General features: G+C 42.5%; 6 protein-coding genes and 9 long non-coding RNA genes across 38 annotated transcripts; 9 read left to right on the top strand and 6 right to left on the bottom strand.

Annotated features, from left to right (window-relative positions):
• Nucleotides 1–62,598: 62,598 nt before the first annotated feature.
• LOC309798738 lies at nucleotides 62,599–65,532 on the top strand. The gene is made up of 2 exons (XR_014293230.1): nucleotides 62,599–62,724; nucleotides 65,197–65,532. It is a non-coding gene; the product is annotated as an uncharacterized lncRNA (long non-coding RNA).
• Nucleotides 63,419–72,812, bottom strand: LOC309798728 (ATPase PAAT-like). The gene is made up of 5 exons (XM_082611286.1): nucleotides 72,501–72,812; nucleotides 71,361–71,564; nucleotides 70,468–70,540; nucleotides 67,686–67,892; nucleotides 63,419–64,100 (listed from the first exon to the last, which is right to left on the bottom strand). The coding sequence occupies exons 1-4, from the start codon at nucleotides 72,662–72,664 to the stop codon at nucleotides 67,734–67,736; spliced, it is 600 nt and encodes a 199-aa protein (XP_082467412.1). The 5' UTR covers nucleotides 72,665–72,812; the 3' UTR covers nucleotides 63,419–64,100; nucleotides 67,686–67,733.
• Nucleotides 72,813–72,898: 86 nt separating this feature from the next.
• On the top strand, nucleotides 72,899–90,189 carry LOC309798735. Its single transcript, XR_014293228.1, has 2 exons — nucleotides 72,899–73,049; nucleotides 89,854–90,189. It is a non-coding gene; the product is annotated as an uncharacterized lncRNA (long non-coding RNA).
• LOC309798727 (ATPase PAAT-like) lies at nucleotides 87,515–97,231 on the bottom strand. Of its 4 annotated transcripts, none has more exons than XM_082611284.1 (5): nucleotides 96,922–97,231; nucleotides 95,782–95,985; nucleotides 94,889–94,961; nucleotides 92,339–92,545; nucleotides 87,515–88,036 (listed from the first exon to the last, which is right to left on the bottom strand). In XM_082611284.1, the coding sequence occupies exons 1-4, from the start codon at nucleotides 97,083–97,085 to the stop codon at nucleotides 92,387–92,389; spliced, it is 600 nt and encodes a 199-aa protein (XP_082467410.1). In that variant the 5' UTR covers nucleotides 97,086–97,231; the 3' UTR covers nucleotides 87,515–88,036; nucleotides 92,339–92,386. The 4 variants fall into 4 exon arrangements, with proteins under 4 accessions (XP_082467410.1, XP_082467409.1, XP_082467408.1 ...); XM_082611283.1 differs by lacking the exon at nucleotides 87,515–88,036 and adding an exon at nucleotides 88,794–89,205; XM_082611282.1 differs by lacking the exon at nucleotides 87,515–88,036 and having other exon boundaries at nucleotides 92,181–92,545.
• An 89-nt stretch (nucleotides 97,232–97,320) lies between these two features.
• Nucleotides 97,321–114,611, top strand: LOC309798733. Its single transcript, XR_014293226.1, has 2 exons — nucleotides 97,321–97,470; nucleotides 114,276–114,611. It is a non-coding gene; the product is annotated as an uncharacterized lncRNA (long non-coding RNA).
• Nucleotides 108,017–121,653, bottom strand: LOC309798722 (ATPase PAAT-like). Of its 4 annotated transcripts, none has more exons than XM_082611262.1 (5): nucleotides 121,344–121,653; nucleotides 120,204–120,407; nucleotides 119,311–119,383; nucleotides 116,761–116,967; nucleotides 108,017–112,458 (listed from the first exon to the last, which is right to left on the bottom strand). In XM_082611262.1, the coding sequence occupies exons 1-4, from the start codon at nucleotides 121,505–121,507 to the stop codon at nucleotides 116,809–116,811; spliced, it is 600 nt and encodes a 199-aa protein (XP_082467388.1). In that variant the 5' UTR covers nucleotides 121,508–121,653; the 3' UTR covers nucleotides 108,017–112,458; nucleotides 116,761–116,808. The 4 variants fall into 4 exon arrangements, with proteins under 4 accessions (XP_082467388.1, XP_082467387.1, XP_082467386.1 ...); XM_082611261.1 differs by lacking the exon at nucleotides 108,017–112,458 and adding an exon at nucleotides 113,216–113,627; XM_082611260.1 differs by lacking the exon at nucleotides 108,017–112,458 and having other exon boundaries at nucleotides 114,940–116,967; nucleotides 121,344–121,652.
• Nucleotides 121,654–121,742: 89 nt separating this feature from the next.
• On the top strand, nucleotides 121,743–139,028 carry LOC309798732. Its single transcript, XR_014293225.1, has 2 exons — nucleotides 121,743–121,892; nucleotides 138,693–139,028. It is a non-coding gene; the product is annotated as an uncharacterized lncRNA (long non-coding RNA).
• Nucleotides 134,617–146,070, bottom strand: LOC309798721 (ATPase PAAT-like). Of its 4 annotated transcripts, none has more exons than XM_082611258.1 (5): nucleotides 145,761–146,070; nucleotides 144,621–144,824; nucleotides 143,728–143,800; nucleotides 141,178–141,384; nucleotides 134,617–136,875 (listed from the first exon to the last, which is right to left on the bottom strand). In XM_082611258.1, the coding sequence occupies exons 1-4, from the start codon at nucleotides 145,922–145,924 to the stop codon at nucleotides 141,226–141,228; spliced, it is 600 nt and encodes a 199-aa protein (XP_082467384.1). In that variant the 5' UTR covers nucleotides 145,925–146,070; the 3' UTR covers nucleotides 134,617–136,875; nucleotides 141,178–141,225. The 4 variants fall into 4 exon arrangements, with proteins under 4 accessions (XP_082467384.1, XP_082467383.1, XP_082467382.1 ...); XM_082611257.1 differs by lacking the exon at nucleotides 134,617–136,875 and adding an exon at nucleotides 137,633–138,044; XM_082611256.1 differs by lacking the exon at nucleotides 134,617–136,875 and having other exon boundaries at nucleotides 139,357–141,384; nucleotides 145,761–146,069.
• Nucleotides 146,071–146,159: 89 nt separating this feature from the next.
• LOC309798731 lies at nucleotides 146,160–163,438 on the top strand. The gene is made up of 2 exons (XR_014293224.1): nucleotides 146,160–146,309; nucleotides 163,103–163,438. It is a non-coding gene; the product is annotated as an uncharacterized lncRNA (long non-coding RNA).
• Nucleotides 156,844–170,480, bottom strand: LOC309798723 (ATPase PAAT-like). 4 transcript variants are annotated; one of them, XM_082611266.1, is made up of 5 exons: nucleotides 170,171–170,480; nucleotides 169,031–169,234; nucleotides 168,138–168,210; nucleotides 165,588–165,794; nucleotides 156,844–161,285 (listed from the first exon to the last, which is right to left on the bottom strand). In XM_082611266.1, exons 1-4 carry the CDS (start codon nucleotides 170,332–170,334, stop codon nucleotides 165,636–165,638), a joined length of 600 nt encoding a protein of 199 aa, XP_082467392.1. In that variant the 5' UTR covers nucleotides 170,335–170,480; the 3' UTR covers nucleotides 156,844–161,285; nucleotides 165,588–165,635. The 4 variants fall into 4 exon arrangements, with proteins under 4 accessions (XP_082467392.1, XP_082467391.1, XP_082467390.1 ...); XM_082611265.1 differs by lacking the exon at nucleotides 156,844–161,285 and adding an exon at nucleotides 162,043–162,454; XM_082611264.1 differs by lacking the exon at nucleotides 156,844–161,285 and having other exon boundaries at nucleotides 165,318–165,794; nucleotides 170,171–170,479.
• An 89-nt stretch (nucleotides 170,481–170,569) lies between these two features.
• Nucleotides 170,570–187,854, top strand: LOC309798730. The gene is made up of 2 exons (XR_014293223.1): nucleotides 170,570–170,719; nucleotides 187,519–187,854. It is a non-coding gene; the product is annotated as an uncharacterized lncRNA (long non-coding RNA).
• On the bottom strand, nucleotides 179,798–243,990 carry LOC309798725 (ATPase PAAT-like). Of its 12 annotated transcripts, none has more exons than XM_082611274.1 (5): nucleotides 194,587–194,896; nucleotides 193,447–193,650; nucleotides 192,554–192,626; nucleotides 190,004–190,210; nucleotides 179,798–185,701 (listed from the first exon to the last, which is right to left on the bottom strand). In XM_082611274.1, exons 1-4 carry the CDS (start codon nucleotides 194,748–194,750, stop codon nucleotides 190,052–190,054), a joined length of 600 nt encoding a protein of 199 aa, XP_082467400.1. In that variant the 5' UTR covers nucleotides 194,751–194,896; the 3' UTR covers nucleotides 179,798–185,701; nucleotides 190,004–190,051. The 12 variants fall into 12 exon arrangements, with proteins under 12 accessions (XP_082467400.1, XP_082467399.1, XP_082467395.1 ...); XM_082611273.1 differs by lacking the exon at nucleotides 179,798–185,701 and adding an exon at nucleotides 186,459–186,870 and having other exon boundaries at nucleotides 194,587–194,897; XM_082611276.1 differs by lacking the exons at nucleotides 179,798–185,701; nucleotides 190,004–190,210; nucleotides 192,554–192,626; nucleotides 194,587–194,896 and adding exons at nucleotides 214,413–214,619; nucleotides 216,962–217,034; nucleotides 217,855–218,058; nucleotides 219,004–219,316 and having other exon boundaries at nucleotides 193,631–193,650.
• On the top strand, nucleotides 194,986–212,267 carry LOC309798734. Its single transcript, XR_014293227.1, has 2 exons — nucleotides 194,986–195,135; nucleotides 211,932–212,267. It is a non-coding gene; the product is annotated as an uncharacterized lncRNA (long non-coding RNA).
• LOC309798729 lies at nucleotides 219,402–236,921 on the top strand. Its single transcript, XR_014293222.1, has 2 exons — nucleotides 219,402–219,552; nucleotides 236,586–236,921. It is a non-coding gene; the product is annotated as an uncharacterized lncRNA (long non-coding RNA).
• A 78-nt stretch (nucleotides 243,991–244,068) lies between the features above and the next one.
• LOC309798737 lies at nucleotides 244,069–261,806 on the top strand. The gene is made up of 2 exons (XR_014293229.1): nucleotides 244,069–244,219; nucleotides 261,471–261,806. It is a non-coding gene; the product is annotated as an uncharacterized lncRNA (long non-coding RNA).
• The last annotated feature ends 26,552 nt before the right edge of the window (nucleotides 261,807–288,358 follow it).

The raw sequence follows: 288,358 nt of genomic DNA, 5'->3' as shown, positions 1-288,358 counted from the left end.
TCAAGGTAAAATATACTTTGAAAAACAAACAAACAAACTCATAGAAAAAAAGACCAGATCTGTGGTTACAAAAGGTGGGGGGTGATGGAAGAGGGAACTGAATGAAGGTGGTTGAAAAGGTACAAACTTCCAATTATAAGGTAAATGAGTACTAGGAGATGTGGTACATATATACAAGGGAATATTACTCAGCCATAAAAAGGAACGAAATTGGGTCATTTGTAGAGATGTGGATGGATCTAGGGACTGTCATACAGAGTGAAGTAAGTCAGAGAGAGAAAAACAAATATATATTAATGCATATATGTGGAACCTATTAAAATGGTACAGATGAACCGGTTTGCAGGGCAGAAACAGAGACACAGATGTAGAGAACAAACGTATGGACACCAAGGGGGAAAGCGGCAGGGGATGGTAGTGGGATGAATTGGGAGATTGGGATTGATATGTATACACTGATATGTATAAAATAGCTAATAATAAGAACCTGCTGTATAAAAAAATAAATAAAATAAAATTCAAAAATTCAAAAAAAAAAAAAAAGAGAAGTGAGTACTAGGGATGTGATGTCCAAATGATAAATACAGTTACCACTGCTGTGTGTTATATATGAAAGTTCTTAGGAGTAAATCCTAAGAGTTCTCCTCACAAGGGAAAACACATGTTTCTTTTTCTTTTATTTTGTGTCTATATGAGAGGATGGATAGTCACTAAACCTCATGATGATTGTAAGTCAAATCGGTAGGCTGTATACCTTACATTTATACAGTGCTGTGTGTCTATATCTCAATAAAATTGGGAGAAAATAAAATAAAATTCTGAAAAAAAGAAATAATTGTTCTTAACAAGTGGTTTCCATTTTTCCAGTCTTTTCCATTGGACAGTGCAGTGGGGGTGTTTGTGTGTGTGTGCACACAAGAGGGTAAGGGTGGTGAGGCCCCAGGGCTGTGTTCTTCTGTAAACTGATGTCCCCACAGGTGGATATGCAGGTCAGTCCTGCATCCCTTGTCCTGTATCGGTGACCATGCATTCCAGGTTACTCAGCAGCCCCAGCTGTGCACAACTGGGCCATTCCCAGTTTTTCACTCTTGTAATTGTACTGTATATCTGCATCCTTCAGTCTCTATTTTTTTAAAGGACTGGTCCCTATAAGTGGAATTTGGGGAACACAATTCGTACGTGTTTTTAGGTGTTGGCTGCAGTTCCCACTATCTGTGTCTCTTCATCAAGTTTGCGCTTCGTTTGGGAAAGCAGGGGCTCCCGAGAGCCCGGAGCTCCACCTGAGGCAGGGAGGTGGTCTAGTGGGCAGTGGAGGCCCTCAGGGTGTCTAAGAGTGACCCACGGAGCAGGGAGGGCCACCCCAGTCCCCTGGCCCAGGTTTCCCACCCCACCCCCTGCCCCGTTTCCCTGCAGAAAGTAGGCATAGAGGGAACTTTCCTCAACATAATAAAGGCCATATATGACAAACCCACAGCCAACATCGTCCTCAATGGTGATAAACTGAAACCATTTCCACTAAGATCAGGAACAAGACAAGGTTGCCCACTCTCACCACTCTTATTCAACCTAGTTTTGGAAGTTCTAGCCACAGCAATCAGAGAAGAAAAGGAAATAAAAGGAATCCAAATCGGAAAAGAAGAAGTGAAGCTGTCACTGTTTGCAGATGACAGGATACTACACATAGAGAATCCTAAAGATGCTACCAGAAAACTACTAGAGCTAATCAATGTATTTGGTAAAGCAGCAGGATACAAAATTAATACACAGAAATCTCTTGCATTCCTACACACTAATGATGAAAAATCTGAAATTGAAATTAAGAAAACTCTCCCATTTACCATTGCAAAAAAAAGAATAAAATATCTAGGAATAAACCTACCTAAGGAGACAAAAGCCCTGTATGCAGAAAATTATAAGACACTGATGAAAGAAATTAAAGATGTTACAACTAGATGGAGAGATATACCGTTTCCTGGAGCTCATCTTAGCCCTGCTGGTCCAGTGACACACCCAGCCCTGCCCGGCCCCACCCGGGAGCCACCCAGCCCTCGGCTCCTAACTCTGCTTCCGAGCCAAGAACGCAGGCCCTGCTTCCCGGCCAGAGGAGGCTTCAGGCCCGGCCATTCCCTCCCCCTCCAAGGCAGGGTTCCTTCTTCCCAAGAGAGCACCTCTCAGAGCAGGTGGGTGACTTACAGACGTGGCTTTGACTGTGCTCAGGCCAGACGAAGCTCTGAGCCACGACAGCAAGAACCGCTGCAGCTTGTGTGAGCAGGAGAGGCCTTAGCAAAGCACATGGGCGCCCTGGGAGCTGTGGGAAGGTCAGAGCTTCGGGCTGGGGGCTCTGGAGGCGGCACCGCCCCTGAGCACCACTCGGGCTCCCGCAGCAGTGACCCCTGGCTCAGCCCTGCGCCAGCCCTCAGCCCTGGCACCCCTCACATTCAGCTTCTGCGTGGGGTGGGGTTCTGCTTCCCGCCCAAGACCCCAGGTGAGGAGAAGCGGGGAGCCCTCACCTCCCTCAAGGTGAGGACAGAGGGCGCTTTATCTGTGGCTGCGGGTCAGCGACCTCTCTCTCCTCGGCCAAGAGACGGGTCCCCATGCACAGAACATAGACCTTCACAGGGAGGACACTCAGGGCTCCCCTGAGGGTAAGAGAGGGACGCCCCTGATGGAACTGGGGTGGAGAGCAGTGAGGACCACGGGACAGGGTCCCCACGGCAGGGGTAGTTCCATCACGGTTACGGGCTCAGGCTCAGTGTTGGTTTGTATGAAGGGGCCCGGGCTCCCCCAATGTCATTTCCATTAAAGACTAACTTCTTCTCCAGAAACTGACTTTCAATATCGACCCGCGAGAAGACACTGCCCCCCGACCCCCTTGGCTGCGGGACCCTGAGGTGCGGTCTTGGGGTGAGGCACAGGGGAGCTGGGGAGGCGCCCCAGGGAGCTCAGCGCAGCTCACTGTGGCTGCTTGGAAGGAGGGAGCCCCTTTCCCGGGCGCCCCGGCCTGTGGTCCGAGGAGGAGACGGCACTGTGCACGGAGCTCCAGGGTCAGCTCTGCACACTCAGAACCTCATCGTCCACAGGCACAGGCTCATATCCAGCTCCAGGGATTCCCTGGGTCTGATGGCGTGAGCCCCAGTGCTGTTCCCCACCGCTGGCCAAGGGACACCCCAGCCAATGGGAGTGTGAAAAGGGCTTTCTGGAGAATCATCTGAGTCTGAAGGAGCTGGGCCCTCAGCAGAGGGAACAGAGTGGGCAGAGGCAGGGAACCCAGGGCAGCAGAGGGCTTGCAGGGAGGTCATATCAGCAGGTAAAGCTAAGGATGATCCAGTCCTTACCTAGGTCTCTTTTCCAGAAATGAATCGTCTCATTGAATCTCTTTTTTTTTTGATCCTTTGATTACAAAACTAATCATTGATTAAGAAATTTGTAATAATATTAAACTATTTTTACATATCTGAAATTAAACCTATGTTCATTATAATAGATAACTCTTTTAATAATCTGTCAAATCCAATTTGCTAGTATTTTTATGTGGGCCTCTCACTGTTGTGGCCTCTCCCGTTGCAGAGCACAGGCTCCAGACGCGAAGGCTGAGCGGCCATGGCTCACGGGCTCGGCTGCTCCACGCGGCATGTGGGATCTTCCCGGAACAGGGCACGAACCGGTGTCCCCTGCATTGGCAGGCAGACTCTCAACCACTGCGCCACCAAGGAAGCCCTCATTGAATCTCTTAAAACCCCAGGAAGAATGTAGAAACACTGTCCCTGTTTGACTGATGAGGGAATGGAGCTGAAATAAACTGCCCCATTTTCTGCCCCACAGACCGGCAGAGGCAGGATTTGAACCCAGTGTTCAGTAGATGCCTGCAGGGCTCACCTGACAAACAGGCTGCAACAAGATGCTGCAGGGGGACTTCTCAGCTCTGAGAATACAAGAACCTTTACTCTTCGTGCCCATAGAGAGACCTCCTTCTGCCCAGATATCGGCTGATCCTGGCACCTCGAGGGCCCCCAGTGGCCAAGGGGGGCCATTCCTGGCCAACAAACCAAGCTCCAGGCATAAGTGGTGACCCCACCCCAGATCTCAGTGAGTTCTCAAGGTCTGGGGATCCAATTTCTGGAGGAATCCAGGGCGGAGCAGTGTGGAAAGAGCACACGGTCCAAGGGCAGAGAGACTGCACTCTGGTCCCTGCTCAGCCTCTTCTTAGCTGGGTGACTGAGAAAGGCTGTGAGCCTCAGGGGCCCAATCTCTAAAATGGAGAAAATAACTGGTACTTAATGGGTTTGGGGAGAATTACTGGAGAAATGACCTGTGTAATTCTTGCCTGGGGCCTGAGGCACCCTAAGAGTCAAATGGAAAACAGTCATGTCAGTGACCCTTCATGAAAGGTGTCACCTTTAAGAAACCAACTCCAAATCCAAAGTCATGAAGATTTGCTCCTATGTTGTCTTCTATAAGTTTATAGATTTAGCTCCTGAATTTAGGTCTTTGATCCATTTTGGATGAGTTTTTAAATTTTATGTTAGGCAAGGGTCCATCTCATTCAGACACTCATAATTTCATGTGTCTGCCTGTGTAAGGAGGGGCATCTCCCATCCAGTGCATTACCTTTAGTTGTTATTTGTAAGGAGTTTTCATTAGATTCCAAAGGTTTGAAGAATAAAAGGAAATTAAATAATCCTCAAAGAAATGCTCTATGGATATAAAACATGTTCTGAGGAAGACTGTAAAAGGTTTGATGGGGGGGCAGTGTGATTGTCACAAGCAGCCACGCACTGCCCTCTGGTGGTCACATGAAAAATGACAGGAGTGCTCAGGGTTCCCTGGTTCTGTTGCAAAAGAAGCCACATCTACGGCTTCCCTGGTGGCGCAGTGGTTGAGAGTCCGCCTGCCGATGCAGAGGGAACGGGTTCGTGCCCCGGTTCGGGAAGATCCCACATGCTGCAACGAAGATCCCACAACTAAGGCCTGGCACAGCCAAAATTAAAAACTAAAAAAAAAAAGGTTGTTGTTTCTAAAAATATCTGCAAATCAATCAATGTGTTTACAGCTTGAGTGCCTTCAGTGACAGCACGTACATTCGTGTCACTGTCGTGGTATTTCTCAGAGCAGAGCAGTTTGTATTGCTGGAACTGTTAATAGGGAATCTCAGATTCAATTTTTATTTTTATTTATTTTAAAAATTTATTAAAATACAGTTGATTTACAATGTTGTGTTAGTTTCAGGTATACAGCAAAGTGATTAAGTTATAAATATTTATGTATTTGTAAATATTACATATTTATAAATATATATATGTATTTGGATTTTCTTCCATTACAGGTTATTACAAGATATTGAGTATAGTTCCCTGTGCTATACATCTATTTTATATATATAGTGTGTATACTTTATTCCCAAACTCCTAATTTATCCCTCCCCCTCCTTTCCCCTTTGGTAATCATAAGTTTTTTTTCTATGTCTGTGAGTCTATTTCTGTTTTGTAAATAAGCTCACTTGTATCATTTTTTCGATTCCACATATAAGTGATATCATATGATATTTGTCCTTCTCTGTCGGACTTACTTCACTTAGTATAATAATCTCTAGGTCCATCCATGTTACTGCAAATGGCATCATTTCATTCTTTTTTTAATGGCTGAATAGTATCCCACTGTGTATAAGTACCACATCTTTTTTATCCATTCCTCTGTCGATGGACATTTAGGTTGCTCCCATATCCTGACTATTGTAAATAGTTCTTCTGTGAACATTGGGGTACATGTATCTTTTTGAATTATAGTTTTCTCAGGATATATGCCTAGGAGTGGGATTGCCAGGTCATATGATAACTCTATTTTTAGTTTTTTAAGGAAACTCCAGTCCGTACTGTTCTCCATAGTGGCTGTACCAATTTACAATCCCACCAACACTGTAGGAGGGTTCTCTTTTCTCCATACCCTCTCCAGAGTTTATGACTTGTAGACATTTTGATGATGGCCATTCTGACTAGTGTGAGGTGATACCTCATTGTAGTTTTACTTGCATTTCTCTAATAATTAGTGATGTTTTTATGTGCCTGTTGGCCATCTCTATGTCTTCTTTGCGGAAATGTCTAGTTAGGTCTCCCACACATTTTTAAAAATTTTATGTATTTTACTTTTGCCTGCTTTGTTTCTTTGTTGCTGTGCACAGACTTTCTCTAGTTGTGGAGAGTGGGGGCTACTCTTCGTTGCAGTGTGCAGGCTTCTCATTGCAGTGGCTTCTCTTGTTGCGGAGCATCGGCTCTAGGCGTGCGGGCTTCAGTAGTTGTGGCACACGGGCTCAGTAGTTGTGGCTCGCGGGCTTCAGAGCGCCGGCTCAGTAGTTGTGGTGCACAGGCTTAGTTGCTCAGCGGCATGTGGGATCTTCCCAAACCAGGGCTCGAACCTGTGTCCCCTATATCGGCAGGCGGATTCTTAACCACTGCACCACCAGGGAAGCCCCCATGCATTTTTTGACTGAGTTGTTTGGGTTTTTTTGATATTAAGCTGTTTGTATATTTTGGAAACTAATCCCTCATTTGTCGCATCATTTGCAAATATTTTTTCCCATTCCATATGTTGTTTTTCATTTTGTTTATGGTTTCCTTTGCTGTGCAAAAGCCTTTAAGTTTTATTAGGTCCTATTTGTTTATTTTCTGCTTTTGTTTCCATTACTCTAGGAGGTGGATTCAAAAAAATATTGCTGCGATTTATGTCAAAAAGTGTTCTCCCTGTGTTTTTGTCTAGGAGTTTTATAGTATCCAGTCTTTTTTTTTTTTTTTTTTCGGTACACGGGCCTCTCACTGTTGGGGCCTCTCCCTTTGCGGAGCACAGGCTCCAGTCGCGCAGGCTCAGCGGCCATGGCTCACGGGCCTAGCCGCTCCATGGCACGTGGGATCTTCCCGGACCAGGGCACGAACCCGTGTCCGCTGCATCAGCAGGCGGACTCTCAACCACTGTGCCACCAGGGAAGCCCCCAGTATCCAGTCTTATATTTAGGTCTTTAACCCATTTTGAGTTTATTTTTGTATATGGTGTGAGAGAATGTTGTGATTTCATTCTTTTCCATGTAGCTGTCCAGCTTTCCCAGCACCACTTATTGAAGAGACTGCCTTTTCTCCATTATATATTCTTGCCTCCTTTGTCATAGATTAGTTGCCCATCAGTGCCTAGGTTTATTTTTGGGCTCTCTATCAGATTCAATTTTTAAAAGCCTCTCAAAGGCTAGGAAGCCAAGCCATGGACTCACCACCATATTTCCCCTGCAATACCTTGATCTGGGTGAACTTCTCTCTTCTCAATGTCCCCCAAATAACCTAAGGTTCCTGAGTTTTTCAGGAAGTGAACTTCCTTCCTCACTTCCCAGGGTAAGCCTGGGAACCCTGTAAGCCAGGTACCAGACCAGTTATTTTCAAGGGACTTTGTAAGCATTGACCCCACAAAATCAACATAGTTCCTGAAAATGGTTTGGTTCTATCTACATCTTTCTAAATATGACATTTCAGGCAAAGCCTTGGTAATAAATCGATGTTTCTAATTGTGTCCTGTTACAAGGAGAATAGATTGTTATAGAATTTATGCAAATAACTTCATTGCCATGAAAAGAATACAGTTGATCTCTTAGTTCTAATTGCAAATTAATGGAGAAGCACTCTGTATCAATCAGAGTCTCAACAGAAAACAGAGGGCTTACTTGGCTATTATTTTTCAGCAGAATTTAATTAAGGGTGTTTTGAGAGTGATGGAGGAAAAAATTAAAGAACCTGTAATGGAGATTAAGGCACCCAAGATCTAGCAACAGGAGGAGGTTTTTATCGTCACTAGGTCAGAGGGAGAAAGAGGAGGGAAGACTGGAGGATGAGGTTTCCCTAAAAGAGCTGTAGTTAAAGACAGACCCATCCACTGAAAAATCCATAGTGATGAGGCAGAGAGAGAACAAGGTAACATCTAGATCTCTGTGCTCCATACTCCAGACCCACTGGCAGCCAGAGTGCAAGGGAATCCCAGTAAGTTGATACTGGTCAGCCTCCTGGGCACAGAGCAGGGCAGGGACGGAAAAAAAAAGGAACAGAATTGCAGGGTAAGGAGATAAGAGATGGGGCAGAGGCAAAAGAAGAATGGGGCTTCCCTGGTGGCGCAGTGGTTGAGAGTCCGTCTGCTGATGCAGGGGACGTGGGTTCGTGCCCTGGTTTGGGAAGGTCCCACATGCCGTGGAGCGGCTGGGCCCATGAGCCATGGCCGCTGGGCCTGCGCGTCCAGAGCCTGTGCGCCGCAATGGGAGAGACCACAACAGTGAGAGGCCCTCATACCGCAAAAAAAAAAAAAAAAAAAAGAATGACCAGCATACACTCTAAGTGATCTACCTGGCTTGGATTCCTTCCTTTCCATTCAACGAGTTATATCTAAGAGGTTAAATCACTAAAGAGTGACTTAACTGCCCTTTTATCATCCTGCACTTTTAAAAACTGTAGTTTAGTTGATTTACAATGTTGTGTTTCATGTGTACAGCAAAATGATTCAGTTATACATACATTATGTTCCCTGTGCTATACCGTAGGTCCTTGTTGTCTATTTTATATTTACTAGTGTATATCTGTCAGTCCATTATAGCAGTTATTCCATTTGATGATTATGGTTCTTACTGTTATTACTTGTTTAATGTCTGCTTCCCACCATGCATTTTCCCTTAGGACAATGAGCACATTCCTTCTTTTCATTACAGCATCTCCACTGCCTAAGCTCAGTGCCAATCTCTAGTGAGCACTTGACAAATATTTGGAAATGGATGGATGAATAAAGGAAAACATATCTGCAGTTCTGAACCCTTGGATTCAACAAACCCCAGGTCGTGTGGTACTGTAATATTTATTAGGGAAAAAAAATCTGCGTATAAGTGGACCCATGCAGTTCAAACCCATGTTACTCAAGGGTGAACTGTATTCAGTAAGAGTTGCTAAATTCCAGAGGGATTAGGGAGAGAGAAAAGATAAATATTTTTTTAATTTACAAAGGCTTAATGTATTAAACTGTTGCAAGTTTTAGATAGCTTGTTAAAAAACAGGGCAAGACGGTTTCTTAATCTGGAAGATAAGTCATTAAAGAACCAGCATGTTTCAAACAAAAGTTTAGAAAAATTATAATCATCTTTATCAGTTCATTCAGTCACATGTAATTCACTCTTATTTTGCTTGATTTGGGGTCAGCAGTTCAGGAACACATCAACGTCTCCACTAAATCTTTCCTGTTTTGATGATAAAGCACATTGGTGTGTAACTGACTGTAAGAGCTCTCAGAAAGCATCAGAGTAAAAGGATAACTATGAATGACAAAAGGCTTAAGATGGTCAGGATTAAAGACCTGATGAGAGTTCACTTTAAAGAAACTGACTAGGAAATTTGATTGTTTCAGTGACATAACATTTTAAGATAATAACTGGAATTATGACTAATTACATTATAACTGGACATTTGAACAATACAATAACTGAAATGAAAACTACACTAGAAGGAATCAATAGCAGAATAACTGAGGCAGAAGAACGGATAAGTGATCTGGAAGACAGAATGGTGGAATTCACTGCTGTGGAACAGAATAAAGAAAAAAGAATGAAAAGAAATGAAGCCAGCCTAAAAGACCTCTGGGACAACATTAAACACAACAACATTCTCATCATAGGGGTCCCAGAAGGAGAAGAGAGAGAGAAAGGACCCGAGAAAATATTTGAAGAGATTATAGTCGAAAACTTCCCTAACATGGGAAAGGAAATAGCCACCTAAGTCCAGGAAGTGCACAGAGTCCCATATAGGATAAAGCCAAGGAGAAACACACTGAGACACATAGTAATCAAATTAGCAAAAATTAAAGACAAAGAAAAATTATTGAAAGCAGCAAGGGAAAAAAGACAAATAACATACAAGGGAACTCCCATAAGATTAACAGATGATTTCTCAGCAGAAACTCTACAAGCCAGAAGGGAGTGGCATGATATACTTAAAGTGATGAAAGGGAAGAACTTACAACCAAGATTACTCTACCTGGCAAGGATCTCATTGAGATTCCAGGGAGAAATCAAAAGCTTTACAGACAAGCAAAAGCTAAGAGAATTCAGCACCACCAAACCAGCTCTACAACAAGTGCTAAAGGAACTTCTCTAAGTGGGAAACACAAGAGAAGACAAGGACCTACAAAAACAAACCCAAAACAATAAAAAAATGGTCATAGGGACATACATATCGATAATTACCTTAAACGTGAATGGATTAAATGCTCCAACCAAAAGACACAGGCTTGCTGAATGGATAAAAAAACAAGACCCATATATATTCTGTCTACAAGAGACCCACTTCAGATCTAGGGACACGTAGAGACTGAAAGTGAGGGGATGGAAAAAAGATATTCCATGCAAATGAAAATCAAAAGAAAGCCGGAGGAGCAATACTCATATCAGATAAAATAGACTTTAAAATAAAGAATGTTACAAGACACAAGGAAGGACACTACATAATGATCAAGGGATCAATCCAAGAAGAAGATATAACAATTATAAATATACATGCACCCAACATAGGAGCATGTCAATACATAAGGCAACTGCCAACGACTGTAAAAGAGGAAATTGACAGTAAGACAATTATAGTGGGGGACTTTAACACCTCACTTACAACAATGGACAGATCATCCAAAATGAAAATAAATAAGGAAACAGAAGCTTTAAATGACACAATAGACCAGATAGATTTAATGGATATTTACAGGACATTCCATCCAAAAACAGTAGATTACACTTTCTTCTCAAGTGCGCACAGAACATTCTCCAGGATAGATCACATCTTGTATCACAAATCAAGCCGCAGTAAATTTAAGAACATTGAAATCATATCAAGCCTCTCTTCTAACCACAATGCTATGAGACGAGAAATGAATTACAGGGGAAAAAACGTAAAAAACACAAACGCATGGAGGCTAAACACTACGTTACTAAATAACCAAGAGATCACTGAAGAAATAAAAACAATACCTAGAGACAAATGACAATGAAAACACAACAATCCAAAACCTATGGGATGCAGCAAAAGCAATTCTAAGATGGAATTTTATAGCTATACAAGCCTACCTCAAGAAATAAGAAAAATCACAAATAAATAATCTAATCTTACAGATAAAGGAACTAGAGAAAGAAGAACAAACAAAACCCAAAGTTAGCAGAAGGAAAGAAATCATAATGATCAGAGCAGAAATAAGTGAAATAGAAACAAAGAAAACAATAGCAAAGATCAATAAAACTAAAAGCTGGTTCTTTGAGAAGATAAACAAAATTGATAAACCATTACCCAGACTCGTCAAGGAAAAGAGGGAGAGGACTCAAATCAATAAAATTAGAAATGAAAAAGGAGAAGTTACAACAGACACCACAGAAATACAAAGCATCCTAAGGTACTACTACATGCAAATCTATGCCAATAAAATGCACAACCTGGAAGAAATGGACAAATCCTGAGAAAGGTATAAGTTTCCAAGACTGAACCAGGAAGAAATAGGAAATATGAACAGACCAATCACAAGTAATGAAATTGAAACTGTGATTAAAATCTTCCAACAAACAAAAGTCCAGGACCAGAAGGCTTCACAAGTGAATTCTATCAAACATTTAGAGAAGGGCTAACACCTATCCTTCTCAAACTCTTGCAAAAAATTGCAGAGGAAAGAACACTCCCAAATTCATTCTATGAGGCCACCATCACCCTGATACCAAAACCAGACAAAGATACTACAAAAAAGTATATTAAAGACCAATATCACTGATGAATATAGATGCAAAAATCCTGAACAGAATAGTAGCAAACAGAATCCAACAACACATTAAAAGGATCATACACCATGATCAAGTGGGATTTATCCCTATGATGCAAGTATTCTTCAATATACGCAAATCAATCAATGTGATACACCATATTAACAAATTGAAGAATAAAAACCATATGATCATCTCTATAGATGCAGAAAAAGCTTCTGACAAAATTCAACACCAATTTATGATAAAAACTCTCCAGAAAGTGGGCACAGAGGGAACCTACCTAACCATAATAAAGGCCATATATGACAAACACACAGCAAACATCATTCTCAATGGTGAAAAACTGAAAGCATTTCCTCTAAGATCAGGAACAAGACAAGGATGTCCACTCTCACTGCTATTATTCAACATAGTTTTGGAAGTTCTAGCCTCAGCAATCAGAGAAGAAAAGAAATAAAAGGAATTCAAATTGGAAAAGAAGTAAAACTGTCACTGTTTGCAGATGACATGATACTATACATAGAGAATCCTAATGATGCCATCAGAAAACTACTAGAGCTAATCAATGAACTTGGTAAAGTTGCAGGATACAAAATTAATGCACAGAAATCTCTTGTATTCCTATAATGATGAAATATCTGAAAGAGAAATTAAGGAAACACTCCCATTTACCACTGCAACAAAAAGAGTAAAATCCCTATGGGCTTCCCTGGTGGCGCAGTGGTTGAGAGTCCGCCTGCCGATGCAGGGGACACGGGTTCGTGCCCCGATCCCGGAAGATCCCACATGCCGCGGAGCGGCTGGGCCCGCGAGCCATGGCCGCGGAGCCTGTGTGTCCGGAGCCTGTGCTCCGCAACGGGAGAGGCCACAGCAGTGAGAGGCCCGCGTACAGCAAAAAAAAAAAAAAAAAAAAGAGTAAAATCCCTAGGAATAAACCTACCTAGGGAGACAAAAGACCTGTATGCAGAAAACTATAAGACACTGATGAAAGAAATTAAAGATGATACCAACAGATGGAAAGATATACAATGTTCTTGGATTGGAAGAATCAAGATTGTGAAAATGACTATACTACCCAAAGCAATCTACAGATTCAATGCAATCCCTATCAATTACCAATGGTATTTTTTACAGAACTAAAACAAAAAATCTTAAAATTTGTAGGGAGACAAAAAAGGCACTGAATAGCCAAAGCAGTCTTGACGGAAAAAAACATAGCTGGAGGTATCAGACTCCCTGACTTCAGACTATACTACAAAGCTACAGTAATCAAGACAATATGGTACTGGCACAAAAACAGAAATACAGATCAATGGAACAAGATAGAAAGTGCAGAGATAAACCCATGCACCTATGGTCAACTAATCTATGACAAAGGAGGCAAGGATATACAATGGAGAAAAGACAGTCTCTTCAATAAGTGGTGCTGGGAAAACTGGACAACTACATGTAAAAGAATGAAATTAGAACAGTCCCTAACACCATACACAAAAATAAACTCAAAATGGATTAGAGACCTAAATGTAAGACTGGACACTATAAAACACTTAAAGGAAAACATAGGAAGAACAGTCTTTGACATAAATCACAGCAAGATCTTTTTTGATCCACCTCCTAGAGTAATGGAAATAAAAACCAAAATAAAGAAATGGGACCTAATGAAACTTCAAAGCTTTTGCACAGCAAAGGAAACCATAAACAAGACCAAAAGACAACCCTTCAGAATGGGAGAAAATATTTGCAAATGAATCAATGGACAAGGATTATTCTCCATAGTATATAAACAGCTAATGCAGCTCGATATTAAAAAAACAAACAATCCAATCCAAAAATGGGCAGAAGACCAAAATAGACATTTCTCCAAACAAGACATACAGATGGCCAAGAAGCACATGAAAAGCTGCTCAACATCACTAATTATTAGAGAAATGCAAACCAAAACTCCAATGAGGTATCACCTCACACCAGTTAGAATGGGCTTCATCAGAAAATGCCGGAGAGGGCGTGGAGAAAAGAGAACCCTCTTGCACTGTTTGTGGGAATGTAAACTGATAGAGCCGCTATGGAGAACAGTACAGAGGTTCCTTAAAAAACTAAAAATAGAATTACCATATGATCCAGCAATCCCACTACTGGGCATATACCGAGAGAAAACTATAATTCAAAAAGACCCATGCACCCCAATGTTCATTGCAGCACTATTTACAATAGTCAGGTCATGGAAGCAACCTAAATGCCCATCGACAGACGAATGGATAAAGAAGATGTGGTACATATATACAATGGAATATTACTCAGCCATAAAAAGGAACGAAATTGGGTCATTTGTTGAGACATGGGTGGATCTAGAGACTATCATTCAGAGTGAAGTAAGTCAGAAAGAGAAAAACAAATATCGTATATTAACGCATATATGTTGAACCTAGAAAAATAGTAGAGATGAACCGGTTTTCAGGGCAGAAATTGAGACATAGATGTAGAGAACAAACGTATGGACACCAAGGGGGGAAAGCCGCAGGGCTGTGGGGGTGGTGGTGTGATGAATTGGGCGATTGGGATTTACATGTATATACTGATGTGTATAAAATTGATGACTAATAAGAACCTGCTGTATAAAAAAAAAGGTGATCAAATGTATTCTACTGGAAAGAAGCAAAAATAGTCCATATTTACTGTCTAAAAAAAAAAAAAGGAGACAATGACCTAAATGCTGTCAATGTATCAATGCATAAATAAAATAAGGTATATTTATATGAGAAAAGTATTCAACCATAGAGATGAATGAATAACTGATATATGATACAATCATGCATGAGCTTTCCATTTTATGCTACAAGGGAAATTCACACATAAAAGACCACATATGACAGGATTCCATTTATATGAATGGTCCTAACTGGAAAATCCGTAGAGACTGTAGGTACATTACTGTTCGTTAGAGCCAGGGGAGAGGACAAATGAGGAGTTGTAACATTTAGGGCCCAGGGCTCCTGTTGGGGTGATAGAAATGTTCTAAAATTATAGTGATGGTTGAACAACTCTGTGGATTTATTAAGAACCACTGAATTCTATAATTTTAATGGGCTGTATGGCATGTAAATTATATCTCAATAAAACTTTACAAAAATAAAAAAAGGGATTTCCCTGGTGGTCCAGTGGTTAGAACTCCACACTTTCACTGCCGAGGGTGTGGTATGGCCAAAATAAATTTTTCTTAATTTTTGTAATTAAAAGAAAAAGAAAGCTCACGTTCTTTCCTTTCAAACTTCCTATGTGTCTCCTGCTCAGAACAACCAGGATTAGGCAATTGCTTTCCCCCCAAATCACAACAAACTCAAATTATATGGGTCAAAATTCCGTAAAGCTCACCCCAGGGGAAATAGGGGTCAACCACCCTGGAAAGAAAGGATGAGGGCTGTTGGCTGCAGAGGTGTGATGCAGGCGGGTTCTGGGAAGCTGCGTGGATGCAAACACACATCTTTTACTTGATGCTTTGATCTTCCAGACAAAGGTGAAGCGTGTGCAGCCTAAGCTAGGCAAGAGGGTGGCTGTTTCAAAGCAGAAAGAAGAACGTTTTGTTTCGTTAAGTGGCTGTATATGTGAGAAATACATCACAGAAGGGGCAAAAGCAAATGAAAATTGTCGATATATTCACTGCAATCCCCTCAAAACAATAAACAGTTGTTTGCTTTAAACCTTGCTCAGAACAAGAATAAATATGAGGATTTTAAAAATAAGACTTAGGGAAATTCCCTGGCAGTTAGGGTTAGAATTAATGAGTATAACTGAGCTTGAAGATTAGAGTTTGCTCGATGGATGCTAATCCAGGGATCATCATGCTTAATATATATCTGCACTAATTATCAACAAAAAGCTTCAAGATCATGAATAAATCCTGGTAAAATGGAAGGAGCAGTACATACACCACTGTTCACATAAAGGGTAACTTTCCATGACACAAGAGACGTAAAGGAGTTTCATTCTGATAACTCATTTTAGAGCTGGTGCCCTGAGGTTACAAAATTCTAATAGCTTATGAATATTAAGGGAAAATCTATTTGTATCAACTGTTTCCTGGTTTATAGCACATTTGTTCTCTCACATCCATTGATTGTTGAACTGCAAGTGTTTCTGGAAACCATTTAGACCCCCATCCTATGTCCACCTGACAGATAGGGAAAGGAAACTGAAGACCAGAGCATGAACCTGAATTGTCCAAGGACACACTCTCTTAACATCTGATCCAGAATTCCTTCTCATCTGGGATGGAGGAAGATTTCTGTTCTTTCCTCAGGCAGTAGTTTTATCATTAGAATACAGCATTTCAAAGCAAGGAGCCTTTGAGATATATTGCACTTTAGGGAACATTTGAACGATATAAACTTTTTGTACCATCTTAAAGAAAACCCAAGGTTTGGTGTTTTATGCTTTTTAGAGTGGAAAAATAGGATTATTTTTATCATTCCCAGTGGCATTTAAACAAAGTAGACTATATGAGAAGAGAAAATTTTCAGGGCATGTTATGATTTCAGATCATCCTAAAGGTTTTTAACACAATGGCCTAAGTCCTGACTGCTTTGTTTTTCCAGGGAAGCAGAAATGAACTATAACATCTATTTCTGCTAGCCCTGTGCCCTCAGCCAGGGAATGTCACCATTACAGCAAGAATGACCACAGGTGCATACCTGCCATTGGTTACAGGTCCGTCTCTCAGGTTTCCACACAGGGGATGGAACAGTGGCCAGGAGGGTTTAATTACAGTGACACTGATCAGCTCTCTCACCTGCAGGATGACTGGTCGGGGTCCAGGTCTCATTTGCAGAGGTGATGTCACTCTCCAGCTCATATAAAATATGTCCCGCTCAGCCCTCACATACACAATATGTAGAACTCAATGAAAATGGACAGGAACACAGAGATTTCAAGTTCTGACCCAAGTCCAGCCTTGCAGGTAAAAAGAAGACAAGTCTCTGGTTCAGAGGCCAGTATACCCCTTGCATTTGAACCTCTTCTGAAATTGATGTGGGTGTTGGTTTGGTTGAGATAGAGGGGACTACTGGTTCCTTGGAAACAGAGGTCAGTCCACACTCTGCTCCCCAGCTCTCCACATACAAGACAGGGCCCACAGGGCTTGGGGAACTCAACAAATACCAGTGGACTAAGAGTGAAAGAATGACTAACTTTGAATAAGGGCAATTTTGGGCAAGATTCCAGCCCTTTCTCATACTGCCAGATTCTAGAAGGTACTGCTTCCTGTCCACATGTAATGTTGCCCAGTCCCTTCATCCTATCATTACTCGGTTGTTTTTCTAGTTCCTTCTGCCATCTTTTTCCACCAATAAAATCTTGTTTATATCTGAAAGTAGACCTCAGTTGCTATCATCTTCAGTCAGGTTACCCATCAAGAATAATTCACTGAACTTCTACAGCTCACTCACAGTATCCTATGTGTCTTAGGATGGTAGCTCATTCACACAAAATCTTTTTTTTTTTTGCGGTATGCAGGCCTCTCTTTTGCGGTATCAGAGCACAGGCTCCGGATGCGCAGGCTCAGGCTCCAGATGCGCAGGCTCAGCGGCCATGGCTCACGGGCCCACCTGCTCCGTGGCATGTGGGATCTTCGCGGAACGGGGCACGAACCCATGTCCCCTGCATTGGCAGGCGGACTCTCAACCACTGAGCCACCAGGGAAGCCCCACACAAAATCTTTAACCCTACTTTAGACTATGAATTTCTTCCCGGCCAGGGTCAGCTGAATCAGCTCTGTCACCCTTTTACCTCTTAGTTCTGTGGTCAGAAGAAAGTCAGTGCTCAGTGAAGATTTGTGAAACAGAATAAATCCCAGTGAGTTATTCACGATTGCAGAGAACTCTAGTCATTCATCAAAATCCATCTTCTACTTCTTTGGACGCACAACTAGACGGCATTTCCTAGCTTCCCTTGTGGTAGGTGTGTTCGTGTGACCAGTCCCTGCCAGTGGATGAGGAGAGGAGCCTCTCTGTGACAACAAGCTTTGGAAGCTGATATGCCCCTAAGACATGGCAGTATATTCATGCTCAGTGTTGGTGTCTGGTATTAAACAATTGAAAACTCAGGAAAGGGATGTCATCAAGATGGTGACAAAGCTTGTTCCCAACCTCAGTCCCCGCGCAAGCAGACCAACTAGCAATTAGTCATAGACAAGCACCTTTGTAAAAATCTCAAAACTAGGAGGTGAGGCTGAAGCACACCCTTGGAAAACAGAGACTGAGAAGGACCACATTAGATAGTAACACTCCAACTGCATCACCCCTCCCCAGGCAGGCAGAGCACCACACTGAGAGAACACATACCCTGCCCCCCACCTGGGCCTATAGTTTCTCCAGGGGAAAGAAAAGAGCCCAGAAGGGACAGTCAGTTCCCCCAGCACTGCAGGGCACTTCCCAGGAGGCCCACTTGGGGATTAATGGGATTAGTGGGAAAATCTGTGGGGCTTGACTACTGAGGATCATAGAGACATAGGGTAAGGGGGCTGGTCCTCCAGGATCCAGCAGTCGGAATGTGGCAGATCACTGCAGCTGCACCGAGCAGAGAGCCCAGTCAGTGGTGCTGTCTACCCAGGGAACTCAGTGGCTAGTTCTTTCTGATTCAGGTCACCAGCCAGTGAGCTGTATCTGCCATGGAGCCTGTTCTAAGGCCTTGCCTGCACAGGGAATCATCTTCAAAGCCCCGTCAATAGCCTCCAGTCCTGACCAACAAGGAGACCCTCCCAGAGAATCTGAGCATCTGGAGAGCCCATCCTACAGTGATGCATGGCAGGGAACCAACCCAGCAGTCCTACCCAACTGTAAAGAATAGCCTCTGCCCTGCATAACCTATAAGCCATAACAGTGCCCTTGGACACAATGTAACTGGTCTGTGTTACCAGCCAGCCTGGACCCCAGCTTACAGCCTTGTCCAACAGCAGGGCTCAGCGTATGACCTTCCCCAAGTGCTGAACGCAGCCTGTGATGTTGCCCAGGCAGGGAGCACAGCCAGTGACCAAACCAACTATGGAGCATAGCCTGTGGCCCCACCTGACAAGGAAGCCCAGCCGGTGATCCATCCCAACCTCAGAGCACAGTCTGTAGCCCAAACCAACTGCAGAATATAGCAAGAGCCCTCTCCCAATAAAAAAGCCTGGCCAGTGATATTACCCAAAAGCAGAGTACAGTCAGGGCCTACCTGAGGCCCAGGTTCAGGGTCAGCCAAACATTGAGGCAAAGTCTGCATCCCTGCCTAACAGCAGACCACAGCCTGAGCAGCTGTCTGAGGAGTCGTGCTTATGGGTCTGCATGAACAGAGAACCCAGCCAGTGGCACCATCCACTTGGGGATCATGGCCTGAGAATCCACTCTAAGTGGAGTGACTGTGGAACAAAGCCTGTAGCACTGCCCAGTTGAGGAGACCAACTACCCTACAGCACAACCCTGTCAGGAAAAAAACCCAAAAACACAGCAACCTTGTCCAGAGGTGACTGCAGAGACCAAGTAGCAGCTCCACCTGATTGCAAAACATATATTTATATGTCATTTGAAAAGGTCATAGGTCATATAAAGATAGGTCATATGAAAGCCCAGCAACTTCACCCAATGAGGAAGCCCACCCAGCAGCCCCACTTTAATGCAGAACACAATTAGCAGACCCACTCAACCAAGAAGCCCAGCTGGCAGCATCCTGCCTGACCTCAGAGCTCAGGTAGTGCCCTTCCCCAAACAGAAACCTCAATAGCAAGCTTCACCAGACCAAAGATGCTATGAGCTGACCCATCCAGGACCCCAACCTGAGCTGACTTTTGAAGGACTATCCCTGCTGAAGCAAATCTGTAAAGTCTGGAAGAGGAGACTACCTACTCAAATGTGCAGATACCAGTGCGAAGAATCAAGAATCAAGAAGACTCAGGTAGGGCTTCCCTGGTGGCACAGTGGTTGAGAGTCCGTCTGCTGATGCAGCGGACACAGGTTCATGCCCTGGTCCGGGAAGATCCCACATGCTGCGGAGTGGCTAGGCCCGTGAGCCATGGCTGCTGAGCCCGCGCATCTGGAGCCTGTGCTCCGCAACGGGAGAGGCCACAACAGTGAGAAGCCCAAGTACCGCAAAAAAAAAAAGAAGACTCTGGTAAACAAGACATCACAAAAGAAAACTGACTGTAAAGAAAAGGAGAACTATGAACTGACTGACAAAGAACTCAGAATAATCCTCTCAAACTAGTTCAGTGATCTACAAAAACAGAGAGAAAACTAAACAAAATTAGAAAAACAGTCCATGACAAAATAAGAGTTCAAAAAAGAAATAGAAACCATAAATCCTAGAGCTGAAGAATACATAACAGAACTAAAGAATTCATTAGAGAGCATCGACATGAGACTCAGCCAACTGGAAGAAAGAGTTTCTGAACTGGAATCAGGTCATAGGAAATTATCCAGTCAGAGGAGGAATAAAATATTGAAAAAGAATGTAGAATGCCTAAAGCACTTATGGGATACCAATAAAGAAAAACACTATATGCAATATGGGACTCCCAGAGGAGAAGAAAAAGAGACAGAAATTCTATTTAAAGTAATAATGGGTGAGAACATCCCAAACATGGCAAGAAAAATAAATATCCAGATCCATTAAGTCCAAAAGAACCCAAATAGGTTGAAGCCAAAAAGGGCTAGACTGAGACACGTTATAATTAGATGTCAAATTCAAAGACAAAAAGAGATTTTTGAAAACAGCATGAGAAAAGCCACTCATCACATAAGGGAGTGCCCGTAAGACTAGCAACAGTCTCAGCAGAAACACTGCATGTCAAGGGAGTGAGATGATGTATTCAAAATATCAAAGGAAAAAACTGTCAACCAAGAATACTATATGCAGCAAAGCCGTTCTTCAGAAATAAAGTAGAAATAAAGATTTTCCTGAAGAAACAATGCTTGGAGATCTCATCACCACTAGACTTGCCTTGCAAGAAATGTTAAAGGGAGTTCTTAAAACTGAAATGAAATGATGCTAATTAACATCATAAAAACATGGGATTGTGTGTAACTCATTGTTAATGGTAAATACATATCCAAGTCAGATTCTCTAATATTGTAAAGGTGGTGCATAATTCACTTAAAACTCTTTTGAAGTAAAAAAATAAATTGTATTTTAAAAATAACTACAATAGGACTTCCCTGGTGGTCCAGTAGTGGTCCACTGCAGAGGGCACGTGTTCAATCCCTGGTCGGGGAACTAAAATCCTGCATGCCACGAGGCCACACACACACACACACACACACACACACACACACACAAATAACTTGTTATGAAATATATAATACAAAAAGATGTAAATTGTAATATCAATATCTAAAAATGTGAGAGGGGGGTGAATAAAAGTATAAAGCTTCTGTATGCTTCTGATCCAGGAGGGGCTCTGAGGAGATCAGTTCCTAGGGAAGAAGTTCTGGTGTTAGGGAGTCACTGGGGCTCTTACTCCAGGGCTATGGTTCTTGGCCACAGGAGTGAGTCGTATAAAACTGGAGTTCCTTTGCAGCTTAAAAAACAAATGCACGGGGGAGGAGTCAAGATGGCGGTGTGGGAAGACGTGGAGTTAGCATTTCCCCACAACTAGGGCACCTGCTGGCTGCTGGGGGGGGGACTGTGGCCCCCAAAGAGACGGGAGGAAACCCAAGGTGAATCAGTAGTAGGATGTAGGGGACCGAGGTGGGAGGAGAAGTGGAAGCCAGAAAGGATTGGCGCCCCTGAGGCCAGGGAGATCAGGAGAGGCAGAGGAGGGACTCTCTGGGAAGAGCGGGAGAGGAGTAGAGGGTGATCGCCTGGCCCACTCGGGCCCAGGGAGCCTGCTGAGCTCCCAGGCTGATCCCCTGCCCTCCAAGGCCCCCCTCCCCCCTCCCCCCCACTGGCCGCATTGGTCCTGGGGGCATAGGAGGGAGGTAGGGGACATCAGGAGAGGGAGGTGAGAAGGGCCCTCCCAGACCCCAGACCGGAGGAGCAGGACAGGAGAGGAGGGGGTTTGCCCCTCCCACTCGAACCCAGGAAGCCTGCTAGGCTCCCAGGTGAGGTCCCCTGCTCTCAGAGACCAGGGGTGGGGGGCAGCCTGGGCCCCTTCTGTTCCTTGAGCCTGAGCCCCACCCCCCAAAGGTCCCAGGGCCTTTTCCAGCCCTGTTGGTCCTGAGCATTGACCCCAACTACTGCCCAAACCTCACCCTTGCTTAGGCCACACTCTCAACAGCCAAGGCCTTTCCCCCCAACATTTTTTTGTTTTTTTTCTCCCTTTCCCTCCTCCTCTTTTTTACTATTGTGGTACTGATGTACCTTCCAGTTGTTGATTCATCTATATTTTAATTTTTACATTCTTTCTAACATATCTCTTAGTTCCTAGTCTAATTTTATTTTTTATTTGCTATTTTTCTCTTTTTTTTCCCACCCCACATGGCTTGCGGGATCTTGGTTCATGATGTCGGGCTGAAGTTCCTGAGGTGGGAGCTCCAAGTACAAAGCACTGGACTAACAGAGAACCTTAGACCCCAGGGAATATTCATCAGACTGAGGTCTCACAGAGGTCCTCATCTCAGCACAAAGACCCAACTCTACCCGATAGCCTACAAACTCCAGTGTTGGAAGCGTCAGGCCAAACAACCAGTAAAACAGAAACACAATCCCACACATTAAAAAAATAAAAGAGAGATGGGAAAAATATGTCGCAGATGAAGAAGCAAGGTAAATACCTACAAGACCAAGTAAATGAAGAGGAAATAGGCAATTTACCTGGAAAAGAATTCAGAGTAATGATATCAAAGGTGATCCAGAATTTTGGAACTAGAATGGAGACACAGATTGAGAAAATACAAGAAATGTTTAACAAAGATCTAGAAGAACTAAAGAACAAACAAACAGAGATGAACAACACAATACCTGAAATGAAAAATACACTAGAAGGAATGAATAACAGAATAATTTAGGCAGAAGAACGAATAAGTCAGCTGGAAGACAAAATGGTGGAAATAACTGCCGAGGAGCATAATAAAGAAAAAATAATGAAAATAATTGAAGATAATTTCAGAGACCTCTGGGACAACACTAAACGCACCAACATTCGAAGTACAGGGGTCCCAGAAGAAGAAGAGAAAAGGAAAGTGTCTGAGAAAATATTTCAAGAGATTATAGTGGAAAACTTCCCCAACACGGGAAAGGAAATAGTCAACCAAGTCCAGGAAGCACAGAGAGTCCCATACAGGATAAACCCTAGGAAAAACACACCAAGACACATATTAATCAAATTAACAAAAATTAAATTCAAAGGAAAAATATTAAAAGCAGCAAGGAAAAAAAAAAACATACAAAGGAATCCCCAAAAGGTTATCAGCTGAATTTTCAGTGGAAACTCTGCAGGCCAGAAGGGAGTAGCAGGATATACTTAAAGTGATGAAAGAGAAAAACCTACAACCAAGATTACTCTATTCAGCAAGGATATCATTCAGATTCAATGGAGAACTCAAAAGCTTTTCAGCCAAGCAAAAGCTAACAGAATTCAACACCACCAAACCAGCTTTACAACAAATGCTAAAGAAACTTCTCTAAGCGGGAAACACAAGAGAAGAAAAAGACCCACAAAAACAATCCCAAAACAATTAAGAAAATTGTAATAGGAACATACATATTGATAATAATCTTGAATGTAAATGGATTAAATTCCCCAACCAAAAGACACAGACTGGCTAAATGGATACAAAAAGAAGATCCATATATATATGCTGTCTACAAGAGACCCACTGCAGACCTAGGGCACATACAGAATGAAAGTAAAGGGATGGAAAATGATATTCCATGAAACTGGATATCAAAAGAAAGCTGGAGTAGCAATACTCATATTAGATAAAATACACTTTAAAATAAAGAGTGCTACAAGAGATAAGGAGGGACACTACATAATGATCAAAGAATCAATCCAAGAAGAAGGTATACTTTTATAAATGCTTATGCACCCAACATAGGAGCACCCCAATACATAAGGCAAATGCTAACAACCATGAAGGAGAAATCGATAGTGACACAATAATAGTAGGGTACTTCAACATCCCACTTACACCAATAGACAGACCATCCAAATGGAAAATAAGTAAGGAAACACAAGCTTTAAATGACACAATAGGACAGATAAATCTAATTGATATTTATAGAACATTCACCCAAAAAGTGGCAGAATACAATTTCTTCTCAAGTGCACCTGGAACATTCTCCAGGATAGATCACATCTTTGGTCACAAATCAAGCTGCAGAGTATTTAAGAAAATTGAAATCATATCAAGCATCATTTATGACCACAACGCTATGAGATTGGAAATCAGTTACAGGAAAAAAACTGTAACAAACACAAATACATGGAGGCTAAACAGTATGCTACTAAATAACTAAGAGATCACTGAAGAAATCAAAGAAGAGATTAAACAATACATGGAAACAAATGACAATGAAAACACGATGACTCAAAACCTATGGGACGCAGCAAAAGCACTTCTAAGAGGGAAGTTTATAGCAATTCAATCTCACCTCAAGGAACAAGAAAAATCTCAAATAAAAAATCTAACCCTACACGTAAAACAATTAGAGAAAGAAGAACAAAGAAAACCTAAAGTCAGTAGAAGGAAAGAAATCATAGAGGGGAGGAGGAAGATGACAGAAGAGTAAGACGCGGAGATCACCTTCCTCCCCACAGATACACCAGAAATACATCTACACGTGGAACAACTCCTACAGAACACCTACTGAACGCTGGCAGAAGACCTCAGACCTCCCAGAAGGCAAGAAACTCCCCACATACCTGGGTAGGGAAAAAGAAAAAAGAAAGAACAGAGACAATAGAATAGGGGCGGGACCTGCACCAGTGGGAGGCAGCCGTGAAGGAGGAAAGGTTTTCACACACTAGGAGCCCCTTCGCGGGCGGAGACTGCGGGTGGCAGAGGGGGGAAGCTTCGGAGCCGCGGAGGAGAGCACAGCAACAGGGGTGCAGAGGGCAAAGCAGAGACATTCCCGCACAGAGGATCAGTGCCGACCGGCACTCACCAGCCCGAGGCTTGTCTGCTCACCCGCCGGGGCGGGCGGGGCTGGGAGCTGAGGCTCGGGCTTCGGTCGGTCGGAGCGCAGGGAGAGGACTGGGGTTGGCAGCGTGAATACAGCCTGAAGGGGCTAGTGCACCACGGCTGGCCGGGAGGGAGTCCGGGGAAAAGTCTGGACCTGCCAAAGAGGCAAGAGACTTCTTCTTACTTCTTTGTTTCCAGGTGCATGAGGAGAGGGGATCAGAGCACTGCTTGAAGGAGCTCCAGACGGGGGCGAGCCACGGCTAACAGCGTTGACCCCAGAGACGGGCATGAGATGCTAAGGCTGCTGCTGCCGCCACCAAAAAGCCTGTGTGCAAGCACAAGTCACTATCCACACCTCCCCTCCCGGGAGCCTGTGCAGCCCGCCACTGCCAGGGTCCCGTGATCCAGGAACAACTTCCCCGGGAGAACGCACGGCGTGCCTCAGGCTGGTGCAACGTCACGCTGGCCTCTGCCACTGTAGACTCGCCCCAACCCCTCCCTTCCCCCGGCCTGAGTGAGCCAGAGCCCCCGAATCAGCTGCTCCTTTAACCCCATCCTGTCTGAGCGAAGAACAGAGGCCCTCAGGCGACCTACACGTACAGGCGGGGCCAAATCCAAAGCTGAACCCTAGGAGCTGTGCGAACAAAGAAGAGAAAGGGAAATTTCCCCCAGCAGCCTCAGGAGCAGCGGATTAAATCTCAACAATTAACTTGATGTACCCTGCATCTGTGGAACACCTGAATAGACAACGAATCATCCCAAATTGGGGAGGTGGACTTTGAGAACAAGATATATTATTTTTCCCCCTTTTCCTATTTTTGTCAGTGTGTATGTGTATGCTTCTGTGTGAGATTTTGTCTGTATAGCTTTGCTTTCACCATTTGTCCTAGGGTTCTGTCTGTCCGTTTTTGTTTTTGTTTTTGTTTTTACTTTAAAAAAATGTTTTCTGGGGCTTCCCTGGTGGTACAGTGGTTGAGAATCTTCCTGCCAATGCAGGGGACACGGGTTCAAGCCCTGGTCCGGGAAGATCCCACATGCAGCGGAGCAACTGGACCCGTGAGCCATAACTACTGAGCCTGCGCATCTGGAGCCTGTGCTCTGCAACAAGAGAGGCCATGATAGTGAGAGGCCCACGCACCGCGATGAAGAGTGGCCCCCTCTCGCCACAACTAAAGAAAGCCCTCGCACAGAAACGAAGACCCAACACAGCCATAAATAAATAAATAAATTTATTTTAAAAAATGTTTTCTTAATAATTACTTTTATTTTAATAACTTTATTTTTTATCTTATTTTATTTTATCCTCTTTCTTTCTTTCTTTCTACTTTTTCTCCCTTTTATTCTGAGCCTTGTGGATGAAAGGCTCTTGGTGCTCCAACCAGGCATCACGGCAGTGAAACTGAGGTGGGAGAGCCAACTTCAGGACACTGGTCCACAAGAGACCTCTGAGCACCACGTACTGTCAAACGGTGAAAATCCCCCAGAGATCTCCATCTCGACGCCAAGACCCAGCTGCCCTCAACGACCAGCAAGCTACAGTGCTGGACACCATATGCCAAACAACTAGCAAGACAGGAACACAGCCCCATCCATTAGCAGAGAGGCTGCCTAAAATCATAATAAGGCCACAGACACCCCAAAACACACCACCAGATGTGGAACTGCCCATCAGAAAGACAAGATCCAGCCTCATCCACCAGAACACAGGCACTAGGCCCCTCCACCAGGAAACCTACACAACCCACTGAACCAACAGCCACTGGGGACAGACACCAAAAACGACGGGAACTATGAACCTGCAGCCTGCAAAAAGGAGACCCCAAACACACTAAGATAAGCAAAATGAGAAGACAGAAAAGCACACAGCAGATGAAGGAGAAAGGTAAAACCCCACCAGACCTAAGAGGAAATAGGCAGTCTACCTGAAAAAGAATTCAGAATAATGATAGTAAAGATGATCAAAAATCTTGGAAATAGAAGAGAGAAAATGCAAGAAACATTTCACAAGGACCTAGAAGAACTAAAGAGGAAACAAGCAATGATGAACAACACAATAAACGAAATTAAAAATACCCTAGAAGGGATCAATAGCAGAATAACTGAGGCAGAAGAACGGAAAAGTGACCTGGAAGATAAAATAGTGGAAATAACTACTGCATAGAAGAATAAAGAAAAAAGAGTGAAAAGAACTGAGGACAGTCTCAGAGACCTCTGGGACAACACTAAATGCACCAACATTCGAATTATAGGGGTCCCAGAAGAAGAAGAGAAAAAGAAAGGGACTGGGAAAATATTTGAAGAAATTATAGTTGAAAACTTCCCTAATATGGGAAAGGAAATCATTAACCAAGTCCAGGAAGCACAGAGAGTCCCATGCAGGATAAATCCAAGGAGAAACATGCCAAGACACATATTAATCAAACTATCAAAAATTAAATACAAAGAACAAATATTAAAAGCAGCAAGGGAAAAACAACAAATAACACACAAGGGAAGCCCCATAATGTTAACAGGTGAGCTTCCAGCAGAAACTCTGCAAGGCAGAAGGGAGTGGCAGGATGTGTTTAAAGTGATGAAGGAGAAAAACCTACAACCAAGATTACTCTACCCAGCAAGGATCTCATTCAGATTTGATGGAGATATTAAAACCTTTACAGAGAAGCAAAAGCTGAGAGAGTTCAGCACCACCAAACCAGCTTTCCAACAAAGGCTAAAGGAACTTCTCTAGGCAAGAAACCCAAGAGAAGGAAAAGACCTACAATAACAAACCCAAAACAATTAAGAAAATGGGAATAGGAACATACATATTGATAATTACCTTAAATGTAAATGGATTAAATGCTCCCACCAAAAGACACAGACTGGCTGAATGGATACAAAAACAAGACCCATATACATGCTGCCTACTAGAGACCCATTTCAGACCTAGGGACACATATAGACTGAAAGTGAGGGGATGGAAAAAGATACTCCATGCAAATGGAAGTCAAAAGAAAGCTGGAGTAGCAATTCTCATATCAGACAAAATAGACTTTAAAATAAAGACTATTACAAGAGACAAAGAAGGACACTACATAATGATCAAGGGATCGATCCAAGAAGAAGATATAACAATTGTAAATATTTATGCACCCAACATAGGAGCACCTCAATACATAAGGCAAATACTAACAGCGATAAAAGGGGAAATCGACAGTAATGCATTCATAGTAGGGGACCTTAACAACCCACTTTCACCAATGGACAGATCATCCAAAATGAAAATAAATAAGGAAACATAAGCTTTAAATGATACCTTAAACAAGATGGACTTAATTGATATTTATAGGACATTCCATCCAAAAACAACAGAATACACATTTTTCTCAAGTGCTCATGGAACATTCTCCAGGATAGATCATATCTTGGGTCACAAATGAAGCCTTGGTAAATTTAAGAAAATTGAAATTATATCAAGTATCTTTTCCTACCACAATGCTATGAGACTAGATATCAATTACAGGGAAAAAATCTGTAAAAAACACACACACGGAGGCTAAACAATACACTACTAGATAACCAAGAGATCACTGAAGAAATCAAAGAGGAAATCAAAAAATACCTAGAAACAAATGACAATAAAAACATGATGACCCAAAACCTATGGGATGCAGCAAAAGCAGTTCTAAGAGGAAAGTTTATAGCAATACAATCTTAGCTCAAGAAACAAGAAACATCTCAAATAAACAACTTAACCATACATCTAAAGCAATTAGAGAAAGAAGAACAAAACCCCCCCAAATTTAGCAGAAGGAAAGAAATCATAAGGATCAGATCAGAAATAAATGAAAAAGAAATGATGGAAACAATAGCAAAGATCAATAAAACTAAAACCTGGTTCTTTGAGAAGACAAACAAAATTGTTAAACCATTAGCCAGACTCATCAAGAAAACAAGGGTGAAGACTCGAATCAGTAGAATTAGAAATGAAAAAGGAGAAGTAACAATTGACACTGCAGAAATACAAAGGATCATGAGAGATTACTACAAGCAACTATATGCCAATAAAATGGACAACCTGGAAGAAATGGACAAATTCTTAGAAGAGCACAACTTTCTGAGACTGAACCAGGAAGAAATAGAAAATATAAACAGACCAATCACAAGCAGTGAAATTGAGACTGTGACTAAAAATATTCCAACAAACAAAAGTTCAGGACAAGATAGCTTCACAGGCGAATTCTATCAAACATTTAGAGAAGAGCTAAGACATCCTTCTGAAACTCTTCCAAAATATAGCCGAGGGAGGACACCACAAAACTCATTCTACGAGGCCACCCTCACCCTGATACCAAAACCAGACAGTGATGTCACAAAGAAAGAGAACTACAGGCCAATATCACTGCCGAACATAGATTCAAAAATCCTCAGCAAAATACTAGCAAACAGAATCCAAAAGCACATTAAAAGTATCGTACACCTTTATCTCAGGAATGCATGGATTCTTCAATATATGCAAATCAAGCAATGTAATACACCACATTAACAAATTAAGGAATAAAAACCAAACGATCATATCAATAGATGCAGAAAAAGGTTTCAACAAAATTCAACACAAATTTATGATAAAAACTATCCAGAAAATGGGCATAGAGGGAACCTACCTCAACATAATAAAGGCCATATGTGACAAACCCACAGCAAACATCATACTCAATGGTGAAAAACTGAAAGCATTTCCACTAAGATCAGGAACAAGACAAGTATGTTCACTCTCACCACTCTTCTTCAACACAGTTTTGGAAGTCCTAGGGATGGCAATCAGAGAGGGAAAAGATATAAAAGGAATACAAATTGGAAAGGAAGAAGTCAAACTGTCACTGTTTGCAGTTGACATGATACTATATATAGAAAATCCTAAAGATGCCACCAGAAAACTACTAGAACAAATCAATGAACTTGGCAAGGTTGCAGGACACAAAATTAATGCACAGAAATCTCTGGCCTTCCTATACACTAACAACAAAAATCAGAAGGAGAAAGTAAGGAAACAATCCCATTTACCATCACAAAAAAAAAGAATAAAATACCTAGGAATAAACCTACCTAAGGCAGTGAAAGTCTTGTACTCAGAAAATAATAAAACACTGATGAAAGAAATCAAAGATGACATAAACAGATGGAGAAATATGCCATGTTCTTGTATTGGAAGAATCAATATTGTGAAAATGACTATCTTACCCAAAGCAATCTACAGTTTCAATGCAATCCCTATTAAAGTATCAGTGGCATTATTCACAGAATTAGAGCAAATTTTTACAATTTGTATGGAACACAAAAGACCCTGAATAGCCAAAGCAATCTTGGGAAAGAAAAACAGAGCTGGAGGAATCAGGCTCTCTGACTTCAGACCACACTACAAAGCTACAGTAATCAAGACAGTATGGTACCAGCACAAAAACAGAAATATAGATCAATGGTACAGCATAGAAATCCCAGAGATAAACCCACGCACATATGGTCACCTTATGTTTGATAAAGGAGGCAAGAATATACAATGGAGAAAAGACAACCTCTTCAGTTAAGTGCTGCTGGAAAAACTAGACAGCTACATGTAAAAGAATGAAATTAGAACACTCCCTAACACCATACACAAAAATAAACTCTAAATGGATTAAAGACCTAAATGTAAGGCTAGACACTATAAAACTCTTAGAGGAAAACAGAGGTGGAACAGTCTATGACATAAATCACAGCAAGAGGCTTTTTGTCCAACCTCCTAGAGAAACGGAAATATAAACAAATGGGACCTAATTAAACATAAAAGTTTTGCACTGCCAAGGAAACCATAAACAAGATGAAAAGACAACCCTCAGAATGGGAGAGAATATTTGCAAATGAAGCAACTGACAAAGGATTAATCTCCAAAATATACAAGCAGCTCATGAAGCTCAATATCAAAAAAACAAACAACCAAATCCAAAAATGGGCAGAAGACCTAAATAGACATTTCTCCAGAGAAGATATACAGATTTCCAACAAACACATGAAAGGATGCTCAACATCACTAATCATTAGAGAAATGCAAATCAAAACTACAGTGGGGTATCACCTCACACCAGTCAGAATGGCTATCATCAAAAAATCTACAAACAATAAATTCTGGAGAGGGTGTGGAGAAAAGGGTACCCTCTTGCACTGTTGGTGGGAATGTAAATTGATAGAGCCACCAAGAAGAACAGTATGGAGGTTCCTTTAAAAACTAAAAATACAACTACCATACGACCCAGCAATCCAACTACTGAGCATATACCCTGAGAAAACCATAATTCTAAAAGAGTCATGTACCACTATGTTCATTGCAACACTATTTACAATAGCCAGGACATGGAAGCAACCTAAATGTTCAGTGACAGATGAATGGATAAAGAAGATGTGGCACATATATACATGGAATATTACTCAGCCATAAAAAGAAAAGAAACTGAGTCATCTCTAGTGAGGTGGATGGACCTAGAGACTGTCATACAGAGTGAAGTAAGTCAGAAAAAAAAAACGTATGCTAACATATACATATGGAATCTAAAAAAAAAAAAGGTTCTGATGAACCTGGGGCAGGACAGGAATAAAGATGCAGACGTAGAGAATGGACTTGAGGACATGGGGTGGGGGAAGGGTAAGCTGGGATGAAGTGAGAGAGTGGCGTGGACATATATACACTACCAAATCTAAAATAGACAGCTAGTGGGAAACAGCCACATAGCACAGGGAGATCAGCTCCATTCTTTGTGACCACCTAGAGAGGTGGGATAGGGAGGGTGGGAGGGAGATGCAACAGGGAGGAGATATGGGGACATATGTATCCGTATAGCTGATTCACTTTGTTATACAGCAGAAACTAACATAAGATTGTAAAGCAATTATATGTCAATAAAGATGTTAAAAAAATAGAATGGGCTAGAAGAATTAATATATTTTAAGTGTTTAAATGTTAACTGAAAGCACTCTACAAATTCAATGCAATCCCTATCAAAATTCCATTACATTTTTCACAGTAATAGAACAAACAATCCTAAAATTTGTATGGAGCCACAAAAGATCTGAAATAGCCAATGCAATCTGGAGAAAGAAGATGGAGGCACCACATACCCTGATTTTAAAGTATATCACAAAGCTATAGTAATCAAAACAATATGGTATTGGCATGAAAACAGACACAAAGATCAATGGAATAAAATAATGAGCCCAGAAATAAACTCATGCATATAATCAATTAATTTATGATAAAGAAGGCAAGAACATACAATGGGGCAAGGATAGTCTGTCAAGAAATGGTGTTGGGAAAACTGGACAGCCACAAGCAAAAGAATGAAACTGGATCCCTATCATACACCATACACAAAAACTGCCTCATAGTTGATTAAAGACTTAAATGAGAGGCCTAAAATTATAAAATTCCTAGAAGAAAACATAGGCAGTAAACTCCTTGACACTGGCCTTGGCAATGCTTTTTTTGCATGTGACTGCAAAAACAAGGGCAACAAAAGTAAAAATTAAAAAATGAGACTACATCAAACTAAAAAATTTCTGCAGAGTGAAGAAAGCCATCAACAAAATGAAAAGGCAACCTACTGAATGGGAGAAGACATAGGCAAATGATACATACAATAAGGGGTTAATATCCAAAATAGATAAGGAACTCATAAAACTCGAAAAAATATTGGATTAGAAAACAGTCAGAAGGGCTTCCCTGGTGGAACAGCAGTTAAGAACCCACCTGCCAATGCAGGGGACACGGGTTCGAGCCCTGGTCTGGGAAGATCCCACATGCCACAGAGCAACTAAGCCTGTGAGTCTCAACTACTGAAGCCCGCATGCCTAGATCCTGTGCTCCGCAACAAGAGAAGTCACTGCAATGAGAAGCCCATACACCGCAATGAAGAGTAGCCCCTGCTCTCCGCAACTAGAGAAAGCCCACACGCAGCAACAAAGACTCAACTCAGCCAAAAATAAACAAATTTATTTAAGAAACAAAAACAAACAAACCAAAAAAATGGTCAGAAGATCTAGGGACTTCCCTGGTGGTGCTGTGGTTAACAATCTGCCTGCCAACGCAGGGGACACGTCTGATCCCTGGTCTGGGAAGACCCCACATGCCATGGAACAACTAAACCCATGCACCACAACTACTGAGCCTTCACTCTAGATCCCACAAGCCACAACTACTGAAGCCTGAGCACCCTAGAGCCCACGTGCCTCAACTTCTGAGCCTATGTGCCTCAACTACTGAAGCCTGTGCACTCTAGGGCCCACATGCCACAATTACTGAGCCTGCATTCTGCAACTACTGAGGCCCACACACCTAGAGCCCATGCTCCACAACAAGAGAAGCTACTGCAATGAGAAGCCCACACACCCCAAGGGAAAATTTTTTTCTGTTTCTTTAATTTTGTATCTGTATGAACTGATACAGATAATCATTTCATGATACTTGTAAGTCAAATCAGTATGCTGTACACCTGAAACTTACATAGTGCTGTATATCAGTTATATCTCAGTAATATTGGAAGAGGGACTTCCCTGGTGGTCCAGTGGCTAAGACTCCATGCTCTCAATGCAGGGGGCCCAGGTTCGATCCCTGGTCAGGGAACTAGATCCCACGTGCTACAACTAAGAGTTCACATGCCACAACTAAAGATCCTGCATGTCACAACTGAAAGATCCCGCATGAGGCAACAAAGATACCATGTGCCACAACTAAGACCCAGCACAGCCAAATAAATGTTTTTTTTAAAAAGGAAGAAAAAATCTATCAAATGGTTTAAAAAGATCAATACCAATAATTCATAAACTCTTCCAGAAAATAAAATATGGGGCAGCACTTTCTAAATTATTCTATGAGGCCAGTATTATCCTAACACCAAAATCAGATAAAGACATGACAAGGAAACTATAGACCAATATCCCCTAACAATACAGATGCAAAAATTCTCAACAAAATAACGTGGCACCATATAAAAATTATTACATGCCATCTTCAAATGGGATTTTTCCCAGGAATGCAAGGTTGGTTCAACATACAAAAATCATATTGATAAAGGATAAAACAGCATGATCATCTCAGTAAATGCAGGACAGGCATTTGACAAAATCCAACAGCCATTCACAAAAAAAAAAAACACTCAACAAACTAGAAATAGAAGGGAATTTCCTCAACCTGATATCTACAGCCAACATCATAGTTAATAGTAAGATTGAAAGCTTTCACCATAAAATCAGCAACCAGACAAAGATGTTTGCTCTTGCTACTTCTATTCAACATTGTACTAAAGGTTCTAGCCAGGGCAATTAGACAAGAAAAAGAAATAAAGAACATCCAGATTTTAGAAGAATAAGTGAAACAATGTATTTGCTGATGACATAATTTTATATATAATAAACTAAAGAATCCACAAAAAACTATTAGAACTAATAAATGAGCTCAGCAAGCTTACAGGATACAAGGTAAACATACAAAAATCAGTTGCATTTCTATACATTAGCAATAAACAATCCGAGAATGAAATTAAGAAAACAGTTTCCTTTACAACAGAACCAAAAAAGAATAAAACACTTAGGAATAAATTTAACCAAAGAAGTGTAATACTTGTACACCCAAAACTACAAAACATTAGTGAAAGAAATTAAAGACCTAAATAAATGAAAAGACATTTATGAGAGTGCCGAATCCTAAACACTAGACCACCAGGGACAGTTGAAAAGGCATTTACATGGGCTTCCCTGGTGGTGCAGTGGTTAAGAATCAGCCTGCCAATTCAGGGGACACGGGTTCGAGCCCTGGTCCAGGAAGATCCCACATGCCGTGAAGCAGCTAAGCCCCTGCGCCACAACTATTGAGCCTGTGCTCTAGAGTCTGCGAGCCACGACTACTGAAGCCCACGTGCCTAGAGCCCATGCTCCGCATCAAGAGGAGCCACCGCAATGAGAAGACTGAGCACCACAATGAAGAGTACCCCCCATTCGCCGCAACTAATGAAAGCCCTCGTGCAGCAACAAAGATCCAACTCAGCCAAAAATAAATGAATAAATGAATTAATTAAAAAAAAGAAAAGGCATTTACAGATTGAAAGACTTAACATTGTTAAACTGGCAAAATGGATAAGCTGATCAAAAATGCATACAGAAAGGCAAAGGGCCCAGAATGTCCAAAACAATCTTGAAAGTAAAGAACAAAGCTGTAAGGCTCACACTTCCCAATTTCAAAACTTATTACAGCGACTTCCCCTGTGGTCCAGTGACTAAGACTCTGTGCTCCCAGTGCAGGGTGCCCAGGTTCGATCCCTGGTCAGGGAACTAGACCCCACTTGCCACAACTAAGAGTTCGTATGCTGCAACTAAAGATCCCACATGCCGCAACGAAGATCCTGCGTGCCGCAACTAATACCCAGTGCAGCCAAATAAATAAGTAGTAAAAATAAATAAATTAAAAAAAATAAAATAAGTTATTACAAAGCGACGTTAATCAAGTGTGGCACTGGCATAAGGGTAGACATATAGATAAATGGAATATAACTGGAATATAAGTCCAGAAATAAAGCACTACATGTATAATCAACTGATTTTAAACAAAGATGCCAAGACATTCAATGGGGGAAAACAGTCTTTTCAACAAATGATGCTGGCACAAATGGATATCCACATGAAAGGATTAAAGTTTGACCTTACCTCACACCATACACAAAAATTAACTTAAAATTGATCAAAAACTTAAATATAATAAATAAAACTATAAAGCTCTTAGAAGAAAACATTGGTGTAATCTTCATGATCTTAGATTAGGTAACGATTTATTAGATAGTACACTAAAAGCATACACAACCAAAGAAAAATATATAAATTGGACTTTATCAAAATTTTAAAAGTCTCTGTGTTTCAAAGAACACTACCAAGTAAACGAAAAGAGAACATACAGAATGGAAAAAAATATTTGGAAATTACATGTGTGATAAGGGACTAGTGTCCAGAAAATATAAAAAACTCTTCAACTCAACAATAAAAAGACAACTAATTTAAAATAGGCAAAGGATCTGAATAGACATTTCTCCAAAGAAGATAAACAAATGGCCAATTTATATGAAAAGATGCTCAGCATCATTAATCATTAGGGAAATGCAAATCAAACCAAATGAGCTACCACTTCATACCAGAAGGATGGCTATAATAAGAAAAATTGGAAAATAAGAAATGTTCATGATAATGTGGAAAAATTGGAATCCCCCTACATTGCTGATAGGAATGTAAATTGGTGCAGCCATTGTAGAAAATAGCTTGACAGTTCCTCACAAAGTTAAATGTGGGATTTCCTTATAATGCTGCAATCCAACACCTAATTATATACCCAAGAGAACTCAAAAAAGATAAACAAATAATTGAACGTGAGTGTTTATAGCAGAACTATTTGTAAGAGACATAAAGTGGAAATCTTCCACATGACCATCAGCTAAGGAATGAATAAACAAAATAAGGTATAGCCTAACAAGGAAATGTTATATGGAAATAAAAAGGAATGAAGTATTAATACATGCTACAATGTGGATAAACTTTGAAAATACGATGCTAAGCAAAAGAAGCCAGACACAAAGGGCAACATATTGTATGGTTCTATACATTTATATATTGATGTCCAGAATAGGCAAACCCACATGAATCTACTTTTTAAATAGATTAGTGGTTGCTAGGAACTGGATGGGGGAGGATGGGGAATGAATGCTAACTGGTATAGGGCCTTATTTTGGAGTGATGAAAATGTTCTGGAATTAGATAATTGTGATGGTTACATAACCTTGTGAATATACTAAAAATCATTGAACTGTACATTTTTAAATTGTGGATTTTATGGTATTTGAATTCTATCTCAATTTTTAAGAGTATATATTCTCTAATATAACATAGGGAGAAAACGGAAATATATTTAATTGATCCAAAATAAGCAAGAAAGGAACAAAAAAGGAACACAGACTAGCAGAACAAATAATAAATACATAGTAGTAGATACAGTAAATTATTAAAAAATACTCAAGTATTAATAAAGTATTGGGCTTCCCTGGTGGTGCAGTGGTGAAGAATTTGCCTGCCAATGCAGGGGACACAGGTTCAAGCACTGGTCCAGGAAGATCCCACCTGCCACGGAGCAACTAATCCCGTGCGCTACAACTACTGAGCCTGTGCTCTACAGCCCATGAGCCACAACTACTGAAGCCCAAGCATCACAACTACTGAAGCCTGTGCACCTAGAGCCTGTGCTCCACAACAAGAGAAGCCACTGTAATGAGAAGCCTGGGCACCACAACAAAGAGTTGTCCCCACTAACCACAACTAGAGAAAGCCTGCTTGCAGCAACAAAGACCCAATGCAGCCAAAAATAAATAAATAAATAAATAAATAAATAAATAAATGTATAAAAATATCATAAAGTATTAATAAACACATTAAATTAAAGTGAGCTATGGACTTCCCTGGTGGCGCAGTGGCTAGGAATCCACCTGCAAATGCAGGGGACATGGGTTCAAGCCCTGGTCTGGGAAGATCCCACTATGCCGTAGAGCAACTAAGCCCGTGCACCACAACTACTGAGCCTAGGCTCTAGAGCTCGTGAGCCACAACTACTGAAGCCTGTGCTCTAGAGCCCATGATCCACAAGAGAAGCCACTGCAATAAGAAGCCCACGCACCACAACGAAGAGTAGCCCCCCTTCGCCTCAACTAGAGAAAGCCCGTGCACAGCAACGAAGACCCACTGCAGCCAAAAATAAATAAATTTTTTAAAATAAATAAAATAAAGTGAGCTAAATGCTTGTGTGAAAACAAAGATTTTCAGGCTGCATTAAAAACATATAGACCTAGATATACATAATATGCTGTTTACAAAAAAACACCCTAAAACTGAAAGGTTGAAATTAAAAAGGTAGAAAATATATACTGTGCAAACACTAACTAAACAAAAGCTAGTTAAGCCATATTAAAATATCTGTTTTCTTGTTTTGTTTTTAAAATTTTTAATTTTAAATATTGTTTTTACAGTAGGTCCTTGTTGGTTATTTAGTTTAAATATAGCAAAATAACTGTTAAAGCAAAAAGAATGCTAGAAAAAATGACTTACTTCATAATGACAGCAGACTGAGCTCTAATGAAAGATAAAACAATTCCAGATTTACCTAGTTACTTATATTCAAAATATATAAGGCAAAAATTGACAGCTCTACTACAGAAAATAAACAAGTGCGAAAGCATAAAGAGATCTGGCACACTCAGCAATTGATGGAATCTGATCCTCTTACTCCTTCAATGAAGATGATGGATTTAACAATCGTGAGAGTAGTTTTGAGTTGCTTCGTTTTTGCAAGTTCCAAGCGTGAGAAGCAGCTTCTAGGTTGGCTCCCAGTGATCCCCACCTCCTCGTCTTCATACACTTGTGTGACTCCCTCCCCTATGGCGTGGGTTGGACCCAGTGACTTATTTCTAACAAATAGAACACAGCAAAAGCAGTGGATGTTACTTCTGAAATCAACCTATGAAACAGTGTGACATTCGCCTCACACACTTTGTTCTCTTTCTGTCCCTTCTTGCTCACTCAGGGGAAGCCAGGTGCCCTAAGGAGAGACCGTGAGCCAAGGAACAGAAGGTGATTTCTCACCACAGCCAGTGAGGAGCTAGGCCCTCAGTCTAACAGCCTGAGAGGACCTAGATCTTGCTGGTGGCCCCATGAATGAGCTTAAAGCAAACCCTATCCCCAGGTGAGCCGCTAGATACTGCAGCCTGTGAGTGACCCCTAGCCAAAGGGCCCACCTAAGCCACACCTAGATTTCTGTCCCAAGAAATGTGTTAGATAATAAATGCTCATTTTTCTTTTTATATAAATTTATTTATTTTTGTGTGCATTGGGTCTTTGTTGCTGTGTGCGGGCTTTCTCTAGTTGCGGTGAGCGGGGGCTACTCTTCATTGCAGTCACAGGATTCTCATTGTGGTGGCTTCTCATTGCAGAGCACAGGCTCTAGGCACGTAGGCTTTAGTAGTTGTGGCTCATGGGCTCTAGAGCGCAGGCTCAGTAGGGTGGTCCACAGGCTCAGTTGCTCCAAGGCATGTGGAATCTTCCCATCCCAGGGCTTGAACCCGTGTCCCCTTCATTGGCAGGCAGATTCTTTTTTTTTTTTTTTTTTCTTTTTGCGGTATGCGGGCCTCTCACTGTTGTGGCCTCTCCCGTTGCGGAGCACAGGCTCCGGATGCGCAGGCCCAGCGGCCATGGCTCACGGGCCCAGCCGCTCCGCGGCATATGGGATCCTCCCAGACCGGGGCACGAACCCGTATCCCCTGCATCGGCAGGCGGACTCTCAACCACTGCGCCACCAGGGAGGCCCCTGGCAGGCAGATTCTTAACCACTGCGCCACCAGAGAAGCCCAATGCTCGTATTGTAAACCACTCAATTTGGGGGTAATTTGTTATGCAACAGTAGCTAATTCATACACCTAGGATGGTCAGTTCACTATGGTATTTGATAAATGATAGGTAGATAAGATGGATGGATGGATGGATGGATAGACAGACAGACAGACAGAGAGATAGACAGAGAGATAGATACATAGATAGGTAGAGAGATAGCCTCTCAGTGAAAATTTTCATCTTAACATCCTCTTACGTGCTGGCAAAATAGTTTGAGCACTGCATTTAAATGCAACTTTATAGAGCATTGAATAGATATATAACTTTGTAATGGGAAAGAACAAATCTGACTTCATATTAGATCTGTTCCTTTCCCTGTGCTTAGTCATGCTGGCTCTGCACCTTTTATAAAAGAATGTTGCCTATAGCCTGCAATACATAGGATAACCCGTTCTCAAGGCTCTGACCTTTAAGGGCATAACTCTTTTCCATTCATATACAGATAAAAAGTTGCAGAACAGAGAATAGTATTTGTCTTGTTAGAGGTTTACAGGAATATTGTGACCTGACCCACGTGGACAGCTGCAAGAACAAAGGATTACAACACCAAGAAATCTGCAACAACCAACCATGCCCCTCCCTCACCTTGCCTTTAAATGTGCTTTGCTGAAACCCTTCAAGGAGCTTGGGGTTTTGGGGGCATAAGCCACCAGCTCCTTTCTTGGCCCTGCAATAAACCTTTCTCTGCTCCAAACTCCGAGACGTTCACTTAACTGTGCGTCAGGCACACGGTTGTTCAGTAACAACTTTATGTCTACATGATGGAATTCTGTGTAACTCTTTAAAAAGATGCAGGGAGTTCCCTGGTTGCCTAGTGGTTAGGACTCCATGCTTTCACTGCTGTAGCCCAGGTTCAATCCCTGGTCAGAGAACTGAGATCCTGCAAGCCACGTGGTGCAGCCCAAGGTGGGGGAAAAATGATGCAATGATGATGATGATTCAGATGATCATTATAATGATGAACATTTACTCTCTCCTAAGTGAGAATCATTATTATCAGCTCCATTTTTCAGATGAGTAATCCAAGACTTAAAGAGGTGATATAAGGTTTCCCTGGTGGCGCAGTGGTTGAGAGTCCGCCTGCCAATGCAGGGGACACGAGTTCGTGCCCCTGTCCGGGAAGATCCCACATGCCGCGGAGTGGCTGGGCCCGTGAGCCATGGCCGCTGAGCCTGCGCGTCGGGAGCCTGTGCTCTGCAACGGGAGAGGCCACAACAGTGAGAGGCCCGTGTACTGCAAAAGAAAAAAAAAAAAAAAGAGGTGATATAATTTTTCTAAGTTTACTCTTTAGTAAGTGTTGGAACAGGGATTTGACAGCAACCAAATCACACCCAAGAATGTCATTCTCTCCTGCATCATCCTTTGGGGTTTTCAGGTTTATAACTCAAGGAAGGGGGAAAGAGCTGTGAGTTTGGGGCTTTGTCATTCTCTGAAAATGAGCAGCTCAGAACTATACTTGATTTTGTGTTGAAGTATACATAAATATGAATGTATAGATTTCTAGGCAGTGACATCTGCTCATAGCAGCGGAAGTCACTCCTCCTTTCTCCCCGCCTCCCTTTGTAAACAACTAATTAGATAGACATACAGGAACAAAAGTGCTTAGCACCCTAGGCCAAGGGACTCAGAGGGCTATCCAAATATATATCCACAAATAAACAAACAAGACCTTGGTAAGGGCTGTGGATCCAAAGAGTCAGAGTACCTTCCCTCACTGGAGAGTTCTGACCTGGGCAGATACTCAAAGGCAAGAGAGTTTGTACAAACCCAGCCTGCCTGGAGAGAGAGTCCAGCAGGCCACTGGCATGGGACAGACAGATGGGGACACCAGGAGAGGGAGGATTATGCCAGAACGACCCCCTTCCCAGGACAGTGCTGCCTGGGTGACAGGAGCTGTGACCTCTCCCGAGGAGAAGGTGGAAAGTGGTAACTGCCCAGCTACCCAGCTGTACAGGTCACGGCTGGAGAAACCTGTTTGCCTCCAGCAGCACCTGGGTCTCCGAGGAGGGACCTCCATGACTGGGGGGTGGAAAGAGGAAGGAAAGAAAGCAGATAGGAATGTTAGAACATTATAGGAGCAGGTTCCTGCTGTCTGCTTCAGAAGTCAGCATGGGATCTGCCCACTAGGCTTGGATTACCCCACACCAGAGTCTCCTACCCGGGCTGCAGACGTCCCCAAAGCCTCAGTGCTAACCCCACGCCTCCCCTGACTCTGCTGCCAGCTTGTGTGTGCACCCCCAGTGCCTCCGTAGAGACGCATCCAGGAGACGCGGAGCTTGCTCAGAAAACAGGCTGCAATCAGTGGGCAAGAGAGAAACCACAAACGTGACTTACAGTGACACCTTCTGGAATACAAAATAAATGTTTCTAACAGCCCACTTGGTCCATTGTAAGAACCAAAGTAAACATAAATCCTTAATTAAGAAGGGTGTCTGCTACTTCAAATGTGAATGCACAGTTGCATATATTCAAACACTACGAAAACCCAGGGAAATACGTTATGGCAAAGAGAAAATTTTCCAGCAACCGAACACAAAGGCATGGAATATTATGATCTAACTGATAAAGAATTCAAAATACCTATTAAGAAGAAATTCAACAAGCTACAAGAAAACTCAAAAAAGCAATTCAATAAACCCGGTAATAAATATAAATGTAAGGAAAAGAAGGATTTCCTTACCAAATATTTTGAAATTATAAAAATGTTGTGGACTGAAGGACTCAATGAATGAATGAGATGAAGAATGCAATGGACAGCATGTGCAGCAAGGCAGACCAGGTGGAAGAATGGGTGACCTGGAGGATACAACTGTAGGAAGAATACAGTTAGAAGAGGAGTGGAACTAAGATTTCCTAAGAGTGAAGAAAGCCTGAGAGAGCCATTGGTTTCTTTCAGAAAGGCAAATATCCAAATAACTGGGATTCCAGAAGAAGAGAGGAAGAAGGGGGCAGATGGTTTGTTTAAAGAAACAGTAGCTGAGGGAATTCCCTGGCAGTCCAGTGGTTAGGACTTGGTGCTTTCACTGCCGTGGTCCCGGGTTTCATCCTTAGTCAAGGAACTAAGATTCCACAAGCCACATGGCACGGCCAAAAAAAAAAAAAAAAAGTAGCTGACAACATTACAAACCTATAGATAGATACTCTTTTTCAGATTCTTTTCCATTATAGGTTATTATATGTTGAGCATATTTTCGTGTGCCTATTGGCCATATGTATGTCTTCTTTGGAGAATTGTCTATTTATGTCTTCTGTCCATTTTTCAATTGGGTTATTTGGTTTTTGTTATTGAATTGTAGGAGCTATTTGTATATTTTGGAAATTAATCCCTTGTCGGTTGCATCATTTGCAAACATTTTCTCCCAGTCCATATATTGTCTTTTCTTTCTTTTTTTTTTTTTTTCGGTACGTGGGGCTCTCACTGTTGTGGCCTCTCCCATTGCGGAGCACAGGCTCCAGACGCGCAGGCTCAGCAGCCATGGCTCACGGGCCCAATTGCTCCGGGGCATGTGGTATCTGCCCGGACCAGGGCACGAACCCGAGTCCCCTGCATTGGCAGGCGGACTCTCAACCACTGCGCCACCAGGGAAGCCCCTGTCTTTTCTTTTTGTTAATGGTTTCCTTTGCTGTGCAAAAGCTTTTAAGTTTGATTAGATCCCATTTGTTTATTTTTGCTTTTATTTCTATTGCCTTGGTAGACTGGCCTAAGAAAACATTGCTACAATTTATGTCAGAGAATGTTTTGCCTATGTTCCCTTCTAAGAGTTTTATGGTGTCATGTCTTATACTTAAGTCTTTAAGCCATTTTGAGTTTATTTATGTGTATGGTGTGAGGGAGTGTTCTAACTTCATTGATTTGCATGTGGCTGTCCAGCTTTCCCAACTCCACTTGCTGAAGAGACTGTCTTTTCTCCATTTTATATTCTTGTCTCCTTTGTCAAAGATTAATTGACTGTAGGAGTGTGGGTTTATTTCTGGGCTCTCTATTCTGTTCCATTGATCTATATGTCTGTTTTTATGCCAATGCCATGCCATTTTGATTAATGTAGCTTTGTAGTATAGTCTGAAGTCTGGGCAGTTTATGCCTCCAGCTTTGTTCTTTTTCCTTAGGATTGCTTTGGCAATTCTGGGTTAAAATGGACTATTTTATCTATTAGATGTTTTATATAATTCACAAAATAACCACAAAGCAAAAACCTAGAGTAGATCCACAAAAGGCAAAGAAAGGGGAAACAGAGCATACCACCAGGGAAATTAAGCAATTTATGAAGTAGGCTGAGAAAAACAGGGAAAGAAACTATGGAAATACAAAACAACAAGAAAGCAACTCATAAATTGGCATTAGTAAATCCCTACATATCAATAATTACTCTAAATGTAAGTGGATTGATTTCACCATTAAAAGTCACAGAGTGGCTGAATGAATTTAAAATAATGACACCCAACTGTAAGAAAGACCCATTTCAGATTTAAGGACAAAATAGAATCAAAGTGAAAGGACCGAAAGTTATATTCCATGCAACTGGAAACCAGTACAAAGTGGGAAAAACTATACTCATATCTGACAAAATAGACTTTAAGCCAAAAATAGTAACAAGAGACAAAGAAGGTGATTATAAAATGATAAAGTGGGCTTCCCTGGTGGCGCAGTGGTTAAGAATCCACCTGCCAATGCAGGGGACATGGGTTCGAGCCCTGGTCTGGGAAGATCCCACATGCCGTGGGGCAACTAAGCCCACGTGCCACAACAACTGAGCCTTCGCTCTAGAGCCCACGAGGCACAACTACTGAGCCCATGTACCACAACTACTGAAGCCCGCACACCTAGAGCCTGTGATCCGCAACAAGAGAAGCCACCTTAATGAGAGGCCTGCCCACCACAACGAAGAGTAGCCCCTGCCCACTGCAACTAAAAAGAAAGCCTGAGCATGGCAACTAAGACCTAATGCAGCCAAAAATAAATAAATTTACTAAAAAAAGAAAATGATAAAGTGGTCAACCCATCAAAAAGATATAATAATAAATATATACACACCCAACACTGGAACACCTAAATATATTAAGTAAATACTAACAGATATGAAGGGAGACATAGAAAGATTAATAGTAGGGTATTTCAGCATCCCACTTTCAACAATTGATAGATCATCCAGACCAAAAATCAGCAAGAAATGATGAACTTAAACCATACATTAGACCAAATGGATCTACCAGGCACCTATAGGACATTCCATCCAACAGCAGCAGAATATACATTCTTCTTAAGTGCACACTGCACATTTCTAAGGATTGATCATACGATAGGACATAAAACAACTCTTAGCAAGTTTAGGAAGATTGAAATCATACCAGGTATCCTTTCGAACCACAATAATTTAAACTAGAATCAACAACAAGGAGGAAAGCTGGAAAATCCACAAATAAAGGAAACTAAACAAAACATTCATGAAAAATCAATGGGTCAAAGAAGAAATCAAAGAAAGTCTCAAAACAAATGAAAGTAGGAACACAACTTACCAAAACCCCTAGCAGTCCACAGAGGGAGGTTTATAGAGATAAATTCATAAATTAACATTAGAAAAGCCTAAAATACACAACCTGGGGCTTCCCTGGTGGCACAGTGGTTAAGAATCTGCCTGCCAATGCAGGGAACACTGGTTCGATCCCTGGTCTGGGAAGATTCCCACATGCCGTGGAGCAACTAAGCCCGTGTGCCACAGCTACTGAGCCTGCGCTCTGCTCTAGAGCCCACGAGCCACAGCTACTGAGCCCACATGCCACAACTACTGAAGCCCGCATGCCTAGAGCCCATGCTCTGCAACAAGAGAAGCCACTGCAATGAGAAGCCCACACATTGCAACGAAGAGTAGCCCTCACTCGCCGCCACTACAGAAAGCCTGCACGCAGCAATGAAGACCCAATGCAGCCAAAAATAAATAAATAAAATAAATAAATTTATTAAAAATAAATAAAGAAAAGAAAATACACAACCTAACTTTACACCTCAAGGAACTAGAAAAAGTAGAACAAAGTAAACTCAAAGTTAGCAGCAGGGGGCTTCCCTGGTGGTGCAGTGGTTGAGAGTCCGCCTGCCGATGCAGGGGACACGGGTTCGTGCCCCGGTCTGGGAAGATCCCACATGCCGCGGAGCGGCTGGGCCCGTGAGCCATGGCTGCTGAGCCTGCGCGTCCGGAGCCTGTGCTTCGCAACGGGAGAGGCCACAACAATGAGAGGCCCACATACCACAAAAAAAAAAAAAAAAAAGTTAGCAGCAGGAAGGAAATAAAGCCCAGAGTGGAAATAATGAAAATAGAGAGGAGAAAACAATAGAAGGGATCTTTTATAAAAAATAAACAAAATTGAGAAAGCTTTAGCTACATTAACTAAGAAAAAAGAGAAAAAACAAAGTTCGAAACGAAAGAGGGGACATTAAACTGTTAATACAGAAATACATAAGATCATGAGAAACTACTATGAAAAAATTTATGCCAACAAAAAATGACCTACAAGAAATGGGTAATTACCTAGGATCATACAACCTACCAAGACTGAACCAGGAAAAAAATAGCAAGTCTGACAGACAAATAATGGGGAAGGTGATTGAATCAGTAATCTAAAACCTCTCAACACAGAAAACTTCAGGACCAGATGGCTTCACTGGTGAATTCTATCAAATGTTTAAGGAAAAATTAACACCAATCCTTCTTAAAGTCTTCCAAAATTTGAAGAGGAGGAAACATGTCCAAATTTTTTCTATGATGCAAACATTGCTCTGATACCAAAGCCAGATAAGGAGAGCATGAGAAAAGAAAACTATAGGGACTTCCCTTGTGGCACAGTGGTTAAGACTCCACACTCCCAATGCAGAGGGCCCAGGTTCGGGATCCCTGGTCAGGGAACTAGATCCCACATGCATGCCACAACTAAAGAGTTCACATGCCACAACTAAAGAGTTCATGTGCCAAAACTAAGTAGCCAGCAAGCCACAGCTAAGACCTGGCACAACCAAATAAATTAATTAATTTAAAAGAAGAAAACTACAGACCAATATCCCTGATAAACGTAGATATAAAAACTCTCAACAAAATATTAGCAAACCAAATTCAAGAACATATTAAAAGGATCATACACCATAACCAAGTGGGATTTATCCCTGGGATGCAAGGAGTGTTTGACGTATGCAAATCAAAATGTGATACCCCACATTAATAAAGTGAAAGATAAAAATTATATGATCATTTCAATAGATGCAGTAAAAGCTTTTAATAAAATACAACATCGCTTCATGATAAAAACCCTCAACAGACTGGGGATAGAAAGAACACAGCTCAACATATTAAGGACATATACAACAAACCCAGAGCTAACATCATACGCGATGGAGAAAAATTGAAAGCTTTTCCTCTAAGATCAGGAACAAGATAAAAGTGCTGACTCTCTCTACTCTTATTCAACATAATTCTGGAAGTCCTAACTACAGCAATCAGGGAAGACAAAGAAATAAAAGACATATAAATTGGAAAATAAGAAGTAAACTTTTGCTATTTTGCTGATGCTATGATCTTATATATTAAAAATTCCAACTCAACTAAAAATCTGTTGGATGTAATCAATGAATTCGGTAAATTTGAAGGATATAAAATCAATGCACAGAAATCAGTTGCTTTTCTATAAACTAACAAAAATCTGAAAAAGAATTAAAGAAAACTCACAGAAAGATTCACAATAGCATCAAACACAATAGAATACTTAGGAATAAATTTAACCATGAAAGTGAAAGATCTGTACAACCAAAACTACAAGACTTTTTGGAAAGAAATCAAAGAAGACACAAATAAATGGAAAGACATCCTGTGTTCATTATTTAAAAGAGTTAATTTTGTTAAAACGTCAAATCAAACCTTATCAAAATTCCAGTGGCAATTTGTTTTGGAGGGGTTTGAGAGTTTAGTTTACCTTCGGGTTCACACAGTGCAACAGGGGTGGAGACAGGGTGCACAGGGCTCCCAGGCCACTGCCTGGCAGAAGAGGAAGGTGTCGCTGGCTGCCGCACCTGCCACGTGCTCCTGGTATGGGTGATCCAGTGGCATTTTTATAGAAATAGAAAAAACAATCCTAAAATTTGGATGAAATGACAAAAAAAATCACAAATGACCAAAGTAATAGAGAAAGAAGAACAAAACCATAAGCATGATGGTTTCTAATTTCAAACTATACTACAAAGCTATAGTAATTAAATCAGTAATAATACTGGCATAAAAATAGACCCATAGACTAATGGAACAGAATGGAAGTCCAGAATTAAACCCCTGCATACACATACAGCTAAAATCTAATAATGAAGGCAGAAACTTCCAGTGGGGACAGGACAGTCTCTTCAACAATGGTTTTGGGAAAACTGGAGAACCACATGCAGAAAAATGAAATTGGACTACTATCTTACACAACTCAGAAAATTAACTCAAAATGGATCAAACAATTAAACCTAAGATCTGAAACCATAACACTCCTAGAAGAAAACGTAAGGAAGACTCTCCTCAATGTTGGTCTTGTCAATGATATTTTGGATGTGACATCAAAAGCACAAACAACAACAACCTAATCAACAGATGGGACTACATCAAACTTAAAAGCTTCTGCACAGTAAAAGAAACAATCAACAAAGTGAAAAGGCAACCTACAGGACGGGAGAAAAATTTTGCAAACCATATATCAGAATAGGGGTTAATATATAGAACATATAAAGAACTCATAAAACTCTCAAAACAATCTGATTAAAAAATGAGCAGAGGAACTAAACAGACAGTTTTTCAAAGAAGAGATACAAATTACCAACAGGGACATGAAAAGGTGCTCAACATCACTAATCATCAGGGAAATGAAAATTGAAACCATGATGTGGTCTCACCTCACATCTATTAGAATGTTGATCATCAAGAAGACAAAAATAACAAACGTTAATGAGAATATGGAGAAAAGGGAAACTTTGTGAACTGTTTGTGGGATTGTCAACTGGTGCAGCACTGTGGAGAACAGTATGGAAGTTCCTCAAAAATGAAAAGTAGAACCACCATGTGATGCAGCAGTCCCGCTCCTGGGTATAAACCCACAGGAAATGGAAACTGGTTACTGAAGAGACGCTTGCACTCCATGTTGATGGCAGCATTACTCACAACAGCCATGATATGGAAATAACTTAAATGACTATGAACAAATAAATTAACAAAGAAATGGTGGTATAGTTATACAATAGAATACTATCCAACCATGAGAGAAAAGGAGGAGTGTAAGAAGAAAAGCGTGTGAAATGATTGGGGGCGTGCCAGTGGCAGCCTTGCCAGCTCTGAGGGCTGGGATGGACAAGGCTGTACAAGGTGAGGGAGCACGCATGATGGGAGAGGGGAGACTAGGGTAGCTGCTGCAGGTGGAGGAGGGATCATCTCCTGCTGAGTTCTCCTCTGCAGGGTGGACTTGAGCCCAGGCATTGAAAGAAAAATCTCAGAGACTTCATTTTGAGATTGGATTTCAATAACAGGAGTTCTTTTATGCTCCTGATGACACTCAGGGGGAAAATGTTGATTATTCTCTTCTGTGACAATTAAAATTTTTATTTTTATTTATGTTGATGTTTTACTTATATTTATGTTTGCATTGAAAGTTTCCATTGGTAACTGGTGTCTTTTCCTGGGCAATCACTTGAATGTCTACAACTAACTCGGGCATATGTCCGCCTCTCAGGGATGGACCACTCATTTATTTCTTCATCCAAGAAACACTTGCCAAGGGCTGGGCCAAGCCTGGGAGTGTAAAGATTCACAAGCTATATGATCCATGCAATGGAATGTATTACTCCTTAAACAGGAAGGAAATTCTGACACACGCTACAATAAGGAAGAACCTTGAAAACATTATGCTACATGAAATAGGCCAGAGACAACAGGACAAATAATGTATGATCCCACTAAGAACAGGCCAGTTCCTAGATAGCGAATGCAGAAGAGAGGTTATGGGGGCTGGGGGAGGGGAGATGGGGTGTTACCGTGTAATGGGTACAGGATGTCAATTTGGATTGATGAATAAGTCCTAGAAATGGACAGTGGAGACGGTTGTACAACATTATCAGTGTACTTAACACCACTGAACTATACACTTAAAAAGGTCAAAATGGGGGCTTCCCTGGTGGTGCAGTGGTTGAGAGTCCGCCTGCCGATGCAGGGGACACGGGTTTGTGCCCCGGTCTGGGATCCTACATGCCGCAGAGCGGCTAGGCCCGTGAGCCATGGCCGCTGAGCCTGCGCATCCGGAGCCTGTGCTCCGCAAAGGGAGAGGCCACAACAGTGAGAGGCCCGCATACCACACACAAAAAAAGGTTAAAATGGTAAATTTTGATATGTGTATTTTAAACACAATGTAAAAACAAGGTTTACAAACTATAGACCCTGCCTGCTAGAGAGTCATTCTCCAGAGTGGGACAGGGTCATTCTATGCAGTGGGGAAGCCACCACAGGGAGGAGAGCCTGGGGTGTGTGGAAGCACCTGACCCAGCAGGGGCGATGGGAGGGTTGAGCCCTGAGCCAGCTCCTCACGAGTCAGCCAGGCCGAGTGTGTGCCAGACGCCAAGCCTGAAGGGAAGCAGGGAAGAGGTTCTCATCAGGGAGAATGTAAGTGCCTGGTGTTTGAGGAACATTAAGAAACTTTTTGCCTGGAGACAGTGATGTGACAGACTTGCGCTTTGTGAAATGAGCAAGGTATCTGAGCTTAGATGCAAGAAGTCCCAGGGGCATGGTGACATCTGGACGCGCTCTCCTTGCCTGGCTGACTTCAACGTGCAGTGAGCATCTATTTACTTCTTTCTCTCACTAGACAATAACATCTAGAAAGCAGGGACTACTAAGTTAACAAGCCAAGAAGATGGCAGAGTAGAAGGATGTGCTCACAGTCCTTCTTGCGAGAACTCCAGAAGCACAACTAACTGCTGAACAATCATCGACAGGAAGACACTGGAACTCACCAAAAAAGATACCCCACATCCAAAGACAAAGGAGAAGCCACAGTGAGACTGTAGGAGGGGTGCAATCACAATAAAATCAAATCCAAGAACTGCTGGGTGGGTGACTCACAAACTGGAGAACACTTATACCACAGAAGTCCACCCACTGGAGTGAAGTTTCTGAGGCTCATGTCAGGCTTCCCAACCAGGGGGTCCAGCAACGGGAGGAAGGAGCAGTGACCCCAGGGGAGACTGTACCAGAACTACCTGATAGTGTTGGAGGGTCTCCTGCAGAGGTAGGGGGTGGCTGTGTCTCACTATGAGGACAAGGACACTGGCAGCAGAAGTTCTGGGAAGTACTCCTTGGCATGAGCCCTCCTACACTCCGCCATTAGCCCCACCAAAGAGCCAGGGTAGGCTCCAATGTTTGGTCGCCTCAGGCCAAACAACCAACAGGGAGGGAACCCAGCAGCCCCAACAGCAGACAAGCGGATTAAGGTTTTACTGAGCTCTGCCCATCAGAGCAACAGCCAGCTCTACCTACCATCAGTGCTCCCATCAGGAAACTTGCACAACCCTCTTAGATCGCCTCATCCACCAGAGGGCAGACAGCAGAAGCAAGAAGAACTACAATCCTGCAGCCTGGGGAACAAAAACCACATTCACAGAAAGATGGACAAGATGAAAAGGCAGAGGGCTATGTACCAGATGAAGGAACAAGATAAAACCCCAGAAAAACAACTAAATGAAGTGGAGATAGGTAACCTTCCAGAAAAATAATTCAGAATAATGATAGTGAAGATGATCCAGGACCTCAGAAAAAGAATGGAGACAAAGATCGAGAAGATGCAAGAAATGTTTAACAAAGACCTAGAAGAATTAAAGAACAAACAAACAGAGAAGAACAATACAATAACTGAAATGAAAACTACACTAGAAGGAATCAAGAGCAGAATAACTGAGGCAGAAGAACTGATAAATGACCTGGAAGATAGAATGGTGGAATTCACTGCTGCGGAACAGAATAAAGAAAAAAGAATGAAAAGAACTGAAGACAGCCTAAGAGAACACTGGGACAACATTAAACGCAACAACATTCTCATTATAGGGGTCCCAGAAGGAGAAGAGAGAGAGAAAGGACCCGAGAAGACATTTGAAGAGATTATAGTCGAAAACTTCCCTAACATGGGAAAGGAAATAGCCACCCAAGTCCAGGAAGCACAGTGAGTCCCATACAGGATAAACTCAAGGAGAAACACGCCGAGACACATAGTAATCAAATTGGTAAAAATTAAAAACAAAGAAAAACTATTGAAAGCATCAAGGGAAAAACAACAAATAACATATAAGGGAACTCCCATAAGGTTAACAGCTGATTTCTCAGCAGAAACTCTATAACCCAGAAGGGAGTGGCGTGATATACTTAAAGTGATGAAAGGGAAGAACCTACAACCAAGATTACTCTACCCAGCAAGGATCTCATTCAGATTTGATGGAGAAATCAAAAGCTTTACAAACAAGGAAAAGCTAAGAGAATTCAGCACCACCAAACCAGCTTTACAACAAATGCTAACGGAACTTCTCTAAGCAGAAAACACAGGAGAAGAAAAAGACATACAAAAACAAACCCCAAACATTTAAGAAAATGGTCATAGGAACATACATATCGATAATTACCTTAAACATGAATGGATTAAATGCTCCAACCAAAAGACACAGGCTTGCTGAATGGATACAAAAACAAGACCCAGCTATATGCTATGTACAAGAGACCCACTTCAGACCTAGGGACACGTACAGACTGAAAGCCACGGGATGGAAAAAGATATTCCATGCAAATGGAAATCAAAAGAAAGCTGGAGTAGCAATACTCGTATCAGATAAAATAGACTTTAAAATAAAGAACGTTACAAGAGACAAGGAAGGACACTACATAATGATAAAGAGATCAATCCAAAAAGAAGATATAACAATTATAAATATATATTCATCCAACATAGGAGCACCTCAATACATAAGGCAACTGCTAACAGCTATAAAAGAGGAAATCAACAGTGACACAATAGTGGGGGACTTTGACACCTCACTTACACAAATGGACAGATCATCCAAAATGAAAATAAAAAAGGAAACAGAAGCTTTAAATGACACAATAGACCAGATAGATTTAATTGATATTTATAGGACATTCCATCCAAAAACAGCATAATACACTTTCTTCTCAAGTGCACATGGAACATTCTCCAGGATAGATCACATCCTGGGTCACAAATCAAGCCTCAGTAAATTCAAGAAAATTGAAATCATATCAAACATCTTTTCTGACCACAACACTATGAGATTTGAAATGAATCATAGGGGAAAAAATGTAAAAAACACAAACACATGGAGGCTAAACAATACATTACTAAATAACCAAGAGATCACTGAAGAAATCAAAGAGGAAATCAAAAATTACGTAGAGACAAATGACAATGAAAACACGATGATCCAAAACATATGGGATGCAGCAAAAGCAGTTCTAAGATGGAAGTTTATAGCTATACAAGCCTACCTCAAGAAACCAAAAAAATCTCAAATAAACAATCTAACCTTACACCTAAAGAGAAAGAAGAAGAAACAAAACCCAAAGTTAGCAGAAGGAAAGAAATCATAAAGATCAGAGCAGAAATAAAGGAAATAGAAACAAAGAAAACAATAGCAAAAATCAATAAAACTTAAAGCTGGTTCTTTGAAAAGATAAACAAAATTGATAAACCATTAGCCAGACTCATCAAGAAAAAGAGAGGACTCAAATCAATAAAATTAGAAATGAAAAAGAAGTTACAACAGACACCGCTGAAATACAAAGCATCCTAAGATACTACTACAAGCAACTCTATGCCAATAAAATGGACAGCCTGGAAGAAATGGACAAATCCTGAGAAAGGTATAAGTTTCCAAGACTGAACCAGGAAGAAATAGAAAATATGAACAGACCAATCACAAGTAATGAAATTGAAACTGTGATTAAAAATCTTCCAACAAACAAAAGTCCAGGACCAGATGGCTTCACAGGTGAATTCTATGAAACATTTAGAGAAGAGCTAACACCCATCCTTCTCAAACTCTTGCAAAAAATTGCAGAAGAAGGAACACTCCCAAACACATTCTATGAGGCCACCATCACCCTGATACCAAACCAGACAAAGATACTACAAAAAAAGAAAATTACAGACCATATCACTGATGAATATAGATGCAAAAATCCTCAACAGAATAGTAGCAAACAGAATCCAACAACACATGAAAAGGATCATACACCATGATCAAGTGGGATTTATCCCAGGGATGCAAGGATTCTTCAATATATGCAAAACAATCAATGTGATACACCATATTAACAAATCAAAGAACAAAAACCATATGATCATCTCAGTAGATGCAGAGAAAGCTTTTGACAAAATTCAACACCCATTTATGATAAAAAATTCTCCGGGAAGTGGGCACAGAGGGAACCTACCTCTACATGATAAAGGCCATAGACAACAAACCCAGAGCAAACATCATTCTGAATGGTGAAAACCTGAAAGCATTTCTTCTAAGATCAAGAACAAGACAAGGATGTCCACTCTCACCAATATTATTCAACATAGTCTTTGAAGTCCCAGCCATGGCAATCAGAGAAGAAAAGAAATAAAAGGAATACAAATTGGAAAAGAAGAGGTAAAACTGTCACTGTTTGCAGATGGCATGATACTACACATAGAGAATCCTAAAGATGCCACCAGAAAACTACTAGAGCTAATCAATGAATTTGGTAAAGTTGCAGGATACAAAATTAATGCACAAAAATCTCTTGCATTCCTATACACTAATGATGAAAAATCTGAAAGAGAATTTAAGGAAACATTCCCATTTACCATTTTAACAAAAAGAATAAAATACCTAGGAATAAATCTACCTAGGGAGACAAAAGACCTGTATGCAGAAAACTATAAGACACTGATGAAAGAAATTAAAGATGATACTAACAGATGGAGAGACATACCATGTTCTTGGATTGGAAGAATCAATATTGTGAAAATGACTATACTACCCAAAGCAATCTACAGATTCAATGCAATCCCTGTCAAATTACTAATGGCATTTTTTACAGAACTAGAACAAAAAATCTTAAAATTTGTATGGAGACATGAAAGACCCCGAATAGCCAAAGCAGTCTTGAGGGAAAAAAACGGAGCTGGAGGAATCAGACTCCCTGACTTCAGACTATACTACAAAGCTACGGTAATCAAGACAATATGATACTGGCACAAAAACAGAAATACAGATCAATGGAACAAGATAGAAAGCCCAGAGATAAACCCACACACCGATGGTCAACTAATCTATGACAAAGGAGGCAAGGATATACAGTGCAGAAAAGACAGTCTCTTCAATAAGTGGTGCTGGGAAAACTGGACAGCTACATGTAAAAGAATGAAATTAGAACACTCCTTAACACCATACACAAAAATAAACTCAAAATGGATTAGAGACCTAAATGTAAGACCGGACACTATAAAACTCTTAGAGGAAAACATAGGAAGAACAGTCTTTGACATAAATCACAGCAAGATCTTTTTTGATCCACCTCCTAGAGTAATGGAAATAAAAATAAAAATAAACAAATGGGACCTAATGAAACTTCAAAGCTTTTGCACAGCAAAGGAAACCATAAACAAGACGAAAAGAGAACCCTGAGAATGGGAGAAAATATTTGCAAATGAATCAATGGACAAAGGATTAATCTCCAAAATATATAAACAGCTCATGCAGTTCAATATTAAAAAAACAAACAACCCAATCCAAAAATAGGCAGAAGACCTAAATAGACATTTCTCCAAAGAAGACATACAGATGGCCAAGAAGCACATGAAAAGCTGCTCAACCTCATCAACTTTAGAGAAATGTAAATCAAAACTACAGTGAGGTATCACCTCACACCAGCTGGAATGGGCATCATCAGAAAATCTACAAACAACAAATGCTGGAGAGGGTGTTGAGAAAAGGGAACCCTCTTGCACTCTTGGTGGGAATGTAAATTGATATAGCCACTATGGAGAACAGTATGGAGGTTCCTAAAAAACTAAAAATAAAATTACCATATGATCCAGCAATCCCAGTACTGGGCATATACCCAGAGAAAACCATAATTCAAAAAGACACATGCACCCCAATGTTCATTGCCGCACTAGTTACAATAGCCAGGACATGGAAGCAACCTAAATGCCCATCGACAGATGAATGGATAAAGAGGATGTGTACATATATACAATGGAATACTACTCAGCCATAAAAAGGAATGAAATTGGGTCATTTATTGAGATGTGGATGGACCTAGAGACTGTCATACAGTGTGAAGTAAGTCAGAATGAGGAAAACAAATATCGTATATTAACGCATACATGTTGAACCTAGGAAAATGGTACATATGAACCAGTTTTCAGGGCAGAAATTGAGACACAGATGTAGAGAAGAAACGTATGGACACCTGGGGGAAAGCGGTGGGGGGTGAGGGTGGCGGTGGGATGAATTGGGAGATTGGGATTGACATGTATACACTGATGTGTATAAAATGGATGACTAATAAGAAGCTGCTGTATAAAAAATAAATAAAATTAAATTAAAAAATCAAAAAAAGAAACAGTTTACAAGCCTATTATGGATTAGCACAACAGCCTGAACATCACTAAAGTTTCAGGTATAAACTTACATTCAAAGGGTTGGAAACAAAATACAAAATTCTGATTGATGATATTTGCTATTAGCTTGAGAGAAAAGGAAGGAAGCTTCTCAGCCAAACAAAATATTATCACAGAATGCCCATGATAGACTATGACTTTGGTGGCCCCCATATGAACCGCACCCCCTCCCTGAGATTTATATTCTTGTAGAGTCTCCCACATTGAGTCAGGGCTTGGCCACAAGATGAACTTTGGCCACTGAGCCATTAGCAAATATATTCCAAGGGTGGGGGCTTGATAGGCGTTATCCCAATGGGGCTTGTCTTCCTGGAATGTTCCTTAGAACCCCATCGTCAAGCTCTGAGGAAGCCCAAGTAGCCATGCAGAGCAGCCCACATAGGAGAGAAGTAAGGCCTTGGGTCAGTAGTGCCAGTGCCTTCCAAGTCAGTCACCAGCCCCAGTGGCCACAGGGGTGAGGCCATTTAGGAACCTCCAGCCAACCCACTACTATGTGAAACAGAAGGGCCTCATGATCACCTGGCAGTGTCAGAAGAAATAATAAAGTGTTTTTAGGCCACTAGGTTTTAGGGTGTTTTTTTATTCCCCAAATGGATAACAATGGATAACTGAAACAATTCCTTTCCATATTCCTAATCTCATTTTGGTAAAAAAAAAACATGAATAAGGGAATTTGTGAGAGGTGGCATGCCTTGATGACTAAAATCTCCAGCTCTGGAATCACACTTAACTGGTAATTTTGCTTTCACTGCTTACTTAGCAACATGGTCTCAGGAAGATGACTTAATTTTTATAATCTTATCTGCAAAATATGAGTAACACCTGCTTCAAGGGTCTTTAGTGGGCATTAACTGATGGAATGTATATAAAATGTGAGCCTGCCTGAGCACCTAGTCTGTGCTAGAATCAAATATATTGACTGGTAATTTTTTTTTTTAATAAGGATGACAGTTGGGTTTTTCCCTCCCGTTTTTATTTGGCCACACTTCATGGACTGTGAGATCTTAGTTTCCCGACCAGGGATCAAGCCCAGGCCCCCAGCAGTGGAAGCAGGGAGTCCTAACCACTGGACTGCCAGGGAATTCCCTTGACTGGTACTTTTACACTGAGAACTTTAGAATGGATTCAAAATGAAACTGGGGCAATGTATAGCAGTTGAGAAAGTTTCGGAAGTTCAGAAGGTGTTATATGCCCACAACTAGTCTTAAGGAACAAAGAGATTGAGGCCTGCTGGAGAAACAGGGCAAATTCTGGCTGCTTATAGATTCAAGAGACTGCCACATTCTCAAGCCCTCCAAGTTGCACCTGGGTCTCTTAGCCAGGAGACTGCACCAGGCAGCATGGCCTCAGAGCCAAGAGAGTCACAGATTTAGCAAACATACTGCCTCAAAGCCTGCCGGCTGTTACCTGAAATGAGAGTCCTTGGGAAGGAGAGGACTCCAACTTTCCTCGTTAGTTGAGTGATACAAGGAAAGTCTGCAGGAATATCCTTGTTTTCCGTTCCTGTGTTCTCCTCAGCAAGAGCACACATGCTAACAGAAAGCCCAGATTCCTAGTATCTTTCCTCTGCTGATGGCGTTCAGGTGATTATGGTGGGTTTCGGCAGTTCCTTCCATTCAGCTTGCTGCTCACTACTCCTCTGGCCTCCTGACGTGGATGTTAAAAGAGAAAAAAGTCAATCCCACCCCAGTCACCTTTTCCACGAGCCTCCCCTGTGCTACAATAAGGAAAGTCACCCTACAAAAGCAAGGAATGAGCTGCTATTCCATAAATGGGGCCCAGGGTTAGTTATATGCAAGAAAATAATTGTTTCCATAAAGCAGTGCATTTTCTGGAGAAGAGCTTCCCATTCATCATTAGAGGAAACGGCTCCTGTCAAGCTCTAGTCAAAGACAGCCAGCGTCCTATGAGCAACACCTTCCCAAACTGGCACATGGGGGCCCAGGGAGTGTGGGAGTGAAAGATGGGGGAGAGGAGCCCTCAGACCAGCAGGTTTCCAGGTGGTTTCCCTCCTCAGGGCCAGGCTTCCCACCGACCAGACTCCATCCCATCCCGCATGTTCATCCAGCTCCTTCGGCGGTAATAGTTTGTCCAGGAGTGAATGAGGCCAAAGTAGGCAGAGCCCTTCTTAAACACCTTCTCCTCAAAGGGAAAAACTGTGACACTGATTCTTTCTGTTCTCACAAACCTCCACAAGTAACTGTACTTAGTATAAACCAGAAGGTCAACAAGCATTACAGAAGGAAGGGACTTGGGAGGGAGCTTTCTGGTGAGAAGCACTCTGGGTCTAGAGGCGCCACTCCCAAAGGGGGAGGAAAACCTCAATACTGGGTGACAGGAAAACAAGACAAACCTTTCTCCAATTATAAGGGATGAAAATCATAATCTCTGGGGGCTTCCCTGGTGGCTCAGTGGTTAAGAATCCTCCTGCCAATGCAGGGGACACGGGTCCGAGACCTGGTCCAGGAAGATCCCACATGCCGTGGAGCAACTAAGCCCGTGCACCACAACTACTGAGCCTGTGCTCTAGAGCCCATGAGTCACAACTACTGAGCCCGCAAGGCACCTAGAGCCTGTGCTCCACAAGAGAAGCCACCGTAATGAGAGGCCCATGCACCACAACGAAGAGTAGCCCCCGCTCGCCGCAACTAGAGAAAACCTGCACACAGCAATGAAGACCCAATGCAGCCAGAAATAAAATAAATAAATAAATTTTTAAAAATTTTAAAAAAAAGAAAATAATTATCTTTGGCCTCCGGTCATCTCTGCAGAAATGGGTGGGTCACACTGGCTTCCTGCTAAATTGTTTAATTTGTTGTTAGGATGAGTACAAAAGTAACTTTGCGCCCAGAGGAGAGACATTTTCCCCTAATCTAGATTCTGAATATGCTCTCAGTGGTCCCCAAGGGCATGCAGGTTATGCTGAAAGAATCTGAGCACAGCCTTAACTCCTTCAGTGTAGCTTTTTGTGTGGGTTGCCGAGTTACTGTTTCCCTTGCTCTAAACCTGAGAAAGCTGCCTCAGGAATTTATAGGTCTTTTTTTCCTGCCCTAGAAACCTCTTGACACTTGTTCCTTGAAGATCTACAAGTCCATTTCCCCAGTCACATAAATTCCTCAACTCAGCCTTTTAAAACCCATCTTTTATATCAGATTTTTATTTTGAGATGAAAATTGTTTAACATAGTTATTAACTGGCAGAGATAGTTGGGAAAAACTAATCAACACCAGATTATTCAAAAGAATTTATGGCAATAAATCTTACTTCTAACTTCAACTGATACCTCCTAAATTAAGTTCCCTATTACATCATTTCCTCTCATCTGACATGCATTTTTACAGAATATAAGAGAAACATACTGAAACAAAAATACCTCCTGACTCCCTGCTTCGGCTGGTGGTCTACATCAGTTTGAGAGAGAAAGAATAGAGCATCTGGACGCTTTTTCAATCCCACACGACAGGTCTCCCCAGGGTGGTGATGTATCTTCAAGTTCCAAATCAGCCCCAAGATATAACAGCCGAGTCACTCCGCTAGGAACCTGAGGAGAGTGGGCGATTGGAGACTCTGACCTGCCCTCCAGACTTAGAATGTAGGAGGAGAAGGAAGATGTGTGCAGAAAAGCTCTGAACCTAAACACACAATTGGAGTGACACGTGCTCTGGGAGATCAAGAAATAGAGAGGTGGCTCCTGGCCAAGGGAACCATGCAGGAGATGACAACCCACAGAGGCATTTGATGGGCTGGGAATGAGGTAAGAAAGACGTGGACAGGAAAGCTAAGTTCAACACCAGGAAATGCAAAGAGAACAGTGTGCTTGGGAGTGGAAACTTTATGTCAGAGCACAGTGGAGTGAAACTTTATGTCAGAGCACAGAGTGACCATGGTGTTAAAAATCAGTTGGCCGGACAACAAGGTCTGACTGTATAGCACAGGGAACTATATTCAGCGTCCTGAGATAAACCATAAAGAAAAAGAATATAAAAAAATACGTTAATATGTTAACAGTCAATTTGCTGTACAGCAGAAATTAACAACATTGTAAATCAACTATACTTCAATTAAAAAAAAAAGACTAGTTAAAAAAATGTCTAGTAAAAACAAAAACAAAACAGTCGGCCCATCTCAGTATCAATGAGCTCACTCAATACCCAGAGCTTGGTTTTTTAATGCCATTCTCCAATCAAAGGAACAAAGGTCCTGTTGATTCCAGGACTAAGGCAGGAAATAGGCAGGATGGACCCATTGCAGCTCGTCTTGCCAGATGTAAGAAAATGCTAAAAACAAAACCAGAGGACAAACCAAAAGATCCAAACCAAACTGAAACAAACAAATAACAATAACAAAGCCCATAGAACATTGAGAGGGTTATCCCAAAGATGCGCAGGAGCCAACCGAAAGAGCTCCCAATGGCCAAAGTTAGAACACTTTGAGTAATGAGAGAAAGCAGTATTGGATTATAACTCAAGGTATAAAATACATATGGATGAGTCCATACCGATGAAAATAAATGACTGAATAAATTAATGAGAGGGAAGGAAGTGTTGATGAATTTGTGTGTAATTAACTCATGAAGACATAGCTCTTCACAAAGTAATAGAGTCCACTTTCCATGACCAGGTTTTTTAGTTCTTTTGATAGTATCCCACATTCAGGGATCAGAAATGAAACCTTCTGGAATGTGTAATATAAACAAGGCCCCCTTTTCATGTAGATTAACACGCAGGTTTTCAGGGATGAAATAACATCATGAAAACAGCTAACTATTCCTCCACAGGTTTCAATAAAACTCTTAAAACTCCTAAATTAATTTACTAATCTCAGGAAAAGAGAAATTTCACAAGTCAAGTTTTTGGTTTCTGCATTCAAATGTACAGTATAGCAAAGAGAATGAGCAGAAATTTTTTAATGGGACGGTTTTGCTTGTATTTCATCTTCTGGAAACAAGCAATATGCAGGCAGACCTCCAAGATATCGCTGGCTCGGTTCCAGACCACAGCAATAAAGCCAATGTTGTAATAAGGTGAGTAACATGGATTTTTTGGTTTTCCAGAGTGTATAAGTTATATTTACACTATACTGTAGTCTATGAAGTGTGCAATGGCATTGTCTTAAAAAAGGACAATATTTTAAATAAAAACTACTTTATTGCTAAAAAATTCTAACCATCATCTGAAGAGTTGCCACAAACCTTCAATTTCTAAAAAACACAGTATCTGCAAAGCACAGTAAAGCGATAAACAATAAAATGAGGTATGCCTGAATTGTATGTCCTGTTCCTTTCACTACTCTAATTAATTTTTAAGGAAATATGTACAACTGAATATCCCTAGATTTGCTTATCCTGGTGCTATGCCACATCAAAAGAACTGTCCCTTACAGCATAAAGAATTTAGAGACACCAGTTACTAAGAGATTACGTGGAAGGAGACGTGCTCCCGGATATTTCCATTTCTAGACAGAAAAACTCAACAGGTCAGAACGGAGAAGTTAAGGTACACACCCCTAACTGCTGTCTCTGATGAGCTTTCCACCCAGAGACTTTACACTTGATGGGTTTCAAATGCTGCTAAGCCCTCCACGCCGTGAAAACCATTCTCCCAAAGTGGGAACACCAGTCTGCTCCTAAGAAGCGGGGTCATCACCTGTGTCTCTGAGAAAATGGCCAGTCAGGCCTGAGTTAAGGTTAAGCTGGTCATTTTAAAGCGTTAAAAAAAAAAAAAAAAAAAAAAAAGCTTAAACCATTATCATCTTTAGGTTGATATTTTTGGAGACCACGCCACTTAAATGGGTTGGTGACAACGGCCTACTAGATACTTGCTTGGGAATTGGGGAGACTCATCTCTCTCAGCACACCTTGGGCAAATCAAACGCCTCAACTTCCAAATCTCCGAAAAGGGCGCTCGGTGTGGGTGATATTTTCACGAAGCCACAGTCCACGTCCCTCCACCCGCTCTTCAAGTTGTGCTTTCGAGCAGAGCCACTACGACGAATTTCTCCCCGAAACAGTGCATTTTGGCTGGTGGAAGAGGGCAGCGAGCAAAATGTAAAGTTTCTCAGATATCAAACCAGTTTCCATAAACAGTTTAGAAAATAAAAAAGTAGTTTCCTGGGTCTGGATTGGGCACACGGACGGGAGAAAGAACCAAGCTGCGGATGGGGGCGGTGGCGGGAAGGGGTGCGGGCCAAGACCTAGATGCCGGGCAAAAGCGAAGACCTGATTTCGGCCTGCACGGGGCGGGCCGGCGGCTGCACGTCGCAGCCTTTACACCTTCCTAACTCCCTACCGCCGGCCTCGCCCCTCACTCTCCTACCCGAGACTCACTTCACAAGGTACTGAGGAAGGACCAGAGACCGCAAGCAGTGGGGCTTCCAACAGCCCCGCCCGTCAGTGTGCGCCAGGGTCGGGCACCGCCCCCACGCCCTACGCATCTTGGGAATTGTAGTCCTGAAGCTCGGCTGCAGCGCCAAAGAGACTACAGCTCCCAGAATGCACGGCGAGGGCCCTCGCCTCCCGCCCTGCCCCTGGGTGTGGACGGAGGGTGGTCCTGCAGCGCCGGGAGGAGTGTGTGTTGTTTGCCAGCACCTCCCGCCGGCGGTGTCCTATCGCGGCCGGCGTGCCCAGGATGGTTGGATTCACCCTGCAGACAGGTGCGTCTCCACGGGATGCTGGTGGTGAGACTGGATTTCTCGCGGGCCACCAAGGGGCCTGCGCCTCCGGCTGCCCGCACAGGACGGCCTGGGGTACCTGGGGCTCGGCTAGCTCAGCTGCTGTTCCGCCCGCCCCGCCGCTCCGGCCACACTCCTCCAGCTCCCGGCCCGGCGGGCGTTAGCAGTGCGGCCAGAGCACGGGGCTCGGCGATTCCTTAGGCCTTTCGGGAGCGCACACGGAAGTACCCCGATGGGTATCTGAAACGTTAAAAACACTGCCTAAAATAGAAATACGGTACCTGGTACCTGGGGACCTGGAACTTGCCTTCTGAAAGCCACCTTCCCCCCCCCCCGCCAGCCCCGCCCCACTTTGGGCTGCGGTAAATCTTCCCTCTGGACCCGGCTGGCCGCAGAGCCCACACCTCGGTCAGGCCCTTAGAGGGACTGTTAGTATATAGACCTGAAAGCAGTCTTAACTGACAAAACAGGTATTAGATCATAGAATCTAGGGGAAAAGTCTAAGAGAGAATGAAGGGCCTGAAATGTTTTGTTTTGTTTTGTTTTAAAGCACCCAAAAGAAAACATAACTGACCTGTATGTAGAAACCCAAAAGATTGTGGTAACAAAATGAATTTTTGTAAAAACGGAGCCAACAGCCTTGCAGACAAATTTACCTTTGGTCATATTCTCAAAACAGGAGGATATACTTAGTGAGAAGGACAAAAATTTTACACATCACATTTCTGGGCCATAATGCAATAAAATTAGAAATAACAGAAACAGGGAAGTTAATGATCAACTCCTCCAAAAAAATATTCTTTTACATAAATTAATTCCTGGGTCAGGGTGCAAGTCCAAAAGACAAACACAGTACCTATAAATATCTGTGCTTGCAAATATATTGTAATCGGATATATGCAACAAAGGTGAAAAGATTGCGCTGTCCGACTGGGAAGCTCGCTGAGTGCCCAGGTCCTGTTTGCTGGAACTGGAGCGCCACCCTGGAGTCATTTAATGTCATCTCAGAATGACTGGGAGCAGCGGGGAAGGAAGGCAGTACTTGGAAATGGAGCCAATGCACACGCTGGTAGTAAATCAGAGGCCTCCCTCCTGCTGAGCCTGAACTTGGCCTCACAATCCTTTCCAGCATAGAGCCGAGCAGCCACCACAAATGGGCTGGTGTTGGCAGACAAGATCACAACTGTCCTGCAATAGCAGGCAGGGTAGAAACTGGCACCAGCAGCTGCAGTGGAAAAAGTTAACGGCCCCAGTAGAATATATGATCCACCCTGTGCAAGGACTTCAGATCCCAGAAGTTATGGCGAGCACTCAGAGCCAGATTCCTTCATTTCTTTCCTCGGCTGTTCTACCTGTGACTGGTATGGAAATACACAAAGCACACAAACACATTAAAAATGGTCACTCTGTGGGCTGTGTCAATACATGGAAGTATGTAAATGAAGGAGTATTTTAAGAGAACACAAAATAGTTTGCACAGTCTGATTAAAAGTGTGTCATGGGAGCTTCCCTGGTGGCGCAGTGGTTGCGAGTCCGCCTGCCGCTGCAGGGGACAAGGGGTCGTGCCCCAGTCCGGGAAGGTCCCACAGGCCGCGGAGCGGCTGGGCCCATGAGCCATGGCCGCTGAGCCTGCGCGTCGGGAGCCTGTGCTCCGCAATGGGAGAGGCCACAACAGTGAGAGGCCCGCGTACCGCAAACAAAAACAAAACAAAAAAAGTGTGTCATGTATATTCAGAAGTTTAGAAAGGAATTTGCAAAACGGCCGAAATTGTTTTATAAAGCTCATTCTTTTAGGTTGTTTAAATTGTAAAATGTGTTTAGAAACACATTGGTACGTAAAAATTTAAATCTTAGCTATCCAGAAACTTCAAATATCTAGAATGAGGCATTTCCCAAAGGTCTGTGTAACGCAAGATATTACTGTAGTTTGAGAACTATTAATGCATAATGCACTTGATGAAATAACATGCATTCACAGAGAAAGGAGCAATTGCTCTAATATTGTACGTATATAATAATATACTAACTATATATATTGAAGGTGAGGCCGGCACCCGGGCCCGTGGTGGAATCTGGGTCCGGGCCAGCCACCCCCGGAGCGTCGGGTGTGCCGCTGCCTGCCAGGGCCGCCTTCTGGCCGCATGGAGCGCCCCCTCTGGCGCGCTGTGGTGGGAGGGGCCGGAGGAGGTGGGGCCTGCAGCGGTGCCCGGCGGAGGGCGGGGCACTAATCACTCTCCCTTTTTTGCTGTAACCTGATTTTACATTTCTGGCAATGTTAGGAGAGAAAGGGATTAGACAGGAACTTGGGACGGGGGCAGAGCACTTTACTCTTGGGCTGGTGTCATGTGTTTGATTGGCTCCAGTCCTAAGCTTCTGAGATACCTTTCACAAGTTGTAATAATGGACTGAGAAGAAAAATTCTAATCCTATGCTCTGTGTATGTCTTTTCTTAAGAGTTCCAAAGGAACCTATTTGTTCAGCCTGAAAAAATGATCCAGCCATGGTCACCCAGGACAAGGTCACTGCGGCCATCACCAATGGGTCTTATCGCAACCTCCGATGCTGTGATGAATGTAACTTGTATGCTGGCTTTGATCCCCTGTCATGGTGCTTCTGTGATGCATACGAGGGAATCTGACTTGGGTGGGCACAAATATCTTTGTGAGCAGTATTTCTTTCTTAGTAGAATGTTTTATTATTCAAGTCAAGTTCTGTCTCTCTGGTTTACGTTATATGATGTACTATGTAACATAGTTATGTACTTTTGAATAAATGAAATACTGAAAATAATCCTCTCTGCCTCCAGTATTGTTGTTGTTTGTTATAAAAGTACTGAAATTTGTGTAGTACCCACTTTGGGACTTGGGGCAGCTAGCTTATAAAGTTATACTGCAATATAAGGAGAGTTAGAGTAGAAAACACACCTATATATCCAACCCCAGAAAAAAAATATTGATCTTAGAGTGTTTCTAGTTTCAGACCCTGCTAAATTTCCCACGCTCGGCCCTCCTCCTTCTAAGGGTTTCATTCACTCTCATCCAGCTACTCTACCATGGGCAGTTGTTACACTGCCCTGGAGGGAAACTGCATTCATCCCAGAGGGAGAACAGCCAGGTGGGCTACCTCTGGGTTGAGGTTGCCTGATATGTGCAGTCATGGGGTTGAGCTCTGTGGTGTCAAAAGGACATTTTAAAAACCTGAGATTCCTCCTCCTGCTATCCTGCAAATCTTCAGAAGCAGATTTTTTTCTTCTTTTTGGATCACTTTAACACTGATTATTGCTGACTCAGCTGTCAGTGTCTTTAACTGCAAACAGGAGCCTCCCGCTGAATGGTGAAGCCCAGAACCTCCTGGTCTCAGCAGTAGGCAGGAGGGTTGCACCCCTTGTCACTCCTGCTCGTCTGCTCCCTTCTGTTCCCGCTCTTTCCTCTGAGCCTCTGGAACCCCCTTCTAACCATAGACTCTCCATTTGTAACCACAATTTGTTCTTTATTTTAAAAAAAATTTTGAAATGTTGATAGCACATATTTAATTTTTTTCCTTTTGTGGTACGCGGGCCTCTCACTGTTGTGGCCTCTCCCGTTGCGGAGCACAGGCTCCGGTGCGCAGGCTCAGCAGCCATGGCTCACGGGCCCAGTCGCTCCGTGGCATGTGGGATCTTCCCGGACCGGGGCACGAACCTGTGTCCCCTGCGTCGGCAGGCGGACTCTCAACCACTGTGCCACCAGGGAAGCCCCTATGCGGAATTTTTTATCCCCTTGGTCTCCCAAACACACTGGATGTCTGTTGGGTAGTCTCCTGGATGCAGCGGACTGGAAAATGAACCGGAGAGACTAGAAATGACCCCTCCACATCCTCCTGAAATGACAGGAAAAAGGACGCCAGGATGTGCCTCCCTGGCATCACTTATGTGATCCCACTAACGACTGCCTCACAGCCAGTGGCCTGGTGGAGTCAGGCTGCCGTCGGATGGATCTTTAGCCTAAACGTCTCCTGGGAAGGAGAGTCCATTCAATCTAATTCTTATGGGTCAAAAAGTATTAATGCATGAGAGCTCCCTGCCTTTCTCCCTCCCTCTATCATCTGATGAAGAAAATATCTTTGTCCTGTCTGTTTACTCTCTCCTCGCTCTTTCTAAAGTGGAAGGGTTCTCGCTTGCTGGGAGAGAGGCAGAGCAGATGGACATGAGGGTTTGGGAAAGAGAGACACAGACCGAGGCTGGATGTGCCTGGGGAAGGGGTGAGTCTGATGAGGTTTGGCTCTGAGGAATCGGAGATGGAGGAAATGGGGGTGGGATGGACTGTTTTGGGAGGTTATGACTGGGACCTCCCTTTAACTACTTTTTCATCACTTTTTCTGAGTAGATTGTGTTTCCTTCAACTCAATATCTACTGCAACTGGAACTTACAGGTTTTGGATTTATAAGAATTAAACAAGGGGCTTTCCTGTTGGCGCAGTGGTTAAGAATCCGCCTGCCAATGCCGGGGACACGGGTTCGAGCCCTGGTCCAGGAAGATCCCACATGCCACGGAGCAACTAAGCCCGTGCCCCACAACTACTGAGCCTGCACTCTAGAGCCCGCGAGCCACAACTACTGAGCCCGCGTGCCACAACTACTGAAGCCTGCACGCCTAGAGCCCGCACTCCACAACAAGAGAGGCCACTGCAATGAAGAGTGGCTGCTGCTCACTGCAACTAGAGAAAGCCCACACACAGCAACGAAGACCCAACGCACCCAAAAATAAATGAATAAATAAATAAATAAATAAATAACATAAACACAAAATTTAAAACCTATAAAAAAAAGAATTCCAAACCAAAATAAATTGTTAAAAAAATAATAAAAGTTGAAAGGAAAAAATTTATGTCACCACATGTCTTTGTAAGAATCCATTATTTAAAGAATTTTAATGGTATTTGGAAAGAAATCCATTTCTACTCACCTGCTGCTGGAATCTAACCATATTCATCAGTTGTGGAGCTCCAGGTGATTACTTTGACCCCAAGGCCTCCATGATGGTTTGGACCCTGTCCAGGTCTATCCTTGATCCTAGAGCAGGACAGCCTGCTGAAGAATTTGCTGAAATTGGCCTCATGTGTACCACAAGTTTACTGATGAACACACACTGCTTTTCACCAAAGGAGAGCAACTAATATAAAACAAAAGTTCAGGAAAATTAATAATGATAATAAAAACAATCATTATTTAAGGTCACTTCTTGTTACTACTGAAGTAAGACTGAAGCATTCAAGAATCTGAAAATTAGGGCTTCCCTGGTGGCGTAGTGGTTGAGAGTCCGCCTGCCGATGCAGCGGACATGGGTTCGTGCCCCGGTCTGGGAGGATCCCACATGCCGCGCAGCGGCTGGGCCCGAGAGCCATGGCCGCTGAGCCTGCGCGTCCGGAGCCTGTGCTCCGCAACGGGAGAGGCCACAACAGCGAGAGGCCCGCGTACTGCAAGGGAAAGGAAAAAAAAAAAAAGAATCTGAAAATTAACTTCAAGTACATTTTTAAGTTTTCTCTAGTCATAGTCAGAAAAAGGCTAAAAAGTGCTGCATGAATTTAAAAAGCTTACTGCAACTAAAAAATTAAGTGTAAGTAATGTTTTACTTAATAGTTTAAGGAATTAAGGATAAACTATACCAATCTGAAACCTCAACATACTGAAACTTGCTATAATATTATTTAATACAGAATAAGACTCTCTAGAAACCCATGCAAAGTGTTTGCTGAAATACTAAATATAAGTCAGTATTTTAGAATTTAAAATGAATTCTAAAGGAATTTTAAGAGAATGTCCAGATGACATAAGAGAGCACAATGGTTTACATATAGAAAAGATGAGTTCACGATGATTTTCTAACTTGTGAAAAGAGTAAATAAAGGTCAAGCTTTGACCCTAGCTCTTCTGGCTTCTATCCCAGTAGCTTTTCCAATGCTTTATGCTTCTTCAGGTTGTCCATGCTTCTAGACCAAAAGGCATTTCATGTGTGGTGTAGGACAACAAAGTAGCAAAGTGGAACGAAAATAGCATTTAGAATCAGACAGACCTGAGTTCAGTGATGGCTCTGCCTGGGTGACCATGGGCAAATACCAAACTTGAGTCAGGAGTAAAATGAGTTCACATGGTTGTTATGAGGATTATGTGTTAAAATTTCCAGTACATATCATTGGGTAAGTGCTCAAACATATGCATCAGTAACTATTACTTTTAACTTACATATACTATTGGCCCAGAAGAAGCCTTCATACAAACCCAAGGATTTCCCTAAATGAAACACTCTTTCACTCCCTGGTACTTCCACAGCACAGTTTCAAACACCATTCACCTTCAGAGACACAACAAACCCATATATCACACAAAGACACAGGTGAATAGAGACCCATGATCTAAGAACGCAGTGTGGCACCAAAGATGTGACTGTCATCAATAAGTAAGTAAATACCTCATGAAATGTAAACACCCACATTCCAACCTCCATATTATCCCTGTTCTGCTTTTTAACCCCCAAGCCCTTCTCACTAGCGAATGTAGTACCTATTTTACACACTGAGTCAACCTATTATCTGTCTTGCCTGCTATAATATTAGCAGTGTGAGAGCTCCATTCCAATTTATTTCATAACTGCCAATTCCTAAATGCCAACTACAGTATCTGGCATCAATAGGCACTCCAACATTTGTTGGATGAATGAATCACCTTATTTAAATGACTTTAGAAGCTATTAGTATATACACCTAAAACAACATCTTGGGATAATCAGTTCTGTGCTATTCTGTAAGTAATAATGAGCATAGAATTTTAGAGATAAAAATAATTAATCCAAGATTTATTTTCCTTAGTCCCCTAATATTACCCATGAAGTAGGTCCGACACAGGTGAAGAAACTTGCCCAAGGTTATTCTGCTAGTCAGCAAGAGAGCTCACTTAATAGTCAGGGCTTATGATTTCCAGCTCTGTACCCTTTCCCTAGATCTGATGACATCAGTAAAGTTCACCTTAACAATATTTTTCATGCTGAAAACAGGAGTCCAAATCCCTTTAACTTTGTGGTGCCCTTGTCCAAAACTTCTCTAACTATATTCTATCTTTCTCCATATTTTTTTTTTTTTTTTTTTTCTTTTTGCGGTATGCGGGCCTCTCACTGTTGTGGCCTCCCCCGTTGCGGAGCACAGGCTCCGGATGCGCAGGCCCACCGGCCATGGCTCACGGGCCCAGCTGCTCCGCGGCATATGGGATCCTCCCAGACCGGGGCACGAACCCGTATCCCCTGCATCGGCAGGCGGACTCTCAACCACTTGCGCCACCAGGGAGGCCCCCTTTCTCCATATTTTGGGACCAAAACTGCTTGTGCTTTTTTTGGGCACCTAAGTTTTATATAAAGATAAAAAAATCTTTTAAACTTATGTATTATTGTAAATAAACTATACCTCGATTAAAAAATTTTTTTTCATCTCAGTTTTTCAAGGCTTAAAAGTAAAATACCACTGTATTATCAATAGTACATGTAATGACATTGCTATAAATAATAAATGTTCAAATTTTAAAAGAAAGAGGTTGACAATTTTTTAGAAAAGAATTTCTTTTTACATGTTTACTAAGTATTTCTGAACTAAAACCAGGGACCAAGGTGGACTAACTACATTACCAAACCTACAGATAATAAGTATATATAGTAGAAAAACTGTAGTTTTCAAATTAGTTAAAATTTAGGAATGACTTACCTTTATTTTACAAGCATGTGTGGAAGACTCCAATTTTAGATATTTTTTGTACAAAATAATCTTTTCATGTTCACTAAAAATAAAAAAGATTTAATTTATAAAAAATTTCACACACTATCACTTTTAACAGTTACATTTAAAATTAAAAGTTTCCAGGACAATATTTAAATCCTTGGATTCAGTTTCCCTGGTGAGGCATAAACAGCTGGGACTTCCTGCTGAAGTGCACTGGCTACAAAGACAACATCTGCCACTTACTAGCTGTATAAGAAAATTAAATTAGATATCAAATGTATACTTATGTAGCACAGAGCACACTGTAAAGCTCAATAACATACCCATTATGTCCAACATGCATGGTATATAAAACACTTCATATTTTGATTCATATTAAGGAGAGATTAGGTCAGAATCTTTGTAAGAAATCAGAAAAAAAAATCAAGAAGTATAAAAATGGGTTAAGTATGCTGGTATGCCACAGTGTTGGGCTCACGCACTGTATGTAAAGAGTTTCCTACAGGAAAATGTTCAAAGTTCCAGACTGATAGACAACTTAATTTTTGGAAAACAGATCGTTGTGAGTTAAAGAAAACAGACAAGAAACACTTACCAGAACTTCATCTGATCATAGTCTTCCACGAACTAGCTATGATCTTTTACAAACTTCTCTCTCTTCCACTAGCTCTCAGTTTCCACGTTTATAAAAACAACTAGGCTGATCTAGACTGTCTTTAAGATCCCTAAAGGTCTAAACTTTTATGTCTGCTGGTATGTTTTTATCTTCTCTCCCCTAGTATCTGGCACCAATGTCAGAGAATCAATAAATATTGCAAAAGCTCCAGAAAATAAAACACTACTTCAGAAGAACACTTCCACACGCATACGTCACAAACCTGTTATCCAGAACATTACAAACATTCTTGCCCCTACTGGTTTCACAGTACTCCTCTCCTGAGTATACTTCCATATTTCTTGCTGAACTTAAAATGCCAATAGAAACGATTTCTTCACCTCCAGGAGGGTCACATCTCAGGTAAAGGAAGCAGGGGTTTTCATCTTGGCTGTTCACGTTCCTTTTCAAAATCACCAGATCCTCGCTGAAAAGAAAATGAAGAATATTATACAGTTCTTGTGAACACTGTCATTAACCCACTTAATGGGCCACAGGGGTTGACATGTTATCCTATTCATTTACATGTGCATTTGGAGTCCAAGCGCCTTGCAAAGCACTGACGAAATGCTCAATACAGAATTCCTAAGGAAATGATGCTTTAGACGTGGGGGCTCTCCACTCTCTTTTCCCTTGACTTCTGTAATACATTCTAAGCGACTTCCTATAATTGCCTGTCCAGTTAATGAAATATACGTACTGGGCAGCTAGTGTACATTAGAAAAGAGTTCAGAGGTGGGGGTGGGGCGCGGTGCAGAATGGAATAAAGGAACAAAGTGTGCCATTTTCAAAGCTAAGCTGATGAAGATTTTCGACATCTGGATTTTTTTTTAAAATTTTATTTATTTATTTATTTATGGCTGTGTTGGGTCTTCATTTCTATGCGAGGGCTTTCTCTAGTTGTGGCAAGTGGGGGCCACTCTTCATTGCAGTGCGCGGGGCCTCTCACTATCACGGCCTCTCTTGTTGCAGAGCACAGGCTCCAGACGCGCAGGCTCAGTAATTGTGGCTCACGGGCCTAGTTGCTCCGCGGCATGTGGGATCCTCCCAGACCAGGGCTCGAACCCGTGTCCCCTGCATTGGCAGGCAGATTCTCAACCACTGCGCCACCAGGGAAGCCCTGGATTTTTTTTTTAATGCCTATTTTGGTCGACAGTAGGTTTTTGTTTCGGGATAGAAAGGCGGTTCTGATCCCAACAGGGGGCCTCAGGAGCCGACGTGACGGACACAAGGGAGAAGGGGGTGAAATGACGAGTCTTCAGGTCACCGGCTCGGCTCCGGGCCCAGACCCTCTCCCCTCACGACCCCTGCCTCCCCTCCCGGCTCCCCAGGCACAACCCCAGTCCCCGCCGGCCCGGCGCACCCGGTTGCAGGCGGCGCCCGCAGCTCCTCCCAGTCTGCGTCCCGGGCGCCGAGACCAGACCGGCTGAGATGGAGACTCTGGGCCAGGGCTCCGCATGCGGCATTCCAGGAAGAGGCCAGCGGCGGGCGGCTGGTCAGTGGCGGGTGTACGGTCTCGGTCTCCATCTGGCCACCTACACACCAGGCCAGCTCCGGAACCTCTCTTACAGCTCTTTAATTTCCACCAGACTGAGGGACTGTAAAGGAACAGAGCGACTTCCGCCTCGTTTGGCTGCAAACCCCAGAGCCGCGGCTTCTCGCCGGGGTCGGGAGAGACCAACTACCGTTAACGCGCATGAGCGCGTTCAAAATCTGCGGGGTGCGGGGGGAGAGCTGGAGTCCGGCGCATGCGCACTGACAGCCTGGGTCTAGCTGCTGGGCTGTGCGCAGCCGTGGTGCTGTGCGCGTGGGAACCCAGTGGTGGTTTGACGTTGGCCCCGGAGATGTCGTGTGGATGCTGGTGGCTGGACTGACCCGCAGGGTCGGTCCGGTGAGGAGAGTACGTCGTGAGGTGGGTGTGGTAGGTGTGGTGTCGTGGCTCTCGAGACCTGAAGGACCTCGTCCCGACCCTCGGGTCTGTGGCGCGGACGCCGAGCCTTTCCGCAGGTTGCGGTGGGGTGCGGGGGGCTGGGGACGCGGCGGCCAGGCGGTGGAGTCGGCTTTTCAGAAAGTCCTCAGCCCGCTGCATACACGCGTTCTCTCCTCCGAGGGTGTCAGGTGGGTGCCGGTCGTTCGGCTTTAGCTGAGGAGGAGGTTGGGACGGTGTTGCCCTTGGTGTGGGGCCGGGGCGGGTGGTGTGTGAGGAAGGTCTGTGGCCCTGGGGCTTCGCCCTGTCAGGTGGCCTGGGCCGCCCTCGTGTCCCCCGGGCCGGGTGGAAGGTGGAGAAAGGCCTGCGCCCGAAGGGGGGTGGGGTCTGCCCTCCCGGCCCCAGAAGAGCGAGCAGGACGGCGGCCTCGGGTCTGCGGTGGAGCAGAATGCGAGCTGGACCTGAAGGACCCTGAAGCTTTGGGTCCGGGGAAGTGGGGGCGGGTGGCTCTTTCCAGATGCCCCCGGGATAGGAAGGCCTATGATGCCTTTCTGCCCCTTTCAACCGCACCTTGTGAAGAAGTGCAAAGTAGAGTAAAATACACTAGTAATGTCAGCATTCTGCAAATTTGGCCCGTCACTTCTGTAGTTCTGGTGGTGTTCTGTATAGGAAATAGACGTCGAACTCTGCTATGGCAATTCCCTGGCCGTCCAGTGGTTAGAACTCAGGGCTTTCACTGCGGTGGCCTGGGTTCCATCCCGGGCCGGGTCATTAAGATCCCGGAAGCCGTGTGGCATGGCCAAAAAAAGAAAAAAAGAAAAAAAAAGAAAGAAAGAAAAAGAAATCTTGCCCCACGTTAGTTTTGTCTTACTATTTCCTACTACGGGTTTTCTGGGCAAAGTAATTTTTATTTTCTTTTTCTTAAGTTATCATCTGAGTTGTTATGTTGGAATATTTACCTAATGAGAATACAGTGCTCTTTTGCCTTCTTTTTACGTACTTGTGGAGTGGTCTAGAAAAATTATTAATGTATTTTTCTATAAGTAATTATCCAGAGTGTTTGTTAGATGGACTTAGGAAGGTTGAAAGAGAAACCTACCACAGATCTGATAGGTACAGAATTTATAAAGTTAAAAGTCCTTAACTGTAAATGTTCTGGTTTTAATGATTGCAAAGATTAGTCCCCCAGACTTAACGGTAAGCAGTGTATTTGTCATGTATGTCCTGCCTCTTGTGGTCGTAAGGTAACTTTGATCCATGTTAGAGTGTTTGCACAGTCCAAAGGAAAACTGGCTCTTCTTCAGAAATAGCAACCTGCAGTTTATGAGCAAGATCAATATTAACAACTGGATGTTGGCTTCCTTAAATAAAGCTGAAAGACCATAGGTCAGAAAAATAAAGACTTTGGTGGTCCTCCCTCTTTTATTCCTATATATCCAATAAATCACTGTCTTGATTTCCCCCCTCCTTTTTTTTTTTTTTTTTTTTTTTAAGGAAAACTTTCCTCTTTTTCTCCATCTCTGCCTTTTCTGTTTTCTAGCACCGACTTTCAGCTGAAACGTTCCAGGATTTTCTTTATTGGTGTTTTAGCCTTTTTTTTTTTTGGCCGCACCACACAGCTTGCAGGACCTTAGTTCCCCGACCAGGGCTCGAACCCAGGCGCCGGCGGTGAAAGCAGGGAGTCCTAATCACGGGACTACCAGGGAATTCCCTAGCCTTCATTTTAATTACCTCCATTTCATCCTCTGCATTGCCCTCTGATCCTTCTGGTGTTTGCTGCGCCAGACTGAGTCACATCACTCATTAGCATGGCATACAAAGCCTTTGGTACTCTTACTCCTGCCTGCCTCCCATTCTCCTCTACCTTTGCACATGCTTTTCCCTCTCCAATGCTTTTCCTTTTGGATAACAGGGAAAATTCTGTTCATATTCAAAAGCAAGTACAGACCTCCACTGTGCTACAGAATTAATCACTAATTCCTCTGAAGTACACTTTTTAGGTACTATAATTCTCTTGTGGTTTGGGACTTTATAAAACAATTCTCACATTTGTGTTTCCTACCATGTGTATACTTATGGAAATTAGGAAGTATTTCACACCTGGTAGAGGGTTTTTGTATGGAATTGATAGGGATAACAATAGAAGCCCTTCCTTGTTGGCCCAACACCCCCGCATCGCTTTCATGCCCATTGTTTCCACTGACTCCTTACTGGACTATGGGACGTTGGGGTTTGGGGAAGGATATGGTCCTAGACTGAACCAGGAGGATCCATTCCTAGTTGTAGCCAGGTGTTTGGCGGCATGCTTGGTGTTGCCATGGCAAAGCTAGCACCTGTGATACAGGGGAATGTCATGCCCATGAAGAACTTGGGAGCTTGGAAGTAGACCTCTGTAACTTCTCTTGGTTCTTTACTGTTGGAGAATTCTTGGGCTGGCTGCATATAAGTTGAGGACTGGATGTCCTCGTGAGAGTAAGTAAGCCGGAGGCATGACTATGGCATGCAGACCCTTCTGATTCCTAAGGGCTGCTTATCCTCAGCTATGTCCACAGATACTCTGTTTATCTCTGCTCTGCAAGTAGTCTCACTACTCTCTAGTCTCACTACCTTCTGTGTACTGTGTGTATACATTCCGTGTATATATTTCATGGGGGCCATCAACCCAAATTGGGAAAGATATTCCCATCTTTATTTTTGTTAACCTCCTACTGAAATGTAACAGTTTAATGATTAGTAAAGCTAGCCACAGTAGAATTAGTAGACTTAGAAACACCCATCGCCTTGTCACTAAAATAAATGACATTTTCACATCACATTAGTATTCTTAGAGCTGTCTCAAATTTTTATCAAAACCTCAAACTTATAGTTATTAGACTACCACAATAAATTTTTATAAGTCAGCTTCATTAAGGTATAGTCAACATAAAGAGTCACAAATTTTAGTGTATAATTCTTTGCCTTTTGACAAATACATATAGTTATATAATGAACTCTAGAGTGCCATGATTTGTGTGTGGTAGTTATTAGACCCGTCAGTATTCTGGGCATTGAATCTAATTGTAAAGAAGCACATATACTACTATATTATACATCTGGTTTCTAAAATATTTCAGTTTGCTTGATTTCATTTGTAATCCTATGTATTTTATGTTAAATACTTAAATGTGTTATTCTGAAAGGGTCCATAGGATTCACCAGACTAAGTTTCTCCATGACACAAAAAGATTAAGAGCTTCTTCTTACTGTCCATCTTCCCACCACTATCTTAGGGTATGGTAGAATATAGGCACCTTTTAAGCCTTTAAGGTCTAGTTGGTTAGTCACTGATGAGGTCAGAAAGTGGCAATATGGTGACAAGTTTGCAGTTTGTTCCCCTTGATTTATTACAGCCTCATTGCATTTTATAAAACAGTTAGGGGAGGAAGGGATTGGATAGGAATTGAGAGAGGTCACATGGTATGATTTGCCTCAGTAGAAAACTTCCAGACAGAACCCCCTGATGAATGTAACCAATGGACTTAGAAAAAACTCCACAAATCTAATTTTTAAAAAATATATCTTTAGAGCATTGAAGAAAAATATTGAAAGCAATGACTTTGACACAAAAGGCATATAACAGAGTTTGGAAGAAGATAATCCTGAAAAATCTGATATCTCCTAACCCTTTAGTTGTTAGATACTTGTTATGTAGCCTTAGAGAATAATATTGTGGCAGTTCACCAAATACAGGTGAACTCCCTTGTGCCACCCCCTGCCACAATTCATTTGTGTGAAGGATGTACTGTCTATGCCAGGCTCCATTACCTCTTGACATGCTTCTGTGACCAAAGTGAAGGAGTCTAACCTGGGAATGCTGGGAACAGATATCTTTATAATATCTTTATGGTTTACATTTAATTTCTTTTTAGTAAAATTTTTTAGAATTTCAGTTAAAGTATATTCTTATTTCTTCATTTGCTTTAAAAGGTCATATTTACATTACCTCTGATGTATTTTTCAGTAAATATGCAATTATGGAAAAAATTTCTTTGACTCTTGTATCCTTTTCTGGTGACGTTTCTTTTACTTTTTTATTTAAAAAGTTTTTATATTATCCACTTTGGGACTTGAGACAGCTGGTCTATTTATTTATTTATTTTTTTTTTCATATGTATATGAAGCTGGTTTTTAATTTTTATTGGAGTATATTTGCTTTACAATGTTGTGTTAGTTTCTGCTGTACAGCACAGTGCATCAGTTATACATATACATATTGACATATCCCCTCTTTTTTAGATTTCCTTCCCATTTAGGTCACCACAGAGCATTGAGTAGAGTTCCCTGTGCTATACAGTAGGTTCTCATTATTTATCTATTTTATACATAGTAGTGTATATATGAGACAGCTGGTTTAAAATCACAACAAAAGAACAACAGGTTGAATAGAAATTAAAGGAGGAGGTGTAGCAATTTGAGAGGATATATCTGGTGCTAGATAGGGATTGGCACACTTTGTCTGTAAAGGGCCAGATAATCTTTTAAGCTTTGTAGGCCACTTTCTATTGACACTACTCAATTCTGCTGTTGTAGCATGAAAGCAAAAATAGACAACTTCTAAACAAATGAGTATCACTGTGTTCCAAAATCTTTATGGACACTGACATTTGAATTTCATGTAATTTCCGTGTCATGAAATATTATTTTGAATTTTAGCTCAACCATTCTTAGCTCATGGACCATACTAAACAGTGGGCTTGTACTTACAAATGGAATTTGTACTAAAAAGAATTTTTACTATTCTGTACTATTAACTTTGTACTATTACAATTTGTACTATTAAAGAGAAAATTAAAAAACAATCCCACTGTCATTGTGTCTTGGCATCCTTGCACCTTTCCACATAGGCCATGCCAGCAAAAGCTATTCTGAGTTTTGGCGGAATGCTTCGTACTCCTAGATCAAGAGACGATGAGAGGCTTGTAAGGAATCGTTATAGGACCTTCTGTCGCTTCCTTCTCTCCTCTGGGAGGTTGTCGTGAGACAGTTTCTCATTGTCTCTGGATTCTGATGAGTTCTGAGGCTTTCTGCCTTGCCCCCTCCCCGCCCCTTTCCCCCCTCCAAAATAAGACTTCAGAATATAAAACCACTTAGCTACAGGCTAGACCTGACTCCTCAGCATCGAAATACTCCACAACTTGCACTGCAGGCATTCAGCCTCTCTTGCTTTGGTCTCATCCTTTTTGGAGTGTGGAACAGGGATTTGGCACATCTTTCACTGTCTCTGTAAATAATAAACTGTCTGAATCTAGAAGTGGATTGTTTTATCTTTATCAGCAGAATCAGTCGGGTCTCACCCTGTCTTATGGGTGTGTGACAGTGCCCTGCTACTCACCTTCATCCAGGTCAGTCCTTTGACTCTTAAGAATTTGCATTTTGGGGGAAGAGCAGAGAAGGTTTAATCGACTCATTTATGATCTTAACAAACAGAACTGCAAAGCAAGAATGTCTTATCAATTCCACGAGTAATTAATTACTCAGTGCCTACTCTGTGCTGTGTATTGAGATACCCCAGTGAAGGGCTTTAGTTATAGTACTCTCTATAGACCTTCGGTGAACGAGTGGGGTAAAGGGAACACTCCCTCTTTGGGAATTGCTGCTAATAAACCAGTCATACAGCTGCAATATTCTCACATAAATCTGTATATGGCTGGAATTGATATGTATCCCTGGAGGCCAGCAGGAAACTTATTCATCAGATGGTGTGAGAGACCAGAATTATAAGACTGCTGGCCCTCAGAGCTGCCAAGCCATTTGCCATGATGGAGGCATTAGGAAGCCTTGTCCCTTTGCCCCTTTTCATTTTACTATGTTTGGCAAATGAATTTGACTGAGGCTGAGGGGAAAAAAAATTGAACCAGGGTTTCAAATGAAATCAGTTAAGTTCTCCTTTCAAAAGGCCACAGCCAGAAATTTTAAAATTAAATTATCCACTGCTGGAGATAACATGGAGAAACATTTGCTGTTATACACTCTTAAGTGGAAGATTATGTTAGTACCACATTTCTTCAGAGCAGTTCGACACTATAAATATGTGGAACTTGACCTGGTAATTCTAGTTCTAAGAATTTATTTCTTATGAAATAATCAGATATATGCATAAACTTGTGTATCAAAGTGTTAATTATGGCATGCTCATTATTGTAAAATATTAAAGAGAACACACATTTGTAAACCCATACAACCCATACAAAGGATTACTCCACAGTTAATTCTTTTTTTTTTTTTTTTTTTTTTTGCGGTACGCGGGCCTCTCACTGCTATGGCCTCTCCCGTTGCGGAGCACAGGCTCCGGACGCGCAGGTTCAGCGGCCACGGCTCACGGGCCCAGCCGCTCCGCGGCATGTAGGATCTTACTGGACCGGGGCACAAACCCGCGTCCCCTGCATCGGCAGGTGGACTCCCAACCACTGCGCCACCAGGGAAGCCCCAAAGTTAATTCTTTAATTGAGGCATATCTATAGGAAAGATACCCATGATTTTATGTGTATATATATATATATATATATATATATATATATTTATTTATTTATATATATATATATATATATATATATATATATATGAAGTTGTTAACAGCTATTTTTCATAAGTAGATTGGATTATGGAATTTTTTTCTTTTAATTGTCTTTGCTTTCTTATTTTTCCGTAACACACATGTATTGCTCTTATGATAAGAGTTGATTTTAAGTAAGTAAATAATTTAAAAGCCCTTATCATCAAGGCATTACCCTTCAGCCAAAAATAAGAAAGAAAAATAAAATGCGGGGACTTCCTTGGTGGTCCAGTGGATAAGATTCCATGCTTCCAAGACAGGGGGCAAGGGTTAGATCCCTGGTTGGGGAACTAGGATCCCACATGCCGCGTGGTGAGGCCCCAAAATAAAAATAAAAATAAAAGAAAATGATTGTTTTTTTATATGTGGTGATTACAAATCACAAGTTAGGTTTCATTACAGATTTTTTAAATGCAATTAAAGAATCTTCCAGTAAATTCATCTTTTTTTCTTCTTTTTTTTTTTTTCCTTTGGCTGTGCGGCATGTGGGATCTTAACCACTGGACCGCCAGGGAAGTCCCAAACTTATCTTTCTTTACATAGAGAAATCATAAATGCTTTTCTCCCCAAGGGCTCCAGGAAGGAGAAATCAATTTTGGTGGCTTACTCTGTGAGGACATAAGTACACTTCATCATTAGCTGCGTGCTTGTTAGGCTGTGCCCTCCAGACCTGCAGACCTTGTAATTGCCCAGCCGAGAGACTGAAGAAAGAGCCTGGAGAGAGCGACACAGAGACATTAATGGTTTATTGGATAGGGAGTCTTACAAGTCTTACAATTCAGTAGATGTGAAAATTGATGACCAGAGAAGTCACTTAAGTCACGGTTACATAGTAATGAAAAGTGGAAGAGGAATCAAATCTTAGCATCTTGGCTCCAGAGTCCATGTTCTTAAACATAGATCAGTGGTTCCTTAAATAAGCTTGCGTTCCAGTGAGCTAGAGGGCTTGATGAAACACAGATGGCTGGGTCCCACTTCAGAGTTTCTGACTCAGAAGTTCTGAGCTGAGGCCTGAGAATTTGCATGTCTAACAAGTTCCAGATACTGCTCCTGATGCTGCTGGCCTCAGGCACACTTTGAGAACCACTATATTATTACCTTAATTAAATGTTATTGAAGTGACCTCCATTTGACTCTCAAACTAGGAAATAAAAGAGAAGAGGGGCTTCCAAATATTCTGGAATGGTGATGTTATTAGGGACAATACAAACTATTTTTGCTGTTTAAGTAGAGGAGAGAGATCAGAGCATGGGGAGAGCAAGGGAAGAAGAAATTGACACTTAGCATTTACTGGGCACCTCTTTTGTGCCAAGCCTGTGCCAGGTGCTTCATGTTCAGAATACCATCATGCCATAGTATGAAGTAGGCTGTGATATCCCCATTTTACAGACTAGAAAACTGAAGTCGAGTGATGTTAAGTCACTTAGCTAAAGTTATAGAGTGACTAAGGTAGGATAAGAATTCAGCTTTGTCTACGCTTGTGGCTTTTCCTCAAAACCACCTTGGAAATGTGTGTCTTCAGAGGGCATTTGGAGAGACCCTGTCTGAATGAGCAGAAAACTAAAATTCTGGGTTAATTGTCTAATACATGAAATGGAACTATCTTTAAGAATGTGAAAGTGGTGATGTGGGAACTGGGGAGACGCTAAGTCTTGCTTTACCTATATTTGCATGAAAATGGCCTATTTAAATGATTTACCTCTCAGGTATTAACCTGGGCAAGGGAATTGCAAGAGTCTCAGGGTAGCCATGCAAGAAGAGTGACTTGACCTGACAACAGCTTTGGATTTCAAATGACAAAGGGGGTCAATTGCCCATGAAAATACCTGTTTGGGGCCGAATTGTGCCCCCTCTCTCCCAATTCACTTGTTCAAGTCCTCACCCCCAGTATCTCAGAATATTATGTATTGGAAGATAGGGCCTTTAAAGAGGTAATCGAGTTAAAATGAGGGCATTAGGGTGGGCCATAATCCAATAAGACTGGTGTTCTTATAAGAAGAGATTGGGACAAACACAGAGAAAGGAACACATGAAGATACAGGGAGAAGGCTGCTCATTTTTTTGTTTTTTGCACTACTGTTATCCCCATCTTAAAAGTGTTGACCCATTGTAGGAGCTCAATAAACATTTATCCTTAAGCTAAATTAAAATGAATTAAACAAAAAATTGAATGGAAAAATCTACACGAGTTAATTTTTACCTCATGGAAAAATATGTTGCACCAAAAACTCCCTGGTCTTGGACTCCTCCATTGCTCATTAATATACCCGTCATCTTGTTTGTGGACAGGATGATGCAGCATGAGCAAGGCCCTCAGCCATGCAGGTGTCTGGAGGTAAAGATGAGAATCCCAGGAGCAGAGCAGGAGGAGCTATGGAAGGGGCACAGAGCTGGCACTTGGGCCAAGTAAGGGGGCCTCACAGGGTTACTCCCAGTAGACTGGCTCTGGGCTGCTTTCTGCCACCATAGATACAATTTGCAGGTATGAGGGTGTGCACCCACCTGACCCAGGTGTTAGTCACAGGATGGGCACTTGGCAAAATAACTGACCTGGGTAAAAGGCCTTGAGTGTGAATTACAAAGAATCTCCCACAGAGAGAAAACAAGCCCCTGTAATCACATCACAGAGTTCAGCTCACTGATTCTGAATACAGCTACTGCTTACCTTTTGTCATCTGGAACACATGGCCCCTGGTCCCCATCAGCCCCAGTACTCTTGACTAGTCATGCCACGTGAATTGCCAATGAGATAGCTCTTAGGATGAAAACATAATGATAGTAACCAGCCCCTTTCCCTAAATGAAATGCAGCTGGATTTCTTTGCCCATCTTTCAGCTCAGAGTCAAAATCAAAGTCTCTGGATATAGAGTTGGGGGGACTAGAAATAGGAAACAGCATATCATTTCAAACGGTTTCAGAAGGCAGGGGGCTGGAAAGGTGTTGGACCTGGGAGGACAGGGGCTGGAGGGAAAAATCACAGAAGCAGGCCCTGGTTCCAGTCCTGCCAGTGACTTGCTAAGTGATCCAAGGGAGTCATTTGTTCTCTGAGCTTCAGTTTCCTCATCTGCCAAACAGAGGTTTTAGCTATTTCCTCCTAGTCATCTCTAGAAAGCTGTTACTAAAACACATTAGAAATGGTCAGGCCAATAGTTTAATGTTGGTAACACAATGTGAAATATCCTTATCAATAAATGAAATAATACTGGTCAGGGCTTAATTGCTATGTCCGAATTTATTGCTCTGTCTGAATTTAGAGGCTCAGGTGGGGAAAGGTGTTACCAGATTGATAAAATTCATATTTGAGTCATCGTCCATGACATGTGCTAGCACCTAATGGGTTCTGGGCTCTCTTTTTGATACTTGGGGGTCCAGAGTTCGTTCCTCATGAAACTTACACCTTGAAAAAACACACTTTAAACGTACAGAGTCATCAAGTAACTCAACAGTCAAGTAACTACAGGAATAGAAGGAAACCAAGAGATGAAGTGGTCAGCTCTGTAAGGAAAGTCAACATAGCCTACCTCCTTAATCATGACTTACCATATTCAAGACTGTGTCCCTCAGAATCGTTGCTGCTTCAATAGGAAGGAATAGAAAAGAAACTTGGAAAAATAAAACATTTTTGAGTGAGATAAAAAGCAGAAGGAAACCCACAGTTAATTTAACTCAAAGTACTGGGTTCAGTGAGTGTGAGCATAGTAGGTTCCTTTACTCAAGACAAATGTCTGTTCAGAGTTAAAGCAGGAGCTGGAAAACCTTAAGGCAAACAGAAGTCAAATTTTCAGAGAGGTACAAACAAAGGTCATGGATACAGAGGGACAGGAGCAATTAACATGGGATGGGGGGCAGCTGGGAATCAGTGAAAAGTTTACAGAGGAGATGGCATTTTAGGGAAGCTTTGCAGGGTTAGTATTTCAGCCGATAGAGGAGGAGAGAGACTGGAGAGCCATCTAGCCAAAACTCAGGCATGAAAATACACTGGGTGTGGGGAAATGCAGTGGGGAATGAGGCTGGAAAGATAAGCTGTGATGAGATGACAGGGCCCAGTCTAGGATGACACACGTGAGGTGCCTGGGGTGCACAATTTAAGGAAGCATTCACTCTCGGGGTCGGACAAGCAGGGTTGGCACAGTGGCTTTGGTCATTAAGTAGAGGGTTGATGTCAAAATCTCCCACATGAGAGACTTCTGCTTCTGGTAAGATGGAGTAGATGTACCTTTCCCTATGCTTCCCACTAACTGCAGCTAAAAACCCTGAACATATAAAACAAACATAAGACTCTGACAGATGGAGAGATGAAAACAGACAAGCTTAGTAATCTTGAGATCCAAGGAAACATGGTGGTGAGTGCCCTGGATTTTGTTTTCACTTCATATTTCCAGACTTGGAGCCGAAGAAGCTGGCAACCTGGAAACACCAGTGGGTGCAGACAGAAAAAGCCCAACAAAAGCCTGCTGTTTCTAGCCAAAGGACCAGGAAACAGGCAGCCTAGAAAGAAGGAAATAACTGCTGTGTTCCAGCCAAATGCCACAGAAAAAACTGTGGTCCCACTTCTCCACCCCTTCCTGTCCCCCACAGCAGAGACTACATGCAGAAACTAGACTTCCATTTTCACCAGGCTCTAAAGAGGTGTCCCAACCCCCTCTCTCAGGTTAGTGCCCGAGAAGCCTGAGTAGAGCTGAGACCTGCATCCCTTCCCAGCCCCTGTGGTGTCAGTGGAGACCTTGGGAAGTCTGGACTTCCACCCTCATCTGGTGGAGATGAGGCACTGTTCCACCTAACTGACGCGGTGATACTAGAAGAAGCCTAGTGGAAATTCAGGACTTTATCTCCCAGCAGTAACAAAGCCACCTCCAATGTGGTGTCATTGGAGACCAAAGCACGAGGGTTTTTTTTCTAAAGTCTTTACCATAAGAACCTAATTGAGTTCCTAGAGGTAGCAATCATGAAAGTGTGTCCCCCACCACCAAAAACAAAACAAAACTCAGCCTCCAGGAGGATTTTGGTTTTGTTTTGTTGTTTTTGTTTTGTTGTTTTTCTTTGTTTTCTCTCTCAAGCTAGTCCTCATTCAGCCTCCAGCAATTCATCAATTACTATTTAATTGTTCCTACCCATTGCTGGCTCCAGCAGTGACTTCTCCTGGTGTACTGTATGCCATGATTCTCTGTATTCACCTGTCTCTTAACTTTTGGGGGTGGCTATTTTCCATGTGACTTCAATTCTCTTGTTAACTTAAGAAGACTTGTTGATTTTCAGTTTATTCCAATTTTTTTTCTTGTTTTGAGGATGACAGTTCCCGAGCTGTTTACATTTTGGAGTGGAAATTGGAAGGTCCGTGTTCATTTTTATTTACTTTTTCTTTCGGTTCCTTAGACTGGATAATCTCAATTGACCTGTCTTCACTTTCTTCTCCCTGCTCAAATCTGTTGTTAAGCCCCTCCAGTGAATTTTTTTTCAGTTATTGTACTTTCGAACTCCAGAATTTCCATTTGGTTCTTTTAAAAAATAATTTCTCTCTCTATTGATCTTCTCTATTGGAGACATTATTCTCATACTTCCCTTTAGTTCTTTAGAAGTGGTTTACTTTGGGGATTTCCCTGGTTGTCCAGTGGTTAAGATTCCGTGCTCCCAATGCAGGGGTCCCTGGTTTGATCCCTGGTCAGGGAATTAGATCCCGCATGCCTCAACTAAGAGCCCACATGCTACAACTAAAAGATCCTGCACGTGGCAATGAAGATCCCGTGTGCTGCAATTAAGACCCAGTGCAGCCAAATAAATAAATAAATAAATATTAAAATAAAAAGAAGTGGTTTACTTTGGACATGTTTAAAATAGCTGATTTAAAGTCTTTGTCTAGTAGAGCCAACATCTGGGCTTCTTCAGGGAAAGTTTTTTTTTTTTTAATTTTTATTGGAGTATAGTTGATTTACAATGTTGTGTTTCAGGTATACAGCAAAGTGAATCAGTTAGACATATACATATATCCACTCCTTTTTCTTTTCTTTTCTTTTTTTTTTTTTAGATTTCTTTTCCCATATAGGCCATTACAGAGTATTGAGTACAGTTCCCTGTGCTATACCACAGGTTCTTAATAGTTATCTATTTTATATAAGGTAGTGTGTATATATCAGTCCCAATCTCCCAATTTATCCCCCCCCCCCAGGGAAAGTTTTTATTGACTGCTTCCCTCCTTCCCCTTTTTATGGGCCATGCTTTCTTGTTCCTTTGCATATCTTTCATTCTTTTGTTGAGAACTGCACATTTAAAATAATATAGATAATATAGAGTTCCCTGGTGGCCTAGTGGTTAGGATTCCGGGCTTTCACTGTCATAGCCTGGGTTAAGTCCCTGGTTGGGGAACTGAGATCCTGCAAGTCACACACCACGGCCAAAAAGAAGCAAGAAAAAATAATATAACATAGCACCTCTAGAAATCAGGTTCTCCCCACTCTCCAGGGTTTGTTGTTGTTGTTTGTTTAGTGACTTTTCTCAACTAATTCATTGTAAAGTCTGTATTCTTTATTGTGTGTGGACACTGAAGTCTCTGTTGATTAGCTTAGTAGTCAGCTAATGATTGGCTACTAAGCATTTAAGATTACCTTAAATGCCTGGAACCAGTATACCTCCCAGTCTTTCATGAGGGGTTCTGTGTGCCTACTGGGGCATGCCTTCAACAGTATCAGCCAAGCAGTTGAAAACTCTGCCTTTGCCTTCACTTCCTGCTTGGGAAAAGCTTCAAGGTCAGCCAGGGTTGAATGCATAGGGCCATCTCATGTCTTTCTTGAGCATGCTCACAACCCTGCATGCACACAGCTCTATACATGTGCATGGACTTCTAGACTCCCACAGATATGTCAGAGCTGTTCAAAACTCCTATGAACATCTAATTTACCAGCTTTTCCTTTAAGCTTTTTGGCTAGTCTGTCAGTTGCCCCAAATAATGCAATGCCTCAAAGAGCCAGGAAGTTAAAACATTTTGTCCAAAGTTCTGTGAGGAGAAGACTTTTTGCACTGAGTGGACTCCAAGTTAGGTCAAATGCAAATAGCTTTGCAAGCAAGTGACGTCTTCCAGAAAACCAGCAGATGAGTCAGATAATGACAGTTCTTTGGGAATGAGACTCTGAAAGGGCTCTACCTCTGTTCTGCTCCCTCTGGTGGCTGCGTTGGAATCTAGGCTATTGAAAATAAGGCTACCATAGAGCTGGAGAGTGAATGATGGAACAGTGCCACAAAGCATGCTGTTCAATACTGAGATTCAGTTCTTAAATAAATGTTTCCTGAGCTGCTGAAAGCTTAGAGTTAGTATCCAGAGTCAGAAAAACCTGATTCTGACAATTTCTTTTTTTGCCAGATTTTTCATTGCTTTTACAGAGGAGAGAATTTTCAGAGATCTTATGCCACCATTTTGGGTTATATCTCCCCTGCAGTTTGTAACCTCACCCAGGGTTTGGCCAGAGCAGCAAGGAATAACCCTTTGTAGTTAAAGTAATTCCCTCATTTAATGGAACCAGCTTTGCTGGTGTGAGTACCTTGAAATCACAGAAACCCGATTTAGAACAGATATCCTCTTCAAATTGCTTTTTGAAATCTTTTTGTCTTAACTATAAATTAGGATAATATTCTGAAGTCAGTGAACCTATATCCAAATCCTGTTCAAAGCTACAAGTATATACTATTTCATTGTGTTGCTAAAACATAAAGTCTAACCAGTCTTCTATGACTGTACTTTTAGATATGGGTATTTTCAGATATTAGCCTCCCCACATCACTGTCTTTTTATTTTATTGAAATCCCAAATTCGCTTCCCCCCCCCAAATTTGCTTTTGATTAACAGTCAAGCCTTAAATGGTCCTCTGAGAGAAACAAAATCTGAAAAGGTGAGATTGAAATTAAATGATTTAAAATAGTATTGGGGCATTCACATTTCCATTGGTGCTAAAATATATCTGAACATGGAATGGAATTCAGAACTCCATGAAAGAGAGCTGGTGACAAAAGAGGTGATGTCACACAGCCTAAGGCCTGATAGTCATACAAGTTGGAGATGGACAGTGGTTGTCCATTCTGGTTGCACTGGTGGAGACTGTGCTTCTAAAAGCGAGCTCTTCAAACTTCTATCTCAATTACTCCTAACAGGATAATTAGAATTTTCTTTCTCAATTTAAGGGTTTGAGAAATTCCCGATAAGATGCACTGTTCCCTGAAGTTGATTTTAATTGTAATTTTTTTAAACTGTCAGCATTTATCCAGCGTTGATGGCTTAGATGCTCGTAAGTATGCTTTGGCAGTTCGATTGTTTATTCCTCTCTTCTGGCTCACTTTTCCCCAGTTTCAGGGAGTCAGATTAAACAAATTGCTTCTTCCACACAAATGGGACTTCCTGGAAAGATTTAGCGTTTAGGAGGAAAAATGGCAGTTGTCAGAGGGAGAATTGAAAGCTTCCTTTTCCTGAAACACATATCGCTTACAAAATAGATTAGTATATTCTTAGTATTTTTGAACATAACATTTAAAAAAAGTCATTCCCTTAATAATTGCCATAGAAGATTTTTAAGCCTGATGTACAGGCAAGGGTTTAATTCTGACTCTGAAAGGGAACATATTTCAGGAGGCCCAGGTGTTTGGGAATAAAACCATTTGCTCAAGTGCAGGCTGGTTATTTACAGCTGCACTTTACTGCATGTGAAAGAGAGAAAAAGATTCTTCCCACTTTCTTTCCTTCCTTCTCTCTGGACTTTGCATTTCAGTCCCATCTCATTTAGAAATGAACCCTTTCCCCCGTCTCTGGGCCAGCTTAGGGTCCTGGGCCGCCCCCGCCAGGAAGACTCATTTGTGTTTTACACGCATAAGGATCTGTGGTTTGGGTTCATTCTTCCTCCACTGAAGGAAGCATATTGAGGTTGCTAGGTGGCTGTGGGGAGGGAAACCACATTCACTGCTTGCCTGCACTTCTCTGCCTAGGTAAAGCTTCCCAGAACATTAACGTGATAATTACGCTGTGCATTTATGGCGGTATCCTTTTGGCTGTGCTTGTGCTGACTGCTGCTGTCTTCTGTCTTTACTACAAAGTAACCAACGCATTGAAGTGAGTGATGTGGGTAAGAGTGGCTAACACTCCCTCAGATGGGATCCTGGGGTTCTGTGCTTGAGTAGGGTCATTCCTTGCCCCATGGCCGCACCCTGGGTGAGGTCAGGAACAGCGGGAGGGTTTGAGACGACAAAGGCAGTGCGTGTAGAATCTTGGTTTCTTCGCCTTCCTGTTTGGGGCTGTGAGCTCATAAGTAGAAGGTTCTCAGCCAGGTGGCTCTGTGTTGCTTTGCTGTCACTTGGCCTCATTGAGTTTACCGTCCGCTGGCTAATTCCACAGCACTGCAGACTGAAGACTGTGTGAATGAGTCTCTCTGCCTGTGTTCACTTAGAGGACGGGCTGAGTTGATCTTCTCTTGCCTGAGTTGGGGAGCTCTCAGTGTGTCCTTGGCCTTGGGGACAGTGAGGTGGGCCTATAGGACTTTGGGGGAAGCTGAGTTGTGTGAAGATCCTGGGGTTTGCCTAACAAGTGTAGATCAGAAAAGTGAGCATTAGATTTTGGGGAAAGGAACGTTCAAATATGGGGGAGATTGGTTGTCAGGAGCAGTGGTGTTCCCATTCATTAACGTTCCAAGGAGGCAGCATAAGTTGTTGAACAGAGTCCTGCATCAAGCTTTCAATGACCTGCCTTTTATTTACAGCTCCTCCTCTGCTTGTATGTGTTTGATCAAGGCACTGTGTTTCTCCATGTCTCAGATTCCTTGTCTAATAATGGGGAGAAAAAACAAACAAAACAGAAGCAGTGGTTTTCCCATTCTAGGGAAGTTATGCCTGTGTGCTGGAAGGTGAATCCCAGCACCCAGGGGACGGCTGACTTTGGCACCTGTCATGCTCTGCACTTGGAGGACTTGCAGTGATCATCTGGGTGACCCACACTTGCAATTCACTCTCCCTTTTTTGCTGTAACCTGATTTTACATTTCTGGCAATGTTAGGAGAGAAAGGGATTAGACAGGAACTTGGGACGGGGGCAGAGCACTTTACTCTTGGGCTGGTGTCATGTGTTTGATTGGCTCCAGTCCTAAGCTTCTGAGATACCTTTCACAAGTTGTAACAAATGGACTGAGAAGAAAAATTCTAATCCTATGCTCTGTGTATGTCTTTTCTTAAGAGTTCCAAAGGAACCTATTTGTTCAGCCTGAAAAAATGATCCAGCCATGGTCACCCAGGACAAGGTCACTGCGGCCATCACCAATGGGTCTTATCGCAACCTCCGATGCTGTGATGAATGTAACTTGTATGCTGGCTTTGATCCCCTGTCATGGTGCTTCTGTGATGCATACGAGGGAATCTGACTTGGGTGGGCACAAATATCTTTGTGAGCAGTATTTCTTTCTTAGTAGAATGTTTTATTATTCAAGTCAAGTTCTGTCTCTCTGGTTTACGTTATATGATGTACTATGTAACATAGTTATGTACTTTTGAATAAATGAAATACTGAAAATAATCCTCTCTGCCTCCAGTATTGTTGTTGTTTGTTATAAAAGTACTGAAATTTGTGTAGTACCCACTTTGGGACTTGGGGCAGCTAGCTTATAAAGTTATACTGCAATATAAGGAGAGTTAGAGTAGAAAACACACCTATATATCCAACCCCAGAAAAAAAATATTGATCTTAGAGTGTTTCTAGTTTCAGACCCTGCTAAATTTCCCACGCTCGGCCCTCCTCCTTCTAAGGGTTTCATTCACTCTCATCCAGCTACTCTACCATGGGCAGTTGTTACACTGCCCTGGAGGGAAACTGCATTCATCCCAGAGGGAGAACAGCCAGGTGGGCTACCTCTGGGTTGAGGTTGCCTGATATGTGCAGTCATGGGGTTGAGCTCTGTGGTGTCAAAAGGACATTTTAAAAACCTGAGATTCCTCCTCCTGCTATCCTGCAAATCTTCAGAAGCAGATTTTTTTCTTCTTTTTGGATCACTTTAACACTGATTATTGCTGACTCAGCTGTCAGTGTCTTTAACTGCAAACAGGAGCCTCCCGCTGAATGGTGAAGCCCAGAACCTCCTGGTCTCAGCAGTAGGCAGGAGGGTTGCACCCCTTGTCACTCCTGCTCGTCTGCTCCCTTCTGTTCCCGCTCTTTCCTCTGAGCCTCTGGAACCCCCTTCTAACCATAGACTCTCCATTTGTAACCACAATTTGTTCTTTATTTTAAAAAAAATTTTGAAATGTTGATAGCACATATTTAATTTTTTTCTTTTTGTGGTACGCGGGCCTCTCACTGTTGTGGCCTCTCCCGTTGCGGAGCACAGGCTCCGGTGCGCAGGCTCAGCAGCCATGGCTCACGGGCCCAGTCGCTCCGTGGCATGTGGGATCTTCCCGGACCGGGGCACGAACCTGTGTCCCCTGCGTCGGCAGGCGGACTCTCAACCACTGTGCCACCAGGGAAGCCCCTATGCGGAATTTTTTATCCCCTTGGTCTCCCAAACACACTGGATGTCTGTTGGGTAGTCTCCTGGATGCAGCGGACTGGAAAATGAACCGGAGAGACTAGAAATGACCCCTCCACATCCTCCTGAAATGACAGGAAAAAGGACGCCAGGATGTGCCTCCCTGGCATCACTTATGTGATCCCACTAACGACTGCCTCACAGCCAGTGGCCTGGTGGAGTCAGGCTGCCGTCGGATGGATCTTTAGCCTAAACGTCTCCTGGGAAGGAGAGTCCATTCAATCTAATTCTTATGGGTCAAAAAGTATTAATGCATGAGAGCTCCCTGCCTTTCTCCCTCCCTCTATCATCTGATGAAGAAAATATCTTTGTCCTGTCTGTTTACTCTCTCCTCGCTCTTTCTAAAGTGGAAGGGTTCTCGCTTGCTGGGAGAGAGGCAGAGCAGATGGACATGAGGGTTTGGGAAAGAGAGACACAGACCGAGGCTGGATGTGCCTGGGGAAGGGGTGAGTCTGATGAGGTTTGGCTCTGAGGAATCGGAGATGGAGGAAATGGGGGTGGGATGGACTGTTTTGGGAGGTTATTACTGGGACCTCCCTTTAACTACTTTTTCATCACTTTTTCTGAGTAGATTGTGTTTCCTTCAACTCAATATCTACTGCAACTGGAACTTACAGGTTTTGGATTTATAAGAATTAAACAAGGGGCTTTCCTGTTGGCGCAGTGGTTAAGAATCCGCCTGCCAATGCTGGGGACACGGGTTCGAGCCCTGGTCCAGGAAGATCCCACATGCCACGGAGCAACTAAGCCCGTGCCCCACAACTACTGAGCCTGCACTCTAGAGCCCGCGAGCCACAACTACTGAGCCCGCGTGCCACAACTACTGAAGCCTGCGCGCCTAGAGCCCGCACTCCACAACAAGAGAGGCCACTGCAATGAAGAGTGGCTGCTGCTCACTGCAACTAGAGAAAGCCCACACACAGCAACGAAGACCCAACGCACCCAAATATAAATGAATAAATAAATAAATAAATAACATAAACACAAAATTTAAAACCTATAAAAAAAAGAATTCCAAACCAAAATAAATTGTTAAAAAAATAATAAAAGTTGAAAGGAAAAAATTTATGTCACCACATGTCTTTGTAAGAATCCATTATTTAAAGAATTTTAATGGTATTTGGAAAGAAATCCATTTCTACTCACCTGCTGCTGGAATCTAACCATATTCATCAGTTGTGGAGCTCCAGGTGATTACTTTGACCCCAAGGCCTCCATGATGGTTTGGACCCTGTCCAGGTCTATCCTTGATCCTAGAGCAGGACAGCCTGCTGAAGAATTTGCTGAAATTGGCCTCATGTGTACCACAAGTTTACTGATGAACACACACTGCTTTTCACCAAAGGAGAGCAACTAATATAAAACAAAAGTTCAGGAAAATTAATAATGATAATCAAAACAATCATTATTTAAGGTCACTTCTTGTTACTACTGAAGTAAGACTGAAGCATTCAAGAATCTGAAAATTAGGGCTTCCCTGGTGGCGTAGTGGTTGAGAGTCCGCCTGCCGATGCAGCGGACATGGGTTCGTGCCCCGGTCTGGGAGGATCCCACATGCCGCGCAGCGGCTGGGCCCGAGAGCCATGGCCGCTGAGCCTGCGCGTCCGGAGCCTGTGCTCCGCAACGGGAGAGGCCACAACAGCGAGAGGCCCGCGTACTGCAAGGGAAAGGAAAAAAAAAAAAGAATCTGAAAATTAACTTCAAGTACATTTTTAAGTTTTCTCTAGTCATAGTCAGAAAAAGGCTAAAAAGTGCTGCATGAATTTAAAAAGCTTACTGCAACTAAAAAATTAAGTGTAAGTAATGTTTTACTTAATAGTTTAAGGAATTAAGGATAAACTATACCAATCTGAAACCTCAACATACTGAAACTTGCTATAATATTATTTAATACAAAATAAGACTCTCTAGAAACCCATGCAAAGTGTTTGCTGAAATACTAAATATAAGTCAGTATTTTAGAATTTAAAATGAATTCTAAAGGAATTTTAAGAGAATGTCCAGATGACATAAGAGAGCACAATGGTTTACATATAGAAAAGATGAGTTCACGATGATTTTCTAACTTGTGAAAAGAGTAAATAAAGGTCAAGCTTTGACCCTAGCTCTTCTGGCTTCTATCCCAGTAGCTTTTCCAATGCTTTATGCTTCTTCAGGTTGTCCATGCTTCTAGACCAAAAGACATTTCATGTGTGGTGTAGGACAACAAAGTAGCAAAGTGGAACGAAAATAGCATTTAGAATCAGACAGACCTGAGTTCAGTGATGGCTCTGCCTGGGTGACCATGGGCAAATACCAAACTTGAGTCAGGAGTAAAATGAGTTCACATGGTTGTTATGAGGATTATGTGTTAAAATTTCCAGTACATATCATTGGGTAAGTGCTCAAACATATGCATCAGTAACTATTACTTTTAACTTACATATACTATTGGCCCAGAAGAAGCCTTCATACAAACCCAAGGATTTCCCTAAATGAAACACTCTTTCACTCCCTGGTACTTCCACAGCACAGTTTCAAACACCATTCACCTTCAGAGACACAACAAACCCATATATCACACAAAGACACAGGTGAATAGAGACCCATGATCTAAGAACGCAGTGTGGCACCAAAGATGTGACTGTCATCAATAAGTAAGTAAATACCTCATGAAATGTAAACACCCACATTCCAACCTCCATATTATTCCTGTTCTGCTTTTTAACCCCCAAGCCCTTCTCACTAGCGAATGTAGTACCTATTTTACACACTGAGTCAACCTATTATCTGTCTTGCCTGCTATAATATTAGCAGTGTGAGAGCTCCATTCCAATTTATTTCATAACTGCCAATTCCTAAATGCCAACTACAGTATCTGGCATCAATAGGCACTCCAACATTTGTTGGATGAATGAATCACCTTATTTAAATGACTTTAGAAGCTATTAGTATATACACCTAAAACAACATCTTGGGATAATCAGTTCTGTGCTATTCTGTAAGTAATAATCAGCATAGAATTTTAGAGATAAAAATAATTAATCCAAGATTTATTTTCCTTAGTCCCCTAATATTACCCATGAAGTAGGTCCGACACAGGTGAAGAAACTTGCCCAAGGTTATTCTGCTAGTCAGCAAGAGAGCTCACTTAATAGTCAGGGCTTATGATTTCCAGCTCTGTACCCTTTCCCTAGATCTGATGACATCAGTAAAGTTCACCTTAACAATATTTTTCATGCTGAAAACAGGAGTCCAAATCCCTTTAACTTTGTGGTGCCCTTGTCCAAAACTTCTCTAACTATATTCTATCTTTCTCCATATTTTGGGACCAAAACTGCTTGTGCTTTTTTTGGGCACCTAAGTTTTATATAAAGATAAAAAAATCTTTTAAACTTATGTATTATTGTAAATAAACTATACCTCGATTAAAAATTTTTTTTTCATCTCAGTTTTTCAAGGCTTAAAAGTAAAATACCACTGTATTATCAATAGTACATGTAATGACATTGCTATAAATAATAAATGTTCAAATTTTAAAAGAAAGAGGTTGACAATTTTTTAGAAAAGAATTTCTTTTTACATGTTTACTAAGTATTTCTGAACTAAAACCAGGGACCAAGGTGGACTAACTACATTACCAAACCTACAGATAATAAGTATATATAGTAGAAAAACTGTAGTTTTCAAATTAGTTAAAATTTAGGAATGACTTACCTTTATTTTACAAGCATGTGTGGAAGACTCCAATTTTAGATATTTTTTGTACAAAATAATCTTTTCATGTTCACTAAAAATAAAAAAGATTTAATTTATAAAAAATTTCACACACTATCACTTTTAACAGTTACATTTAAAATTAAAAGTTTCCAGGACAATATTTAAATCCTTGGATTCAGTTTCCCTGGTGAGGCATAAACAGCTGGGACTTCCTGCTGAAGTGCACTGGCTACAAAGACAACATCTGCCACTTACTAGCTGTATAAGAAAATTAAATTAGATATCAAATGTATACTTATGTAGCACAGAGCACACTGTAAAGCTCAATAACATACCCATTATGTCCAACATGCATGGTATATAAAACACTTCATATTTTGATTCATATTAAGGAGAGATTAGGTCAGAATCTTTGTAAGAAATCAGAAAAAAAAATCAAGAAGTATAAAAATGGGTTAAGTATGCTGGTATGCCACAGTGTTGGGCTCACGCACTGTATGTAAAGAGTTTCCTACAGGAAAATGTTCAAAGTTCCAGACTGATAGACAACTTAATTTTTGGAAAACAGATCGTTGTGAGTTAAAGAAAACAGACAAGAAACACTTACCAGAACTTCATCTGATCATAGTCTTCCACGAACTAGCTATGATCTTTTACAAACTTCTCTCTCTTCCACTAGCTCTCAGTTTCCACGTTTATAAAAACAACTAGGCTGATCTAGACTGTCTTTAAGATCCCTAAAGGTCTAAACTTTTATGTCTGCTGGTATGTTTTTATCTTCTCTCCCCTAGTATCTGGCACCAATGTCAGAGAATCAATAAATATTGCAAAAGCTCCAGAAAATAAAACACTACTTCAGAAGAACACTTCCACACGCATACGTCACAAACCTGTTATCCAGAACATTACAAACATTCTTGCCCCTACTGGTTTCACAGTACTCCTCTCCTGAGTATACTTCCATATTTCTTGCTGAACTTAAAATGCCAATAGAAACGATTTCTTCACCTCCAGGAGGGTCACATCTCAGGTAAAGGAAGCAGGGGTTTTCATCTTGGCTGTTCACGTTCCTTTTCAAAATCACCAGATCCTCGCTGAAAAGAAAATGAAGAATATTATACAGTTCTTGTGAACACTGTCATTAACCCACTTAATGGGCCACAGGGGTTGACATGTTATCCTATTCATTTACATGTGCATTTGGAGTCCAAGCGCCTTGCAAAGCACTGACGAAATGCTCAATACAGAATTCCTAAGGAAATGATGCTTTAGACGTGGGGGCTCTCCACTCTCTTTTCCCTTGACTTCTGTAATACATTCTAAGCGACTTCCTATAATTGCCTGTCCAGTTAATGAAATATACGTACTGGGCAGCTAGTGTACATTAGAAAAGAGTTCAGAGGTGGGGGTGGGGCGCGGTGCAGAATGGAATAAAGGAACAAAGTGTGCCATTTTCAAAGCTAAGCTGATGAAGATTTTCGACATCTGGATTTTTTTTTAAAATTTTATTTATTTATTTATTTATGGCTGTGTTGGGTCTTCATTTCTATGCGAGGGCTTTCTCTAGTTGTGGCAAGTGGGGGCCACTCTTCATTGCAGTGCGCGGGGCCTCTCACTATCACGGCCTCTCTTGTTGCAGAGCACAGGCTCCAGACGCGCAGGCTCAGTAATTGTGGCTCACGGGCCTAGTTGCTCCGCGGCATGTGGGATCCTCCCAGACCAGGGCTCGAACCCGTGTCCCCTGCATTGGCAGGCAGATTCTCAACCACTGCGCCACCAGGGAAGCCCTGGATTTTTTTTTTAATGCCTATTTTGGTCGACAGTAGGTTTTTGTTTCGGGATAGAAAGGCGGTTCTGATCCCAACAGGGGGCCTCAGGAGCCGACGTGACGGACACAAGGGAGAAGGGGGTGAAATGACGAGTCTTCAGGTCACCGGCTCGGCTCCGGGCCCAGACCCTCTCCCCTCACGACCCCTGCCTCCCCTCCCGGCTCCCCAGGCACAACCCCAGTCCCCGCCGGCCCGGCGCACCCGGTTGCAGGCGGCGCCCGCAGCTCCTCCCAGTCTGCGTCCCGGGCGCCGAGACCAGACCGGCTGAGATGGAGACTCTGGGCCAGGGCTCCGCATGCGGCATTCCAGGAAGAGGCCAGCGGCGGGCGGCTGGTCAGTGGCGGGTGTACGGTCTCGGTCTCCATCTGGCCACCTACACACCAGGCCAGCTCCGGAACCTCTCTTACAGCTCTTTAATTTCCACCAGACTGAGGGACTGTAAAGGAACAGAGCGACTTCCGCCTCGTTTGGCTGCAAACCCCAGAGCCGCGGCTTCTCGCCGGGGTCGGGAGAGACCAACTACCGTTAACGCGCATGAGCGCGTTCAAAATCTGCGGGGTGCGGGGGGAGAGCTGGAGTCCGGCGCATGCGCACTGACAGCCTGGGTCTAGCTGCTGGGCTGTGCGCAGCCGTGGTGCTGTGCGCGTGGGAACCCAGTGGTGGTTTGACGTTGGCCCCGGAGATGTCGTGTGGATGCTGGTGGCTGGACTGACCCGCAGGGTCGGTCCGGTGAGGAGAGTACGTCGTGAGGTGGGTGTGGTAGGTGTGGTGTCGTGGCTCTCGAGACCTGAAGGACCTCGTCCCGACCCTCGGGTCTGTGGCGCGGACGCCGAGCCTTTCCGCAGGTTGCGGTGGGGTGCGGGGGGCTGGGGACGCGGCGGCCAGGCGGTGGAGTCGGCTTTTCAGAAAGTCCTCAGCCCGCTGCATACACGCGTTCTCTCCTCCGAGGGTGTCAGGTGGGTGCCGGTCGTTCGGCTTTAGCTGAGGAGGAGGTTGGGACGGTGTTGCCCTTGGTGTGGGGCCGGGGCGGGTGGTGTGTGAGGAAGGTCTGTGGCCCTGGGGCTTCGCCCTGTCAGGTGGCCTGGGCCGCCCTCGTGTCCCCCGGGCCGGGTGGAAGGTGGAGAAAGGCCTGCGCCCGAAGGGGGGTGGGGTCTGCCCTCCCGGCCCCAGAAGAGCGAGCAGGACGGCGGCCTCGGGTCTGCGGTGGAGCAGAATGCGAGCTGGACCTGAAGGACCCTGAAGCTTTGGGTCCGGGGAAGTGGGGGCGGGTGGCTCTTTCCAGATGCCCCCGGGATAGGAAGGCCTATGATGCCTTTCTGCCCCTTTCAACCGCACCTTGTGAAGAAGTGCAAAGTAGAGTAAAATACACTAGTAATGTCAGCATTCTGCAAATTTGGCCCGTCACTTCTGTAGTTCTGGTGGTGTTCTGTATAGGAAATAGACGTCGAACTCTGCTATGGCAATTCCCTGGCCGTCCAGTGGTTAGAACTCAGGGCTTTCACTGCGGTGGCCTGGGTTCCATCCCGGGCCGGGTCATTAAGATCCCGGAAGCCGTGTGGCATGGCCAAAAAAAGAAAAAAAGAAAAAGAAAGAAAGAAAGAAAAAGAAATCTTGCCCCACGTTAGTTTTGTCTTACTATTTCCTACTACGGGTTTTCTGGGCAAAGTAATTTTTATTTTCTTTTTCTTAAGTTATCATCTGAGTTGTTATGTTGGAATATTTACCTAATGAGAATACAGTGCTCTTTTGCCTTCTTTTTACGTACTTGTGGAGTGGTCTAGAAAAATTATTAATGTATTTTTCTATAAGTAATTATCCAGAGTGTTTGTTAGATGGACTTAGGAAGGTTGAAAGAGAAACCTACCACAGATCTGATAGGTACAGAATTTATAAAGTTAAAAGTCCTTAACTGTAAATGTTCTGGTTTTAATGATTGCAAAGATTAGTCCCCCAGACTTAACGGTAAGCAGTGTATTTGTCATGTATGTCCTGCCTCTTGTGGTCGTAAGGTAACTTTGATCCATGTTAGAGTGTTTGCACAGTCCAAAGGAAAACTGGCTCTTCTTCAGAAATAGCAATCTGCAGTTTATGAGCAAGATCAATATTAACAACTGGATGTTGGCTTCCTTAAATAAAGCTGAAAGACCATAGGTCAGAAAAATAAAGACTTTGGTGGTCCTCCCTCTTTTATTCCTATATATCCAATAAATCACTGTCTTGATTTCCCCCCTCCTTTTTTTTTTTTTTTTTTTTTTAAGGAAAACTTTCCTCTTTTTCTCCATCTCTGCCTTTTCTGTTTTCTAGCACCGACTTTCAGCTGAAACGTTCCAGGATTTTCTTTATTGGTGTTTTAGCCTTTTTTTTTTTGGCCGCACCACACAGCTTGCAGGACCTTAGTTCCCCGACCAGGGCTCGAACCCAGGCGCCGGCGGTGAAAGCAGGGAGTCCTAATCACGGGACTACCAGGGAATTCCCTAGCCTTCATTTTAATTACCTCCATTTCATCCTCTGCATTGCCCTCTGATCCTTCTGGTGTTTGCTGCGCCAGACTGAGTCACATCACTCATTAGCATGGCATACAAAGCCTTTGGTACTCTTACTCCTGCCTGCCTCCCATTCTCCTCTACCTTTGCACATGCTTTTCCCTCTCCAATGCTTTTCCTTTTGGATAACAGGGAAAATTCTGTTCATATTCAAAAGCAAGTACAGACCTCCACTGTGCTACAGAATTAATCACTAATTCCTCTGAAGTACACTTTTTAGGTACTATAATTCTCTTGTGGTTTGGGACTTTATAAAACAATTCTCACATTTGTGTTTCCTACCATGTGTATACTTATGGAAATTAGGAAGTATTTCACACCTGGTAGAGGGTTTTTGTATGGAATTGATAGGGATAACAATAGAAGCCCTTCCTTGTTGGCCCAACACCCCCGCATCGCTTTCATGCCCATTGTTTCCACTGACTCCTTACTGGACTATGGGACGTTGGGGTTTGGGGAAGGATATGGTCCTAGACTGAACCAGGAGGATCCATTCCTAGTTGTAGCCAGGTGTTTGGCGGCATGCTTGGTGTTGCCATGGCAAAGCTAGCACCTGTGATACAGGGGAATGTCATGCCCATGAAGAACTTGGGAGCTTGGAAGTAGACCTCTGTAACTTCTCTTGGTTCTTTACTGTTGGAGAATTCTTGGGCTGGCTGCATATAAGTTGAGGACTGGATGTCCTCGTGAGAGTAAGTAAGCCGGAGGCATGACTATGGCATGCAGACCCTTCTGATTCCTAAGGGCTGCTTATCCTCAGCTATGTCCACAGATACTCTGTTTATCTCTGCTCTGCAAGTAGTCTCACTACTCTCTAGTCTCACTACCTTCTGTGTACTGTGTGTATACATTCCGTGTATATATTTCATGGGGGCCATCAACCCAAATTGGGAAAGATATTCCCATCTTTATTTTTGTTAACCTCCTACTGAAATGTAACAGTTTAATGATTAGTAAAGCTAGCCACAGTAGAATTAGTAGACTTAGAAACACCCATCGCCTTGTCACTAAAATAAATGACATTTTCACATCACATTAGTATTCTTAGAGCTGTCTCAAATTTTTATCAAAACCTCAAACTTATAGTTATTAGACTACCACAATAAATTTTTATAAGTCAGCTTCATTAAGGTATAGTCAACATAAAGAGTCACAAATTTTAGTGTATAATTCTTTGCCTTTTGACAAATACATATAGTTATATAATGAACTCTAGAGTGCCATGATTTGTGTGTGGTAGTTATTAGACCCGTCAGTATTCTGGGCATTGAATCTAATTGTAAAGAAGCACATATACTACTATATTATACATCTGGTTTCTAAAATATTTCAGTTTGCTTGATTTCATTTGTAATCCTATGTATTTTATGTTAAATACTTAAATGTGTTATTCTGAAAGGGTCCATAGGATTCACCAGACTAAGTTTCTCCATGACACAAAAAGATTAAGAGCTTCTTCTTACTGTCCATCTTCCCACCACTATCTTAGGGTATGGTAGAATATAGGCACCTTTTAAGCCTTTAAGGTCTAGTTGGTTAGTCACTGATGAGGTCAGAAAGTGGCAATATGGTGACAAGTTTGCAGTTTGTTCCCCTTGATTTATTACAGCCTCATTGCATTTTATAAAACAGTTAGGGGAGGAAGGGATTGGATAGGAATTGAGAGAGGTCACATGGTATGATTTGCCTCAGTAGAAAACTTCCAGACAGAACCCCCTGATGAATGTAACCAATGGACTTAGAAAAAACTCCACAAATCTAATTTTTAAAAAATATATCTTTAGAGCATTGAAGAAAAATATTGAAAGCAATGACTTTGACACAAAAGGCATATAACAGAGTTTGGAAGAAGATAATCCTGAAAAATCTGATATCTCCTAACCCTTTAGTTGTTAGATACTTGTTATGTAGCCTTAGAGAATAATATTGTGGCAGTTCACCAAATACAGGTGAACTCCCTTGTGCCACCCCCTGCCACAATTCATTTGTGTGAAGGATGTACTGTCTATGCCAGGCTCCATTACCTCTTGACATGCTTCTGTGACCAAAGTGAAGGAGTCTAACCTGGGAATGCTGGGAACAGATATCTTTATAATATCTTTATGGTTTACATTTAATTTCTTTTTAGTAAAATTTTTTAGAATTTCAGTTAAAGTATATTCTTATTTCTTCATTTGCTTTAAAAGGTCATATTTACATTACCTCTGATGTATTTTTCAGTAAATATGCAATTATGGAAAAAATTTCTTTGACTCTTGTATCCTTTTCTGGTGACGTTTCTTTTACTTTTTTATTTAAAAAGTTTTTATATTATCCACTTTGGGACTTGAGACAGCTGGTCTATTTATTTATTTATTTTTTTTTTCATATGTATATGAAGCTGGTTTTTAATTTTTATTGGAGTATATTTGCTTTACAATGTTGTGTTAGTTTCTGCTGTACAGCACAGTGCATCAGTTATACATATACATATTGACATATCCCCTCTTTTTTAGATTTCCTTCCCATTTAGGTCACCACAGAGCATTGAGTAGAGTTCCCTGTGCTATACAGTAGGTTCTCATTATTTATCTATTTTATACATAGTAGTGTATATATGAGACAGCTGGTTTAAAATCACAACAAAAGAACAACAGGTTGAATAGAAATTAAAGGAGGAGGTGTAGCAATTTGAGAGGATATATCTGGTGCTAGATAGGGATTGGCACACTTTGTCTGTAAAGGGCCAGATAATCTTTTAAGCTTTGTAGGCCACTTTCTATTGACACTACTCAATTCTGCTGTTGTAGCATGAAAGCAAAAATAGACAACTTCTAAACAAATGAGTATCACTGTGTTCCAAAATCTTTATGGACACTGACATTTGAATTTCATGTAATTTCCGTGTCATGAAATATTATTTTGAATTTTAGCTCAACCATTCTTAGCTCATGGACCATACTAAACAGTGGGCTTGTACTTACAAATGGAATTTGTACTAAAAAGAATTTTTACTATTCTGTACTATTAACTTTGTACTATTACAATTTGTACTATTAAAGAGAAAATTAAAAAACAATCCCACTGTCATTGTGTCTTGGCATCCTTGCACCTTTCCACATAGGCCATGCCAGCAAAAGCTATTCTGAGTTTTGGCGGAATGCTTCGTACTCCTAGATCAAGAGACGATGAGAGGCTTGTAAGGAATCGTTATAGGACCTTCTGTCGCTTCCTTCTCTCCTCTGGGAGGTTGTCGTGAGACAGTTTCTCATTGTCTCTGGATTCTGATGAGTTCTGAGGCTTTCTGCCTTGCCCCCTCCCCGCCCCTTTCCCCCCTCCAAAATAAGACTTCAGAATATAAAACCACTTAGCTACAGGCTAGACCTGACTCCTCAGCATCGAAATACTCCACAACTTGCACTGCAGGCATTCAGCCTCTCTTGCTTTGGTCTCATCCTTTTTGGAGTGTGGAACAGGGATTTGGCACATCTTTCACTGTCTCTGTAAATAATAAACTGTCTGAATCTAGAAGTGGATTGTTTTATCTTTATCAGCAGAATCAGTCGGGTCTCACCCTGTCTTATGGGTGTGTGACAGTGCCCTGCTACTCACCTTCATCCAGGTCAGTCCTTTGACTCTTAAGAATTTGCATTTTGGGGGAAGAGCAGAGAAGGTTTAATCGACTCATTTATGATCTTAACAAACAGAACTGCAAAGCAAGAATGTCTTATCAATTCCACGAGTAATTAATTACTCAGTGCCTACTCTGTGCTGTGTATTGAGATACCCCAGTGAAGGGCTTTAGTTATAGTACTCTCTATAGACCTTCGGTGAACGAGTGGGGTAAAGGGAACACTCCCTCTTTGGGAATTGCTGCTAATAAACCAGTCATACAGCTGCAATATTCTCACATAAATCTGTATATGGCTGGAATTGATATGTATCCCTGGAGGCCAGCAGGAAACTTATTCATCAGATGGTGTGAGAGACCAGAATTATAAGACTGCTGGCCCTCAGAGCTGCCAAGCCATTTGCCATGATGGAGGCATTAGGAAGCCTTGTCCCTTTGCCCCTTTTCATTTTACTATGTTTGGCAAATGAATTTGACTGAGGCTGAGGGGAAAAAAAATTGAACCAGGGTTTCAAATGAAATCAGTTAAGTTCTCCTTTCAAAAGGCCACAGCCAGAAATTTTAAAATTAAATTATCCACTGCTGGAGATAACATGGAGAAACATTTGCTGTTATACACTCTTAAGTGGAAGATTATGTTAGTACCACATTTCTTCAGAGCAGTTCGACACTATAAATATGTGGAACTTGACCTGGTAATTCTAGTTCTAAGAATTTATTTCTTATGAAATAATCAGATATATGCATAAACTTGTGTATCAAAGTGTTAATTATGGCATGCTCATTATTGTAAAATATTAAAGAGAACACACATTTGTAAACCCATACAACCCATACAAAGGATTACTCCACAGTTAATTCTTTTTTTTTTTTTTTTTTTTTTTGCGGTACGCGGGCCTCTCACTGCTATGGCCTCTCCCGTTGCGGAGCACAGGCTCCGGACGCGCAGGTTCAGCGGCCACGGCTCACGGGCCCAGCCGCTCCGCGGCATGTAGGATCTTACTGGACCGGGGCACAAACCCGCGTCCCCTGCATCGGCAGGTGGACTCCCAACCACTGCGCCACCAGGGAAGCCCCAAAGTTAATTCTTTAATTGAGGCATATCTATAGGAAAGATACCCATGATTTTATGTGTATATATATATATATATATATATATATATATATTTATTTATTTATTTATATATATATATATATATATATATATATATATGAAGTTGTTAACAGCTATTTTTCATAAGTAGATTGGATTATGGAATTTTTTTCTTTTAATTGTCTTTGCTTTCTTATTTTTCCGTAACACACATGTATTGCTCTTATGATAAGAGTTGATTTTAAGTAAGTAAATAATTTAAAAGCCCTTATCATCAAGGCATTACCCTTCAGCCAAAAATAAGAAAGAAAAATAAAATGCGGGGACTTCCTTGGTGGTCCAGTGGATAAGATTCCATGCTTCCAAGACAGGGGGCAAGGGTTAGATCCCTGGTTGGGGAACTAGGATCCCACATGCCGCGTGGTGAGGCCCCAAAATAAAAATAAAAATAAAAGAAAATGATTGTTTTTTTATATGTGGTGATTACAAATCACAAGTTAGGTTTCATTACAGATTTTTTAAATGCAATTAAAGAATCTTCCAGTAAATTCATCTTTTTTTCTTCTTTTTTTTTTTTTCCTTTGGCTGTGCGGCATGTGGGATCTTAACCACTGGACCGCCAGGGAAGTCCCAAACTTATCTTTCTTTACATAGAGAAATCATAAATGCTTTTCTCCCCAAGGGCTCCAGGAAGGAGAAATCAATTTTGGTGGCTTACTCTGTGAGGACATAAGTACACTTCATCATTAGCTGCGTGCTTGTTAGGCTGTGCCCTCCAGACCTGCAGACCTTGTAATTGCCCAGCCGAGAGACTGAAGAAAGAGCCTGGAGAGAGCGACACAGAGACATTAATGGTTTATTGGATAGGGAGTCTTACAAGTCTTACAATTCAGTAGATGTGAAAATTGATGACCAGAGAAGTCACTTAAGTCACGGTTACATAGTAATGAAAAGTGGAAGAGGAATCAAATCTTAGCATCTTGGCTCCAGAGTCCATGTTCTTAAACATAGATCAGTGGTTCCTTAAATAAGCTTGCGTTCCAGTGAGCTAGAGGGCTTGATGAAACACAGATGGCTGGGTCCCACTTCAGAGTTTCTGACTCAGAAGTTCTGAGCTGAGGCCTGAGAATTTGCATGTCTAACAAGTTCCAGATACTGCTCCTGATGCTGCTGGCCTCAGGCACACTTTGAGAACCACTATATTATTACCTTAATTAAATGTTATTGAAGTGACCTCCATTTGACTCTCAAACTAGGAAATAAAAGAGAAGAGGGGCTTCCAAATATTCTGGAATGGTGATGTTATTAGGGACAATACAAACTATTTTTGCTGTTTAAGTAGAGGAGAGAGATCAGAGCATGGGGAGAGCAAGGGAAGAAGAAATTGACACTTAGCATTTACTGGGCACCTCTTTTGTGCCAAGCCTGTGCCAGGTGCTTCATGTTCAGAATACCATCATGCCATAGTATGAAGTAGGCTGTGATATCCCCATTTTACAGACTAGAAAACTGAAGTCGAGTGATGTTAAGTCACTTAGCTAAAGTTATAGAGTGACTAAGGTAGGATAAGAATTCAGCTTTGTCTACGCTTGTGGCTTTTCCTCAAAACCACCTTGGAAATGTGTGTCTTCAGAGGGCATTTGGAGAGACCCTGTCTGAATGAGCAGAAAACTAAAATTCTGGGTTAATTGTCTAATACATGAAATGGAACTATCTTTAAGAATGTGAAAGTGGTGATGTGGGAACTGGGGAGACGCTAAGTCTTGCTTTACCTATATTTGCATGAAAATGGCCTATTTAAATGATTTACCTCTCAGGTATTAACCTGGGCAAGGGAATTGCAAGAGTCTCAGGGTAGCCATGCAAGAAGAGTGACTTGACCTGACAACAGCTTTGGATTTCAAATGACAAAGGGGGTCAATTGCCCATGAAAATACCTGTTTGGGGCCGAATTGTGCCCCCTCTCTCCCAATTCACTTGTTCAAGTCCTCACCCCCAGTATCTCAGAATATTATGTATTGGAAGATAGGGCCTTTAAAGAGGTAATCGAGTTAAAATGAGGGCATTAGGGTGGGCCATAATCCAATAAGACTGGTGTTCTTATAAGAAGAGATTGGGACAAACACAGAGAAAGGAACACATGAAGATACAGGGAGAAGGCTGCTCATTTTTTTGTTTTTTGCACTACTGTTATCCCCATCTTAAAAGTGTTGACCCATTGTAGGAGCTCAATAAACATTTATCCTTAAGCTAAATTAAAATGAATTAAACAAAAAATTGAATGGAAAAATCTACACGAGTTAATTTTTACCTCATGGAAAAATATGTTGCACCAAAAACTCCCTGGTCTTGGACTCCTCCATTGCTCATTAATATACCCGTCATCTTGTTTGTGGACAGGATGATGCAGCATGAGCAAGGCCCTCAGCCATGCAGGTGTCTGGAGGTAAAGATGAGAATCCCAGGAGCAGAGCAGGAGGAGCTATGGAAGGGGCACAGAGCTGGCACTTGGGCCAAGTAAGGGGGCCTCACAGGGTTACTCCCAGTAGACTGGCTCTGGGCTGCTTTCTGCCACCATAGATACAATTTGCAGGTATGAGGGTGTGCACCCACCTGACCCAGGTGTTAGTCACAGGATGGGCACTTGGCAAAATAACTGACCTGGGTAAAAGGCCTTGAGTGTGAATTACAAAGAATCTCCCACAGAGAGAAAACAAGCCCCTGTAATCACATCACAGAGTTCAGCTCACTGATTCTGAATACAGCTACTGCTTACCTTTTGTCATCTGGAACACATGGCCCCTGGTCCCCATCAGCCCCAGTACTCTTGACTAGTCATGCCACGTGAATTGCCAATGAGATAGCTCTTAGGATGAAAACATAATGATAGTAACCAGCCCCTTTCCCTAAATGAAATGCAGCTGGATTTCTTTGCCCATCTTTCAGCTCAGAGTCAAAATCAAAGTCTCTGGATATAGAGTTGGGGGGACTAGAAATAGGAAACAGCATATCATTTCAAACGGTTTCAGAAGGCAGGGGGCTGGAAAGGTGTTGGACCTGGGAGGACAGGGGCTGGAGGGAAAAATCACAGAAGCAGGCCCTGGTTCCAGTCCTGCCAGTGACTTGCTAAGTGATCCAAGGGAGTCATTTGTTCTCTGAGCTTCAGTTTCCTCATCTGCCAAACAGAGGTTTTAGCTATTTCCTCCTAGTCATCTCTAGAAAGCTGTTACTAAAACACATTAGAAATGGTCAGGCCAATAGTTTAATGTTGGTAACACAATGTGAAATATCCTTATCAATAAATGAAATAATACTGGTCAGGGCTTAATTGCTATGTCCGAATTTATTGCTCTGTCTGAATTTAGAGGCTCAGGTGGGGAAAGGTGTTACCAGATTGATAAAATTCATATTTGAGTCATCGTCCATGACATGTGCTAGCACCTAATGGGTTCTGGGCTCTCTTTTTGATACTTGGGGGTCCAGAGTTCGTTCCTCATGAAACTTACACCTTGAAAAAACACACTTTAAACGTACAGAGTCATCAAGTAACTCAACAGTCAAGTAACTACAGGAATAGAAGGAAACCAAGAGATGAAGTGGTCAGCTCTGTAAGGAAAGTCAACATAGCCTACCTCCTTAATCATGACTTACCATATTCAAGACTGTGTCCCTCAGAATCGTTGCTGCTTCAATAGGAAGGAATAGAAAAGAAACTTGGAAAAATAAAACATTTTTGAGTGAGATAAAAAGCAGAAGGAAACCCACAGTTAATTTAACTCAAAGTACTGGGTTCAGTGAGTGTGAGCATAGTAGGTTCCTTTACTCAAGACAAATGTCTGTTCAGAGTTAAAGCAGGAGCTGGAAAACCTTAAGGCAAACAGAAGTCAAATTTTCAGAGAGGTACAAACAAAGGTCATGGATACAGAGGGACAGGAGCAATTAACATGGGATGGGGGGCAGCTGGGAATCAGTGAAAAGTTTACAGAGGAGATGGCATTTTAGGGAAGCTTTGCAGGGTTAGTATTTCAGCCGATAGAGGAGGAGAGAGACTGGAGAGCCATCTAGCCAAAACTCAGGCATGAAAATACACTGGGTGTGGGGAAATGCAGTGGGGAATGAGGCTGGAAAGATAAGCTGTGATGAGATGACAGGGCCCAGTCTAGGATGACACACGTGAGGTGCCTGGGGTGCACAATTTAAGGAAGCATTCACTCTCGGGGTCGGACAAGCAGGGTTGGCACAGTGGCTTTGGTCATTAAGTAGAGGGTTGATGTCAAAATCTCCCACATGAGAGACTTCTGCTTCTGGTAAGATGGAGTAGATGTACCTTTCCCTATGCTTCCCACTAACTGCAGCTAAAAACCCTGAACATATAAAACAAACATAAGACTCTGACAGATGGAGAGATGAAAACAGACAAGCTTAGTAATCTTGAGATCCAAGGAAACATGGTGGTGAGTGCCCTGGATTTTGTTTTCACTTCATATTTCCAGACTTGGAGCCGAAGAAGCTGGCAACCTGGAAACACCAGTGGGTGCAGACAGAAAAAGCCCAACAAAAGCCTGCTGTTTCTAGCCAAAGGACCAGGAAACAGGCAGCCTAGAAAGAAGGAAATAACTGCTGTGTTCCAGCCAAATGCCACAGAAAAAACTGTGGTCCCACTTCTCCACCCCTTCCTGTCCCCCACAGCAGAGACTACATGCAGAAACTAGACTTCCATTTTCACCAGGCTCTAAAGAGGTGTCCCAACCCCCTCTCTCAGGTTAGTGCCCGAGAAGCCTGAGTAGAGCTGAGACCTGCATCCCTTCCCAGCCCCTGTGGTGTCAGTGGAGACCTTGGGAAGTCTGGACTTCCACCCTCATCTGGTGGAGATGAGGCACTGTTCCACCTAACTGACGCGGTGATACTAGAAGAAGCCTAGTGGAAATTCAGGACTTTATCTCCCAGCAGTAACAAAGCCACCTCCAATGTGGTGTCATTGGAGACCAAAGCACGAGGGTTTTTTTTCTAAAGTCTTTACCATAAGAACCTAATTGAGTTCCTAGAGGTAGCAATCATGAAAGTGTGTCCCCCACCACCAAAAACAAAACAAAACTCAGCCTCCAGGAGGATTTTGGTTTTGTTTTGTTGTTTTTGTTTTGTTGTTTTTCTTTGTTTTCTCTCTCAAGCTAGTCCTCATTCAGCCTCCAGCAATTCATCAATTACTATTTAATTGTTCCTACCCATTGCTGGCTCCAGCAGTGACTTCTCCTGGTGTACTGTATGCCATGATTCTCTGTATTCACCTGTCTCTTAACTTTTGGGGGTGGCTATTTTCCATGTGACTTCAATTCTCTTGTTAACTTAAGAAGACTTGTTGATTTTCAGTTTATTCCAATTTTTTTTCTTGTTTTGAGGATGACAGTTCCCGAGCTGTTTACATTTTGGAGTGGAAATTGGAAGGTCCGTGTTCATTTTTATTTACTTTTTCTTTCGGTTCCTTAGACTGGATAATCTCAATTGACCTGTCTTCACTTTCTTCTCCCTGCTCAAATCTGTTGTTAAGCCCCTCCAGTGAATTTTTTTTCAGTTATTGTACTTTCGAACTCCAGAATTTCCATTTGGTTCTTTTAAAAAATAATTTCTCTCTCTATTGATCTTCTCTATTGGAGACATTATTCTCATACTTCCCTTTAGTTCTTTAGAAGTGGTTTACTTTGGGGATTTCCCTGGTTGTCCAGTGGTTAAGATTCCGTGCTCCCAATGCAGGGGTCCCTGGTTTGATCCCTGGTCAGGGAATTAGATCCCGCATGCCTCAACTAAGAGCCCACATGCTACAACTAAAAGATCCTGCACGTGGCAATGAAGATCCCGTGTGCTGCAATTAAGACCCAGTGCAGCCAAATAAATAAATAAATAAATATTAAAATAAAAAGAAGTGGTTTACTTTGGACATGTTTAAAATAGCTGATTTAAAGTCTTTGTCTAGTAGAGCCAACATCTGGGCTTCTTCAGGGAAAGTTTTTTTTTTTTAAATTTTTATTGGAGTATAGTTGATTTACAATGTTGTGTTTCAGGTATACAGCAAAGTGAATCAGTTAGACATATACATATATCCACTCCTTTTTCTTTTCTTTTCTTTTTTTTTTTTTTAGATTTCTTTTCCCATATAGGCCATTACAGAGTATTGAGTACAGTTCCCTGTGCTATACCACAGGTTCTTAATAGTTATCTATTTTATATAAGGTAGTGTGTATATATCAGTCCCAATCTCCCAATTTATCCCCCCCCCCAGGGAAAGTTTTTATTGACTGCTTCCCTCCTTCCCCTTTTTATGGGCCATGCTTTCTTGTTCCTTTGCATATCTTTCATTCTTTTGTTGAGAACTGCACATTTAAAATAATATAGATAATATAGAGTTCCCTGGTGGCCTAGTGGTTAGGATTCCGGGCTTTCACTGTCATAGCCTGGGTTAAGTCCCTGGTTGGGGAACTGAGATCCTGCAAGTCACACACCACGGCCAAAAAGAAGCAAGAAAAAATAATATAACATAGCACCTCTAGAAATCAGGTTCTCCCCACTCTCCAGGGTTTGTTGTTGTTGTTTGTTTAGTGACTTTTCTCAACTAATTCATTGTAAAGTCTGTATTCTTTATTGTGTGTGGACACTGAAGTCTCTGTTGATTAGCTTAGTAGTCAGCTAATGATTGGCTACTAAGCATTTAAGATTACCTTAAATGCCTGGAACCAGTATACCTCCCAGTCTTTCATGAGGGGTTCTGTGTGCCTACTGGGGCATGCCTTCAACAGTATCAGCCAAGCAGTTGAAAACTCTGCCTTTGCCTTCACTTCCTGCTTGGGAAAAGCTTCAAGGTCAGCCAGGGTTGAATGCATAGGGCCATCTCATGTCTTTCTTGAGCATGCTCACAACCCTGCATGCACACAGCTCTATACATGTGCATGGACTTCTAGACTCCCACAGATATGTCAGAGCTGTTCAAAACTCCTATGAACATCTAATTTACCAGCTTTTCCTTTAAGCTTTTTGGCTAGTCTGTCAGTTGCCCCAAATAATGCAATGCCTCAAAGAGCCAGGAAGTTAAAACATTTTGTCCAAAGTTCTGTGAGGAGAAGACTTTTTGCACTGAGTGGACTCCAAGTTAGGTCAAATGCAAATAGCTTTGCAAGCAAGTGACGTCTTCCAGAAAACCAGCAGATGAGTCAGATAATGACAGTTCTTTGGGAATGAGACTCTGAAAGGGCTCTACCTCTGTTCTGCTCCCTCTGGTGGCTGCGTTGGAATCTAGGCTATTGAAAATAAGGCTACCATAGAGCTGGAGAGTGAATGATGGAACAGTGCCACAAAGCATGCTGTTCAATACTGAGATTCAGTTCTTAAATAAATGTTTCCTGAGCTGCTGAAAGCTTAGAGTTAGTATCCAGAGTCAGAAAAACCTGATTCTGACAATTTCTTTTTTTGCCAGATTTTTCATTGCTTTTACAGAGGAGAGAATTTTCAGAGATCTTATGCCACCATTTTGGGTTATATCTCCCCTGCAGTTTGTAACCTCACCCAGGGTTTGGCCAGAGCAGCAAGGAATAACCCTTTGTAGTTAAAGTAATTCCCTCATTTAATGGAACCAGCTTTGCTGGTGTGAGTACCTTGAAATCACAGAAACCCGATTTAGAACAGATATCCTCTTCAAATTGCTTTTTGAAATCTTTTTGTCTTAACTATAAATTAGGATAATATTCTGAAGTCAGTGAACCTATATCCAAATCCTGTTCAAAGCTACAAGTATATACTATTTCATTGTGTTGCTAAAACATAAAGTCTAACCAGTCTTCTATGACTGTACTTTTAGATATGGGTATTTTCAGATATTAGCCTCCCCACATCACTGTCTTTTTATTTTATTGAAATCCCAAATTCGCTTCCCCCCCCCCAAATTTGCTTTTGATTAACAGTCAAGCCTTAAATGGTCCTCTGAGAGAAACAAAATCTGAAAAGGTGAGATTGAAATTAAATGATTTAAAATAGTATTGGGGCATTCACATTTCCATTGGTGCTAAAATATATCTGAACATGGAATGGAATTCAGAACTCCATGAAAGAGAGCTGGTGACAAAAGAGGTGATGTCACACAGCCTAAGGCCTGATAGTCATACAAGTTGGAGATGGACAGTGGTTGTCCATTCTGGTTGCACTGGTGGAGACTGTGCTTCTAAAAGCGAGCTCTTCAAACTTCTATCTCAATTACTCCTAACAGGATAATTAGAATTTTCTTTCTCAATTTAAGGGTTTGAGAAATTCCCGATAAGATGCACTGTTCCCTGAAGTTGATTTTAATTGTAATTTTTTTAAACTGTCAGCATTTATCCAGCGTTGATGGCTTAGATGCTCGTAAGTATGCTTTGGCAGTTCGATTGTTTATTCCTCTCTTCTGGCTCACTTTTCCCCAGTTTCAGGGAGTCAGATTAAACAAATTGCTTCTTCCACACAAATGGGACTTCCTGGAAAGATTTAGCGTTTAGGAGGAAAAATGGCAGTTGTCAGAGGGAGAATTGAAAGCTTCCTTTTCCTGAAACACATATCGCTTACAAAATAGATTAGTATATTCTTAGTATTTTTGAACATAACATTTAAAAAAAGTCATTCCCTTAATAATTGCCATAGAAGATTTTTAAGCCTGATGTACAGGCAAGGGTTTAATTCTGACTCTGAAAGGGAACATATTTCAGGAGGCCCAGGTGTTTGGGAATAAAACCATTTGCTCAAGTGCAGGCTGGTTATTTACAGCTGCACTTTACTGCATGTGAAAGAGAGAAAAAGATTCTTCCCACTTTCTTTCCTTCCTTCTCTCTGGACTTTGCATTTCAGTCCCATCTCATTTAGAAATGAACCCTTTCCCCCGTCTCTGGGCCAGCTTAGGGTCCTGGGCCGCCCCCGCCAGGAAGACTCATTTGTGTTTTACACGCATAAGGATCTGTGGTTTGGGTTCATTCTTCCTCCACTGAAGGAAGCATATTGAGGTTGCTAGGTGGCTGTGGGGAGGGAAACCACATTCACTGCTTGCCTGCACTTCTCTGCCTAGGTAAAGCTTCCCAGAACATTAACGTGATAATTACGCTGTGCATTTATGGCGGTATCCTTTTGGCTGTGCTTGTGCTGACTGCTGCTGTCTTCTGTCTTTACTACAAAGTAACCAACGCATTGAAGTGAGTGATGTGGGTAAGAGTGGCTAACACTCCCTCAGATGGGATCCTGGGGTTCTGTGCTTGAGTAGGGTCATTCCTTGCCCCATGGCCGCACCCTGGGTGAGGTCAGGAACAGCGGGAGGGTTTGAGACGACAAAGGCAGTGCGTGTAGAATCTTGGTTTCTTCGCCTTCCTGTTTGGGGCTGTGAGCTCATAAGTAGAAGGTTCTCAGCCAGGTGGCTCTGTGTTGCTTTGCTGTCACTTGGCCTCATTGAGTTTACCGTCCGCTGGCTAATTCCACAGCACTGCAGACTGAAGACTGTGTGAATGAGTCTCTCTGCCTGTGTTCACTTAGAGGACGGGCTGAGTTGATCTTCTCTTGCCTGAGTTGGGGAGCTCTCAGTGTGTCCTTGGCCTTGGGGACAGTGAGGTGGGCCTATAGGACTTTGGGGGAAGCTGAGTTGTGTGAAGATCCTGGGGTTTGCCTAACAAGTGTAGATCAGAAAAGTGAGCATTAGATTTTGGGGAAAGGAACGTTCAAATATGGGGGAGATTGGTTGTCAGGAGCAGTGGTGTTCCCATTCATTAACGTTCCAAGGAGGCAGCATAAGTTGTTGAACAGAGTCCTGCATCAAGCTTTCAATGACCTGCCTTTTATTTACAGCTCCTCCTCTGCTTGTATGTGTTTGATCAAGGCACTGTGTTTCTCCATGTCTCAGATTCCTTGTCTAATAATGGGGAGAAAAAACAAACAAAACAGAAGCAGTGGTTTTCCCATTCTAGGGAAGTTATGCCTGTGTGCTGGAAGGTGAATCCCAGCACCCAGGGGACGGCTGACTTTGGCACCTGTCATGCTCTGCACTTGGAGGACTTGCAGTGATCATCTGGGTGACCCACACTTGCAATTCACTCTCCCTTTTTTGCTGTAACCTGATTTTACATTTCTGGCAATGTTAGGAGAGAAAGGGATTAGACAGGAACTTGGGACGGGGGCAGAGCACTTTACTCTTGGGCTGGTGTCATGTGTTTGATTGGCTCCAGTCCTAAGCTTCTGAGATACCTTTCACAAGTTGTAACAAATGGACTGAGAAGAAAAATTCTAATCCTATGCTCTGTGTATGTCTTTTCTTAAGAGTTCCAAAGGAACCTATTTGTTCAGCCTGAAAAAATGATCCAGCCATGGTCACCCAGGACAAGGTCACTGCGGCCATCACCAATGGGTCTTATCGCAACCTCCGATGCTGTGATGAATGTAACTTGTATGCTGGCTTTGATCCCCTGTCATGGTGCTTCTGTGATGCATACGAGGGAATCTGACTTGGGTGGGCACAAATATCTTTGTGAGCAGTATTTCTTTCTTAGTAGAATGTTTTATTATTCAAGTCAAGTTCTGTCTCTCTGGTTTACGTTATATGATGTACTATGTAACATAGTTATGTACTTTTGAATAAATGAAATACTGAAAATAATCCTCTCTGCCTCCAGTATTGTTGTTGTTTGTTATAAAAGTACTGAAATTTGTGTAGTACCCACTTTGGGACTTAGGGCAGCTAGCTTATAAAGTTATACTGCAATATAAGGAGAGTTAGAGTAGAAAACACACCTATATATCCAACCCCAGAAAAAAAATATTGATCTTAGAGTGTTTCTAGTTTCAGACCCTGCTAAATTTCCCACGCTCGGCCCTCCTCCTTCTAAGGGTTTCATTCACTCTCATCCAGCTACTCTACCATGGGCAGTTGTTACACTGCCCTGGAGGGAAACTGCATTCATCCCAGAGGGAGAACAGCCAGGTGGGCTACCTCTGGGTTGAGGTTGCCTGATATGTGCAGTCATGGGGTTGAGCTCTGTGGTGTCAAAAGGACATTTTAAAAACCTGAGATTCCTCCTCCTGCTATCCTGCAAATCTTCAGAAGCAGATTTTTTTCTTCTTTTTGGATCACTTTAACACTGATTATTGCTGACTCAGCTGTCAGTGTCTTTAACTGCAAACAGGAGCCTCCCGCTGAATGGTGAAGCCCAGAACCTCCTGGTCTCAGCAGTAGGCAGGAGGGTTGCACCCCTTGTCACTCCTGCTCGTCTGCTCCCTTCTGTTCCCGCTCTTTCCTCTGAGCCTCTGGAACCCCCTTCTAACCATAGACTCTCCATTTGTAACCACAATTTGTTCTTTATTTTAAAAAAAATTTTGAAATGTTGATAGCACATATTTAATTTTTTTCTTTTTGTGGTACGCGGGCCTCTCACTGTTGTGGCCTCTCCCGTTGCGGAGCACAGGCTCCGGTGCGCAGGCTCAGCAGCCATGGCTCACGGGCCCAGTCGCTCCGTGGCATGTGGGATCTTCCCGGACCGGGGCACGAACCTGTGTCCCCTGCGTCGGCAGGCGGACTCTCAACCACTGTGCCACCAGGGAAGCCCCTATGCGGAATTTTTTATCCCCTTGGTCTCCCAAACACACTGGATGTCTGTTGGGTAGTCTCCTGGATGCAGCGGACTGGAAAATGAACCGGAGAGACTAGAAATGACCCCTCCACATCCTCCTGAAATGACAGGAAAAAGGACGCCAGGATGTGCCTCCCTGGCATCACTTATGTGATCCCACTAACGACTGCCTCACAGCCAGTGGCCTGGTGGAGTCAGGCTGCCGTCGGATGGATCTTTAGCCTAAACGTCTCCTGGGAAGGAGAGTCCATTCAATCTAATTCTTATGGGTCAAAAAGTATTAATGCATGAGAGCTCCCTGCCTTTCTCCCTCCCTCTATCATCTGATGAAGAAAATATCTTTGTCCTGTCTGTTTACTCTCTCCTCGCTCTTTCTAAAGTGGAAGGGTTCTCGCTTGCTGGGAGAGAGGCAGAGCAGATGGACATGAGGGTTTGGGAAAGAGAGACACAGACCGAGGCTGGATGTGCCTGGGGAAGGGGTGAGTCTGATGAGGTTTGGCTCTGAGGAATCGGAGATGGAGGAAATGGGGGTGGGATGGACTGTTTTGGGAGGTTATTACTGGGACCTCCCTTTAACTACTTTTTCATCACTTTTTCTGAGTAGATTGTGTTTCCTTCAACTCAATATCTACTGCAACTGGAACTTACAGGTTTTGGATTTATAAGAATTAAACAAGGGGCTTTCCTGTTGGCGCAGTGGTTAAGAATCCGCCTGCCAATGCTGGGGACACGGGTTCGAGCCCTGGTCCAGGAAGATCCCACATGCCACGGAGCAACTAAGCCCGTGCCCCACAACTACTGAGCCTGCACTCTAGAGCCCGCGAGCCACAACTACTGAGCCCGCGTGCCACAACTACTGAAGCCTGCGCGCCTAGAGCCCGCACTCCACAACAAGAGAGGCCACTGCAATGAAGAGTGGCTGCTGCTCACTGCAACTAGAGAAAGCCCACACACAGCAATGAAGACCCAACACACCCAAAAATAAATGAATAAATAAATAAATAAATAACATAAACACAAAATTTAAAACCTATAAAAAAAAGAATTCCAAACCAAAATAAATTGTTAAAAAAATAATAAAAGTTGAAAGGAAAAAATTTATGTCACCACATGTCTTTGTAAGAATCCATTATTTAAAGAATTTTAATGGTATTTGGAAAGAAATCCATTTCTACTCACCTGCTGCTGGAATCTAACCATATTCATCAGTTGTGGAGCTCCAGGTGATTACTTTGACCCCAAGGCCTCCATGATGGTTTGGACCCTGTCCAGGTCTATCCTTGATCCTAGAGCAGGACAGCCTGCTGAAGAATTTGCTGAAATTGGCCTCATGTGTACCACAAGTTTACTGATGAACACACACTGCTTTTCACCAAAGGAGAGCAACTAATATAAAACAAAAGTTCAGGAAAATTAATAATGATAATCAAAACAATCATTATTTAAGGTCACTTCTTGTTACTACTGAAGTAAGACTGAAGCATTCAAGAATCTGAAAATTAGGGCTTCCCTGGTGGCGTAGTGGTTGAGAGTCCGCCTGCCGATGCAGCGGACATGGGTTCGTGCCCCGGTCTGGGAGGATCCCACATGCCGCGCAGCGGCTGGGCCCGAGAGCCATGGCCGCTGAGCCTGCGCGTCCGGAGCCTGTGCTCCGCAACGGGAGAGGCCACAACAGCGAGAGGCCCGCGTACTGCAAGGGAAAGGAAAAAAAAAAAAGAATCTGAAAATTAACTTCAAGTACATTTTTAAGTTTTCTCTAGTCATAGTCAGAAAAAGGCTAAAAAGTGCTGCATGAATTTAAAAAGCTTACTGCAACTAAAAAATTAAGTGTAAGTAATGTTTTACTTAATAGTTTAAGGAATTAAGGATAAACTATACCAATCTGAAACCTCAACATACTGAAACTTGCTATAATATTATTTAATACAAAATAAGACTCTCTAGAAACCCATGCAAAGTGTTTGCTGAAATACTAAATATAAGTCAGTATTTTAGAATTTAAAATGAATTCTAAAGGAATTTTAAGAGAATGTCCAGATGACATAAGAGAGCACAATGGTTTACATATAGAAAAGATGAGTTCACGATGATTTTCTAACTTGTGAAAAGAGTAAATAAAGGTCAAGCTTTGACCCTAGCTCTTCTGGCTTCTATCCCAGTAGCTTTTCCAATGCTTTATGCTTCTTCAGGTTGTCCATGCTTCTAGACCAAAAGACATTTCATGTGTGGTGTAGGACAACAAAGTAGCAAAGTGGAACGAAAATAGCATTTAGAATCAGACAGACCTGAGTTCAGTGATGGCTCTGCCTGGGTGACCATGGGCAAATACCAAACTTGAGTCAGGAGTAAAATGAGTTCACATGGTTGTTATGAGGATTATGTGTTAAAATTTCCAGTACATATCATTGGGTAAGTGCTCAAACATATGCATCAGTAACTATTACTTTTAACTTACATATACTATTGGCCCAGAAGAAGCCTTCATACAAACCCAAGGATTTCCCTAAATGAAACACTCTTTCACTCCCTGGTACTTCCACAGCACAGTTTCAAACACCATTCACCTTCAGAGACACAACAAACCCATATATCACACAAAGACACAGGTGAATAGAGACCCATGATCTAAGAACGCAGTGTGGCACCAAAGATGTGACTGTCATCAATAAGTAAGTAAATACCTCATGAAATGTAAACACCCACATTCCAACCTCCATATTATTCCTGTTCTGCTTTTTAACCCCCAAGCCCTTCTCACTAGCGAATGTAGTACCTATTTTACACACTGAGTCAACCTATTATCTGTCTTGCCTGCTATAATATTAGCAGTGTGAGAGCTCCATTCCAATTTATTTCATAACTGCCAATTCCTAAATGCCAACTACAGTATCTGGCATCAATAGGCACTCCAACATTTGTTGGATGAATGAATCACCTTATTTAAATGACTTTAGAAGCTATTAGTATATACACCTAAAACAACATCTTGGGATAATCAGTTCTGTGCTATTCTGTAAGTAATAATCAGCATAGAATTTTAGAGATAAAAATAATTAATCCAAGATTTATTTTCCTTAGTCCCCTAATATTACCCATGAAGTAGGTCCGACACAGGTGAAGAAACTTGCCCAAGGTTATTCTGCTAGTCAGCAAGAGAGCTCACTTAATAGTCAGGGCTTATGATTTCCAGCTCTGTACCCTTTCCCTAGATCTGATGACATCAGTAAAGTTCACCTTAACAATATTTTTCATGCTGAAAACAGGAGTCCAAATCCCTTTAACTTTGTGGTGCCCTTGTCCAAAACTTCTCTAACTATATTCTATCTTTCTCCATATTTTGGGACCAAAACTGCTTGTGCTTTTTTTGGGCACCTAAGTTTTATATAAAGATAAAAAAATCTTTTAAACTTATGTATTATTGTAAATAAACTATACCTCGATTAAAAATTTTTTTTTCATCTCAGTTTTTCAAGGCTTAAAAGTAAAATACCACTGTATTATCAATAGTACATGTAATGACATTGCTATAAATAATAAATGTTCAAATTTTAAAAGAAAGAGGTTGACAATTTTTTAGAAAAGAATTTCTTTTTACATGTTTACTAAGTATTTCTGAACTAAAACCAGGGACCAAGGTGGACTAACTACATTACCAAACCTACAGATAATAAGTATATATAGTAGAAAAACTGTAGTTTTCAAATTAGTTAAAATTTAGGAATGACTTACCTTTATTTTACAAGCATGTGTGGAAGACTCCAATTTTAGATATTTTTTGTACAAAATAATCTTTTCATGTTCACTAAAAATAAAAAAGATTTAATTTATAAAAAATTTCACACACTATCACTTTTAACAGTTACATTTAAAATTAAAAGTTTCCAGGACAATATTTAAATCCTTGGATTCAGTTTCCCTGGTGAGGCATAAACAGCTGGGACTTCCTGCTGAAGTGCACTGGCTACAAAGACAACATCTGCCACTTACTAGCTGTATAAGAAAATTAAATTAGATATCAAATGTATACTTATGTAGCACAGAGCACACTGTAAAGCTCAATAACATACCCATTATGTCCAACATGCATGGTATATAAAACACTTCATATTTTGATTCATATTAAGGAGAGATTAGGTCAGAATCTTTGTAAGAAATCAGAAAAAAAAATCAAGAAGTATAAAAATGGGTTAAGTATGCTGGTATGCCACAGTGTTGGGCTCACGCACTGTATGTAAAGAGTTTCCTACAGGAAAATGTTCAAAGTTCCAGACTGATAGACAACTTAATTTTTGGAAAACAGATCGTTGTGAGTTAAAGAAAACAGACAAGAAACACTTACCAGAACTTCATCTGATCATAGTCTTCCACGAACTAGCTATGATCTTTTACAAACTTCTCTCTCTTCCACTAGCTCTCAGTTTCCACGTTTATAAAAACAACTAGGCTGATCTAGACTGTCTTTAAGATCCCTAAAGGTCTAAACTTTTATGTCTGCTGGTATGTTTTTATCTTCTCTCCCCTAGTATCTGGCACCAATGTCAGAGAATCAATAAATATTGCAAAAGCTCCAGAAAATAAAACACTACTTCAGAAGAACACTTCCACACGCATACGTCACAAACCTGTTATCCAGAACATTACAAACATTCTTGCCCCTACTGGTTTCACAGTACTCCTCTCCTGAGTATACTTCCATATTTCTTGCTGAACTTAAAATGCCAATAGAAACGATTTCTTCACCTCCAGGAGGGTCACATCTCAGGTAAAGGAAGCAGGGGTTTTCATCTTGGCTGTTCACGTTCCTTTTCAAAATCACCAGATCCTCGCTGAAAAGAAAATGAAGAATATTATACAGTTCTTGTGAACACTGTCATTAACCCACTTAATGGGCCACAGGGGTTGACATGTTATCCTATTCATTTACATGTGCATTTGGAGTCCAAGCGCCTTGCAAAGCACTGACGAAATGCTCAATACAGAATTCCTAAGGAAATGATGCTTTAGACGTGGGGGCTCTCCACTCTCTTTTCCCTTGACTTCTGTAATACATTCTAAGCGACTTCCTATAATTGCCTGTCCAGTTAATGAAATATACGTACTGGGCAGCTAGTGTACATTAGAAAAGAGTTCAGAGGTGGGGGTGGGGCGCGGTGCAGAATGGAATAAAGGAACAAAGTGTGCCATTTTCAAAGCTAAGCTGATGAAGATTTTCGACATCTGGATTTTTTTTTAAAATTTTATTTATTTATTTATTTATGGCTGTGTTGGGTCTTCATTTCTATGCGAGGGCTTTCTCTAGTTGTGGCAAGTGGGGGCCACTCTTCATTGCAGTGCGCGGGGCCTCTCACTATCACGGCCTCTCTTGTTGCAGAGCACAGGCTCCAGACGCGCAGGCTCAGTAATTGTGGCTCACGGGCCTAGTTGCTCCGCGGCATGTGGGATCCTCCCAGACCAGGGCTCGAACCCGTGTCCCCTGCATTGGCAGGCAGATTCTCAACCACTGCGCCACCAGGGAAGCCCTGGATTTTTTTTTTAATGCCTATTTTGGTCGACAGTAGGTTTTTGTTTCGGGATAGAAAGGCGGTTCTGATCCCAACAGGGGGCCTCAGGAGCCGACGTGACGGACACAAGGGAGAAGGGGGTGAAATGACGAGTCTTCAGGTCACCGGCTCGGCTCCGGGCCCAGACCCTCTCCCCTCACGACCCCTGCCTCCCCTCCCGGCTCCCCAGGCACAACCCCAGTCCCCGCCGGCCCGGCGCACCCGGTTGCAGGCGGCGCCCGCAGCTCCTCCCAGTCTGCGTCCCGGGCGCCGAGACCAGACCGGCTGAGATGGAGACTCTGGGCCAGGGCTCCGCATGCGGCATTCCAGGAAGAGGCCAGCGGCGGGCGGCTGGTCAGTGGCGGGTGTACGGTCTCGGTCTCCATCTGGCCACCTACACACCAGGCCAGCTCCGGAACCTCTCTTACAGCTCTTTAATTTCCACCAGACTGAGGGACTGTAAAGGAACAGAGCGACTTCCGCCTCGTTTGGCTGCAAACCCCAGAGCCGCGGCTTCTCGCCGGGGTCGGGAGAGACCAACTACCGTTAACGCGCATGAGCGCGTTCAAAATCTGCGGGGTGCGGGGGGAGAGCTGGAGTCCGGCGCATGCGCACTGACAGCCTGGGTCTAGCTGCTGGGCTGTGCGCAGCCGTGGTGCTGTGCGCGTGGGAACCCAGTGGTGGTTTGACGTTGGCCCCGGAGATGTCGTGTGGATGCTGGTGGCTGGACTGACCCGCAGGGTCGGTCCGGTGAGGAGAGTACGTCGTGAGGTGGGTGTGGTAGGTGTGGTGTCGTGGCTCTCGAGACCTGAAGGACCTCGTCCCGACCCTCGGGTCTGTGGCGCGGACGCCGAGCCTTTCCGCAGGTTGCGGTGGGGTGCGGGGGGCTGGGGACGCGGCGGCCAGGCGGTGGAGTCGGCTTTTCAGAAAGTCCTCAGCCCGCTGCATACACGCGTTCTCTCCTCCGAGGGTGTCAGGTGGGTGCCGGTCGTTCGGCTTTAGCTGAGGAGGAGGTTGGGACGGTGTTGCCCTTGGTGTGGGGCCGGGGCGGGTGGTGTGTGAGGAAGGTCTGTGGCCCTGGGGCTTCGCCCTGTCAGGTGGCCTGGGCCGCCCTCGTGTCCCCCGGGCCGGGTGGAAGGTGGAGAAAGGCCTGCGCCCGAAGGGGGGTGGGGTCTGCCCTCCCGGCCCCAGAAGAGCGAGCAGGACGGCGGCCTCGGGTCTGCGGTGGAGCAGAATGCGAGCTGGACCTGAAGGACCCTGAAGCTTTGGGTCCGGGGAAGTGGGGGCGGGTGGCTCTTTCCAGATGCCCCCGGGATAGGAAGGCCTATGATGCCTTTCTGCCCCTTTCAACCGCACCTTGTGAAGAAGTGCAAAGTAGAGTAAAATACACTAGTAATGTCAGCATTCTGCAAATTTGGCCCGTCACTTCTGTAGTTCTGGTGGTGTTCTGTATAGGAAATAGACGTCGAACTCTGCTATGGCAATTCCCTGGCCGTCCAGTGGTTAGAACTCAGGGCTTTCACTGCGGTGGCCTGGGTTCCATCCCGGGCCGGGTCATTAAGATCCCGGAAGCCGTGTGGCATGGCCAAAAAAAGAAAAAAAGAAAAAGAAAGAAAGAAAGAAAAAGAAATCTTGCCCCACGTTAGTTTTGTCTTACTATTTCCTACTACGGGTTTTCTGGGCAAAGTAATTTTTATTTTCTTTTTCTTAAGTTATCATCTGAGTTGTTATGTTGGAATATTTACCTAATGAGAATACAGTGCTCTTTTGCCTTCTTTTTACGTACTTGTGGAGTGGTCTAGAAAAATTATTAATGTATTTTTCTATAAGTAATTATCCAGAGTGTTTGTTAGATGGACTTAGGAAGGTTGAAAGAGAAACCTACCACAGATCTGATAGGTACAGAATTTATAAAGTTAAAAGTCCTTAACTGTAAATGTTCTGGTTTTAATGATTGCAAAGATTAGTCCCCCAGACTTAACGGTAAGCAGTGTATTTGTCATGTATGTCCTGCCTCTTGTGGTCGTAAGGTAACTTTGATCCATGTTAGAGTGTTTGCACAGTCCAAAGGAAAACTGGCTCTTCTTCAGAAATAGCAATCTGCAGTTTATGAGCAAGATCAATATTAACAACTGGATGTTGGCTTCCTTAAATAAAGCTGAAAGACCATAGGTCAGAAAAATAAAGACTTTGGTGGTCCTCCCTCTTTTATTCCTATATATCCAATAAATCACTGTCTTGATTTCCCCCCTCCTTTTTTTTTTTTTTTTTTTTTTAAGGAAAACTTTCCTCTTTTTCTCCATCTCTGCCTTTTCTGTTTTCTAGCACCGACTTTCAGCTGAAACGTTCCAGGATTTTCTTTATTGGTGTTTTAGCCTTTTTTTTTTTGGCCGCACCACACAGCTTGCAGGACCTTAGTTCCCCGACCAGGGCTCGAACCCAGGCGCCGGCGGTGAAAGCAGGGAGTCCTAATCACGGGACTACCAGGGAATTCCCTAGCCTTCATTTTAATTACCTCCATTTCATCCTCTGCATTGCCCTCTGATCCTTCTGGTGTTTGCTGCGCCAGACTGAGTCACATCACTCATTAGCATGGCATACAAAGCCTTTGGTACTCTTACTCCTGCCTGCCTCCCATTCTCCTCTACCTTTGCACATGCTTTTCCCTCTCCAATGCTTTTCCTTTTGGATAACAGGGAAAATTCTGTTCATATTCAAAAGCAAGTACAGACCTCCACTGTGCTACAGAATTAATCACTAATTCCTCTGAAGTACACTTTTTAGGTACTATAATTCTCTTGTGGTTTGGGACTTTATAAAACAATTCTCACATTTGTGTTTCCTACCATGTGTATACTTATGGAAATTAGGAAGTATTTCACACCTGGTAGAGGGTTTTTGTATGGAATTGATAGGGATAACAATAGAAGCCCTTCCTTGTTGGCCCAACACCCCCGCATCGCTTTCATGCCCATTGTTTCCACTGACTCCTTACTGGACTATGGGACGTTGGGGTTTGGGGAAGGATATGGTCCTAGACTGAACCAGGAGGATCCATTCCTAGTTGTAGCCAGGTGTTTGGCGGCATGCTTGGTGTTGCCATGGCAAAGCTAGCACCTGTGATACAGGGGAATGTCATGCCCATGAAGAACTTGGGAGCTTGGAAGTAGACCTCTGTAACTTCTCTTGGTTCTTTACTGTTGGAGAATTCTTGGGCTGGCTGCATATAAGTTGAGGACTGGATGTCCTCGTGAGAGTAAGTAAGCCGGAGGCATGACTATGGCATGCAGACCCTTCTGATTCCTAAGGGCTGCTTATCCTCAGCTATGTCCACAGATACTCTGTTTATCTCTGCTCTGCAAGTAGTCTCACTACTCTCTAGTCTCACTACCTTCTGTGTACTGTGTGTATACATTCCGTGTATATATTTCATGGGGGCCATCAACCCAAATTGGGAAAGATATTCCCATCTTTATTTTTGTTAACCTCCTACTGAAATGTAACAGTTTAATGATTAGTAAAGCTAGCCACAGTAGAATTAGTAGACTTAGAAACACCCATCGCCTTGTCACTAAAATAAATGACATTTTCACATCACATTAGTATTCTTAGAGCTGTCTCAAATTTTTATCAAAACCTCAAACTTATAGTTATTAGACTACCACAATAAATTTTTATAAGTCAGCTTCATTAAGGTATAGTCAACATAAAGAGTCACAAATTTTAGTGTATAATTCTTTGCCTTTTGACAAATACATATAGTTATATAATGAACTCTAGAGTGCCATGATTTGTGTGTGGTAGTTATTAGACCCGTCAGTATTCTGGGCATTGAATCTAATTGTAAAGAAGCACATATACTACTATATTATACATCTGGTTTCTAAAATATTTCAGTTTGCTTGATTTCATTTGTAATCCTATGTATTTTATGTTAAATACTTAAATGTGTTATTCTGAAAGGGTCCATAGGATTCACCAGACTAAGTTTCTCCATGACACAAAAAGATTAAGAGCTTCTTCTTACTGTCCATCTTCCCACCACTATCTTAGGGTATGGTAGAATATAGGCACCTTTTAAGCCTTTAAGGTCTAGTTGGTTAGTCACTGATGAGGTCAGAAAGTGGCAATATGGTGACAAGTTTGCAGTTTGTTCCCCTTGATTTATTACAGCCTCATTGCATTTTATAAAACAGTTAGGGGAGGAAGGGATTGGATAGGAATTGAGAGAGGTCACATGGTATGATTTGCCTCAGTAGAAAACTTCCAGACAGAACCCCCTGATGAATGTAACCAATGGACTTAGAAAAAACTCCACAAATCTAATTTTTAAAAAATATATCTTTAGAGCATTGAAGAAAAATATTGAAAGCAATGACTTTGACACAAAAGGCATATAACAGAGTTTGGAAGAAGATAATCCTGAAAAATCTGATATCTCCTAACCCTTTAGTTGTTAGATACTTGTTATGTAGCCTTAGAGAATAATATTGTGGCAGTTCACCAAATACAGGTGAACTCCCTTGTGCCACCCCCTGCCACAATTCATTTGTGTGAAGGATGTACTGTCTATGCCAGGCTCCATTACCTCTTGACATGCTTCTGTGACCAAAGTGAAGGAGTCTAACCTGGGAATGCTGGGAACAGATATCTTTATAATATCTTTATGGTTTACATTTAATTTCTTTTTAGTAAAATTTTTTAGAATTTCAGTTAAAGTATATTCTTATTTCTTCATTTGCTTTAAAAGGTCATATTTACATTACCTCTGATGTATTTTTCAGTAAATATGCAATTATGGAAAAAATTTCTTTGACTCTTGTATCCTTTTCTGGTGACGTTTCTTTTACTTTTTTATTTAAAAAGTTTTTATATTATCCACTTTGGGACTTGAGACAGCTGGTCTATTTATTTATTTATTTTTTTTTTCATATGTATATGAAGCTGGTTTTTAATTTTTATTGGAGTATATTTGCTTTACAATGTTGTGTTAGTTTCTGCTGTACAGCACAGTGCATCAGTTATACATATACATATTGACATATCCCCTCTTTTTTAGATTTCCTTCCCATTTAGGTCACCACAGAGCATTGAGTAGAGTTCCCTGTGCTATACAGTAGGTTCTCATTATTTATCTATTTTATACATAGTAGTGTATATATGAGACAGCTGGTTTAAAATCACAACAAAAGAACAACAGGTTGAATAGAAATTAAAGGAGGAGGTGTAGCAATTTGAGAGGATATATCTGGTGCTAGATAGGGATTGGCACACTTTGTCTGTAAAGGGCCAGATAATCTTTTAAGCTTTGTAGGCCACTTTCTATTGACACTACTCAATTCTGCTGTTGTAGCATGAAAGCAAAAATAGACAACTTCTAAACAAATGAGTATCACTGTGTTCCAAAATCTTTATGGACACTGACATTTGAATTTCATGTAATTTCCGTGTCATGAAATATTATTTTGAATTTTAGCTCAACCATTCTTAGCTCATGGACCATACTAAACAGTGGGCTTGTACTTACAAATGGAATTTGTACTAAAAAGAATTTTTACTATTCTGTACTATTAACTTTGTACTATTACAATTTGTACTATTAAAGAGAAAATTAAAAAACAATCCCACTGTCATTGTGTCTTGGCATCCTTGCACCTTTCCACATAGGCCATGCCAGCAAAAGCTATTCTGAGTTTTGGCGGAATGCTTCGTACTCCTAGATCAAGAGACGATGAGAGGCTTGTAAGGAATCGTTATAGGACCTTCTGTCGCTTCCTTCTCTCCTCTGGGAGGTTGTCGTGAGACAGTTTCTCATTGTCTCTGGATTCTGATGAGTTCTGAGGCTTTCTGCCTTGCCCCCTCCCCGCCCCTTTCCCCCCTCCAAAATAAGACTTCAGAATATAAAGCCACTTAGCTACAGGCTAGACCTGACTCCTCAGCATCGAAATACTCCACAACTTGCACTGCAGGCATTCAGCCTCTCTTGCTTTGGTCTCATCCTTTTTGGAGTGTGGAACAGGGATTTGGCACATCTTTCACTGTCTCTGTAAATAATAAACTGTCTGAATCTAGAAGTGGATTGTTTTATCTTTATCAGCAGAATCAGTCGGGTCTCACCCTGTCTTATGGGTGTGTGACAGTGCCCTGCTACTCACCTTCATCCAGGTCAGTCCTTTGACTCTTAAGAATTTGCATTTTGGGGGAAGAGCAGAGAAGGTTTAATCGACTCATTTATGATCTTAACAAACAGAACTGCAAAGCAAGAATGTCTTATCAATTCCACGAGTAATTAATTACTCAGTGCCTACTCTGTGCTGTGTATTGAGATACCCCAGTGAAGGGCTTTAGTTATAGTACTCTCTATAGACCTTCGGTGAACGAGTGGGGTAAAGGGAACACTCCCTCTTTGGGAATTGCTGCTAATAAACCAGTCATACAGCTGCAATATTCTCACATAAATCTGTATATGGCTGGAATTGATATGTATCCCTGGAGGCCAGCAGGAAACTTATTCATCAGATGGTGTGAGAGACCAGAATTATAAGACTGCTGGCCCTCAGAGCTGCCAAGCCATTTGCCATGATGGAGGCATTAGGAAGCCTTGTCCCTTTGCCCCTTTTCATTTTACTATGTTTGGCAAATGAATTTGACTGAGGCTGAGGGGAAAAAAAATTGAACCAGGGTTTCAAATGAAATCAGTTAAGTTCTCCTTTCAAAAGGCCACAGCCAGAAATTTTAAAATTAAATTATCCACTGCTGGAGATAACATGGAGAAACATTTGCTGTTATACACTCTTAAGTGGAAGATTATGTTAGTACCACATTTCTTCAGAGCAGTTCGACACTATAAATATGTGGAACTTGACCTGGTAATTCTAGTTCTAAGAATTTATTTCTTATGAAATAATCAGATATATGCATAAACTTGTGTATCAAAGTGTTAATTATGGCATGCTCATTATTGTAAAATATTAAAGAGAACACACATTTGTAAACCCATACAACCCATACAAAGGATTACTCCACAGTTAATTCTTTTTTTTTTTTTTTTTTTTTTTGCGGTACGCGGGCCTCTCACTGCTATGGCCTCTCCCGTTGCGGAGCACAGGCTCCGGACGCGCAGGTTCAGCGGCCACGGCTCACGGGCCCAGCCGCTCCGCGGCATGTAGGATCTTACTGGACCGGGGCACAAACCCGCGTCCCCTGCATCGGCAGGTGGACTCCCAACCACTGCGCCACCAGGGAAGCCCCAAAGTTAATTCTTTAATTGAGGCATATCTATAGGAAAGATACCCATGATTTTATGTGTATATATATATATATATATATATATATATATATATTTATTTATTTATTTATATATATATATATATATATATATGAAGTTGTTAACAGCTATTTTTCATAAGTAGATTGGATTATGGAATTTTTTTCTTTTAATTGTCTTTGCTTTCTTATTTTTCCGTAACACACATGTATTGCTCTTATGATAAGAGTTGATTTTAAGTAAGTAAATAATTTAAAAGCCCTTATCATCAAGGCATTACCCTTCAGCCAAAAATAAGAAAGAAAAATAAAATGCGGGGACTTCCTTGGTGGTCCAGTGGATAAGATTCCATGCTTCCAAGACAGGGGGCAAGGGTTAGATCCCTGGTTGGGGAACTAGGATCCCACATGCCGCGTGGTGAGGCCCCAAAATAAAAATAAAAATAAAAGAAAATGATTGTTTTTTTATATGTGGTGATTACAAATCACAAGTTAGGTTTCATTACAGATTTTTTAAATGCAATTAAAGAATCTTCCAGTAAATTCATCTTTTTTTCTTCTTTTTTTTTTTTTCCTTTGGCTGTGCGGCATGTGGGATCTTAACCATTGGACCGCCAGGGAAGTCCCAAACTTATCTTTCTTTACATAGAGAAATCATAAATGCTTTTCTCCCCAAGGGCTCCAGGAAGGAGAAATCAATTTTGGTGGCTTACTCTGTGAGGACATAAGTACACTTCATCATTAGCTGCGTGCTTGTTAGGCTGTGCCCTCCAGACCTGCAGACCTTGTAATTGCCCAGCCGAGAGACTGAAGAAAGAGCCTGGAGAGAGCGACACAGAGACATTAATGGTTTATTGGATAGGGAGTCTTACAAGTCTTACAATTCAGTAGATGTGAAAATTGATGACCAGAGAAGTCACTTAAGTCACGGTTACATAGTAATGAAAAGTGGAAGAGGAATCAAATCTTAGCATCTTGGCTCCAGAGTCCATGTTCTTAAACATAGATCAGTGGTTCCTTAAATAAGCTTGCGTTCCAGTGAGCTAGAGGGCTTGATGAAACACAGATGGCTGGGTCCCACTTCAGAGTTTCTGACTCAGAAGTTCTGAGCTGAGGCCTGAGAATTTGCATGTCTAACAAGTTCCAGATACTGCTCCTGATGCTGCTGGCCTCAGGCACACTTTGAGAACCACTATATTATTACCTTAATTAAATGTTATTGAAGTGACCTCCATTTGACTCTCAAACTAGGAAATAAAAGAGAAGAGGGGCTTCCAAATATTCTGGAATGGTGATGTTATTAGGGACAATACAAACTATTTTTGCTGTTTAAGTAGAGGAGAGAGATCAGAGCATGGGGAGAGCAAGGGAAGAAGAAATTGACACTTAGCATTTACTGGGCACCTCTTTTGTGCCAAGCCTGTGCCAGGTGCTTCATGTTCAGAATACCATCATGCCATAGTATGAAGTAGGCTGTGATATCCCCATTTTACAGACTAGAAAACTGAAGTCGAGTGATGTTAAGTCACTTAGCTAAAGTTATAGAGTGACTAAGGTAGGATAAGAATTCAGCTTTGTCTACGCTTGTGGCTTTTCCTCAAAACCACCTTGGAAATGTGTGTCTTCAGAGGGCATTTGGAGAGACCCTGTCTGAATGAGCAGAAAACTAAAATTCTGGGTTAATTGTCTAATACATGAAATGGAACTATCTTTAAGAATGTGAAAGTGGTGATGTGGGAACTGGGGAGACGCTAAGTCTTGCTTTACCTATATTTGCATGAAAATGGCCTATTTAAATGATTTACCTCTCAGGTATTAACCTGGGCAAGGGAATTGCAAGAGTCTCAGGGTAGCCATGCAAGAAGAGTGACTTGACCTGACAACAGCTTTGGATTTCAAATGACAAAGGGGGTCAATTGCCCATGAAAATACCTGTTTGGGGCCGAATTGTGCCCCCTCTCTCCCAATTCACTTGTTCAAGTCCTCACCCCCAGTATCTCAGAATATTATGTATTGGAAGATAGGGCCTTTAAAGAGGTAATCGAGTTAAAATGAGGGCATTAGGGTGGGCCATAATCCAATAAGACTGGTGTTCTTATAAGAAGAGATTGGGACAAACACAGAGAAAGGAACACATGAAGATACAGGGAGAAGGCTGCTCATTTTTTTGTTTTTTGCACTACTGTTATCCCCATCTTAAAAGTGTTGACCCATTGTAGGAGCTCAATAAACATTTATCCTTAAGCTAAATTAAAATGAATTAAACAAAAAATTGAATGGAAAAATCTACACGAGTTAATTTTTACCTCATGGAAAAATATGTTGCACCAAAAACTCCCTGGTCTTGGACTCCTCCATTGCTCATTAATATACCCGTCATCTTGTTTGTGGACAGGATGATGCAGCATGAGCAAGGCCCTCAGCCATGCAGGTGTCTGGAGGTAAAGATGAGAATCCCAGGAGCAGAGCAGGAGGAGCTATGGAAGGGGCACAGAGCTGGCACTTGGGCCAAGTAAGGGGGCCTCACAGGGTTACTCCCAGTAGACTGGCTCTGGGCTGCTTTCTGCCACCATAGATACAATTTGCAGGTATGAGGGTGTGCACCCACCTGACCCAGGTGTTAGTCACAGGATGGGCACTTGGCAAAATAACTGACCTGGGTAAAAGGCCTTGAGTGTGAATTACAAAGAATCTCCCACAGAGAGAAAACAAGCCCCTGTAATCACATCACAGAGTTCAGCTCACTGATTCTGAATACAGCTACTGCTTACCTTTTGTCATCTGGAACACATGGCCCCTGGTCCCCATCAGCCCCAGTACTCTTGACTAGTCATGCCACGTGAATTGCCAATGAGATAGCTCTTAGGATGAAAACATAATGATAGTAACCAGCCCCTTTCCCTAAATGAAATGCAGCTGGATTTCTTTGCCCATCTTTCAGCTCAGAGTCAAAATCAAAGTCTCTGGATATAGAGTTGGGGGGACTAGAAATAGGAAACAGCATATCATTTCAAACGGTTTCAGAAGGCAGGGGGCTGGAAAGGTGTTGGACCTGGGAGGACAGGGGCTGGAGGGAAAAATCACAGAAGCAGGCCCTGGTTCCAGTCCTGCCAGTGACTTGCTAAGTGATCCAAGGGAGTCATTTGTTCTCTGAGCTTCAGTTTCCTCATCTGCCAAACAGAGGTTTTAGCTATTTCCTCCTAGTCATCTCTAGAAAGCTGTTACTAAAACACATTAGAAATGGTCAGGCCAATAGTTTAATGTTGGTAACACAATGTGAAATATCCTTATCAGTAAATGAAATAATACTGGTCAGGGCTTAATTGCTATGTCCGAATTTATTGCTCTGTCTGAATTTAGAGGCTCAGGTGGGGAAAGGTGTTACCAGATTGATAAAATTCATATTTGAGTCATCGTCCATGACATGTGCTAGCACCTAATGGGTTCTGGGCTCTCTTTTTGATACTTGGGGGTCCAGAGTTCGTTCCTCATGAAACTTACACCTTGAAAAAACACACTTTAAACGTACAGAGTCATCAAGTAACTCAACAGTCAAGTAACTACAGGAATAGAAGGAAACCAAGAGATGAAGTGGTCAGCTCTGTAAGGAAAGTCAACATAGCCTACCTCCTTAATCATGACTTACCATATTCAAGACTGTGTCCCTCAGAATCGTTGCTGCTTCAATAGGAAGGAATAGAAAAGAAACTTGGAAAAATAAAACATTTTTGAGTGAGATAAAAAGCAGAAGGAAACCCACAGTTAATTTAACTCAAAGTACTGGGTTCAGTGAGTGTGAGCATAGTAGGTTCCTTTACTCAAGACAAATGTCTGTTCAGAGTTAAAGCAGGAGCTGGAAAACCTTAAGGCAAACAGAAGTCAAATTTTCAGAGAGGTACAAACAAAGGTCATGGATACAGAGGGACAGGAGCAATTAACATGGGATGGGGGGCAGCTGGGAATCAGTGAAAAGTTTACAGAGGAGATGGCATTTTAGGGAAGCTTTGCAGGGTTAGTATTTCAGCCGATAGAGGAGGAGAGAGACTGGAGAGCCATCTAGCCAAAACTCAGGCATGAAAATACATTGGGTGTGGGGAAATGCAGTGGGGAATGAGGCTGGAAAGATAAGCTGTGATGAGATGACAGGGCCCAGTCTAGGATGACACACGTGAGGTGCCTGGGGTGCACAATTTAAGGAAGCATTCACTCTCGGGGTCGGACAAGCAGGGTTGGCACAGTGGCTTTGGTCATTAAGTAGAGGGTTGATGTCAAAATCTCCCACATGAGAGACTTCTGCTTCTGGTAAGATGGAGTAGATGTACCTTTCCCTATGCTTCCCACTAACTGCAGCTAAAAACCCTGAACATATAAAACAAACATAAGACTCTGACAGATGGAGAGATGAAAACAGACAAGCTTAGTAATCTTGAGATCCAAGGAAACATGGTGGTGAGTGCCCTGGATTTTGTTTTCACTTCATATTTCCAGACTTGGAGCCGAAGAAGCTGGCAACCTGGAAACACCAGTGGGTGCAGACAGAAAAAGCCCAACAAAAGCCTGCTGTTTCTAGCCAAAGGACCAGGAAACAGGCAGCCTAGAAAGAAGGAAATAACTGCTGTGTTCCAGCCAAATGCCACAGAAAAAACTGTGGTCCCACTTCTCCACCCCTTCCTGTCCCCCACAGCAGAGACTACATGCAGAAACTAGACTTCCATTTTCACCAGGCTCTAAAGAGGTGTCCCAACCCCCTCTCTCAGGTTAGTGCCCGAGAAGCCTGAGTAGAGCTGAGACCTGCATCCCTTCCCAGCCCCTGTGGTGTCAGTGGAGACCTTGGGAAGTCTGGACTTCCACCCTCATCTGGTGGAGATGAGGCACTGTTCCACCTAACTGACGCGGTGATACTAGAAGAAGCCTAGTGGAAATTCAGGACTTTATCTCCCAGCAGTAACAAAGCCACCTCCAATGTGGTGTCATTGGAGACCAAAGCACGAGGGTTTTTTTTCTAAAGTCTTTACCATAAGAACCTAATTGAGTTCCTAGAGGTAGCAATCATGAAAGTGTGTCCCCCACCACCAAAAACAAAACAAAACTCAGCCTCCAGGAGGATTTTGGTTTTGTTTTGTTGTTTTTGTTTTGTTGTTTTTCTTTGTTTTCTCTCTCAAGCTAGTCCTCATTCAGCCTCCAGCAATTCATCAATTACTATTTAATTGTTCCTACCCATTGCTGGCTCCAGCAGTGACTTCTCCTGGTGTACTGTATGCCATGATTCTCTGTATTCACCTGTCTCTTAACTTTTGGGGGTGGCTATTTTCCATGTGACTTCAATTCTCTTGTTAACTTAAGAAGACTTGTTGATTTTCAGTTTATTCCAATTTTTTTTCTTGTTTTGAGGATGACAGTTCCCGAGCTGTTTACATTTTGGAGTGGAAATTGGAAGGTCCGTGTTCATTTTTATTTACTTTTTCTTTCGGTTCCTTAGACTGGATAATCTCAATTGACCTGTCTTCACTTTCTTCTCCCTGCTCAAATCTGTTGTTAAGCCCCTCCAGTGAATTTTTTTTCAGTTATTGTACTTTCGAACTCCAGAATTTCCATTTGGTTCTTTTAAAAAATAATTTCTCTCTCTATTGATCTTCTCTATTGGAGACATTATTCTCATACTTCCCTTTAGTTCTTTAGAAGTGGTTTACTTTGGGGATTTCCCTGGTTGTCCAGTGGTTAAGATTCCGTGCTCCCAATGCAGGGGTCCCTGGTTTGATCCCTGGTCAGGGAATTAGATCCCGCATGCCTCAACTAAGAGCCCACATGCTACAACTAAAAGATCCTGCACGTGGCAATGAAGATCCCGTGTGCTGCAATTAAGACCCAGTGCAGCCAAATAAATAAATAAATAAATATTAAAATAAAAAGAAGTGGTTTACTTTGGACATGTTTAAAATAGCTGATTTAAAGTCTTTGTCTAGTAGAGCCAACATCTGGGCTTCTTCAGGGAAAGTTTTTTTTTTTTTTAATTTTTATTGGAGTATAGTTGATTTACAATGTTGTGTTTCAGGTATACAGCAAAGTGAATCAGTTAGACATATACATATATCCACTCCTTTTTCTTTTCTTTTCTTTTTTTTTTTTTAGATTTCTTTTCCCATATAGGCCATTACAGAGTATTGAGTACAGTTCCCTGTGCTATACCACAGGTTCTTAATAGTTATCTATTTTATATAAGGTAGTGTGTATATATCAGGCCCAATCTCCCAATTTATCCCCCCCCCCCAGGGAAAGTTTTTATTGACTGCTTCCCTCCTTCCCCTTTTTATGGGCCATGCTTTCTTGTTCCTTTGCATATCTTTCATTCTTTTGTTGAGAACTGCACATTTAAAATAATATAGATAATATAGAGTTCCCTGGTGGCCTAGTGGTTAGGATTCCGGGCTTTCACTGTCATAGCCTGGGTTAAGTCCCTGGTTGGGGAACTGAGATCCTGCAAGTCACACACCACGGCCAAAAAGAAGCAAGAAAAAATAATATAACATAGCACCTCTAGAAATCAGGTTCTCCCCACTCTCCAGGGTTTGTTGTTGTTGTTTGTTTAGTGACTTTTCTCAACTAATTCATTGTAAAGTCTGTATTCTTTATTGTGTGTGGACACTGAAGTCTCTGTTGATTAGCTTAGTAGTCAGCTAATGATTGGCTACTAAGCATTTAAGATTACCTTAAATGCCTGGAACCAGTATACCTCCCAGTCTTTCATGAGGGGTTCTGTGTGCCTACTGGGGCATGCCTTCAACAGTATCAGCCAAGCAGTTGAAAACTCTGCCTTTGCCTTCACTTCCTGCTTGGGAAAAGCTTCAAGGTCAGCCAGGGTTGAATGCATAGGGCCATCTCATGTCTTTCTTGAGCATGCTCACAACCCTGCATGCACACAGCTCTATACATGTGCATGGACTTCTAGACTCCCACAGATATGTCAGAGCTGTTCAAAACTCCTATGAACATCTAATTTACCAGCTTTTCCTTTAAGCTTTTTGGCTAGTCTGTCAGTTGCCCCAAATAATGCAATGCCTCAAAGAGCCAGGAAGTTAAAACATTTTGTCCAAAGTTCTGTGAGGAGAAGACTTTTTGCACTGAGTGGACTCCAAGTTAGGTCAAATGCAAATAGCTTTGCAAGCAAGTGACGTCTTCCAGAAAACCAGCAGATGAGTCAGATAATGACAGTTCTTTGGGAATGAGACTCTGAAAGGGCTCTACCTCTGTTCTGCTCCCTCTGGTGGCTGCGTTGGAATCTAGGCTATTGAAAATAAGGCTACCATAGAGCTGGAGAGTGAATGATGGAACAGTGCCACAAAGCATGCTGTTCAATACTGAGATTCAGTTCTTAAATAAATGTTTCCTGAGCTGCTGAAAGCTTAGAGTTAGTATCCAGAGTCAGAAAAACCTGATTCTGACAATTTCTTTTTTTGCCAGATTTTTCATTGCTTTTACAGAGGAGAGAATTTTCAGAGATCTTATGCCACCATTTTGGGTTATATCTCCCCTGCAGTTTGTAACCTCACCCAGGGTTTGGCCAGAGCAGCAAGGAATAACCCTTTGTAGTTAAAGTAATTCCCTCATTTAATGGAACCAGCTTTGCTGGTGTGAGTACCTTGAAATCACAGAAACCCGATTTAGAACAGATATCCTCTTCAAATTGCTTTTTGAAATCTTTTTGTCTTAACTATAAATTAGGATAATATTCTGAAGTCAGTGAACCTATATCCAAATCCTGTTCAAAGCTACAAGTATATACTATTTCATTGTGTTGCTAAAACATAAAGTCTAACCAGTCTTCTATGACTGTACTTTTAGATATGGGTATTTTCAGATATTAGCCTCCCCACATCACTGTCTTTTTATTTTATTGAAATCCCAAATTCGCTTCCCCCCCCCCAAATTTGCTTTTGATTAACAGTCAAGCCTTAAATGGTCCTCTGAGAGAAACAAAATCTGAAAAGGTGAGATTGAAATTAAATGATTTAAAATAGTATTGGGGCATTCACATTTCCATTGGTGCTAAAATATATCTGAACATGGAATGGAATTCAGAACTCCATGAAAGAGAGCTGGTGACAAAAGAGGTGATGTCACACAGCCTAAGGCCTGATAGTCATACAAGTTGGAGATGGACAGTGGTTGTCCATTCTGGTTGCACTGGTGGAGACTGTGCTTCTAAAAGCGAGCTCTTCAAACTTCTATCTCAATTACTCCTAACAGGATAATTAGAATTTTCTTTCTCAATTTAAGGGTTTGAGAAATTCCCGATAAGATGCACTGTTCCCTGAAGTTGATTTTAATTGTAATTTTTTTAAACTGTCAGCATTTATCCAGCGTTGATGGCTTAGATGCTCGTAAGTATGCTTTGGCAGTTCGATTGTTTATTCCTCTCTTCTGGCTCACTTTTCCCCAGTTTCAGGGAGTCAGATTAAACAAATTGCTTCTTCCACACAAATGGGACTTCCTGGAAAGATTTAGCGTTTAGGAGGAAAAATGGCAGTTGTCAGAGGGAGAATTGAAAGCTTCCTTTTCCTGAAACACATATCGCTTACAAAATAGATTAGTATATTCTTAGTATTTTTGAACATAACATTTAAAAAAAGTCATTCCCTTAATAATTGCCATAGAAGATTTTTAAGCCTGATGTACAGGCAAGGGTTTAATTCTGACTCTGAAAGGGAACATATTTCAGGAGGCCCAGGTGTTTGGGAATAAAACCATTTGCTCAAGTGCAGGCTGGTTATTTACAGCTGCACTTTACTGCATGTGAAAGAGAGAAAAAGATTCTTCCCACTTTCTTTCCTTCCTTCTCTCTGGACTTTGCATTTCAGTCCCATCTCATTTAGAAATGAACCCTTTCCCCCGTCTCTGGGCCAGCTTAGGGTCCTGGGCCGCCCCCGCCAGGAAGACTCATTTGTGTTTTACACGCATAAGGATCTGTGGTTTGGGTTCATTCTTCCTCCACTGAAGGAAGCATATTGAGGTTGCTAGGTGGCAGTGGGGAGGGAAACCACATTCACTGCTTGCCTGCACTTCTCTGCCTAGGTAAAGCTTCCCAGAACATTAACGTGATAATTACGCTGTGCATTTATGGCGGTATCCTTTTGGCTGTGCTTGTGCTGACTGCTGCTGTCTTCTGTCTTTACTACAAAGTAACCAACGCATTGAAGTGAGTGATGTGGGTAAGAGTGGCTAACACTCCCTCAGATGGGATCCTGGGGTTCTGTGCTTGAGTAGGGTCATTCCTTGCCCCATGGCCGCACCCTGGGTGAGGTCAGGAACAGCGGGAGGGTTTGAGACGACAAAGGCAGTGCGTGTAGAATCTTGGTTTCTTCGCCTTCCTGTTTGGGGCTGTGAGCTCATAAGTAGAAGGTTCTCAGCCAGGTGGCTCTGTGTTGCTTTGCTGTCACTTGGCCTCATTGAGTTTACCGTCCGCTGGCTAATTCCACAGCACTGCAGACTGAAGACTGTGTGAATGAGTCTCTCTGCCTGTGTTCACTTAGAGGACGGGCTGAGTTGATCTTCTCTTGCCTGAGTTGGGGAGCTCTCAGTGTGTCCTTGGCCTTGGGGACAGTGAGGTGGGCCTATAGGACTTTGGGGGAAGCTGAGTTGTGTGAAGATCCTGGGGTTTGCCTAACAAGTGTAGATCAGAAAAGTGAGCATTAGATTTTGGGGAAAGGAACGTTCAAATATGGGGGAGATTGGTTGTCAGGAGCAGTGGTGTTCCCATTCATTAACGTTCCAAGGAGGCAGCATAAGTTGTTGAACAGAGTCCTGCATCAAGCTTTCAATGACCTGCCTTTTATTTACAGCTCCTCCTCTGCTTGTATGTGTTTGATCAAGGCACTGTGTTTCTCCATGTCTCAGATTCCTTGTCTAATAATGGGGAGAAAAAACAAACAAAACAGAAGCAGTGGTTTTCCCATTCTAGGGAAGTTATGCCTGTGTGCTGGAAGGTGAATCCCAGCACCCAGGGGACGGCTGACTTTGGCACCTGTCATGCTCTGCACTTGGAGGACTTGCAGTGATCATCTGGGTGACCCACACTTGCAATTCACTCTCCCTTTTTTGCTGTAACCTGATTTTACATTTCTGGCAATGTTAGGAGAGAAAGGGATTAGACAGGAACTTGGGACGGGGGCAGAGCACTTTACTCTTGGGCTGGTGTCATGTGTTTGATTGGCTCCAGTCCTAAGCTTCTGAGATACCTTTCACAAGTTGTAACAAATGGACTGAGAAGAAAAATTCTAATCCTATGCTCTGTGTATGTCTTTTCTTAAGAGTTCCAAAGGAACCTATTTGTTCAGCCTGAAAAAATGATCCAGCCATGGTCACCCAGGACAAGGTCACTGCGGCCATCACCAATGGGTCTTATCGCAACCTCCGATGCTGTGATGAATGTAACTTGTATGCTGGCTTTGATCCCCTGTCATGGTGCTTCTGTGATGCATACGAGGGAATCTGACTTGGGTGGGCACAAATATCTTTGTGAGCAGTATTTCTTTCTTAGTAGAATGTTTTATTATTCAAGTCAAGTTCTGTCTCTCTGGTTTACGTTATATGATGTACTATGTAACATAGTTATGTACTTTTGAATAAATGAAATACTGAAAATAATCCTCTCTGCCTCCAGTATTGTTGTTGTTTGTTATAAAAGTACTGAAATTTGTGTAGTACCCACTTTGGGACTTAGGGCAGCTAGCTTATAAAGTTATACTGCAATATAAGGAGAGTTAGAGTAGAAAACACACCTATATATCCAACCCCAGAAAAAAAATATTGATCTTAGAGTGTTTCTAGTTTCAGACCCTGCTAAATTTCCCACGCTCGGCCCTCCTCCTTCTAAGGGTTTCATTCACTCTCATCCAGCTACTCTACCATGGGCAGTTGTTACACTGCCCTGGAGGGAAACTGCATTCATCCCAGAGGGAGAACAGCCAGGTGGGCTACCTCTGGGTTGAGGTTGCCTGATATGTGCAGTCATGGGGTTGAGCTCTGTGGTGTCAAAAGGACATTTTAAAAACCTGAGATTCCTCCTCCTGCTATCCTGCAAATCTTCAGAAGCAGATTTTTTTCTTCTTTTTGGATCACTTTAACACTGATTATTGCTGACTCAGCTGTCAGTGTCTTTAACTGCAAACAGGAGCCTCCCGCTGAATGGTGAAGCCCAGAACCTCCTGGTCTCAGCAGTAGGCAGGAGGGTTGCACCCCTTGTCACTCCTGCTCGTCTGCTCCCTTCTGTTCCCGCTCTTTCCTCTGAGCCTCTGGAACCCCCTTCTAACCATAGACTCTCCATTTGTAACCACAATTTGTTCTTTATTTTAAAAAAAATTTTGAAATGTTGATAGCACATATTTAATTTTTTTCTTTTTGTGGTACGCGGGCCTCTCACTGTTGTGGCCTCTCCCGTTGCGGAGCACAGGCTCCGGTGCGCAGGCTCAGCAGCCATGGCTCACGGGCCCAGTCGCTCCGTGGCATGTGGGATCTTCCCGGACCGGGGCACGAACCTGTGTCCCCTGCGTCGGCAGGCGGACTCTCAACCACTGTGCCACCAGGGAAGCCCCTATGCGGAATTTTTTATCCCCTTGGTCTCCCAAACACACTGGATGTCTGTTGGGTAGTCTCCTGGATGCAGCGGACTGGAAAATGAACCGGAGAGACTAGAAATGACCCCTCCACATCCTCCTGAAATGACAGGAAAAAGGACGCCAGGATGTGCCTCCCTGGCATCACTTATGTGATCCCACTAACGACTGCCTCACAGCCAGTGGCCTGGTGGAGTCAGGCTGCCGTCGGATGGATCTTTAGCCTAAACGTCTCCTGGGAAGGAGAGTCCATTCAATCTAATTCTTATGGGTCAAAAAGTATTAATGCATGAGAGCTCCCTGCCTTTCTCCCTCCCTCTATCATCTGATGAAGAAAATATCTTTGTCCTGTCTGTTTACTCTCTCCTCGCTCTTTCTAAAGTGGAAGGGTTCTCGCTTGCTGGGAGAGAGGCAGAGCAGATGGACATGAGGGTTTGGGAAAGAGAGACACAGACCGAGGCTGGATGTGCCTGGGGAAGGGGTGAGTCTGATGAGGTTTGGCTCTGAGGAATCGGAGATGGAGGAAATGGGGGTGGGATGGACTGTTTTGGGAGGTTATTACTGGGACCTCCCTTTAACTACTTTTTCATCACTTTTTCTGAGTAGATTGTGTTTCCTTCAACTCAATATCTACTGCAACTGGAACTTACAGGTTTTGGATTTATAAGAATTAAACAAGGGGCTTTCCTGTTGGCGCAGTGGTTAAGAATCCGCCTGCCAATGCTGGGGACACGGGTTCGAGCCCTGGTCCAGGAAGATCCCACATGCCACGGAGCAACTAAGCCCGTGCCCCACAACTACTGAGCCTGCACTCTAGAGCCCGCGAGCCACAACTACTGAGCCCGCGTGCCACAACTACTGAAGCCTGCGCGCCTAGAGCCCGCACTCCACAACAAGAGAGGCCACTGCAATGAAGAGTGGCTGCTGCTCACTGCAACTAGAGAAAGCCCACACACAGCAATGAAGACCCAACACACCCAAAAATAAATGAATAAATAAATAAATAAATAACATAAACACAAAATTTAAAACCTATAAAAAAAAGAATTCCAAACCAAAATAAATTGTTAAAAAAATAATAAAAGTTGAAAGGAAAAAATTTATGTCACCACATGTCTTTGTAAGAATCCATTATTTAAAGAATTTTAATGGTATTTGGAAAGAAATCCATTTCTACTCACCTGCTGCTGGAATCTAACCATATTCATCAGTTGTGGAGCTCCAGGTGATTACTTTGACCCCAAGGCCTCCATGATGGTTTGGACCCTGTCCAGGTCTATCCTTGATCCTAGAGCAGGACAGCCTGCTGAAGAATTTGCTGAAATTGGCCTCATGTGTACCACAAGTTTACTGATGAACACACACTGCTTTTCACCAAAGGAGAGCAACTAATATAAAACAAAAGTTCAGGAAAATTAATAATGATAATCAAAACAATCATTATTTAAGGTCACTTCTTGTTACTACTGAAGTAAGACTGAAGCATTCAAGAATCTGAAAATTAGGGCTTCCCTGGTGGCGTAGTGGTTGAGAGTCCGCCTGCCGATGCAGCGGACATGGGTTCGTGCCCCGGTCTGGGAGGATCCCACATGCCGCGCAGCGGCTGGGCCCGAGAGCCATGGCCGCTGAGCCTGCGCGTCCGGAGCCTGTGCTCCGCAACGGGAGAGGCCACAACAGCGAGAGGCCCGCGTACTGCAAGGGAAAGGAAAAAAAAAAAAGAATCTGAAAATTAACTTCAAGTACATTTTTAAGTTTTCTCTAGTCATAGTCAGAAAAAGGCTAAAAAGTGCTGCATGAATTTAAAAAGCTTACTGCAACTAAAAAATTAAGTGTAAGTAATGTTTTACTTAATAGTTTAAGGAATTAAGGATAAACTATACCAATCTGAAACCTCAACATACTGAAACTTGCTATAATATTATTTAATACAAAATAAGACTCTCTAGAAACCCATGCAAAGTGTTTGCTGAAATACTAAATATAAGTCAGTATTTTAGAATTTAAAATGAATTCTAAAGGAATTTTAAGAGAATGTCCAGATGACATAAGAGAGCACAATGGTTTACATATAGAAAAGATGAGTTCACGATGATTTTCTAACTTGTGAAAAGAGTAAATAAAGGTCAAGCTTTGACCCTAGCTCTTCTGGCTTCTATCCCAGTAGCTTTTCCAATGCTTTATGCTTCTTCAGGTTGTCCATGCTTCTAGACCAAAAGACATTTCATGTGTGGTGTAGGACAACAAAGTAGCAAAGTGGAACGAAAATAGCATTTAGAATCAGACAGACCTGAGTTCAGTGATGGCTCTGCCTGGGTGACCATGGGCAAATACCAAACTTGAGTCAGGAGTAAAATGAGTTCACATGGTTGTTATGAGGATTATGTGTTAAAATTTCCAGTACATATCATTGGGTAAGTGCTCAAACATATGCATCAGTAACTATTACTTTTAACTTACATATACTATTGGCCCAGAAGAAGCCTTCATACAAACCCAAGGATTTCCCTAAATGAAACACTCTTTCACTCCCTGGTACTTCCACAGCACAGTTTCAAACACCATTCACCTTCAGAGACACAACAAACCCATATATCACACAAAGACACAGGTGAATAGAGACCCATGATCTAAGAACGCAGTGTGGCACCAAAGATGTGACTGTCATCAATAAGTAAGTAAATACCTCATGAAATGTAAACACCCACATTCCAACCTCCATATTATTCCTGTTCTGCTTTTTAACCCCCAAGCCCTTCTCACTAGCGAATGTAGTACCTATTTTACACACTGAGTCAACCTATTATCTGTCTTGCCTGCTATAATATTAGCAGTGTGAGAGCTCCATTCCAATTTATTTCATAACTGCCAATTCCTAAATGCCAACTACAGTATCTGGCATCAATAGGCACTCCAACATTTGTTGGATGAATGAATCACCTTATTTAAATGACTTTAGAAGCTATTAGTATATACACCTAAAACAACATCTTGGGATAATCAGTTCTGTGCTATTCTGTAAGTAATAATCAGCATAGAATTTTAGAGATAAAAATAATTAATCCAAGATTTATTTTCCTTAGTCCCCTAATATTACCCATGAAGTAGGTCCGACACAGGTGAAGAAACTTGCCCAAGGTTATTCTGCTAGTCAGCAAGAGAGCTCACTTAATAGTCAGGGCTTATGATTTCCAGCTCTGTACCCTTTCCCTAGATCTGATGACATCAGTAAAGTTCACCTTAACAATATTTTTCATGCTGAAAACAGGAGTCCAAATCCCTTTAACTTTGTGGTGCCCTTGTCCAAAACTTCTCTAACTATATTCTATCTTTCTCCATATTTTGGGACCAAAACTGCTTGTGCTTTTTTTGGGCACCTAAGTTTTATATAAAGATAAAAAAATCTTTTAAACTTATGTATTATTGTAAATAAACTATACCTCGATTAAAAATTTTTTTTTCATCTCAGTTTTTCAAGGCTTAAAAGTAAAATACCACTGTATTATCAATAGTACATGTAATGACATTGCTATAAATAATAAATGTTCAAATTTTAAAAGAAAGAGGTTGACAATTTTTTAGAAAAGAATTTCTTTTTACATGTTTACTAAGTATTTCTGAACTAAAACCAGGGACCAAGGTGGACTAACTACATTACCAAACCTACAGATAATAAGTATATATAGTAGAAAAACTGTAGTTTTCAAATTAGTTAAAATTTAGGAATGACTTACCTTTATTTTACAAGCATGTGTGGAAGACTCCAATTTTAGATATTTTTTGTACAAAATAATCTTTTCATGTTCACTAAAAATAAAAAAGATTTAATTTATAAAAAATTTCACACACTATCACTTTTAACAGTTACATTTAAAATTAAAAGTTTCCAGGACAATATTTAAATCCTTGGATTCAGTTTCCCTGGTGAGGCATAAACAGCTGGGACTTCCTGCTGAAGTGCACTGGCTACAAAGACAACATCTGCCACTTACTAGCTGTATAAGAAAATTAAATTAGATATCAAATGTATACTTATGTAGCACAGAGCACACTGTAAAGCTCAATAACATACCCATTATGTCCAACATGCATGGTATATAAAACACTTCATATTTTGATTCATATTAAGGAGAGATTAGGTCAGAATCTTTGTAAGAAATCAGAAAAAAAAATCAAGAAGTATAAAAATGGGTTAAGTATGCTGGTATGCCACAGTGTTGGGCTCACGCACTGTATGTAAAGAGTTTCCTACAGGAAAATGTTCAAAGTTCCAGACTGATAGACAACTTAATTTTTGGAAAACAGATCGTTGTGAGTTAAAGAAAACAGACAAGAAACACTTACCAGAACTTCATCTGATCATAGTCTTCCACGAACTAGCTATGATCTTTTACAAACTTCTCTCTCTTCCACTAGCTCTCAGTTTCCACGTTTATAAAAACAACTAGGCTGATCTAGACTGTCTTTAAGATCCCTAAAGGTCTAAACTTTTATGTCTGCTGGTATGTTTTTATCTTCTCTCCCCTAGTATCTGGCACCAATGTCAGAGAATCAATAAATATTGCAAAAGCTCCAGAAAATAAAACACTACTTCAGAAGAACACTTCCACACGCATACGTCACAAACCTGTTATCCAGAACATTACAAACATTCTTGCCCCTACTGGTTTCACAGTACTCCTCTCCTGAGTATACTTCCATATTTCTTGCTGAACTTAAAATGCCAATAGAAACGATTTCTTCACCTCCAGGAGGGTCACATCTCAGGTAAAGGAAGCAGGGGTTTTCATCTTGGCTGTTCACGTTCCTTTTCAAAATCACCAGATCCTCGCTGAAAAGAAAATGAAGAATATTATACAGTTCTTGTGAACACTGTCATTAACCCACTTAATGGGCCACAGGGGTTGACATGTTATCCTATTCATTTACATGTGCATTTGGAGTCCAAGCGCCTTGCAAAGCACTGACGAAATGCTCAATACAGAATTCCTAAGGAAATGATGCTTTAGACGTGGGGGCTCTCCACTCTCTTTTCCCTTGACTTCTGTAATACATTCTAAGCGACTTCCTATAATTGCCTGTCCAGTTAATGAAATATACGTACTGGGCAGCTAGTGTACATTAGAAAAGAGTTCAGAGGTGGGGGTGGGGCGCGGTGCAGAATGGAATAAAGGAACAAAGTGTGCCATTTTCAAAGCTAAGCTGATGAAGATTTTCGACATCTGGATTTTTTTTTAAAATTTTATTTATTTATTTATTTATGGCTGTGTTGGGTCTTCATTTCTATGCGAGGGCTTTCTCTAGTTGTGGCAAGTGGGGGCCACTCTTCATTGCAGTGCGCGGGGCCTCTCACTATCACGGCCTCTCTTGTTGCAGAGCACAGGCTCCAGACGCGCAGGCTCAGTAATTGTGGCTCACGGGCCTAGTTGCTCCGCGGCATGTGGGATCCTCCCAGACCAGGGCTCGAACCCGTGTCCCCTGCATTGGCAGGCAGATTCTCAACCACTGCGCCACCAGGGAAGCCCTGGATTTTTTTTTTAATGCCTATTTTGGTCGACAGTAGGTTTTTGTTTCGGGATAGAAAGGCGGTTCTGATCCCAACAGGGGGCCTCAGGAGCCGACGTGACGGACACAAGGGAGAAGGGGGTGAAATGACGAGTCTTCAGGTCACCGGCTCGGCTCCGGGCCCAGACCCTCTCCCCTCACGACCCCTGCCTCCCCTCCCGGCTCCCCAGGCACAACCCCAGTCCCCGCCGGCCCGGCGCACCCGGTTGCAGGCGGCGCCCGCAGCTCCTCCCAGTCTGCGTCCCGGGCGCCGAGACCAGACCGGCTGAGATGGAGACTCTGGGCCAGGGCTCCGCATGCGGCATTCCAGGAAGAGGCCAGCGGCGGGCGGCTGGTCAGTGGCGGGTGTACGGTCTCGGTCTCCATCTGGCCACCTACACACCAGGCCAGCTCCGGAACCTCTCTTACAGCTCTTTAATTTCCACCAGACTGAGGGACTGTAAAGGAACAGAGCGACTTCCGCCTCGTTTGGCTGCAAACCCCAGAGCCGCGGCTTCTCGCCGGGGTCGGGAGAGACCAACTACCGTTAACGCGCATGAGCGCGTTCAAAATCTGCGGGGTGCGGGGGGAGAGCTGGAGTCCGGCGCATGCGCACTGACAGCCTGGGTCTAGCTGCTGGGCTGTGCGCAGCCGTGGTGCTGTGCGCGTGGGAACCCAGTGGTGGTTTGACGTTGGCCCCGGAGATGTCGTGTGGATGCTGGTGGCTGGACTGACCCGCAGGGTCGGTCCGGTGAGGAGAGTACGTCGTGAGGTGGGTGTGGTAGGTGTGGTGTCGTGGCTCTCGAGACCTGAAGGACCTCGTCCCGACCCTCGGGTCTGTGGCGCGGACGCCGAGCCTTTCCGCAGGTTGCGGTGGGGTGCGGGGGGCTGGGGACGCGGCGGCCAGGCGGTGGAGTCGGCTTTTCAGAAAGTCCTCAGCCCGCTGCATACACGCGTTCTCTCCTCCGAGGGTGTCAGGTGGGTGCCGGTCGTTCGGCTTTAGCTGAGGAGGAGGTTGGGACGGTGTTGCCCTTGGTGTGGGGCCGGGGCGGGTGGTGTGTGAGGAAGGTCTGTGGCCCTGGGGCTTCGCCCTGTCAGGTGGCCTGGGCCGCCCTCGTGTCCCCCGGGCCGGGTGGAAGGTGGAGAAAGGCCTGCGCCCGAAGGGGGGTGGGGTCTGCCCTCCCGGCCCCAGAAGAGCGAGCAGGACGGCGGCCTCGGGTCTGCGGTGGAGCAGAATGCGAGCTGGACCTGAAGGACCCTGAAGCTTTGGGTCCGGGGAAGTGGGGGCGGGTGGCTCTTTCCAGATGCCCCCGGGATAGGAAGGCCTATGATGCCTTTCTGCCCCTTTCAACCGCACCTTGTGAAGAAGTGCAAAGTAGAGTAAAATACACTAGTAATGTCAGCATTCTGCAAATTTGGCCCGTCACTTCTGTAGTTCTGGTGGTGTTCTGTATAGGAAATAGACGTCGAACTCTGCTATGGCAATTCCCTGGCCGTCCAGTGGTTAGAACTCAGGGCTTTCACTGCGGTGGCCTGGGTTCCATCCCGGGCCGGGTCATTAAGATCCCGGAAGCCGTGTGGCATGGCCAAAAAAAGAAAAAAAGAAAAAGAAAGAAAGAAAGAAAAAGAAATCTTGCCCCACGTTAGTTTTGTCTTACTATTTCCTACTACGGGTTTTCTGGGCAAAGTAATTTTTATTTTCTTTTTCTTAAGTTATCATCTGAGTTGTTATGTTGGAATATTTACCTAATGAGAATACAGTGCTCTTTTGCCTTCTTTTTACGTACTTGTGGAGTGGTCTAGAAAAATTATTAATGTATTTTTCTATAAGTAATTATCCAGAGTGTTTGTTAGATGGACTTAGGAAGGTTGAAAGAGAAACCTACCACAGATCTGATAGGTACAGAATTTATAAAGTTAAAAGTCCTTAACTGTAAATGTTCTGGTTTTAATGATTGCAAAGATTAGTCCCCCAGACTTAACGGTAAGCAGTGTATTTGTCATGTATGTCCTGCCTCTTGTGGTCGTAAGGTAACTTTGATCCATGTTAGAGTGTTTGCACAGTCCAAAGGAAAACTGGCTCTTCTTCAGAAATAGCAATCTGCAGTTTATGAGCAAGATCAATATTAACAACTGGATGTTGGCTTCCTTAAATAAAGCTGAAAGACCATAGGTCAGAAAAATAAAGACTTTGGTGGTCCTCCCTCTTTTATTCCTATATATCCAATAAATCACTGTCTTGATTTCCCCCCTCCTTTTTTTTTTTTTTTTTTTTTTAAGGAAAACTTTCCTCTTTTTCTCCATCTCTGCCTTTTCTGTTTTCTAGCACCGACTTTCAGCTGAAACGTTCCAGGATTTTCTTTATTGGTGTTTTAGCCTTTTTTTTTTTGGCCGCACCACACAGCTTGCAGGACCTTAGTTCCCCGACCAGGGCTCGAACCCAGGCGCCGGCGGTGAAAGCAGGGAGTCCTAATCACGGGACTACCAGGGAATTCCCTAGCCTTCATTTTAATTACCTCCATTTCATCCTCTGCATTGCCCTCTGATCCTTCTGGTGTTTGCTGCGCCAGACTGAGTCACATCACTCATTAGCATGGCATACAAAGCCTTTGGTACTCTTACTCCTGCCTGCCTCCCATTCTCCTCTACCTTTGCACATGCTTTTCCCTCTCCAATGCTTTTCCTTTTGGATAACAGGGAAAATTCTGTTCATATTCAAAAGCAAGTACAGACCTCCACTGTGCTACAGAATTAATCACTAATTCCTCTGAAGTACACTTTTTAGGTACTATAATTCTCTTGTGGTTTGGGACTTTATAAAACAATTCTCACATTTGTGTTTCCTACCATGTGTATACTTATGGAAATTAGGAAGTATTTCACACCTGGTAGAGGGTTTTTGTATGGAATTGATAGGGATAACAATAGAAGCCCTTCCTTGTTGGCCCAACACCCCCGCATCGCTTTCATGCCCATTGTTTCCACTGACTCCTTACTGGACTATGGGACGTTGGGGTTTGGGGAAGGATATGGTCCTAGACTGAACCAGGAGGATCCATTCCTAGTTGTAGCCAGGTGTTTGGCGGCATGCTTGGTGTTGCCATGGCAAAGCTAGCACCTGTGATACAGGGGAATGTCATGCCCATGAAGAACTTGGGAGCTTGGAAGTAGACCTCTGTAACTTCTCTTGGTTCTTTACTGTTGGAGAATTCTTGGGCTGGCTGCATATAAGTTGAGGACTGGATGTCCTCGTGAGAGTAAGTAAGCCGGAGGCATGACTATGGCATGCAGACCCTTCTGATTCCTAAGGGCTGCTTATCCTCAGCTATGTCCACAGATACTCTGTTTATCTCTGCTCTGCAAGTAGTCTCACTACTCTCTAGTCTCACTACCTTCTGTGTACTGTGTGTATACATTCCGTGTATATATTTCATGGGGGCCATCAACCCAAATTGGGAAAGATATTCCCATCTTTATTTTTGTTAACCTCCTACTGAAATGTAACAGTTTAATGATTAGTAAAGCTAGCCACAGTAGAATTAGTAGACTTAGAAACACCCATCGCCTTGTCACTAAAATAAATGACATTTTCACATCACATTAGTATTCTTAGAGCTGTCTCAAATTTTTATCAAAACCTCAAACTTATAGTTATTAGACTACCACAATAAATTTTTATAAGTCAGCTTCATTAAGGTATAGTCAACATAAAGAGTCACAAATTTTAGTGTATAATTCTTTGCCTTTTGACAAATACATATAGTTATATAATGAACTCTAGAGTGCCATGATTTGTGTGTGGTAGTTATTAGACCCGTCAGTATTCTGGGCATTGAATCTAATTGTAAAGAAGCACATATACTACTATATTATACATCTGGTTTCTAAAATATTTCAGTTTGCTTGATTTCATTTGTAATCCTATGTATTTTATGTTAAATACTTAAATGTGTTATTCTGAAAGGGTCCATAGGATTCACCAGACTAAGTTTCTCCATGACACAAAAAGATTAAGAGCTTCTTCTTACTGTCCATCTTCCCACCACTATCTTAGGGTATGGTAGAATATAGGCACCTTTTAAGCCTTTAAGGTCTAGTTGGTTAGTCACTGATGAGGTCAGAAAGTGGCAATATGGTGACAAGTTTGCAGTTTGTTCCCCTTGATTTATTACAGCCTCATTGCATTTTATAAAACAGTTAGGGGAGGAAGGGATTGGATAGGAATTGAGAGAGGTCACATGGTATGATTTGCCTCAGTAGAAAACTTCCAGACAGAACCCCCTGATGAATGTAACCAATGGACTTAGAAAAAACTCCACAAATCTAATTTTTAAAAAATATATCTTTAGAGCATTGAAGAAAAATATTGAAAGCAATGACTTTGACACAAAAGGCATATAACAGAGTTTGGAAGAAGATAATCCTGAAAAATCTGATATCTCCTAACCCTTTAGTTGTTAGATACTTGTTATGTAGCCTTAGAGAATAATATTGTGGCAGTTCACCAAATACAGGTGAACTCCCTTGTGCCACCCCCTGCCACAATTCATTTGTGTGAAGGATGTACTGTCTATGCCAGGCTCCATTACCTCTTGACATGCTTCTGTGACCAAAGTGAAGGAGTCTAACCTGGGAATGCTGGGAACAGATATCTTTATAATATCTTTATGGTTTACATTTAATTTCTTTTTAGTAAAATTTTTTAGAATTTCAGTTAAAGTATATTCTTATTTCTTCATTTGCTTTAAAAGGTCATATTTACATTACCTCTGATGTATTTTTCAGTAAATATGCAATTATGGAAAAAATTTCTTTGACTCTTGTATCCTTTTCTGGTGACGTTTCTTTTACTTTTTTATTTAAAAAGTTTTTATATTATCCACTTTGGGACTTGAGACAGCTGGTCTATTTATTTATTTATTTATTTTTTCATATGTATATGAAGCTGGTTTTTAATTTTTATTGGAGTATATTTGCTTTACAATGTTGTGTTAGTTTCTGCTGTACAGCACAGTGCATCAGTTATACATATACATATTGACATATCCCCTCTTTTTTAGATTTCCTTCCCATTTAGGTCACCACAGAGCATTGAGTAGAGTTCCCTGTGCTATACAGTAGGTTCTCATTATTTATCTATTTTATACATAGTAGTGTATATATGAGACAGCTGGTTTAAAATCACAACAAAAGAACAACAGGTTGAATAGAAATTAAAGGAGGAGGTGTAGCAATTTGAGAGGATATATCTGGTGCTAGATAGGGATTGGCACACTTTGTCTGTAAAGGGCCAGATAATCTTTTAAGCTTTGTAGGCCACTTTCTATTGACACTACTCAATTCTGCTGTTGTAGCATGAAAGCAAAAATAGACAACTTCTAAACAAATGAGTATCACTGTGTTCCAAAATCTTTATGGACACTGACATTTGAATTTCATGTAATTTCCGTGTCATGAAATATTATTTTGAATTTTAGCTCAACCATTCTTAGCTCATGGACCATACTAAACAGTGGGCTTGTACTTACAAATGGAATTTGTACTAAAAAGAATTTTTACTATTCTGTACTATTAACTTTGTACTATTACAATTTGTACTATTAAAGAGAAAATTAAAAAACAATCCCACTGTCATTGTGTCTTGGCATCCTTGCACCTTTCCACATAGGCCATGCCAGCAAAAGCTATTCTGAGTTTTGGCGGAATGCTTCGTACTCCTAGATCAAGAGACGATGAGAGGCTTGTAAGGAATCGTTATAGGACCTTCTGTCGCTTCCTTCTCTCCTCTGGGAGGTTGTCGTGAGACAGTTTCTCATTGTCTCTGGATTCTGATGAGTTCTGAGGCTTTCTGCCTTGCCCCCTCCCCGCCCCTTTCCCCCCTCCAAAATAAGACTTCAGAATATAAAGCCACTTAGCTACAGGCTAGACCTGACTCCTCAGCATCGAAATACTCCACAACTTGCACTGCAGGCATTCAGCCTCTCTTGCTTTGGTCTCATCCTTTTTGGAGTGTGGAACAGGGATTTGGCACATCTTTCACTGTCTCTGTAAATAATAAACTGTCTGAATCTAGAAGTGGATTGTTTTATCTTTATCAGCAGAATCAGTCGGGTCTCACCCTGTCTTATGGGTGTGTGACAGTGCCCTGCTACTCACCTTCATCCAGGTCAGTCCTTTGACTCTTAAGAATTTGCATTTTGGGGGAAGAGCAGAGAAGGTTTAATCGACTCATTTATGATCTTAACAAACAGAACTGCAAAGCAAGAATGTCTTATCAATTCCACGAGTAATTAATTACTCAGTGCCTACTCTGTGCTGTGTATTGAGATACCCCAGTGAAGGGCTTTAGTTATAGTACTCTCTATAGACCTTCGGTGAACGAGTGGGGTAAAGGGAACACTCCCTCTTTGGGAATTGCTGCTAATAAACCAGTCATACAGCTGCAATATTCTCACATAAATCTGTATATGGCTGGAATTGATATGTATCCCTGGAGGCCAGCAGGAAACTTATTCATCAGATGGTGTGAGAGACCAGAATTATAAGACTGCTGGCCCTCAGAGCTGCCAAGCCATTTGCCATGATGGAGGCATTAGGAAGCCTTGTCCCTTTGCCCCTTTTCATTTTACTATGTTTGGCAAATGAATTTGACTGAGGCTGAGGGGAAAAAAAATTGAACCAGGGTTTCAAATGAAATCAGTTAAGTTCTCCTTTCAAAAGGCCACAGCCAGAAATTTTAAAATTAAATTATCCACTGCTGGAGATAACATGGAGAAACATTTGCTGTTATACACTCTTAAGTGGAAGATTATGTTAGTACCACATTTCTTCAGAGCAGTTCGACACTATAAATATGTGGAACTTGACCTGGTAATTCTAGTTCTAAGAATTTATTTCTTATGAAATAATCAGATATATGCATAAACTTGTGTATCAAAGTGTTAATTATGGCATGCTCATTATTGTAAAATATTAAAGAGAACACACATTTGTAAACCCATACAACCCATACAAAGGATTACTCCACAGTTAATTCTTTTTTTTTTTTTTTTTTTTTTTGCGGTACGCGGGCCTCTCACTGCTATGGCCTCTCCCGTTGCGGAGCACAGGCTCCGGACGCGCAGGTTCAGCGGCCACGGCTCACGGGCCCAGCCGCTCCGCGGCATGTAGGATCTTACTGGACCGGGGCACAAACCCGCGTCCCCTGCATCGGCAGGTGGACTCCCAACCACTGCGCCACCAGGGAAGCCCCAAAGTTAATTCTTTAATTGAGGCATATCTATAGGAAAGATACCCATGATTTTATGTGTATATATATATATATATATATATATATATATATATATTTATTTATATATATATATATATATATATATGAAGTTGTTAACAGCTATTTTTCATAAGTAGATTGGATTATGGAATTTTTTTCTTTTAATTGTCTTTGCTTTCTTATTTTTCCGTAACACACATGTATTGCTCTTATGATAAGAGTTGATTTTAAGTAAGTAAATAATTTAAAAGCCCTTATCATCAAGGCATTACCCTTCAGCCAAAAATAAGAAAGAAAAATAAAATGCGGGGACTTCCTTGGTGGTCCAGTGGATAAGATTCCATGCTTCCAAGACAGGGGGCAAGGGTTAGATCCCTGGTTGGGGAACTAGGATCCCACATGCCGCGTGGTGAGGCCCCAAAATAAAAATAAAAATAAAAGAAAATGATTGTTTTTTTATATGTGGTGATTACAAATCACAAGTTAGGTTTCATTACAGATTTTTTAAATGCAATTAAAGAATCTTCCAGTAAATTCATCTTTTTTTCTTCTTTTTTTTTTTTTCCTTTGGCTGTGCGGCATGTGGGATCTTAACCACTGGACCGCCAGGGAAGTCCCAAACTTATCTTTCTTTACATAGAGAAATCATAAATGCTTTTCTCCCCAAGGGCTCCAGGAAGGAGAAATCAATTTTGGTGGCTTACTCTGTGAGGACATAAGTACACTTCATCATTAGCTGCGTGCTTGTTAGGCTGTGCCCTCCAGACCTGCAGACCTTGTAATTGCCCAGCCGAGAGACTGAAGAAAGAGCCTGGAGAGAGCGACACAGAGACATTAATGGTTTATTGGATAGGGAGTCTTACAAGTCTTACAATTCAGTAGATGTGAAAATTGATGACCAGAGAAGTCACTTAAGTCACGGTTACATAGTAATGAAAAGTGGAAGAGGAATCAAATCTTAGCATCTTGGCTCCAGAGTCCATGTTCTTAAACATAGATCAGTGGTTCCTTAAATAAGCTTGCGTTCCAGTGAGCTAGAGGGCTTGATGAAACACAGATGGCTGGGTCCCACTTCAGAGTTTCTGACTCAGAAGTTCTGAGCTGAGGCCTGAGAATTTGCATGTCTAACAAGTTCCAGATACTGCTCCTGATGCTGCTGGCCTCAGGCACACTTTGAGAACCACTATATTATTACCTTAATTAAATGTTATTGAAGTGACCTCCATTTGACTCTCAAACTAGGAAATAAAAGAGAAGAGGGGCTTCCAAATATTCTGGAATGGTGATGTTATTAGGGACAATACAAACTATTTTTGCTGTTTAAGTAGAGGAGAGAGATCAGAGCATGGGGAGAGCAAGGGAAGAAGAAATTGACACTTAGCATTTACTGGGCACCTCTTTTGTGCCAAGCCTGTGCCAGGTGCTTCATGTTCAGAATACCATCATGCCATAGTATGAAGTAGGCTGTGATATCCCCATTTTACAGACTAGAAAACTGAAGTCGAGTGATGTTAAGTCACTTAGCTAAAGTTATAGAGTGACTAAGGTAGGATAAGAATTCAGCTTTGTCTACGCTTGTGGCTTTTCCTCAAAACCACCTTGGAAATGTGTGTCTTCAGAGGGCATTTGGAGAGACCCTGTCTGAATGAGCAGAAAACTAAAATTCTGGGTTAATTGTCTAATACATGAAATGGAACTATCTTTAAGAATGTGAAAGTGGTGATGTGGGAACTGGGGAGACGCTAAGTCTTGCTTTACCTATATTTGCATGAAAATGGCCTATTTAAATGATTTACCTCTCAGGTATTAACCTGGGCAAGGGAATTGCAAGAGTCTCAGGGTAGCCATGCAAGAAGAGTGACTTGACCTGACAACAGCTTTGGATTTCAAATGACAAAGGGGGTCAATTGCCCATGAAAATACCTGTTTGGGGCCGAATTGTGCCCCCTCTCTCCCAATTCACTTGTTCAAGTCCTCACCCCCAGTATCTCAGAATATTATGTATTGGAAGATAGGGCCTTTAAAGAGGTAATCGAGTTAAAATGAGGGCATTAGGGTGGGCCATAATCCAATAAGACTGGTGTTCTTATAAGAAGAGATTGGGACAAACACAGAGAAAGGAACACATGAAGATACAGGGAGAAGGCTGCTCATTTTTTTGTTTTTTGCACTACTGTTATCCCCATCTTAAAAGTGTTGACCCATTGTAGGAGCTCAATAAACATTTATCCTTAAGCTAAATTAAAATGAATTAAACAAAAAATTGAATGGAAAAATCTACACGAGTTAATTTTTACCTCATGGAAAAATATGTTGCACCAAAAACTCCCTGGTCTTGGACTCCTCCATTGCTCATTAATATACCCGTCATCTTGTTTGTGGACAGGATGATGCAGCATGAGCAAGGCCCTCAGCCATGCAGGTGTCTGGAGGTAAAGATGAGAATCCCAGGAGCAGAGCAGGAGGAGCTATGGAAGGGGCACAGAGCTGGCACTTGGGCCAAGTAAGGGGGCCTCACAGGGTTACTCCCAGTAGACTGGCTCTGGGCTGCTTTCTGCCACCATAGATACAATTTGCAGGTATGAGGGTGTGCACCCACCTGACCCAGGTGTTAGTCACAGGATGGGCACTTGGCAAAATAACTGACCTGGGTAAAAGGCCTTGAGTGTGAATTACAAAGAATCTCCCACAGAGAGAAAACAAGCCCCTGTAATCACATCACAGAGTTCAGCTCACTGATTCTGAATACAGCTACTGCTTACCTTTTGTCATCTGGAACACATGGCCCCTGGTCCCCATCAGCCCCAGTACTCTTGACTAGTCATGCCACGTGAATTGCCAATGAGATAGCTCTTAGGATGAAAACATAATGATAGTAACCAGCCCCTTTCCCTAAATGAAATGCAGCTGGATTTCTTTGCCCATCTTTCAGCTCAGAGTCAAAATCAAAGTCTCTGGATATAGAGTTGGGGGGACTAGAAATAGGAAACAGCATATCATTTCAAACGGTTTCAGAAGGCAGGGGGCTGGAAAGGTGTTGGACCTGGGAGGACAGGGGCTGGAGGGAAAAATCACAGAAGCAGGCCCTGGTTCCAGTCCTGCCAGTGACTTGCTAAGTGATCCAAGGGAGTCATTTGTTCTCTGAGCTTCAGTTTCCTCATCTGCCAAACAGAGGTTTTAGCTATTTCCTCCTAGTCATCTCTAGAAAGCTGTTACTAAAACACATTAGAAATGGTCAGGCCAATAGTTTAATGTTGGTAACACAATGTGAAATATCCTTATCAATAAATGAAATAATACTGGTCAGGGCTTAATTGCTATGTCCGAATTTATTGCTCTGTCTGAATTTAGAGGCTCAGGTGGGGAAAGGTGTTACCAGATTGATAAAATTCATATTTGAGTCATCGTCCATGACATGTGCTAGCACCTAATGGGTTCTGGGCTCTCTTTTTGATACTTGGGGGTCCAGAGTTCGTTCCTCATGAAACTTACACCTTGAAAAAACACACTTTAAACGTACAGAGTCATCAAGTAACTCAACAGTCAAGTAACTACAGGAATAGAAGGAAACCAAGAGATGAAGTGGTCAGCTCTGTAAGGAAAGTCAACATAGCCTACCTCCTTAATCATGACTTACCATATTCAAGACTGTGTCCCTCAGAATCGTTGCTGCTTCAATAGGAAGGAATAGAAAAGAAACTTGGAAAAATAAAACATTTTTGAGTGAGATAAAAAGCAGAAGGAAACCCACAGTTAATTTAACTCAAAGTACTGGGTTCAGTGAGTGTGAGCATAGTAGGTTCCTTTACTCAAGACAAATGTCTGTTCAGAGTTAAAGCAGGAGCTGGAAAACCTTAAGGCAAACAGAAGTCAAATTTTCAGAGAGGTACAAACAAAGGTCATGGATACAGAGGGACAGGAGCAATTAACATGGGATGGGGGGCAGCTGGGAATCAGTGAAAAGTTTACAGAGGAGATGGCATTTTAGGGAAGCTTTGCAGGGTTAGTATTTCAGCCGATAGAGGAGGAGAGAGACTGGAGAGCCATCTAGCCAAAACTCAGGCATGAAAATACACTGGGTGTGGGGAAATGCAGTGGGGAATGAGGCTGGAAAGATAAGCTGTGATGAGATGACAGGGCCCAGTCTAGGATGACACACGTGAGGTGCCTGGGGTGCACAATTTAAGGAAGCATTCACTCTCGGGGTCGGACAAGCAGGGTTGGCACAGTGGCTTTGGTCATTAAGTAGAGGGTTGATGTCAAAATCTCCCACATGAGAGACTTCTGCTTCTGGTAAGATGGAGTAGATGTACCTTTCCCTATGCTTCCCACTAACTGCAGCTAAAAACCCTGAACATATAAAACAAACATAAGACTCTGACAGATGGAGAGATGAAAACAGACAAGCTTAGTAATCTTGAGATCCAAGGAAACATGGTGGTGAGTGCCCTGGATTTTGTTTTCACTTCATATTTCCAGACTTGGAGCCGAAGAAGCTGGCAACCTGGAAACACCAGTGGGTGCAGACAGAAAAAGCCCAACAAAAGCCTGCTGTTTCTAGCCAAAGGACCAGGAAACAGGCAGCCTAGAAAGAAGGAAATAACTGCTGTGTTCCAGCCAAATGCCACAGAAAAAACTGTGGTCCCACTTCTCCACCCCTTCCTGTCCCCCACAGCAGAGACTACATGCAGAAACTAGACTTCCATTTTCACCAGGCTCTAAAGAGGTGTCCCAACCCCCTCTCTCAGGTTAGTGCCCGAGAAGCCTGAGTAGAGCTGAGACCTGCATCCCTTCCCAGCCCCTGTGGTGTCAGTGGAGACCTTGGGAAGTCTGGACTTCCACCCTCATCTGGTGGAGATGAGGCACTGTTCCACCTAACTGACGCGGTGATACTAGAAGAAGCCTAGTGGAAATTCAGGACTTTATCTCCCAGCAGTAACAAAGCCACCTCCAATGTGGTGTCATTGGAGACCAAAGCACGAGGGTTTTTTTTCTAAAGTCTTTACCATAAGAACCTAATTGAGTTCCTAGAGGTAGCAATCATGAAAGTGTGTCCCCCACCACCAAAAACAAAACAAAACTCAGCCTCCAGGAGGATTTTGGTTTTGTTTTGTTGTTTTTGTTTTGTTGTTTTTCTTTGTTTTCTCTCTCAAGCTAGTCCTCATTCAGCCTCCAGCAATTCATCAATTACTATTTAATTGTTCCTACCCATTGCTGGCTCCAGCAGTGACTTCTCCTGGTGTACTGTATGCCATGATTCTCTGTATTCACCTGTCTCTTAACTTTTGGGGGTGGCTATTTTCCATGTGACTTCAATTCTCTTGTTAACTTAAGAAGACTTGTTGATTTTCAGTTTATTCCAATTTTTTTTCTTGTTTTGAGGATGACAGTTCCCGAGCTGTTTACATTTTGGAGTGGAAATTGGAAGGTCCGTGTTCATTTTTATTTACTTTTTCTTTCGGTTCCTTAGACTGGATAATCTCAATTGACCTGTCTTCACTTTCTTCTCCCTGCTCAAATCTGTTGTTAAGCCCCTCCAGTGAATTTTTTTTCAGTTATTGTACTTTCGAACTCCAGAATTTCCATTTGGTTCTTTTAAAAAATAATTTCTCTCTCTATTGATCTTCTCTATTGGAGACATTATTCTCATACTTCCCTTTAGTTCTTTAGAAGTGGTTTACTTTGGGGATTTCCCTGGTTGTCCAGTGGTTAAGATTCCGTGCTCCCAATGCAGGGGTCCCTGGTTTGATCCCTGGTCAGGGAATTAGATCCCGCATGCCTCAACTAAGAGCCCACATGCTACAACTAAAAGATCCTGCACGTGGCAATGAAGATCCCGTGTGCTGCAATTAAGACCCAGTGCAGCCAAATAAATAAATAAATAAATATTAAAATAAAAAGAAGTGGTTTACTTTGGACATGTTTAAAATAGCTGATTTAAAGTCTTTGTCTAGTAGAGCCAACATCTGGGCTTCTTCAGGGAAAGTTTTTTTTTTTTTAATTTTTATTGGAGTATAGTTGATTTACAATGTTGTGTTTCAGGTATACAGCAAAGTGAATCAGTTAGACATATACATATATCCACTCCTTTTTCTTTTCTTTTCTTTTTTTTTTTTTAGATTTCTTTTCCCATATAGGCCATTACAGAGTATTGAGTACAGTTCCCTGTGCTATACCACAGGTTCTTAATAGTTATCTATTTTATATAAGGTAGTGTGTATATATCAGTCCCAATCTCCCAATTTATCCCCCCCCCCCAGGGAAAGTTTTTATTGACTGCTTCCCTCCTTCCCCTTTTTATGGGCCATGCTTTCTTGTTCCTTTGCATATCTTTCATTCTTTTGTTGAGAACTGCACATTTAAAATAATATAGATAATATAGAGTTCCCTGGTGGCCTAGTGGTTAGGATTCCGGGCTTTCACTGTCATAGCCTGGGTTAAGTCCCTGGTTGGGGAACTGAGATCCTGCAAGTCACACACCACGGCCAAAAAGAAGCAAGAAAAAATAATATAACATAGCACCTCTAGAAATCAGGTTCTCCCCACTCTCCAGGGTTTGTTGTTGTTGTTTGTTTAGTGACTTTTCTCAACTAATTCATTGTAAAGTCTGTATTCTTTATTGTGTGTGGACACTGAAGTCTCTGTTGATTAGCTTAGTAGTCAGCTAATGATTGGCTACTAAGCATTTAAGATTACCTTAAATGCCTGGAACCAGTATACCTCCCAGTCTTTCATGAGGGGTTCTGTGTGCCTACTGGGGCATGCCTTCAACAGTATCAGCCAAGCAGTTGAAAACTCTGCCTTTGCCTTCACTTCCTGCTTGGGAAAAGCTTCAAGGTCAGCCAGGGTTGAATGCATAGGGCCATCTCATGTCTTTCTTGAGCATGCTCACAACCCTGCATGCACACAGCTCTATACATGTGCATGGACTTCTAGACTCCCACAGATATGTCAGAGCTGTTCAAAACTCCTATGAACATCTAATTTACCAGCTTTTCCTTTAAGCTTTTTGGCTAGTCTGTCAGTTGCCCCAAATAATGCAATGCCTCAAAGAGCCAGGAAGTTAAAACATTTTGTCCAAAGTTCTGTGAGGAGAAGACTTTTTGCACTGAGTGGACTCCAAGTTAGGTCAAATGCAAATAGCTTTGCAAGCAAGTGACGTCTTCCAGAAAACCAGCAGATGAGTCAGATAATGACAGTTCTTTGGGAATGAGACTCTGAAAGGGCTCTACCTCTGTTCTGCTCCCTCTGGTGGCTGCGTTGGAATCTAGGCTATTGAAAATAAGGCTACCATAGAGCTGGAGAGTGAATGATGGAACAGTGCCACAAAGCATGCTGTTCAATACTGAGATTCAGTTCTTAAATAAATGTTTCCTGAGCTGCTGAAAGCTTAGAGTTAGTATCCAGAGTCAGAAAAACCTGATTCTGACAATTTCTTTTTTTGCCAGATTTTTCATTGCTTTTACAGAGGAGAGAATTTTCAGAGATCTTATGCCACCATTTTGGGTTATATCTCCCCTGCAGTTTGTAACCTCACCCAGGGTTTGGCCAGAGCAGCAAGGAATAACCCTTTGTAGTTAAAGTAATTCCCTCATTTAATGGAACCAGCTTTGCTGGTGTGAGTACCTTGAAATCACAGAAACCCGATTTAGAACAGATATCCTCTTCAAATTGCTTTTTGAAATCTTTTTGTCTTAACTATAAATTAGGATAATATTCTGAAGTCAGTGAACCTATATCCAAATCCTGTTCAAAGCTACAAGTATATACTATTTCATTGTGTTGCTAAAACATAAAGTCTAACCAGTCTTCTATGACTGTACTTTTAGATATGGGTATTTTCAGATATTAGCCTCCCCACATCACTGTCTTTTTATTTTATTGAAATCCCAAATTCGCTTCCCCCCCCCCAAATTTGCTTTTGATTAACAGTCAAGCCTTAAATGGTCCTCTGAGAGAAACAAAATCTGAAAAGGTGAGATTGAAATTAAATGATTTAAAATAGTATTGGGGCATTCACATTTCCATTGGTGCTAAAATATATCTGAACATGGAATGGAATTCAGAACTCCATGAAAGAGAGCTGGTGACAAAAGAGGTGATGTCACACAGCCTAAGGCCTGATAGTCATACAAGTTGGAGATGGACAGTGGTTGTCCATTCTGGTTGCACTGGTGGAGACTGTGCTTCTAAAAGCGAGCTCTTCAAACTTCTATCTCAATTACTCCTAACAGGATAATTAGAATTTTCTTTCTCAATTTAAGGGTTTGAGAAATTCCCGATAAGATGCACTGTTCCCTGAAGTTGATTTTAATTGTAATTTTTTTAAACTGTCAGCATTTATCCAGCGTTGATGGCTTAGATGCTCGTAAGTATGCTTTGGCAGTTCGATTGTTTATTCCTCTCTTCTGGCTCACTTTTCCCCAGTTTCAGGGAGTCAGATTAAACAAATTGCTTCTTCCACACAAATGGGACTTCCTGGAAAGATTTAGCGTTTAGGAGGAAAAATGGCAGTTGTCAGAGGGAGAATTGAAAGCTTCCTTTTCCTGAAACACATATCGCTTACAAAATAGATTAGTATATTCTTAGTATTTTTGAACATAACATTTAAAAAAAGTCATTCCCTTAATAATTGCCATAGAAGATTTTTAAGCCTGATGTACAGGCAAGGGTTTAATTCTGACTCTGAAAGGGAACATATTTCAGGAGGCCCAGGTGTTTGGGAATAAAACCATTTGCTCAAGTGCAGGCTGGTTATTTACAGCTGCACTTTACTGCATGTGAAAGAGAGAAAAAGATTCTTCCCACTTTCTTTCCTTCCTTCTCTCTGGACTTTGCATTTCAGTCCCATCTCATTTAGAAATGAACCCTTTCCCCCGTCTCTGGGCCAGCTTAGGGTCCTGGGCCGCCCCCGCCAGGAAGACTCATTTGTGTTTTACACGCATAAGGATCTGTGGTTTGGGTTCATTCTTCCTCCACTGAAGGAAGCATATTGAGGTTGCTAGGTGGCAGTGGGGAGGGAAACCACATTCACTGCTTGCCTGCACTTCTCTGCCTAGGTAAAGCTTCCCAGAACATTAACGTGATAATTACGCTGTGCATTTATGGCGGTATCCTTTTGGCTGTGCTTGTGCTGACTGCTGCTGTCTTCTGTCTTTACTACAAAGTAACCAACGCATTGAAGTGAGTGATGTGGGTAAGAGTGGCTAACACTCCCTCAGATGGGATCCTGGGGTTCTGTGCTTGAGTAGGGTCATTCCTTGCCCCATGGCCGCACCCTGGGTGAGGTCAGGAACAGCGGGAGGGTTTGAGACGACAAAGGCAGTGCGTGTAGAATCTTGGTTTCTTCGCCTTCCTGTTTGGGGCTGTGAGCTCATAAGTAGAAGGTTCTCAGCCAGGTGGCTCTGTGTTGCTTTGCTGTCACTTGGCCTCATTGAGTTTACCGTCCGCTGGCTAATTCCACAGCACTGCAGACTGAAGACTGTGTGAATGAGTCTCTCTGCCTGTGTTCACTTAGAGGACGGGCTGAGTTGATCTTCTCTTGCCTGAGTTGGGGAGCTCTCAGTGTGTCCTTGGCCTTGGGGACAGTGAGGTGGGCCTATAGGACTTTGGGGGAAGCTGAGTTGTGTGAAGATCCTGGGGTTTGCCTAACAAGTGTAGATCAGAAAAGTGAGCATTAGATTTTGGGGAAAGGAACGTTCAAATATGGGGGAGATTGGTTGTCAGGAGCAGTGGTGTTCCCATTCATTAACGTTCCAAGGAGGCAGCATAAGTTGTTGAACAGAGTCCTGCATCAAGCTTTCAATGACCTGCCTTTTATTTACAGCTCCTCCTCTGCTTGTATGTGTTTGATCAAGGCACTGTGTTTCTCCATGTCTCAGATTCCTTGTCTAATAATGGGGAGAAAAAACAAACAAAACAGAAGCAGTGGTTTTCCCATTCTAGGGAAGTTATGCCTGTGTGCTGGAAGGTGAATCCCAGCACCCAGGGGACGGCTGACTTTGGCACCTGTCATGCTCTGCACTTGGAGGACTTGCAGTGATCATCTGGGTGACCCACACTTGCAATTCACTCTCCCTTTTTTGCTGTAACCTGATTTTACATTTCTGGCAATGTTAGGAGAGAAAGGGATTAGACAGGAACTTGGGACGGGGGCAGAGCACTTTACTCTTGGGCTGGTGTCATGTGTTTGATTGGCTCCAGTCCTAAGCTTCTGAGATACCTTTCACAAGTTGTAACAAATGGACTGAGAAGAAAAATTCTAATCCTATGCTCTGTGTATGTCTTTTCTTAAGAGTTCCAAAGGAACCTATTTGTTCAGCCTGAAAAAATGATCCAGCCATGGTCACCCAGGACAAGGTCACTGCGGCCATCACCAATGGGTCTTATCGCAACCTCCGATGCTGTGATGAATGTAACTTGTATGCTGGCTTTGATCCCCTGTCATGGTGCTTCTGTGATGCATACGAGGGAATCTGACTTGGGTGGGCACAAATATCTTTGTGAGCAGTATTTCTTTCTTAGTAGAATGTTTTATTATTCAAGTCAAGTTCTGTCTCTCTGGTTTACGTTATATGATGTACTATGTAACATAGTTATGTACTTTTGAATAAATGAAATACTGAAAATAATCCTCTCTGCCTCCAGTATTGTTGTTGTTTGTTATAAAAGTACTGAAATTTGTGTAGTACCCACTTTGGGACTTAGGGCAGCTAGCTTATAAAGTTATACTGCAATATAAGGAGAGTTAGAGTAGAAAACACACCTATATATCCAACCCCAGAAAAAAAATATTGATCTTAGAGTGTTTCTAGTTTCAGACCCTGCTAAATTTCCCACGCTCGGCCCTCCTCCTTCTAAGGGTTTCATTCACTCTCATCCAGCTACTCTACCATGGGCAGTTGTTACACTGCCCTGGAGGGAAACTGCATTCATCCCAGAGGGAGAACAGCCAGGTGGGCTACCTCTGGGTTGAGGTTGCCTGATATGTGCAGTCATGGGGTTGAGCTCTGTGGTGTCAAAAGGACATTTTAAAAACCTGAGATTCCTCCTCCTGCTATCCTGCAAATCTTCAGAAGCAGATTTTTTTCTTCTTTTTGGATCACTTTAACACTGATTATTGCTGACTCAGCTGTCAGTGTCTTTAACTGCAAACAGGAGCCTCCCGCTGAATGGTGAAGCCCAGAACCTCCTGGTCTCAGCAGTAGGCAGGAGGGTTGCACCCCTTGTCACTCCTGCTCGTCTGCTCCCTTCTGTTCCCGCTCTTTCCTCTGAGCCTCTGGAACCCCCTTCTAACCATAGACTCTCCATTTGTAACCACAATTTGTTCTTTATTTTAAAAAAAATTTTGAAATGTTGATAGCACATATTTAATTTTTTTCTTTTTGTGGTACGCGGGCCTCTCACTGTTGTGGCCTCTCCCGTTGCGGAGCACAGGCTCCGGTGCGCAGGCTCAGCAGCCATGGCTCACGGGCCCAGTCGCTCCGTGGCATGTGGGATCTTCCCGGACCGGGGCACGAACCTGTGTCCCCTGCGTCGGCAGGCGGACTCTCAACCACTGTGCCACCAGGGAAGCCCCTATGCGGAATTTTTTATCCCCTTGGTCTCCCAAACACACTGGATGTCTGTTGGGTAGTCTCCTGGATGCAGCGGACTGGAAAATGAACCGGAGAGACTAGAAATGACCCCTCCACATCCTCCTGAAATGACAGGAAAAAGGACGCCAGGATGTGCCTCCCTGGCATCACTTATGTGATCCCACTAACGACTGCCTCACAGCCAGTGGCCTGGTGGAGTCAGGCTGCCGTCGGATGGATCTTTAGCCTAAACGTCTCCTGGGAAGGAGAGTCCATTCAATCTAATTCTTATGGGTCAAAAAGTATTAATGCATGAGAGCTCCCTGCCTTTCTCCCTCCCTCTATCATCTGATGAAGAAAATATCTTTGTCCTGTCTGTTTACTCTCTCCTCGCTCTTTCTAAAGTGGAAGGGTTCTCGCTTGCTGGGAGAGAGGCAGAGCAGATGGACATGAGGGTTTGGGAAAGAGAGACACAGACCGAGGCTGGATGTGCCTGGGGAAGGGGTGAGTCTGATGAGGTTTGGCTCTGAGGAATCGGAGATGGAGGAAATGGGGGTGGGATGGACTGTTTTGGGAGGTTATTACTGGGACCTCCCTTTAACTACTTTTTCATCACTTTTTCTGAGTAGATTGTGTTTCCTTCAACTCAATATCTACTGCAACTGGAACTTACAGGTTTTGGATTTATAAGAATTAAACAAGGGGCTTTCCTGTTGGCGCAGTGGTTAAGAATCCGCCTGCCAATGCTGGGGACACGGGTTCGAGCCCTGGTCCAGGAAGATCCCACATGCCACGGAGCAATTAAGCCCGTGCCCCACAACTACTGAGCCTGCACTCTAGAGCCCGCGAGCCACAACTACTGAGCCCGCGTGCCACAACTACTGAAGCCTGCGCGCCTAGAGCCCGCACTCCACAACAAGAGAGGCCACTGCAATGAAGAGTGGCTGCTGCTCACTGCAACTAGAGAAAGCCCACACACAGCAATGAAGACCCAACACACCCAAAAATAAATGAATAAATAAATAAATAAATAACATAAACACAAAATTTAAAACCTATAAAAAAAAGAATTCCAAACCAAAATAAATTGTTAAAAAAATAATAAAAGTTGAAAGGAAAAAATTTATGTCACCACATGTCTTTGTAAGAATCCATTATTTAAAGAATTTTAATGGTATTTGGAAAGAAATCCATTTCTACTCACCTGCTGCTGGAATCTAACCATATTCATCAGTTGTGGAGCTCCAGGTGATTACTTTGACCCCAAGGCCTCCATGATGGTTTGGACCCTGTCCAGGTCTATCCTTGATCCTAGAGCAGGACAGCCTGCTGAAGAATTTGCTGAAATTGGCCTCATGTGTACCACAAGTTTACTGATGAACACACACTGCTTTTCACCAAAGGAGAGCAACTAATATAAAACAAAAGTTCAGGAAAATTAATAATGATAATCAAAACAATCATTATTTAAGGTCACTTCTTGTTACTACTGAAGTAAGACTGAAGCATTCAAGAATCTGAAAATTAGGGCTTCCCTGGTGGCGTAGTGGTTGAGAGTCCGCCTGCCGATGCAGCGGACATGGGTTCGTGCCCCGGTCTGGGAGGATCCCACATGCCGCGCAGCGGCTGGGCCCGAGAGCCATGGCCGCTGAGCCTGCGCGTCCGGAGCCTGTGCTCCGCAACGGGAGAGGCCACAACAGCGAGAGGCCCGCGTACTGCAAGGGAAAGGAAAAAAAAAAAAGAATCTGAAAATTAACTTCAAGTACATTTTTAAGTTTTCTCTAGTCATAGTCAGAAAAAGGCTAAAAAGTGCTGCATGAATTTAAAAAGCTTACTGCAACTAAAAAATTAAGTGTAAGTAATGTTTTACTTAATAGTTTAAGGAATTAAGGATAAACTATACCAATCTGAAACCTCAACATACTGAAACTTGCTATAATATTATTTAATACAAAATAAGACTCTCTAGAAACCCATGCAAAGTGTTTGCTGAAATACTAAATATAAGTCAGTATTTTAGAATTTAAAATGAATTCTAAAGGAATTTTAAGAGAATGTCCAGATGACATAAGAGAGCACAATGGTTTACATATAGAAAAGATGAGTTCACGATGATTTTCTAACTTGTGAAAAGAGTAAATAAAGGTCAAGCTTTGACCCTAGCTCTTCTGGCTTCTATCCCAGTAGCTTTTCCAATGCTTTATGCTTCTTCAGGTTGTCCATGCTTCTAGACCAAAAGACATTTCATGTGTGGTGTAGGACAACAAAGTAGCAAAGTGGAACGAAAATAGCATTTAGAATCAGACAGACCTGAGTTCAGTGATGGCTCTGCCTGGGTGACCATGGGCAAATACCAAACTTGAGTCAGGAGTAAAATGAGTTCACATGGTTGTTATGAGGATTATGTGTTAAAATTTCCAGTACATATCATTGGGTAAGTGCTCAAACATATGCATCAGTAACTATTACTTTTAACTTACATATACTATTGGCCCAGAAGAAGCCTTCATACAAACCCAAGGATTTCCCTAAATGAAACACTCTTTCACTCCCTGGTACTTCCACAGCACAGTTTCAAACACCATTCACCTTCAGAGACACAACAAACCCATATATCACACAAAGACACAGGTGAATAGAGACCCATGATCTAAGAACGCAGTGTGGCACCAAAGATGTGACTGTCATCAATAAGTAAGTAAATACCTCATGAAATGTAAACACCCACATTCCAACCTCCATATTATTCCTGTTCTGCTTTTTAACCCCCAAGCCCTTCTCACTAGCGAATGTAGTACCTATTTTACACACTGAGTCAACCTATTATCTGTCTTGCCTGCTATAATATTAGCAGTGTGAGAGCTCCATTCCAATTTATTTCATAACTGCCAATTCCTAAATGCCAACTACAGTATCTGGCATCAATAGGCACTCCAACATTTGTTGGATGAATGAATCACCTTATTTAAATGACTTTAGAAGCTATTAGTATATACACCTAAAACAACATCTTGGGATAATCAGTTCTGTGCTATTCTGTAAGTAATAATCAGCATAGAATTTTAGAGATAAAAATAATTAATCCAAGATTTATTTTCCTTAGTCCCCTAATATTACCCATGAAGTAGGTCCGACACAGGTGAAGAAACTTGCCCAAGGTTATTCTGCTAGTCAGCAAGAGAGCTCACTTAATAGTCAGGGCTTATGATTTCCAGCTCTGTACCCTTTCCCTAGATCTGATGACATCAGTAAAGTTCACCTTAACAATATTTTTCATGCTGAAAACAGGAGTCCAAATCCCTTTAACTTTGTGGTGCCCTTGTCCAAAACTTCTCTAACTATATTCTATCTTTCTCCATATTTTGGGACCAAAACTGCTTGTGCTTTTTTTGGGCACCTAAGTTTTATATAAAGATAAAAAAATCTTTTAAACTTATGTATTATTGTAAATAAACTATACCTCGATTAAAAATTTTTTTTTCATCTCAGTTTTTCAAGGCTTAAAAGTAAAATACCACTGTATTATCAATAGTACATGTAATGACATTGCTATAAATAATAAATGTTCAAATTTTAAAAGAAAGAGGTTGACAATTTTTTAGAAAAGAATTTCTTTTTACATGTTTACTAAGTATTTCTGAACTAAAACCAGGGACCAAGGTGGACTAACTACATTACCAAACCTACAGATAATAAGTATATATAGTAGAAAAACTGTAGTTTTCAAATTAGTTAAAATTTAGGAATGACTTACCTTTATTTTACAAGCATGTGTGGAAGACTCCAATTTTAGATATTTTTTGTACAAAATAATCTTTTCATGTTCACTAAAAATAAAAAAGATTTAATTTATAAAAAATTTCACACACTATCACTTTTAACAGTTACATTTAAAATTAAAAGTTTCCAGGACAATATTTAAATCCTTGGATTCAGTTTCCCTGGTGAGGCATAAACAGCTGGGACTTCCTGCTGAAGTGCACTGGCTACAAAGACAACATCTGCCACTTACTAGCTGTATAAGAAAATTAAATTAGATATCAAATGTATACTTATGTAGCACAGAGCACACTGTAAAGCTCAATAACATACCCATTATGTCCAACATGCATGGTATATAAAACACTTCATATTTTGATTCATATTAAGGAGAGATTAGGTCAGAATCTTTGTAAGAAATCAGAAAAAAAAATCAAGAAGTATAAAAATGGGTTAAGTATGCTGGTATGCCACAGTGTTGGGCTCACGCACTGTATGTAAAGAGTTTCCTACAGGAAAATGTTCAAAGTTCCAGACTGATAGACAACTTAATTTTTGGAAAACAGATCGTTGTGAGTTAAAGAAAACAGACAAGAAACACTTACCAGAACTTCATCTGATCATAGTCTTCCACGAACTAGCTATGATCTTTTACAAACTTCTCTCTCTTCCACTAGCTCTCAGTTTCCACGTTTATAAAAACAACTAGGCTGATCTAGACTGTCTTTAAGATCCCTAAAGGTCTAAACTTTTATGTCTGCTGGTATGTTTTTATCTTCTCTCCCCTAGTATCTGGCACCAATGTCAGAGAATCAATAAATATTGCAAAAGCTCCAGAAAATAAAACACTACTTCAGAAGAACACTTCCACACGCATACGTCACAAACCTGTTATCCAGAACATTACAAACATTCTTGCCCCTACTGGTTTCACAGTACTCCTCTCCTGAGTATACTTCCATATTTCTTGCTGAACTTAAAATGCCAATAGAAACGATTTCTTCACCTCCAGGAGGGTCACATCTCAGGTAAAGGAAGCAGGGGTTTTCATCTTGGCTGTTCACGTTCCTTTTCAAAATCACCAGATCCTCGCTGAAAAGAAAATGAAGAATATTATACAGTTCTTGTGAACACTGTCATTAACCCACTTAATGGGCCACAGGGGTTGACATGTTATCCTATTCATTTACATGTGCATTTGGAGTCCAAGCGCCTTGCAAAGCACTGACGAAATGCTCAATACAGAATTCCTAAGGAAATGATGCTTTAGACGTGGGGGCTCTCCACTCTCTTTTCCCTTGACTTCTGTAATACATTCTAAGCGACTTCCTATAATTGCCTGTCCAGTTAATGAAATATACGTACTGGGCAGCTAGTGTACATTAGAAAAGAGTTCAGAGGTGGGGGTGGGGCGCGGTGCAGAATGGAATAAAGGAACAAAGTGTGCCATTTTCAAAGCTAAGCTGATGAAGATTTTCGACATCTGGATTTTTTTTTAAAATTTTATTTATTTATTTATTTATGGCTGTGTTGGGTCTTCATTTCTATGCGAGGGCTTTCTCTAGTTGTGGCAAGTGGGGGCCACTCTTCATTGCAGTGCGCGGGGCCTCTCACTATCACGGCCTCTCTTGTTGCAGAGCACAGGCTCCAGACGCGCAGGCTCAGTAATTGTGGCTCACGGGCCTAGTTGCTCCGCGGCATGTGGGATCCTCCCAGACCAGGGCTCGAACCCGTGTCCCCTGCATTGGCAGGCAGATTCTCAACCACTGCGCCACCAGGGAAGCCCTGGATTTTTTTTTTAATGCCTATTTTGGTCGACAGTAGGTTTTTGTTTCGGGATAGAAAGGCGGTTCTGATCCCAACAGGGGGCCTCAGGAGCCGACGTGACGGACACAAGGGAGAAGGGGGTGAAATGACGAGTCTTCAGGTCACCGGCTCGGCTCCGGGCCCAGACCCTCTCCCCTCACGACCCCTGCCTCCCCTCCCGGCTCCCCAGGCACAACCCCAGTCCCCGCCGGCCCGGCGCACCCGGTTGCAGGCGGCGCCCGCAGCTCCTCCCAGTCTGCGTCCCGGGCGCCGAGACCAGACCGGCTGAGATGGAGACTCTGGGCCAGGGCTCCGCATGCGGCATTCCAGGAAGAGGCCAGCGGCGGGCGGCTGGTCAGTGGCGGGTGTACGGTCTCGGTCTCCATCTGGCCACCTACACACCAGGCCAGCTCCGGAACCTCTCTTACAGCTCTTTAATTTCCACCAGACTGAGGGACTGTAAAGGAACAGAGCGACTTCCGCCTCGTTTGGCTGCAAACCCCAGAGCCGCGGCTTCTCGCCGGGGTCGGGAGAGACCAACTACCGTTAACGCGCATGAGCGCGTTCAAAATCTGCGGGGTGCGGGGGGAGAGCTGGAGTCCGGCGCATGCGCACTGACAGCCTGGGTCTAGCTGCTGGGCTGTGCGCAGCCGTGGTGCTGTGCGCGTGGGAACCCAGTGGTGGTTTGACGTTGGCCCCGGAGATGTCGTGTGGATGCTGGTGGCTGGACTGACCCGCAGGGTCGGTCCGGTGAGGAGAGTACGTCGTGAGGTGGGTGTGGTAGGTGTGGTGTCGTGGCTCTCGAGACCTGAAGGACCTCGTCCCGACCCTCGGGTCTGTGGCGCGGACGCCGAGCCTTTCCGCAGGTTGCGGTGGGGTGCGGGGGGCTGGGGACGCGGCGGCCAGGCGGTGGAGTCGGCTTTTCAGAAAGTCCTCAGCCCGCTGCATACACGCGTTCTCTCCTCCGAGGGTGTCAGGTGGGTGCCGGTCGTTCGGCTTTAGCTGAGGAGGAGGTTGGGACGGTGTTGCCCTTGGTGTGGGGCCGGGGCGGGTGGTGTGTGAGGAAGGTCTGTGGCCCTGGGGCTTCGCCCTGTCAGGTGGCCTGGGCCGCCCTCGTGTCCCCCGGGCCGGGTGGAAGGTGGAGAAAGGCCTGCGCCCGAAGGGGGGTGGGGTCTGCCCTCCCGGCCCCAGAAGAGCGAGCAGGACGGCGGCCTCGGGTCTGCGGTGGAGCAGAATGCGAGCTGGACCTGAAGGACCCTGAAGCTTTGGGTCCGGGGAAGTGGGGGCGGGTGGCTCTTTCCAGATGCCCCCGGGATAGGAAGGCCTATGATGCCTTTCTGCCCCTTTCAACCGCACCTTGTGAAGAAGTGCAAAGTAGAGTAAAATACACTAGTAATGTCAGCATTCTGCAAATTTGGCCCGTCACTTCTGTAGTTCTGGTGGTGTTCTGTATAGGAAATAGACGTCGAACTCTGCTATGGCAATTCCCTGGCCGTCCAGTGGTTAGAACTCAGGGCTTTCACTGCGGTGGCCTGGGTTCCATCCCGGGCCGGGTCATTAAGATCCCGGAAGCCGTGTGGCATGGCCAAAAAAAGAAAAAAAGAAAAAGAAAGAAAGAAAGAAAAAGAAATCTTGCCCCACGTTAGTTTTGTCTTACTATTTCCTACTACGGGTTTTCTGGGCAAAGTAATTTTTATTTTCTTTTTCTTAAGTTATCATCTGAGTTGTTATGTTGGAATATTTACCTAATGAGAATACAGTGCTCTTTTGCCTTCTTTTTACGTACTTGTGGAGTGGTCTAGAAAAATTATTAATGTATTTTTCTATAAGTAATTATCCAGAGTGTTTGTTAGATGGACTTAGGAAGGTTGAAAGAGAAACCTACCACAGATCTGATAGGTACAGAATTTATAAAGTTAAAAGTCCTTAACTGTAAATGTTCTGGTTTTAATGATTGCAAAGATTAGTCCCCCAGACTTAACGGTAAGCAGTGTATTTGTCATGTATGTCCTGCCTCTTGTGGTCGTAAGGTAACTTTGATCCATGTTAGAGTGTTTGCACAGTCCAAAGGAAAACTGGCTCTTCTTCAGAAATAGCAATCTGCAGTTTATGAGCAAGATCAATATTAACAACTGGATGTTGGCTTCCTTAAATAAAGCTGAAAGACCATAGGTCAGAAAAATAAAGACTTTGGTGGTCCTCCCTCTTTTATTCCTATATATCCAATAAATCACTGTCTTGATTTCCCCCCTCCTTTTTTTTTTTTTTTTTTTTTTAAGGAAAACTTTCCTCTTTTTCTCCATCTCTGCCTTTTCTGTTTTCTAGCACCGACTTTCAGCTGAAACGTTCCAGGATTTTCTTTATTGGTGTTTTAGCCTTTTTTTTTTTGGCCGCACCACACAGCTTGCAGGACCTTAGTTCCCCGACCAGGGCTCGAACCCAGGCGCCGGCGGTGAAAGCAGGGAGTCCTAATCACGGGACTACCAGGGAATTCCCTAGCCTTCATTTTAATTACCTCCATTTCATCCTCTGCATTGCCCTCTGATCCTTCTGGTGTTTGCTGCGCCAGACTGAGTCACATCACTCATTAGCATGGCATACAAAGCCTTTGGTACTCTTACTCCTGCCTGCCTCCCATTCTCCTCTACCTTTGCACATGCTTTTCCCTCTCCAATGCTTTTCCTTTTGGATAACAGGGAAAATTCTGTTCATATTCAAAAGCAAGTACAGACCTCCACTGTGCTACAGAATTAATCACTAATTCCTCTGAAGTACACTTTTTAGGTACTATAATTCTCTTGTGGTTTGGGACTTTATAAAACAATTCTCACATTTGTGTTTCCTACCATGTGTATACTTATGGAAATTAGGAAGTATTTCACACCTGGTAGAGGGTTTTTGTATGGAATTGATAGGGATAACAATAGAAGCCCTTCCTTGTTGGCCCAACACCCCCGCATCGCTTTCATGCCCATTGTTTCCACTGACTCCTTACTGGACTATGGGACGTTGGGGTTTGGGGAAGGATATGGTCCTAGACTGAACCAGGAGGATCCATTCCTAGTTGTAGCCAGGTGTTTGGCGGCATGCTTGGTGTTGCCATGGCAAAGCTAGCACCTGTGATACAGGGGAATGTCATGCCCATGAAGAACTTGGGAGCTTGGAAGTAGACCTCTGTAACTTCTCTTGGTTCTTTACTGTTGGAGAATTCTTGGGCTGGCTGCATATAAGTTGAGGACTGGATGTCCTCGTGAGAGTAAGTAAGCCGGAGGCATGACTATGGCATGCAGACCCTTCTGATTCCTAAGGGCTGCTTATCCTCAGCTATGTCCACAGATACTCTGTTTATCTCTGCTCTGCAAGTAGTCTCACTACTCTCTAGTCTCACTACCTTCTGTGTACTGTGTGTATACATTCCGTGTATATATTTCATGGGGGCCATCAACCCAAATTGGGAAAGATATTCCCATCTTTATTTTTGTTAACCTCCTACTGAAATGTAACAGTTTAATGATTAGTAAAGCTAGCCACAGTAGAATTAGTAGACTTAGAAACACCCATCGCCTTGTCACTAAAATAAATGACATTTTCACATCACATTAGTATTCTTAGAGCTGTCTCAAATTTTTATCAAAACCTCAAACTTATAGTTATTAGACTACCACAATAAATTTTTATAAGTCAGCTTCATTAAGGTATAGTCAACATAAAGAGTCACAAATTTTAGTGTATAATTCTTTGCCTTTTGACAAATACATATAGTTATATAATGAACTCTAGAGTGCCATGATTTGTGTGTGGTAGTTATTAGACCCGTCAGTATTCTGGGCATTGAATCTAATTGTAAAGAAGCACATATACTACTATATTATACATCTGGTTTCTAAAATATTTCAGTTTGCTTGATTTCATTTGTAATCCTATGTATTTTATGTTAAATACTTAAATGTGTTATTCTGAAAGGGTCCATAGGATTCACCAGACTAAGTTTCTCCATGACACAAAAAGATTAAGAGCTTCTTCTTACTGTCCATCTTCCCACCACTATCTTAGGGTATGGTAGAATATAGGCACCTTTTAAGCCTTTAAGGTCTAGTTGGTTAGTCACTGATGAGGTCAGAAAGTGGCAATATGGTGACAAGTTTGCAGTTTGTTCCCCTTGATTTATTACAGCCTCATTGCATTTTATAAAACAGTTAGGGGAGGAAGGGATTGGATAGGAATTGAGAGAGGTCACATGGTATGATTTGCCTCAGTAGAAAACTTCCAGACAGAACCCCCTGATGAATGTAACCAATGGACTTAGAAAAAACTCCACAAATCTAATTTTTAAAAAATATATCTTTAGAGCATTGAAGAAAAATATTGAAAGCAATGACTTTGACACAAAAGGCATATAACAGAGTTTGGAAGAAGATAATCCTGAAAAATCTGATATCTCCTAACCCTTTAGTTGTTAGATACTTGTTATGTAGCCTTAGAGAATAATATTGTGGCAGTTCACCAAATACAGGTGAACTCCCTTGTGCCACCCCCTGCCACAATTCATTTGTGTGAAGGATGTACTGTCTATGCCAGGCTCCATTACCTCTTGACATGCTTCTGTGACCAAAGTGAAGGAGTCTAACCTGGGAATGCTGGGAACAGATATCTTTATAATATCTTTATGGTTTACATTTAATTTCTTTTTAGTAAAATTTTTTAGAATTTCAGTTAAAGTATATTCTTATTTCTTCATTTGCTTTAAAAGGTCATATTTACATTACCTCTGATGTATTTTTCAGTAAATATGCAATTATGGAAAAAATTTCTTTGACTCTTGTATCCTTTTCTGGTGACGTTTCTTTTACTTTTTTATTTAAAAAGTTTTTATATTATCCACTTTGGGACTTGAGACAGCTGGTCTATTTATTTATTTATTTATTTTTTCATATGTATATGAAGCTGGTTTTTAATTTTTATTGGAGTATATTTGCTTTACAATGTTGTGTTAGTTTCTGCTGTACAGCACAGTGCATCAGTTATACATATACATATTGACATATCCCCTCTTTTTTAGATTTCCTTCCCATTTAGGTCACCACAGAGCATTGAGTAGAGTTCCCTGTGCTATACAGTAGGTTCTCATTATTTATCTATTTTATACATAGTAGTGTATATATGAGACAGCTGGTTTAAAATCACAACAAAAGAACAACAGGTTGAATAGAAATTAAAGGAGGAGGTGTAGCAATTTGAGAGGATATATCTGGTGCTAGATAGGGATTGGCACACTTTGTCTGTAAAGGGCCAGATAATCTTTTAAGCTTTGTAGGCCACTTTCTATTGACACTACTCAATTCTGCTGTTGTAGCATGAAAGCAAAAATAGACAACTTCTAAACAAATGAGTATCACTGTGTTCCAAAATCTTTATGGACACTGACATTTGAATTTCATGTAATTTCCGTGTCATGAAATATTATTTTGAATTTTAGCTCAACCATTCTTAGCTCATGGACCATACTAAACAGTGGGCTTGTACTTACAAATGGAATTTGTACTAAAAAGAATTTTTACTATTCTGTACTATTAACTTTGTACTATTACAATTTGTACTATTAAAGAGAAAATTAAAAAACAATCCCACTGTCATTGTGTCTTGGCATCCTTGCACCTTTCCACATAGGCCATGCCAGCAAAAGCTATTCTGAGTTTTGGCGGAATGCTTCGTACTCCTAGATCAAGAGACGATGAGAGGCTTGTAAGGAATCGTTATAGGACCTTCTGTCGCTTCCTTCTCTCCTCTGGGAGGTTGTCGTGAGACAGTTTCTCATTGTCTCTGGATTCTGATGAGTTCTGAGGCTTTCTGCCTTGCCCCCTCCCCGCCCCTTTCCCCCCTCCAAAATAAGACTTCAGAATATAAAGCCACTTAGCTACAGGCTAGACCTGACTCCTCAGCATCGAAATACTCCACAACTTGCACTGCAGGCATTCAGCCTCTCTTGCTTTGGTCTCATCCTTTTTGGAGTGTGGAACAGGGATTTGGCACATCTTTCACTGTCTCTGTAAATAATAAACTGTCTGAATCTAGAAGTGGATTGTTTTATCTTTATCAGCAGAATCAGTCGGGTCTCACCCTGTCTTATGGGTGTGTGACAGTGCCCTGCTACTCACCTTCATCCAGGTCAGTCCTTTGACTCTTAAGAATTTGCATTTTGGGGGAAGAGCAGAGAAGGTTTAATCGACTCATTTATGATCTTAACAAACAGAACTGCAAAGCAAGAATGTCTTATCAATTCCACGAGTAATTAATTACTCAGTGCCTACTCTGTGCTGTGTATTGAGATACCCCAGTGAAGGGCTTTAGTTATAGTACTCTCTATAGACCTTCGGTGAACGAGTGGGGTAAAGGGAACACTCCCTCTTTGGGAATTGCTGCTAATAAACCAGTCATACAGCTGCAATATTCTCACATAAATCTGTATATGGCTGGAATTGATATGTATCCCTGGAGGCCAGCAGGAAACTTATTCATCAGATGGTGTGAGAGACCAGAATTATAAGACTGCTGGCCCTCAGAGCTGCCAAGCCATTTGCCATGATGGAGGCATTAGGAAGCCTTGTCCCTTTGCCCCTTTTCATTTTACTATGTTTGGCAAATGAATTTGACTGAGGCTGAGGGGAAAAAAAATTGAACCAGGGTTTCAAATGAAATCAGTTAAGTTCTCCTTTCAAAAGGCCACAGCCAGAAATTTTAAAATTAAATTATCCACTGCTGGAGATAACATGGAGAAACATTTGCTGTTATACACTCTTAAGTGGAAGATTATGTTAGTACCACATTTCTTCAGAGCAGTTCGACACTATAAATATGTGGAACTTGACCTGGTAATTCTAGTTCTAAGAATTTATTTCTTATGAAATAATCAGATATATGCATAAACTTGTGTATCAAAGTGTTAATTATGGCATGCTCATTATTGTAAAATATTAAAGAGAACACACATTTGTAAACCCATACAACCCATACAAAGGATTACTCCACAGTTAATTCTTTTTTTTTTTTTTTTTTTTTTGCGGTACGCGGGCCTCTCACTGCTATGGCCTCTCCCGTTGCGGAGCACAGGCTCCGGACGCGCAGGTTCAGCGGCCACGGCTCACGGGCCCAGCCGCTCCGCGGCATGTAGGATCTTACTGGACCGGGGCACAAACCCGCGTCCCCTGCATCGGCAGGTGGACTCCCAACCACTGCGCCACCAGGGAAGCCCCAAAGTTAATTCTTTAATTGAGGCATATCTATAGGAAAGATACCCATGATTTTATGTGTATATATATATATATATATATATATATATATATATTTATTTATTTATTTATATATATATATATATATATATATGAAGTTGTTAACAGCTATTTTTCATAAGTAGATTGGATTATGGAATTTTTTTCTTTTAATTGTCTTTGCTTTCTTATTTTTCCGTAACACACATGTATTGCTCTTATGATAAGAGTTGATTTTAAGTAAGTAAATAATTTAAAAGCCCTTATCATCAAGGCATTACCCTTCAGCCAAAAATAAGAAAGAAAAATAAAATGCGGGGACTTCCTTGGTGGTCCAGTGGATAAGATTCCATGCTTCCAAGACAGGGGGCAAGGGTTAGATCCCTGGTTGGGGAACTAGGATCCCACATGCCGCGTGGTGAGGCCCCAAAATAAAAATAAAAATAAAAGAAAATGATTGTTTTTTTATATGTGGTGATTACAAATCACAAGTTAGGTTTCATTACAGATTTTTTAAATGCAATTAAAGAATCTTCCAGTAAATTCATCTTTTTTTCTTCTTTTTTTTTTTTTCCTTTGGCTGTGCGGCATGTGGGATCTTAACCATTGGACCGCCAGGGAAGTCCCAAACTTATCTTTCTTTACATAGAGAAATCATAAATGCTTTTCTCCCCAAGGGCTCCAGGAAGGAGAAATCAATTTTGGTGGCTTACTCTGTGAGGACATAAGTACACTTCATCATTAGCTGCGTGCTTGTTAGGCTGTGCCCTCCAGACCTGCAGACCTTGTAATTGCCCAGCCGAGAGACTGAAGAAAGAGCCTGGAGAGAGCGACACAGAGACATTAATGGTTTATTGGATAGGGAGTCTTACAAGTCTTACAATTCAGTAGATGTGAAAATTGATGACCAGAGAAGTCACTTAAGTCACGGTTACATAGTAATGAAAAGTGGAAGAGGAATCAAATCTTAGCATCTTGGCTCCAGAGTCCATGTTCTTAAACATAGATCAGTGGTTCCTTAAATAAGCTTGCGTTCCAGTGAGCTAGAGGGCTTGATGAAACACAGATGGCTGGGTCCCACTTCAGAGTTTCTGACTCAGAAGTTCTGAGCTGAGGCCTGAGAATTTGCATGTCTAACAAGTTCCAGATACTGCTCCTGATGCTGCTGGCCTCAGGCACACTTTGAGAACCACTATATTATTACCTTAATTAAATGTTATTGAAGTGACCTCCATTTGACTCTCAAACTAGGAAATAAAAGAGAAGAGGGGCTTCCAAATATTCTGGAATGGTGATGTTATTAGGGACAATACAAACTATTTTTGCTGTTTAAGTAGAGGAGAGAGATCAGAGCATGGGGAGAGCAAGGGAAGAAGAAATTGACACTTAGCATTTACTGGGCACCTCTTTTGTGCCAAGCCTGTGCCAGGTGCTTCATGTTCAGAATACCATCATGCCATAGTATGAAGTAGGCTGTGATATCCCCATTTTACAGACTAGAAAACTGAAGTCGAGTGATGTTAAGTCACTTAGCTAAAGTTATAGAGTGACTAAGGTAGGATAAGAATTCAGCTTTGTCTACGCTTGTGGCTTTTCCTCAAAACCACCTTGGAAATGTGTGTCTTCAGAGGGCATTTGGAGAGACCCTGTCTGAATGAGCAGAAAACTAAAATTCTGGGTTAATTGTCTAATACATGAAATGGAACTATCTTTAAGAATGTGAAAGTGGTGATGTGGGAACTGGGGAGACGCTAAGTCTTGCTTTACCTATATTTGCATGAAAATGGCCTATTTAAATGATTTACCTCTCAGGTATTAACCTGGGCAAGGGAATTGCAAGAGTCTCAGGGTAGCCATGCAAGAAGAGTGACTTGACCTGACAACAGCTTTGGATTTCAAATGACAAAGGGGGTCAATTGCCCATGAAAATACCTGTTTGGGGCCGAATTGTGCCCCCTCTCTCCCAATTCACTTGTTCAAGTCCTCACCCCCAGTATCTCAGAATATTATGTATTGGAAGATAGGGCCTTTAAAGAGGTAATCGAGTTAAAATGAGGGCATTAGGGTGGGCCATAATCCAATAAGACTGGTGTTCTTATAAGAAGAGATTGGGACAAACACAGAGAAAGGAACACATGAAGATACAGGGAGAAGGCTGCTCATTTTTTTGCTTTTTGCACTACTGTTATCCCCATCTTAAAAGTGTTGACCCATTGTAGGAGCTCAATAAACATTTATCCTTAAGCTAAATTAAAATGAATTAAACAAAAAATTGAATGGAAAAATCTACACGAGTTAATTTTTACCTCATGGAAAAATATGTTGCACCAAAAACTCCCTGGTCTTGGACTCCTCCATTGCTCATTAATATACCCGTCATCTTGTTTGTGGACAGGATGATGCAGCATGAGCAAGGCCCTCAGCCATGCAGGTGTCTGGAGGTAAAGATGAGAATCCCAGGAGCAGAGCAGGAGGAGCTATGGAAGGGGCACAGAGCTGGCACTTGGGCCAAGTAAGGGGGCCTCACAGGGTTACTCCCAGTAGACTGGCTCTGGGCTGCTTTCTGCCACCATAGATACAATTTGCAGGTATGAGGGTGTGCACCCACCTGACCCAGGTGTTAGTCACAGGATGGGCACTTGGCAAAATAACTGACCTGGGTAAAAGGCCTTGAGTGTGAATTACAAAGAATCTCCCACAGAGAGAAAACAAGCCCCTGTAATCACATCACAGAGTTCAGCTCACTGATTCTGAATACAGCTACTGCTTACCTTTTGTCATCTGGAACACATGGCCCCTGGTCCCCATCAGCCCCAGTACTCTTGACTAGTCATGCCACGTGAATTGCCAATGAGATAGCTCTTAGGATGAAAACATAATGATAGTAACCAGCCCCTTTCCCTAAATGAAATGCAGCTGGATTTCTTTGCCCATCTTTCAGCTCAGAGTCAAAATCAAAGTCTCTGGATATAGAGTTGGGGGGACTAGAAATAGGAAACAGCATATCATTTCAAACGGTTTCAGAAGGCAGGGGGCTGGAAAGGTGTTGGACCTGGGAGGACAGGGGCTGGAGGGAAAAATCACAGAAGCAGGCCCTGGTTCCAGTCCTGCCAGTGACTTGCTAAGTGATCCAAGGGAGTCATTTGTTCTCTGAGCTTCAGTTTCCTCATCTGCCAAACAGAGGTTTTAGCTATTTCCTCCTAGTCATCTCTAGAAAGCTGTTACTAAAACACATTAGAAATGGTCAGGCCAATAGTTTAATGTTGGTAACACAATGTGAAATATCCTTATCAGTAAATGAAATAATACTGGTCAGGGCTTAATTGCTATGTCCGAATTTATTGCTCTGTCTGAATTTAGAGGCTCAGGTGGGGAAAGGTGTTACCAGATTGATAAAATTCATATTTGAGTCATCGTCCATGACATGTGCTAGCACCTAATGGGTTCTGGGCTCTCTTTTTGATACTTGGGGGTCCAGAGTTCGTTCCTCATGAAACTTACACCTTGAAAAAACACACTTTAAACGTACAGAGTCATCAAGTAACTCAACAGTCAAGTAACTACAGGAATAGAAGGAAACCAAGAGATGAAGTGGTCAGCTCTGTAAGGAAAGTCAACATAGCCTACCTCCTTAATCATGACTTACCATATTCAAGACTGTGTCCCTCAGAATCGTTGCTGCTTCAATAGGAAGGAATAGAAAAGAAACTTGGAAAAATAAAACATTTTTGAGTGAGATAAAAAGCAGAAGGAAACCCACAGTTAATTTAACTCAAAGTACTGGGTTCAGTGAGTGTGAGCATAGTAGGTTCCTTTACTCAAGACAAATGTCTGTTCAGAGTTAAAGCAGGAGCTGGAAAACCTTAAGGCAAACAGAAGTCAAATTTTCAGAGAGGTACAAACAAAGGTCATGGATACAGAGGGACAGGAGCAATTAACATGGGATGGGGGGCAGCTGGGAATCAGTGAAAAGTTTACAGAGGAGATGGCATTTTAGGGAAGCTTTGCAGGGTTAGTATTTCAGCCGATAGAGGAGGAGAGAGACTGGAGAGCCATCTAGCCAAAACTCAGGCATGAAAATACATTGGGTGTGGGGAAATGCAGTGGGGAATGAGGCTGGAAAGATAAGCTGTGATGAGATGACAGGGCCCAGTCTAGGATGACACACGTGAGGTGCCTGGGGTGCACAATTTAAGGAAGCATTCACTCTCGGGGTCGGACAAGCAGGGTTGGCACAGTGGCTTTGGTCATTAAGTAGAGGGTTGATGTCAAAATCTCCCACATGAGAGACTTCTGCTTCTGGTAAGATGGAGTAGATGTACCTTTCCCTATGCTTCCCACTAACTGCAGCTAAAAACCCTGAACATATAAAACAAACATAAGACTCTGACAGATGGAGAGATGAAAACAGACAAGCTTAGTAATCTTGAGATCCAAGGAAACATGGTGGTGAGTGCCCTGGATTTTGTTTTCACTTCATATTTCCAGACTTGGAGCCGAAGAAGCTGGCAACCTGGAAACACCAGTGGGTGCAGACAGAAAAAGCCCAACAAAAGCCTGCTGTTTCTAGCCAAAGGACCAGGAAACAGGCAGCCTAGAAAGAAGGAAATAACTGCTGTGTTCCAGCCAAATGCCACAGAAAAAACTGTGGTCCCACTTCTCCACCCCTTCCTGTCCCCCACAGCAGAGACTACATGCAGAAACTAGACTTCCATTTTCACCAGGCTCTAAAGAGGTGTCCCAACCCCCTCTCTCAGGTTAGTGCCCGAGAAGCCTGAGTAGAGCTGAGACCTGCATCCCTTCCCAGCCCCTGTGGTGTCAGTGGAGACCTTGGGAAGTCTGGACTTCCACCCTCATCTGGTGGAGATGAGGCACTGTTCCACCTAACTGACGCGGTGATACTAGAAGAAGCCTAGTGGAAATTCAGGACTTTATCTCCCAGCAGTAACAAAGCCACCTCCAATGTGGTGTCATTGGAGACCAAAGCACGAGGGTTTTTTTTCTAAAGTCTTTACCATAAGAACCTAATTGAGTTCCTAGAGGTAGCAATCATGAAAGTGTGTCCCCCACCACCAAAAACAAAACAAAACTCAGCCTCCAGGAGGATTTTGGTTTTGTTTTGTTGTTTTTGTTTTGTTGTTTTTCTTTGTTTTCTCTCTCAAGCTAGTCCTCATTCAGCCTCCAGCAATTCATCAATTACTATTTAATTGTTCCTACCCATTGCTGGCTCCAGCAGTGACTTCTCCTGGTGTACTGTATGCCATGATTCTCTGTATTCACCTGTCTCTTAACTTTTGGGGGTGGCTATTTTCCATGTGACTTCAATTCTCTTGTTAACTTAAGAAGACTTGTTGATTTTCAGTTTATTCCAATTTTTTTTCTTGTTTTGAGGATGACAGTTCCCGAGCTGTTTACATTTTGGAGTGGAAATTGGAAGGTCCGTGTTCATTTTTATTTACTTTTTCTTTCGGTTCCTTAGACTGGATAATCTCAATTGACCTGTCTTCACTTTCTTCTCCCTGCTCAAATCTGTTGTTAAGCCCCTCCAGTGAATTTTTTTTCAGTTATTGTACTTTCGAACTCCAGAATTTCCATTTGGTTCTTTTAAAAAATAATTTCTCTCTCTATTGATCTTCTCTATTGGAGACATTATTCTCATACTTCCCTTTAGTTCTTTAGAAGTGGTTTACTTTGGGGATTTCCCTGGTTGTCCAGTGGTTAAGATTCCGTGCTCCCAATGCAGGGGTCCCTGGTTTGATCCCTGGTCAGGGAATTAGATCCCGCATGCCTCAACTAAGAGCCCACATGCTACAACTAAAAGATCCTGCACGTGGCAATGAAGATCCCGTGTGCTGCAATTAAGACCCAGTGCAGCCAAATAAATAAATAAATAAATATTAAAATAAAAAGAAGTGGTTTACTTTGGACATGTTTAAAATAGCTGATTTAAAGTCTTTGTCTAGTAGAGCCAACATCTGGGCTTCTTCAGGGAAAGTTTTTTTTTTTTTTAATTTTTATTGGAGTATAGTTGATTTACAATGTTGTGTTTCAGGTATACAGCAAAGTGAATCAGTTAGACATATACATATATCCACTCCTTTTTCTTTTCTTTTCTTTTTTTTTTTTTAGATTTCTTTTCCCATATAGGCCATTACAGAGTATTGAGTACAGTTCCCTGTGCTATACCACAGGTTCTTAATAGTTATCTATTTTATATAAGGTAGTGTGTATATATCAGTCCCAATCTCCCAATTTATCCCCCCCCCCCAGGGAAAGTTTTTATTGACTGCTTCCCTCCTTCCCCTTTTTATGGGCCATGCTTTCTTGTTCCTTTGCATATCTTTCATTCTTTTGTTGAGAACTGCACATTTAAAATAATATAGATAATATAGAGTTCCCTGGTGGCCTAGTGGTTAGGATTCCGGGCTTTCACTGTCATAGCCTGGGTTAAGTCCCTGGTTGGGGAACTGAGATCCTGCAAGTCACACACCACGGCCAAAAAGAAGCAAGAAAAAATAATATAACATAGCACCTCTAGAAATCAGGTTCTCCCCACTCTCCAGGGTTTGTTGTTGTTGTTTGTTTAGTGACTTTTCTCAACTAATTCATTGTAAAGTCTGTATTCTTTATTGTGTGTGGACACTGAAGTCTCTGTTGATTAGCTTAGTAGTCAGCTAATGATTGGCTACTAAGCATTTAAGATTACCTTAAATGCCTGGAACCAGTATACCTCCCAGTCTTTCATGAGGGGTTCTGTGTGCCTACTGGGGCATGCCTTCAACAGTATCAGCCAAGCAGTTGAAAACTCTGCCTTTGCCTTCACTTCCTGCTTGGGAAAAGCTTCAAGGTCAGCCAGGGTTGAATGCATAGGGCCATCTCATGTCTTTCTTGAGCATGCTCACAACCCTGCATGCACACAGCTCTATACATGTGCATGGACTTCTAGACTCCCACAGATATGTCAGAGCTGTTCAAAACTCCTATGAACATCTAATTTACCAGCTTTTCCTTTAAGCTTTTTGGCTAGTCTGTCAGTTGCCCCAAATAATGCAATGCCTCAAAGAGCCAGGAAGTTAAAACATTTTGTCCAAAGTTCTGTGAGGAGAAGACTTTTTGCACTGAGTGGACTCCAAGTTAGGTCAAATGCAAATAGCTTTGCAAGCAAGTGACGTCTTCCAGAAAACCAGCAGATGAGTCAGATAATGACAGTTCTTTGGGAATGAGACTCTGAAAGGGCTCTACCTCTGTTCTGCTCCCTCTGGTGGCTGCGTTGGAATCTAGGCTATTGAAAATAAGGCTACCATAGAGCTGGAGAGTGAATGATGGAACAGTGCCACAAAGCATGCTGTTCAATACTGAGATTCAGTTCTTAAATAAATGTTTCCTGAGCTGCTGAAAGCTTAGAGTTAGTATCCAGAGTCAGAAAAACCTGATTCTGACAATTTCTTTTTTTGCCAGATTTTTCATTGCTTTTACAGAGGAGAGAATTTTCAGAGATCTTATGCCACCATTTTGGGTTATATCTCCCCTGCAGTTTGTAACCTCACCCAGGGTTTGGCCAGAGCAGCAAGGAATAACCCTTTGTAGTTAAAGTAATTCCCTCATTTAATGGAACCAGCTTTGCTGGTGTGAGTACCTTGAAATCACAGAAACCCGATTTAGAACAGATATCCTCTTCAAATTGCTTTTTGAAATCTTTTTGTCTTAACTATAAATTAGGATAATATTCTGAAGTCAGTGAACCTATATCCAAATCCTGTTCAAAGCTACAAGTATATACTATTTCATTGTGTTGCTAAAACATAAAGTCTAACCAGTCTTCTATGACTGTACTTTTAGATATGGGTATTTTCAGATATTAGCCTCCCCACATCACTGTCTTTTTATTTTATTGAAATCCCAAATTCGCTTCCCCCCCCCCAAATTTGCTTTTGATTAACAGTCAAGCCTTAAATGGTCCTCTGAGAGAAACAAAATCTGAAAAGGTGAGATTGAAATTAAATGATTTAAAATAGTATTGGGGCATTCACATTTCCATTGGTGCTAAAATATATCTGAACATGGAATGGAATTCAGAACTCCATGAAAGAGAGCTGGTGACAAAAGAGGTGATGTCACACAGCCTAAGGCCTGATAGTCATACAAGTTGGAGATGGACAGTGGTTGTCCATTCTGGTTGCACTGGTGGAGACTGTGCTTCTAAAAGCGAGCTCTTCAAACTTCTATCTCAATTACTCCTAACAGGATAATTAGAATTTTCTTTCTCAATTTAAGGGTTTGAGAAATTCCCGATAAGATGCACTGTTCCCTGAAGTTGATTTTAATTGTAATTTTTTTAAACTGTCAGCATTTATCCAGCGTTGATGGCTTAGATGCTCGTAAGTATGCTTTGGCAGTTCGATTGTTTATTCCTCTCTTCTGGCTCACTTTTCCCCAGTTTCAGGGAGTCAGATTAAACAAATTGCTTCTTCCACACAAATGGGACTTCCTGGAAAGATTTAGCGTTTAGGAGGAAAAATGGCAGTTGTCAGAGGGAGAATTGAAAGCTTCCTTTTCCTGAAACACATATCGCTTACAAAATAGATTAGTATATTCTTAGTATTTTTGAACATAACATTTAAAAAAAGTCATTCCCTTAATAATTGCCATAGAAGATTTTTAAGCCTGATGTACAGGCAAGGGTTTAATTCTGACTCTGAAAGGGAACATATTTCAGGAGGCCCAGGTGTTTGGGAATAAAACCATTTGCTCAAGTGCAGGCTGGTTATTTACAGCTGCACTTTACTGCATGTGAAAGAGAGAAAAAGATTCTTCCCACTTTCTTTCCTTCCTTCTCTCTGGACTTTGCATTTCAGTCCCATCTCATTTAGAAATGAACCCTTTCCCCCGTCTCTGGGCCAGCTTAGGGTCCTGGGCCGCCCCCGCCAGGAAGACTCATTTGTGTTTTACACGCATAAGGATCTGTGGTTTGGGTTCATTCTTCCTCCACTGAAGGAAGCATATTGAGGTTGCTAGGTGGCAGTGGGGAGGGAAACCACATTCACTGCTTGCCTGCACTTCTCTGCCTAGGTAAAGCTTCCCAGAACATTAACGTGATAATTACGCTGTGCATTTATGGCGGTATCCTTTTGGCTGTGCTTGTGCTGACTGCTGCTGTCTTCTGTCTTTACTACAAAGTAACCAACGCATTGAAGTGAGTGATGTGGGTAAGAGTGGCTAACACTCCCTCAGATGGGATCCTGGGGTTCTGTGCTTGAGTAGGGTCATTCCTTGCCCCATGGCCGCACCCTGGGTGAGGTCAGGAACAGCGGGAGGGTTTGAGACGACAAAGGCAGTGCGTGTAGAATCTTGGTTTCTTCGCCTTCCTGTTTGGGGCTGTGAGCTCATAAGTAGAAGGTTCTCAGCCAGGTGGCTCTGTGTTGCTTTGCTGTCACTTGGCCTCATTGAGTTTACCGTCCGCTGGCTAATTCCACAGCACTGCAGACTGAAGACTGTGTGAATGAGTCTCTCTGCCTGTGTTCACTTAGAGGACGGGCTGAGTTGATCTTCTCTTGCCTGAGTTGGGGAGCTCTCAGTGTGTCCTTGGCCTTGGGGACAGTGAGGTGGGCCTATAGGACTTTGGGGGAAGCTGAGTTGTGTGAAGATCCTGGGGTTTGCCTAACAAGTGTAGATCAGAAAAGTGAGCATTAGATTTTGGGGAAAGGAACGTTCAAATATGGGGGAGATTGGTTGTCAGGAGCAGTGGTGTTCCCATTCATTAACGTTCCAAGGAGGCAGCATAAGTTGTTGAACAGAGTCCTGCATCAAGCTTTCAATGACCTGCCTTTTATTTACAGCTCCTCCTCTGCTTGTATGTGTTTGATCAAGGCACTGTGTTTCTCCATGTCTCAGATTCCTTGTCTAATAATGGGGAGAAAAAACAAACAAAACAGAAGCAGTGGTTTTCCCATTCTAGGGAAGTTATGCCTGTGTGCTGGAAGGTGAATCCCAGCACCCAGGGGACGGCTGACTTTGGCACCTGTCATGCTCTGCACTTGGAGGACTTGCAGTGATCATCTGGGTGACCCACACTTGCAATTCACTCTCCCTTTTTTGCTGTAACCTGATTTTACATTTCTGGCAATGTTAGGAGAGAAAGGGATTAGACAGGAACTTGGGACGGGGGCAGAGCACTTTACTCTTGGGCTGGTGTCATGTGTTTGATTGGCTCCAGTCCTAAGCTTCTGAGATACCTTTCACAAGTTGTAACAAATGGACTGAGAAGAAAAATTCTAATCCTATGCTCTGTGTATGTCTTTTCTTAAGAGTTCCAAAGGAACCTATTTGTTCAGCCTGAAAAAATGATCCAGCCATGGTCACCCAGGACAAGGTCACTGCGGCCATCACCAATGGGTCTTATCGCAACCTCCGATGCTGTGATGAATGTAACTTGTATGCTGGCTTTGATCCCCTGTCATGGTGCTTCTGTGATGCATACGAGGGAATCTGACTTGGGTGGGCACAAATATCTTTGTGAGCAGTATTTCTTTCTTAGTAGAATGTTTTATTATTCAAGTCAAGTTCTGTCTCTCTGGTTTACGTTATATGATGTACTATGTAACATAGTTATGTACTTTTGAATAAATGAAATACTGAAAATAATCCTCTCTGCCTCCAGTATTGTTGTTGTTTGTTATAAAAGTACTGAAATTTGTGTAGTACCCACTTTGGGACTTAGGGCAGCTAGCTTATAAAGTTATACTGCAATATAAGGAGAGTTAGAGTAGAAAACACACCTATATATCCAACCCCAGAAAAAAAATATTGATCTTAGAGTGTTTCTAGTTTCAGACCCTGCTAAATTTCCCACGCTCGGCCCTCCTCCTTCTAAGGGTTTCATTCACTCTCATCCAGCTACTCTACCATGGGCAGTTGTTACACTGCCCTGGAGGGAAACTGCATTCATCCCAGAGGGAGAACAGCCAGGTGGGCTACCTCTGGGTTGAGGTTGCCTGATATGTGCAGTCATGGGGTTGAGCTCTGTGGTGTCAAAAGGACATTTTAAAAACCTGAGATTCCTCCTCCTGCTATCCTGCAAATCTTCAGAAGCAGATTTTTTTCTTCTTTTTGGATCACTTTAACACTGATTATTGCTGACTCAGCTGTCAGTGTCTTTAACTGCAAACAGGAGCCTCCCGCTGAATGGTGAAGCCCAGAACCTCCTGGTCTCAGCAGTAGGCAGGAGGGTTGCACCCCTTGTCACTCCTGCTCGTCTGCTCCCTTCTGTTCCCGCTCTTTCCTCTGAGCCTCTGGAACCCCCTTCTAACCATAGACTCTCCATTTGTAACCACAATTTGTTCTTTATTTTAAAAAAAATTTTGAAATGTTGATAGCACATATTTAATTTTTTTCTTTTTGTGGTACGCGGGCCTCTCACTGTTGTGGCCTCTCCCGTTGCGGAGCACAGGCTCCGGTGCGCAGGCTCAGCAGCCATGGCTCACGGGCCCAGTCGCTCCGTGGCATGTGGGATCTTCCCGGACCGGGGCACGAACCTGTGTCCCCTGCGTCGGCAGGCGGACTCTCAACCACTGTGCCACCAGGGAAGCCCCTATGCGGAATTTTTTATCCCCTTGGTCTCCCAAACACACTGGATGTCTGTTGGGTAGTCTCCTGGATGCAGCGGACTGGAAAATGAACCGGAGAGACTAGAAATGACCCCTCCACATCCTCCTGAAATGACAGGAAAAAGGACGCCAGGATGTGCCTCCCTGGCATCACTTATGTGATCCCACTAACGACTGCCTCACAGCCAGTGGCCTGGTGGAGTCAGGCTGCCGTCGGATGGATCTTTAGCCTAAACGTCTCCTGGGAAGGAGAGTCCATTCAATCTAATTCTTATGGGTCAAAAAGTATTAATGCATGAGAGCTCCCTGCCTTTCTCCCTCCCTCTATCATCTGATGAAGAAAATATCTTTGTCCTGTCTGTTTACTCTCTCCTCGCTCTTTCTAAAGTGGAAGGGTTCTCGCTTGCTGGGAGAGAGGCAGAGCAGATGGACATGAGGGTTTGGGAAAGAGAGACACAGACCGAGGCTGGATGTGCCTGGGGAAGGGGTGAGTCTGATGAGGTTTGGCTCTGAGGAATCGGAGATGGAGGAAATGGGGGTGGGATGGACTGTTTTGGGAGGTTATTACTGGGACCTCCCTTTAACTACTTTTTCATCACTTTTTCTGAGTAGATTGTGTTTCCTTCAACTCAATATCTACTGCAACTGGAACTTACAGGTTTTGGATTTATAAGAATTAAACAAGGGGCTTTCCTGTTGGCGCAGTGGTTAAGAATCCGCCTGCCAATGCTGGGGACACGGGTTCGAGCCCTGGTCCAGGAAGATCCCACATGCCACGGAGCAACTAAGCCCGTGCCCCACAACTACTGAGCCTGCACTCTAGAGCCCGCGAGCCACAACTACTGAGCCCGCGTGCCACAACTACTGAAGCCTGCGCGCCTAGAGCCCGCACTCCACAACAAGAGAGGCCACTGCAATGAAGAGTGGCTGCTGCTCACTGCAACTAGAGAAAGCCCACACACAGCAATGAAGACCCAACACACCCAAAAATAAATGAATAAATAAATAAATAAATAACATAAACACAAAATTTAAAACCTATAAAAAAAAGAATTCCAAACCAAAATAAATTGTTAAAAAAATAATAAAAGTTGAAAGGAAAAAATTTATGTCACCACATGTCTTTGTAAGAATCCATTATTTAAAGAATTTTAATGGTATTTGGAAAGAAATCCATTTCTACTCACCTGCTGCTGGAATCTAACCATATTCATCAGTTGTGGAGCTCCAGGTGATTACTTTGACCCCAAGGCCTCCATGATGGTTTGGACCCTGTCCAGGTCTATCCTTGATCCTAGAGCAGGACAGCCTGCTGAAGAATTTGCTGAAATTGGCCTCATGTGTACCACAAGTTTACTGATGAACACACACTGCTTTTCACCAAAGGAGAGCAACTAATATAAAACAAAAGTTCAGGAAAATTAATAATGATAATCAAAACAATCATTATTTAAGGTCACTTCTTGTTACTACTGAAGTAAGACTGAAGCATTCAAGAATCTGAAAATTAGGGCTTCCCTGGTGGCGTAGTGGTTGAGAGTCCGCCTGCCGATGCAGCGGACATGGGTTCGTGCCCCGGTCTGGGAGGATCCCACATGCCGCGCAGCGGCTGGGCCCGAGAGCCATGGCCGCTGAGCCTGCGCGTCCGGAGCCTGTGCTCCGCAACGGGAGAGGCCACAACAGCGAGAGGCCCGCGTACTGCAAGGGAAAGGAAAAAAAAAAAAGAATCTGAAAATTAACTTCAAGTACATTTTTAAGTTTTCTCTAGTCATAGTCAGAAAAAGGCTAAAAAGTGCTGCATGAATTTAAAAAGCTTACTGCAACTAAAAAATTAAGTGTAAGTAATGTTTTACTTAATAGTTTAAGGAATTAAGGATAAACTATACCAATCTGAAACCTCAACATACTGAAACTTGCTATAATATTATTTAATACAAAATAAGACTCTCTAGAAACCCATGCAAAGTGTTTGCTGAAATACTAAATATAAGTCAGTATTTTAGAATTTAAAATGAATTCTAAAGGAATTTTAAGAGAATGTCCAGATGACATAAGAGAGCACAATGGTTTACATATAGAAAAGATGAGTTCACGATGATTTTCTAACTTGTGAAAAGAGTAAATAAAGGTCAAGCTTTGACCCTAGCTCTTCTGGCTTCTATCCCAGTAGCTTTTCCAATGCTTTATGCTTCTTCAGGTTGTCCATGCTTCTAGACCAAAAGACATTTCATGTGTGGTGTAGGACAACAAAGTAGCAAAGTGGAACGAAAATAGCATTTAGAATCAGACAGACCTGAGTTCAGTGATGGCTCTGCCTGGGTGACCATGGGCAAATACCAAACTTGAGTCAGGAGTAAAATGAGTTCACATGGTTGTTATGAGGATTATGTGTTAAAATTTCCAGTACATATCATTGGGTAAGTGCTCAAACATATGCATCAGTAACTATTACTTTTAACTTACATATACTATTGGCCCAGAAGAAGCCTTCATACAAACCCAAGGATTTCCCTAAATGAAACACTCTTTCACTCCCTGGTACTTCCACAGCACAGTTTCAAACACCATTCACCTTCAGAGACACAACAAACCCATATATCACACAAAGACACAGGTGAATAGAGACCCATGATCTAAGAACGCAGTGTGGCACCAAAGATGTGACTGTCATCAATAAGTAAGTAAATACCTCATGAAATGTAAACACCCACATTCCAACCTCCATATTATCCCTGTTCTGCTTTTTAACCCCCAAGCCCTTCTCACTAGCGAATGTAGTACCTATTTTACACACTGAGTCAACCTATTATCTGTCTTGCCTGCTATAATATTAGCAGTGTGAGAGCTCCATTCCAATTTATTTCATAACTGCCAATTCCTAAATGCCAACTACAGTATCTGGCATCAATAGGCACTCCAACATTTGTTGGATGAATGAATCACCTTATTTAAATGACTTTAGAAGCTATTAGTATATACACCTAAAACAACATCTTGGGATAATCAGTTCTGTGCTATTCTGTAAGTAATAATCAGCATAGAATTTTAGAGATAAAAATAATTAATCCAAGATTTATTTTCCTTAGTCCCCTAATATTACCCATGAAGTAGGTCCGACACAGGTGAAGAAACTTGCCCAAGGTTATTCTGCTAGTCAGCAAGAGAGCTCACTTAATAGTCAGGGCTTATGATTTCCAGCTCTGTACCCTTTCCCTAGATCTGATGACATCAGTAAAGTTCACCTTAACAATATTTTTCATGCTGAAAACAGGAGTCCAAATCCCTTTAACTTTGTGGTGCCCTTGTCCAAAACTTCTCTAACTATATTCTATCTTTCTCCATATTTTGGGACCAAAACTGCTTGTGCTTTTTTTGGGCACCTAAGTTTTATATAAAGATAAAAAAATCTTTTAAACTTATGTATTATTGTAAATAAACTATACCTCGATTAAAAATTTTTTTTTCATCTCAGTTTTTCAAGGCTTAAAAGTAAAATACCACTGTATTATCAATAGTACATGTAATGACATTGCTATAAATAATAAATGTTCAAATTTTAAAAGAAAGAGGTTGACAATTTTTTAGAAAAGAATTTCTTTTTACATGTTTACTAAGTATTTCTGAACTAAAACCAGGGACCAAGGTGGACTAACTACATTACCAAACCTACAGATAATAAGTATATATAGTAGAAAAACTGTAGTTTTCAAATTAGTTAAAATTTAGGAATGACTTACCTTTATTTTACAAGCATGTGTGGAAGACTCCAATTTTAGATATTTTTTGTACAAAATAATCTTTTCATGTTCACTAAAAATAAAAAAGATTTAATTTATAAAAAATTTCACACACTATCACTTTTAACAGTTACATTTAAAATTAAAAGTTTCCAGGACAATATTTAAATCCTTGGATTCAGTTTCCCTGGTGAGGCATAAACAGCTGGGACTTCCTGCTGAAGTGCACTGGCTACAAAGACAACATCTGCCACTTACTAGCTGTATAAGAAAATTAAATTAGATATCAAATGTATACTTATGTAGCACAGAGCACACTGTAAAGCTCAATAACATACCCATTATGTCCAACATGCATGGTATATAAAACACTTCATATTTTGATTCATATTAAGGAGAGATTAGGTCAGAATCTTTGTAAGAAATCAGAAAAAAAAATCAAGAAGTATAAAAATGGGTTAAGTATGCTGGTATGCCACAGTGTTGGGCTCACGCACTGTATGTAAAGAGTTTCCTACAGGAAAATGTTCAAAGTTCCAGACTGATAGACAACTTAATTTTTGGAAAACAGATCGTTGTGAGTTAAAGAAAACAGACAAGAAACACTTACCAGAACTTCATCTGATCATAGTCTTCCACGAACTAGCTATGATCTTTTACAAACTTCTCTCTCTTCCACTAGCTCTCAGTTTCCACGTTTATAAAAACAACTAGGCTGATCTAGACTGTCTTTAAGATCCCTAAAGGTCTAAACTTTTATGTCTGCTGGTATGTTTTTATCTTCTCTCCCCTAGTATCTGGCACCAATGTCAGAGAATCAATAAATATTGCAAAAGCTCCAGAAAATAAAACACTACTTCAGAAGAACACTTCCACACGCATACGTCACAAACCTGTTATCCAGAACATTACAAACATTCTTGCCCCTACTGGTTTCACAGTACTCCTCTCCTGAGTATACTTCCATATTTCTTGCTGAACTTAAAATGCCAATAGAAACGATTTCTTCACCTCCAGGAGGGTCACATCTCAGGTAAAGGAAGCAGGGGTTTTCATCTTGGCTGTTCACGTTCCTTTTCAAAATCACCAGATCCTCGCTGAAAAGAAAATGAAGAATATTATACAGTTCTTGTGAACACTGTCATTAACCCACTTAATGGGCCACAGGGGTTGACATGTTATCCTATTCATTTACATGTGCATTTGGAGTCCAAGCGCCTTGCAAAGCACTGACGAAATGCTCAATACAGAATTCCTAAGGAAATGATGCTTTAGACGTGGGGGCTCTCCACTCTCTTTTCCCTTGACTTCTGTAATACATTCTAAGCGACTTCCTATAATTGCCTGTCCAGTTAATGAAATATACGTACTGGGCAGCTAGTGTACATTAGAAAAGAGTTCAGAGGTGGGGGTGGGGCGCGGTGCAGAATGGAATAAAGGAACAAAGTGTGCCATTTTCAAAGCTAAGCTGATGAAGATTTTCGACATCTGGATTTTTTTTTAAAATTTTATTTATTTATTTATTTATGGCTGTGTTGGGTCTTCATTTCTATGCGAGGGCTTTCTCTAGTTGTGGCAAGTGGGGGCCACTCTTCATTGCAGTGCGCGGGGCCTCTCACTATCACGGCCTCTCTTGTTGCAGAGCACAGGCTCCAGACGCGCAGGCTCAGTAATTGTGGCTCACGGGCCTAGTTGCTCCGCGGCATGTGGGATCCTCCCAGACCAGGGCTCGAACCCGTGTCCCCTGCATTGGCAGGCAGATTCTCAACCACTGCGCCACCAGGGAAGCCCTGGATTTTTTTTTTAATGCCTATTTTGGTCGACAGTAGGTTTTTGTTTCGGGATAGAAAGGCGGTTCTGATCCCAACAGGGGGCCTCAGGAGCCGACGTGACGGACACAAGGGAGAAGGGGGTGAAATGACGAGTCTTCAGGTCACCGGCTCGGCTCCGGGCCCAGACCCTCTCCCCTCACGACCCCTGCCTCCCCTCCCGGCTCCCCAGGCACAACCCCAGTCCCCGCCGGCCCGGCGCACCCGGTTGCAGGCGGCGCCCGCAGCTCCTCCCAGTCTGCGTCCCGGGCGCCGAGACCAGACCGGCTGAGATGGAGACTCTGGGCCAGGGCTCCGCATGCGGCATTCCAGGAAGAGGCCAGCGGCGGGCGGCTGGTCAGTGGCGGGTGTACGGTCTCGGTCTCCATCTGGCCACCTACACACCAGGCCAGCTCCGGAACCTCTCTTACAGCTCTTTAATTTCCACCAGACTGAGGGACTGTAAAGGAACAGAGCGACTTCCGCCTCGTTTGGCTGCAAACCCCAGAGCCGCGGCTTCTCGCCGGGGTCGGGAGAGACCAACTACCGTTAACGCGCATGAGCGCGTTCAAAATCTGCGGGGTGCGGGGGGAGAGCTGGAGTCCGGCGCATGCGCACTGACAGCCTGGGTCTAGCTGCTGGGCTGTGCGCAGCCGTGGTGCTGTGCGCGTGGGAACCCAGTGGTGGTTTGACGTTGGCCCCGGAGATGTCGTGTGGATGCTGGTGGCTGGACTGACCCGCAGGGTCGGTCCGGTGAGGAGAGTACGTCGTGAGGTGGGTGTGGTAGGTGTGGTGTCGTGGCTCTCGAGACCTGAAGGACCTCGTCCCGACCCTCGGGTCTGTGGCGCGGACGCCGAGCCTTTCCGCAGGTTGCGGTGGGGTGCGGGGGGCTGGGGACGCGGCGGCCAGGCGGTGGAGTCGGCTTTTCAGAAAGTCCTCAGCCCGCTGCATACACGCGTTCTCTCCTCCGAGGGTGTCAGGTGGGTGCCGGTCGTTCGGCTTTAGCTGAGGAGGAGGTTGGGACGGTGTTGCCCTTGGTGTGGGGCCGGGGCGGGTGGTGTGTGAGGAAGGTCTGTGGCCCTGGGGCTTCGCCCTGTCAGGTGGCCTGGGCCGCCCTCGTGTCCCCCGGGCCGGGTGGAAGGTGGAGAAAGGCCTGCGCCCGAAGGGGGGTGGGGTCTGCCCTCCCGGCCCCAGAAGAGCGAGCAGGACGGCGGCCTCGGGTCTGCGGTGGAGCAGAATGCGAGCTGGACCTGAAGGACCCTGAAGCTTTGGGTCCGGGGAAGTGGGGGCGGGTGGCTCTTTCCAGATGCCCCCGGGATAGGAAGGCCTATGATGCCTTTCTGCCCCTTTCAACCGCACCTTGTGAAGAAGTGCAAAGTAGAGTAAAATACACTAGTAATGTCAGCATTCTGCAAATTTGGCCCGTCACTTCTGTAGTTCTGGTGGTGTTCTGTATAGGAAATAGACGTCGAACTCTGCTATGGCAATTCCCTGGCCGTCCAGTGGTTAGAACTCAGGGCTTTCACTGCGGTGGCCTGGGTTCCATCCCGGGCCGGGTCATTAAGATCCCGGAAGCCGTGTGGCATGGCCAAAAAAAGAAAAAAAGAAAAAGAAAGAAAGAAAGAAAAAGAAATCTTGCCCCACGTTAGTTTTGTCTTACTATTTCCTACTACGGGTTTTCTGGGCAAAGTAATTTTTATTTTCTTTTTCTTAAGTTATCATCTGAGTTGTTATGTTGGAATATTTACCTAATGAGAATACAGTGCTCTTTTGCCTTCTTTTTACGTACTTGTGGAGTGGTCTAGAAAAATTATTAATGTATTTTTCTATAAGTAATTATCCAGAGTGTTTGTTAGATGGACTTAGGAAGGTTGAAAGAGAAACCTACCACAGATCTGATAGGTACAGAATTTATAAAGTTAAAAGTCCTTAACTGTAAATGTTCTGGTTTTAATGATTGCAAAGATTAGTCCCCCAGACTTAACGGTAAGCAGTGTATTTGTCATGTATGTCCTGCCTCTTGTGGTCGTAAGGTAACTTTGATCCATGTTAGAGTGTTTGCACAGTCCAAAGGAAAACTGGCTCTTCTTCAGAAATAGCAATCTGCAGTTTATGAGCAAGATCAATATTAACAACTGGATGTTGGCTTCCTTAAATAAAGCTGAAAGACCATAGGTCAGAAAAATAAAGACTTTGGTGGTCCTCCCTCTTTTATTCCTATATATCCAATAAATCACTGTCTTGATTTCCCCCCTCCTTTTTTTTTTTTTTTTTTTTTTTAAGGAAAACTTTCCTCTTTTTCTCCATCTCTGCCTTTTCTGTTTTCTAGCACCGACTTTCAGCTGAAACGTTCCAGGATTTTCTTTATTGGTGTTTTAGCCTTTTTTTTTTTGGCCGCACCACACAGCTTGCAGGACCTTAGTTCCCCGACCAGGGCTCGAACCCAGGCGCCGGCGGTGAAAGCAGGGAGTCCTAATCACGGGACTACCAGGGAATTCCCTAGCCTTCATTTTAATTACCTCCATTTCATCCTCTGCATTGCCCTCTGATCCTTCTGGTGTTTGCTGCGCCAGACTGAGTCACATCACTCATTAGCATGGCATACAAAGCCTTTGGTACTCTTACTCCTGCCTGCCTCCCATTCTCCTCTACCTTTGCACATGCTTTTCCCTCTCCAATGCTTTTCCTTTTGGATAACAGGGAAAATTCTGTTCATATTCAAAAGCAAGTACAGACCTCCACTGTGCTACAGAATTAATCACTAATTCCTCTGAAGTACACTTTTTAGGTACTATAATTCTCTTGTGGTTTGGGACTTTATAAAACAATTCTCACATTTGTGTTTCCTACCATGTGTATACTTATGGAAATTAGGAAGTATTTCACACCTGGTAGAGGGTTTTTGTATGGAATTGATAGGGATAACAATAGAAGCCCTTCCTTGTTGGCCCAACACCCCCGCATCGCTTTCATGCCCATTGTTTCCACTGACTCCTTACTGGACTATGGGACGTTGGGGTTTGGGGAAGGATATGGTCCTAGACTGAACCAGGAGGATCCATTCCTAGTTGTAGCCAGGTGTTTGGCGGCATGCTTGGTGTTGCCATGGCAAAGCTAGCACCTGTGATACAGGGGAATGTCATGCCCATGAAGAACTTGGGAGCTTGGAAGTAGACCTCTGTAACTTCTCTTGGTTCTTTACTGTTGGAGAATTCTTGGGCTGGCTGCATATAAGTTGAGGACTGGATGTCCTCGTGAGAGTAAGTAAGCCGGAGGCATGACTATGGCATGCAGACCCTTCTGATTCCTAAGGGCTGCTTATCCTCAGCTATGTCCACAGATACTCTGTTTATCTCTGCTCTGCAAGTAGTCTCACTACTCTCTAGTCTCACTACCTTCTGTGTACTGTGTGTATACATTCCGTGTATATATTTCATGGGGGCCATCAACCCAAATTGGGAAAGATATTCCCATCTTTATTTTTGTTAACCTCCTACTGAAATGTAACAGTTTAATGATTAGTAAAGCTAGCCACAGTAGAATTAGTAGACTTAGAAACACCCATCGCCTTGTCACTAAAATAAATGACATTTTCACATCACATTAGTATTCTTAGAGCTGTCTCAAATTTTTATCAAAACCTCAAACTTATAGTTATTAGACTACCACAATAAATTTTTATAAGTCAGCTTCATTAAGGTATAGTCAACATAAAGAGTCACAAATTTTAGTGTATAATTCTTTGCCTTTTGACAAATACATATAGTTATATAATGAACTCTAGAGTGCCATGATTTGTGTGTGGTAGTTATTAGACCCGTCAGTATTCTGGGCATTGAATCTAATTGTAAAGAAGCACATATACTACTATATTATACATCTGGTTTCTAAAATATTTCAGTTTGCTTGATTTCATTTGTAATCCTATGTATTTTATGTTAAATACTTAAATGTGTTATTCTGAAAGGGTCCATAGGATTCACCAGACTAAGTTTCTCCATGACACAAAAAGATTAAGAGCTTCTTCTTACTGTCCATCTTCCCACCACTATCTTAGGGTATGGTAGAATATAGGCACCTTTTAAGCCTTTAAGGTCTAGTTGGTTAGTCACTGATGAGGTCAGAAAGTGGCAATATGGTGACAAGTTTGCAGTTTGTTCCCCTTGATTTATTACAGCCTCATTGCATTTTATAAAACAGTTAGGGGAGGAAGGGATTGGATAGGAATTGAGAGAGGTCACATGGTATGATTTGCCTCAGTAGAAAACTTCCAGACAGAACCCCCTGATGAATGTAACCAATGGACTTAGAAAAAACTCCACAAATCTAATTTTTAAAAAATATATCTTTAGAGCATTGAAGAAAAATATTGAAAGCAATGACTTTGACACAAAAGGCATATAACAGAGTTTGGAAGAAGATAATCCTGAAAAATCTGATATCTCCTAACCCTTTAGTTGTTAGATACTTGTTATGTAGCCTTAGAGAATAATATTGTGGCAGTTCACCAAATACAGGTGAACTCCCTTGTGCCACCCCCTGCCACAATTCATTTGTGTGAAGGATGTACTGTCTATGCCAGGCTCCATTACCTCTTGACATGCTTCTGTGACCAAAGTGAAGGAGTCTAACCTGGGAATGCTGGGAACAGATATCTTTATAATATCTTTATGGTTTACATTTAATTTCTTTTTAGTAAAATTTTTTAGAATTTCAGTTAAAGTATATTCTTATTTCTTCATTTGCTTTAAAAGGTCATATTTACATTACCTCTGATGTATTTTTCAGTAAATATGCAATTATGGAAAAAATTTCTTTGACTCTTGTATCCTTTTCTGGTGACGTTTCTTTTACTTTTTTATTTAAAAAGTTTTTATATTATCCACTTTGGGACTTGAGACAGCTGGTCTATTTATTTATTTATTTTTTTTTTCATATGTATATGAAGCTGGTTTTTAATTTTTATTGGAGTATATTTGCTTTACAATGTTGTGTTAGTTTCTGCTGTACAGCACAGTGCATCAGTTATACATATACATATTGACATATCCCCTCTTTTTTAGATTTCCTTCCCATTTAGGTCACCACAGAGCATTGAGTAGAGTTCCCTGTGCTATACAGTAGGTTCTCATTATTTATCTATTTTATACATAGTAGTGTATATATGAGACAGCTGGTTTAAAATCACAACAAAAGAACAACAGGTTGAATAGAAATTAAAGGAGGAGGTGTAGCAATTTGAGAGGATATATCTGGTGCTAGATAGGGATTGGCACACTTTGTCTGTAAAGGGCCAGATAATCTTTTAAGCTTTGTAGGCCACTTTCTATTGACACTACTCAATTCTGCTGTTGTAGCATGAAAGCAAAAATAGACAACTTCTAAACAAATGAGTATCACTGTGTTCCAAAATCTTTATGGACACTGACATTTGAATTTCATGTAATTTCCGTGTCATGAAATATTATTTTGAATTTTAGCTCAACCATTCTTAGCTCATGGACCATACTAAACAGTGGGCTTGTACTTACAAATGGAATTTGTACTAAAAAGAATTTTTACTATTCTGTACTATTAACTTTGTACTATTACAATTTGTACTATTAAAGAGAAAATTAAAAAACAATCCCACTGTCATTGTGTCTTGGCATCCTTGCACCTTTCCACATAGGCCATGCCAGCAAAAGCTATTCTGAGTTTTGGCGGAATGCTTCGTACTCCTAGATCAAGAGACGATGAGAGGCTTGTAAGGAATCGTTATAGGACCTTCTGTCGCTTCCTTCTCTCCTCTGGGAGGTTGTCGTGAGACAGTTTCTCATTGTCTCTGGATTCTGATGAGTTCTGAGGCTTTCTGCCTTGCCCCCTCCCCGCCCCTTTCCCCCCTCCAAAATAAGACTTCAGAATATAAAACCACTTAGCTACAGGCTAGACCTGACTCCTCAGCATCGAAATACTCCACAACTTGCACTGCAGGCATTCAGCCTCTCTTGCTTTGGTCTCATCCTTTTTGGAGTGTGGAACAGGGATTTGGCACATCTTTCACTGTCTCTGTAAATAATAAACTGTCTGAATCTAGAAGTGGATTGTTTTATCTTTATCAGCAGAATCAGTCGGGTCTCACCCTGTCTTATGGGTGTGTGACAGTGCCCTGCTACTCACCTTCATCCAGGTCAGTCCTTTGACTCTTAAGAATTTGCATTTTGGGGGAAGAGCAGAGAAGGTTTAATCGACTCATTTATGATCTTAACAAACAGAACTGCAAAGCAAGAATGTCTTATCAATTCCACGAGTAATTAATTACTCAGTGCCTACTCTGTGCTGTGTATTGAGATACCCCAGTGAAGGGCTTTAGTTATAGTACTCTCTATAGACCTTCGGTGAACGAGTGGGGTAAAGGGAACACTCCCTCTTTGGGAATTGCTGCTAATAAACCAGTCATACAGCTGCAATATTCTCACATAAATCTGTATATGGCTGGAATTGATATGTATCCCTGGAGGCCAGCAGGAAACTTATTCATCAGATGGTGTGAGAGACCAGAATTATAAGACTGCTGGCCCTCAGAGCTGCCAAGCCATTTGCCATGATGGAGGCATTAGGAAGCCTTGTCCCTTTGCCCCTTTTCATTTTACTATGTTTGGCAAATGAATTTGACTGAGGCTGAGGGGAAAAAAAATTGAACCAGGGTTTCAAATGAAATCAGTTAAGTTCTCCTTTCAAAAGGCCACAGCCAGAAATTTTAAAATTAAATTATCCACTGCTGGAGATAACATGGAGAAACATTTGCTGTTATACACTCTTAAGTGGAAGATTATGTTAGTACCACATTTCTTCAGAGCAGTTCGACACTATAAATATGTGGAACTTGACCTGGTAATTCTAGTTCTAAGAATTTATTTCTTATGAAATAATCAGATATATGCATAAACTTGTGTATCAAAGTGTTAATTATGGCATGCTCATTATTGTAAAATATTAAAGAGAACACACATTTGTAAACCCATACAACCCATACAAAGGATTACTCCACAGTTAATTCTTTTTTTTTTTTTTTTTTTTTTTGCGGTACGCGGGCCTCTCACTGCTATGGCCTCTCCCGTTGCGGAGCACAGGCTCCGGACGCGCAGGTTCAGCGGCCACGGCTCACGGGCCCAGCCGCTCCGCGGCATGTAGGATCTTACTGGACCGGGGCACAAACCCGCGTCCCCTGCATCGGCAGGTGGACTCCCAACCACTGCGCCACCAGGGAAGCCCCAAAGTTAATTCTTTAATTGAGGCATATCTATAGGAAAGATACCCATGATTTTATGTGTATATATATATATATATATATATATTTATTTATTTATTTATTTATATATATATATATATATATATATATGAAGTTGTTAACAGCTATTTTTCATAAGTAGATTGGATTATGGAATTTTTTTCTTTTAATTGTCTTTGCTTTCTTATTTTTCCGTAACACACATGTATTGCTCTTATGATAAGAGTTGATTTTAAGTAAGTAAATAATTTAAAAGCCCTTATCATCAAGGCATTACCCTTCAGCCAAAAATAAGAAAGAAAAATAAAATGCGGGGACTTCCTTGGTGGTCCAGTGGATAAGATTCCATGCTTCCAAGACAGGGGGCAAGGGTTAGATCCCTGGTTGGGGAACTAGGATCCCACATGCCGCGTGGTGAGGCCCCAAAATAAAAATAAAAATAAAAGAAAATGATTGTTTTTTTATATGTGGTGATTACAAATCACAAGTTAGGTTTCATTACAGATTTTTTAAATGCAATTAAAGAATCTTCCAGTAAATTCATCTTTTTTTCTTCTTTTTTTTTTTTTCCTTTGGCTGTGCGGCATGTGGGATCTTAACCATTGGACCGCCAGGGAAGTCCCAAACTTATCTTTCTTTACATAGAGAAATCATAAATGCTTTTCTCCCCAAGGGCTCCAGGAAGGAGAAATCAATTTTGGTGGCTTACTCTGTGAGGACATAAGTACACTTCATCATTAGCTGCGTGCTTGTTAGGCTGTGCCCTCCAGACCTGCAGACCTTGTAATTGCCCAGCCGAGAGACTGAAGAAAGAGCCTGGAGAGAGCGACACAGAGACATTAATGGTTTATTGGATAGGGAGTCTTACAAGTCTTACAATTCAGTAGATGTGAAAATTGATGACCAGAGAAGTCACTTAAGTCACGGTTACATAGTAATGAAAAGTGGAAGAGGAATCAAATCTTAGCATCTTGGCTCCAGAGTCCATGTTCTTAAACATAGATCAGTGGTTCCTTAAATAAGCTTGCGTTCCAGTGAGCTAGAGGGCTTGATGAAACACAGATGGCTGGGTCCCACTTCAGAGTTTCTGACTCAGAAGTTCTGAGCTGAGGCCTGAGAATTTGCATGTCTAACAAGTTCCAGATACTGCTCCTGATGCTGCTGGCCTCAGGCACACTTTGAGAACCACTATATTATTACCTTAATTAAATGTTATTGAAGTGACCTCCATTTGACTCTCAAACTAGGAAATAAAAGAGAAGAGGGGCTTCCAAATATTCTGGAATGGTGATGTTATTAGGGACAATACAAACTATTTTTGCTGTTTAAGTAGAGGAGAGAGATCAGAGCATGGGGAGAGCAAGGGAAGAAGAAATTGACACTTAGCATTTACTGGGCACCTCTTTTGTGCCAAGCCTGTGCCAGGTGCTTCATGTTCAGAATACCATCATGCCATAGTATGAAGTAGGCTGTGATATCCCCATTTTACAGACTAGAAAACTGAAGTCGAGTGATGTTAAGTCACTTAGCTAAAGTTATAGAGTGACTAAGGTAGGATAAGAATTCAGCTTTGTCTACGCTTGTGGCTTTTCCTCAAAACCACCTTGGAAATGTGTGTCTTCAGAGGGCATTTGGAGAGACCCTGTCTGAATGAGCAGAAAACTAAAATTCTGGGTTAATTGTCTAATACATGAAATGGAACTATCTTTAAGAATGTGAAAGTGGTGATGTGGGAACTGGGGAGACGCTAAGTCTTGCTTTACCTATATTTGCATGAAAATGGCCTATTTAAATGATTTACCTCTCAGGTATTAACCTGGGCAAGGGAATTGCAAGAGTCTCAGGGTAGCCATGCAAGAAGAGTGACTTGACCTGACAACAGCTTTGGATTTCAAATGACAAAGGGGGTCAATTGCCCATGAAAATACCTGTTTGGGGCCGAATTGTGCCCCCTCTCTCCCAATTCACTTGTTCAAGTCCTCACCCCCAGTATCTCAGAATATTATGTATTGGAAGATAGGGCCTTTAAAGAGGTAATCGAGTTAAAATGAGGGCATTAGGGTGGGCCATAATCCAATAAGACTGGTGTTCTTATAAGAAGAGATTGGGACAAACACAGAGAAAGGAACACATGAAGATACAGGGAGAAGGCTGCTCATTTTTTTGTTTTTTGCACTACTGTTATCCCCATCTTAAAAGTGTTGACCCATTGTAGGAGCTCAATAAACATTTATCCTTAAGCTAAATTAAAATGAATTAAACAAAAAATTGAATGGAAAAATCTACACGAGTTAATTTTTACCTCATGGAAAAATATGTTGCACCAAAAACTCCCTGGTCTTGGACTCCTCCATTGCTCATTAATATACCCGTCATCTTGTTTGTGGACAGGATGATGCAGCATGAGCAAGGCCCTCAGCCATGCAGGTGTCTGGAGGTAAAGATGAGAATCCCAGGAGCAGAGCAGGAGGAGCTATGGAAGGGGCACAGAGCTGGCACTTGGGCCAAGTAAGGGGGCCTCACAGGGTTACTCCCAGTAGACTGGCTCTGGGCTGCTTTCTGCCACCATAGATACAATTTGCAGGTATGAGGGTGTGCACCCACCTGACCCAGGTGTTAGTCACAGGATGGGCACTTGGCAAAATAACTGACCTGGGTAAAAGGCCTTGAGTGTGAATTACAAAGAATCTCCCACAGAGAGAAAACAAGCCCCTGTAATCACATCACAGAGTTCAGCTCACTGATTCTGAATACAGCTACTGCTTACCTTTTGTCATCTGGAACACATGGCCCCTGGTCCCCATCAGCCCCAGTACTCTTGACTAGTCATGCCACGTGAATTGCCAATGAGATAGCTCTTAGGATGAAAACATAATGATAGTAACCAGCCCCTTTCCCTAAATGAAATGCAGCTGGATTTCTTTGCCCATCTTTCAGCTCAGAGTCAAAATCAAAGTCTCTGGATATAGAGTTGGGGGGACTAGAAATAGGAAACAGCATATCATTTCAAACGGTTTCAGAAGGCAGGGGGCTGGAAAGGTGTTGGACCTGGGAGGACAGGGGCTGGAGGGAAAAATCACAGAAGCAGGCCCTGGTTCCAGTCCTGCCAGTGACTTGCTAAGTGATCCAAGGGAGTCATTTGTTCTCTGAGCTTCAGTTTCCTCATCTGCCAAACAGAGGTTTTAGCTATTTCCTCCTAGTCATCTCTAGAAAGCTGTTACTAAAACACATTAGAAATGGTCAGGCCAATAGTTTAATGTTGGTAACACAATGTGAAATATCCTTATCAGTAAATGAAATAATACTGGTCAGGGCTTAATTGCTATGTCCGAATTTATTGCTCTGTCTGAATTTAGAGGCTCAGGTGGGGAAAGGTGTTACCAGATTGATAAAATTCATATTTGAGTCATCGTCCATGACATGTGCTAGCACCTAATGGGTTCTGGGCTCTCTTTTTGATACTTGGGGGTCCAGAGTTCGTTCCTCATGAAACTTACACCTTGAAAAAACACACTTTAAACGTACAGAGTCATCAAGTAACTCAACAGTCAAGTAACTACAGGAATAGAAGGAAACCAAGAGATGAAGTGGTCAGCTCTGTAAGGAAAGTCAACATAGCCTACCTCCTTAATCATGACTTACCATATTCAAGACTGTGTCCCTCAGAATCGTTGCTGCTTCAATAGGAAGGAATAGAAAAGAAACTTGGAAAAATAAAACATTTTTGAGTGAGATAAAAAGCAGAAGGAAACCCACAGTTAATTTAACTCAAAGTACTGGGTTCAGTGAGTGTGAGCATAGTAGGTTCCTTTACTCAAGACAAATGTCTGTTCAGAGTTAAAGCAGGAGCTGGAAAACCTTAAGGCAAACAGAAGTCAAATTTTCAGAGAGGTACAAACAAAGGTCATGGATACAGAGGGACAGGAGCAATTAACATGGGATGGGGGGCAGCTGGGAATCAGTGAAAAGTTTACAGAGGAGATGGCATTTTAGGGAAGCTTTGCAGGGTTAGTATTTCAGCCGATAGAGGAGGAGAGAGACTGGAGAGCCATCTAGCCAAAACTCAGGCATGAAAATACATTGGGTGTGGGGAAATGCAGTGGGGAATGAGGCTGGAAAGATAAGCTGTGATGAGATGACAGGGCCCAGTCTAGGATGACACACGTGAGGTGCCTGGGGTGCACAATTTAAGGAAGCATTCACTCTCGGGGTCGGACAAGCAGGGTTGGCACAGTGGCTTTGGTCATTAAGTAGAGGGTTGATGTCAAAATCTCCCACATGAGAGACTTCTGCTTCTGGTAAGATGGAGTAGATGTACCTTTCCCTATGCTTCCCACTAACTGCAGCTAAAAACCCTGAACATATAAAACAAACATAAGACTCTGACAGATGGAGAGATGAAAACAGACAAGCTTAGTAATCTTGAGATCCAAGGAAACATGGTGGTGAGTGCCCTGGATTTTGTTTTCACTTCATATTTCCAGACTTGGAGCCGAAGAAGCTGGCAACCTGGAAACACCAGTGGGTGCAGACAGAAAAAGCCCAACAAAAGCCTGCTGTTTCTAGCCAAAGGACCAGGAAACAGGCAGCCTAGAAAGAAGGAAATAACTGCTGTGTTCCAGCCAAATGCCACAGAAAAAACTGTGGTCCCACTTCTCCACCCCTTCCTGTCCCCCACAGCAGAGACTACATGCAGAAACTAGACTTCCATTTTCACCAGGCTCTAAAGAGGTGTCCCAACCCCCTCTCTCAGGTTAGTGCCCGAGAAGCCTGAGTAGAGCTGAGACCTGCATCCCTTCCCAGCCCCTGTGGTGTCAGTGGAGACCTTGGGAAGTCTGGACTTCCACCCTCATCTGGTGGAGATGAGGCACTGTTCCACCTAACTGACGCGGTGATACTAGAAGAAGCCTAGTGGAAATTCAGGACTTTATCTCCCAGCAGTAACAAAGCCACCTCCAATGTGGTGTCATTGGAGACCAAAGCACGAGGGTTTTTTTTCTAAAGTCTTTACCATAAGAACCTAATTGAGTTCCTAGAGGTAGCAATCATGAAAGTGTGTCCCCCACCACCAAAAACAAAACAAAACTCAGCCTCCAGGAGGATTTTGGTTTTGTTTTGTTGTTTTTGTTTTGTTGTTTTTCTTTGTTTTCTCTCTCAAGCTAGTCCTCATTCAGCCTCCAGCAATTCATCAATTACTATTTAATTGTTCCTACCCATTGCTGGCTCCAGCAGTGACTTCTCCTGGTGTACTGTATGCCATGATTCTCTGTATTCACCTGTCTCTTAACTTTTGGGGGTGGCTATTTTCCATGTGACTTCAATTCTCTTGTTAACTTAAGAAGACTTGTTGATTTTCAGTTTATTCCAATTTTTTTTCTTGTTTTGAGGATGACAGTTCCCGAGCTGTTTACATTTTGGAGTGGAAATTGGAAGGTCCGTGTTCATTTTTATTTACTTTTTCTTTCGGTTCCTTAGACTGGATAATCTCAATTGACCTGTCTTCACTTTCTTCTCCCTGCTCAAATCTGTTGTTAAGCCCCTCCAGTGAATTTTTTTTCAGTTATTGTACTTTCGAACTCCAGAATTTCCATTTGGTTCTTTTAAAAAATAATTTCTCTCTCTATTGATCTTCTCTATTGGAGACATTATTCTCATACTTCCCTTTAGTTCTTTAGAAGTGGTTTACTTTGGGGATTTCCCTGGTTGTCCAGTGGTTAAGATTCCGTGCTCCCAATGCAGGGGTCCCTGGTTTGATCCCTGGTCAGGGAATTAGATCCCGCATGCCTCAACTAAGAGCCCACATGCTACAACTAAAAGATCCTGCACGTGGCAATGAAGATCCCGTGTGCTGCAATTAAGACCCAGTGCAGCCAAATAAATAAATAAATAAATATTAAAATAAAAAGAAGTGGTTTACTTTGGACATGTTTAAAATAGCTGATTTAAAGTCTTTGTCTAGTAGAGCCAACATCTGGGCTTCTTCAGGGAAAGTTTTTTTTTTTTAAATTTTTATTGGAGTATAGTTGATTTACAATGTTGTGTTTCAGGTATACAGCAAAGTGAATCAGTTAGACATATACATATATCCACTCCTTTTTCTTTTCTTTTCTTTTTTTTTTTTTTAGATTTCTTTTCCCATATAGGCCATTACAGAGTATTGAGTACAGTTCCCTGTGCTATACCACAGGTTCTTAATAGTTATCTATTTTATATAAGGTAGTGTGTATATATCAGTCCCAATCTCCCAATTTATCCCCCCCCCCAGGGAAAGTTTTTATTGACTGCTTCCCTCCTTCCCCTTTTTATGGGCCATGCTTTCTTGTTCCTTTGCATATCTTTCATTCTTTTGTTGAGAACTGCACATTTAAAATAATATAGATAATATAGAGTTCCCTGGTGGCCTAGTGGTTAGGATTCCGGGCTTTCACTGTCATAGCCTGGGTTAAGTCCCTGGTTGGGGAACTGAGATCCTGCAAGTCACACACCACGGCCAAAAAGAAGCAAGAAAAAATAATATAACATAGCACCTCTAGAAATCAGGTTCTCCCCACTCTCCAGGGTTTGTTGTTGTTGTTTGTTTAGTGACTTTTCTCAACTAATTCATTGTAAAGTCTGTATTCTTTATTGTGTGTGGACACTGAAGTCTCTGTTGATTAGCTTAGTAGTCAGCTAATGATTGGCTACTAAGCATTTAAGATTACCTTAAATGCCTGGAACCAGTATACCTCCCAGTCTTTCATGAGGGGTTCTGTGTGCCTACTGGGGCATGCCTTCAACAGTATCAGCCAAGCAGTTGAAAACTCTGCCTTTGCCTTCACTTCCTGCTTGGGAAAAGCTTCAAGGTCAGCCAGGGTTGAATGCATAGGGCCATCTCATGTCTTTCTTGAGCATGCTCACAACCCTGCATGCACACAGCTCTATACATGTGCATGGACTTCTAGACTCCCACAGATATGTCAGAGCTGTTCAAAACTCCTATGAACATCTAATTTACCAGCTTTTCCTTTAAGCTTTTTGGCTAGTCTGTCAGTTGCCCCAAATAATGCAATGCCTCAAAGAGCCAGGAAGTTAAAACATTTTGTCCAAAGTTCTGTGAGGAGAAGACTTTTTGCACTGAGTGGACTCCAAGTTAGGTCAAATGCAAATAGCTTTGCAAGCAAGTGACGTCTTCCAGAAAACCAGCAGATGAGTCAGATAATGACAGTTCTTTGGGAATGAGACTCTGAAAGGGCTCTACCTCTGTTCTGCTCCCTCTGGTGGCTGCGTTGGAATCTAGGCTATTGAAAATAAGGCTACCATAGAGCTGGAGAGTGAATGATGGAACAGTGCCACAAAGCATGCTGTTCAATACTGAGATTCAGTTCTTAAATAAATGTTTCCTGAGCTGCTGAAAGCTTAGAGTTAGTATCCAGAGTCAGAAAAACCTGATTCTGACAATTTCTTTTTTTGCCAGATTTTTCATTGCTTTTACAGAGGAGAGAATTTTCAGAGATCTTATGCCACCATTTTGGGTTATATCTCCCCTGCAGTTTGTAACCTCACCCAGGGTTTGGCCAGAGCAGCAAGGAATAACCCTTTGTAGTTAAAGTAATTCCCTCATTTAATGGAACCAGCTTTGCTGGTGTGAGTACCTTGAAATCACAGAAACCCGATTTAGAACAGATATCCTCTTCAAATTGCTTTTTGAAATCTTTTTGTCTTAACTATAAATTAGGATAATATTCTGAAGTCAGTGAACCTATATCCAAATCCTGTTCAAAGCTACAAGTATATACTATTTCATTGTGTTGCTAAAACATAAAGTCTAACCAGTCTTCTATGACTGTACTTTTAGATATGGGTATTTTCAGATATTAGCCTCCCCACATCACTGTCTTTTTATTTTATTGAAATCCCAAATTCGCTTCCCCCCCCCCAAATTTGCTTTTGATTAACAGTCAAGCCTTAAATGGTCCTCTGAGAGAAACAAAATCTGAAAAGGTGAGATTGAAATTAAATGATTTAAAATAGTATTGGGGCATTCACATTTCCATTGGTGCTAAAATATATCTGAACATGGAATGGAATTCAGAACTCCATGAAAGAGAGCTGGTGACAAAAGAGGTGATGTCACACAGCCTAAGGCCTGATAGTCATACAAGTTGGAGATGGACAGTGGTTGTCCATTCTGGTTGCACTGGTGGAGACTGTGCTTCTAAAAGCGAGCTCTTCAAACTTCTATCTCAATTACTCCTAACAGGATAATTAGAATTTTCTTTCTCAATTTAAGGGTTTGAGAAATTCCCGATAAGATGCACTGTTCCCTGAAGTTGATTTTAATTGTAATTTTTTTAAACTGTCAGCATTTATCCAGCGTTGATGGCTTAGATGCTCGTAAGTATGCTTTGGCAGTTCGATTGTTTATTCCTCTCTTCTGGCTCACTTTTCCCCAGTTTCAGGGAGTCAGATTAAACAAATTGCTTCTTCCACACAAATGGGACTTCCTGGAAAGATTTAGCGTTTAGGAGGAAAAATGGCAGTTGTCAGAGGGAGAATTGAAAGCTTCCTTTTCCTGAAACACATATCGCTTACAAAATAGATTAGTATATTCTTAGTATTTTTGAACATAACATTTAAAAAAAGTCATTCCCTTAATAATTGCCATAGAAGATTTTTAAGCCTGATGTACAGGCAAGGGTTTAATTCTGACTCTGAAAGGGAACATATTTCAGGAGGCCCAGGTGTTTGGGAATAAAACCATTTGCTCAAGTGCAGGCTGGTTATTTACAGCTGCACTTTACTGCATGTGAAAGAGAGAAAAAGATTCTTCCCACTTTCTTTCCTTCCTTCTCTCTGGACTTTGCATTTCAGTCCCATCTCATTTAGAAATGAACCCTTTCCCCCGTCTCTGGGCCAGCTTAGGGTCCTGGGCCGCCCCCGCCAGGAAGACTCATTTGTGTTTTACACGCATAAGGATCTGTGGTTTGGGTTCATTCTTCCTCCACTGAAGGAAGCATATTGAGGTTGCTAGGTGGCTGTGGGGAGGGAAACCACATTCACTGCTTGCCTGCACTTCTCTGCCTAGGTAAAGCTTCCCAGAACATTAACGTGATAATTACGCTGTGCATTTATGGCGGTATCCTTTTGGCTGTGCTTGTGCTGACTGCTGCTGTCTTCTGTCTTTACTACAAAGTAACCAACGCATTGAAGTGAGTGATGTGGGTAAGAGTGGCTAACACTCCCTCAGATGGGATCCTGGGGTTCTGTGCTTGAGTAGGGTCATTCCTTGCCCCATGGCCGCACCCTGGGTGAGGTCAGGAACAGCGGGAGGGTTTGAGACGACAAAGGCAGTGCGTGTAGAATCTTGGTTTCTTCGCCTTCCTGTTTGGGGCTGTGAGCTCATAAGTAGAAGGTTCTCAGCCAGGTGGCTCTGTGTTGCTTTGCTGTCACTTGGCCTCATTGAGTTTACCGTCCGCTGGCTAATTCCACAGCACTGCAGACTGAAGACTGTGTGAATGAGTCTCTCTGCCTGTGTTCACTTAGAGGACGGGCTGAGTTGATCTTCTCTTGCCTGAGTTGGGGAGCTCTCAGTGTGTCCTTGGCCTTGGGGACAGTGAGGTGGGCCTATAGGACTTTGGGGGAAGCTGAGTTGTGTGAAGATCCTGGGGTTTGCCTAACAAGTGTAGATCAGAAAAGTGAGCATTAGATTTTGGGGAAAGGAACGTTCAAATATGGGGGAGATTGGTTGTCAGGAGCAGTGGTGTTCCCATTCATTAACGTTCCAAGGAGGCAGCATAAGTTGTTGAACAGAGTCCTGCATCAAGCTTTCAATGACCTGCCTTTTATTTACAGCTCCTCCTCTGCTTGTATGTGTTTGATCAAGGCACTGTGTTTCTCCATGTCTCAGATTCCTTGTCTAATAATGGGGAGAAAAAACAAACAAAACAGAAGCAGTGGTTTTCCCATTCTAGGGAAGTTATGCCTGTGTGCTGGAAGGTGAATCCCAGCACCCAGGGGACGGCTGACTTTGGCACCTGTCATGCTCTGCACTTGGAGGACTTGCAGTGATCATCTGGGTGACCCACACTTGCAATTCACTCTCCCTTTTTTGCTGTAACCTGATTTTACATTTCTGGCAATGTTAGGAGAGAAAGGGATTAGACAGGAACTTGGGACGGGGGCAGAGCACTTTACTCTTGGGCTGGTGTCATGTGTTTGATTGGCTCCAGTCCTAAGCTTCTGAGATACCTTTCACAAGTTGTAACAAATGGACTGAGAAGAAAAATTCTAATCCTATGCTCTGTGTATGTCTTTTCTTAAGAGTTCCAAAGGAACCTATTTGTTCAGCCTGAAAAAATGATCCAGCCATGGTCACCCAGGACAAGGTCACTGCGGCCATCACCAATGGGTCTTATCGCAACCTCCGATGCTGTGATGAATGTAACTTGTATGCTGGCTTTGATCCCCTGTCATGGTGCTTCTGTGATGCATACGAGGGAATCTGACTTGGGTGGGCACAAATATCTTTGTGAGCAGTATTTCTTTCTTAGTAGAATGTTTTATTATTCAAGTCAAGTTCTGTCTCTCTGGTTTACGTTATATGATGTACTATGTAACATAGTTATGTACTTTTGAATAAATGAAATACTGAAAATAATCCTCTCTGCCTCCAGTATTGTTGTTGTTTGTTATAAAAGTACTGAAATTTGTGTAGTACCCACTTTGGGACTTAGGGCAGCTAGCTTATAAAGTTATACTGCAATATAAGGAGAGTTAGAGTAGAAAACACACCTATATATCCAACCCCAGAAAAAAAATATTGATCTTAGAGTGTTTCTAGTTTCAGACCCTGCTAAATTTCCCACGCTCGGCCCTCCTCCTTCTAAGGGTTTCATTCACTCTCATCCAGCTACTCTACCATGGGCAGTTGTTACACTGCCCTGGAGGGAAACTGCATTCATCCCAGAGGGAGAACAGCCAGGTGGGCTACCTCTGGGTTGAGGTTGCCTGATATGTGCAGTCATGGGGTTGAGCTCTGTGGTGTCAAAAGGACATTTTAAAAACCTGAGATTCCTCCTCCTGCTATCCTGCAAATCTTCAGAAGCAGATTTTTTTCTTCTTTTTGGATCACTTTAACACTGATTATTGCTGACTCAGCTGTCAGTGTCTTTAACTGCAAACAGGAGCCTCCCGCTGAATGGTGAAGCCCAGAACCTCCTGGTCTCAGCAGTAGGCAGGAGGGTTGCACCCCTTGTCACTCCTGCTTGTCTGCTCCCTTCTGTTCCCGCTCTTTCCTCTGAGCCTCTGGAACCCCCTTCTAACCATAGACTCTCCATTTGTAACCACAATTTGTTCTTTAAAAAAAAATTTTGAAATGTTGATAGCACATATTTAATTTTTTTCTTTTTGTGGTACGCGGGCCTCTCACTGTTGTGGCCTCTCCCGTTGCGGAGCACAGGCTCCGGTGCGCAGGCTCAGCAGCCATGGCTCACGGGCCCAGTCGCTCCGTGGCATGTGGGATCTTCCCGGACCGGGGCACGAACCTGTGTCCCCTGCGTCGGCAGGCGGACTCTCAACCACTGTGCCACCAGGGAAGCCCCTATGCGGAATTTTTTATCCCCTTGGTCTCCCAAACACACTGGATGTCTGTTGGGTAGTCTCCTGGATGCAGCGGACTGGAAAATGAACCGGAGAGACTAGAAATGACCCCTCCACATCCTCCTGAAATGACAGGAAAAAGGACGCCAGGATGTGCCTCCCTGGCATCACTTATGTGATCCCACTAACGACTGCCTCACAGCCAGTGGCCTGGTGGAGTCAGGCTGCCGTCGGATGGATCTTTAGCCTAAACGTCTCCTGGGAAGGAGAGTCCATTCAATCTAATTCTTATGGGTCAAAAAGTATTAATGCATGAGAGCTCCCTGCCTTTCTCCCTCCCTCTATCATCTGATGAAGAAAATATCTTTGTCCTGTCTGTTTACTCTCTCCTCGCTCTTTCTAAAGTGGAAGGGTTCTCGCTTGCTGGGAGAGAGGCAGAGCAGATGGACATGAGGGTTTGGGAAAGAGAGACACAGACCGAGGCTGGATGTGCCTGGGGAAGGGGTGAGTCTGATGAGGTTTGGCTCTGAGGAATCGGAGATGGAGGAAATGGGGGTGGGATGGACTGTTTTGGGAGGTTATGACTGGGACCTCCCTTTAACTACTTTTTCATCACTTTTTCTGAGTAGATTGTGTTTCCTTCAACTCAATATCTACTGCAACTGGAACTTACAGGTTTTGGATTTATAAGAATTAAACAAGGGGCTTTCCTGTTGGCGCAGTGGTTAAGAATCCGCCTGCCAATGCCGGGGACACGGGTTCGAGCCCTGGTCCAGGAAGATCCCACATGCCACGGAGCAACTAAGCCCGTGCCCCACAACTACTGAGCCTGCACTCTAGAGCCCGCGAGCCACAACTACTGAGCCCGCGTGCCACAACTACTGAAGCCTGCGCGCCTAGAGCCCGCACTCCACAACAAGAGAGGCCACTGCAATGAAGAGTGGCTGCTGCTCACTGCAACTAGAGAAAGCCCACACACAGCAACGAAGACCCAACACACCCAAAAATAAATGAATAAATAAATAAATAAATAACATAAACACAAAATTTAAAACCTATAAAAAAAAGAATTCCAAACCAAAATAAATTGTTAAAAAAATAATAAAAGTTGAAAGGAAAAAATTTATGTCACCACATGTCTTTGTAAGAATCCATTATTTAAAGAATTTTAATGGTATTTGGAAAGAAATCCATTTCTACTCACCTGCTGCTGGAATCTAACCATATTCATCAGTTGTGGAGCTCCAGGTGATTACTTTGACCCCAAGGCCTCCATGATGGTTTGGACCCTGTCCAGGTCTATCCTTGATCCTAGAGCAGGACAGCCTGCTGAAGAATTTGCTGAAATTGGCCTCATGTGTACCACAAGTTTACTGATGAACACACACTGCTTTTCACCAAAGGAGAGCAACTAATATAAAACAAAAGTTCAGGAAAATTAATAATGATAATAAAAACAATCATTATTTAAGGTCACTTCTTGTTACTACTGAAGTAAGACTGAAGCATTCAAGAATCTGAAAATTAGGGCTTCCCTGGTGGCGTAGTGGTTGAGAGTCCGCCTGCCGATGCAGCGGACATGGGTTCGTGCCCCGGTCTGGGAGGATCCCACATGCCGCGCAGCGGCTGGGCCCGAGAGCCATGGCCGCTGAGCCTGCGCGTCCGGAGCCTGTGCTCCGCAACGGGAGAGGCCACAACAGCGAGAGGCCCGCGTACTGCAAGGGAAAGGAAAAAAAAAAAGAATCTGAAAATTAACTTCAAGTACATTTTTAAGTTTTCTCTAGTCATAGTCAGAAAAAGGCTAAAAAGTGCTGCATGAATTTAAAAAGCTTACTGCAACTAAAAAATTAAGTGTAAGTAATGTTTTACTTAATAGTTTAAGGAATTAAGGATAAACTATACCAATCTGAAACCTCAACATACTGAAACTTGCTATAATATTATTTAATACAGAATAAGACTCTCTAGAAACCCATGCAAAGTGTTTGCTGAAATACTAAATATAAGTCAGTATTTTAGAATTTAAAATGAATTCTAAAGGAATTTTAAGAGAATGTCCAGATGACATAAGAGAGCACAATGGTTTACATATAGAAAAGATGAGTTCACGATGATTTTCTAACTTGTGAAAAGAGTAAATAAAGGTCAAGCTTTGACCCTAGCTCTTCTGGCTTCTATCCCAGTAGCTTTTCCAATGCTTTATGCTTCTTCAGGTTGTCCATGCTTCTAGACCAAAAGGCATTTCATGTGTGGTGTAGGACAACAAAGTAGCAAAGTGGAACGAAAATAGCATTTAGAATCAGACAGACCTGAGTTCAGTGATGGCTCTGCCTGGGTGACCATGGGCAAATACCAAACTTGAGTCAGGAGTAAAATGAGTTCACATGGTTGTTATGAGGATTATGTGTTAAAATTTCCAGTACATATCATTGGGTAAGTGCTCAAACATATGCATCAGTAACTATTACTTTTAACTTACATATACTATTGGCCCAGAAGAAGCCTTCATACAAACCCAAGGATTTCCCTAAATGAAACACTCTTTCACTCCCTGGTACTTCCACAGCACAGTTTCAAACACCATTCACCTTCAGAGACACAACAAACCCATATATCACACAAAGACACAGGTGAATAGAGACCCATGATCTAAGAACGCAGTGTGGCACCAAAGATGTGACTGTCATCAATAAGTAAGTAAATACCTCATGAAATGTAAACACCCACATTCCAACCTCCATATTATCCCTGTTCTGCTTTTTAACCCCCAAGCCCTTCTCACTAGCGAATGTAGTACCTATTTTACACACTGAGTCAACCTATTATCTGTCTTGCCTGCTATAATATTAGCAGTGTGAGAGCTCCATTCCAATTTATTTCATAACTGCCAATTCCTAAATGCCAACTACAGTATCTGGCATCAATAGGCACTCCAACATTTGTTGGATGAATGAATCACCTTATTTAAATGACTTTAGAAGCTATTAGTATATACACCTAAAACAACATCTTGGGATAATCAGTTCTGTGCTATTCTGTAAGTAATAATGAGCATAGAATTTTAGAGATAAAAATAATTAATCCAAGATTTATTTTCCTTAGTCCCCTAATATTACCCATGAAGTAGGTCCGACACAGGTGAAGAAACTTGCCCAAGGTTATTCTGCTAGTCAGCAAGAGAGCTCACTTAATAGTCAGGGCTTATGATTTCCAGCTCTGTACCCTTTCCCTAGATCTGATGACATCAGTAAAGTTCACCTTAACAATATTTTTCATGCTGAAAACAGGAGTCCAAATCCCTTTAACTTTGTGGTGCCCTTGTCCAAAACTTCTCTAACTATATTCTATCTTTCTCCATATTTTGGGACCAAAACTGCTTGTGCTTTTTTTGGGCACCTAAGTTTTATATAAAGATAAAAAAATCTTTTAAACTTATGTATTATTGTAAATAAACTATACCTCGATTAAAAATTTTTTTTTCATCTCAGTTTTTCAAGGCTTAAAAGTAAAATACCACTGTATTATCAATAGTACATGTAATGACATTGCTATAAATAATAAATGTTCAAATTTTAAAAGAAAGAGGTTGACAATTTTTTAGAAAAGAATTTCTTTTTACATGTTTACTAAGTATTTCTGAACTAAAACCAGGGACCAAGGTGGACTAACTACATTACCAAACCTACAGATAATAAGTATATATAGTAGAAAAACTGTAGTTTTCAAATTAGTTAAAATTTAGGAATGACTTACCTTTATTTTACAAGCATGTGTGGAAGACTCCAATTTTAGATATTTTTTGTACAAAATAATCTTTTCATGTTCACTAAAAATAAAAAAGATTTAATTTATAAAAAATTTCACACACTATCACTTTTAACAGTTACATTTAAAATTAAAAGTTTCCAGGACAATATTTAAATCCTTGGATTCAGTTTCCCTGGTGAGGCATAAACAGCTGGGACTTCCTGCTGAAGTGCACTGGCTACAAAGACAACATCTGCCACTTACTAGCTGTATAAGAAAATTAAATTAGATATCAAATGTATACTTATGTAGCACAGAGCACACTGTAAAGCTCAATAACATACCCATTATGTCCAACATGCATGGTATATAAAACACTTCATATTTTGATTCATATTAAGGAGAGATTAGGTCAGAATCTTTGTAAGAAATCAGAAAAAAAAATCAAGAAGTATAAAAATGGGTTAAGTATGCTGGTATGCCACAGTGTTGGGCTCACGCACTGTATGTAAAGAGTTTCCTACAGGAAAATGTTCAAAGTTCCAGACTGATAGACAACTTAATTTTTGGAAAACAGATCGTTGTGAGTTAAAGAAAACAGACAAGAAACACTTACCAGAACTTCATCTGATCATAGTCTTCCACGAACTAGCTATGATCTTTTACAAACTTCTCTCTCTTCCACTAGCTCTCAGTTTCCACGTTTATAAAAACAACTAGGCTGATCTAGACTGTCTTTAAGATCCCTAAAGGTCTAAACTTTTATGTCTGCTGGTATGTTTTTATCTTCTCTCCCCTAGTATCTGGCACCAATGTCAGAGAATCAATAAATATTGCAAAAGCTCCAGAAAATAAAACACTACTTCAGAAGAACACTTCCACACGCATACGTCACAAACCTGTTATCCAGAACATTACAAACATTCTTGCCCCTACTGGTTTCACAGTACTCCTCTCCTGAGTATACTTCCATATTTCTTGCTGAACTTAAAATGCCAATAGAAACGATTTCTTCACCTCCAGGAGGGTCACATCTCAGGTAAAGGAAGCAGGGGTTTTCATCTTGGCTGTTCACGTTCCTTTTCAAAATCACCAGATCCTCGCTGAAAAGAAAATGAAGAATATTATACAGTTCTTGTGAACACTGTCATTAACCCACTTAATGGGCCACAGGGGTTGACATGTTATCCTGTTCATTTACATGTGCATTTGGAGTCCAAGCGCCTTGCAAAGCACTGACGAAATGCTCAATACAGAATTCCTAAGGAAATGATGCTTTAGACGTGGGGGCTCTCCACTCTCTTTTCCCTTGACTTCTGTAATACATTCTAAGCGACTTCCTATAATTGCCTGTCCAGTTAATGAAATATACGTACTGGGCAGCTAGTGTACATTAGAAAAGAGTTCAGAGGTGGGGGTGGGGCGCGGTGCAGAATGGAATAAAGGAACAAAGTGTGCCATTTTCAAAGCTAAGCTGATGAAGATTTTCGACATCTGGATTTTTTTTTTTTAATTTTATTTATTTATTTATTTATTTATTTATGGCTGTGTTGGGTCTTCATTTCTGTGCGAGGGCTTTCTCTAGTTGTGGCAAGTGGGGGCCACTCTTCATTGCAGTGCGCGGGGCCTCTCACTATCACGGCCTCTCTTGTTGCAGAGCACAGGCTCCAGACGCGCAGGCTCAGTAATTGTGGCTCACGGGCCTAGTTGCTCCGCGGCATGTGGGATCCTCCCAGACCAGGGCTCGAACCCGTGTCCCCTGCATTGGCAGGCAGATTCTCAACCACTGCGCCACCAGGGAAGCCCTGGATTTTTTTTTTAATGCCTATTTTGGTCGACAGTAGGTTTTTGTTTCGGGATAGAAAGGCGGTTCTGATCCCAACAGGGGGCCTCAGGAGCCGACGTGACGGACACAAGGGAGAAGGGGGTGAAATGACGAGTCTTCAGGTCACCGGCTCGGCTCCGGGCCCAGACCCTCTCCCCTCACGACCCCTGCCTCCCCTCCCGGCTCCCCAGGCACAACCCCAGTCCCCGCCGGCCCGGCGCACCCGGTTGCAGGCGGCGCCCGCAGCTCCTCCCAGTCTGCGTCCCGGGCGCCGAGACCAGACCGGCTGAGATGGAGACTCTGGGCCAGGGCTCCGCATGCGGCATTCCAGGAAGAGGCCAGCGGCGGGCGGCTGGTCAGTGGCGGGTGTACGGTCTCGGTCTCCATCTGGCCACCTACACACCAGGCCAGCTCCGGAACCTCTCTTACAGCTCTTTAATTTCCACCAGACTGAGGGACTGTAAAGGAACAGAGCGACTTCCGCCTCGTTTGGCTGCAAACCCCAGAGCCGCGGCTTCTCGCCGGGGTCGGGAGAGACCAACTACCGTTAACGCGCATGAGCGCGTTCAAAATCTGCGGGGTGCGGGGGGAGAGCTGGAGTCCGGCGCATGCGCACTGACAGCCTGGGTCTAGCTGCTGGGCTGTGCGCAGCCGTGGTGCTGTGCGCGTGGGAACCCAGTGGTGGTTTGACGTTGGCCCCGGAGATGTCGTGTGGATGCTGGTGGCTGGACTGACCCGCAGGGTCGGTCCGGTGAGGAGAGTACGTCGTGAGGTGGGTGTGGTAGGTGTGGTGTCGTGGCTCTCGAGACCTGAAGGACCTCGTCCCGACCCTCGGGTCTGTGGCGCGGACGCCGAGCCTTTCCGCAGGTTGCGGTGGGGTGCGGGGGGCTGGGGACGCGGCGGCCAGGCGGTGGAGTCGGCTTTTCAGAAAGTCCTCAGCCCGCTGCATACACGCGTTCTCTCCTCCGAGGGTGTCAGGTGGGTGCCGGTCGTTCGGCTTTAGCTGAGGAGGAGGTTGGGACGGTGTTGCCCTTGGTGTGGGGCCGGGGCGGGTGGTGTGTGAGGAAGGTCTGTGGCCCTGGGGCTTCGCCCTGTCAGGTGGCCTGGGCCGCCCTCGTGTCCCCCGGGCCGGGTGGAAGGTGGAGAAAGGCCTGCGCCCGAAGGGGGGTGGGGTCTGCCCTCCCGGCCCCAGAAGAGCGAGCAGGACGGCGGCCTCGGGTCTGCGGTGGAGCAGAATGCGAGCTGGACCTGAAGGACCCTGAAGCTTTGGGTCCGGGGAAGTGGGGGCGGGTGGCTCTTTCCAGATGCCCCCGGGATAGGAAGGCCTATGATGCCTTTCTGCCCCTTTCAACCGCACCTTGTGAAGAAGTGCAAAGTAGAGTAAAATACACTAGTAATGTCAGCATTCTGCAAATTTGGCCCGTCACTTCTGTAGTTCTGGTGGTGTTCTGTATAGGAAATAGACGTCGAACTCTGCTATGGCAATTCCCTGGCCGTCCAGTGGTTAGAACTCAGGGCTTTCACTGCGGTGGCCTGGGTTCCATCCCGGGCCGGGTCATTAAGATCCCGGAAGCCGTGTGGCATGGCCAAAAAAAGAAAAAAAGAAAAAAAAAGAAAGAAAGAAAAAGAAATCTTGCCCCACGTTAGTTTTGTCTTACTATTTCCTACTACGGGTTTTCTGGGCAAAGTAATTTTTATTTTCTTTTTCTTAAGTTATCATCTGAGTTGTTATGTTGGAATATTTACCTAATGAGAATACAGTGCTCTTTTGCCTTCTTTTTACGTACTTGTGGAGTGGTCTAGAAAAATTATTAATGTATTTTTCTATAAGTAATTATCCAGAGTGTTTGTTAGATGGACTTAGGAAGGTTGAAAGAGAAACCTACCACAGATCTGATAGGTACAGAATTTATAAAGTTAAAAGTCCTTAACTGTAAATGTTCTGGTTTTAATGATTGCAAAGATTAGTCCCCCAGACTTAACGGTAAGCAGTGTATTTGTCATGTATGTCCTGCCTCTTGTGGTCGTAAGGTAACTTTGATCCATGTTAGAGTGTTTGCACAGTCCAAAGGAAAACTGGCTCTTCTTCAGAAATAGCAATCTGCAGTTTATGAGCAAGATCAATATTAACAACTGGATGTTGGCTTCCTTAAATAAAGCTGAAAGACCATAGGTCAGAAAAATAAAGACTTTGGTGGTCCTCCCTCTTTTATTCCTATATATCCAATAAATCACTGTCTTGATTTCCCCCCTCCTTTTTTTTTTTTTTTTTTTTTTAAGGAAAACTTTCCTCTTTTTCTCCATCTCTGCCTTTTCTGTTTTCTAGCACCGACTTTCAGCTGAAACGTTCCAGGATTTTCTTTATTGGTGTTTTAGCCTTTTTTTTTTTGGCCGCACCACACAGCTTGCAGGACCTTAGTTCCCCGACCAGGGCTCGAACCCAGGCGCCGGCGGTGAAAGCAGGGAGTCCTAATCACGGGACTACCAGGGAATTCCCTAGCCTTCATTTTAATTACCTCCATTTCATCCTCTGCATTGCCCTCTGATCCTTCTGGTGTTTGCTGCGCCAGACTGAGTCACATCACTCATTAGCATGGCATACAAAGCCTTTGGTACTCTTACTCCTGCCTGCCTCCCATTCTCCTCTACCTTTGCACATGCTTTTCCCTCTCCAATGCTTTTCCTTTTGGATAACAGGGAAAATTCTGTTCATATTCAAAAGCAAGTACAGACCTCCACTGTGCTACAGAATTAATCACTAATTCCTCTGAAGTACACTTTTTAGGTACTATAATTCTCTTGTGGTTTGGGACTTTATAAAACAATTCTCACATTTGTGTTTCCTACCATGTGTATACTTATGGAAATTAGGAAGTATTTCACACCTGGTAGAGGGTTTTTGTATGGAATTGATAGGGATAACAATAGAAGCCCTTCCTTGTTGGCCCAACACCCCCGCATCGCTTTCATGCCCATTGTTTCCACTGACTCCTTACTGGACTATGGGACGTTGGGGTTTGGGGAAGGATATGGTCCTAGACTGAACCAGGAGGATCCATTCCTAGTTGTAGCCAGGTGTTTGGCGGCATGCTTGGTGTTGCCATGGCAAAGCTAGCACCTGTGATACAGGGGAATGTCATGCCCATGAAGAACTTGGGAGCTTGGAAGTAGACCTCTGTAACTTCTCTTGGTTCTTTACTGTTGGAGAATTCTTGGGCTGGCTGCATATAAGTTGAGGACTGGATGTCCTCGTGAGAGTAAGTAAGCCGGAGGCATGACTATGGCATGCAGACCCTTCTGATTCCTAAGGGCTGCTTATCCTCAGCTATGTCCACAGATACTCTGTTTATCTCTGCTCTGCAGGTAGTCTCACTACTCTCTAGTCTCACTACCTTCTGTGTACTGTGTGTATACATTCCGTGTATATATTTCATGGGGGCCATCAACCCAAATTGGGAAAGATATTCCCATCTTTATTTTTGTTAACCTCCTACTGAAATGTAACAGTTTAATGATTAGTAAAGCTAGCCACAGTAGAATTAGTAGACTTAGAAACACCCATCGCCTTGTCACTAAAATAAATGACATTTTCACATCACATTAGTATTCTTAGAGCTGTCTCAAATTTTTATCAAAACCTCAAACTTATAGTTATTAGACTACCACAATAAATTTTTATAAGTCAGCTTCATTAAGGTATAGTCAACATAAAGAGTCACAAATTTTAGTGTATAATTCTTTGCCTTTTGACAAATACATATAGTTATATAATGAACTCTAGAGTGCCATGATTTGTGTGTGGTAGTTATTAGACCCGTCAGTATTCTGGGCATTGAATCTAATTGTAAAGAAGCACATATACTACTATATTATACATCTGGTTTCTAAAATATTTCAGTTTGCTTGATTTCATTTGTAATCCTATGTATTTTATGTTAAATACTTAAATGTGTTATTCTGAAAGGGTCCATAGGATTCACCAGACTAAGTTTCTCCATGACACAAAAAGATTAAGAGCTTCTTCTTACTGTCCATCTTCCCACCACTATCTTAGGGTATGGTAGAATATAGGCACCTTTTAAGCCTTTAAGGTCTAGTTGGTTAGTCACTGATGAGGTCAGAAAGTGGCAATATGGTGACAAGTTTGCAGTTTGTTCCCCTTGATTTATTACAGCCTCATTGCATTTTATAAAACAGTTAGGGGAGGAAGGGATTGGATAGGAATTGAGAGAGGTCACATGGTATGATTTGCCTCAGTAGAAAACTTCCAGACAGAACCCCCTGATGAATGTAACCAATGGACTTAGAAAAAACTCCACAAATCTAATTTTTAAAAAATATATCTTTAGAGCATTGAAGAAAAATATTGAAAGCAATGACTTTGACACAAAAGGCATATAACAGAGTTTGGAAGAAGATAATCCTGAAAAATCTGATATCTCCTAACCCTTTAGTTGTTAGATACTTGTTATGTAGCCTTAGAGAATAATATTGTGGCAGTTCACCAAATACAGGTGAACTCCCTTGTGCCACCCCCTGCCACAATTCATTTGTGTGAAGGATGTACTGTCTATGCCAGGCTCCATTACCTCTTGACATGCTTCTGTGACCAAAGTGAAGGAGTGTAACCTGGGAATGCTGGGAACAGATATCTTTATAATATCTTTATGGTTTACATTTAATTTCTTTTTAGTAAAATTTTTTAGAATTTCAGTTAAAGTATATTCTTATTTCTTCATTTGCTTTAAAAGGTCATATTTACATTACCTCTGATGTATTTTTCAGTAAATATGCAATTATGGAAAAAATTTCTTTGACTCTTGTATCCTTTTCTGGTGACGTTTCTTTTACTTTTTTATTTAAAAAGTTTTTATATTATCCACTTTGGGACTTGAGACAGCTGGTCTATTTATTTATTTATTTTTTCATATGTATATGAAGCTGGTTTTTAATTTTTATTGGAGTATATTTGCTTTACAATGTTGTGTTAGTTTCTGCTGTACAGCACAGTGCATCAGTTATACATATACATATTGACATATCCCCTCTTTTTTAGATTTCCTTCCCATTTAGGTCACCACAGAGCATTGAGTAGAGTTCCCTGTGCTATACAGTAGGTTCTCATTATTTATCTATTTTATACATAGTAGTGTATATATGAGACAGCTGGTTTAAAATCACAACAAAAGAACAACAGGTTGAATAGAAATTAAAGGAGGAGGTGTAGCAATTTGAGAGGATATATCTGGTGCTAGATAGGGATTGGCACACTTTGTCTGTAAAGGGCCAGATAATCTTTTAAGCTTTGTAGGCCACTTTCTATTGACACTACTCAATTCTGCTGTTGTAGCATGAAAGCAAAAATAGACAACTTCTAAACAAATGAGTATCACTGTGTTCCAAAATCTTTATGGACACTGACATTTGAATTTCATGTAATTTCCGTGTCATGAAATATTATTTTGAATTTTAGCTCAACCATTCTTAGCTCATGGACCATACTAAACAGTGGGCTTGTACTTACAAATGGAATTTGTACTAAAAAGAATTTTTACTATTCTGTACTATTAACTTTGTACTATTACAATTTGTACTATTAAAGAGAAAATTAAAAAACAATCCCACTGTCATTGTGTCTTGGCATCCTTGCACCTTTCCACATAGGCCATGCCAGCAAAAGCTATTCTGAGTTTTGGCGGAATGCTTCGTACTCCTAGATCAAGAGACGATGAGAGGCTTGTAAGGAATCGTTATAGGACCTTCTGTCGCTTCCTTCTCTCCTCTGGGAGGTTGTCGTGAGACAGTTTCTCATTGTCTCTGGATTCTGATGAGTTCTGAGGCTTTCTGCCTTGCCCCCTCCCCGCCCCTTTCCCCCCTCCAAAATAAGACTTCAGAATATAAAACCACTTAGCTACAGGCTAGACCTGACTCCTCAGCATCGAAATACTCCACAACTTGCACTGCAGGCATTCAGCCTCTCTTGCTTTGGTCTCATCCTTTTTGGAGTGTGGAACAGGGATTTGGCACATCTTTCACTGTCTCTGTAAATAATAAACTGTCTGAATCTAGAAGTGGATTGTTTTATCTTTATCAGCAGAATCAGTCGGGTCTCACCCTGTCTTATGGGTGTGTGACAGTGCCCTGCTACTCATCTTCATCCAGGTCAGTCCTTTGACTCTTAAGAATTTGCATTTTGGGGGAAGAGCAGAGAAGGTTTAATCGACTCATTTATGATCTTAACAAACAGAACTGCAAAGCAAGAATGTCTTATCAATTCCACGAGTAATTAATTACTCAGTGCCTACTCTGTGCTGTGTATTGAGATACCCCAGTGAAGGGCTTTAGTTATAGTACTCTCTATAGACCTTCGGTGAACGAGTGGGGTAAAGGGAACACTCCCTCTTTGGGAATTGCTGCTAATAAACCAGTCATACAGCTGCAATATTCTCACATAAATCTGTATATGGCTGGAATTGATATGTATCCCTGGAGGCCAGCAGGAAACTTATTCATCAGATGGTGTGAGAGACCAGAATTATAAGACTGCTGGCCCTCAGAGCTGCCAAGCCATTTGCCATGATGGAGGCATTAGGAAGCCTTGTCCCTTTGCCCCTTTTCATTTTACTATGTTTGGCAAATGAATTTGACTGAGGCTGAGGGGAAAAAAAATTGAACCAGGGTTTCAAATGAAATCAGTTAAGTTCTCCTTTCAAAAGGCCACAGCCAGAAATTTTAAAATTAAATTATCCACTGCTGGAGATAACATGGAGAAACATTTGCTGTTATACACTCTTAAGTGGAAGATTATGTTAGTACCACATTTCTTCAGAGCAGTTCGACACTATAAATATGTGGAACTTGACCTGGTAATTCTAGTTCTAAGAATTTATTTCTTATGAAATAATCAGATATATGCATAAACTTGTGTATCAAAGTGTTAATTATGGCATGCTCATTATTGTAAAATATTAAAGAGAACACACATTTGTAAACCCATACAACCCATACAAAGGATTACTCCACAGTTAATTCTTTTTTTTTTTTTTTTTTTTGCGGTACGCGGGCCTCTCACTGCTATGGCCTCTCCCGTTGCGGAGCACAGGCTCCGGACGCGCAGGTTCAGCGGCCACGGCTCACGGGCCCAGCCGCTCCGCGGCATGTAGGATCTTACTGGACCGGGGCACAAACCCGCGTCCCCTGCATCGGCAGGTGGACTCCCAACCACTGCGCCACCAGGGAAGCCCCAAAGTTAATTCTTTAATTGAGGCATATCTATAGGAAAGATACCCATGATTTTATGTGTGTGGATATATATATATATATATATATATATATATATATATATATATATATATTTATTTATATATATATATATGAAGTTGTTAACAGCTATTTTTCATAAGTAGATTGGATTATGGAATTTTTTTCTTTTAATTGTCTTTGCTTTCTTATTTTTCTGTAACACACATGTATTGCTCTTATGATAAGAGTTGATTTTAAGTAAGTAAATAATTTAAAAGCCCTTATCATCAAGGCATTACCCTTCAGCCAAAAATAAGAAAGAAAAATAAAATGTGGGGACTTCCTTGGTGGTCCAGTGGATAAGATTCCATGCTTCCAAGACAGGGGGCAAGGGTTAGATCCCTGGTTGGGGAACTAGGATCCCACATGCCGCGTGGTGAGGCCCCAAAATAAAAATAAAAATAAAAGAAAATGATTGTTTTTTTATATGTGGTGATTACAAATCACAAGTTAGGTTTCATTACAGATTTTTTAAATGCAATTAAAGAATCTTCCAGTAAATTCATCTTTTTTTCTTCTTTTTTTTTTTTTCCTTTGGCTGTGCGGCATGTGGGATCTTAACCACTGGACCACCAGGGAAGTCCCAAACTTATCTTTCTTTACATAGAGAAATCATAAATGCTTTTCTCCCCAAGGGCTCCAGGAAGGAGAAATCAATTTTGGTGGCTTACTCTGTGAGGACATAAGTACACTTCATCATTAGCTGCGTGGTTGTTAGGCTGTGCCCTCCAGACCTGCAGACCTTGTAATTGCCCAGCCGAGAGACTGAAGAAAGAGCCTGGAGAGAGCGACACAGAGACATTAATGGTTTATTGGATAGGGAGTCTTACAAGTCTTACAATTCAGTAGATGTGAAAATTGATGACCAGAGAAGTCACTTAAGTCACGGTTACATAGTAATGAAAAGTGGAAGAGGAATCAAATCTTAGCATCTTGGCTCCAGAGTCCATGTTCTTAAACATAGATCAGTGGTTCCTTAAATAAGCTTGCGTTCCAGTGAGCTAGAGGGCTTGATGAAACACAGATGGCTGGGTCCCACTTCAGAGTTTCTGACTCAGAAGTTCTGAGCTGAGGCCTGAGAATTTGCATGTCTAACAAGTTCCAGATACTGCTCCTGATGCTGCTGGCCTCAGGCACACTTTGAGAACCACTATATTATTACCTTAATTAAATGTTATTGAAGTGACCTCCATTTGACTCTCAAACTAGGAAATAAAAGAGAAGAGGGGCTTCCAAATATTCTGGAATGGTGATGTTATTAGGGACAATACAAACTATTTTTGCTGTTTAAGTAGAGGAGAGAGATCAGAGCATGGGGAGAGCAAGGGAAGAAGAAATTGACACTTAGCATTTACTGGGCACCTCTTTTGTGCCAAGCCTGTGCCAGGTGCTTCATGTTCAGAATACCATCATGCCATAGTATGAAGTAGGCTGTGATATCCCCATTTTACAGACTAGAAAACTGAAGTCGAGTGATGTTAAGTCACTTAGCTAAAGTTATAGAGTGACTAAGGTAGGATAAGAATTCAGCTTTGTCTACGCTTGTGGCTTTTCCTCAAAACCACCTTGGAAATGTGTGTCTTCAGAGGGCATTTGGAGAGACCCTGTCTGAATGAGCAGAAAACTAAAATTCTGGGTTAATTGTCTAATACATGAAATGGAACTATCTTTAAGAATGTGAAAGTGGTGATGTGGGAACTGGGGAGACGCTAAGTCTTGCTTTACCTATATTTGCATGAAAATGGCCTATTTAAATGATTTACCTCTCAGGTATTAACCTGGGCAAGGGAATTGCAAGAGTCTCAGGGTAGCCATGCAAGAAGTGACTTGACCTGACAACAGCTTTGGATTTCAAATGACAAAGGGGGTCAATTGCCCATGAAAATACCTGTTTGGGGCCGAATTGTGCCCCCTCTCTCCCAATTCACTTGTTCAAGTCCTCACCCCCAGTATCTCAGAATATTATGTATTGGAAGATAGGGCCTTTAAAGAGGTAATCGAGTTAAAATGAGGGCATTAGGGTGGGCCATAATCCAATAAGACTGGTGTTCTTATAAGAAGAGATTGGGACAAACACAGAGAAAGGAACACATGAAGATACAGGGAGAAGGCTGCTCATTTTTTTGCTTTTTGCACTACTGTTATCCCCATCTTAAAAGTGTTGACCCATTGTAGGAGCTCAATAAACATTTATCCTTAAGCTAAATTAAAATGAATTAAACAAAAAATTGAATGGAAAAATCTACACGAGTTAATTTTTACCTCATGGAAAAATATGTTGCACCAAAAACTCCCTGGTCTTGGACTCCTCCATTGCTCATTAATATACCCGTCATCTTGTTTGTGGACAGGATGATGCAGCATGAGCAAGGCCCTCAGCCATGCAGGTGTCTGGAGGTAAAGATGAGAATCCCAGGAGCAGAGCAGGAGGAGCTATGGAAGGGGCACAGAGCTGGCACTTGGGCCAAGTAAGGGGGCCTCACAGGGTTACTCCCAGTAGACTGGCTCTGGGCTGCTTTCTGCCACCATAGATACAATTTGCAGGTATGAGGGTGTGCACCCACCTGACCCAGGTGTTAGTCACAGGATGGGCACTTGGCAAAATAACTGACCTGGGTAAAAGGCCTTGAGTGTGAATTACAAAGAATCTCCCACAGAGAGAAAACAAGCCCCTGTAATCACATCACAGAGTTCAGCTCACTGATTCTGAATACAGCTACTGCTTACCTTTTGTCATCTGGAACACATGGCCCCTGGTCCCCATCAGCCCCAGTACTCTTGACTAGTCATGCCACGTGAATTGCCAATGAGATAGCTCTTAGGATGAAAACATAATGATAGTAACCAGCCCCTTTCCCTAAATGAAATGCAGCTGGATTTCTTTGCCCATCTTTCAGCTCAGAGTCAAAATCAAAGTCTCTGGATATAGAGTTGGGGGGACTAGAAATAGGAAACAGCATATCATTTCAAACGGTTTCAGAAGGCAGGGGGCTGGAAAGGTGTTGGACCTGGGAGGACAGGGGCTGGAGGGAAAAATCACAGAAGCAGGCCCTGGTTCCAGTCCTGCCAGTGACTTGCTAAGTGATCCAAGGGAGTCATTTGTTCTCTGAGCTTCAGTTTCCTCATCTGCCAAACAGAGGTTTTAGCTATTTCCTCCTAGTCATCTCTAGAAAGCTGTTACTAAAACACATTAGAAATGGTCAGGCCAATAGTTTAATGTTGGTAACACAATGTGAAATATCCTTATCAATAAATGAAATAATACTGGTCAGGGCTTAATTGCTATGTCCGAATTTATTGCTCTGTCTGAATTTAGAGGCTCAGGTGGGGAAAGGTGTTACCAGATTGATAAAATTCATATTTGAGTCATCGTCCATGACATGTGCTAGCACCTAATGGGTTCTGGGCTCTCTTTTTGATACTTGGGGGTCCAGAGTTCGTTCCTCATGAAACTTACACCTTGAAAAAACACACTTTAAACGTACAGAGTCATCAAGTAACTCAACAGTCAAGTAACTACAGGAATAGAAGGAAACCAAGAGATGAAGTGGTCAGCTCTGTAAGGAAAGTCAACATAGCCTACCTCCTTAATCATGACTTACCATATTCAAGACTGTGTCCCTCAGAATCGTTGCTGCTTCAATAGGAAGGAATAGAAAAGAAACTTGGAAAAATAAAACATTTTTTTTTTTTTCTTTTTTTTCTTTTTGCGGTATGCGGGCCTCTCACTGCTGTGGCCTCTCCCGTTGCGGAGCACAGGCTCCGGACGCGCAGGCTCCGGACGCGCAGGCTCAGCGGCCATGGCTCACGGGCCCAGCCGCTCCGCGGCATATGGGATCCTCCCAGACCGGGGCACGAACCCGTATCCCCTGCATCGGCAGGCGGACTCTCAACCACCGCGCCACCAGGGAGGCCCCAAATAAAACATTTTTGAGTGAGATAAAAAGCAGAAGGAAACCCACAGTTAATTTAACTCAAAGTACTGGGTTCAGTGAGTGTGAGCATAGTAGGTTCCTTTACTCAAGACAAATGTCTGTTCAGAGTTAAAGCAGGAGCTGGAAAACCTTAAGGCAAACAGAAGTCAAATTTTCAGAGAGGTACAAACAAAGGTCATGGATACAGAGGGACAGGAGCAATTAACATGGGATGGGGGGCAGCTGGGAATCAGTGAAAAGTTTACAGAGGAGATGGCATTTTAGGGAAGCTTTGCAGGGTTAGTATTTCAGCCGATAGAGGAGGAGAGAGACTGGAGAGCCATCTAGCCAAAACTCAGGCATGAAAATACATTGGGTGTGGGGAAATGCAGTGGGGAATGAGGCTGGAAAGATAAGCTGTGATGAGATGACAGGGCCCAGTCTAGGATGACACACGTGAGGTGCCTGGGGTGCACAATTTAAGGAAGCATTCACTCTCGGGGTCGGACAAGCAGGGTTGGCACAGTGGCTTTGGTCATTAAGTAGAGGGTTGATGTCAAAATCTCCCACATGAGAGACTTCTGCTTCTGGTAAGATGGAGTAGATGTACCTTTCCCTATGCTTCCCACTAACTGCAGCTAAAAACCCTGAACATATAAAACAAACATAAGACTCTGACAGATGGAGAGATGAAAACAGACAAGCTTAGTAATCTTGAGATCCAAGGAAACATGGTGGTGAGTGCCCTGGATTTTGTTTTCACTTCATATTTCCAGACTTGGAGCCAAAGAAGCTGGCAACCTGGAAACACCAGTGGGTGCAGACAGAAAAAGCCCAACAAAAGCCTGCTGTTTCTAGCCAAAGGACCAGGAAACAGGCAGCCTAGAAAGAAGGAAATAACTGCTGTGTTCCAGCCAAATGCCACAGAAAAAACTGTGGTCCCACTTCTCCACCCCTTCCTGTCCCCCACAGCAGAGACTACATGCAGAAACTAGACTTCCATTTTCACCAGGCTCTAAAGAGGTGTCCCAACCCCCTCTCTCAGGTTAGTGCCCGAGAAGCCTGAGTAGAGCTGAGACCTGCATCCCTTCCCAGCCCCTGTGGTGTCAGTGGAGACCTTGGGAAGTCTGGACTTCCACCCTCATCTGGTGGAGATGAGGCACTGTTCCACCTAACTGACGCGGTGATACTAGAAGAAGCCTAGTGGAAATTCAGGACTTTATCTCCCAGCAGTAACAAAGCCACCTCCAATGTGGTGTCATTGGAGACCAAAGCACGAGGGTTTTTTTTCTAAAGTCTTTACCATAAGAACCTAATTGAGTTCCTAGAGGTAGCAATCATGAAAGTGTGTCCCCCACCACCAAAAACAAAACAAAACTCAGCCTCCAGGAGGATTTTGGTTTTGTTTTGTTGTTTTTGTTTTGTTGTTTTTCTTTGTTTTCTCTCTCAAGCTAGTCCTCATTCAGCCTCCAGCAATTCATCAATTACTATTTAATTGTTCCTACCCATTGCTGGCTCCAGCAGTGACTTCTCCTGGTGTACTGTATGCCATGATTCTCTGTATTCACCTGTCTCTTAACTTTTGGGGGTGGCTATTTTCCATGTGACTTCAATTCTCTTGTTAACTTAAGAAGACTTGTTGATTTTCAGTTTATTCCAATTTTTTTTCTTGTTTTGAGGATGACAGTTCCCGAGCTGTTTACATTTTGGAGTGGAAATTGGAAGGTCCGTGTTCATTTTTATTTACTTTTTCTTTCGGTTCCTTAGACTGGATAATCTCAATTGACCTGTCTTCACTTTCTTCTCCCTGCTCAAATCTGTTGTTAAGCCCCTCCAGTGAATTTTTTTTCAGTTATTGTACTTTCGAACTCCAGAATTTCCATTTGGTTCTTTTAAAAAATAATTTCTCTCTCTATTGATCTTCTCTATTGGAGACATTATTCTCATACTTCCCTTTAGTTCTTTAGAAGTGGTTTACTTTGGGGATTTCCCTGGTTGTCCAGTGGTTAAGATTCCGTGCTCCCAATGCAGGGGTCCCTGGTTTGATCCCTGGTCAGGGAATTAGATCCCGCATGCCTCAACTAAGAGCCCACATGCTACAACTAAAAGATCCTGCACGTGGCAATGAAGATCCCGTGTGCTGCAATTAAGACCCAGTGCAGCCAAATAAATAAATAAATAAATATTAAAATAAAAAGAAGTGGTTTACTTTGGACATGTTTAAAATAGCTGATTTAAAGTCTTTGTCTAGTAGAGCCAACATCTGGGCTTCTTCAGGGAAAGTTTTTTTTTTTTAAATTTTTATTGGAGTATAGTTGATTTACAATGTTGTGTTTCAGGTATACAGCAAAGTGAATCAGTTAGACATATACATATATCCACTCCTTTTTCTTTTCTTTTCTTTTTTTTTTTTTAGATTTCTTTTCCCATATAGGCCATTACAGAGTATTGAGTACAGTTCCCTGTGCTATACCACAGGTTCTTAATAGTTATCTATTTTATATAAGGTAGTGTGTATATATCAGTCCCAATCTCCCAATTTATCCCCCCCCCCAGGGAAAGTTTTTATTGACTGCTTCCCTCCTTCCCCTTTTTATGGGCCATGCTTTCTTGTTCCTTTGCATATCTTTCATTCTTTTGTTGAGAACTGCACATTTAAAATAATATAGATAATATAGAGTTCCCTGGTGGCCTAGTGGTTAGGATTCCGGGCTTTCACTGTCATAGCCTGGGTTAAGTCCCTGGTTGGGGAACTGAGATCCTGCAAGTCACACACCACGGCCAAAAAGAAGCAAGAAAAAATAATATAACATAGCACCTCTAGAAATCAGGTTCTCCCCACTCTCCAGGGTTTGTTGTTGTTGTTTGTTTAGTGACTTTTCTCAACTAATTCATTGTAAAGTCTGTATTCTTTATTGTGTGTGGACACTGAAGTCTCTGTTGATTAGCTTAGTAGTCAGCTAATGATTGGCTACTAAGCATTTAAGATTACCTTAAATGCCTGGAACCAGTATACCTCCCAGTCTTTCATGAGGGGTTCTGTGTGCCTACTGGGGCATGCCTTCAACAGTATCAGCCAAGCAGTTGAAAACTCTGCCTTTGCCTTCACTTCCTGCTTGGGAAAAGCTTCAAGGTCAGCCAGGGTTGAATGCATAGGGCCATCTCATGTCTTTCTTGAGCATGCTCACAACCCTGCATGCACACAGCTCTATACATGTGCATGGACTTCTAGACTCCCACAGATATGTCAGAGCTGTTCAAAACTCCTATGAACATCTAATTTACCAGCTTTTCCTTTAAGCTTTTTGGCTAGTCTGTCAGTTGCCCCAAATAATGCAATGCCTCAAAGAGCCAGGAAGTTAAAACATTTTGTCCAAAGTTCTGTGAGGAGAAGACTTTTTGCACTGAGTGGACTCCAAGTTAGGTCAAATGCAAATAGCTTTGCAAGCAAGTGACGTCTTCCAGAAAACCAGCAGATGAGTCAGATAATGACAGTTCTTTGGGAATGAGACTCTGAAAGGGCTCTACCTCTGTTCTGCTCCCTCTGGTGGCTGCGTTGGAATCTAGGCTATTGAAAATAAGGCTACCATAGAGCTGGAGAGTGAATGATGGAACAGTGCCACAAAGCATGCTGTTCAATACTGAGATTCAGTTCTTAAATAAATGTTTCCTGAGCTGCTGAAAGCTTAGAGTTAGTATCCAGAGTCAGAAAAACCTGATTCTGACAATTTCTTTTTTTGCCAGATTTTTCATTGCTTTTACAGAGGAGAGAATTTTCAGAGATCTTATGCCACCATTTTGGGTTATATCTCCCCTGCAGTTTGTAACCTCACCCAGGGTTTGGCCAGAGCAGCAAGGAATAACCCTTTGTAGTTAAAGTAATTCCCTCATTTAATGGAACCAGCTTTGCTGGTGTGAGTACCTTGAAATCACAGAAACCCGATTTAGAACAGATATCCTCTTCAAATTGCTTTTTGAAATCTTTTTGTCTTAACTATAAATTAGGATAATATTCTGAAGTCAGTGAACCTATATCCAAATCCTGTTCAAAGCTACAAGTATATACTATTTCATTGTGTTGCTAAAACATAAAGTCTAACCAGTCTTCTATGACTGTACTTTTAGATATGGGTATTTTCAGATATTAGCCTCCCCACATCACTGTCTTTTTATTTTATTGAAATCCCAAATTCGCTTCCCCCCCCAAATTTGCTTTTGATTAACAGTCAAGCCTTAAATGGTCCTCTGAGAGAAACAAAATCTGAAAAGGTGAGATTGAAATTAAATGATTTAAAATAGTATTGGGGCATTCACATTTCCATTGGTGCTAAAATATATCTGAACATGGAATGGAATTCAGAACTCCATGAAAGAGAGCTGGTGACAAAAGAGGTGATGTCACACAGCCTAAGGCCTGATAGTCATACAAGTTGGAGATGGACAGTGGTTGTCCATTCTGGTTGCACTGGTGGAGACTGTGCTTCTAAAAGCGAGCTCTTCAAACTTCTATCTCAATTACTCCTAACAGGATAATTAGAATTTTCTTTCTCAATTTAAGGGTTTGAGAAATTCCTGATAAGATGCACTGTTCCCTGAAGTTGATTTTAATTGTAATTTTTTTAAACTGTCAGCATTTATCCAGCGTTGATGGCTTAGATGCTCGTAAGTATGCTTTGGCAGTTCGATTGTTTATTCCTCTCTTCTGGCTCACTTTTCCCCAGTTTCAGGGAGTCAGATTAAACAAATTGCTTCTTCCACACAAATGGGACTTCCTGGAAAGATTTAGCGTTTAGGAGGAAAAATGGCAGTTGTCAGAGGGAGAATTGAAAGCTTCCTTTTCCTGAAACACATATCGCTTACAAAATAGATTAGTATATTCTTAGTATTTTTGAACATAACATTTAAAAAAAGTCATTCCCTTAATAATTGCCATAGAAGATTTTTAAGCCTGATGTACAGGCAAGGGTTTAATTCTGACTCTGAAAGGGAACATATTTCAGGAGGCCCAGGTGTTTGGGAATAAAACCATTTGCTCAAGTGCAGGCTGGTTATTTACAGCTGCACTTTACTGCATGTGAAAGAGAGAAAAAGATTCTTCCCACTTTCTTTCCTTCCTTCTCTCTGGACTTTGCATTTCAGTCCCATCTCATTTAGAAATGAACCCTTTCCCCCGTCTCTGGGCCAGCTTAGGGTCCTGGGCCGCCCCCGCCAGGAAGACTCATTTGTGTTTTACACGCATAAGGATCTGTGGTTTGGGTTCATTCTTCCTCCACTGAAGGAAGCATATTGAGGTTGCTAGGTGGCTGTGGGGAGGGAAACCACATTCACTGCTTGCCTGCACTTCTCTGCCTAGGTAAAGCTTCCCAGAACATTAACGTGATAATTACGCTGTGCATTTATGGCGGTATCCTTTTGGCTGTGCTTGTGCTGACTGCTGCTGTCTTCTGTCTTTACTACAAAGTAACCAACGCATTGAAGTGAGTGATGTGGGTAAGAGTGGCTAACACTCCCTCAGATGGGATCCTGGGGTTCTGTGCTTGAGTAGGGTCATTCCTTGCCCCATGGCCGCACCCTGGGTGAGGTCAGGAACAGCGGGAGGGTTTGAGACGACAAAGGCAGTGCGTGTAGAATCTTGGTTTCTTCGCCTTCCTGTTTGGGGCTGTGAGCTCATAAGTAGAAGGTTCTCAGCCAGGTGGCTCTGTGTTGCTTTGCTGTCACTTGGCCTCATTGAGTTTACCGTCCGCTGGCTAATTCCACAGCACTGCAGACTGAAGACTGTGTGAATGAGTCTCTCTGCCTGTGTTCACTTAGAGGACGGGCTGAGTTGATCTTCTCTTGCCTGAGTTGGGGAGCTCTCAGTGTGTCCTTGGCCTTGGGGACAGTGAGGTGGGCCTATAGGACTTTGGGGGAAGCTGAGTTGTGTGAAGATCCTGGGGTTTGCCTAACAAGTGTAGATCAGAAAAGTGAGCATTAGATTTTGGGGAAAGGAACGTTCAAATATGGGGGAGATGGGTTGTCAGAAGCAGTGGTGTTCCCATTCATTAACGTTCCAAGGAGGCAGCATAAGTTGTTGAACAGAGTCCTGCATCAAGCTTTCAATGACCTGCCTTTTATTTACAGCTCCTCCTCTGCTTGTATGTGTTTGATCAAGGCACTGTGTTTCTCCATGTCTCAGATTCCTTGTCTAATAATGGGGAGAAAAAACAAACAAAACAGAAGCAGTGGTTTTCCCATTCTAGGGAAGTTATGCCTGTGTGCTGGAAGGTGAATCCCAGCACCCAGGGGACGGCTGACTTTGGCACCTGTCATGCTCTGCACTTGGAGGACTTGCAGTGATCATCTGGGTGACCCACACTTGCAATTCACTCTCCCTTTTTTGCTGTAACCTGATTTTACATTTCTGGCAATGTTAGGAGAGAAAGGGATTAGACAGGAACTTGGGACGGGGGCAGAGCACTTTACTCTTGGGCTGGTGTCATGTGTTTGATTGGCTCCAGTCCTAAGCTTCTGAGATACCTTTCACAAGTTGTAACAAATGGACTGAGAAGAAAAATTCTAATCCTATGCTCTGTGTATGTCTTTTCTTAAGAGTTCCAAAGGAACCTATTTGTTCAGCCTGAAAAAATGATCCAGCCATGGTCACCCAGGACAAGGTCACTGCGGCCATCACCAATGGGTCTTATCGCAACCTCCGATGCTGTGATGAATGTAACTTGTATGCTGGCTTTGATCCCCTGTCATGGTGCTTCTGTGATGCATACGAGGGAATCTGACTTGGGTGGGCACAAATATCTTTGTGAGCAGTATTTCTTTCTTAGTAGAATGTTTTATTATTCAAGTCAAGTTCTGTCTCTCTGGTTTACGTTATATGATGTACTATGTAACATAGTTATGTACTTTTGAATAAATGAAATACTGAAAATAATCCTCTCTGCCTCCAGTATTGTTGTTGTTTGTTATAAAAGTACTGAAATTTGTGTAGTACCCACTTTGGGACTTGGGGCAGCTAGCTTATAAAGTTATACTGCAATATAAGGAGAGTTAGAGTAGAAAACACACCTATATATCCAACCCCAGAAAAAAAATATTGATCTTAGAGTGTTTCTAGTTTCAGACCCTGCTAAATTTCCCACGCTCGGCCCTCCTCCTTCTAAGGGTTTCATTCACTCTCATCCAGCTACTCTACCATGGGCAGTTGTTACACTGCCCTGGAGGGAAACTGCATTCATCCCAGAGGGAGAACAGCCAGGTGGGCTACCTCTGGGTTGAGGTTGCCTGATATGTGCAGTCATGGGGTTGAGCTCTGTGGTGTCAAAAGGACATTTTAAAAACCTGAGATTCCTCCTCCTGCTATCCTGCAAATCTTCAGAAGCAGATTTTTTTCTTCTTTTTGGATCACTTTAACACTGATTATTGCTGACTCAGCTGTCAGTGTCTTTAACTGCAAACAGGAGCCTCCCGCTGAATGGTGAAGCCCAGAACCTCCTGGTCTCAGCAGTAGGCAGGAGGGTTGCACCCCTTGTCACTCCTGCTCGTCTGCTCCCTTCTGTTCCCGCTCTTTCCTCTGAGCCTCTGGAACCCCCTTCTAACCATAGACTCTCCATTTGTAACCACAATTTGTTCTTTATTTTAAAAAAAATTTTGAAATGTTGATAGCACATATTTAATTTTTTTCTTTTTGTGGTACGCGGGCCTCTCACTGTTGTGGCCTCTCCCGTTGCGGAGCACAGGCTCCGGTGCGCAGGCTCAGCAGCCATGGCTCACGGGCCCAGTCGCTCCGTGGCATGTGGGATCTTCCCGGACCGGGGCACGAACCTGTGTCCCCTGCGTCGGCAGGCGGACTCTCAACCACTGTGCCACCAGGGAAGCCCCTATGCGGAATTTTTTATCCCCTTGGTCTCCCAAACACACTGGATGTCTGTTGGGTAGTCTCCTGGATGCAGCGGACTGGAAAATGAACCGGAGAGACTAGAAATGACCCCTCCACATCCTCCTGAAATGACAGGAAAAAGGACGCCAGGATGTGCCTCCCTGGCATCACTTATGTGATCCCACTAACGACTGCCTCACAGCCAGTGGCCTGGTGGAGTCAGGCTGCCGTCGGATGGATCTTTAGCCTAAACGTCTCCTGGGAAGGAGAGTCCATTCAATCTAATTCTTATGGGTCAAAAAGTATTAATGCATGAGAGCTCCCTGCCTTTCTCCCTCCCTCTATCATCTGATGAAGAAAATATCTTTGTCCTGTCTGTTTACTCTCTCCTCGCTCTTTCTAAAGTGGAAGGGTTCTCGCTTGCTGGGAGAGAGGCAGAGCAGATGGACATGAGGGTTTGGGAAAGAGAGACACAGACCGAGGCTGGATGTGCCTGGGGAAGGGGTGAGTCTGATGAGGTTTGGCTCTGAGGAATCGGAGATGGAGGAAATGGGGGTGGGATGGACTGTTTTGGGAGGTTATGACTGGGACCTCCCTTTAACTACTTTTTCATCACTTTTTCTGAGTAGATTGTGTTTCCTTCAACTCAATATCTACTGCAACTGGAACTTACAGGTTTTGGATTTATAAGAATTAAACAAGGGGCTTTCCTGTTGGCGCAGTGGTTAAGAATCCGCCTGCCAATGCCGGGGACACGGGTTCGAGCCCTGGTCCAGGAAGATCCCACATGCCACGGAGCAACTAAGCCCGTGCCCCACAACTACTGAGCCTGCACTCTAGAGCCCGCGAGCCACAACTACTGAGCCCGCGTGCCACAACTACTGAAGCCTGCGCGCCTAGAGCCCGCACTCCACAACAAGAGAGGCCACTGCAATGAAGAGTGGCTGCTGCTCACTGCAACTAGAGAAAGCCCACACACAGCAACGAAGACCCAACGCACCCAAAAATAAATGAATAAATAAATAAATAAATAAATAACATAAACACAAAATTTAAAACCTATAAAAAAAAGAATTCCAAACCAAAATAAATTGTTAAAAAAATAATAAAAGTTGAAAGGAAAAAACTTATGTCACCACATGTCTTTGTAAGAATCCATTATTTAAAGAATTTTAATGGTATTTGGAAAGAAATCCATTTCTACTCACCTGCTGCTGGAATCTAACCATATTCATCAGTTGTGGAGCTCCAGGTGATTACTTTGACCCCAAGGCCTCCATGATGGTTTGGACCCTGTCCAGGTCTATCCTTGATCCTAGAGCAGGACAGCCTGCTGAAGAATTTGCTGAAATTGGCCTCATGTGTACCACAAGTTTACTGATGAACACACACTGCTTTTCACCAAAGGAGAGCAACTAATATAAAACAAAAGTTCAGGAAAATTAATAATGATAATAAAAACAATCATTATTTAAGGTCACTTCTTGTTACTACTGAAGTAAGACTGAAGCATTCAAGAATCTGAAAATTAGGGCTTCCCTGGTGGCGTAGTGGTTGAGAGTCCGCCTGCCGATGCAGCGGACATGGGTTCGTGCCCCGGTCTGGGAGGATCCCACATGCCGCGCAGCGGCTGGGCCCGAGAGCCATGGCCGCTGAGCCTGCGCGTCCGGAGCCTGTGCTCCGCAACGGGAGAGGCCACAACAGCGAGAGGCCCGCGTACTGCAAGGGAAAGGAAAAAAAAAAAAGAATCTGAAAATTAACTTCAAGTACATTTTTAAGTTTTCTCTAGTCATAGTCAGAAAAAGGCTAAAAAGTGCTGCATGAATTTAAAAAGCTTACTGCAACTAAAAAATTAAGTGTAAGTAATGTTTTACTTTATAGTTTAAGGAATTAAGGATAAACTATACCAATCTGAAACCTCAACATACTGAAACTTGCTATAATATTATTTAATACAGAATAAGACTCTCTAGAAACCCATGCAAAGTGTTTGCTGAAATACTAAATATAAGTCAGTATTTTAGAATTTAAAATGAATTCTAAAGGAATTTTAAGAGAATGTCCAGATGACATAAGAGAGCACAATGGTTTACATATAGAAAAGATGAGTTCACGATGATTTTCTAACTTGTGAAAAGAGTAAATAAAGGTCAAGCTTTGACCCTAGCTCTTCTGGCTTCTATCCCAGTAGCTTTTCCAATGCTTTATGCTTCTTCAGGTTGTCCATGCTTCTAGACCAAAAGGCATTTCATGTGTGGTGTAGGACAACAAAGTAGCAAAGTGGAACGAAAATAGCATTTAGAATCAGACAGACCTGAGTTCAGTGATGGCTCTGCCTGGGTGACCATGGGCAAATACCAAACTTGAGTCAGGAGTAAAATGAGTTCACATGGTTGTTATGAGGATTATGTGTTAAAATTTCCAGTACATATCATTGGGTAAGTGCTCAAACATATGCATCAGTAACTATTACTTTTAACTTACATATACTATTGGCCCAGAAGAAGCCTTCATACAAACCCAAGGATTTCCCTAAATGAAACACTCTTTCACTCCCTGGTACTTCCACAGCACAGTTTCAAACACCATTCACCTTCAGAGACACAACAAACCCATATATCACACAAAGACACAGGTGAATAGAGACCCATGATCTAAGAACGCAGTGTGGCACCAAAGATGTGACTGTCATCAATAAGTAAGTAAATACCTCATGAAATGTAAACACCCACATTCCAACCTCCATATTATCCCTGTTCTGCTTTTTAACCCCCAAGCCCTTCTCACTAGCGAATGTAGTACCTATTTTACACACTGAGTCAACCTATTATCTGTCTTGCCTGCTATAATATTAGCAGTGTGAGAGCTCCATTCCAATTTATTTCATAACTGCCAATTCCTAAATGCCAACTACAGTATCTGGCATCAATAGGCACTCCAACATTTGTTGGATGAATGAATCACCTTATTTAAATGACTTTAGAAGCTATTAGTATATACACCTAAAACAACATCTTGGGATAATCAGTTCTGTGCTATTCTGTAAGTAATAATGAGCATAGAATTTTAGAGATAAAAATAATTAATCCAAGATTTATTTTCCTTAGTCCCCTAATATTACCCATGAAGTAGGTCCGACACAGGTGAAGAAACTTGCCCAAGGTTATTCTGCTAGTCAGCAAGAGAGCTCACTTAATAGTCAGGGCTTATGATTTCCAGCTCTGTACCCTTTCCCTAGATCTGATGACATCAGTAAAGTTCACCTTAACAATATTTTTCATGCTGAAAACAGGAGTCCAAATCCCTTTAACTTTGTGGTGCCCTTGTCCAAAACTTCTCTAACTATATTCTATCTTTCTCCATATTTTGGGACCAAAACTGCTTGTGCTTTTTTTGGGCACCTAAGTTTTATATAAAGATAAAAAAATCTTTTAAACTTATGTATTATTGTAAATAAACTATACCTCGATTAAAAATTTTTTTTTCATCTCAGTTTTTCAAGGCTTAAAAGTAAAATACCACTGTATTATCAATAGTACATGTAATGACATTGCTATAAATAATAAATGTTCAAATTTTAAAAGAAAGAGGTTGACAATTTTTTAGAAAAGAATTTCTTTTTACATGTTTACTAAGTATTTCTGAACTAAAACCAGGGACCAAGGTGGACTAACTACATTACCAAACCTACAGATAATAAGTATATATAGTAGAAAAACTGTAGTTTTCAAATTAGTTAAAATTTAGGAATGACTTACCTTTATTTTACAAGCATGTGTGGAAGACTCCAATTTTAGATATTTTTTGTACAAAATAATCTTTTCATGTTCACTAAAAATAAAAAAGATTTAATTTATAAAAAATTTCACACACTATCACTTTTAACAGTTACATTTAAAATTAAAAGTTTCCAGGACAATATTTAAATCCTTGGATTCAGTTTCCCTGGTGAGGCATAAACAGCTGGGACTTCCTGCTGAAGTGCACTGGCTACAAAGACAACATCTGCCACTTACTAGCTGTATAAGAAAATTAAATTAGATATCAAATGTATACTTATGTAGCACAGAGCACACTGTAAAGCTCAATAACATACCCATTATGTCCAACATGCATGGTATATAAAACACTTCATATTTTGATTCATATTAAGGAGAGATTAGGTCAGAATCTTTGTAAGAAATCAGAAAAAAAAATCAAGAAGTATAAAAATGGGTTAAGTATGCTGGTATGCCACAGTGTTGGGCTCACGCACTGTATGTAAAGAGTTTCCTACAGGAAAATGTTCAAAGTTCCAGACTGATAGACAACTTAATTTTTGGAAAACAGATCGTTGTGAGTTAAAGAAAACAGACAAGAAACACTTACCAGAACTTCATCTGATCATAGTCTTCCACGAACTAGCTATGATCTTTTACAAACTTCTCTCTCTTCCACTAGCTCTCAGTTTCCACGTTTATAAAAACAACTAGGCTGATCTAGACTGTCTTTAAGATCCCTAAAGGTCTAAACTTTTATGTCTGCTGGTATGTTTTTATCTTCTCTCCCCTAGTATCTGGCACCAATGTCAGAGAATCAATAAATATTGCAAAAGCTCCAGAAAATAAAACACTACTTCAGAAGAACACTTCCACACGCATACGTCACAAACCTGTTATCCAGAACATTACAAACATTCTTGCCCCTACTGGTTTCACAGTACTCCTCTCCTGAGTATACTTCCATATTTCTTGCTGAACTTAAAATGCCAATAGAAACGATTTCTTCACCTCCAGGAGGGTCACATCTCAGGTAAAGGAAGCAGGGGTTTTCATCTTGGCTGTTCACGTTCCTTTTCAAAATCACCAGATCCTCGCTGAAAAGAAAATGAAGAATATTATACAGTTCTTGTGAACACTGTCATTAACCCACTTAATGGGCCACAGGGGTTGACATGTTATCCTGTTCATTTACATGTGCATTTGGAGTCCAAGCGCCTTGCAAAGCACTGACGAAATGCTCAATACAGAATTCCTAAGGAAATGATGCTTTAGACGTGGGGGCTCTCCACTCTCTTTTCCCTTGACTTCTGTAATACGTTCTAAGCGACTTCCTATAATTGCCTGTCCAGTTAATGAAATATACGTACTGGGCAGCTAGTGTACATTAGAAAAGAGTTCAGAGGTGGGGGTGGGGCGCGGTGCAGAATGGAATAAAGGAACAAAGTGTGCCATTTTCAAAGCTAAGCTGATGAAGATTTTCGACATCTGGATTTTTTTTTTTTAATTTTATTTATTTATTTATTTATTTATTTATTTATGGCTGTGTTGGGTCTTCATTTCTGTGCGAGGGCTTTCTCTAGTTGTGGCAAGTGGGGGCCACTCTTCATTGCAGTGCGCGGGGCCTCTCACTATCACGGCCTCTCTTGTTGCAGAGCACAGGCTCCAGACGCGCAGGCTCAGTAATTGTGGCTCACGGGCCTAGTTGCTCCGCGGCATGTGGGATCCTCCCAGACCAGGGCTCGAACCCGTGTCCCCTGCATTGGCAGGCAGATTCTCAACCACTGCGCCACCAGGGAAGCCCTGGATTTTTTTTTTAATGCCTATTTTGGTCGACAGTAGGTTTTTGTTTCGGGATAGAAAGGCGGTTCTGATCCCAACAGGGGGCCTCAGGAGCCGACGTGACGGACACAAGGGAGAAGGGGGTGAAATGACGAGTCTTCAGGTCACCGGCTCGGCTCCGGGCCCAGACCCTCTCCCCTCACGACCCCTGCCTCCCCTCCCGGCTCCCCAGGCACAACCCCAGTCCCCGCCGGCCCGGCGCACCCGGTTGCAGGCGGCGCCCGCAGCTCCTCCCAGTCTGCGTCCCGGGCGCCGAGACCAGACCGGCTGAGATGGAGACTCTGGGCCAGGGCTCCGCATGCGGCATTCCAGGAAGAGGCCAGCGGCGGGCGGCTGGTCAGTGGCGGGTGTACGGTCTCGGTCTCCATCTGGCCACCTACACACCAGGCCAGCTCCGGAACCTCTCTTACAGCTCTTTAATTTCCACCAGACTGAGGGACTGTAAAGGAACAGAGCGACTTCCGCCTCGTTTGGCTGCAAACCCCAGAGCCGCGGCTTCTCGCCGGGGTCGGGAGAGACCAACTACCGTTAACGCGCATGAGCGCGTTCAAAATCTGCGGGGTGCGGGGGGAGAGCTGGAGTCCGGCGCATGCGCACTGACAGCCTGGGTCTAGCTGCTGGGCTGTGCGCAGCCGTGGTGCTGTGCGCGTGGGAACCCAGTGGTGGTTTGACGTTGGCCCCGGAGATGTCGTGTGGATGCTGGTGGCTGGACTGACCCGCAGGGTCGGTCCGGTGAGGAGAGTACGTCGTGAGGTGGGTGTGGTAGGTGTGGTGTCGTGGCTCTCGAGACCTGAAGGACCTCGTCCCGACCCTCGGGTCTGTGGCGCGGACGCCGAGCCTTTCCGCAGGTTGCGGTGGGGTGCGGGGGGCTGGGGACGCGGCGGCCAGGCGGTGGAGTCGGCTTTTCAGAAAGTCCTCAGCCCGCTGCATACACGCGTTCTCTCCTCCGAGGGTGTCAGGTGGGTGCCGGTCGTTCGGCTTTAGCTGAGGAGGAGGTTGGGACGGTGTTGCCCTTGGTGTGGGGCCGGGGCGGGTGGTGTGTGAGGAAGGTCTGTGGCCCTGGGGCTTCGCCCTGTCAGGTGGCCTGGGCCGCCCTCGTGTCCCCCGGGCCGGGTGGAAGGTGGAGAAAGGCCTGCGCCCGAAGGGGGGTGGGGTCTGCCCTCCCGGCCCCAGAAGAGCGAGCAGGACGGCGGCCTCGGGTCTGCGGTGGAGCAGAATGCGAGCTGGACCTGAAGGACCCTGAAGCTTTGGGTCCGGGGAAGTGGGGGCGGGTGGCTCTTTCCAGATGCCCCCGGGATAGGAAGGCCTATGATGCCTTTCTGCCCCTTTCAACCGCACCTTGTGAAGAAGTGCAAAGTAGAGTAAAATACACTAGTAATGTCAGCATTCTGCAAATTTGGCCCGTCACTTCTGTAGTTCTGGTGGTGTTCTGTATAGGAAATAGACGTCGAACTCTGCTATGGCAATTCCCTGGCCGTCCAGTGGTTAGAACTCAGGGCTTTCACTGCGGTGGCCTGGGTTCCATCCCGGGCCGGGTCATTAAGATCCCGGAAGCCGTGTGGCATGGCCAAAAAAAGAAAAAAAGAAAAAGAAAGAAAGAAAGAAAAAGAAATCTTGCCCCACGTTAGTTTTGTCTTACTATTTCCTACTACGGGTTTTCTGGGCAAAGTAATTTTTATTTTCTTTTTCTTAAGTTATCATCTGAGTTGTTATGTTGGAATATTTACCTAATGAGAATACAGTGCTCTTTTGCCTTCTTTTTACGTACTTGTGGAGTGGTCTAGAAAAATTATTAATGTATTTTTCTATAAGTAATTATCCAGAGTGTTTGTTAGATGGACTTAGGAAGGTTGAAAGAGAAACCTACCACAGATCTGATAGGTACAGAATTTATAAAGTTAAAAGTCCTTAACTGTAAATGTTCTGGTTTTAATGATTGCAAAGATTAGTCCCCCAGACTTAACGGTAAGCAGTGTATTTGTCATGTATGTCCTGCCTCTTGTGGTCGTAAGGTAACTTTGATCCATGTTAGAGTGTTTGCACAGTCCAAAGGAAAACTGGCTCTTCTTCAGAAATAGCAATCTGCAGTTTATGAGCAAGATCAATATTAACAACTGGATGTTGGCTTCCTTAAATAAAGCTGAAAGACCATAGGTCAGAAAAATAAAGACTTTGGTGGTCCTCCCTCTTTTATTCCTATATATCCAATAAATCACTGTCTTGATTTCCCCCCTCCTTTTTTTTTTTTTTTTTTTTTTTAAGGAAAACTTTCCTCTTTTTCTCCATCTCTGCCTTTTCTGTTTTCTAGCACCGACTTTCAGCTGAAACGTTCCAGGATTTTCTTTATTGGTGTTTTAGCCTTTTTTTTTTTGGCCGCACCACACAGCTTGCAGGACCTTAGTTCCCCGACCAGGGCTCGAACCCAGGCGCCGGCGGTGAAAGCAGGGAGTCCTAATCACGGGACTACCAGGGAATTCCCTAGCCTTCATTTTAATTACCTCCATTTCATCCTCTGCATTGCCCTCTGATCCTTCTGGTGTTTGCTGCGCCAGACTGAGTCACATCACTCATTAGCATGGCATACAAAGCCTTTGGTACTCTTACTCCTGCCTGCCTCCCATTCTCCTCTACCTTTGCACATGCTTTTCCCTCTCCAATGCTTTTCCTTTTGGATAACAGGGAAAATTCTGTTCATATTCAAAAGCAAGTACAGACCTCCACTGTGCTACAGAATTAATCACTAATTCCTCTGAAGTACACTTTTTAGGTACTATAATTCTCTTGTGGTTTGGGACTTTATAAAACAATTCTCACATTTGTGTTTCCTACCATGTGTATACTTATGGAAATTAGGAAGTATTTCACACCTGGTAGAGGGTTTTTGTATGGAATTGATAGGGATAACAATAGAAGCCCTTCCTTGTTGGCCCAACACCCCCGCATCGCTTTCATGCCCATTGTTTCCACTGACTCCTTACTGGACTATGGGACGTTGGGGTTTGGGGAAGGATATGGTCCTAGACTGAACCAGGAGGATCCATTCCTAGTTGTAGCCAGGTGTTTGGCGGCATGCTTGGTGTTGCCATGGCAAAGCTAGCACCTGTGATACAGGGGAATGTCATGCCCATGAAGAACTTGGGAGCTTGGAAGTAGACCTCTGTAACTTCTCTTGGTTCTTTACTGTTGGAGAATTCTTGGGCTGGCTGCATATAAGTTGAGGACTGGATGTCCTCGTGAGAGTAAGTAAGCCGGAGGCATGACTATGGCATGCAGACCCTTCTGATTCCTAAGGGCTGCTTATCCTCAGCTATGTCCACAGATACTCTGTTTATCTCTGCTCTGCAAGTAGTCTCACTACTCTCTAGTCTCACTACCTTCTGTGTACTGTGTGTATACATTCCGTGTATATATTTCATGGGGGCCATCAACCCAAATTGGGAAAGATATTCCCATCTTTATTTTTGTTAACCTCCTACTGAAATGTAACAGTTTAATGATTAGTAAAGCTAGCCACAGTAGAATTAGTAGACTTAGAAACACCCATCGCCTTGTCACTAAAATAAATGACATTTTCACATCACATTAGTATTCTTAGAGCTGTCTCAAATTTTTATCAAAACCTCAAACTTATAGTTATTAGACTACCACAATAAATTTTTATAAGTCAGCTTCATTAAGGTATAGTCAACATAAAGAGTCACAAATTTTAGTGTATAATTCTTTGCCTTTTGACAAATACATATAGTTATATAATGAACTCTAGAGTGCCATGATTTGTGTGTGGTAGTTATTAGACCCGTCAGTATTCTGGGCATTGAATCTAATTGTAAAGAAGCACATATACTACTATATTATACATCTGGTTTCTAAAATATTTCAGTTTGCTTGATTTCATTTGTAATCCTATGTATTTTATGTTAAATACTTAAATGTGTTATTCTGAAAGGGTCCATAGGATTCACCAGACTAAGTTTCTCCATGACACAAAAAGATTAAGAGCTTCTTCTTACTGTCCATCTTCCCACCACTATCTTAGGGTATGGTAGAATATAGGCACCTTTTAAGCCTTTAAGGTCTAGTTGGTTAGTCACTGATGAGGTCAGAAAGTGGCAATATGGTGACAAGTTTGCAGTTTGTTCCCCTTGATTTATTACAGCCTCATTGCATTTTATAAAACAGTTAGGGGAGGAAGGGATTGGATAGGAATTGAGAGAGGTCACATGGTATGATTTGCCTCAGTAGAAAACTTCCAGACAGAACCCCCTGATGAATGTAACCAATGGACTTAGAAAAAACTCCACAAATCTAATTTTTAAAAAATATATCTTTAGAGCATTGAAGAAAAATATTGAAAGCAATGACTTTGACACAAAAGGCATATAACAGAGTTTGGAAGAAGATAATCCTGAAAAATCTGATATCTCCTAACCCTTTAGTTGTTAGATACTTGTTATGTAGCCTTAGAGAATAATATTGTGGCAGTTCACCAAATACAGGTGAACTCCCTTGTGCCACCCCCTGCCACAATTCATTTGTGTGAAGGATGTACTGTCTATGCCAGGCTCCATTACCTCCTGACATGCTTCTGTGACCAAAGTGAAGGAGTCTAACCTGGGAATGCTGGGAACAGATATCTTTATAATATCTTTATGGTTTACATTTAATTTCTTTTTAGTAAAATTTTTTAGAATTTCAGTTAAAGTATATTCTTATTTCTTCATTTGCTTTAAAAGGTCATATTTACATTACCTCTGATGTATTTTTCAGTAAATATGCAATTATGGAAAAAATTTCTTTGACTCTTGTATCCTTTTCTGGTGACGTTTCTTTTACTTTTTTATTTAAAAAGTTTTTATATTATCCACTTTGGGACTTGAGACAGCTGGTCTATTTATTTATTTATTTTTTCATATGTATATGAAGCTGGTTTTTAATTTTTATTGGAGTATATTTGCTTTACAATGTTGTGTTAGTTTCTGCTGTACAGCACAGTGCATCAGTTATACATATACATATTGACATATCCCCTCTTTTTTAGATTTCCTTCCCATTTAGGTCACCACAGAGCATTGAGTAGAGTTCCCTGTGCTATACAGTAGGTTCTCATTATTTATCTATTTTATACATAGTAGTGTATATATGAGACAGCTGGTTTAAAATCACAACAAAAGAACAACAGGTTGAATAGAAATTAAAGGAGGAGGTGTAGCAATTTGAGAGGATATATCTGGTGCTAGATAGGGATTGGCACACTTTGTCTGTAAAGGGCCAGATAATCTTTTAAGCTTTGTAGGCCACTTTCTATTGACACTACTCAATTCTGCTGTTGTAGCATGAAAGCAAAAATAGACAACTTCTAAACAAATGAGTATCACTGTGTTCCAAAATCTTTATGGACACTGACATTTGAATTTCATGTAATTTCCGTGTCATGAAATATTATTTTGAATTTTAGCTCAACCATTCTTAGCTCATGGACCATACTAAACAGTGGGCTTGTACTTACAAATGGAATTTGTACTAAAAAGAATTTTTACTATTCTGTACTATTAACTTTGTACTATTACAATTTGTACTATTAAAGAGAAAATTAAAAAACAATCCCACTGTCATTGTGTCTTGGCATCCTTGCACCTTTCCACATAGGCCATGCCAGCAAAAGCTATTCTGAGTTTTGGCGGAATGCTTCGTACTCCTAGATCAAGAGACGATGAGAGGCTTGTAAGGAATCGTTATAGGACCTTCTGTCGCTTCCTTCTCTCCTCTGGGAGGTTGTCGTGAGACAGTTTCTCATTGTCTCTGGATTCTGATGAGTTCTGAGGCTTTCTGCCTTGCCCCCTCCCCGCCCCTTTCCCCCCTCCAAAATAAGACTTCAGAATATAAAACCACTTAGCTACAGGCTAGACCTGACTCCTCAGCATCGAAATACTCCACAACTTGCACTGCAGGCATTCAGCCTCTCTTGCTTTGGTCTCATCCTTTTTGGAGTGTGGAACAGGGATTTGGCACATCTTTCACTGTCTCTGTAAATAATAAACTGTCTGAATCTAGAAGTGGATTGTTTTATCTTTATCAGCAGAATCAGTCGGGTCTCACCCTGTCTTATGGGTGTGTGACAGTGCCCTGCTACTCATCTTCATCCAGGTCAGTCCTTTGACTCTTAAGAATTTGCATTTTGGGGGAAGAGCAGAGAAGGTTTAATCGACTCATTTATGATCTTAACAAACAGAACTGCAAAGCAAGAATGTCTTATCAATTCCACGAGTAATTAATTACTCAGTGCCTACTCTGTGCTGTGTATTGAGATACCCCAGTGAAGGGCTTTAGTTATAGTACTCTCTATAGACCTTCGGTGAACGAGTGGGGTAAAGGGAACACTCCCTCTTTGGGAATTGCTGCTAATAAACCAGTCATACAGCTGCAATATTCTCACATAAATCTGTATATGGCTGGAATTGATATGTATCCCTGGAGGCCAGCAGGAAACTTATTCATCAGATGGTGTGAGAGACCAGAATTATAAGACTGCTGGCCCTCAGAGCTGCCAAGCCATTTGCCATGATGGAGGCATTAGGAAGCCTTGTCCCTTTGCCCCTTTTCATTTTACTATGTTTGGCAAATGAATTTGACTGAGGCTGAGGGGAAAAAAAATTGAACCAGGGTTTCAAATGAAATCAGTTAAGTTCTCCTTTCAAAAGGCCACAGCCAGAAATTTTAAAATTAAATTATCCACTGCTGGAGATAACATGGAGAAACATTTGCTGTTATACACTCTTAAGTGGAAGATTATGTTAGTACCACATTTCTTCAGAGCAGTTCGACACTATAAATATGTGGAACTTGACCTGGTAATTCTAGTTCTAAGAATTTATTTCTTATGAAATAATCAGATATATGCATAAACTTGTGTATCAAAGTGTTAATTATGGCATGCTCATTATTGTAAAATATTAAAGAGAACACACATTTGTAAACCCATACAACCCATACAAAGGATTACTCCACAGTTAATTCTTTTTTTTTTTTTTTTTTTTTGCGGTACGCGGGCCTCTCACTGCTATGGCCTCTCCCGTTGCGGAGCACAGGCTCCGGACGCGCAGGTTCAGCGGCCACGGCTCACGGGCCCAGCCGCTCCGCGGCATGTAGGATCTTACTGGACCGGGGCACAAACCCGCGTCCCCTGCATCGGCAGGTGGACTCCCAACCACTGCGCCACCAGGGAAGCCCCAAAGTTAATTCTTTAATTGAGGCATATCTATAGGAAAGATACCCATGATTTTATGTGTGTGGATATATATATATATATATATATATATATATATATATATTTATTTATATATATATATATGAAGTTGTTAACAGCTATTTTTCATAAGTAGATTGGATTATGGAATTTTTTTCTTTTAATTGTCTTTGCTTTCTTATTTTTCTGTAACACACATGTATTGCTCTTATGATAAGAGTTGATTTTAAGTAAGTAAATAATTTAAAAGCCCTTATCATCAAGGCATTACCCTTCAGCCAAAAATAAGAAAGAAAAATAAAATGCGGGGACTTCCTTGGTGGTCCAGTGGATAAGATTCCATGCTTCCAAGACAGGGGGCAAGGGTTAGATCCCTGGTTGGGGAACTAGGATCCCACATGCCGCGTGGTGAGGCCCCAAAATAAAAATAAAAATAAAAGAAAATGATTGTTTTTTTATATGTGGTGATTACAAATCACAAGTTAGGTTTCATTACAGATTTTTTAAATGCAATTAAAGAATCTTCCAGTAAATTCATCTTTTTTTCTTCTTTTTTTTTTTTTCCTTTGGCTGTGCGGCATGTGGGATCTTAACCACTGGACCACCAGGGAAGTCCCAAACTTATCTTTCTTTACATAGAGAAATCATAAATGCTTTTCTCCCCAAGGGCTCCAGGAAGGAGAAATCAATTTTGGTGGCTTACTCTGTGAGGACATAAGTACACTTCATCATTAGCTGCGTGCTTGTTAGGCTGTGCCCTCCAGACCTGCAGACCTTGTAATTGCCCAGCCGAGAGACTGAAGAAAGAGCCTGGAGAGAGCGACACAGAGACATTAATGGTTTATTGGATAGGGAGTCTTACAAGTCTTACAATTCAGTAGATGTGAAAATTGATGACCAGAGAAGTCACTTAAGTCACGGTTACATAGTAATGAAAAGTGGAAGAGGAATCAAATCTTAGCATCTTGGCTCCAGAGTCCATGTTCTTAAACATAGATCAGTGGTTCCTTAAATAAGCTTGCGTTCCAGTGAGCTAGAGGGCTTGATGAAACACAGATGGCTGGGTCCCACTTCAGAGTTTCTGACTCAGAAGTTCTGAGCTGAGGCCTGAGAATTTGCATGTCTAACAAGTTCCAGATACTGCTCCTGATGCTGCTGGCCTCAGGCACACTTTGAGAACCACTATATTATTACCTTAATTAAATGTTATTGAAGTGACCTCCATTTGACTCTCAAACTAGGAAATAAAAGAGAAGAGGGGCTTCCAAATATTCTGGAATGGTGATGTTATTAGGGACAATACAAACTATTTTTGCTGTTTAAGTAGAGGAGAGAGATCAGAGCATGGGGAGAGCAAGGGAAGAAGAAATTGACACTTAGCATTTACTGGGCACCTCTTTTGTGCCAAGCCTGTGCCAGGTGCTTCATGTTCAGAATACCATCATGCCATAGTATGAAGTAGGCTGTGATATCCCCATTTTACAGACTAGAAAACTGAAGTCGAGTGATGTTAAGTCACTTAGCTAAAGTTATAGAGTGACTAAGGTAGGATAAGAATTCAGCTTTGTCTACGCTTGTGGCTTTTCCTCAAAACCACCTTGGAAATGTGTGTCTTCAGAGGGCATTTGGAGAGACCCTGTCTGAATGAGCAGAAAACTAAAATTCTGGGTTAATTGTCTAATACATGAAATGGAACTATCTTTAAGAATGTGAGGGCCTCCCTGGTGGCGCAGTGGTTGAGAGTCCGCCTGCCGATGCAGGGGATACGGGTTCGTGCCCCGGTCTGGGAGGATCCCATATGCCGCGGAGCGGCTGGACCCGTGAGCCATGGCCGCTGAGCCTGCGCATCCGGAGCCTGTGCTCCGCAACGGGAGAGGCCACAACAGTGAGAGGCCCGCGTACGGGGAAAAAAAAAAAAAAAAAAAAAAGAATGTGAAAGTGGTGATGTGGGAACTGGGGAGACGCTAAGTCTTGCTTTACCTATATTTGCATGAAAATGGCCTATTTAAATGATTTACCTCTCAGGTATTAACCTGGGCAAGGGAATTGCAAGAGTCTCAGGGTAGCCATGCAAGAAGAGTGACTTGACCTGACAACAGCTTTGGATTTCAAATGACAAAGGGGGTCAATTGCCCATGAAAATACCTGTTTGGGGCCGAATTGTGCCCCCTCTCTCCCAATTCACTTGTTCAAGTCCTCACCCCCAGTATCTCAGAATATTATGTATTGGAAGATAGGGCCTTTAAAGAGGTAATCGAGTTAAAATGAGGGCATTAGGGTGGGCCATAATCCAATAAGACTGGTGTTCTTATAAGAAGAGATTGGGACAAACACAGAGAAAGGAACACATGAAGATACAGGGAGAAGGCTGCTCATTTTTTTGCTTTTTGCACTACTGTTATCCCCATCTTAAAAGTGTTGACCCATTGTAGGAGCTCAATAAACATTTATCCTTAAGCTAAATTAAAATGAATTAAACAAAAAATTGAATGGAAAAATCTACACGAGTTAATTTTTACCTCATGGAAAAATATGTTGCACCAAAAACTCCCTGGTCTTGGACTCCTCCATTGCTCATTAATATACCCGTCATCTTGTTTGTGGACAGGATGATGCAGCATGAGCAAGGCCCTCAGCCATGCAGGTGTCTGGAGGTAAAGATGAGAATCCCAGGAGCAGAGCAGGAGGAGCTATGGAAGGGGCACAGAGCTGGCACTTGGGCCAAGTAAGGGGGCCTCACAGGGTTACTCCCAGTAGACTGGCTCTGGGCTGCTTTCTGCCACCATAGATACAATTTGCAGGTATGAGGGTGTGCACCCACCTGACCCAGGTGTTAGTCACAGGATGGGCACTTGGCAAAATAACTGACCTGGGTAAAAGGCCTTGAGTGTGAATTACAAAGAATCTCCCACAGAGAGAAAACAAGCCCCTGTAATCACATCACAGAGTTCAGCTCACTGATTCTGAATACAGCTACTGCTTACCTTTTGTCATCTGGAACACATGGCCCCTGGTCCCCATCAGCCCCAGTACTCTTGACTAGTCATGCCACGTGAATTGCCAATGAGATAGCTCTTAGGATGAAAACATAATGATAGTAACCAGCCCCTTTCCCTAAATGAAATGCAGCTGGATTTCTTTGCCCATCTTTCAGCTCAGAGTCAAAATCAAAGTCTCTGGATATAGAGTTGGGGGGACTAGAAATAGGAAACAGCATATCATTTCAAACGGTTTCAGAAGGCAGGGGGCTGGAAAGGTGTTGGACCTGGGAGGACAGGGGCTGGAGGGAAAAATCACAGAAGCAGGCCCTGGTTCCAGTCCTGCCAGTGACTTGCTAAGTGATCCAAGGGAGTCATTTGTTCTCTGAGCTTCAGTTTCCTCATCTGCCAAACAGAGGTTTTAGCTATTTCCTCCTAGTCATCTCTAGAAAGCTGTTACTAAAACACATTAGAAATGGTCAGGCCAATAGTTTAATGTTGGTAACACAATGTGAAATATCCTTATCAATAAATGAAATAATACTGGTCAGGGCTTAATTGCTATGTCCGAATTTATTGCTCTGTCTGAATTTAGAGGCTCAGGTGGGGAAAGGTGTTACCAGATTGATAAAATTCATATTTGAGTCATCGTCCATGACATGTGCTAGCACCTAATGGGTTCTGGGCTCTCTTTTTGATACTTGGGGGTCCAGAGTTCGTTCCTCATGAAACTTACACCTTGAAAAAACACACTTTAAACGTACAGAGTCATCAAGTAACTCAACAGTCAAGTAACTACAGGAATAGAAGGAAACCAAGAGATGAAGTGGTCAGCTCTGTAAGGAAAGTCAACATAGCCTACCTCCTTAATCATGACTTACCATATTCAAGACTGTGTCCCTCAGAATCGTTGCTGCTTCAATAGGAAGGAATAGAAAAGAAACTTGGAAAAATAAAACATTTTTTTTTTTTTCTTTTTTTTCTTTTTGCGGTATGCGGGCCTCTCACTGCTGTGGCCTCTCCCGTTGCGGAGCACAGGCTCCGGACGCGCAGGCTCCGGACGCGCAGGCTCAGCGGCCATGGCTCACGGGCCCAGCCGCTCCGCGGCATATGGGATCCTCCCAGACCGGGGCACGAACCCGTATCCCCTGCATCGGCAGGCGGACTCTCAACCACCGCGCCACCAGGGAGGCCCCAAATAAAACATTTTTGAGTGAGATAAAAAGCAGAAGGAAACCCACAGTTAATTTAACTCAAAGTACTGGGTTCAGTGAGTGTGAGCATAGTAGGTTCCTTTACTCAAGACAAATGTCTGTTCAGAGTTAAAGCAGGAGCTGGAAAACCTTAAGGCAAACAGAAGTCAAATTTTCAGAGAGGTACAAACAAAGGTCATGGATACAGAGGGACAGGAGCAATTAACATGGGATGGGGGGCAGCTGGGAATCAGTGAAAAGTTTACAGAGGAGATGGCATTTTAGGGAAGCTTTGCAGGGTTAGTATTTCAGCCGATAGAGGAGGAGAGAGACTGGAGAGCCATCTAGCCAAAACTCAGGCATGAAAATACATTGGGTGTGGGGAAATGCAGTGGGGAATGAGGCTGGAAAGATAAGCTGTGATGAGATGACAGGGCCCAGTCTAGGATGACACACGTGAGGTGCCTGGGGTGCACAATTTAAGGAAGCATTCACTCTCGGGGTCGGACAAGCAGGGTTGGCACAGTGGCTTTGGTCATTAAGTAGAGGGTTGATGTCAAAATCTCCCACATGAGAGACTTCTGCTTCTGGTAAGATGGAGTAGATGTACCTTTCCCTATGCTTCCCACTAACTGCAGCTAAAAACCCTGAACATATAAAACAAACATAAGACTCTGACAGATGGAGAGATGAAAACAGACAAGCTTAGTAATCTTGAGATCCAAGGAAACATGGTGGTGAGTGCCCTGGATTTTGTTTTCACTTCATATTTCCAGACTTGGAGCCAAAGAAGCTGGCAACCTGGAAACACCAGTGGGTGCAGACAGAAAAAGCCCAACAAAAGCCTGCTGTTTCTAGCCAAAGGACCAGGAAACAGGCAGCCTAGAAAGAAGGAAATAACTGCTGTGTTCCAGCCAAATGCCACAGAAAAAACTGTGGTCCCACTTCTCCACCCCTTCCTGTCCCCCACAGCAGAGACTACATGCAGAAACTAGACTTCCATTTTCACCAGGCTCTAAAGAGGTGTCCCAACCCCCTCTCTCAGGTTAGTGCCCGAGAAGCCTGAGTTGAGCTGAGACCTGCATCCCTTCCCAGCCCCTGTGGTGTCAGTGGAGACCTTGGGAAGTCTGGACTTCCACCCTCATCTGGTGGAGATGAGGCACTGTTCCACCTAACTGACGCGGTGATACTAGAAGAAGCCTAGTGGAAATTCAGGACTTTATCTCCCAGCAGTAACAAAGCCACCTCCAATGTGGTGTCATTGGAGACCAAAGCACGAGGGTTTTTTTCCTAAAGTCTTTACCATAAGAACCTAATTGAGTTCCTAGAGGTAGCAATCATGAAAGTGTGTCCCCCACCACCAAAAACAAAACAAAACTCAGCCTCCAGGAGGATTTTGGTTTTGTTTTGTTGTTTTTGTTTTGTTGTTTTTCTTTGTTTTCTCTCTCAAGCTAGTCCTCATTCAGCCTCCAGCAATTCATCAATTACTATTTAATTGTTCCTACCCATTGCTGGCTCCAGCAGTGACTTCTCCTGGTGTACTGTATGCCATGATTCTCTGTATTCACCTGTCTCTTAACTTTTGGGGGTGGCTATTTTCCATGTGACTTCAATTCTCTTGTTAACTTAAGAAGACTTGTTGATTTTCAGTTTATTCCAATTTTTTTTCTTGTTTTGAGGATGACAGTTCCCGAGCTGTTTACATTTTGGAGTGGAAATTGGAAGGTCCGTGTTCATTTTTATTTACTTTTTCTTTCGGTTCCTTAGACTGGATAATCTCAATTGACCTGTCTTCACTTTCTTCTCCCTGCTCAAATCTGTTGTTAAGCCCCTCCAGTGAATTTTTTTTCAGTTATTGTACTTTCGAACTCCAGAATTTCCATTTGGTTCTTTTAAAAAATAATTTCTCTCTCTATTGATCTTCTCTATTGGAGACATTATTCTCATACTTCCCTTTAGTTCTTTAGAAGTGGTTTACTTTGGGGATTTCCCTGGTTGTCCAGTGGTTAAGATTCCGTGCTCCCAATGCAGGGGTCCCTGGTTTGATCCCTGGTCAGGGAATTAGATCCCGCATGCCTCAACTAAGAGCCCACATGCTACAACTAAAAGATCCTGCACGTGGCAATGAAGATCCCGTGTGCTGCAATTAAGACCCAGTGCAGCCAAATAAATAAATAAATAAATATTAAAATAAAAAGAAGTGGTTTACTTTGGACATGTTTAAAATAGCTGATTTAAAGTCTTTGTCTAGTAGAGCCAACATCTGGGCTTCTTCAGGGAAAGTTTTTTTTTTTTAAATTTTTATTGGAGTATAGTTGATTTACAATGTTGTGTTTCAGGTATACAGCAAAGTGAATCAGTTAGACATATACATATATCCACTCCTTTTTCTTTTCTTTTCTTTTTTTTTTTTTAGATTTCTTTTCCCATATAGGCCATTACAGAGTATTGAGTACAGTTCCCTGTGCTATACCACAGGTTCTTAATAGTTATCTATTTTATATAAGGTAGTGTGTATATATCAGTCCCAATCTCCCAATTTATCCCCCCCCCCCAGGGAAAGTTTTTATTGACTGCTTCCCTCCTTCCCCTTTTTATGGGCCATGCTTTCTTGTTCCTTTGCATATCTTTCATTCTTTTGTTGAGAACTGCACATTTAAAATAATATAGATAATATAGAGTTCCCTGGTGGCCTAGTGGTTAGGATTCCGGGCTTTCACTGTCATAGCCTGGGTTAAGTCCCTGGTTGGGGAACTGAGATCCTGCAAGTCACACACCACGGCCAAAAAGAAGCAAGAAAAAATAATATAACATAGCACCTCTAGAAATCAGGTTCTCCCCACTCTCCAGGGTTTGTTGTTGTTGTTTGTTTAGTGACTTTTCTCAACTAATTCATTGTAAAGTCTGTATTCTTTATTGTGTGTGGACACTGAAGTCTCTGTTGATTAGCTTAGTAGTCAGCTAATGATTGGCTACTAAGCATTTAAGATTACCTTAAATGCCTGGAACCAGTATACCTCCCAGTCTTTCATGAGGGGTTCTGTGTGCCTACTGGGGCATGCCTTCAACAGTATCAGCCAAGCAGTTGAAAACTCTGCCTTTGCCTTCACTTCCTGCTTGGGAAAAGCTTCAAGGTCAGCCAGGGTTGAATGCATAGGGCCATCTCATGTCTTTCTTGAGCATGCTCACAACCCTGCATGCACACAGCTCTATACATGTGCATGGACTTCTAGACTCCCACAGATATGTCAGAGCTGTTCAAAACTCCTATGAACATCTAATTTACCAGCTTTTCCTTTAAGCTTTTTGGCTAGTCTGTCAGTTGCCCCAAATAATGCAATGCCTCAAAGAGCCAGGAAGTTAAAACATTTTGTCCAAAGTTCTGTGAGGAGAAGACTTTTTGCACTGAGTGGACTCCAAGTTAGGTCAAATGCAAATAGCTTTGCAAGCAAGTGACGTCTTCCAGAAAACCAGCAGATGAGTCAGATAATGACAGTTCTTTGGGAATGAGACTCTGAAAGGGCTCTACCTCTGTTCTGCTCCCTCTGGTGGCTGCGTTGGAATCTAGGCTATTGAAAATAAGGCTACCATAGAGCTGGAGAGTGAATGATGGAACAGTGCCACAAAGCATGCTGTTCAATACTGAGATTCAGTTCTTAAATAAATGTTTCCTGAGCTGCTGAAAGCTTAGAGTTAGTATCCAGAGTCAGAAAAACCTGATTCTGACAATTTCTTTTTTTGCCAGATTTTTCATTGCTTTTACAGAGGAGAGAATTTTCAGAGATCTTATGCCACCATTTTGGGTTATATCTCCCCTGCAGTTTGTAACCTCACCCAGGGTTTGGCCAGAGCAGCAAGGAATAACCCTTTGTAGTTAAAGTAATTCCCTCATTTAATGGAACCAGCTTTGCTGGTGTGAGTACCTTGAAATCACAGAAACCCGATTTAGAACAGATATCCTCTTCAAATTGCTTTTTGAAATCTTTTTGTCTTAACTATAAATTAGGATAATATTCTGAAGTCAGTGAACCTATATCCAAATCCTGTTCAAAGCTACAAGTATATACTATTTCATTGTGTTGCTAAAACATAAAGTCTAACCAGTCTTCTATGACTGTACTTTTAGATATGGGTATTTTCAGATATTAGCCTCCCCACATCACTGTCTTTTTATTTTATTGAAATCCCAAATTCGCTTCCCCCCCCAAATTTGCTTTTGATTAACAGTCAAGCCTTAAATGGTCCTCTGAGAGAAACAAAATCTGAAAAGGTGAGATTGAAATTAAATGATTTAAAATAGTATTGGGGCATTCACATTTCCATTGGTGCTAAAATATATCTGAACATGGAATGGAATTCAGAACTCCATGAAAGAGAGCTGGTGACAAAAGAGGTGATGTCACACAGCCTAAGGCCTGATAGTCATACAAGTTGGAGATGGACAGTGGTTGTCCATTCTGGTTGCACTGGTGGAGACTGTGCTTCTAAAAGCGAGCTCTTCAAACTTCTATCTCAATTACTCCTAACAGGATAATTAGAATTTTCTTTCTCAATTTAAGGGTTTGAGAAATTCCCGATAAGATGCACTGTTCCCTGAAGTTGATTTTAATTGTAATTTTTTTAAACTGTCAGCATTTATCCAGCGTTGATGGCTTAGATGCTCGTAAGTATGCTTTGGCAGTTCGATTGTTTATTCCTCTCTTCTGGCTCACTTTTCCCCAGTTTCAGGGAGTCAGATTAAACAAATTGCTTCTTCCACACAAATGGGACTTCCTGGAAAGATTTAGCGTTTAGGAGGAAAAATGGCAGTTGTCAGAGGGAGAATTGAAAGCTTCCTTTTCCTGAAACACATATCGCTTACAAAATAGATTAGTATATTCTTAGTATTTTTGAACATAACATTTAAAAAAAGTCATTCCCTTAATAATTGCCATAGAAGATTTTTAAGCCTGATGTACAGGCAAGGGTTTAATTCTGACTCTGAAAGGGAACATATTTCAGGAGGCCCAGGTGTTTGGGAATAAAACCATTTGCTCAAGTGCAGGCTGGTTATTTACAGCTGCACTTTACTGCATGTGAAAGAGAGAAAAAGATTCTTCCCACTTTCTTTCCTTCCTTCTCTCTGGACTTTGCATTTCAGTCCCATCTCATTTAGAAATGAACCCTTTCCCCCGTCTCTGGGCCAGCTTAGGGTCCTGGGCCGCCCCCGCCAGGAAGACTCATTTGTGTTTTACACGCATAAGGATCTGTGGTTTGGGTTCATTCTTCCTCCACTGAAGGAAGCATATTGAGGTTGCTAGGTGGCTGTGGGGAGGGAAACCACATTCACTGCTTGCCTGCACTTCTCTGCCTAGGTAAAGCTTCCCAGAACATTAACGTGATAATTACGCTGTGCATTTATGGCGGTATCCTTTTGGCTGTGCTTGTGCTGACTGCTGCTGTCTTCTGTCTTTACTACAAAGTAACCAACGCATTGAAGTGAGTGATGTGGGTAAGAGTGGCTAACACTCCCTCAGATGGGATCCTGGGGTTCTGTGCTTGAGTAGGGTCATTCCTTGCCCCATGGCCGCACCCTGGGTGAGGTCAGGAACAGCGGGAGGGTTTGAGACGACAAAGGCAGTGCGTGTAGAATCTTGGTTTCTTCGCCTTCCTGTTTGGGGCTGTGAGCTCATAAGTAGAAGGTTCTCAGCCAGGTGGCTCTGTGTTGCTTTGCTGTCACTTGGCCTCATTGAGTTTACCGTCCGCTGGCTAATTCCACAGCACTGCAGACTGAAGACTGTGTGAATGAGTCTCTCTGCCTGTGTTCACTTAGAGGACGGGCTGAGTTGATCTTCTCTTGCCTGAGTTGGGGAGCTCTCAGTGTGTCCTTGGCCTTGGGGACAGTGAGGTGGGCCTATAGGACTTTGGGGGAAGCTGAGTTGTGTGAAGATCCTGGGGTTTGCCTAACAAGTGTAGATCAGAAAAGTGAGCATTAGATTTTGGGGAAAGGAACGTTCAAATATGGGGGAGATGGGTTGTCAGGAGCAGTGGTGTTCCCATTCATTAACGTTCCAAGGAGGCAGCATAAGTTGTTGAACAGAGTCCTGCATCAAGCTTTCAATGACCTGCCTTTTATTTACAGCTCCTCCTCTGCTTGTATGTGTTTGATCAAGGCACTGTGTTTCTCCATGTCTCAGATTCCTTGTCTAATAATGGGGAGAAAAAACAAACAAAACAGAAGCAGTGGTTTTCCCATTCTAGGGAAGTTATGCCTGTGTGCTGGAAGGTGAATCCCAGCACCCAGGGGACGGCTGACTTTGGCACCTGTCATGCTCTGCACTTGGAGGACTTGCAGTGATCATCTGGGTGACCCACACTTGCAATTCACTCTCCCTTTTTTGCTGTAACCTGATTTTACATTTCTGGCAATGTTAGGAGAGAAAGGGATTAGACAGGAACTTGGGACGGGGGCAGAGCACTTTACTCTTGGGCTGGTGTCATGTGTTTGATTGGCTCCAGTCCTAAGCTTCTGAGATACCTTTCACAAGTTGTAACAAATGGACTGAGAAGAAAAATTCTAATCCTATGCTCTGTGTATGTCTTTTCTTAAGAGTTCCAAAGGAACCTATTTGTTCAGCCTGAAAAAATGATCCAGCCATGGTCACCCAGGACAAGGTCACTGCGGCCATCACCAATGGGTCTTATCGCAACCTCCGATGCTGTGATGAATGTAACTTGTATGCTGGCTTTGATCCCCTGTCATGGTGCTTCTGTGATGCATACGAGGGAATCTGACTTGGGTGGGCACAAATATCTTTGTGAGCAGTATTTCTTTCTTAGTAGAATGTTTTATTATTCAAGTCAAGTTCTGTCTCTCTGGTTTACGTTATATGATGTACTATGTAACATAGTTATGTACTTTTGAATAAATGAAATACTGAAAATAATCCTCTCTGCCTCCAGTATTGTTGTTGTTTGTTATAAAAGTACTGAAATTTGTGTAGTACCCACTTTGGGACTTAGGGCAGCTAGCTTATAAAGTTATACTGCAATATAAGGAGAGTTAGAGTAGAAAACACACCTATATATCCAACCCCAGAAAAAAAATATTGATCTTAGAGTGTTTCTAGTTTCAGACCCTGCTAAATTTCCCACGCTCGGCCCTCCTCCTTCTAAGGGTTTCATTCACTCTCATCCAGCTACTCTACCATGGGCAGTTGTTACACTGCCCTGGAGGGAAACTGCATTCATCCCAGAGGGAGAACAGCCAGGTGGGCTACCTCTGGGTTGAGGTTGCCTGATATGTGCAGTCATGGGGTTGAGCTCTGTGGTGTCAAAAGGACATTTTAAAAACCTGAGATTCCTCCTCCTGCTATCCTAGCCCAGGGCGGGCGGGACCCAGAAATCCCTCAGGCGCTTGGCCAGCCCGCCCCGGCAGCGCCCCGCCGCCCACCCAGGCAGGGGAACGGAGGCCTCGGGTACCGGGGCATGGCGGAGGGGGCGGCGACCTCCTAGCCTAGGGCGGGCGGGGCCCAGCAATCCCTTCGGCGCTTGGCGCCCCGCCGCACATCCCGCTCGTTGCTCACAGGGACGCGGCCCCGGAGGCTTCAGGTCCCGGGGCCCGTGGTCGTTTGGCCATCCCCCGCTGCCCGCCCACGGGGCGCTAGGCGCGGCCCAGCCGCAGCCCGGGCCGGCCCTCCTGCCCGGCAGCAGCTGGCCCGAGGCCACTGGGAGCCACCATGGAGTCGGCACGGCCCCTCAGCCCCAGCAAGGCCACCCTTGCCCCCACGCCGCCCGCCCAGCACAGGACCCCGCGCCCTGGTGGCCGACAGGCCCGCGGAAGCGGCCCGGGCCCCCGCCTCCGCCCCCGCCCCCGTCCCCGCCCCCGGCCGTGGCGGAACGGCGGAGGGTGGGGCTTTTAACGGAGGGAGCTATGGAGAGACACACGGGCGGACAGGTGGCGGCGGCGCCGGGGCTGGGCTGGGCGCAGGTGGGGGCGGCCAGGTGCAGGTCGAGGGGCTGGCTCGCGGGCCGCACGGCCGACACCCGGGCCCGCGGCCGAGTCTGGGTCCGGGCCAGCCACCCCAGGAGCGTCTGTGGTGCGGTCGCCTTGCAGTGCCGCCGTCTGGCCGCACGGCCGGTCAGCCCGGCGGGGGCGCCCCCTCTGGCGCGCTGTGGTTGGAGCGGCTGGAGGAGGTTTGACCTGCAGTGGTGCTGGGCGTGGGTGGAGGCGTCCTTGGCAGCGGGCGACTAAAGGAGAAGGCGGAGCCGGAGCGGGAGGTAAGAAACCTACAGCACCAGGTGTTCCCAGGTCGTCTCCTCTCCAGTTAGGAGCCAGGCCCCACCTAGGCATCGTTCCAGAGGGCTGAGGTCCTCGTGTTTCCGATTTTTCGTCGCTTTTGCAGCCTAGTACTTGAGGGATTGTCCAGGTGGTTCCGTGCTTGACACTTCACCCTACATACTGATTGCTTCTCAGATCGTAGTGGTTATTAGGCGTTGTGTCTCGATCAATATTTGTTGTTCCTTTCGTGACGTCTGTTTTATCTGTAGTAAAGTCATGGACGAATGAACTGTTGGAAGCGTTTGAAACTAGCAGCTCTTGTTTGAATGAGATTCACCCACACTCCTGTGATCTGTCACCCACGCAGCACACCATCCATCTTGAGATTCCTTTTCTCATCTTATGACCAGAGGTCCCCTCTTGTGTCTTTAGTAACTTGAGATTTTTCTTTGTTCCTTTTGCGGTTCTCAAATGCTCTCCGGCAGTAGGAAATGTTTGAACTGTCCGTGTTTCAAGTAGTTTCTTTGCAGTCAGAGTGAAATAAACTTTTGACAGGAGGTTGTAATCGATTCGTGTGTGAAATTGCTTCAAATGTTACTGTTGTTCATTTGACACACTGTTTCAGATGCCAGTATTGAAGCTCTGACCACATTGTGGGAACAGGTGTTCATTGAAGTGTGATGTAAGAGTAAATAATTGCAAAACGTGTCATACATCATTAAAGAATCCTGGAAGCCCAGAGCAAAGTATTAGTAACTACCTAGGGTGTCAGGAATTTTGCAAGGACTTAACATTGATGAAAGAGTTTGAAAGGTGAATAAATAGGCTGCAGGAAGAAAAGGCTTCTTTCCAAAGTGGCATCGACTCTTGGAAACATTTACATCCAGGCAGAAGCATTCAGGGGCTGTGGTCACTAGCCGCCAAGCGAGGCGTTTGTCCTGGCCTTTGTGAGCCCCTCTTGGGTCTTCTGGCTTTTGACTCACGTGCAGTCCTTGCTCCAGGCCTCTCCTCTGGCCTGGGCCTTGCCCCTTCCCTCCAAGTTTGACTTATTTCTCTGAAGTTGACCTGTGTTTTCACTGATCATATATTATATTCCCCTTATCAGTACTATTTTTAGTAGAACAAGTGTCATGGAACCATTTACCCACGTGACTTTCTTTTGCCATTTAAAAATAGTACTGATTAAATGATAACAGAGTACTCAAAGACCATTATTATGAGACACATCCCGATTTCAGAGATACTAAATTATAAAAACAGATTTGTCTTAGAATCCATGAAATGCATCACATCTCAGCTGCTGTACCTCCATATTTGCCCAGCATGTGGGTTGCTTATTTCTTTTCTTTGTTTCTTAAATTTAGGTATAGTTGATTTACAATATTATATGTTTCAGGTGTACAATAATGCTTCAAAATTTTAATAGATTATACTCCATTTGAAGTTATTATACACCTCAGTGTTCATTGCAGCACTATTTACAGTAGCCCGGACATGGAAGCAACCTAAATGTCCATCAACATAGGAATGGATAAAGAAGATGTGCTATATGTATACAATGGAATATTACTCAGAAATAAAAAAGAATGAAATAATGCTATGTGCAGCAACATGCATGGACCTAGAGATTGCCATACTGAGTGAAGTAAGTCAGACAGAGAAAGACAAATATCATATATCACTTATATGTGGTATCTTAAAAAAAGGGAGGTACAAATGAACTTATTTACAAAACAGAGGCAGAGGCACGCATGTAGAAAACTAACTTATGGTTACCAGGGGATCAGGGTGGGGGAGGGATAAATTGGGAAATTGGGACTGACATATACACACACTACTATATATAAAATAGATAACTAATAAGAACCTGCTGTATAGCACAGGGAACTCCACTCAGTACTCTCTAAAGACCTATATGGGAAAAGAATCTGGAAAAAAAAAAGGTGGATATATGTATAGGTACAACTGATGCACTTTGCTGTAAACCTGAAATTAACACAAATTGTAAATCAACTATACCCCAATAAATTTTTTTTAAAGTTAGTATAGGACTGGGGCTGGCGGCGTGAACACAGCCTGAAGGGGCTAATGCGCCACAGCTAGCCAGGAGGGAGTCCGGGAAAAAGTCTGGACCTGCCGAAGAGGCAAGAGACTTTTTCTTCCCTCTTTGTTTCCTGGTGCGAGAGGAGAGGGGATTAAGAGCACTGCTTAAAGGAGCTCCAGAGACGGGCGTGAGCCGCAGCTGAAAGCACGGACCCCAGAGACGGGCGTGGGATGCTGGGGCTGCTGCCGCCGCCACGAGGCCTGTGTGTGAGTGCAGGTCACTGTCCACGCCCCAACTTCTGAGGAGCCTGTGCAGCCCGTCACTGCCGGGGTCCCAGGATCCAGGGACGGACGGCTTCCCTGGGAGAACGCACGGCGCGCCTCGGGCTGGTGCAACGTCACGCGGGCCTCTACCGCTGCAGGCTTGCCCCGCACTCCGTGCCCCTCCCTCCCCCCACGGCCTGAGTGAGCCAGAGTCCCCGAAGCGGCTGCTCCTTTAACCCTGTCCTGTCTGAACGAAGAACAGACACCCTCCGGCGACCTACACGGAGAGGCGGGGCCAAATCCAAAGCTGAGACCCTGGAGCTGTGAGAACAAAGAAGAGAAAGGGAAATCTCTCCCAGCAGCCTCAGAAGCAGCAGATTAAAGCTCCACAATCAACTTGATGTACCCTGCATCTGTGGAATACATGAATAGACAACAAATCATCCCAAATTGAGGAGCCAGGAGTCAGTGCTGTGCCTCTGAGGTGGGAGAGCCAACTTCAGGACACTGGTCCACAAGAGACCTCCCAGCTCCACATAATATCAAACGGCGAAAATCTTCCAGCGATCTCCATCTCAACACTAGCACCCAGCTTCACTCAACGACCAGCAAGCTACAGTGCTGGACACCCTATGCCAAACAACTAGCAAGACAGGAACACAACGCCACCCATTAGCAGAGAGGCTGCCTAAAATCATAAAAAGTCCAAAGACACCCCAAAACACACCACCAGACGTGGACCTGCCCACCAGAAAGACAAGATCCAGCCTCATCCACCAGAACACAGGCACTAGTCCCCTCCACCAGGAAGCCTACACAACCCACTGAACCAACCTTAGCCACTGGGGACAGACACCAAAAACAATAGGAACTATGAACCTTCAGCCTGCAAAAAGGAGACCCCAAACACAGTAAGATAAGCAAAATGAGAAGACAGAAAAACACACAGCAGGAGAAGGAGCAAGATAAAAACCCACCAGACCTAACAAATGAAGAGGAAATAGGCAGTCTACCTGAAAAAGAATTCAGAATAATGATAGTAAAGATGATCCAAAATCTTGGAAATAGAATAGACAAAATGCAAGAAACAGTTAACAAGGAACTAGAAGAACTAAAGATGAATCAAGCAACGATTCAAAACACAATAAATGAAATGAAAAATACTCTAGATGGGATCAATAGCAGAATAACTGAAGCAGAAGAACGGATAAGTGACTTGGAAGATAAAATAGTGGAAATAACTACTGCAGAGCAGAAGAAAGAAAAAAGAATGAAAAGAACAGAGGACAGTCTCAGAGACCTCTGGGACAACATTAAACGCACCAACATTCGAATTATAGGGGTTCCAGAAGAAGAAGAGAAAAAGAAAGGGACTGAGAAAATATTTGAAGAGATTATAGTTGAAAACTTCCCTAATATGGGAAAGGAAATAGTCAAGTCCAGGAGGCACAGAGAGTCCCATACAGGATAAATCCAAGGAGAAATACACCAAGACACATATTAATCAAACTGTCAAAAATTAAATACAAAGAAAACATATTAAAAGCAGCAAGGGAAAAACAACAATTAACACACAAGGGAATCCCCATCAGGTTAACAGCTGATCTTTCAGCAGAAACTCTGCAAGCCAGAAGGGACTGGCAGGACATATTTAAAGTGATGAAGGAGAAAAACCTGCAACCAAGATTACCCAGCAAGGATCTCATTCAGGTTTGATGCAGAAATTAAAACGTTTACAGACAAGAGAAAGCTGAGAGAGTTCAGCACCACCAAACCAGCTTTTCAACAAATGCTAAAGGAACTTCTCTAGGCAAGAAACACAACAGAAGGAAAAGACCTACAATAACGAACCCAAAACAATTAAGAAAATGGGAATAGGAACATACATATCGATAATTACCTTAAATGTAAATGGACTAAATGCTCCCACCAAAAGACACAGATTGGCTGAGTGGATACAAAAACAAGACCCATATATATGCTGTCTACAAGAGACCCACTTCAGACCTAGAGACGCATACAGACTGAAAGTAAGGGGATGGAAAAAGATATTCCATGCAAATGGAAAACAAAAGAAAGCTGGAGTAGCAATTCTCATATCAGACAAAATAGAGTTTAAAATAAAGACTACTAGAAGAGACAAAGAAGGACACTACATAATGATCAAGAGATCGATCCAAGAAGAAGATATAACAATTGTAAATATTTATGCACTCAACATAGGAGCACCTCAATACATAAGGCAAATACTAACAGCCATAAAAGGGGAAATCGACAGTCACACATTCATAGTAGGGGACTTTAACACCCCACTTTCACCAATGGACAGATCATCCAAAATGAAAATAAATAAGGAAACACAAGCTTTAAATGATACATTAAACAAGATGGACTTAATTGATATTTATAGGACATTCCATCCAAAAACAACAGAATACACATTTTTCTCAAGTGCTCATGGAACATTCTCCAGGATAGATCATATCTTGGGTCACAAATCAAGCCTTGGTAAATTTAAGAAAATTGAAATTGTATCAAGTATCTTTTCCGACCACAATGCTATGAGACTAGATATCAATTACAGGAAAAGATCTGTAAAAAATACAAACACATGGAGGCTAAACAATACACTTCTTAATAAAGAAGTGCTCACTGAAGAAATCAAAGAGGAAATTAAAAAATACCTAGAAACAAATGACAATGGAGACACGATGACCCAAAACCTATGGGATGCAGCAAAAGCAGTTCTAAGAGGGAAGTTTATAGCAATACAATCCCACCTTAAGAAACAGGAAACATCTCGAATAAACAACCTAACCTTGCACCTAAAGCAATTAGAGAAAGAAGAACAAAAACACCCTAAAGTTAGCAGAAGGAAAGAAATCATAAAAATCAGATCAGAAATAAATGAAAAAGAAATGAAGGAAATGATAGCAAAGATCAATAAAACTAAAAGCTGGTTCTTTGAGAAGATAAACAAAATTGATAAACCATTAACCAGACTCATCAAGAAAAAAACGGAGAAGACCCAAATCAATAGAATTAGAAATGAAAAAGGAGAAGTAACAACTGACACTGCAGAAATACAAAAGATCATGAGAGATTACTACAAGCAACTATATGCCAATAAAATGGACAACCTGGAAGAAATGGACAAATTCTTAGAAATGCACAACCTTCCAAGACTGAATCAGGAAGAAATAGAAAATATGAAGAGACCAATCACAAGCACTAAAATTGAAACTGTGATAAAAAATCTTCCAACAAACAAAAGCCCAGGACCAGATGTCTTCACAGGCGAATTCTATCAAACATTTAGAGAAGAGCTAACACCTATCCTTCTCAAACTCTTCCAAAATATAGCAGAGGGAGGAACACTCCCAAGCTCATTCTACGAGGCCACCATCACCTTGATACCAAAACCAGACAAGGATGTCACAAAGAAAGAAAACTACAGGCCAATATCACTGATGAACATAGATGCAAAAATCCTCAACAAAGAAGAATCCAACAGCACATTAAAAGGATCATACACCATGATCAAGTGGGGTTTATTCTAGGAATGCAAGGATTCTTCAATATACGTAAATCAATCTACGTGATACATCATATTAACAAATTGAAGGAGAAAAACCATATGATCATCTCAATAGATGCAGAGAAAGCTTTCGACAAAATTCAACACCCATTTATGATAAAAACCCTCCAGAAAGTAGGCATAGAGGGAACTTTCCTCAACATAATAAAGGCCATATATGACAAACCCACAGCCAACATCGTCATCAATGGTGAAAAACTGAAACCATTTCCACTAAGATCAGGAACAAGACAAGGTTGCCCACTCTCACCACTCTTATTCAACATAGTTTTGGAAGTTTTAACCACAGCAATCAGAGAAGAAAAGGAAATAAAAGGAATCCAAATCGGAAAAGAAGAAGTAAAGCTGTCACTGTTTGCAGATGATATGATACTATACATAGAGAATCCTAAAGATGCTACCAGAAAACTACTAGAGCTAATCAATGAATTTGGTAAAGTAGCAGGATACAAAATCAATGCACAGAAATCACTGGCATTCCTATATACTAATGATGAAAAATCTGAAAGTGAAATCAAGAAAACACTCCCATTTACCATTGCAACAAAAATAATAAAATATCTAGGAATAAACCTACCTAAGGAGACAAAAGACCTGTACGCAGAAAATTATAAGACACTGATGAAAGAAATTAAAGATGATACAAATAGATGGGGAGATATATCATGTTCTTGGATTGGAAGAATCAACATTGTGAAAATGACTCTACTACCCAAAGCAATCTACAGATTCAATGCAATCCCTATCAAACTACCACTGGCATTTTTCACAGAAGTAGAACAAAAAATTTCACAATTTGTATGGAAACACAAAAGACCCCGAATAGCCAAAGCAATCTTGAGAACGAAAAATGGAGCTGGAGGAATCAGGCTCCCTGACTTCAGACTATACTACAAAGCTATAGTAATCAAGACAGTATGGGGCTTCCCTGGTGGCGCAGTGGTTGCGAGTCCGCCTGCCGATGCGGGGGACACGGGTTCGTGCCCCGGTCCGGGAAGATCCCGCAAGCTGCGGAGCGGCTGGGCCCGTGAGCCATGGCCGCTGAGCCTGCGCGTCTGGAGCCTGTGCTCCATGGCGGGGGAGGCCACAGCAGTGAGAGGCCCGCGTAATGCAAAAAAAAAAAAAGACAGTATGGTACTGGCACAAAAACAGAAAGATAGATCAATGGAACAGGATAGAAAGCCCAGAGATAAACCCACGCACATATGGTCACCTAATCTTTGATAAAGGAGGCAGGAATGTACAGTGGAGAAAGGACAGTCTCTTCAATAAGTGGTGCTGGGCAAACTGGACAGGGACATGTAAAAGTATGAGATTAGATCACTCCCTAACACCATACACAAAAATAAGCTCAAAATGGATTAAAGACCTAAATGAAAGGCCAGACACTATCAAACTCTTAGAGGAAAACATAGGCAGAACACTCTATGACATAAATCACAGCAAGATCCTTTTTGACCCACCTCCTAGGGAAATGGAAATAAAGACAAAAATAAACACATGGGACCTAATGAAACTTAAAAGCTTTTACACAGCAAAGGAAACCATAAACAAGACCAAAAGACAACCCTTAGAATGGGAGAAAATATTTGCACATGAAGCAACTGACAAAGGATTAATCCCCAAAATTTATAAGCAGCTCATGCAGCTCAATAACAAAAAAACAGACAACCCAATCCAAAAATGGGCAAAAGACCTAAATAGACATTTCTCCACAGAAGATATACAGGCTGCCAACAAACACATGAAAGGATGCTCAACATCTTTAATCATTAGAGAAATGCAAATCAAAACTACAATGAGATATCATCTCACACCAGTCAGAATGGCCATCATCAAAAAATCTAGAAACAATAAATACTGGAGAGGGTGTGGAGAAAAGGGAACATCTTGCACTGCTGGTGGGAATGTGAATTGGTACAGCCACTATGGAGAACGGTATGGAGGTTCCTTAAAAAACTACAAATAGAACTACCATATGACCCGGCAATCCCACTACTGGGCATATACCCTGAGAAAACCATAATTCAAGAAGAGTCATGTACCAAAATGTTCTTAGCAGCCCTATTTACAGTAGCCCGGAGATGGAAACAACCTAAGTGTCCATCATCGGATGAATGGATAAAGAAGATGTGGCACATATATACAATGGAATATTACTCAGCCATAAAAAGAAACGAAATTGAGCTATTTGTAGTGAGGTGGATGGACCTAGAGTCTGTCATACAGAGTGAAGTAAGTCAGAAAGAGAAAGACAAATACTGTATGCTGACAAATATATATGGAATTTAAGAAAAAACAAATGTCATGAAGAACCTAGGGGTAAGACAGGAATAAAGACACAGACCTACTAGAGAATGGACTTGAGGATATGAGGAGGGGGAAGGGTAAGCTGTGACAAAGCGAAAGAGAGGCATGGACATATATACACTACCAAACGTAAGGTAGATAGCTAGTGGGAAGCAGCCGCATAGCACAGGGAGATCAGCTCGGTGCTTTGTGACCGCCTAGAGGGGTGGGATAGGGAGGGTGGGAGGGAGATGCAAGAGGGAGGGGATATGGGAACATATGTATATGTATAACTGATTAATTTTGTTATAAAAAAAAGAAAAAAAAGTTAGTATAAAACACTGGCTATATTACCTTTGTTGTATAATGTATCCTTGCAGCTTGTCTATTTTATACATACATAGCAGTTTGTACCTATGAACCTTCTACCCCTATCTTGCCCCTCCCCCTTCCCTCTCCCCACTGGTTAACACTAGTTTGTTCTCTCGATCTGTGGGTTGCTCATTCCTGCTCTAAGCTTGACCTCCCTGATTTCCCTCCCCGCCTCTGCCTAAGCCTGGAAGCCACCAGCACAGGGTCACCTCTTTCCTCTTCTGCCTTTCTGTCCTATTCTCAAACATGACAAAGTCAGGGAACGTCAGGAACCCAGCCACTCTGGGCATCAGGTGTGTCAGGGAGTGACGGTGGCTGGGACAGATTGGTAAGAAGTCTGCAGCTTGGTGGTATCTGAGATCCACCGGCTGGGGAGTGGGCGTTCCTGGGGGATGTCAGGGTGGTGACATGTCTGTGTGGACACTGCAGATTAGGAAGGCAGCAGGCATGTTCTCCAGGCTTAACCAGCCTTAGAGAAACATAGGAGTTTCTCCTATGTTTCTCCTACAGTGGACTTGAACCTCAGAGGTCATAACTGCAGGCACCCTGGCCCCCAACCCTGGCTGTTCCCACACAGCAGGACCCACAGCTGCTTCAACACTTGCAGGTGTAGCTCTTACGGGTGCTACACGGGTGGTTCACGACCAGAGTAGGACCAGTGGCTTCCTCCCTCTTCTTGTCCTGGTCTCTTAGGTGCTGTCCTCAGTGACATGGGGAAGGGCCGGGGTGAGCATTTCAGCCCAGAAAGTCTTGGTGGTCTGTGTTTCTTTCATTAAAAGCCTCTGTGCTTTTTAAAGACAGAATGTTTAACTTGGAAAACAAAATCTCTCACCTAATTTTCTTTCTGAGAGCCAGCACAACTGAACCTCTGAGCGTTCTTCCTGCAGGCTGTGCGGAGAGACAGAGGCTGTCCACCAGCTTATGTTGGGCCATGTCTCTGGTTCAGAACTTTGGAACTTGTGAAAAGTTATTGTTACAGTAGAACTAAAAGGCCTTACCTTGTTTGAGTAAGATTTTAACTTAGATTGACTCTTTCAGTTGTTAGACTTATATTTTGTCATGTCTACCTTACAGATATTTTTCCTGAAGCTGATAATATGGCAGGACTGTGCAGTAGGGGGAAGGGTATAAGGTCCTAAACGTTAAAGACATTTCAGCCACTTAATTATGAAATGCATTTCTACCCAGAATTCTCTCAGAGTCGTGCCGATGCCTAAAAGATGTGATCCACTCTTGTGTCCTTAAAACTGAAAATTGAAAGGGTACTGAGGTGTTTGATTAATCAATGTCTCCAGAGTGTTAGCATGAGGTTCATGAACCTATGTGCTTTCAGAAACCTCCCGTCAGTGCACAGCAGGCATCTGGTCAAATATGAGCCCCTCCTGGGGCCCAACACCCTCTTGGCAACAGGGGTAAACAAAGTCTCTGCTTCTGAGGATGTCAGCAGGTCAGTAAGTAGACAATGCATGGCAAGACTGGGGCGACAGGGTTGGAATTGAGGAATGTGGTAGAAGGACGTGACACCCTCTCTGAAGACCTGGTGCTTAAGTTAAAACCTGAATAAAGATCCTTATCAAAAATTTGACCCAACTGACAACAAGTAACACCACCCTGTATCCTCAGCAAAGCTGGATGAAGAGGGGGATCTCTCCCCCAGCTGGACAGTTGTCCAGAGCACTAGTGAATAAGAGGAATGAAACATCACTGGGGGAATTCAGCAAAGTACAAATGGGTCCTTCTGACAAAGTTGAGAGAACTTCCCAGTGGAAATAGAAACTGCTGGTCAGGGCAGAGACATCTCTGTGCAGGACCTAACACCATCAATATCGTCTCTTCCAGCAGCTTGAAAGTGGGCGCACAGGGCTGTTTACAGGAAAGGAGAGATCTATTTTGCCTAAACATTAACCCCTTTAATAACACTCTCAAGAAAGTCATTGGGGCTTCCCTGGTGACGCAGTGGTTGAGAGTCCACCTGCCCATGCAGGGGACACAGGTCCGTGCCCCGGTCCGCGAAGATCCCACATGCCACGGAGCGGCTAGGCCCGTGAGCCATGGCCGCTGAGCCTGCGCATCCGGAGCCTGCGCGTCCGGAGCCTGTGCTCCACAACGGGAGAGGCCACAACAGTGAGAGGCCCGCGTACCGCAAAAAAAAAAAAAAAAAAAAGAAAGTCATTGTTTCAGAGGAATTACAAAGGAGAACCCAAGAGAGAACACGAACTCTTACCTCCTAGGGTGTCTCCTTTAGGATGGGTTCCATTTTAGGAAAAAGCTGATGCAAAAACTGACTCACAGGACAAGAGGGCCTGCTCCTCATGGGCCAGCTCCACATCCTCCTGGAACAGTCTATAATGACTTAATCGCACGGGATCCTTCTCCATCCCCAGCATAGACGTCTTACAGTCTTTCTCTTAAGAAACAAAGAGGTGGTAAGTTTTATTGTTATTTTTCAACGTGGAACGTGAATTTAAAAATATGACAACCAAGAGAGAAGGATAGACAGAAAAAGGCACTTGAAACTCCCTATTTTCAACTTTAGCACAGTGATTACTAACCAGTGGACACTAGGAAACTGTTCATCTCCAAGTGACTTTACATATCTGTGTTTCCACTTTTCCAAAGAATATAGATTTTGTGATTAAATATGAATTTGTTTAATTATATAACTGAGCTCTTTCCTTGTCAGTTATTTGCAGTGAATGTACACCAAAGGCTAAACCACCACCATGAGGGAGTCAGTCAACATAAGTAAACACGTGTGTGCACACACATCGAAGGAGGTCCTTAAACTCAAGCCAGCGGCAAGGACGAAGCTTGCTCACATACTCACACTCAATGCTCTTCTAGAAAACAGATGCAGAACTCTAGGGCCTTCTTTGGCCGTGCTGCGTGGCATGTAGGATCTTAGTTCCCTGACCAGGGATCCAAACCCGCCCTTGGCAGTGAAAGCACGGTGTCCTAACCACTGGACCGCGAGGGAATTCCCGTGGTCACTTTTCATTTAAAGAATAATTTTTATTAGCACAAATTTAACCTTATAACAAACGTTAAGGCTAGATTGACATTGTGTCAGACTGACCTCTCTAGGTAAATCAAAAGCTACCAATAAAAACATGAGAACAAGATCTGTTCCCTGCAGGAAGATGATGCATGTACCCAGGGTTTACAGTGCACAGTGGGAAGAAAAGAAATTAATGTAAACCACCCGGATACACTGCTTTCATAAACCACCTCTGCCAACACCTCAGGAGGGTGGAATTTTTACCCGGTAATATGACCCAGATTTTCATTCTCACACTATCCAAGCCTTTCTCAGTGGTCTGTCTTCACAGGTTTGCTACAGTTTCCCTCCGGCCAGCACTATGGGCACTAAGGACCCCAGCAAATGGACTGTCCTTCACTCCCAGGGGACCAGCAGCCTGATTTCCACCTGGTAATCAGGATCAGTCACCACAGCTTAGTCTCTGCTTGTTTTAGTGACACAGAGAATTCCAAATGGCCAGGGCAGTCTTAGCTTCCAATTTTATTTTCACCTGATAAAAAAAATTTGTATCGAAATACACAAAAATTCTAAGTGTAGAGCATGACAAATTGGCACAATGCCATGCCCTGTACCCACCATCCAGATGGACAAACAGAACGTCCCCTCCTGAGTACCTGCCCACGGGAAACCACTAATCTGCCTTCGGAAACCATAGATTAGTTTTGTCTGTTCTTGAACGTTGTGTAAATGAAATCACACAGCACGGGCCCCTTTGCGACTGCTTTGTTTAGCTCAACATTATATTGGTGAGGTTCATTCATGTTTTGTAGTGGTAAGTGTTGACCTTAGGAAAAAATAACAGCCAGTTATTTTACCAACAAAATGAGTGTATTCAGGAATAGCAGAGGAATTGCAATTTGGGACATGCAACCCGTGGCAAACCATAGGCAAGTCCGAGGAGACAAAGAGAATGTCAGCGTTTATTAGGTTTAAGGAGGAAATTGGGCTGGGTCAGAAGGAAATCTTTCTTCCTCCGTCTGTAAACTGCGGTGAGTGATACGTGGGTGAGAGCGCCCCCTTCAGGGCTTCCAGCTCCGTTTTAGAATGAGTTTCCTTTATTTTCACAAGTCAGTTCACCTTCATTTCTGTAGGGCTACATCTCAGTTAATGTATCCATCCCACTGTTGATGGACATAGGGGTGTTTCCAGCGTTGTGCTGTTTCCCACGCTACTGCCCAGACATCCTGCAGGTCTCGGGGCGTATGCACACACATCTCTTTTGTGCGTGTCTGAGGCTCCAATCCTGCATCTGAGGGAATCTGAATGTTCTACCTTCATTCATCCTTCCAAATCATTTGTCCAAAGTGGTTGTTTGTACCAGTTCACACCCCTGCCAGAAGCATATGAGAATTTTAGTTTTTCCACATGCTTGCCAACATTCGCTTTTGGAAGTATTATGCTCTTAACTTGCATTTTTCAATAACAATTGAGAATGAGCACCTTTTCAGACACTTGCTGGCCATTTGTATATCTTCTTTTGGAAGTGATGTATTTTGCCCATTTTTCTGTTACTTTGTCTTTTCTCATTGAGTCTTCCTTTGTTAAATATGCAATTTTTATAATTCTTTCTTGTCTCAATTCTTTTAATGCTGTGTTTTTATGTTCTGATATTCCTAATTTTAATTTAGTCCAATTTATAAACCTATCCCTTAGTGGTTAGTGCCTTTTGTATCCTTTAAGAGATTATTTCTTGTCCCAAAGTCATGAAGATAGTTTCCTATATTATATTCTAAAAACCCTTACTGTTTTACTTTTCACATTTAATTCTGTAATTCACCATATGAGGCTTCCATATGATTTAAGTAGAGATCATGTTCCATTTGTCCCTGGATTACTACATAATTGAACCAGTGCTACTTAATACAAAAAAAAAAATCGTCCTTTCTTGATATTCTGCAGTGCCTCCAATCATAGATCAAATGCCTAAGAGACCATGGGTCTGGCTCTGGAATCTCTAGTCTTTTCCACCAGTCTGTCTACCTTTGCTTATACCGATACAACAGTGTCATACTTGCTGTGTCTTTATAATAAATCTCTATTTTGTTGGTGCTAGTTCTCCAACTATGTTTTCTTAGCTGTCTTTGTTTTTTACATTTCCATAAGTTTTAGAATTGACTTTTAAATTTACACACACATACACACACAAACTATTGGGATTTTAATTGAGATTGCTTTGAATCTATAAATAAATTTCGTCTTTACCATATTGACTCTTCCAAATCTTGGACATAGTACATTACCTCTCATCCCATTTATTAAGTTTTCTGTAATTCCTCTTGATACTGTTTCATATTTATTTTTGGTTGGAGGTCTCTTACATTTTTCTTAAATTTATTTTTAGGTATTTGAAGGTTTTTTTTAAGTTTTTTTTTTTATACTGCACCAAGAAGTCTGCAACAACCAACCACACCTCTCCCACTTCAGTGTAAAAGAAGCCTGAATTCTAACTCAGGTAAGATGGTTCTTTGGGGTATTAGTCAACCAACTTCTCGATTTGCTGACTTTCCAAATAAAGTCACTATTACTCGCCCCAGCACGCTGTCTCTTGATTTATCGTCCTGTCATGCAGCAAGCAGTACGAGCTTGGATTGGTAACATTTCTGTTTTGTATATAGACAGAATAATCCAGCATGTGTTTTTTGCAGTCTGGCTTCTTTCATTCAGTGTTATGTTTGTAGGAGGCTTTAAGACCCAGTGCACAATTCTTCATGTTCTCTTTGCCATGATGTGGTGCTTGTGGGAGAATGTGTTGAGATGGAGACTCTGTCCCCCAGGTCTCTGACTGACTAAATTGAGCAGATCCCCCAGGTAGGACATGTAACATGATGAAGAAACATGTTTTCACTGTATTAAGCCAATGAGAGTCTAGGATTGTTAGTTGCCACAGTAGAGCCTAAGCTGTCCTGACAGAACCTGGTACCAGAAATTTGGTGCAAATCTAAATTATGTGTCTTTATCTTAGGGGTAACAAAATCTAAATTATGTGTCTTTATCTTAGGGGTCAGATAGTGAGCAATGAGAACACTGCTATTAGAGCCTAGAAAAGTAGTCATCCATGCTATTTAGTGATGAAATATTTTATAATATTGCCAAATATTACTGTGAGGAGGGACTATGTACCTGAAGAAATGGTAGTTCTAGAGGAAGAGACTGAAATACAGAACATTTGTAGTATATGTTGATCTTGGTTTTAAATAGCTCATAAATGATGACTTACTTACAAGTGCAAGAATAGGGAATAGAGGGCCCCTGAATCCAGGCTCTTGCAGGGTTAGAAGAAACAATCACTTTTAATCCCATTCTCTTCCTAACTGTGCCTCCACCCCACCAAAAAAGAGCAGGCTTTTGAGCAAGAGAAGATATTAAAACCTGCCTTTCTCCAGGGTCAAATCAAGGGTATGGCCATCATACCTACTGTTCAACCTCGGAATGCATTAAGATATTTCAGATTAGGGTCTAACTAAGAACCTAAACCCTAGAAAATCACTTCATTAGAAGACAACGGGTCTTTCCTGGTGGCACAGTGTGTTAAGAATCTGCCTGCCAATGCAAGGGACTCAAGTTCGAGCCCTGGCCCAGGAAGATCCCACATGCTGCGGAGCAACTAAGGCTGTGTGCCACAACTACTGAGCCTGAGCTCTAGAGCCCGCAAGACACAACTACTGAGCCCACATGCCACAACTACTGAAGCCTGCATGCCTAGAGCCTGTGCTCTGCAACAAGTGAAGCCATGACAATAAGAAGCCCGCGCACAGCAATGAAGACCCAGCACAGCCAAAAATAAAAGAAGAAAGAAAGAAAAGAAAACAACGTCCCACTAACACAACATTGTAAATCAACTATAGTCCAATAAAAATTAATTTAAGGAAGAAAGAAAGAAAACAACGACCCAGTGAAGGGAGACTAAGGTTATGGCACCTGAAAGAAAGCCCATAGGCCGAAGTTACCTATAATTAAGTTGAGAAAGAGGGGAGGAGGGAGACACATGGATGAGAAAGCAAGATAATTTTGCAAATCTGAGAGGTATGTGCAGAAAAACTGTGGGTGTGTGTATTAGTTACCTGTTGTGGTGGAATGCGTTACCACAAAGCTTAGTGGTTCTTTGTTATTTCACAGAATCTGGCCACTGCTTAGCTGGGTTTTCCTCCTTAGGGTCTCCATCAAGGCTGCAATCAACATGTCAGCTGGCTGGTTGACTGGGGAAGACTCCACTCCCAGGCTCACTCAGTGCTTGTTGATAGGACTTACTTCCTTACGAGCTGTGGGACTGAGGAACTCAGTTACTCACTGGCAGTTGGCCTGAGGCTGCCTTGTCACATGGACCTCTCCAAATGATAGCTTCATTAATTAATGTGTCCAAGCTGAGAAGGCAATGGACTCTGCTAGCAACACAAATGTCTGCAAAATAATCTTGGAGGTAATATCCCATCACCTTTGCCATATACCATTGGTCAGAAATAAGTCACTTGGCCCAGCCCACACTCAATGGGAGGGAGTCATGCAAAGTCATTACACAAAGTTGTTATGGGCTGAATTCTGTCCCCCTAGAATTCATACGTTACAGCTCTAACCACCAACACCCCTAGAAGATGACTGTAGTTGGAGATAAAGCCTTTAAAGAGACGATTAAGTTAAAATTAGGCTGTTAGGATGGGCTCTAATCCAATCTGACTGGTGTCCTTATAAGAAGAGAAAATTGGACACACAAAGAGATACCAGATGCACATGTGCACGATGGAAGCCCATCAACAAGGCAAGGAGAGGGGCCTCAGAAGAAACCAACCCTGATGACACCTCGATCTCAGACTTCAAACTGCCAGCACTGTGAGAAAACAAACTCCAGTTGTTTAAGCCAGTCTGTGGCATTTTGCAGTGGCAGCCCAAGCAAACAACTGCAAGTGTGGATTCCAGGAGATGGGGAGCACTAGGGCCATTTTAGAAGGCTGACTATCACAGTGTGATTGTTGTCACAAATCACTGGCTGAAGTCAAACTGATAAAAGCTAAGTTTTTGAGAGAGCTGCACTCCCACAGGGATGAATAAAGATACTTAAAATGAATCCTTAGGCCTCCATATCTCTCTATGGATGGGAAGTGGGCTGAGAGATCCCATGTGTCTGAAAGGTGAACAATATCAATGATTAACCTTCTGGATCACTGTGTAGTACTGACACTTCCACATAGAATGGGGAAATTTCAGAACACCCCAAGCAAGGGGAACACTTTAAAATCTTGTGGAGAGAAAAAGCATACTAACTATAAAGGCATAAAAATAAGATGGAAATTAGACTTCTCACCAGCAACACTAGGTACCAGAAAACAGGATCAAAAATATCAAAATTCCGGTTGGAAGTAATTTAGACTTAGAATTCTAGAATTTTCTAAATATATAACCAAACTATTGTTTAAGTGAGAGAGTTAAAAAAAAAAGACATTTCCAAGCTTGCAAGGACACAGAAAGTATAATACCCACAACCCTCCCCCACACCATCAAATTATTTCTAGATGACATACTCTAGGAAGAAAAATGGACTCAAGGGACTTCCCTGGCAGTCCATTGGTTAAGACTCTGGACTTCCAATGCAGGGGGTGAGGGTTAGATCCCTGGTTGGGGAAGTAAGATCCCACATGCTGCACAGCATGGCCAAAAAATTTTAAAAAAAAGTGGACCCAAGAGAAAAAGATGGGATAAAAGAAGCAATGGTGAATCACACAAAAAAAAAACAACCCTATAACATATAAACAGAAAACCAAACTTATCACTATTACCATATAAGTAAAACTTATTTATAATGCTAAAAGGAGTGTGGGGAAGGGGTTGGACATCATAAAAATCTGAAACCAAAATCCCAGCTGATACACACAGAGGTTGAATCAAAGCCACGGAGATGTGGGAGATGGTAGGCAAAAGTCACCACATGGTGCTATTTCTTCCCTCAAGGACAGAAGGCAGCTCCAGAAGCCCTGTATTGTACATCTTCTGGAAGTTTATGTTCAGTCAGAGAGGGTGTGACTGGCTCTTGGCCCATAAGTCCAGCAAAAGAATCCCTGCATCTTCTTGGGTCTTGTGTTAGTTGCCCAAGAGGAGATGGTTTGAGTCCCATTCTGGTCCTTGGAGTCTAGGATGGAGTCAACTCCACCAGAAGCACTTTGTATCAGTTAAAATTTGAACTTGGATCTGAGTCAAGGGGAGGCACTCCCCAGTAGCAGCAGACGCTTCTTTCCTCTTATCTTTCCTCATGAACTTTATCTTCTGGACAAGGCAGGGGCTTCACCTCTAGCATCCTGTTTGTGTTCTGGAGAGGGAGAAGGAGATAAAGGTATAGTGGGTGGCCTTATTGTAGGAATATCCAAATAGATCAAGGAACTGGATCAGGAGGTGGGCTCAGGTAGATATTTTGCGTAAGATACAGGTGGAATAAATGATCCAATCAATGATGTTGGATTGACTAATTTTCCATTTTTAAAAATATTTGAACACTTTATTATATACATTATATCACAATTAATTTATAAAAATCAAGAACTTGGGCCCAACCCATTGTCTTCAGCCTCCAAAGAATGAGCAGGATGCAGTACCCATTTTCTTTTCATCCAAGTTCACCACTGAAACAAGGTTGCTATAGTTCTCCAGCATCACATCCCTTTACAGGTTCCTTTGAGCAGAGTCCAGCTGCTGCCACTTCTCCTGAGTGAAGTCCACAGTCACATCTTTGAATGACACAAACCCCTGAGACTTGGTCATTTTCTGTTGCTTTCAGAAGCAGCAGATATCGCTATAAACACTCAGTTGTTGATCAAACATGACCCCCTAACTCCCAACACGGCAGCCAGTGACTGAAACCTTTTCTGAGAACCGGACTCCTCAACTTCCTGCCTCTTCTCCCTGGCCCTCAGCTGAAAATTACAACCCGCCCCTTCCAGTGCTGGGGCTGATGGACTCTCAGTGCTCCTAATTTTTCATTTTGGAAGATTAAAGTTAGAAACAAACATACTGGTATGATAACAGGAAAATGTTTTTGAATTCTTCGTTTAATGAATGCCTACTTAAATAAGATGGAAAAAAGCAAAACCCATAAAGGAAACGGTTGATAAATTTGACAACAACAAGGTTTAAAAACTTTCCTATAGCAAAGACACTCTTAACAAACTGTAATCTAGTAATACATAGGTGAACATATTTTCAGCATATGTAACAAAGAGTGATATTTAGAATATATAAGACTTTCCTAGAAATCAACAAGAAAAAGACAAGTAACCTAGTTTTAAAAAAGGGTAAAGGATAAGAACAAGAAATTTACAAAAGAAGAAATACATATAGCTAATAAACATGAAGAGCTATCTGACCTGACTTAAGTTAAAAAACAAAATTCAAATGAGTACATTTGCAGATCTAATTGGGTCTATCAAACAATTCATGAATTGGGCAGCATATCATCTCGAAGCAGAGAGATGCTCCAAGGGGTTATAAAAACAGGAAGGCTGTTATAGAAAGGAGGGTGGGACAAGGAAGTCACCAGTAAGAGAAAAGTGAATGATCATTGGAGGAAAGTGAGAGTTCAGGTTTCTCATTGGCTGAGCTGTGGCATTTTCATTGGCTGAGCTAGTTGCTGGGCAGGAAGAAAATCTTCCTTCCTCTTGAAGGCATGAAAGCTCCCTCTACAGGCCTTCCCTACTCCAATTTTAGTTGAGGTTTCCTTTGACTACTTTTCATACTTAATATAGTCAGGGAAATACAAATTTAAAAATGGTATACCAGGGACTTCCTGGTGGTCCAGTGGTTAAGAATCCGCCTGCCAATGCAGGGGACATGGGTTTGATTCCTGGTCTGGGAAGATCCCACATGCCGGCAGCCAACTGAACCCGTGCACCACAACTACTGAGCCTATGAGCCACAACTACTGAAGCCCCCATGCTCTGGGGCCCACGTGCGGCAGCTACTGAGCCAGCGTGCTGCAACTACTGAAGCCTTCCAGCTTAGGGACCTGATCCTCAACAAGGGAGAAGCCACCACAATGGGAAGACCATGCACCACAATGAAGAGTAGCCCCTGCTCGCTGCAACTAGAGAAAGCCCGTGTGCAGCAATGAAGACCCAGCACAGCCAAAAAAAAAGAAAAAAAGTATACCACTTTGAATCCTTTAAAACTAGAGAATTCTCACCACTGCTGCATTCAGTTAAGCAAAGACAGACAGAGCCAGCTCAGATCGTGGGGCAGGAGAGCAAGCTATCACTCTTGATGGGGGGCAGGGGGAGGAAGGGTCTGCTCCCACAAGCAGGGGAGAAGTTGGGGCTTTTGTTGGAGATGGGCTATCACAACTTGGAGATTTCAAGGGTGGCTTTTGAAGGATGTGACAATTGAGCTGAACTCTGAAGGTCAAGTAACCCTTACTTAGGGGAAGAGGAAAGCTTATGTGAAGCTCCTTTGCTAGGATGGGAAGTCTTGAGGCATGTGGTTGGGGAGGCATAGAGGGACCAGCCCTTCTGAGCATCTTGGCTGCGTTAAGGATGTTGGATTTTATATAAGAGCTGTGGAGATCCATAGAAGAACTGTAAGTAGGAGGTGGGGTGGGAGAGATGGGTCTCACCAGACTGACATTTTAAAAGATGAGTGTTTCTGGCTGCCTGTGCACTGTGGAGTGGAGGGTAAGTGTTGGCATCCATCCACAAGGACCAGCAACTTAGGAGGTGTGGGAATGACTGAGGCAAGAGCTGATGGAGGCTTGGGGTTGGTGGTAGCCATGGGCACAGACAAAAACAAGGACTTATGCAGTAGGAAATCATACAATCCCCATGCAAGCCTGTGGTGCTGGCATAATTATTAATATTACCCTTCATACTCTTAAAAAGTGTTTGCATTTGGAGGCTAGACTGTGTTCCTGCCCTGTATGTGGCAGGAATGACAAGCCAGATGTGGTGAGAGGGTAGCTATGGGGTCAGGGAGATTATGTGTCCAGGATGACTGTTTCTGGCTTGCAGACCAGGATGGAAGGTGGTCCCATTGCTGAGCCACTGTGAACCCTGGGTGAGAGACAGCTGGGGAGATGTCACAGGATCAGACAGAACATATACAGATATGGAGCTCAGACTAGCAATCTGGCTGGGGAGAGGAATTTGTGAATGAGTTATTGATGAATAGTTGGTAACTGAAACTGTACCTGAACCCAAGTTCATAAGCGCGATGCACTGTGAGGCCAAACAAACTGAATCATCAGAGTCTGGAGCAAAGGTTTACTGAAGGGCTAAGCAAGGAGAATGAGCAGCTTATGCTCCAAATACCTGAACTTTCTGATGGTTTGGGGGAAGAATTTCTATAGGCAAAATTTAGGGGGAGGGCTACCAGGTGTGTGACCCTCCTCTGATTGTTTGGTGGGGAGATAACCAGGTGGGGCTCCAGGAATCTCCATCATCAGCCTTGCGGTTCCAACCAGTCTGGGGTCCCTGTGCTGGTACTCAGCCTGAAGTCACCATCCTCCACTGGGTGGGGGTCCCAGTTCCTGTAGAAGAGCTCAGAGATATGTGTCAGATTGCTATGTATCCTTTGTTTCTGCATTCCTTCACTCTTCTAATTAGTAACTGTTTGAATCTGCCCTTTGGAACTCAGGGAAGGTCTAGGAGGCTGAAACTTTTTTCTCACAAAAAAGAAACAGGGACACTAAGGATTTTGTACCTGGGATGGGACCTACAGGGTCCTGATCGGTTTCAATCACTACTTTTCTTTGATTGTCTTCAATCTTGAGGGGACAGGTGTTGAACAAGAAAAGGAATAATGTTTTGGATAGAGAGGTTAATCATATACTTGGCAGATTAACTCAGTTTTAGGCAGACTCGGTTTCAGCACTATTGAAAGCATGGGTTAAGTCCACTTCATCTGCTTTCAACAATGAAGGTCAATTTAAGACCTGCAAGTCCTTTGAGCAGCATGGAGCCTAAATAATAAGATGTTTGCCTGAGTTGTTTTCCAGGAGCTTGGAGTCAGCTGCATCCAGTTTGAGCTAAGCTGGGTAAGACTGGATGGGACCACTGACCCTTCACTTGGGCCTGTGTGAGTGTCTGCTGAGCGACCTTTTCAAAGTGCAGAGGCCTGTAGCTGAGTGACACCTGCCCAGAATCAGGGTAACCACACCTTTTTCCAATCACCTTTCCCCACACTCCCCACACCTCACACCTTCCTGCTTCTTTATTCTTTATCCCATGATGACCCCTGCCCTGCGGGGAGGAAGATTTGAGACTTGCTCTCCAGTCTCCTCGCTTGGCTGCCTTGTGAATAAACCCTCTCTTTGCTGCAAACCTGAGCATCTCAGCGTTTTGACGTGCTGTGCTTCAGGCAAAACGAACCACGTTCTAAAAAGGAAAGCAAACAAACAAAAGAGTTTTTAAAAGGACCTGGTTCTGTAACACTCTGAGTAAGACATTGTCTAGAAAGAGCAAATGCTGCAAAGAGAAAAGACAAAAGAAGAGATGAGGGCAAAGAAGGCTGGAAATGCAAGGGGGAAGCAAATTGAATGTCATTCTAAGGAGGATCCCCTTATTTCTGTCAACCATTAAAATGGTTGAATTCCATTGAAGGAAATCCATTGAAGGTTTCCAGTTGAGGAGCAATGGGATGCTGTTCTGAGAGTCTACAGAGGAATTTAAGAGTTTTAGAAGATAACTATTCAGAGACTCATGACATGAGTGTGGGAATTCCAGGTAAAATTAAACAATTTTTTAAATCAAATGTAATCTTCTTGACATATATTCTAATTCAAAAAGCCACTTTGTTCTTCTTTTGTGAAGCCCTTAATTAGCAGCATTTGACACTTAGGGGCTGTCTCTGTATCTACTCCTTTCTCTTCAAGAATTAATCTAGTATAAGCCTCAATTACTCCCCAGAGCTATTATTAAAAGAATCTCTAAATGGAAACATTTGAAAAGCCAAGAAGTTTAATCATTTCATCCTGATCAGAGTTTGTAAGATCAGAGCTTTTACATTTTGGTGTCTTATTATATAAAGATAAAATTTAATTATTATGAGAAAACACAATATAAACTTTTTTTTTTTTTGGCGGTACGCAGGCCTCTCACTGCTGTGGCCTCTCCCGTTGTGGAGCGCAGGTTCCGGACGCGCAGGCTCAGCGGCCATGGCTCACGGGCCTAGCCGCTCCGCGGCATGTGGGATTTTCCCGGACCGGGGCATGAACCCGTATCCCCTGCACCGGCCGGTGGACTCTCAACCACTGTGCCACCAGGGAAGCCCAACACAATATAAATTAATGATCAAACCTCTATATGAGTCCATTGACCCCTCAAAATCTCTCGTTTACAGTGTTGTGTAGATGTACCAAAGTTTTAATTATGATTCTATAACTTATTAGATTTGGAGGAATTAGTTAAATCTCCCTTATCCTCGAGTTTTTAATCAATAAAATAAAAATAAAAATACCTACCTCATGGGGTTCCTGTGAAGTTTAAATGAGACAACATCTATCTACTCTTAGCACTTTGTAGTTACTTGAATGCATGTTACTAGTTAATATTACAATACAAAGTTTCTGTTTGGGATAATGAAAAAATTTGGAAATAGTGGTGATAGTTGCATAACATTATGAATGTACTTAATGCCTTAAAATGTACTTAATGTACTTAAAAGGACTAAAATGGTAACTTTTATGTTTTATATATATGTGTATATATATATATATATGCACACACGTTTACCAAAATAAAAACAAAAAAGAAAAGACAACAATTATATATTTGCAGTTTATAATATATTTAGCAATATGTTTCTGAAGTTCCATTTCAGAGCTGCAGTGGAAGATTTACTCCTACATTATGGGACAGCTGTAATGTGTAGTAACCCAAGCCACGCTGAGCACGTGTTCATTTTCAGCCAGCGGTGCTGTGAAGTCTGTAGCCCGGGACCTGTGAGAATGGTGTCCTCTAATGGCGAGCATGTGGCATTGCAACCACGTCTGCATTATCAAAGCGGGCGTTTGGCAGGCAGCAGGATCTTCTTTTTAAAATCCAAAGTTCCCAATTTTTTATGCCTTGATCATTAGAATTTTTTAAAAGATGAATTTAAGAAATGATAGTGAGCTGACTAGTAAAAGAGAGTGCACCTAACTCCATTTCTATTATTCAAGTGAGCCACTGTTTGCTCATCAGGAAGCAGGGAAGCGCAGGAGGGGGGAAATCCGCGGGGGATCTTCACGTTCTCTGGCACCGTGGACCTGAGAGGTGAAGGAGAACATGACTTACGTCAGTCACTAGTAAAAGTCCGGTTGTGAAGGAAGCTAAACTTACTACTGTGAGGATTCAGGCTATGATTTTTTTTTTAAAAAGACGATTTTTAAGAGCAGTTTCAGGTTCTCAGCAAAACTGAGCAGAAAGTACAGGCTCACCTCACTAACCAGTAAATGCAGAGAACGGCAAGTGTAAGAGCTGTGCCCAACCCCTACCAGCCAGCACCTCCTTCAGGTGACTTCATGGCAGACTCAGAACCGTGCTGCATACTATCCTCCTAGCCAAATTGCTCAACTAAGACCAAGTCCTCGCTGGACTGCTCAGGGTGCCAGACCTCATCCACTCCAAAGTATGCACGGTGCTATCCACCCAGCCGCTCCTGGACCACCAGTTAGTACTATGAGACCAGCTTCTTCACAGGTTCCACCAGTCATGTCGACACAGCGTGTTGCTAACACATCAACACAGACAATGGGTCCACGTCCCGCAGCTGCTGCAGCTGCAGCTACTCTTGTTGTTCGCACTGTTCCACAGTATAAATGCGCTGCGGGAGTTCGCAATCCTCAACCGCATCTTAACGCACAGCCACAAGTTGCCATGCAGCAGCCTGCTGTTCATGTACAAGGTCAGGAGCCTTTGACTGCTTCCATGTTGGCATCTGCCCCTCCTCAAGAGCAGAAACAAATGCTGGGTGAACGGCTCTTTCACCTAATTCAAGCCAGGCACCCTACTCTTGCTGGTAAAATCACTGGCAAATTGCTGGAGATTGATAATTCAGAATTTCTTCATATGCTTGGGTCTCCAGGGTCTCTCCGTTCTAAAGTTGGTGAAGCTGTAGTTATACTACAAGCCCACCAAGCAAAAGAGGCTGCCCAGAAAGCAGCTAACAGTGCCACTGGGGTTCCAACTGTTTAAAATGATCAGGGACCATTAAAAGAAACTCGTGCTTCACCAAAGAAAAATACCTAAACATTGAGAAACTTAAATATTATGGAAAAAAATTGCAAAATATAAAATAAATTTAAAAAGGAAAGAAAACTTTGAACCTTATGTACCGAGCAAATGCCAGGTCTAGCAAACGTAACACTAATCCTAGATTACTTACTGATTTAAAAACAATAACAACAACAACAAAGAACAGAAAAAAATAGTAAAATATAAAAACAAATTAATGTTTTGTGCCCCCAAGTCCCCACACATGCACGGCCTCCCTCACTATCAATATCCCCCACCAGGTGGGACATCTGTTACCGTGGATGAACCGACATTGACACAGCATCATCACCCAGAGTCCAGAGTTTACATTACATTCATTCTTGGTGTTGGGCATTCTACGGGTTTGCTGCGTGTATGACATGTATCCACCGTGATCGTATCACACACGC

Source organism: Mesoplodon mirus, assembly GCF_964341445.2.
Source record: "Mesoplodon mirus genome assembly, chromosome: 2".
Lineage (NCBI taxonomy): Eukaryota > Metazoa > Chordata > Mammalia > Artiodactyla > Ziphiidae > Mesoplodon > Mesoplodon mirus.
This window is presented reverse-complemented; position numbering and strand designations above follow the sequence as displayed.

Excerpts from the sequence above, each read along its gene's own strand:
- LOC309798728 (XM_082611286.1), bottom strand. The coding sequence starts at position 72,664 with ATGGAGACCGAGACCGTACACCCGCCACTGACCAGCCGCCCGCCGCTG. Across the intron at positions 71,565-72,500 it reads CGGGCGCCGCCTGCAACCGG|CGAGGATCTGGTGATTTTGA; the intron begins GTGCGCCGGGCC and ends TTTTCTTTTCAG. Across the intron at positions 70,541-71,360 it reads TGTAATGTTCTGGATAACAG|TGAACATGAAAAGATTATTT; the intron begins GTTTGTGACGTA and ends TTTTATTTTTAG.
- LOC309798727 (XM_082611284.1), bottom strand. The coding sequence starts at position 97,085 with ATGGAGACCGAGACCGTACACCCGCCACTGACCAGCCGCCCGCCGCTG. Across the intron at positions 94,962-95,781 it reads TGTAATGTTCTGGATAACAG|TGAACATGAAAAGATTATTT; the intron begins GTTTGTGACGTA and ends TTTTATTTTTAG. Across the intron at positions 92,546-94,888 it reads CACATGCTTGTAAAATAAAG|TTGCTCTCCTTTGGTGAAAA; the intron begins GTAAGTCATTCC and ends GTTTTATATTAG.
- LOC309798722 (XM_082611262.1), bottom strand. The coding sequence starts at position 121,507 with ATGGAGACCGAGACCGTACACCCGCCACTGACCAGCCGCCCGCCGCTG. Across the intron at positions 120,408-121,343 it reads CGGGCGCCGCCTGCAACCGG|CGAGGATCTGGTGATTTTGA; the intron begins GTGCGCCGGGCC and ends TTTTCTTTTCAG. Across the intron at positions 119,384-120,203 it reads TGTAATGTTCTGGATAACAG|TGAACATGAAAAGATTATTT; the intron begins GTTTGTGACGTA and ends TTTTATTTTTAG.
- LOC309798721 (XM_082611258.1), bottom strand. The coding sequence starts at position 145,924 with ATGGAGACCGAGACCGTACACCCGCCACTGACCAGCCGCCCGCCGCTG. Across the intron at positions 144,825-145,760 it reads CGGGCGCCGCCTGCAACCGG|CGAGGATCTGGTGATTTTGA; the intron begins GTGCGCCGGGCC and ends TTTTCTTTTCAG. Across the intron at positions 141,385-143,727 it reads CACATGCTTGTAAAATAAAG|TTGCTCTCCTTTGGTGAAAA; the intron begins GTAAGTCATTCC and ends GTTTTATATTAG.
- LOC309798723 (XM_082611266.1), bottom strand. The coding sequence starts at position 170,334 with ATGGAGACCGAGACCGTACACCCGCCACTGACCAGCCGCCCGCCGCTG. Across the intron at positions 169,235-170,170 it reads CGGGCGCCGCCTGCAACCGG|CGAGGATCTGGTGATTTTGA; the intron begins GTGCGCCGGGCC and ends TTTTCTTTTCAG. Across the intron at positions 165,795-168,137 it reads CACATGCTTGTAAAATAAAG|TTGCTCTCCTTTGGTGAAAA; the intron begins GTAAGTCATTCC and ends GTTTTATATTAG.
- LOC309798725 (XM_082611280.1), bottom strand. The coding sequence starts at position 243,834 with ATGGAGACCGAGACCGTACACCCGCCACTGACCAGCCGCCCGCCGCTG. Across the intron at positions 242,722-243,670 it reads CGGGCGCCGCCTGCAACCGG|CGAGGATCTGGTGATTTTGA; the intron begins GTGCGCCGGGCC and ends TTTTCTTTTCAG. Across the intron at positions 239,282-241,624 it reads CACATGCTTGTAAAATAAAG|TTGCTCTCCTTTGGTGAAAA; the intron begins GTAAGTCATTCC and ends GTTTTATATTAG.